Here is a 227926-nt window from a genome sequence, read left to right on the forward strand (position 1 = left end):
GAAGTGTGTGGTGTCCCCAACGTTGAGAACAGCATCCATCCAGCATTTGAGGACTGCATTCCATCAGATTTTGATTATCCCACTCCCCCGGTGTTTGACAGTGCTCCTGCAGAATTTAAGGAGTTCCCTCCTCCAGGGTTTGAGGACTTGAAAGACAAAGACTGTGTTGTTATGGACAATGCATACCATGCATCTTCAAGGTGCAAAGCGTCCTGGAAACGCAGTGAAGGAGGTGAACCCACCATGTATGCTTTGATCAGAACGGGGTACGCAGAGGACAAGCCTGGAGATTTGGAATGGAGTTCTTACTATCAGATTTGCCAGGAAACATGTTGACAGTATTGGACTGAGGTTTGAATTCTTCCCTTCTCTCTCAGCTGGCTTTGAGCTAACATTGCAGTTCTGCTGTTGCTCAGATGAATCTGCTGCTTCACGTGCTTAGAAGAATTGGCTAGAAGCCTGAAGAGAAGTGTCTCTCAGGATTAGCTTGTTTTCCAGGGATAAGCCCTTCTCTACCCTTTGTGCTTCTGAAGGTCTTCCAGGAGGACCCCTTAGAAACCCCTTGGAGAAGAGGCATGGAAACTAACTGTGAGAGGAGTTGAGCTGAGCCTCTGCCTCTTTGCTTCTGTTAAAAGGCCCCACTGAAGAAAAGCAGGACCCTGAGGATGTCTGGAGGCCATGTCAGGCCCAGACCTCAGTCCCCATTTGTTGTGTGGCCCATGCACCTGTGTAAATGCACAGGGAAGAGGATGAACACCCTAACAGCTTGTTGGATGTGGGCAGCTTGCCAAACCTTCATCTGGTGTATGATGATACGAAAGGTGCAGTGTAACTCAGTAGACTTGGATGTGATTTCACTATAGTGTTTGCTAGACAGCACATTAAGGAACTGTTTGTTTTGTGTTTTTTTGTTTTTTGGTTTTTTGTTTGTTTGTTTGTTTGTTTTTTGTTTTTTTTTTTTTTTAGGAGGAGGAGAAAAGGAATGCAGAGAAACCAGAACATTGCTAGCAAAGGGGTATAGCCATATCTGTATTAACAAGGCTGTTCATTAACGGCAATTAGATGTGCTTTCTTCAATACCTGTATTAAATTGAATCTCAAATGGCGTGTAGTAAGTTTTGTGGATGTTTTTTGTATTACAGGTATAAGGTGCTGCTTGTAGGTTTCATGAAATATCTTTCCTTATAGAGTGCTGAATAAAAGTATTTTCTCTTATAACTGAAGAGCTGTTGCTGAGTGTTGCTTTGAACTGGGATTGTTCATATAATGTGACTAAGTACATCCTAATGCCCTGTGTGTGGACAGTATCTACAACTTTGTATTCTAATCCTAGAGTAAACAGATAATTTTGTGGTGTCTCTTTACAGCAAAGACATGGTCATTATTACAGTCCCACTTCCTCACTGCCCTTCCTTGGGAAGCAGAACAAGCCCTTTTTGTCTTGTTCTCAGAGGGTCGTTCTCACTTTGCTGTGGAGAGTGCACCCAATCTTTCCACATCTTCCTTCACCTGGGTTTCTCACAACTGAGTGCAGTTTTCCCATTGAATTTTACAGCTATCAGGATAAATGCCTGTCTTTACAACTCTTACCCTTCCTACTGTGTTCAGAACGGAGGTGTTAGATTATTTTTTTTTTCAAGAGGCTCACCTGCTAGGTCGCATTCAGGCATATCAGAGCAAACACTTGGTTCAAAACCTGAGGTTTGCTTTCCAGTCTATGGTGTGAGTTTGAGTCTTGATGGTCTAAGTCCTCCTTAAATTCCTGATGGATGCTGATAGAAGACCAAGAAGGTGATTCAGCTTATTATACAATGATATGATCATAGAATATCCTGAGTTGGAAGGGACCCACAAGGATCATTGAGTCCAACTCCTGGCACCACACAGATCTACCCAAAAATTCAGACCATATGACTAAGAGCACAGTCCAAACACTTCTTAAACTCCGACAGGCTATATCCTATTGAATATCCTATCACTGGTCGCTAAAGAGCACAGATCGGCACCTGCCCCTCCACTGGTCCCCAGATCTGGTCCTCAGGGAAATGGCTCTGCAAAGGCAGTGCCACTTAGCTCGCAACACAGGGAATATTTTGGAGGAACTTTCCAAGTGACGTCGCCCCCCTGGATGTCATTCTGAAGCAACGCGTCTTATGGGCACCAAGTTCTGTGGTGCGCAGCCTATCTTAAGCCACAGTTGGAATCTCAAGCTGTCATCTCAGCTTGACTGGCACCTGAAGTTGGAAGGATGCAGAAAGAAATCAACAGTGCGCTCCACCCTTTTTTGCCGTAATGTCTAATCTGTGGTGGTTTGCAAAGGGGTTTTGTGCCCTGGCAGGAATACGCTGAGGTAGTTTTGTGGCAATGCGATGTAGTTTGGGAAGTTGTCTTGCCCTCTTGTGCGTCTGCAACCTCCTCCCTTCATCGAGAGGAGACATCATGAAGCTTGAAGCTACGACTCTCTTATGCAGAATTATGAGCCCCACAAAGTAAAGGTAGCTGTTTGTCTTGGAGGGGGTACGTCTGAATGCAAAACTCATCTTTAGGACCCAAGCAAGACATTAAGCTCTTTCTTCTAATAGGAGCATGAGTTTTCCCGCCTGGAACACAATTCAACAGAGAAATCAACCATTTCTTTAGCTTTGAAGATGCGGAAATGGATGCTGGGTTAAAAAGAAACAGCTCCCAGCCTGTCTCTAAGAACAATTGCTTAGGGCCAAAACCTGAGTTTCCTTTCTGTTACACGAAGGTCCAAAGAGACTCCTCCTTCCTTCTCAGTTGAGTTCGGTGCTGCCTAGTCTTAAGATTTTCAAGATTTCTCCACTGAATTAACACACATGCAAAGCGTAATCTACTTTTCACTTGTGGAACAGGTCAGTGAAATCCAAAGCTATTGTCAGGCCTGAATAGCATACAGGGAGTAAATAAATCATATGGAAATAAGATTACATGCACTGACTCTAAAATGTCCCAGATATTATGTCATTTACCTGTTTTGTCCAAAAAGCGAGTGGATCATTCAACAGCTGTGCTGCATCCCATGAGAGGCAATGTCATATAGGCAGAAAGTATTTCTGAGAAACACAAGGAGTTTCCAATTAGGTACAAATTGCTTATTTAATGAATGAAGAATAAAATGATTACACTAATTAATATTATAATAAAAGACTGACTTAAGAATCACTGATAAGTACTTAACTATTATTAGTCAGAAATGCTGCCAGATCATACATTATTTCATTCACTTCAGAAAAGATGAAGCTTTAATGATTAATGTGGTTTAAGGTTAATGTCTGTTCTGGTTCACAGAAATTTAACTGTTTGCTTCCTATTTCCACTAGCAGCCATGTGATTAAATCACCATGATTTCTTTTAAAGAAAAAAAAATATTAGTAATTTCTATGATGTTTACGACTCCTAATTTCTCTCCAGACAAATCTCTCTGCTTTGTGGACATTTTCAGTTCTTGTCTCATACTACAGAATTCACTTGAGTATCACAATCATACTATATTTATAGTTGCTAATATGATGAGCGTGTAGTCAACTGCAGGCTAAAGACATCAACTATTTGTTGTTGTCCTTTATAATGATTTTCAAGTATGTACACACACCTTAGCAACAAAGCTCCTTCCTACTCCAAACCATGTTTTGGCTGGCTCAGTATACTCATTCTTAATTTTTTTTTCCAAAAATTGCGCCAATTCAAAAACTATTCTACATAGATTGTTGACTGAAATGTTGTGAAGGTGTACATTTGGGGTCAGGTGGAGAAGAGGAGAAAGGTTTTAGTTACATCACAAAGCAAAGCTAATGTATTAAAGGTGAATATGAAACAAGACTACTGAGAAGTTAAACAATGGCTTGTAACAACGTATAGATCAAATTTGATCAATTTTCTTATTCCTCCCGTGGTTGCTCAGCTATCACCTAACTAAGCGTGGAGCCTACTGATGACTCTATGTGACTCTATTCTGAGACATACCAAGAAGAAATGTAATGTAAATGGCAAGCTTCTCACCGAACACTTGCTCCATGTATCCTGAATTTTCTTGCTGTTCAAAAATGGCTCTTCAGACAGCACTGATGGGCTGTACCACTAAGTTCTTAGCCGTAAGGATGCTCTCAGGGCAAGGGTAGGAACTGGACAATGGGAAACTTCTGGAAGCTGTAATGAGTAAGATAACAGTTACAAGAGTGTACTTTGCTGCACCTCCAACTCCCATCTGAAATGCAAATCCAAATCTTTATGTCTTCATTGCTTTTTACTTATGAAATAATACACTACAGTCTTCTCAGACCTCTCACTTTCCCTTGTATTCTTGGTAATCAGCCCAAAGGATACTTTATCAGAATTTGGCCCATACCGGAAAATATTGTTGTCATATTAAAAAGTCCATATACAATTAAGAGGACTACACTGCAAGTTGTAAAAAAAGTAACTTTTTCGTAGGAAACTGGCCTCATTGGACCAGTCCTCTTCTGAAGAAAAAATTACCCTTGGCCTTTTGTTTAACAGGATATATACAGCAGATGCTCTCCCATGGGGTTTCTGAGATATTATTCCACAATTATACATAACCACAGTGTTTGACAAAAATCTGTGGTCTGTTTCATTTGATGGCTTAATGCTAGCTGGTCAGCTGAAAGTCACAGGAGTCTCTACACAACAGAACTTGCTACAACCTCCTAAAAGTATAGCTGCATACATTTTTCTTAGACAAATAAAATAACTACTGATCATAATGTGACATTGCATACAATAACGTACAGAACATGACATTTCAAAAGATACTAGAATTAACTATCACTACTCAATCTTTCTGAGATGTCTTATGATATTACATGGGTGTGAGCATCAGCCCTGGAAAAACCCCACGGCTAAATATTTCTGGATGTGGCAGTAATACCTTTGTAAGCATTTCTTGTTTATGTGTACTGAAGTCTCTCTATTTAACTCCCTCAATTCCTCAACACCTTTATTAACTTTCTCTCCTATGCCCACAAGACATTTATGCATATATTCTGAAGTTCACATTTTGCCATGAACTTTTAAAGTCACTAGTTTGAACCTTTTTTAAGGCACAAATCATGCTATATATATAGCCCTCTGCCCCAGAGGAAACCCCTTCCTTGTCTGGTCACAAACTAGAATGATTAAGGAATAAGTACAGCAATTATGTGAGGGGAGGGGAGGGAGGAGAAGAAGCCATGGTGAGTTATACTGTGGGGGTTCTTGGAATCACTACAAACTTCTTGAGCGGCAGCCAGCTAAACAATCCAAGATCTCAAAACTACTTTTTCTAGTTACATCTTCTGAAAACTGGAACCAGAAATGAAGAGGTTAAACAGCCAGGGAGCAGGCACAGCAGAAATACTGTCACCCACTGGCCAAGGCCAATAGTCTGATAAGGGAACATCTACACAGAGAACAAACTACATCACCTTCACTCTGGCCTGTAATAAGAATTTATACAGCTTTTTAAACAAAGCTTTAGATTTTGGTAGTACTTTGTCTGTTGGTTTGGTTTTTGTTTGTTTATTTTCCATCCTGCCACTGTAAGAACTTTCACTTAGGGTTGGTTTTTCTCTTCACCTGGTGCCACAGCTTCCCAGTGGAGCCTGTAGGAGCCAGGTTACTGTGCTAAGGGCTGATTCAGCCCTGATGGGAAAGGGGTGGCAAGCTCAAGACTTCAGGAGGTCTGCATCAAGGGGAAAAGCCAGACTCCACCTTCTCCTGCCACCATCCTGATGAGAACAGGGCTGTTTCATGCTCCTGGGCGTAAGCTTGCCAGTAGGCAGTGCCAGTGCCATTGTCTTTCGGTGCACTATAAATATGGGTTGGGCTTTGGATGTATTTCCCTGCCTTGGCACTTGTTAATGGTAGCTTATAGTACCAAGACAGATGAACAGGAAGCAGCATCACATAAAAGAGAGTTGGATGTGTTGTCAGTGCTACCTGTGTTGTGCAAGGCTGCACTGTAGCAATCCCAGGCAAGCATCAACCTTGACTAGTTCCAGAACTGGAAACAGCAGAGCTGTGTCAGCACCGTGCTGCTCTTGAATTAATTAGGCTTACAGATGGAAAGTTAACTTGTTTAGGGACAGACTGTGCCGATACTACACAGCTCTGGGCGCTGAAGCTGTTAGCTGGGAATGTCACAGTAAGAATACAGCAGGTTCTACGCTACTGGCCAGGGGATGTTAAAAGCAGCAACACTCTACTGTACTGTTGCAGTAGAAGCTATATGGGGCAGAAACACCCAGGCAGGTCTAAGGGAAGAGCCTTAAATATGAACATGAGTCCAAAGTCAAAATTACATGTTAGTGCTGTCTTTAAGATTTATATAAAACCAGCTTTTGTTCCTTTTAATCTTTTCTGGTTGCCAGGATGCACAGAAAACTGCAGGAAGGAATATTTCTTACAGAAGCAACTAAATATAATTGGATTGCTCACCCCAAACCATACACTGAAGCTGAGGATTTAGTCACTCGTGGTACACTTTTTCTGATGAGATGATGAGTGCATAGGTTGTGAGTGGGAAGTGTATCTGTGGGAAAAGCACCAGGCTAGGCTGAAACTCAGGTCAACATTCAAGGCACCTCACATCTCAAGGAAGCAGTGATGTATGAGACAGTCTGCTTAATCAGCCTGCTGAGGCTGCTGTAGGTGGGATGCTCAATGTCCAGGTTGTTGTTGCAGATGTCATAGATGGCCTCGTTGTCCACCATGAAGGAGCAGTCAGTATTCCAGGGTGGTGTGGGTGGTGAGGACAGAGTTGTAGGGCTCCCTCACTGCTGTGGAGACCTGCAGGGCTGGGTACACAGAGAATTCCAGCTTAGATTTCTTGCTGTTCTCCACAGAGAGATGCTCCATGAGGCAGGAAGTGAACCCCAAGCCCATGCCTCCCCCAAAGCTGTGGAAGACCAGGAACCTCTTGGAGCCTACTGCACTGGTCAGCCATTTCACAAGCCCTATCAACAACTGAGTCCCCATCTCCTTCCCAGTGGTGTAGTAGCCCTGAACACAGCTGTTGGCAGCATCTTCTTTGCCACTGATGGGCTGCTCCAGGTAGAAAAGTGGGCAGTACATCCCAGTCTAGGCCTCAGCAATGGTGGTGGGCTCCAGGCCAACAAGCATCGCTCTGGGCACACATTTCCCTGAGTCTGTCTCACTGAAGAAGGTCCCGAAGGAAGAATCTGTTTGCCCTGAGGATGCCTTGGAGGAAACAATGCCATCTAGCTGGATCCCATGGTTCAGGGGATACTGTTCCCAGTAGGAATTCTCAGAATCACAGAACGGTTTGGGTTGGAAGGGACCTTAAAGCCCATCCAGTTCCAACCCCCTGCCATGGGCAGGGACACCTCCCACCAGCCCAGGTTGCCCAAAGCCCCATCCAGCCTGGCCTTGAGCACCAAAGATGGGGCATCCACAGCTTCTCTGGGCAGCCTGTGCCACTGCATCAGTGTAAACATAGTAAAGAATTTCTTCTAAATATCTACTCTAAATCTACCCTATCTTGGTTTAAAACCATTGCACCTTGCTCTATCACTATACACCCCGGTAGAGTCCTTCTCTGGCTTTCATGCAGGCCCCCTTGAAGTACTGGAAGGCTACTATAAGGTCACCCCAGAGCTTTCTCTTCTCTAGGCTAAACAAACCCAGCTCTTTCAGCCGTTCTTCACAGGAGAGGTGCTCCAGCCCTCTGGACATCTTCATGGCCCTCCTCTGGATCCACTCTAACACATCCATGTCTTATGCTGGGAGCCCCTGGGCTGAACCCTGTCCAGGTGGGGTCTCATGAGAGGGAATAGAGGGGGAGAATCACCTCCCTTGACCTTCAAGCTACACTTCTGTTGATACAGCTCAAGATACAATTGGCTTTCTGGACTCTAAGTGCACATTGCCAGCTCATATTCAGTTTTTCATCCACCAATACCCTTTCCACTGCTCACAATCTCCTCACCACGCAGCCTGTATTCATGTTTGGGATTGCCCATTTGGATGCCAGCCTGGCTGCTGTTGACAGAAACACACTCCCTCACGGCGCTGTACTACCTAGGCTCCTTACCAACACCACACCCGTCTCACTAAGAGCACAAGGGATTATCTCCAACAGGAGGTGGACTCGATGATGCTTGTGAGTCCTTTCTAACTTGGGATACTCTTAGGATTCTGCGACCCCCACAGCAGTAATGGCTCCAAAACTTGTTTGAGGGTCATTTATCTGAAAACATAAACTACTGCCTCTTGGGGTGTTAAAATACAAACATGGTTTTACCCAGCTCCTTAGGGAGTCCTGCCAGCCAGTTATGGCTAGCAATTTTCTGTCTCTAATGACCAGACAGAAATATGATCAATTCCTCCAATTTAGCTTCTGAATTAAAAGGAGAGAGGGAATTATAGTGAGGTGCTTGCCTCCTGACTCACTAGCCTAAGCTGGAATGACTCTGAGCCACTGTTTTCCACTCCCTCACCCGATTATTTCTTAGGGGAGGGAGCCAAGGCATATGTACTAGATGATGACAATATAATCAGTCAAAAGTTAGTTAATACACATCATTTCATTATTTGTATTGATTAACACCCTGGCATCTAGTGACAGCAGAAAATGAATTGAATTACACTGCACATTAGGAAACTGTCCCACTAAATCAGGGTTGTAAAACTCGAGATGAGGAATAGTGTGCGTAAACACAAATACAAAAAACATGACAGTCCTAGAAGTTACTAATGGTATGGCAATGTATGCAGGGTTTGTTTTGGTGGTAAGCATATTATTAAGTGATCCTTCTTCCCTATTAAAAATGTAAAGCCTCACAAGGGGGTATCTCCTAAGAATCTGTTGATTAAGAACCTTGTTATGAGACTCATTTTATTTTTTATGTCTCAGACCAAAGATTTTAGAGTGGCACCCACTTGGTTTTACACATTTTATCTTCCTTATGTGTATGCTGCATTTTGTAAACATGCAGGGAAGGGTTTAAGCTGAAAAGTTACAGATGAAGAGAACCACAACACACACAAAGAACAAAAGACCTAACTCGAAAATTAATCTTGCACTGATATTGCCTGGCTCAGAAAACAGTGTCCTACTGGAAATAAAATTGGGTTAGGTTTACTAACTCATCAATTCTACTTCTTGTTGGGAAAACAGGACATAACTTGTTGGATAGGTGTTTACATTAGCAGCTCCTTGCACGAGTAGATTCTTATGGGAAGACTTAACTTCCCAGGATAACACATTCAGCTGAACTGAGCCTGACCGGTGTTTTGAAAGTACTTAGCTGTGCTTCCTAGTGACCTAGGTAAATTATAATGGTCTTTTTGTTATCTATAGATCTTAAGGGTTATGTAAGGCAAATGGTCCTACTTAAACTGTAGTTTGGTACAGTTGCAGGACTAAAAATGAAATTAAATGTAGAACAGGGTGTTTGTAGGGGTCAGAGTTCTGAGCACTAATTTATGCAATCAGAACAGTTTTCCTATATTCAATATAGAGCAGAAAGGCAGGCTTTGGCTTGCAGTAAAATACTACTGCCAACTTAAAATCAGAGTCTACTGCTAGCTACCAGATCTAAATAAACAGTGGTTCAAAATGCTGGATTACAACAGTACCAAGCTGTGAGTTTACACTTCTGCCAAGAGCTGTTATTGAAAGGCTCTCTAAACTGATGCCAAAATAATATTAATCACTAGAGTAAAACGCATATGTGACTTCAAGCCCTTCACAGCAAACTACCATATATCTTCATCCATATTCTAGCTTAAACATTCACTGTGCAAAGCAACATGAAGCTTCCAGGATGTCTCAGGAAATAGACGGCCTGCAATATCCTGATGAGTTTTCCTCCAGTGACACGATATTTTTTTCATCCCCCCACTGAGTTTTCTCCTTCCATTCATCATGTATATATAGCCAACCTCACGGAACTGCAAGGGGAGCTGGCAGGGATCCAGCACAACCTGTCAGCACAGGCAGCAGGAAGATGGTGACTCAGCAGAGGTACTGAGTGTCTTTGCAGTCTGCTGCAGCACTGCTCGCTCACAACCTTCCTGGAGGCAAATCTCTCATCTTTTACACTGAATGTGTCCACAGTTCCTGCTCATCCTTATTTTGATGAAAAGGAGGACATGTCCTCCTTTGAACCTGAAAACATGGAGCTGCCCTACAGAAGCTAATAACCCTATAACCAGAAGCTCCATGTGATCTAAGGATTATTTAAGGATTAACCTGAGAAGGAGGCTGGTAATTTTGTAAAGCAACTCGCTAAGAACAAGATCTTCACTTAAACTGAAATATTAAAAACTATTCACAAATAGCATAATGTCACTCTTTGTGTGATGCTGCATTCTATACAACCATACAGAACAGCTGACATAAAAATCCAACATACTTGGTACATATGCTGGGATTGCTTATAGAAAACTTAAATTAGCTGGAGTTAAGAAGCAGGCTGTCTCCTAAAGGAGCTATACTGAATGGTACACAAGCACATCTGCCTGGCCGATGGTGTATTAAGATACTTTGTCTTGGTCCTTCAAAATTCATTTTCTTTAATAACAAGAATTTAAATGGCTCCCTCTTGTGGCAAGAGAAATGCAGTATCATGTTCCGCAAAAGCCTGTTGAACAGAAATTAAATGTCTTTGTATTTATATTGCACAGTCTAGTCATCAGTACCTTGCAGTGAATGATCATGAGACTGCACACACCTATTCCTTACGGCTTAGGTACTCTTGAAATTATCTAAAACCTGTAACTAAGTGTGGCTTGAATGGTTCCTCCTAAATTGTATAAACTTAAAAGTATGGAAAAACAGATGATGAACTACATGCATCACACCCTTTCTAACCTGGTAGAGCAGAGCAGACTTTGTGTCTTGCACAGAACTCTGCCCTTAAGTCTCTGGAACACGTGAGCACAGTCTCTGAATAGAATAGCTTTATTTCTGATATTTCTTTCACAGGTGGGCAAATCTGAACCTTGCAAGGAGTGGGAGGAAAAGAAATTAGCTCTTAAAGAAAGCTTCGAGCATAAATGAATCAGTGAATGGCAGGGGGGAAATATAAACCAGATTTCAACAACTCTGCTGATTTTTCCTTCCTTCTAGAACCTAGTAGGTGATAAAAGCTTTGGCTCAGCCTTTTGACTCGTGAAGGCTTTCTTCACAATAATTAATAGCTATGAAACACTGAAATGAAGAACAGATTTTGTCACAGAATGGGGCATGCTTTGGTAGCTTTGGATATTAAGCAACAACCTTGGAAACATACAGGAAAAATCTTTGTAAGACATATTAAGATCTTGGTGACCTCAAAGGGTGAATTAATGTATACACAGGAAATATCTATCACAGCTTTTAAGTAAGCAGGTCTGAAAAGTTTTGTATCAAGACAACAGAGTGCAGTTCTGTGCTCTTTCAAAGAATCTGTTACTGCACATTTATGAAGGCTTTAAAAAGAAAGAAGAAAAAAGGGTAGGCTCTCTGCATATTAGGACTAATGCAGATGGCCTTGGAGCTTGATAAAGCTACTTTGCAGATTGATCTCTGAGATAATCTCTGATAATGCTGATTCAGAAGTCCGATAGCATAGGCACAGGAGACTGTTTACAGGTTTGAAGTAGGGAGCTCTAAAATACTTTATTGTGTATTCTGCTTTAGTTGCTCATCCTTTGTAAAAATTCTTCCATGTCACAGCCTTAGAGGTTGTTAACAGAAGGGATGTCAACACAGTTAGCAATACCACGTTATAGAAATGCTTTTCAAGTCTATGACTTCAGAAGTGAGAACAAATTGTTTGGAGGTAGATATGCACAGATGGAGCTACTGCTTATTTACAGAGAGAAAAAAATACAATGGTGCACTGAATAATCATTTTGTATCTTACAGGGTTGTTTTTTGTTTTGTTTTCAGAGGAGGCCTGCATGGTAGAACTGTGCGGAATCTCACAGTCTCTTATTTCTAGGATTCAGAGAGGAGCTGAGGAGCATAAAGACTTAACTGAAGAGTAACTGATAGTTTATCAAACCTGAAGTGTGTACTTAAGTTCAGAACTGCTGTCCTGAAAACCTCTTCTTACCTGCTACCTGGGTCTAGATGTATCTAACCTCAAAAACACCCCTTTTAATCTATCCAGTCATGCAAAGTTAGCTTTCTGAACATACCACACCATGGTCTTAATTGAACCAAACTAACTGACTTGTAGCTTAAGCCTGATGGGAAAAGATCAGGCAAGTGGGCACTTCATCTCCTATTTCTCATAGGGTACTCATTCCAAAATTGTAAGATTTACATAAAAGGACAATGAGTTACACTACACATCTATATGTTCAAATACATGTATATGCATATATATACGTATACATATATGCAAACTGAGTGCTCATTTTACTTTAAATATGGTCAAAAACTGTTGCTCTTACCCAATAACCTAGTGGCTGGGGCACCTGCCTAGAAGCATGAGATGATTTTCTATCTTTCCTCCTGGATTCTGTGCCTCCTTCTTTCCTGGGGTATCACCAAGCCACAGACTACTCTAGAGGAGAGATGCTTGCTTTCAGGCTTTTATAGCTTCTGTGGAGCAAAATATAAAAATTAAAAATTAGAAAAATAAAAATAAACAAACTGATCTATAAATCTCACAGGAGTTCTATCTTCAGTGAAGCAGTAATGGCCTTACAGCTTGGGCTGTTGAGGCCTGTCACTATTAACACTATGCCAATGCTGAAGTATTTCTCTAGTTAACTTGCATTTTTCCAGCAGAGTTCTGCTTTGTGAGATACGGGCATATCTAAAATGGATCCACTGTAAGGTCACTTCACACCTCTACTACTCCTCTCGCAATGCTGGAATGCCAGATATCATAAGAGGCAAATGTCAAAAAGACAAGATGTCAAACTGACAAAAATTTTTCAGAGTTTTCCACCTGTGAAAAGGTTCTATGTTCTTCTTGACTCAGTATATAAAAGCCTTCACAATGATTTCATTCCTTTGTTATGTAGCAGAAGATTAATGTGGCAGGAATACACACTTGAGACTATAAGCTATAGTTCAAGCTATCCCTCTCATGTAGCTCTTGCATTCAACTTAGTAAAATTCTACTCATGGAACTGAAAATGATTACTTGAAGCGTTTATTTCAATAAAAACCGGGAAGAGGAGGGCTTGAAAAGTCACTGCAAAGCTACGGGTTTGGAGGTGAGGTTAATTAAGGGATTAATTAGTTCCTTAAGGCTACCTCCTAAAGGAGCTATACTGTACACAAGGCCATCAACCTGCCCAATCCTATATTAAGATACTTTGTCTTGGTTCTTCAAATTTCTTTGCCTTTTTTAATAACTAATTACTCACAGCTAATTCCTTAATTAACCTCACCTCCAATGGGAAAAAAGCCAATCCTGAAATAGTAAAGGGTGATAGAACTTAGTACTCATCATTAGATTTAATGCTGAAATGGGAAATATCAGTGCCTGAGGTGTCACTGAATCAATTTGTTGCATGAGGTATGAATTCCAGTAAGCTGAACTACGGTATATATTGGATATCCCCCTTATTTATTTATTTATTTATTTATTTATTTTTGGGGGGGGGGGGGGCAGCCTTATTCTCCTAAGAATTAAGAATTCAGTCACCTCCACCAGGCTACTGAGGAAAACCCCATTCCTTCAGGTGCCCTTTCATCACACTTACACTACACTTAGGGTCTGCTATTCTGGAAATTAAGAAGCAACAGTGAGACTAATATTAGAAAACACAGAAAAACACATTAGAAACCTCAGGGCAGCACTCCTTACACTTCCCATAAGAAAATTAGGTTTGTGGCTTGTTAGCGAGCTTTTGCATCTTGATTCTGCTTAACCTCAGGTTATGAAACATAATCCATCCCTTAAATGAGCTTCAAATTTGGAATTTAATATTCCTTCCTTGTGTGTGCAGGATTTCAGAAAGTAATTCAGTACGTATGAGGATTTAAACAATTTTCCCAGCTGAAGGAGGAGACTTTGTCCCTGATTGTCCCTGATACTCTACGGTATCAACGTGTGCTTTCTGTGAAGTACCTAGCTACGTTTACACTTGGGAAACATCCTCAGTCAGGATCAAGCTTCCTGTAACACACTCTGTAACTTCTAATAGTGAATGTTGCGGCCAGACTTAATATTACTAAGCTTTTGTGTCACCTGCATCACTAACACCAATGTAGTACAAAACTAACGCCAGGTCGCACAGCTCCTCAACACCACGCCACCGCCTGCAACCCCCCCCCTCCCTCCCTCAAGCCCCCTCCCGGCCGTTTAACGGCGGGCGGGGCGTGCGCACGCGCGGGGCCGCGGCGCGCGACCTCGGAAGGGGCGGGGCGCGCCGCGCGGGGATGCGGCCGGCGGGAGCATGACAGGGGGCGGCAAGCGGCGGCCGCGCGGGGCGGCGGCGGCGGCGGCGGCGGAGGCGGCGGCGGCGGAGGCGGAGGCGGAGGCGGCGGTTGGCGAGCAGGTGGCGGTTGGCGGGCGCGCGGCGCGGCCGTTGGCGGCCGTTGGGTGGCGGTTGGCGCGCGGCCCCCGGGCTGAGGGGGGGGCGCTGCGCTGCGGGCGGCCGCCGGGAGCCCCTAGGCCCGCGTCGGGGCGGGCGGGGAGCCGGGTGTACCGCCGGAGCAGGGCAGTGGCGCTGGCGTGTTTATTCGGCACTTGCTCGGTAGCGCTCAGCTTCCTGCCGGTTTGTAGGGCATCACAGGGATGATGCTCTAAAGCCCCCCCCTAGGCTTACTGCTGCAGCGGTGTGTGCCTGGAGGGAGCATTTCCACGCCCGTTTTGGTTCACCTTACATCTTCTATTTATTTATTATTTATTTTTTTTACAGCAACTTAAACTTTTGGCTGCATCTAAAATGTTAGGCTGTAAACTGCACCAGCTCAGACTGGGACTAGCAGAGTGGCACAGGTAGTAAAGACTCAGAGGATTTAAGTTGTTTAACCAGGCATGACAAAATTGTGTCCCTGCTTCTAAGTGTTTGTGTGATGGGAGTTCCCTAGAAGCAGGCTGCTGTGTGGCTAAAAACTGCCATTTTAACATAATGCCGAATTTAGATTAAGATTGCTTAGTCCTTTGTTTGATGAACTCATAAAGGAGCTTCTTTAGAGCACATGGACGCACTGATATCAAAGTAGTGCTTTGCTATTTTGTACATATTAAGAACTTGTTGGGGATAACAAATTCTAACGCTTGTTATAACACTCCTAAGGGTCTCCATGCAAAGTAGATGTTCTAATCTGTATATAGGCTGTTCTAAATAACAGGCCCGACTTGTGGTCTTGGTCGTTGTTTTTCTATTAATACAGAGGCTTTGTAAAGCTCTTCAGTGGAACTGGCAGGAAGCAATGAGATTAACTTTTCTTTCCCTATCTGCAGTGTGAAAAAAATGGGGATGTCAAGAAGAGAAGGTCAGATCAGGCAGATATACCTGATGCTCTTCGTCAAGAAGCAGAAACGTGCTACCAGCTTAGGCTACCAGAAGACTTCTACCAGTTTTGGAAGTTTTGTGAAGAACTAGATCCTGAGAAACCAAGTGGTAGGTTTTTGGATTTTATTTATTTTTTGTCTTTTCTAAACTTCAGAAAAAACAGCCTGAAGGTAGGCAAACTGGAGGCTGTCAGATGCATTCTCATGCTGCTTCAGTTTGCAGCTCAGATGGCAAGATATTTACATGAGTATAAACAAGAATACTGGAGATAATCACAAAGATGTCAGTCTACTTCAAGCTTTCTGAAATATAATTAAACTGTGGCACGTAAAGGATTAAATGTTATCTAAATCTGCCTTTCTTGTAGGCACATTTAAAATATTAAATATTGAATTAAAGTTTGCTCGTATCAACTCAGACTTCAACTCCCTAAAAGTTATTATATAACAGAATATGAGGTCTCAAGGTGCTCTAGAAATGCCACTTTATTTTCCAATGAAAAGTATAATAAGTTAACTCTTAATAACCTAACTTTTGAATGAAAGCTGATTAAACAAAAGAACATCTCAACTTTCCTTGTCTGGTAAACAGTACGTGTGACTGGATTTATGGACATTTTTGGTAGGTGAGTGACAGAGGAGTGTCTTGGTTTAGCTGTGCACCAGCCAGAAAGTAAAACAATTCGTGCTCTGCTTTTCAGATGCACTTGTGTCAAGTGTTGGACTTACACTGGTTGGACCATATGACATTCTAGCTGGAAAACACAAAAAAGCAAAATTAACAGATGTGAACTTCAATCTTCATTGGAGATTCTTCTATGATCCCCCAGAATTCCAGACTATACTTGTCGGGGATAGCAAAACACAGTATCACATGGGATATTTCAGGTATTTAATTTAATATATGCTCTTGTTATGATAACAGTTGTGTGTTACTTTTTCTCCTCCATGTTTTCCATGACACAGGATTTGAGAATGAAATGTATACATTAAAATAAATGTCAAATAAATGTCTCTCTAATGTAACAGAATATTAACACATGGGTTGATACCTTTAATAAAATAAGGTCAAAGATGTTGGAGTTGAAGACTAGATTTAAATGTTTATTAAACTCACCCCTACATCCCTCCAGAGCACCTTCTGGTTAGTTTTATCTCTAGCCATAATACTTCAAAGCATGATAAAATAAGGGGAGTATGCATTCTCTGTGTGATTATTGATATGAGCTCTTTTCAAAGGCATACTTTAAGGTTCTAACGTTTTAGACCTAATGTTGCTTTTGTAAGGTCTCTGAAGGAGATGTCAGCATGGCGAGTAGGCAAACTAATTTCACTTTGAAATAGGAGAAATGGACACAGCTTGAATATTTGTATGTACTTTTTCAAAAACAGGGATGTGCCAGATGAGCTTCCAGTGTGGGTTGGTGCAAATGAAGCTAAGAAGAACTGTCTGATTACTCCAGTTGGTGACAATGTATTTGCTGCAGTCAAGTAAGGTTCATATTTACTTTTATTTGTAAAAAGTACTATAGAAAAGAAACTGTTAATCAGGAGATGTGAGAGGAAATAATGCAGCTATGTCTTTCTTGCATATGTAAAAACGCATTATATAGAGAGTAACAACAAGCCCTGTTTCTGAGCTGGGGCAGGGTAGCATTTATATGAATATATAATTCCATATGATGCATTAAGCTTTATGTGGTCCTGCATCATGAACGTAAACAACAGAGGTGTGAATACTTCTATTTCATGGCCTGTCAATTAAAAATGGAAAGCTCTCTAAGGACAGATGCATGCCAATAAGTGAAAGCAGACTGAAGAAAAGTTTCCGCAAACAACCCGTGTGAAGTGCAGAGTTAAATGATGACATTTGTTTTGAAAGGCCCACAATGAAACTCATCAATATGTATTTATGTGCATGACTTGGATGACAAAGAGCGTGTAAGTCACTGAAGCAGTAAACTAAATTCTTCATATAGACGGATGAACAACAGCAACTGAGTTTGTGAGAATCTTCAGCACCTGCAGATAGCACAAACTGCTTTGTAATGCAAACACAGATAGAAAAGGCCAGAGTACTTTCTGTGCCAAGCTTTGCTTTCTGTGGTGCTTGTTGTTGAGAGGCTTGCATTCCTAAGTCCGTGTATAAATAAATCCTTCACTGCTAATCTTCATTATAAGATTTGGAGGTTTAGTGATTGAAGGCTATTCATTTGTTTGTTTTCTGTTTAGCTCTTTTAAGACATGTTTCTTCTGTTTACAGATTATTTTTGTCAAAAAAAATTAAGGAAGTGACTGATAAAAAGAAAAGTGCTGTTTTGAAAGAGATAGATGAAAAACTAACAAGAACAGCAAAAGAATTGGGTTATTCTCTGGAACAAAAAACCATGAAGATGAAACAGAGAGATAAGAAAGTATGACTTTACTGATCCACTGGAGAGAACTAAGTTCTGTTAAACTGTTTTTTCATTTACTTACCTGGTTTTTCTTTTTTCTCTTTTTTTCCTTTTTTTTTTTTTTTTTGGGAATCCTTCTATTCAGTAAAGAAGCCTCATTTAGGAATATCCAAATCTCTTTCTATAAAACTTCAGGAGAGGGAAGATCAGTACAAATGTGTTCCAAATAATGGGATTAAATCAAAACACTTTACTCTTCTACACCATAGCTTGCCAAGTAAGGCGTTAAAATAAAGAAAAAAAATAGCAGAAATAGTCTAAAACAAATGGGGAGCATGGAAAAGACTGCCTCATAGTGAAGGTCCATGTAAACGGTTGGGTTGGATCTATGAGAAAGAGTAACATTAAGGATGATGAGTATTTGTTTCCATAACCTATTAGAAGTAATTATGGCAGCGGGGATGGAACAAATGTAGTAAAATGCGCAAAATATACAGATGACTACAAGCAGTCCTAGATTTCAGAACCTCACTGGAGTTTCTGGTTATCTGAAACTTCAGTGCTTAAAAATAATTGCTGTATACTTCAAGTTGGTGTCCTTGAGCCTAGACACTGTATTTGGGTTGGCCACCAGCAGCCAGGTGTTGATGTTGTTTAGTGATGTGAGTGGTTTTATGTCACGGTGTTGACTTACAGTACTACGTTCGATTTCCTGGCTCTTTATTTAGGTGGTGGCCAAAGCATTTCACGGAGCTGGCCTGGTTGTTCCTGTAGACAAAAATGATGTTGGATACAGAGAACTTCCTGAAACAAACGGTAAAGATCTTGTTCACCATATTCTTCTGCTCTGTTAGTAGACAGTCTCCAGTCATATACCTGCTTTGCAAAAGTAAACTGCATTCATGTTTTCTGCCTGAAGAATACGAGCAGCTGGGACTAAAGGGGAGATGTTTTAACTATGAAACTTGAGCAAATAAGTTTGTTTTATTTAAGTAAACCAGATGAGAATCAAAGAGACATACTAAATATGAAATAATAATTCCTAAAGTAGTAGTTCATGCTACTGCACAGCCATGCAGGAAGTAGATTCAAAGAACTGATGTACATTCAGGGATTTGTGGGTTTATTTCTTGTTCCCCCTACTCTTCTGGTGTTGTGGTAACCAGAATTAGTTCCTTGATGGAAGTTCAACACATGAATGCCCATCTCTGTGTGGGGAACTGAGATGGATGGGCATGGGGTAAGAATGAGCTGCAAAGGGAAGGGGGGAGCTTTTTCACCAGCAGCTTGTACCTGAATGTGACCTGCAGGTACACCTTTGGCAGAAGCTGCTTCCATGCAATATGTTTCTTAATTTAAGCATTGAAGTATTTCTGCTTTTATTTTCGCAGCTAATCTTAAAAAAATATGTAAGGCCATTGTTGATGCTCCTACTGACGAAGAGAGACTGAAAGCGTTTGCCCCCATCCAAGAAATGCTCACCTTTGTGCAGTTTGCTAACGACGAGTGCGACTACGGGATGGGATACGAGCTGGGTATGGACCTGTTCTGCTACGGGTCGCATGTAAGTACTACAGCCACCGCGCTTCACAACGCGAGGCTTATGTGCAGTTCTAACAGCACTGGGGGCCACTGGGCTGTAGCCCTGGAGAGCCCCATTCCCGTTCTGACCGGAGCCGGGCTCCTGGTGCCGAGGAGCCAGCGTAAATGCCCGTGTTGTGCCTGGTCGCCTAGCCGCAGGCACAGCGCGCCTCAAGCTGCTTCCCCTGCGGGAGCGGCGGGGGCTGGTGCGGGCGGTAGCCGGGCTGTGCGCAGGGCCGGTCCCGCGGGGGTGCGGCAGGCGCTGTATGCTGCAGCGCGGGGCGGGCGGGCGGTGGCGGGGCGGGCGCGCTTGTGGCGGCGCTGACGGCGGCCGTTGTCTCCCTGTCGCGCAGTACTTCCACAAGACGGTGGCGCAGCTGCTGCCGCTCGCCTACGGCCTGCTGCGGAGGGGCCTCTTCGCCCGGATCATCGAGGCGCACCTGGCGCAGCGGCGGGACGAGCGCCTGGACCAGCTGGAGCCCTGACGGGCGGCGCGGGGCGGGGCGGGGCGGGGCGCGGGGCGGTGCCGGGCCGAGTAAAGGTTGCTTGCACAACACCGCCTCCATCACTCTGCGCGGGCACCTCGCCGGGAGCCGCTGCGGCACGGGACGGGTTGGGGGCAGCGCGCGTAGGGCCGCTAAGGGGGGCCGGGGAGCTCGCCCCGCAGGGACAGAGCCGCGCCGGGAGGCGCTGCCCGGCCGCAGGCCGCTGCCACCGCGTCCTTGGATGCTGCCCACCGCGTGCACCAAGTTGGGCGAAGCAGGCTGCCCCTTGGCGGTAACGACACAGCACTGACTGACGCTCGTCTGGATGGGGCTGATTTAGCAAGAAACGGGATTTAGAAAATCAGCACGTAGTGTTACAAGGGAAAAACTGCATTGCCTTTCCTACCTGCAGTGTGGTTTCCTAGCTTCGGTGCGGTTTTCCACTACTTTCACTAATCTGAACTTCTTAATACAAAGTGACCTTTGCAGAAGATGCATATTAATTATCATCATTGGTCAGGTGCTCTTCTTCCCTTTTACTGCACAGCTTTAGTCTCAGGTTATTGCTTACAATAACATGAGAAACCAACAAAAACACTTTCTCTTAGCCAAGCACCAAGCCCAGCCGTAGTGGAGTGACCGTTCGCAGTCCTTTGTTCATCATAACTGCTGCTGACAGTACTTCTGACAAAGAGCATCAGCCCCTAGCACCATATACTCAAATTTCAGCATTGTCCCTTCTTCTAGCAAATGACTGTACTTCCAAAGCTCCCTTCCTGCATAAATTACTACTATATAATTCATTTTAGTTCAGCAAACAGCAAAAGCCTATCTCAAATTTTAATTCAGAAAGCTATTTTCAGTTCTCAGTCACGTATTTCATCTACTTCTGTAGAAAACATCTGCTCCTGTGACACCCCTCCCCTTTCAGTCATCATGTTCTGTTTATTCAAACAAGCACACACACATACATAAACTTTTTCATGGGCACTCAATTCAGCTTTACACGTAAAAAGCAGAGTCTCAAAAATCCATCTCTCCTCCCCCCTCCCTCCTCTTTCCAGGTTCCACACAGATTTTCATATTAACACCCTGTAAATCACACAAGTATTCACCTTTCACATATTTAAGTATTAGCTCTGGAAAAAGTGAAGATTTATGGATTTTCCAGTTTTATCTGTTCTTCTCAATTAGAGCTTAATAACTGTAACCACAACCGAAGAAATACTCAAGTGCGTGTACATCATGAATATGTCAGCAAGAGATGTCTAACTTCACCCTACTTTTTTTTTTTTTTTTTTTTGAAAAAAAAGGAAAAAAAAGAGGGCTAAAAATGCACAGTGCAGCAACTACATAATTCTGTCTTTTATACAATAAAAGCACCACCCATTTTCAAATTGGGAAGCCAGCTACTCTACAATTACATAATTGAAGCAAATTTGAAAGTATGTTTCAGAAAGTTTTAATTTTTACTAATTTGATATTAAAAATTCCTAGCTGTTCATTTTGTTCCAGGAAAATTAAATGCAAAAATCAACACAAATACTGAGAAAACATGACAAAGTAATAAATGGTCATACAGAAGTTTTTAATGTTTGTTTAAATCATCACAGTAATCATAATTTTTACTGTAATGATATGCAGCTCTACCACACTATTATAAATAAAAACATTAAGATCAATATTAAATACAGCTCTAGGCAACATCACAGATTAACAAAGTATGCATTCTTCATGAACCAGTAACTGATTGATTTAAAAATAATAATGCTGACACTTTCACCCTCCCATCCACATTTTTTTCGAATTAGGAACTTGAGTAAGGCGCTGGAAGTTTTACATTAGAAAAATTTTGTTGAACAGCAGAGGCACACATACTTCAGTATCAGAATTTCTAATGCATGTTTACCAGGGACATTTAAAATGTCAATAGGGAAAGCTTAGCAGCCGAGAACATTAAAGGATAAACAATTTATATGCAGCACTTGGGATCCATACTGAAATTATAAAACACAGCAGGGGTGTGAACTGTATTTTAATTCAGACAGTACAGTCTGTAGAATCAGGTGCAAATTAATACAGTACATACACAGCAGTGTTTTAGGATGAGGAAAACATCAGAAATGGCAGAGGTTCCAAACTGATTTAAAGCAACTTTTTATACATGTAGTGCATTTATATTCTTCCACTATAGAGAGAAAAAAAAACAAACAAAAAAAAAACACACAAAGATAACAGATCAGCATCACTGACAGCTTCCAGAGCTGCCTTCTGTATAGGGGCCAAACCCTGCTCTTCGTAAAGTTTCTGCAGGTTCACCCAACGTACCAGAACAAATGCTGAACCCCTGGCATTGGCTTTGCTTGGCAGAATACAGCCTGTTGCTGCAACCCAACAGCCTCAACACAGCCGGATTCCATTTCAGCTCCAAAGCTGCTCTTCGTACAGGCGCTGATCACACTGAGCCCACTGGCACATTACACTTTCTACTGGTTCCAGTTACTGCAGGAGATGAGATCGAGTGGATGGCAGTTTTATACTCTGAAAATAGGCAAAAATTCAGCAAAGCACTTTAAACACTGACATTTTTTTGGAGCTTGCCAACAATACTAGAGTGTTGTTTCAGGACATTACCTTGCTTTACGATGAAGTCATGCTGAGTACTTTGCTGAAAAAAGATGTTTGAGGTAACTGTGACAATTGCATTAGAGATGCCCAAGAATTTAGGCATTAACCATCTCAACCTTTGGAGTCCTGTGGTCATAATTGTTAATAAGGAAATTTTATCTAGCCACATACTGTAAAACACGATTCTCTACGCCATATTTCTTAAGGTTTTTCCTCCCTGCTTCACCTATGGCACATGGCCTTTGTGTCCGCATGTGTTTGTGACAGTTTGAAAAAATGACTGAAACAAATTAATTGGTGACCGAAAGAAAAGTTAGGATGTTAGGAATTGGTCAGTTCACCTGCTGCCGCCCTGTGTGTTGCTGCTCAACTTTGAAGTCCTTCCAAACTTTCAAGTACTGGATTTGATTCTGCCCTGCCGCTCATCTTCAGTGGCTACATATAATTTATAGCTTTATATACTTGGAAAAAAGTCAAAAGCAATCTAATACGTATAGTTGCTTTTTATTATTTTTAAAACCCTGAAGTTTTATTTCTTTTAATAATATTTCTACTATTACTGTTCCAGTTATCTGCTCAAAAAGTAACGGCAGTGAAAGTTACATTTGAAAATGATCTTATATGCATGTTGGATCATAAAGAAACCATTTTGTTTAAACCCTTCATCTAGTTGTAAACATTTGCTAATCCTCCATTACTCAGAGAGGATTGTGAATTATTCTATAAAATCACATTAAAAAGGTAATTAGTTATGTGAGATATTAACTGATTTGTATTTAATAGATTTTTTAATTCATAAAAATATAAATAAAGAATGGTAAAACTTCAAGAAAAATAATATACATTTAGTGCAAGTTATGAGTTACATTTCTTCCTACCATGTCAGCAGTGGAACATCTTTTGTGGAGAAGAAAAAATAAAAATGAGCAGTCTCAAATTTTACAGGGGGGAAAAAATATCTCCAGTGTTGTAGCATGCAATTTTTACCAGATACACGTATACAGAATTGTTCCAGCTCTTAACTAGTAGATAGCAGTACTCTTCCTTATACTGCACAACATTGGTATATATCCTAGTGTTTTCAATAATACAAAAATTGCATAAGACCAGGTCACATTATTGATATTTTCTGCAGCAAAAACAGTATTTTTCTCTGAAATTCTCGTTTCACGTTTCATTTTTCTCATTATCACAGCGCATGGGCTGAAAGATGTCTCGCATGGTTCTTGCAAGGTATTACCTGTTCCATCTGTTTTTGTTGCAGTGGATCTGTACTGCCCCAAGCATTTAATGATGTACAAACTTACACGTTTAATGGCACAAGAAAAACCTCCCTTCTTGTGATCCAACCTCAGTAACTCACAGTACATCTCAATATGAGAAACAACTGCTTCAAAAGGGCACACCAATTTTAAAGAGGCTTTGTTACGGCTCAGGAGAGAGAGAAATAAAGCTCTTCTGGAATGTAGAAAGGTGACGTGTAATAATTATACATTTCATGAGTTAACACAACAGTTTTCAGTGGTAAAAAGGGCAAGACCTTTCAGTCTCCATAAGATGGCTCAATTCGGAATGATCCCTCCAGAAACAGGGACTAAGAACACATCTCTTCAATGCTGAAGTACCAGGCTGGGGCTGGAGAATTGCGCCACCTCGCACGGCTCTCCCACTGCACTATCATGGCAGACCTGACGCCTCGGGACGCATCCAGTGCAGGACAGCAGCTCTCCCTTCGCACGCTCCCATCAGCCTTCCTCCTCTCCACAGCTTCCCCCAGACCAACTCCTGATTTCCAGCAGCACTGTTACGCAAAAACCCAGCTCTCGTTTCTGATTTTAGAAGTATCTCCCAGACTAAAGTGTTGTGCTATTCAACAAATGAACCTCCTCTTCAGTTTCCTCTCTCTCCTCAGCTATGGGTTTCAGTTGAACATTATTGAGGCGGGGTCTTGGTTTGCCGTCTGGGCCATATGACGGAGGATATCTTTTTTTGTTATAATGCCAAGGAGGCGCCTGAAAAGGACAAACGGAAGACCAACGTTAATCCAAGCAGGAAAATAAGAAACCAGAACAACATCTGTAGCCAAGTCCTTTTTGTTGACAGGGACAGAGCAAAAGTAAACAGCCTGATTTTCTTATTTAGACGAAAACATTTTATTAATCAAAATAGTGAATAACCACCAGTTTGTTAAAAGACAGCAATGCTGAGACACCACATTGGATGGTCTCTGACAGCTGCAGTCTACTTTAATGAAATACAAGTAATACAAGTAGAGACCATGACAATTTTTGTTTAACTTTGTTTCCACAAAAAAATGAAATTTTGATTAGCATATGCCAACAAAAAAGTAAAAAAAGAGGGACAAAGAAAAAAGAGGTATGAAAAAGAAGTGATATTGATCCCATTACAAAAGGGATGAATGTGCCCGCCTAGCCATCAGAAGTGATGTATCACTTGATGGCCCAAATATCCTAATAGCAAATTGAACTCCTTTTTTTTTTTTTTTTTTTTTTTTTTTTTAATCACAGGGATCTTTCCAGTCTGATGCACTGGCTCAGACAGAATATATGTTCATAGGAGCACACTGTATTCACCACAAAACTTTTGCAAAATAATCAATGGTTAACTAGGTTTTGGAGTGCACAGCTTTAGAAAATAAATAGAAAATAAGTATGTTTTCATTTTCAAATTTAGATACTGTGCTCTTATGACGGGGTCTTAATTGCTTTTTAAATTGTAATTTTGTGAAATATCAAAAAGGAAGAGACTGTCCAAAAGGGTAATATCACAGGAGAAGCAAAGAGCAGAATGAATGAGCCGCTGCCCTTGTTATTCCGGTTAGTACTTTATTTTTTTCTTATTAAAGGACGCATGAAATACTTGTGAAATATTAGCATAAAATGAGAACATAATTAGCATGTTTTGCACATAAGCAGCTAAACTTGGTGGGTAGGTTTAGTAGAAATGCAGCTATTGCAGAGCAACCCATATCCAAATTAAGAGAAGTCTATCTCATAACTAAGGTTAGATCACAACATTGTGGTTAAAACAGTATCTAGATTCTGAAGTAAATAGTAAATGTATTAGCACACCATTTAGTGGCTTAGGATTTCACTGGACTTTATAAAAGGGAGTACATTAGTTGCTGTAGGTAACAGCAGCAGAATCACAGGACTTCGTATAAAATTGCAGGACTGTACTTGAAAATAAGAGTACTTCTAAAAATCATGTTGATAAATGGGGATTACAGAGAAGATCTAATGCTGCAATATATTAAAAACTTACTTGGCTTTGCTTCTCAAAAGATGCGATAGTTACTTTGCTATTTAGCAGCTATTTAAAGCTGTCAGAATCAGAAATTAGCATATATAGAATTTTTATTTCACATTATGAGGAAAAAAGGTATTCCTAGCTGTGTGCTTTCCCACCTAGGGAAATCAAAAGATCAACTAGATGGATCTACATGATCTGAAGAACAAAACATCAAAGTCTATTGTTTACCTTCCTTTAATGTTGTGACTAACAGTACGTCCACAGTTAACAGCCTGATTTGTACAAAAGGATTTTGCATACTGTTTTCTGTTATGGTTTCTTTAATACAAATTTTTAGTAATGGAGGATTTCATTGTTCAGCCGATGTCATAACAGTACTGAACAGTTCACAAGTTTCATGCTTCCTGACTTCTAATGTGTCTAATTATGAGATCTGATATATCTAATCACCAAGGGTTCGACGTGCTGCTTTAGTTGCTCGAGATGCTCTAATATGTTCTTCTTTGTGATGATCCCCAAGACAATCCTGAAACAGATCATGTTATGCTAATAACTGTGTGTGAAATCAAATAAAAAAATTCTAGTCATAACGAAAAAGGTTTAGAGTAGAGCAAAACTAAAAAATAAAATGGATTGCAAGAAAGCTAATGAGATAGTTAAGTGAAAAATGATTTGAAAGTCAGCACCCTTTCCCAGACTTGTGTTGTGTTTTTTTTTTTCTTTTTTGTCTGTCTTCTAAAATGCTCAATCTTCAACAACCCCAGAGCAATATGTTTCTCATACCAGGTACAAGTCAGGGAAGAATACATGTACTTCATCCCTTCTCCCAAATTCACCTCTCTTTTGATTTCAGTGGCACTGAAACTAAAATCTACTTTATTTCCTTTTGTTTACTTGTTATTTTCTCCTCACAACTACAGACAATTATGTGTACATGTATTTAACAAGCCACACTAAATAACAAAAGTAATAACTGTCAAGTCACAGCAATTGAGGTTTGAAGCTGCACTACAAAGCAGCGTTATTTGGCATCCCCAGGAACAGACAAATTTCTTATTCACCATGGTATAAATCAATCCACTCCCTGGAATGGATGTTCTGGTCACAGCTAGAAAGAATCAGGTTCATCTTTATATAAATCTGTATCTCAGCAATTTCTGCACAGTTCTTATTTGTAACTGGATCAGAACCAGTAAGTTAATGTCTGTCTTCATGTCTACTCAATTTGCATGAAATTTGCCGAAATTTAATAGTCCTCCACACCCACATGACTATGTATCACTCAGAGTACTTTGCTGACCTTGTTGTAATGGATGACAAACTCATGGAAGACCACGAATTTGTAAACTGAAGTAGGACAACAAATAACGAGTGTCACGAAACGGCAAATTTTTAAAGTCATCCATACTTGCTGATACCGTATCATAAATTGATTAAGAACTCGCAGTACAGTTTGACATAGCTTTACAAGACTCATCTTTCTTTAGAGTCAATTTTGACATCAACGTCAACGTTTGAGCACTCAACCACAACAGAAGCTTTAAGATCGTAATATGTATCACTGAAGTTTTACCAACTCAAATTTCTCTGCACAAAACAGGAATAATTGCATGTCTGCACTGACTTCTAAGTGTCAGATCACGATGTCATTTCTCTCGCATAGGAAGGGTTTTAAAGAGCTACTTATACTTCTGAAAACAGCTATTTTTTATTTGATATATTTGATTTCCTATTTTTTAAGAAAAAAAGCACATATAAAATGCATCTGTTTTAAAATACACCTGAATAAACAAACTTGGAAATCAGTGCAGTATTTAAATATTTGCCACTTAGAGCAGCAGTCAACAGCAAAGCAAAAAAAATCCCACCCATATTTCAGGTTTCTTGATTTTGTCCCATGAACATAGATCCTAAATAATGTGGATTAAACGACAGCGTTTCACTTCTCAGGTGACTTAAAAGACATGCTAGAGAGAAAGCAAGATACTATGGCAGAAGCTGCAATACTGTGTGTCAAGTGGTTAACACCCGTGATACAGGAAAGCAGAATGTTGAAGTAGAACAGTACTCAGAAAAAGATCTTGTAATAAAAAAAGAAATAAATAAGAGACAATTTTAATGAACATTTAAACATGTTCAAAGATAGAACATGTTAAACATAGAACACAGTCTCTATGCCAAGGGCCAATTTATTTCATAGTAATCACATGACAACTCCCTACAGTCATATTTACAAACATCCAGATCTTGAGATTACTTTCTTGAAGTATTTTGAAGTGCAGAAGTAAAGATTGCAGGCTGAAGTTTCAGAACTAGTGGCAGTTACTTAGTTTTCAGTATTTCAAATCTAATAGCCTGGTGGTAATTGTCGTTACCAAACTCTAGAAGAGGAGGTAGCGAACAGACCTTTCTCTCCCTTGCTTCTCATGAGCCCAGGTAAGCTCAACAGCTGATGTACTTCATATTGACAGAACACACCCAAGTAGGAAATACAGGCTGCCTCACATGAGACTAAATTTCTGTAGGACAAATTCTGTCTCCTCCACAAGTGAGTTGCACACGCAAAACTGTTGCTGAATGAAAGCTAGGTTTTTTTCAGAGCATCTTAAGACAACTACTTACAGCTACTGCCTGCTTAGTTGGAATACAAGGGAAGAGTGAGAATTTAAGTGAAGTGCCACTGCACAGCACCTTCTTGACATACAGCACCAACTATATGGATCCAAATACCATGAAAGCTTTGATCCTAGAAGTGAAAATTACCGTGTCTAACTAAATGAACAGTATTGCTGCCACTTTACTCACCCGTTGTGTGTTACAAGGCACTGCCTCAAACCCAGCTTCCGGAAAATATCAACCACTATTTCCATGGGCGTGTGGTCTGTCACGGTGAAAGGGCTCATGTCAAGTATGCTTCTAAGCTTCAAAGGCCTAGGGCTTTCCGCTGGAAGCGATGGGGTATGCTGGGCAAAACAGACCCTGGAACTGCCAACAATCCCTTCCTGCTTCTTTCTAGCACTTTCTTTAAGAAAGAGGAGAGTTGGGGGGGGGGAAGACAGGAGAAGAAGAAAAATGTTACATTCTTGGAGAAAGATGATTTAGCACAAACAGAAAATTCAATCAACACTACCAGGCTATGATATTGTTATTCTCTAGATGCTGATATCCTGATGTTGTGTTTCTATAAACATTGCTTCATCACCAAGAAGCACTCATGCAGAAATCACAGCAGCCATCTACCATACAGGTGTAGCTACTGCCCCTCAGCACTCGGTAGCTATGTCAGCTACTACCCCTCTCACTCTAATAATTAACTTGCATTTACTGTGGAGAGATGGAAATGCTTAAAAACTATCATACAGTAAGCACACAGCTGCTGAAGAATCCGTCACAAAGAAAGCCTATCATCTCAACTGATGGCTTCCCCCTGTAATGATGACAAATGCTGTCATTATCATCATCGTAGAACAGCTCAGGTGCGAAGGGACCTTAAAGCCCACCCAGTTCCAACCCCTTGCCATGGGCAGGGACACCTCCCACCAGAGGTTGCCCAAAGCCCCATCCAGCCTGGCCTTGAGCACCTCCAGGGATGGGGCATCCACAGCTTCTCTGGGCAGCCTGTTCCACCCTCTGAGAGAAGAATTTCCTCCTAACATTAATCTAAATCTCCTCTCTTTTAGTTTAAAACCATTCCCCCTTGTCCTATCATTCAAGTTTTAAGCTTTAAAATCATTTCAATTAGAATATATAACAACAAAATATTGGAAGATAATTACCTATTGCGATAGTTAAATCTCTTCTTAAAGCAAAGCCCACCAGTCTCTGTGATTCTTTTGACATAATAACAGGAAAACCGTTATAGCTGGTTTCGTTGATCAAGTTTTCTATGTCTTCAACTGTCATATTATCCTGCGTCAGAACTGCTAACGGCGGATCACTTCTTCGAGGTCTCATTACATCAGCAGCCAGTGTTGTGTGAGTAAACTCCTCCTTTGCATCCAAGAAGGGATATCCATTCAGTCGGATGTGCGCCTCATAGATGCCTTCCCTACCAAAGGCATCTCCTACCCACTTACTGGTCATGACTGCAGCCATTAGGGGCACAATATATTCCAGCCCTCCTGTTAGTTCAAAGACAATAACTACCAGGGACACAGTCATCCTTGTCACGCCGCCTGCAAGAAAAATGGTAGCCATTAACATTCTAGAATCAAGTAATACTGAGTTTAGTTTTCCTGTCTTCCTGTTGAGAACTGCAAACATAACTTTGTGTTGTTCTTTCATGCAAACTATGAATTATGTCTTTTTTGAAGCCAATCTTAAAGTTAAAAATACTGAGAAATAAGGAGATCCAGTAAGACAATAATTTGGAAACAGAATGGTACTAATGCAGGGAAGGAACAACTAGCAATTCAACAGCTGGATTGTCCAAAGTATTAAGAATTTAATGCTGCTATTGAATCATAAAACTTAAAAAGAATTCTGAGCTGACTGAATCTTTCTTGACAATGGGACAAGACATGGATTATATTTCTCTTTTATTAGTAAGATGTTTGTTCCACAAAGGTTTCTGATACCATATCTTTTTCATTCAATAAAAACACATGGTCCTTCTTTCAACACATTCAAAAGTGATTCTCGTTGAACTAATAAAAAAAACGCCTCTCCAAGAACTACATTTATTCCTCTAGTGCATTTGATTGCTCAAATACTCTTCCTTCAGGAAGAAGACTACTTTTGGCAGAGCTGTACTAATACCTTTTAAGTTTAACTTCTAAGGTAACTAAATTAGGACAAGACCTTCAGAAATCTTCTAAGTTTAGGTGCCCAACTTCAGCCTCTTTAAGTGAAGGTGATTTTCATCACTTCGTAAATCAGACTTCTTAAAAGTATGTCTAACCAGACTCCCCAAATCATTAGGCACTTCTGAAAGCTTTATTTACATTATGAATTTAAAGAACACTTGTTACAATTCATGCAGAAGTGGCAGCGGATCACATCACCTCCTTATAACAATTTCAACAGTACTTGACTCTTTAAGTCCTCTATACATTTCAAGAGCGTGTTTTCTGGCTGAAGTTGTAGTGACATCTATCGATGCCACAAAGAGACATCAAACACCACTATTTAGATTATTCTATTTCTCATCATATAATCAATTAAAATTTCATGTTGCTCTTCAGATCATAAGCATCTGATGGTTTTCTGTAGATAAGTGTAGTCTTCTGAAGAGCGGGAAGTCCACACGAGAAGATGTTCCAATACTGCCCATGTTTATACCTCCCTTTATTTTTCATTGTTATTTTGGTAACAGAAAACATCTGACATCTATTGTGTTGCAATTTAATTACCTAAGCATGCAGCAGCACCAACCATGGCATAAAGACCAGGTGTAATGCAGTCAGCTCCGACTTCACACCATTCTTTGAAAATGAACCAGTCGTGATGGTAGTAAGCCAGCTGCTCCACTGCAATTCCCACAATCCTTCCTGCTATGGCTCCAATTGCCATGCTAGGTATAAACAACCCAGATGGAACCTACAACGGAAACAGAAGAACTGCTGTCATGCTGAAGGGAACATATTTGATGTATATTTTTTAGAATCGGTGTGCTGTTGTTTGCTTTCCTTTTCCCTCCAAGAGAAATGCAAAGACTGAAACTGTTAAAAACACGTAAACTGACATCAAAAGGTTAGTAAAACTTAACACACACACAATGCTACTGATACTTCTGACGAACTTAGTTAGCTGAATCCATTTTATGAACACATTTACTTTGTATTTTACTGCATTTAAGAACAAACCTATTACCAATACAGGACCACAGACTATATTCTCAGTGCTAACAGCACAATTCTTTCCAATATATGTTTGCCCAGTCTGAGCTATGCTACTAGTACTGAAAACTTTTTGATTTCTGATTTCCCTTATTATACCTCACGTTCCTCTAAACCAACGTTCACTTACTAAACAAGCTTTGCACACAGCAGGATTGCCTTCAGAAGTTGCTTCCCAGCTCCTATAAATCAGATGACCAACAAAACAGGTCATTATAAAAGAAGCTTTGCTTACTATATCACAATTCTCCATATGAAGTAGTGCATATAGAACACTAAGTACACTAAGAAGCAGATAAACTGCTGTTAAAAAAAAAAAGCAGTTAATATTACTGTTAAAACATAACAAAAAAATAAAAAAACAACAAGCATGTTTCTGCTGTAATTTTAGTTATTTAATCTGTTTTTCTGTTATGAACTAGAACCTGGAAAGGCCACATCGCCTTGTCATAGCAGAATGGTTTAGGGAAATCTTACTGCAAGCTTGTATCAGTAGCAGCAAGAGTGAAAAGTGAGGGTCCATCTGAGAAACCACTGTTGTGCAAAAACAAACAAACAAACAAACAAACAAACAAAAACCATACTGTACCTAAATGTATCATTAAACCAGAAAAGCCTGCTGCTTCTCCGCGCAGCATCTGTTGGTATCAGAAATACATTCCACTATGGCTGACGTACAAATCTTAACCATAAATTGTAAAATTCTTACTTTGCGTCTGAACAAACCTAAACTCATCTTGTCAAAATAACTTCATTACAAAATCGCACTACTGGTATAATAGGAAACACCAATAATTTATTTTTTCCACTGCAGTGCTGCAAAATCTAAGTATTATTCAATTCCAAACTAGAGATTTTGCCCTGGAATCCAGTAGCTGATGCCAAAGTGTATTTCAGAACCTATTCACATTATTATATTATCAATATTTATGGTTGCAAATAATTTCTAACATGCAAACCAAGGACAAATCAATACACTAAAGCCTGTCTGAAAGTCAGCTGCATGAGTTTTGTTGAAAGGTTTACTAATCCTTCATTCCCATTCCTGAATTACCTCCTATTTCAGTGCTGATAGCAACAGTATTCCACGCTGTCATTTTAGCATAATATCCAAATCATGTATTTACACCACTACTACTATTTCCCACAATTGTGCTTCTAAGCCCCTTTTTAATTGTTAAAATACATTATTTTTCCTGATTAAAATTATTTCTTTGTGAACGGTACTATACCCTGAAAAAACTAGCATTTCAAACCTAAAAGTAGCTGAAAACATCTTTGAAACTGCCTAGATCCTAGTCTATTACATGAGCATGCCACAGAAATTCAGGCTCCAAATGGAAACTGCATCAAGATGGTTTCTTATTCTTTGTTAACATACACTTTTTTGCATCTACCTCCTCTTTTCATCACAAGTGGATAATGGTTACAGGTCTAACTGATCACAATTTCACAGTTGCATCCCTTTCCCCAAGCCTCAGAATCACGTCACAAAGCGGACAGCAACCTTCACACAGAAAGAGCAAGGAAAACCAAGTAGGTTCCACCTTGTCCCAACTACCTTTTCCAGTGCACGCCAGCCTAACTGAAGGTATCCATTAGAGAAAATGGTTTATACTCTGGCACATGCAACATCTTTGAAACAAGCAAGGAATCAGGATGTATGTGCAAATTTCCACTTCTTTAGCAGTGTAGTTGGATACCAGTCCGGGTCTGAAAAAAAGCTGCAATCCCATCCCAAACTGTTCATCATCAGCAATTAAACGCGGTACAAGCCCACTGAAAATAAACAGTCCAGTATACACATATATTCTACATATGTATACAATCTATTTACTCTTGCAGTGTTGTTCCATGTTAAAGACTGAAAAATAAGTGCTGCCAATCAGCTTTCTGGCGATCCCTGTCCATTGCAGTAGAAGCAGCAGGAATCACCAGACCCCACAGGCAGCTGCGTCGCTTTGCTCACCTCACAGACCATCAGCTCCCAAGGGGAAGGGGCAGAACTTGTGTGTTTGCACATAGCTACAGCTCCAGGAGCAGACCTGGAGAATTCGGAGGATTTTAATCATGATTTAATGATTTCATGACCGACTCTTTTTCTTTCCTCTCACAGAAATAAAGCTCACAACATGAATAAATACTATATTCAAGTGACATTCCCTTCTCCAGATGCTGCCTGACATTTTAACCTGACATATGCTTCAAAGCTTCAGACAAATGTAGGTAGCACGATCCCATCAGTGACTGCAGCACAAATCCTTGCCTATTTGTAAAGTGGTAAATGTATTCTTACAACAGATTGCAAGTGCTAAAGGTATGAGAAAAGGAACCAAAACCAAATAAAAAGGAAGCTCTACCTTTCTGTGACTGAGTGAATTCTAACACACTAAGTGTGATCCTTTGCTGACAACTCCATGAGAAGGACAGATGCACATGAACAGAGGAATGCTAAGAGATAGAATTGAAGTTATAATACTTACATGGCAATAAATGTTGTAATGCTAAAAAGGCAGAGCCCTAGATAAGTGAAATTCTACACAACAGAACTGTAGAATGATAGGTGAAATTCTGACTTACGGAAGACTAACATTTCACGTATACTCAACACATTTATCTTACCCATCAAACAACATATGGAATATTACTTCAAATAACAGACTGCAACATATTCTCAAATACCAACAGGTGAGAAACACAAGAAAATATTGTTCTATCAATCACAGAATGGTTGGGGGTGGAAAGGAGCTCTCCAGATTGTCTAGCCCAATATCCACTCCCTTCTTAGTCCTGGTTCAAGCAGGGTCAACTACAGCCGGTTGCCCAGGATTGCATCGAATTACATCTTGAGCATCTCCAACGATGGAGATCCATAACTTCTCTGCATGACCTATTCCAGTGTTCAACCACCCCCATAATAAGTTGTTTTCTTATACATGCAATTATCGAATAGCAAGGTACACTGTCAGAAAATGGAGCTAGTTTAAACACAAATCCTGCTTTGCAGACATTCTGCAAGTCGTGTTTGTGTTAAGAAACATTTAATGTTGATGTAGCTGAAAAAAGTACAAAGGGAGCCTGAAAAGTCAGCAAACAGTGAAGGCGTGGCAGTTACAACATGCTGCTCAGAAAGCAGCCACTGGTTTGAGAATAGCTTGAAGGACTGATAGATGAAGTGACCAGGAAAGACAAAAAAAATAATTGTTTTGTAATGGAAAAGAAATTTCCAGTACAGTCACATGAAAAGAAGTCATGACATGCAATACTTGAAATTTCAGGAAAGAAATCATTATCAGCTCCTTTAGCCTGGAGTAATTACATTAATGTGGTAAGTGAGGAGAGGAGGTACAAAAGATGCAATAGTTCAAGAAATACAGCCTTTTTTGTTTTTCATGAGACAGTACTAAGGAACCCAAGTGGTCGTGTTTGACCTCAGCTGAGCTTGGCTTTTAGAAATTTTAAAATCACTCTCACTGTTCAGTCAGGCCCATACAGCCCTCCACCCACACAATTACTATTGTCTATAAAATCTAGCACCTATTTCTATTCTGCTGAACAAACAATGGGCTAGTTTGAATTCAATGAACCTTAACGTTATTTTCTACAAGACGTGCTTATTAATCAACAGTAAAAGGTTTTGTTTTTTTCCCCATGAGACCCAAAACTACACATGAAAAAAAACTATAAATATGCTAGCTTTGAGAGATGGAAAATGAGAAAGGCAGTAATGAAATAATCGCAGCAGATGATGCAGCCAGAGCATTCACACTTACCTTGATACCAAAGGTGAAGACCGTCATGATTATTTTAAATATGAGTGCTAAACACAGCTGCCATATAGCTGAATAAACTCCGGTGCCTGCTGGGCGGTCAGGAATATCATCTACTATTTTGCTTGCATTCATATCATTTCTGTAGTCACAGAGGGAGGAGGATTCTAACGGCCCACAGTCTGTGAACAGCTCTTTAATAAGCTCACTGGTGTTTAGCCTTGTATATGGATTAGGAAATGCGATGACAGCTGTTATTGCTGCAACAATAATAACCTCCAGGACAGGGTACTTCCCAAATTTTGTAGATTTGCGTCGACGACACCATGCAATGTTTGCTCGAATGAAAAATGCTCCCCAGAGCCCACCAAATACTCCCAGAAGAATAAAAGGAAGCAGTTCAAATAGGTACCAAGGAGTGTGATATTCCACATAAAAAAGAACTAGGCGGCTATTACCAAAAGGATTGATGGACCTTAAAACAAATGCAGCTACTAAAGCAGCAAAAAATGATCTCCATAAAGTTTTCAGGGGGAAATAATAACTGACCTGCAAAAGGCAATACATGAGAATTGTTAGTGATCCAATTAAAAACACTGGAAAGACTGTTTCATGCATGTATTACAGTTCTGTTGCTCACATGTTATACATACTGAGGAAAAAAAGTCTTATAAGTATTATTCCAATCACCTGGAGCACTGGAGCTCCAGCATGCATTACATCTTTATAAAGCTCTAAAACAATTCATGCTTAGATCAGTTTCAAGAACTAAAGCAATACTGAAACCACTGCTGTCATAAGACGTAAGAAAAAACAGAGTCATTTATGCTTAAAACCTTCTCTGTTTAGAAGCATCTCTTCCAAGCATTCAACAAACACCAGATTGGGTATTAGCTGTTCTCTCAAATTTCCTGCTAATACCGTTTCACCTCCTTTCAGCCAACAGTGAAGGGTTTCTGGCAGATGTGTTTTTACAAAGTATCATTAAAACAACAACAATACAAATTTAAATACAACATTCAAGTTCACACTTAAGCCCCATACAAGGATTGAAATTTTGAGTTTTCTTCTCAGCCTGTTTTGTTTTTCAACAAAGTAATTCTTCAAAATCCCTTAATGATACAGAGGAAACTATACAAGGAAGTATACTTTCCTTCTTTCCCCCTTCCTCCCACTCAATTTTGAGATTTTTAGAAGACCATTAATGTAGGATTTCTTAAAAAAATGTTAATGATCTAAATAACATGTTTTTGAAACAAAAAATGCTGAAAACTAATTTAAAAAGAAACTTTTCTTAGTGAAAATAGTTTGATGGCCTCAATGGTTTTATTATAGTGTATTTGTTTTATTAATAGTTAATGTATTCAATTGTGTTTAGTGTCTGAAACTTTGAAGAAATGTTTTAAAAACTGCACTGTCATAGAACTGTCAAAGAGATTTCTAAAGCCTCTTACAAAACGAAAAAAGAAGTCCCACAATTTTCACTTTTTAGAATACATTTATAGAATGAAAGACTGGTGCCTCTCTCTATGTAAACTGTACTTATTGACCCAGCCATTCTCCAGAAAAATATACTTGAAAATAAAGCAAAGTTGACATTGATCCAAAGAAAAGAAAAAAAAAAAACCTTAAGAAGTTTTCCTATAACAGGACTCATAATTTTGAAATGTGGGTCCTAAAATAACTTCTCTCTTAGGAAGAACTCCACAGCTTAAAGGAATCTGAAATTTTTCATACCAAAACATATTTTTAAATCATTTTTCTTTTAATGCCATCTCTTGACATACCTCCTCCAGACTGAAAAGGACTCCACCAATTGGGGCACCAAAGGCTACAGATACTCCTGCTGCTGAAGCAGCTGACAACACCTAGAAAAGACAGTAGATAAAGAATTTTTCACAGTCTGAGGTACGCTTTAAAAATGAAGGACACTATCTTATTACAGTTACCAGTTTCTTCTATGTTTCTATCTAGGACACAGACTTGGTAACAGAAATGCATCAGGTGAGCGTATCAGAATGCTTTTAAGATGTGGCCAGCGCTCACAGCAGCTGCTGCTGAGGTACCAGCCACAATGAGGCCATGTACACTCCTCCAGGCACCCTCCCAAAAGAAGCCTGTGGTTCAATATGAAGCTGCTGATAGCAATTTTTTAAGAAATTGTAGCAAGCTTTCCCTGTACCAGAACACATAAGTAGTAAAGAAGTCCAGCTACTGTAAATATTACTCATTGCAAAGAAAAAAATCTGTGACAGACTATGCAGTTTTTAAATCAGTCCTGGAGATCTGCACTCAATAAAAAAAAAAAAAAAAAAAAAAAAAAAGGCATAAGGTGAACTAAGATTAAAGAGAAATTATTAGGAAACAAAGAAGTGGATGGTCCTGCAGCATCACAGATGAGTAAAATTTAATGCACGAGGCTGGTTAAAGTGCATGTTAATTGTAACAGTATCAGACAGGTTCCTTGCAAGAACAATGATACCTGAAGCACTTACATACCTGTGGAAGAACACACAGAGAAACTCCAAGAAATATCACACTCGAGATTAACAACGAAACCATGGAAAAGAAATTATTTACTTAAGAATACACAGCTTTGAAACTGGAAGTGAATCCAAGTTTCCTATACAGTGTGCAGTCTTCGTCGAGAATCATGGAAGCTGAGAGTGAGAGAACTACAGCACAGCTGGGAAAACACTTTCTTATTTCACTATATGGAGATTTTATTAAATTAAAAACAATGTTACATCTTGCTACTTACTACCATTACACTTGTTTTCAATAGTATGGCTCTTACTGCCAAAAAAACACAAAACAGGTAAAGAGCCAAAAACACTGTTGTCACCAACCCTTTCCCAGGAGTACTTTGTTCATGAGTTCAGAAATCCTCTGCTGTCCTCACACACAACTGGAGATGATTAGAAAAATATGGAGTCAAGAAGAAGAAGAAAGAATTTAAGGAAAAATGGAATGATCACTGAGATGGGAAAAATGCAGAAATGTTCTGACATGGAAACAGTTTGCCTTAGAGAACGCTAGGGATAATGCATAGATTTTAATCCAAGAAAGAACTATAGATAATTCAAGCCTAAACACAATCTGAGAGAACAAATATCTTCTAAACTAATCAGTGTTTGGATTTTCTCTCTCTTTTTTTTTTTTTCTTTTAAACAAAATATATGGAAAATCAATATGTTCTAGAAATGGTTTTACAAAAAACTTACCTCTCGTTTTTTAGCTTCATTTGTGCTGTACTTTGGAAAGAGGTAGGAAAAAATATTCCCACAGCAGCAGGCAACATGTACCAAGGGACCTTCCTTTCCTAAACTCAAACCCGATGCTACAGCCAAGACTAAAGTGATGGTTTTTATCATCAAAGTCCACTTTCCCAGATAACCTCTGATGATGAAGCCACTCAAAATAGTTTTGATCTGGAAGAAAAAAATGCTACTGTATTCTACTTTCTTCAGTAAATAATTACTTTTATCATTTTAGACATGTAACTTCAAAAACAGCCTTTTCAAAGGGCTAACTTTGTGAGACATTAAAGCATGCATCATTCTGATTACTACACAGAGCCCATCTGGTTGCCAGAGGCTTTTCATTTGCAACTTACTGTACAACAGAGAACAATAATGTACAACAACATCATCAATTACATTTAGCAGAAAACGTATCTGCAGTGATTTCTAGGACTACATTCACTGGTTTATTATGTAAATTATCAAGTGAAAGTCAGAAAACTCCTGAAGGAAAAAACAAACCTGCAAACACTGTCGCGTTGCACTACACTACAACATCTCACCCTTGCATCAATTTCACCCTTTTCTGTTTTTCTGTATTTCCTGTTTTTCCTTCTACAGAAAAATACAGCAAAAGATTTGTTGACATAAAGATGGAAAAAATCAGCCTCCTTCACTATAAAGTGTCTTTCACTTTCCTAGGACTTGACTTTTCCTAACAATGTAACATTACTGCAAATATGCCTGTATATAGAAAATAATACAGCTATTGAAGCAAAGAACAACACATCTATAAATAGGACATGCACAAAACACTGGCCAGCTGTGTCTAGAAAGTAAAGGTTATCTATATTTGGAGACCAATTTAGGATGAAATCTTTTCTGGAGTAACACCACAGATCTACTCGAGACTTACACAAAGGCAGGATTTCTCCTTCAATCTCTGCACTACAAATACATGGAAAATATTTACAGAATGAGTGAATAAATGTGCCTGACCAGAATTTTACTTTGTCGTCCCCCCCCATCCCCCACTACACTCTGTGCATAGTTGCAGAGAGCAACTGTACAAAGATGAGTTTCCAGGGATACTACACAATTTGGTTTGAGAGTTGATTGTCGACCCACATTCTGTCAATGAACCTCTGCTCTCTGACCACTGCAGGGCAAGGATCGGAGGAGTGCTGGGAAATAACTCTTCAAAAGTTTACTCTTAGGCTAAGTATTTCCATAAAAAGTAGTCCAGCCACAAACACGAAGCAAAAACCTACGAACTCAGTACCTGAAGCTTCACAGCAGCTCCTTTTTTTCTTTCAGCCACAGTTAGCACAATCACATTATTTAAATTTGAATATTCATATTAAATTATTTTCAAGTCACAAAACCCTCCCTCTTGACTTCCCTCTGACTGTAGAACAGCAGGAATTTTCACACTAACATGAAACATCTGTAATGTAATTATTATTTCGACCTCACCTCAGGAATCCCAGAGCCACAGGCATATGGAGCAAACACCTTCACCAGAGACACTGCTAAGAAGGCAAAGCTCAAAGCCCAGAAAATGTACATTATGTAGTTCATTATGTATGAACCTGGCCCCTAAAGACAAAAAGAAAAGCACAAAAATACAGAAAATATCAGAATACAAACCTGACGTAGGAGTAGTCACTACTTAAAATAACAGAGAGGAAAAGCATAGTCCTTTGCACATCAGCAAAGTCTGGGTTATACAAGTTAGCATTCTAAGACTTCACATTAACAACAACAAAAAATAAATTAAAAAATAAAATAAACATAGAATCATAGAATATCCTGAGTTGGAAGGGACCCATAAGGATCATTGAGTCTAACTCCTGGCTCCACAAAGGTCTACGCAAAAGCTGTACCCATAGTACAGCACCTAGTAGCTATAAAAATACTTCAGATCTACTGAATACTAAGTATTCTTTATCAAAAAAGATTTTATGGTAGAAAAAAATAAAAGCAATATTCTTAGTTATCTAAGGACAACACAGACTTCACTTCTTTTTTTGTTTGTTTGTTTAGTATGATAAAGAATAAAAATTCCTGTTGTTAACAGTTCTATATTCTCCTTATAACTTCTTTACACCTGCAATACATTAAGTCCTCTTGCAGTACATAAAATGCACATTTATTAGAGCATAAATGATTAATCAATTAAAATGCTGAAAAACTGAGCAATAGGAGAATCCAAACCCCAATTTAGTACCCTGGTCTTAAGACCATTCTTTTCTTTGCTCAGTAGAGCAAATGCCTTCAAAGAAGGGGCATATACTTACCTCTGCTTGCCCAATTATTAATTCTGCCCATGTTTTCCACTGTGGACATTTATCTCTCTCTTCAAACGTGGTCTCATTTGAACCCCAACAACACTGTTCATGGTTAAACCAAAAAGCACTAAGGCAAATGCCTTCCTTTAAGTCAGTCATCCAGTCAGCAGCAATATCGATTAATCCTGCCAGTGCCCCTGTTGTAGAAACAGTTCTGCGTTAATGTTCTAGGAAGTGGAAATAATAAAAGCAGCTAAAATGAAGTGGGATGGCATTAGCTTACATAAACTGAAATTACAGAAAGCCTAGAGAAAATGACATTTAAAACATTACTGATTTTGAGGAATATATTGCATTTGCAGTATAGTAGGGTATTTGATGAAGAATCTGGTACCTTGTGTTATTTCCCAAGTTGGATCCCAGAATCACTCAAAATCCCAGCATGGCTAAGGTTGGCAGAGATCTCTGGAGGTCCTCTGGTCCAAGCCCCTGCTCCCAGAGCAGGCTGCCCAGGACTGTGTCCAGGAGGCTTCAGAAGATCTCCAAGGAGAGCGACCACAGCCTCTGTACATCAACCTGTTACCAGTGCTCTATCAACTGCAAAGCACAAGAGTGCCTCCTGATGCTTAGATGGAACCTCTTGTTCCATCGAGTTTCTGCCCACTCCCTCCTGTCCTGGCTCTGGACACCACTGAAAGGAGCCTGGCTTCATCTTCTTTGCACGCTCCTTTAGGTATTTATAGACATTGATGAGATCTCCCCCCGAGCCTTCTGTTCTCCAGGCTGCACAGGCCCAGCTCGTTTGGCCACTACTCACAGGAGAGGTACTGCAGACCCTCCACTGGACCTTCTCCAGTATGTCTAACTGTCTCATAGCTGAGGGCCCAGAAAGATGTATTTTTTTTGTTTTAATCCCTACGCCATACTTCTCCAGCAGTCCACTGACACTACAGAGTTAAGAGTCAAAAGATGACCACGATATTTTTCTGATAAAAGAGACGATATACCTTCTGACACAGTATCTTACTATGCCTCAAAGAACTCATGAACTATTTTAGTACATTTTGTAAATATATATTAAAAAAAATAGTAATTCTTACTTTGCCAACAAGTGTTTTAGAACATCATAAATAGAAGGCCATACAAACCCTGATGACATTCATGTAATAGATACACAACATGGTGTATTTCCATAACATGGTGAGCATGTAAACCTCCTACTACAGGTAACAAGCAGCAAGGATGCTAAGCACTTCTCCAACTCAAAGCTTTTTTTTTTAAAAAAAAAAAAATTAAAAATATTTACAAAAACAAAATACCTTTTTCATGGTACTGCAAAACTGCATCTGAAGTTAGTATTTTTGAGAATGCGTGCAATTGTTAATTAGTTATAATTTCCTATTTTTAAGGTATTATTCGCTACCAGAAAAAGTTGTCTGGAAACAGCCCCCAGGCTCACTTGTATGAACTGGTAGCAGAGAACTAACTCTGGTTCACATTTACTAATTTCCGTACATCATCAGTTTAAGATTCTGGGCCAAACAAGGTCTAAGTCAGTATTTCAGTGGAACAGAATTTAAACTACATTAATTGAAATACATAAAGTAAGACCTTCTCCTGGAAGAAATCAAGGTTGTACCATTTGAGATTCACTGGACACATACAACATAAAACAACTGAAACTGCAAAAGCTGAGCAATATTCATGGCCAGAATTTGCTAGCTTTGGTGCTCTGAAGCACGGTAAAGCTATTTTAATAGACATTGCAGCCTTGGAGGGGGAGAAAAAAACGCACAAGAAAACAACACTGCACTTTCCCACTCAAATTAACATCAGCAATTTCCAGCAATTATACACTCCCACTTTGTATATTGAGAGGTATATAAACATGCTACACATTTTGCATATATATTAATTTATATGTGATTTGTGAGAGTGATTATGTATATATTTAAGTAGTAATTATACACTTCCCATGCCTTTTAACAGACATTTCTATATTCTGCAACTAATCAAATCCTCCTAGGACTTAGATCTAATATTTCTGTTTAAAATACTTGTTTGGAAAAATTGAGCAAAACATTTGCAACCTCTTGCTTCTGCATATTTTGGTCACTTGAAAATGTGTGTGCTGCTAGCCAGTGACACTGCATCACAGTGCCGCCACAAACTATCAAACAATTTTAGCTATAAAAACTCATCCTAAAATAAACCAAGTGGTAAAGTGTTTTGTTTCCCTTAATAAATCCTCTCCCCCAAAACACTAAGGTCTGTATATCAAGATAGTGACTCTTTTCCTCCCTTAATGAAATTATAACACTAGCCTGAACTAGCTCTTACCCAAGTTGGTGAATAATACAAAAATGAAATGTAAAGAAATAACTCTCTTTTTTAAGGTTACCTGATGCCAAGCCAGTTAGTGTGACTACGAGCCATCCTGACCATGCATCATACAAGCTTTTTGTCATCTCCCATGCTGATTCTTTCTTCTTGCTGTTAATCTGCAAAGAGAAATCATTATGAATAGTTGCACGTGTTTTTTTAATAATAGGAGAAAAAAGTATGTATAAGTAACTGTGTGATGCAAACTGCAGGCAAATATACCCACTCTTTAAGCTACAAGCATTCTCCCAGTATTGCTGCATAAAAAAACTTATGTAATCAGATATCTAGTAACTGACAGAGGAAGGAAAATTTAATTTGAAAACTAAAACCCAAAAATTTCACATTAGGAAAAATTAGAAATTATTTCTATTATTTCTATTTCTCTCCTAAATCTTCCATGATTTACATTGAACTGGACGTACTATATTTCTTTTAGTATATTACTAATAAGCTATTCCATATGACTCAGATTCATAAGCTTCTACTCCAACTATAAACATTTTTCTTTTATGTTTAAACCAAATACCACACCAAAAAAGAACAGAAAATAAAAATGAAAAACCTGGATAACTACCTGACCCTTCTAAACAACTATAAGCAATGATATCTAATGGTGCTATATGGGAAAAAAAAAAAATCATTTTAGCATTATTTATTTTACTTTGCGCACGTAGTCAAAATTTGTCCTCAATGCATTTTATTATGTAACTGTCTTAACTTTTTTTTCATACTGTAAAAAGAGGGTGAAAGCATGTACAACAAACAAGGTGCATGGACGGGGGATGGGGAATAAATCAAGGAAGCACAACAGTAGGTAAGGAAATCTCCAAATCTGCTTTGTTTTTAAAGTGAATTAATGTAAGGATTCCAAAAGCTTGGCAATAAGGCTCCAAATTGTGTATTTCCTCCTAAAAGGCTACTAAACAGATCTATTACAAGACTGGTGGTAACTTATACAACAGCAATACAACCAGAGTTCATGAAAGAACCTGCAGCAGAGCACACTGATAAAGGCAAACAGGCTGAACTTTGAAGATCTTCCGATGAAATGAGTAAAGAGGAGGAGAAAATAAAGTATTGCGATGGAAGAGTGGAAAGAACATTTACTATGCTAACTGGGACTACTTTTTTGTTAAATAGATAGATGTTAATATTTTAGATACGAGAATTTCACTGTTCACAGTCAAAACAACCAGAGCACTGCACAGCAGTAGCAGACATGCACTTTTACCAGTACAGGTACCACCACAAGCACTACCATACTGCTACAAGTTCATCTACACTGAAACACAGTTTTAAATATACAACCATTGCAATAAAGGCAGTACTATAAAAATATCAAGGAGGCGTGACACACCTTTTCCCTCTCTGTTAAGTTCCTGCTTTCTTTTAAAGTTATAATACCGTTGCAGGACTGCAGGTATCAATGACGCAGTGCTTTTTATAAACAGCATTAGAGTAGTTCTACCTGATGTAAATGCTTACAAATTTACAAGTCTGCACGTATTTATATGTATAACTAGACCAGATCTCAACACCAACACCCAAGCCACAATAAATTCCAAGTACTGCTATTTATCTCATGTACCCGTCTATGCCTTTCTCTGTCTTTGCACTTCTCTCGAACCCAGTCAATGGTATGGAAGTCATCGTACGTTCCTACTCCAGGAATTGGTTCATCCAGAAGATCCAGTAAATGCGTTGAACTGTTGATGCTTCCTCCATTTGTCATTGTATAATGAGTTCCTGTGACAGAGAAAAGACAGAAGTTAATAAATTCTGTAATAAACGAAGTAGTCTAATGATCATGACATTGCATATAACATTTCTGTGCAAGCAATTAAGACACTTCCCATAATATGTGTATGTTATGTCACTTAGGTCTCTCGACGTTGCATGTTAATTGTTTTTCTGTTGTTTATCTGTACGTTAAATTTGCACATCAGCAACTTCGTATGTCATGTTGGTTAAATATAAATTACTGTACTAGTCAAATTACTGTTCCATTTTGTGTGCAGACTCCTGAGAAATTTCAACAGAACAAAGTGGGGGAAAAAATGAGTGTTTCTGACACATATTTAACTTGAAATTTGCTTCTCTTTATGAACTACTAGAGGAAAAAATGACTGCAAGAAAATAAAATCGGATAATATATGAAGTTCACAGGACCTCCATATGTTGCCTGTTATTTCTAAATATTTCAGTCTTTGTTTACTACTCTCCTGCATGTCTGAATCAGACCTAGAAAGTATTATCAATAAATAATAAATGCAGCTAAAAAAAATGAATCAAGTACTCAAGTCACAAAAAGTTAGAAAAACTGTAAAAAGAAAATGTCTTCTACCGATTTATCATGCCTAGCTAACTCCTTCACAGCCAGCTTACACAGCAGCACCAGAAGAAGAAATACCCAACAGTATTTCTTTCAGTAATCACAGTAAAAAGAGTGAGACGAATATGGAATGCAGGAAAGCTTTGTCTTTTTAAGCTTCAGCAATTCAAAAAAATGTCAGCAATTCAGCAATATTTTTTTTTGAGTTCCTGTGGTACGTTTGCAGACCCTAGGCAAAATTTCCTTCTGAATGGCTGCCTAAATATAGCACGACCACCATTCCCCCACGCCCTCAGTGCTTCTACAGCAGTAATTGCTATAAAGGGAACATTTATATTGAGGTTAATATAGACAATAATGATTTAAAGAGTGGTTACTCTCACCTGTTTGACTAAAAACAAAGCAATTTGGCCAACGGCACATGGTATACCACAATAACCTCTATTCTTAAAGATGCAGGCCCAATTTGGCCAACACTACTATCAGTTCAGGCAGGCCTAAGATTTTTATTTTTATTTTTTGGAATTGTGGGTTCAGCTTCTTGGTGCTGTCAGCAGTTTACAATGTATAAAATAAATAAATAAAAGATCTTTTGCTTGAAAGGTCTTGTTTATGCCTCCTATGTAACACAATGCTTATTTGGACATTTTCTTGGTGGTTAATGACAAAACAAGAAAATTATAATAAAAAATGTATTAAGACCAAATGCAATCTGAAACTTTCAAGATACACAAAACTATTTGTTTTAGTACTCAGCACCCCTGCTTTGCTGTTTACATGCAGACAAGCTGAAAGGTCTACAAAAAAGATTAGTTTGTTAATTTACTTATTTGTTTCATATTTAAAGTGAAAGGGAAAAATGACTGAACAATGCCAACACCTTTCTCTCAAAGCTGCTGCTGGTCTCTCTTAAGACAGATGCTTCCATTAATAAAAGGCTAACAACAGAAACTTGGATCAGATTTGTAAGTGGAGGCAAATGTGAAAATCTTGATCTAGGATAAGGGATTCAACTCTCTTGCCATTTCCAACTCCGGTAACTAGAGAGGAAGTCTAACATACATGTCTGGCTAGCTGAAAGGACAAGGGCATCTACTGGATGAGACAGTAACCAAAAGCACCACTGCAGTCATTAGTTTATCTCTCCAAATGTAAAGGGGAAAAAAAAAGACAAAATTAAAATGCTTTTTTTAATGCAACATTATCCTTCTTCACAAAGGGGATATAAATTACAATTCAGCCACAGCTTAATTATTCATCTCCTACAATATTTTACTTAGATCAAGAAGCTTCCTGAACCTGAGTGATCACAATAGAACAAAAGCTTGCCTTTGCCCCACAGTGGGGCTTTATGCCCTGCTATATATGAACCAAAACCATTAAGCTATAAGGCGCACGCAGTTCTATGCCACATAAGGCAAAGGACAGTTGAGAGTTGGAAAAGCATCACAAACAGTAAGAGCTGATTTTAAGCATATATCATGAAGTGTTGAACTGGATTCTTTCCATGGAAACCATGAGGGATGGCACCACAAATACACCAGGCCCTGAGCAGAGCTTGGAGTAAACTAATGAAGAAGAGTCCTTGCCTGGGCACGGTAAATATCCCACTGGGATCATGTCAAGCTCCTGCTTTGCCAGCATCTGCTAGGTCACAGGATGGGAAACGCATGGCACACCAAATGCTGAAATATAAATGATTATTTATGATGGGGAGAGATACAGAACGAGATGTGAAGCTGAAGAGGTGCTTTCCTTGAATGCAGAGCTGTCATGGATGCCTTATGCAGACAATTAGCTGTTACATTATACCAGGAGAAACCACGTATATATACATATATATGTGCGTGATATATACCATATATATATATGTACACACGTGTACATATACCATATATATATATATAAGGTATACCATATGGTATATATGGTATACCATTACACCTGAGAAACAGGCTGCAGTGAGCATGGTATAAAGGCCACCCTGAAGAGGACCAAGGAGAGGACAGCTGTGTAAGACGTGATGCTCAGCGTCTAAGATACAGTCTGACAGCAGTGGCATAAGACATTCTCCAGCTAATATCATCTATAGTGCCTTGAACTATTCCAAAGCAGCATTTAGAGAAATAGACCTTTACCAGTACTTGACACTTTTCCAAGCTTTCACTTCCCAGTCTTCCATTCCTTCTCTAACACGCCACACCACAAGGCACTCCTCCCAGCCATGAAAATGATGATTCTCATCAGCATAAACACATGCAAAGTCTCATCATGTCATGCCAGTTTCATCAAAGTGCTTTAATTTTCAATTCAACAGATTGTGTTAAAATCTTTGCCATTCATATGTATTTTTCAACATAACGCTCTCATCTCCAAGCAGGAAATTATTAATTATCACACCAAGCATACATGCGTAGCCTCTAGCTACAGAACACTTCCATTTTCTCTATGTACACACCTGAGCTATTCTGCAGCTGCAAAGCAAGTAGTCTTCTTTTTCTTATGTATGGCTTTGCCTTAAGGCTTTATTAGACTGGGAAGCAGATGGTAAAAAAGTGACAGCAGAACTTTTATTATCATAATTATTCCAAATTAACCCATGTTACCACAGAGAGGTAAAGTAAAAACACACTGATCCTCTCAGAGGCTCCATATAACTCACAGGAAACCTTACGAAGCAAATTCAACACAATCCTTCTATACTTGGCAAAACTTTAGGACCCGAGGTAGCTGGCATCCCTTAATTAGCAAAGTTGTCCAATAGCATCTTCAACAATCTTGTATTCTCTACACGTAGCTAGCAAGCTGCTGTTATCACAGACTGCCTGCAGACAGTAAGCTTCCAGACAATAAAAGTAACATGTTTCTTCAGAGCAAGGAGATTGTCTTTTCTAGGTGATCCAACTGCTGCTGGCCTTGCCTGAGCTGTTTTCTACGAAGGTAACTGAATTTCGTTATCCTTCCACGCATGTAATTCCAAGCCTTCAGCACAATCCTCTCTCAACAATCAGATCTGATAGTGCTGAAGTACTGCTTCAAGTGAAGTTGATTAAAACAGGGGGGAAGAAAAACATACGTAAAATATCGATTACTCAATTTAATCTTTACTTACAACATTAAACACAGAAACCATCTTTTTAACTGCCTGTACACTCCCAACAACCTCTGCATATTAATGACATCATGATGCTGAGCAGTGCTGCAGACAGGCTACTGAAGGAATGTTTTGTAGCATCCTCACCTCCCCAAAAACAAACCACACCAAAAAAAAATAAAAATAAAAACACACAACAAGCCATGGATATGAAATGTTGGGACTCAGTTGGATTCCGAGTTACCCATTCCAATAGTTTTAAGAAAGTATCATGCATTGTGCTGAAAGAAAAAAAATATTAGAAGAACTGTCATAAGCATTAAGGTTCACAGTAGAATGCTGCACCCTGGGAGGCCTGATCAGAATGAGGTACAGCAAAACCAAATAACAGTGCTGCACGGGCAAAAGCAGAATACAGGAAGCAGATTCCAATGGCATAAAAAAGATCTCTGAAATTTTTTGGTTGGTTGGCTTTGGTGTTTTTTGTTTGTTTTTAATTTTTGTTTGTTTATTTTTAAATGAGACTGAAAAAATATAATCCAAAATAGTTTGAGTGGACACTATGCCTTGATGGAGAAAGCAGTCCTTGCAGGACCTGATACATGCTTTTCTTAATTCCCTTCTGAGCATGTACCAATACTAAATGGCTGTTAGTTCCAAACACTGATCCGATTTCCAGCTGTATTTGGCTGGTCCCTCCTGATATAAGGCAGGAAACCAAGAAATTACTAAACTAATATTTTGCTAGAATCACTCAGGCTGTTTTATACATTACAGCTTCCTCCTTCCTTCTGTCCCCTTGAGGCAAGGAATACCTCTTCTTTTGTACTCTCTATGTATGCCTCACACAAGCAGTCTCCAATCTTGACTGACATTCAAACTATGATAAACATGACAAAAAGCTGACTTATATGTAGATTACAAAGCATTTGTAATGAGTGATCCTTCATCCTTTTGTCACTCGGTAGATTTTCAGGAGGTTTGAAAGCAACCCTGTGCAACACACAGCTGATGAAAAATCGTGGGGTATGATCGTTTGGTTGTTTGTAAGGATACCTGCTAAGTTTCTAGCTAATCCATTTAAAAAGATAACGTCAGCAAGGACTAATACCTTTAAAACATATGAGCAGATCACTACTGACTCAGTCACTATGGTACAGTTTGAAAATGTTCCAGCTAAAGCATTTTAAAACACTAACAAATCAAAACTTGAGTCGCTGACAGTCATATGCAGCTGCATTCGTCCAGTGAAGGAACCCAGGAGATTAAAAAGATCTTTAGGGTCCTCCTCTCCTGGTCCCTGGATATGAAGAACTGAAGAGCCCCTGGACCTGGCTTCTCACTTCTTGTCGGGGTTCTCTCCTTCAGGGAGGAAGGGGGCCTCGTTTCTACATGTTGGGATTTAAAATCCCATTGAAAGTACTCTTAAAATTGTTGAGTTCAAGAACTGAGGGCTCACGTGCTTCGCAGTTACATAAGTACGGTTTCACACAAGAAATATGTTTTACAACGTATTTGATGCTCTCAGTTCCCACATAACTGTACAATGATCCTTCCTGAGTCCTTCCTTTTGTGCAATATTCCTACTTGTTGCATAAAAATAATAGGAACATCAGTATTTAAAACAAATACCGCATCCTGGGTAATCAAACAGTGCACAACAGATTTTCAGGAGGATCTACAGAGCATGATTATCTGCACAATTACCCAGTATCATGTACAGAACAAATCCACAAAGGTTTAGCTTATGAGAACAAGCAACAAAACTTGGACATGAACAGGCTCAAGAGGGTGTTTGGCGGAATAAACAAGACCAGAACTTTACGATGAAGTCTAAGACCACTTCTATACGCCATACAGCATATGATGCACATCACAACATACCCTGTCTCAGCATGCACCGGTTTAGTCTGTTTCATGAATGAAACATCTCTCAGGACATAACTACACAGTACGGCTGAGCTGTACTCAGTGCTCCCAAATATGAGATGTTGCTCTCCCCATTTCTCCATCCCACTCTTGGTCATACAAGCTCCCTTGGATCGGCTCTGTCACATCATCCATCTGCTCAGTAAACCAATCAAACATGCTAATCCAACTAAGCAGACAAAAGTAACAAAAAGAAAAAAAATTGACATTATACAGAGCCACGGTTAACGTGACAGACAAGAAATAGTCAGTGCAAGAGGAGGATAGGGAGAGGGCAAGCAAGTTCACCCCCTTCCACAGCAACAAACTGTCAGACTAGTTACACTGAAATATATAAATGGGCCCTTGAGGTCTTGTTAAATTTTAATTATGTCTTTCTGCTGGAAACAATTCAGAACTTCTTCATCAGTATTCATATCCAGCCAGTATACAGTAATACCTATTTCATAGAACTCAAAACCCCCAAAGACGTCTGTTTAAGAAACATATTGGAGTTGTGAATGCAATGGGTAAATGATGTCAATGGCAGAGCAAGCACAGCACCCATTTCTCCAAGCATTACACAGATTGTCAAGAAACACCTAACTGTTTCAGTACGAATGCACTAGCGTGCTGCTACTCACACACCCCTTTTTCTAGACGATGCACAACTGAGCCGATTCTGCTCAGCTGCCATCCTTCTGGCTGACAGCAGCACAGCATATTTCATTTGGCTTACTCTAAGCAGCGTGGAAGGAGGAAAAAAGAAAACGCACCGCTGCAAGTGAAAATGGAGCTAATCAGTTTACAGCAAAGGCTGGAATAAGCCCTCCCCAACACAACCATCCAAACCTGCTGAGTGCTAAAATCAGCCGGGGCTGTATCTTTCCAGAGGCCAGACGCTAATCCACAGCTTTGCTTCACCCATGTGTCCTTGGGTATTAGGTGCCAAGGGGAATGGAGGCGGGGAAGCACCCAGCCCAGCGCACATGGTAAGGATCATTTACACTTGTAACAAAGAAGATTTCTATACACAAGGTATGTCTTAGTGCCTAAGCTTCTTTCTATAGCCATCTTCAGACCTCAAAGCACAACACTTTCCATAAAAGAAAGAAAGAAAAAACAAGACAAGAAACAGTTGGCAGTTTATTTGTCTGTAACCACTCAAAAAAAAGCCATTAAGCACTATTGTCTTTTCCTGGCTAGAAATAAATTTTAAATTCCAGAATCAGAAGCACAGCACGCCACGCCAGAATGCACCATTCACTACCGCTGGTGATCAATGATTTTTAAAGTCTTTGTAATCAAGTAATACTTCTCCCTTTGTGTGCAGCTATGAATTCACAGCCTCTTTAGTTGGCTTTCTTAAACTGCATCACATCATGAGGTTCACGAGCTACAAATTGCTCTCTGCATTACAACCAAATTCATACAAAATGACAAAACTATATATACAGCAACTGAAAAAAAAATCAGCTGCCAAATATATTAGGAAACTGGAAGACTCAGAACAAGATTGGAAGAATAGGGAAAACAATCAAAATGCTTGACAGAAGCACTGAGTAATAAATAATCCCTTCCCCTCCATTACTTCTGGCAAAACAAATAAATAAAAATCGATCAATCTTGGTTAAAAAAGAAAGCCTTTAAAAAAATCAAGAGTTAAGTGAAAGCTGAATAGTAGCACATCAGAGTGAAAAGAAATACTTTTGAGAACCTGTATCCACTGCAAACATGCAGGAATCTGAGAAAAGGGCAAAGAACAGGTAAAATACTGTTCAATGCATATAGCACATTAAAAAATGCATAATTATCTTTGTCTTTTGACTTTAGGTGGAAAAATCAGTTCTTTCTGTTTTTGATGCAGGAGGAAGAAAAACATGTATTATTACAGATTCATTTTCTTGTCTTAAAGTACATGGAGAATGGTCTATACTATTTCTTTAGTTATGGCCCAAATAGTGGCTTCATATATGCAAGTGAAGAGTTCTGGGGGTCCTCAATCTATCAAATTTACAACTTAAAAATACAGACAGTGCAAGAAAGAAACGAGAAAAACAAAAACGTAGAAGGAGATGTAAAGTTATGTAAAGCAAACCTTACAGAAGGAAGTAATCTAGCATCTAACAATGGCCAAGGCGATAGCCAGGACAACAGAACAGATAATCAGATTTCTAAACACTGCTGCTGCATGTACTTAACAACTAAGACAAGATGCAACAAAAAGAAAAATTCTGCTAATATGATTATCCCAAATCAGGCCACGTTCAGGCCCACGAAAGGCCTAATATTGATTTGCTCATTAGCTTTCTAATACCGCAGATACTAGCGCATCTCAACGACTTCCCCACTGCTCAGAGCATGTTGTAAGCAGTAGGATATTGTAACCACCTTCACGCAATCAATGGTGGGCAGCCTGTCAGTGCACAGCAAGTTACGTTTATATGGGTGGGTTAATGACCCCCAGCTTGTTGTAGCTCAGGTTTTACTACTGACAGCTTGACTGCCATATATGTATTGCTATTGCTTATGCTTCAAACTTTTAAAGAATGGCAAAATCATTGCTTATGGAGGGGGTAAAAAAAAGGGGAGTGGAAATCAAAGAGTGTGAACATGTCTGTGAACAGCTGGAAGACAAATGAGATGCTGATAATTAGGAACTACCCCATGGGTCCAGCTGAAAAGAACGATGCAAAAATAAATCCAAGGGCAAATAAATGAGTAACACAAACAATTTATTTATACAATATATATTACAGTATGTGGCTTATTATATATAATAAATTCTTCTGAGAAAGTGTACATGTCAGTTACTTCTTATATATGCAGTCCTGAATCAGGACTTAAAAATACTTTCTAAGGAGAGTAGTAGTACTTTTAACTCTTTTTATTACCACAGAAAAGACTAGAAGTGAACTCTGTTCCTGCAGTTATATTTCAGTATACCTGGGAAGGTAAGGAGGTCTGGAATGATGTGTTTAGTACCTCATAAAGAGAAGTATCGGGACATAGGAAGTTAAAGGAAGGCCAGATAACAAAAACAGATACTACTGGACACTACTTGTTCCCCCCCCCCCAATAAAATGACAAGTAGTAAATATATATTGTTCATCTTTTCGTATGTTAAGAATATATCCATTTGATGTTTCACAGCATATTCCCACTAAGAAAACTAAAATATCTTCCTAATGCAAGCCAATGGGTAAGATGTAATAATAATAAGTACAATACTTTGCATTTCATCTCATTCAACGTTAGTAAAGCCTGTTAATGAAACCTCAAAGACCCCTAATGTGTTAAACAGTCATTTCATCATTGCTGAGGTTCAGTCACTTCAGGCAAGCCACTGCAGTCAATTAGTACAACAAATGCTTTGCTGTTACAAAGCAGTTTTACAAGATGTGAACGTTACTGTGCAGGACAGAGCTGTCAGTATGTGAATAGCGAACAAAATTCCACAGGCCTTAACAACTAAGTTTCTTTTCTCAAAGTATCTTTATCTATTTTCTCCTAACTTGTTATTATAATGCTCTGAAATCTACATGAGGGAGAAACATCTTGGTAGTATCTTTGTCCAGATTTGTAGCTAACGTAACAAGTATAAAGAATTCACTTCAAGTTGCTGCCTTTGTTTGCATTTTAAGACTTATTTTGATAGCTAATGACAGTAACAAGGATTACGGTGGTATTACAGATCAGCAGGAAATATACACAAACTTTAATGAAATCTGTGGCACAAGCTATGGTCTGAAGAAGCAATTTTCATATGAGTCATATGGCACTTGACTTAATTTGTCAAGATTTGCAGGAGATTATGGCAGCAATCAAAATTGCAGAGTTCTGTTTGGCTGTTTTAATCAGAGCTCACGGTAGCAAACTGAGTAAGCACTGGGTTTGAATAGCATTTCAGAATATTGGAAGCAACAGAATTCAATGAAGCAACTGCAAAACTCAACGAGTCACATCAGGGAGTTCTCCCGCTGGTGCCATGTGATGTCACCGAGACGCAAACACTCAGCCTAGCCCAACTGTTTTCATTGCACTGTTTGTAGACCGTATGCTCAAAAGCTGAACTCTAACGTGGCAGACACCATTTTGCGCTGCAGTTCTCTACTTTTTCTATTGAAAAATCAACTAAAACGTGCTAGTTTCCAGGCATATAATAAAACCGACCCGGTTTCAATGTCTAACTATAATCTGCAATGCTTCAAAGCGTAGTTAATAGGGATGTTTAGCAGGGATCTGCACTCACAGGTAATCAGCATGTACAGCCAACTCATTTTCACACCTACCTGAAAAAAAGAAAGCAATCTAAAGAGATCTACTTCGCACCTCGCAGATGTATTAGGAAAGTACCATCCTCAATTTCTCATAAGGGATTCTAAAATTTGACATAGAAAGCTATCCAGCTACCTGCTCTACAATTACGATCTGTGCAAAGAATACTGTGATCAAAAAGCAGTAGCACAAGTTTAAAAATTTCCTTGTCTTAAAATACCCTAAGCCACTTTAGAACTTGTTGACATTCTTAACATATGCTGGTAAACGCCGTAAGAATCATAAAAAGACAACAATAACCTTCTGTGTAAAGCATTAAAAACAGATGAAGATGCCAAATGAAAACAAAAGAAAGTGTGACCTAATTTATGTAAATAAGTAAGAGATGACGAGGACAGACACAACAGATTAAAACAGAGAAAAAAAATCTTATGTAAATGATCCTTATTCTCAGCGTATCTCCTCTCTAATGCCATCACCAGCAGCCATAAACGTTGGTAAGCTTCTAATTTTAGATCAGCCGATTTAAACAAAACTGAAGTGAGCAATTACCGCGCTTACTGTTCTTAACCACCGAGCTGTAAGCACCTAACGCAGTGAAATGGGAGCCGTCCTCAGCGTTCCGAGGCGCCGCTCGTTCCTTCCTACTCTAAGTTCCCTCGCTATTCTGAGCTCGCGCATCTTTTCAGCGGCCGTTCCGCTCTACGTTCGGGCTGAGAAGCAAAGGGCAGGCTCCGAAGAGCCTTTTCCTGGCAACGCTGCCCTGCTGTCGACCTGCCCGCTCGCGAGCCGCGGCGCAGAGGGCACCGCTCCCCAAGGCTCCCCTCAGCCGTAGCTCCGGGGCCGCGCCGCCCTCCCGCGGCTCCCGCTCCCCCTCCCCGCCGTCCCCGGGGCAGGCAGGGGAGGCTGCGGGCCCCGCGGCAGGGCGACGGCTGTGGCGGTGTGGCGGTGCGGGCCCCCCGCAGCCCGGCCGCTCGGCCGGAGCCCGGCGGGGGCGCTGTGTCGGCGGGCGGGTGCCCGCGGCGGTACCTCGCTTGTGCAGCTCGCGGAGCGGAATGCCGTCTCCTCCCCCGTCGTAGGGCAGGTAGGGATCGGCAGGGGCGTCCATGGCCGCGGCGCCAGCAGCCGGGCCGCCGTTGCGGGGGGCGGCGGCCGCTGTCAGCCCAGGGCCGGGGCCGGGGCCGGGGCCATGCCGCGCCGGGGCCCCCCGCAGAGCCGGAGCGGGACCGGAGCCGGAGCCGGACGCGGAGCCGGACGCGGCCGGGGCGCAGCAGCGGGCCCCGCCCCGCCCCGCGCCGTCACGGGGAGGCGCCGCCAGGGCCCGCCGGCGGCTGCGTCACGGGGCCGGGCACGGGCACGGGGCCGCCCGGGCGGGCGCTGAGGCGAGGCGGGGCCGGGCCGGCTGAGGCGGGCTCCCGGCGGCCTCCCGGGGACGTGCGGGAGCCCACGGCGCTGCTGCGGCCGCGGCTGTGCCAGCCTCTCCCCGTGCTCTGGGGTGATTGTTCTGAGGCTGTAGCAGCACAACAGCCATGTTCTACTGGAAAGCTCAGAGGGACGAGAAATGAGGGAAAAAATCAGTGTGGTAAACACAAGCGCATAGTGGGGCTTGCAGTGCACCACACAATGGCCGAACGCTCGCAGCCCCACAAGAAGCGAAGCACAGGCCCTGACGTGGCAGCAACCCCCAGCGCTAACCCAGCCCCCTAGGGGATACCCCGTAAAACAGCTACTGACACAGCGTGGGCAAAACCCGAGCACGTCAGTAATGAGTAGCTGAAGACATAATGGCTAAACTCACTTTAAATGCACAAAAACAGCATTCAGTTTGCCCATGTATTTCCACGTCTATAAATACACTGCTTCCTGCTGCCTTGGTATTAAAAGCAAATATTTAAGCTTTTGCTTTCAAAGGCACACGATGACACAAGAACTAGAATTACATTAGCGCTGATTGGTTGATAACAGAAGGGTTTTCTAAAATAATTTATTTTCAGTCTGAATACTGCTAAGAAAAAAATAATGGAAGGTTATTTTTGATGAAGCATGTGCACATGCAGATACACCAGCATGTGCAGCAGGAGTGCTTGCATTGGACCTGATGTTTCTGTAAACTGATACAGATACGAGGTATGTTTGCTGTACAACCTTGTACTGTTCCTATATGGCAATGTGTGATACAAGACTTGTTTCACGTGAGATCTTTTACACATAGATTGTGCAGGGACTGGTGCTCATCTGCAGCATCAAGGCCTTGCTTCATCTTCATGCACAGAGGACAGAAGGAAAGGGATTCATTTTGCTATGCTTGCCTTTTCACCTCTGTAATATGTCTGATAGCCGACTATGTTAGTTTTCAAATGCATTTGTTTCTTAAACAGTTCTCCAAATGGGTCCTTAAGGAAGTTGTTTGTTTTATGAGCCATTGCCAGTGTTACAAGCCACATACTGTAAGTGATCTTGCTGAACACAGAGTAGGATCAAGAAACTATATACTTACTTCACAGACCTGTAATATATCAAATCTTAAAAATATGGCTCCAGAACAAGTGTTGAGAATGTGCTGATATCTGGAGATTTGGAAATAGAAAAGTGTGAGAATAAACGAAGAAATGTGTGTGAGCCCTGTAGCAAAATAAAGTTAAAAAAAAAAAAAAAAAAAGCTATCTTGTCTCTAAGACAGAGGTAACCCTGGAGATAACTCAGTTATAAAATATTGGCATCTTCTGAGTTGGAGACATCTCCATTTGCTCATGTATACAAAGAACTGCTTTCTGAAGGGTGGCTTCCTACAATCACCTTTTCAACAAAAGCTACTCAATCCTCAAGTTCGTGAGCATCCATAAGTGACTTTCAGACCCTATATGCATTAATTTATTTTTGTACCTGGAAAAAAATAAAAAAGTAAAACCTAGAGGATTTAATATCCACCCAAAAATGAATACCTAAAACCCTTACAGAAGATGCATCTTAAACAATGAAAAGTCAGGAGAAAGACAGATGATGACTTTTGTGACTACGTATACACAATCACTGAAGTGCTATCCTACTTCCACTGGTATCACTGAAAAAAACACTCCTTGGCACCACAGAAGATGCCCAAATTTTTTACCATAAAACCACCTCTGAACTATAAATTATCCATAGGACTTTAGTTTAGAATGAAATGCAATAGAAACTCTTGCACATTCTCAATTCTATACTTTGAAAGAATCTCCTATTACATCTAAAGAAAAAGTCATTTGTGGCAAAAAGATTGCCAATTTTGGTAATCTGAAGAAAGAATTATTAGAGCATATTGTTAGTATTAGAGCAACTGTTAGCACATTTATTATATGTTGATTACAGAAGACAACGCTATCGACCCAACTCCACACTGGAGAAAAATACGGAATAGAGGTTATAAAGAACTTGTATAACACAGACCGGAAGATCACCACTAATTTAAGATACTGTTACTGAAGGCCTTTGAACTGACAATAAAAGTTTGTTAGAGCAGAGAAATGGCTAACCTGGTAACCTAAGCCTGTTCACTGGACGAAGGCACATGCAAAGTTTCTACAGAAGTCTAAAATCCAGACCGTATTGGAACAGATAAAGGATGACTAGCTAGAGGACTTAGCTGATAAAACCTTTGCTATGACAGAAAATAATGTAGTCTGCAATGTAAAACAGATGCAACTTCGTATTTGCTATATAAATCTTTAAAACCTATCTAATATTAAATTACCATAGCTCTTCCAAGGTCACCACTCGTAGACAGGCTGCCAAACACAGTTCTTTGTATCATCCTAAACAGAACAGTCATCTTCCCTTCTCAGTTACCAGCAGCTTGTGTTCTCATTGTTCAAAACCACTGCCACTGCATGTATTACCTTCCCTACATGCTGGTCTTGTTTATTTTAAGCAACAAAAAGAGAAAAAGACACTGCATGATAACCTGACCAATGTAAGACAGTCATTTTATTCATCTCTAAAAGTCTATACAATTTAATGTTTCCAAAGTATTCCTTTTCTAACTCATTTGAAGAAGTGTCTGCCTTTAACTGTCTGATAACTGTATATTCAAGATCACGTCAGTTATTTCTATTGTGCAGTCCCGCAAAATCCAAAATTGTAGCTAGTGAAATGGTGTCTGTAGTTAAGGAGGTATTTTGGGCATTATGGAGCACATAACATTATGAGCACTTGTAAAGCCTAAATTTTGTTTTACAATAGCTTTATTTTCAGTGACTGAGAAGCCCTTACAAGCAGCCAATTTAGGGCATAAAAAAGCTCATATGTAAACAGCAGGTTTATAGAGTAGCTTGCTTTCAAAGAGATTTCATCACAATAATTATACTCTAAGGCCTCAATCCCAGAAATCCTCCATGCCCAAATAGCTTCATGCATCTAAGTGTTCCCATTGTTCTCAACAGGCACGTACTGTTCTTAAACATCATTTAGATGCATCTATCTTTGCAGAAAAGGGCTTTAAGTCCGTTGTTCTGGAAATACCACAACGTATTTATGTGACACACCTTTAAAATATGCTGATGATGAAAAAAGTTACCTTAATCCTCCTCCATACCATATCTTTTTCCTTTTAGGATGAGGGAGAAGAAACACTATCTGAACATATCAGAGTAAGTTAGAGGTTAGACAAATCAGGATAACCAAGGGAAAAGTGTTTTGAGGTGACAGAACAAAGCCAATGAAATGTAGGGGAGCATCACAAAGGTATGCCAGCCCCCTTAGCCAAGGCTGAAGAGATGACCTTAATTCTGAAGCATTATTCTACCATATCAAATTAAGAAGTAAGCTGAGTTTAAGTAATACAGCTGAACACCTTACTACATACAAGCCAAACATTTTCTCAATTCCCTCAATTACTTGGCTTATTCTGATCACTGACCATGTAATTTCATTGCACCAGGTAATGAAAACAAAAATCAGGTCTTTTATGAAATTCCAAATGTAAGACTGACAATGCTGAATGATCTCAAATAACAAGAGATGACAAAAACATGTCAGATAATTACAAATGTTACTGTGGCCAATACAAAAGATATTTTAGTGACTCTTCACAGTCATTTCCTTTCCTATTATTCAAAATGAAAGCTTCTCCCTCAGCAGAGCTAAGACAGTGTTCTCTTAAAAACGCAACGTAAGAGAGCTCTCTCCCAAAACAGCTACCATCTCCATTTTGAAAGGACTTGAACCCACGTGCCCTCCATTGATGGCTACATATGAAAGCATCCACGTACAACAGGGTATGCAAACAACACACAAAATCTCTCAAAACCTACCCTTTCCCATTCCTGTCATTTCCATTCCTTTTCCTTCCCACTTTATTCTCCTGCCTTTTTTCTAATTTCCTTTTCCTTTCATTTATCCTTTTCTCAATCCACATGGCTAAACTAAGCCCAGACCTAATCATTCCACCACCTTGCCTTCTTTTGCTTCCTCTGTGTCAGTTTACTAGCCTTGCAGCCCTTTCAGTCTGACTTGGTTCTTTCTGTACAAAATCATGCAACTTTCTCATCTGGGTCACACAGCAGGGCCGGCAAAAGGAAAACTAAAGACAATGCAAGAAAGACAAACACACTCCTCCCAGTTCCATCACACAGTCTAGGATGAAATAACTTAAAGGTGCCATCATAGGAGAGAAAGAAAAAAAAGACATAGAACTCGTAAATACCATTAGATTAGACACAGTAAAAATGACTTTTTTTTTTTTTTTTGAAATCTTAACATTACAGAGACCCGAACTTCCTTCACTCATTAGCATTACATAAAATCATGTGCTTGATCACAACAGTGTTGGCAAAAGGCTTTCCCAGCTTTGTATCAAGCCACAGACAGAGGACTCCGTTAAACTGTTTCCATTGCCACCTCATCAAAAGCCTCAATGAGGCAGACTATAACATGGAAAATTTAAGACAAAATATATCGCAAAAGCATACAAATTTATAACATATGCTGCTGAGTACTTAAAGGCAGATGGGGCTTAAACAAAATGGGAAGAAAGCCCAGAAGAATGTGCTTAACAGTAATACACTCTGAGTTTTATTATATTTGCATTTTCTTATAAAGGAAAAAAAAAAATAGTTTGTTTTCCTAATTACAGATGTTTCCCCCCCCCCCCCATCATTTGTTTCCCACAAATCTGTTACTTAATTTTGCTCACAATCATTTCATCCAGCAGAGAACACTTGATTCCACGATCTTGCCTAATAAGCTTGCTTCTTCATTGGCCAACCACAGGTTCTTGAATTATGCTTTTACAGTGTTGTATAACTTCCAGTGGTGCTTTTACTCACTGGCCAGACAAGGAAGGTAATTGAAGTCAAACCCAACTAGCAAACAATGCAGTAGAACAGGTCACAGAGCCGCAAACACATTGTGTAATGAATTCTGAGACTGACTTCCCCCTTAGGATAGCTGAACCTTCACTGCACGTCAGTGAAATATGAGTAAAGGCTCCCCATCGCCAGGCAAAGGTTAAGGGCAGAAGAAGAAATAGAAAGAGAAAATAATGAAAACATGGTACAATGTTAATATATAAGACCAAAAATAAAATATAAAAAAATAAGCCGTTGGTCCCTAAAGACTACTTTGACCACTTAGCCTGAAAAAAAAAATGAAGACTATTTCCTTCAGGTTTCTTTTCACTTTTTTTTCCTTTTTTTTTTTTTCCTTGGGGTTGTCCACCACTCTGTTCTTGACCTACATCCCATTGATAATGGAAGAAAACCCTTAAAATCAACAGACTAGTTGTTATACTAGAGTTATCAGCCAGGAGAAGTGCTTCCCCCCCCCCCCTTTTTTTTTTTTTTTTTTTAAAACTTGATCAGCTTTACACTCCCCTTAAAATACGTATTTTTACTGTACTAATCAGACAAGGAGGATTGTGAAAGAAAAGCAGGCTATCTTCTGCATGCATGAGATCACCTTGCTTTCTCTTATTCTCTAAGAGCCTCTTCACTATTCACTACTTCCTACCTTTTTTTTTTTTTTTTTTTTTTATAAAGAAACATGTTTTAGCTATTAGATTGCCCTTTTCCTGCTTTAGGATTGTTTAATTTTGTCCAGCATTTCTGATCTGCTGTTCAAGTTGTATGTGCAAGGGATAAAAATCCTAACACCAACAGGTACACGCCTCTCTAGACATGCCATCTATATCAAGCTTACTCCTTAGCTTCAAGGATATTAAATCTTCTCCATACATAAACTGCATGAACACAGATGCCGTGTCATCAGCAATTTTGTTAATACATAATACTGCACTATGCCAGGCATGTTTGAATTCTGTGCAACTGTGAGCTCAATACTCAGTAGTGGTCAGAATTAAAATTGAAGACTTTCTACTCTGTTTCCGTGACATGCTTATCTTCCCAATACTGTGCAAAGATCTCATCCCTCCCTTAAATTACAGATACTAGAAAAAGCTCAGAGGAGGCAGTAAAAATGATCCAAAGCATGGGACAGTTGCAAGGTCCAAGTAAGTAAACCAGAAATACTTAACCTGGAAAAGGAGCAACGGATAAGCAAAGGAAATAAGTAGCAATGGAAATCAATATTTATTATTTAACAATCTGTTCTAATAAAAGAGCTCTTAGAGTTACTATTTTAGAGGATCAAGTGCACTACAAAGAAAAGGCAAGGACAAAGTTTTGCTCAGCAGCATACATTGTGTAGAGGTATAGCAAAACATAAGCTGCAAGTGATTTGATATCTCATACTGGTGATTAATACACCACTCACTGATTTGCTGTGATCAAATCATTACTCTGATGCAGTTCTTTTGCTGGGAGACTTGGGATTTTAATCGACAATTCTTTCCTCTCTACCCCCTTAAAAGGGGTCACCGCCACCTTTCACAGTGACAGCACTATGCCATCCATCTCCATGCTAATCCCAGTCAGTTTCTATATGCATATAGTCAATGAACAATATCAGAGCACCTGCATTTGGCGAGACAGTCAAGTCATCCCAGTTTCAGGTCACTCTGTCCTAGTTTCATATCAAACCTTTTTGTATCAACAGCAGTCTCACTTCAATAAGCTTGATAACACCTCCCTACAAACCCAATGTCTCAGCAGAAAGACTTTCCACAGCTGCAACTATCAAGAAAGAGAAGAGCTTAAGCATTTAGGCTTTACACGGGCGAGTGATGAAGTAGTCGCTGCATCAGTCCATGCAAACACATTGGCGAGTGTTAACCTAGGCAAGACTCTGGCAGTTACACATGTTCTCGGTAGTATTTATACCTGAATTTTGGTTCAAAATAAAAATAATAATAATAAAAAAAAAGGTAATGCTTCTTCAAATAAAATGCAACTAAGCTGTTGCAGCTTGCCAAAGAATGGTGAGGGTGCTAAACAACTTCTTCATTAAGGAAGTCTGTGGAAGACAAGATCCACTGATAAGAACTAAAAACCTGGAAGCCACCACTAGGTTTAGAAAGGCTCTCAGCCATATACAGAACTGCTAGCACAACATCTGAATTAGAGAAAAGCACCAGCATGGTAAACAGGTAAGATAAAAAAGACATTTCAAACACCTGCAATTCACTCATCCAACAACTAAGAAAAAGAAAAAAAAAAAAAAAAAAAAACACATTTTTTTCCCTTAACCCAAGAGCCTTCCAGACAACTTCTCTGTTACTGTTTTCTGCCAATGATTTTGAAATCCTGGAAAGAAGAACCTTATTAATTAGATAGTTATCTATGCAAATATAGTGCATAGCAACTATGTTCCAGATAGATTAGCAAAATCAACTTAATTCATTACAAGTGGAGAAAAGATAAAAGAAAACATGGTTCTATATTGGCAGATACCTTGTTTTCAGGCACATTAGTACTATGGAGCACAGGCAGAATGTCTGCAGCTCTAACAACAGTTAAAGAGGAAAAAAAGTAGTCTGTGAGCAGTAACTGACAGTTCAACAACGTCACATAAACTAGCTGTGCTTTATGCTTGCCCTTGTGATCAGGACAAGTTATCTCATGCTTCCTTTTGTTCAGAATCATTCAAGGCTAAATATATTCCTTACCTAAAAAGACCATCAAGGCCTTCAATAGAAATACTTCTAAGCTGTATATAACTTATTTTCCAAGTTAGTAAAGGCATGTCAAACCGTTCAGCCCAGTTTTGTACCACACATATAGAAAAAAACACGCTGAAAGTACAACATGACTTTCAAGACCCTTTCTCACATCATCAGTGGATAACAGGAAGATTCTGTTAATGAAACTTTCCTGCACAAATAATGAAACAGGAACTTAAGTTCATGCAGGAAAAGTTCCTTTCCTTTATATATTTGTATTCTTTATTTTCTTTTTCACTGTGAAAGCCAAGTAGAAAAAAGCACACAGGAGAGGACATTCATGTATTGGAGAAGATAGTATTTTAATTCTTCTTGAACAATTAACCTCTTATGTGATCGGAATTCGTTATAAAGAACCACCTGCAATTGCTAAAAATTACCTTCTGTTCCTCAAATAATGCTGTATTAGTTGACTGTGCCATATTTTTTAAAGTTACCATTTAGTGCCCCTTCAGGGCACGAAAAATGTACTGCTTTGGTCTTTCATCATACTTTAGACAAACGTCTCCAACCCATAGGTACGGCCAGTTTAGGATAATCACGATATTCTGCACCATTACCTGTTGGCCTGTTCTTTTTTTCAGTGGCACTGCTGTTGCTGCAAGTAGGTACTGGTGGCTATAGCAGCAGCTTTTGAATTTCCAGTTTGCAGGTTGTCATATTAAGGTTAACTATTGCCAATTTGACGTTAACACCATATGCCAGACTGTAAACTGTCTCCACACAAAGTCACAACATAAGCAACTAAGCTCCTTCTTCAACTGAAGCAAGAAGCACTGTAGCTATTGAAAAGAATGCCAGGGCTCAGACTCCCACAGACAGATCAAAGTACCTAGAGATGTAAACACCAGTGAGATCATTTGTTTGCAAACCATTTTTAACTGCAAATACGGTTTAATCATCTGATTTCAGTCAGAGCCTTGAAAAAATTGCAGTCTGACATTACAAAAAATCCACCTTGCTGCTGAACTTACCTTATAATTAAATATAAATTGATGCAGTCCTCTCTTACATCATATAAATAAACATCAGTTCTGAATAAAATCATGGGGACGTCTCAGTTTCACCTTACTAGTTGTTGAAACCAAAGTCATAAAAGGAGAAAAAATAAAAAAAGAACTGACACACTTATTAAAAAAATCAGGCCCAGCCACTGGACAAGGATTGGGTGTCTCAGATTTCAGAGAAAGGCAAAGCAAGCGTATGCTAAGACAAAAACCATCAGTTAGACATTTAGTCTTCTCATTCATTTACTAGTTAAAATAGTCATCTGGTCGTACATCTCCATTCATTTCACTTCTGTTTAGAAGGATTCCCTCTGCCTCCCCATTAAAATAATAGAAGACAGTGTACTACTCCAGTGTAACTTTAAAAAAAAAAAAAAAAAAAAACACTGAGTACTGTAGATCTCCTCCTATAATATTCAAAAGAGGAATTAATAGTTTTTCTGGCTTAAGTATTAAAGAACTGATAGCTTCTTAATGGCAAGTATGAAGTGTTTAAATCGACCTAACAAGAAGCTACCAAAGAGTCTAAAAGTAAAACACACAGATCATCATGGCAATGATCTGCATTTTCTTTCATTAAAAAATAAAAGGACTGCATACATGGAAATACACAGCACATATTAGCATTGGTAAGATTTCCTCCCAATAAGAAGTCAGATATTTCTACTACCTGTATAACATCACCATATTTCTCATTAAACAGTAGTTTAATGAGGTAAAACATTAACTTGACTGCTACCGAGATAATCATTTTGCTGAGCAATAAAAGCAAGTTCTGATCAAAGCTGACAGGCAGTATCCCTTCTAGCCAGGGCTATGGTGTAAGTCATCCAAGCCTCCATGTGCATATCAACTCAACACGTTAAAATGCACTACACTCAAACAACACGTTTCATGATGCCTACGTGTTTGCCATAATGCTGCCGCTAAGTCTGAAATTTATGCAAAGGTACCAGCCACTGGAGAACATAACAATCTTATGATTAATTATGCATGTAATTATGATAAATGATTACTATACATACCGACATGTACAGTAGTACTATATATAGACAACTTCTGTATTCTTCTCAGATGAAACAGTGAAAAATAGATATCATGCACACTTTCAGATGATGTTAGAAGAAATAGGATTGTTGTAAATCATTAATGGTCAATCTCCCACACGGAACCACAAAAAAACATTCAAATTGCAGATGAGAGGCGACGCTAAATGAAAGGCACATCTCCATCAACTAAATAGTAAAAGTACCTACAATGTCTAGGTGTTAAGCCTTTCAGAAGGCTGATTCCAGTTCATGTTCTCTTGTTTTGGCCCACATAACAGACAGGAATTTCCCACATGAAACAAGTAGGCTGTGTCATTAATGTTATTCCCCAATATCGACCCGTTTCCACATGCTTTCAACAGAAGGCATATTCACCATTGAGTAATAGCCTCAATGGCTTTGTAAGGCTCAGTTAAGTACTTAAGTATGACTGGTAATGTGAATGGCAGTACTGTGCAGGCTTGAGAGAACCACTGTCCTGACAGCTAAATGACCTACCAAGGCTACTGAAACGAGCAGACTTACTCTGTTAATTTACTGTCCTCTGAATGGGGGACAACAACGATGACGACTGTTTGCGAATTCCATGTTAGCTTTTCCTCTGCATGTTATATGTGCAGTTTATGGTTCAATTATCATTAGATTAAAAAGAATTTCTTAATCCATTACTTCCCCTCATTGCACAGATTTGATTTTAAAAAAATGTATCATTTTGTATTCTATTACATAAACGGAAAATTTATGATGAACACTATTGCCTACAGTAACTTCTCTGGATTGGATAAATTCAGATCTGTGCTTCAAGCTCATCTGTATTCTAGGTTTACTTTTTGTAGCAACGCAGCTATCAATTTAATTACATTTCTTCCACAATCATTTTAGGTGCAGATATATTATATTGCCACTTTCTACACCTTGTGAAGAAACCAAGTTCACAAATTCTTCCATATGTCTAAATATGGCTCAACAAGCTAAAGCACAGTACTAGACCTAATGTCTAGTAATGTGCTTACCTGTACTTACAATCAACAGAATGAGTGCATCACCATGTTAATAAAGAGAAAATTACAGGACAAGAGTATTTAAAAAGATAATAATAATAATACAATTGCTGCTAATTCAGTAACAGAACAATAAAAAAAAAAAAAAAAAAAAAGGGCACGTGGAGGCCATCAAGAAAGTGCTTGTTTGGTCTTCTCAATGAGATTTGCTGAATTAAACACACACAAAAGAACCACCTCACATACATAAAAACCTAAAGAATGACTAACACAAATACTCACTTCCTGCCTTTATTTAGAACTTTTTGGGGAGGTATATTCTTACCACCTTGAAAAGAAAATTGACAACAGATTCTGTCTAAGACATGTATTATGATTTGCTCTATTTTCCATGCATAAATCATCATTCATTTCGATAAAGTCATAGTGTTTATTACTACTGCAACCTCTTACTGAGGTGATTGGAGTTGTGGCAAGCAGACATGCCATTAGCAAAAATTTCAGGCTGGGGGTGCGGGAACAACAACATATGTGTTTCAATGCATGTTCTACCACTTCACCATCACCATGCAATAGGAACTACTGGCATGTGCAACAATTAGCATTGCTTTTGGCAGTACAAACAAAACCACCTCACTTGTCTAGCTAAATTTATGGATATCATTTCACAGCAAGCAAGAGGCAGAATACTGGCTAAAACTATTTATTTTACTGCAAACTGCATTTCTCATTAAAGCTTGAAGTGATGGAGAGGATTTATATAAACAATAACCACAGTAGCTTCAGACTTTTAATATAGGTTACAAGTATTGTGTTAGACAAGCAAGGCTTTTTTTTTTTTTTTTTAATAAAGCCAGATATTCAGAAATATAGTGCCCATGAAAAACAATTGTTCATTTAATTTCCTAACTACCAAGTACTGGACTTCCTAATGCTGATGTTCTCTAAGTAATTCTGCAGAAACAATTTTTATGTACATTGAGGGTATCTGGGCTTTTAATACCTGTATCAGCATACAAGCTGAATAACTGAATAACAAGACATGTCTGATGATATGAAAGGAAGATACATGGAAAGGATGCTTATAACAATACGACAACTATCCATTATAATGGCACCATCTGAGTGCTAAGTGTGGCAAAGGGGAAAGTGCATGAAGGAAGTGCATGGCAGGAAGACAACTGAATGTTAACGGGAGAGGAAAGGGTGATAAAAAAAAAAAAAAACAAGAGACTGAGTTCAATTTTACACAAAACAAGAGGAAATGACAAGAGTATGTATTTAACAAAGTTTACTATGTTAATTAGAAATTACTTCCTTTCCTTCCTTTCTGTTCTGCTCTTTGACCATTGTTAAGACAACATTAAAGCTTTCACTCCATTAACTACTTCATTTATGAAGAAAATGGAGGGAGAGCTTCCCAGTTCTTCTTTCTTTGTACTACTTGTATGTTTTTTCCAGTGCTCTTCTCTTTGCAACTTTTCACCTAGTCAAAAATTCAAGTCTCGACATTTTGCACTGCTCCTAACATCACCCCTGCTTGTCAGGTTTTACAGATTTGAAGCCAAATCTAACAGAAAACAGATTTTTTCTCTAGAGGTAACAATTATAGAAGACTGTTGATTTCTGCACAAAGGGAACATTGAAGACCATAAGACTTCAGAAATCCTAATACAGCTAAGAAAAAACAGCTGTAGAATAATCATCTTTCCCTTACTTGACAGCAAGTTTGTCATTTGACAGAAGTTACTGTCTGCCTCATATGAGAAGTTATCCCATACAATGCAACTGTGAGGCAAGCACACAGGAAAATTCTCAACTAGTTTCAATTCTAAAGCATCCTTTTGGAGGACAGAACAGTTAAAGGGAAATTTTAAGTTGTTATGAAAAAGGACTAGTTTTGTTTATTTAAAAAACTAAAACCATACACAACCCATAGAAATTTTAAAGATAAATTTAACTTACCAATTGATGCATCACCATCCAAGAGATTGTCATCTTCAGACGTCTGAAAGTCCATAATTACACCTGCTCCATCTAAAAGCTCCTCATCGCTGCTTGCACTAGTTATACTGTTGTAACTGTTTCGATAGTAGCCTCTATGAAACAGCTGCTCAGACTCCATTTAGCTGCTTTATAACCTGCATAAAGAAAATGAATTATATTTGAAAACACAAACAATTGATAAGTTTACATGAAACATAAAACAGTATTAAGATCACAGTACTAAAAGTTAAAAAAACATAGCAGTAATACAGAATATTATACAGAACATTTTACACAAGTCCTATGATATTTAATTGGATGATGCTTCGTCATGCTCTTTCTTGGGATCTCCTTGTTTTAATGATATCATCATAAAAGTATTTTACTTTCAGTAAATGTGGTTGGAATGCACATACCCAGTACATATAAATGGGCACTGCACCATGGAGCTGGTACAAAATCCAGTCAATTTTTAGATTAAAAAGTGAGAATCATTAGTCATAGTATTTTTGAAATACATCTGTTTCACTCTGAAATTGTAGTCCCTTGAACACAATTGTTCATATTCTTTTGCAGAGAAAAGCAAAAATATTCAAGTGGAAAACCATTCAGAATCTTCTGTCTATGTAAAGCTTTCAAAACCCATACATATATACCTTTGTACATAATTGGGAAAAGGCAGCAGATGGTTTTGCACATTTGGTAGCAAGTTCTGCAGAAGACTGAACACACCAGGACTTTCACAGACCAAGACATATTCCTCCTTTGCCTTGCAAAGTGAAAACCCATAGCAATTACTTCATGATCAGGGTGGGACAAAGGGGTATGCTGTGACCACACGCTGATTCCATGCTCTTATCTTGGAAGACAAGGCTTTCCCTTCACCAATTTCTACACTAAGTCGGACTTGCAACAGTAATGGGGAGGTATGAATGAGGTTCAATCTTTATCCCATAGCTTCCTGAGCACACTATTTTCACTCAGTTGGATGCTTGAAAAGCATCTATTTCAATCACCCCACCTAATTAAGAGCTATTAGGCTCCTGCCTTTCCAAAAATCTGAACATTTTCTAGTATTGTTTTCCCAAAAAAGATATAATTGGCAGGGGAGTTTATAATTAAGACCATTTTGGCAATGACCGTATCATTTTTACAAAATATTTTATATTCACATGCAGTACATGACACTAAAGCATCATGTACCTTTTCAGCAATAATAAAATTTCATTCCCTCCAAACAAAGGAGATGGCCTTCCATCTCCCTCCAGATCTTCTCCTTATGCACTGTTTCCTCTGCTCATCATCACATTCTCTAACCATTCACTGTAACTGCTACAAGGCTATACACACCATAAACATCCAGCCAGCTGGCAGCTCTAAAAATACATTATAGGACTTCTAATTCCCATCTCCCTCATCTACCCAGCTGTTGAGCCTTGTGAAGTAGAGCTGAACTGGTTGGCCAATGTCAAGAGTTATTAGCAGAGGTCAAACAGCTTTCTCCTATTGGCAAACAGCTTAGTCCTCTAAAGAGCAAACTAGTTACTGAAAAGAGGTGAAAAGTGAAGTGACAAAGTTTGCAGGGTAGCTGCAGACGGAACTGTCAGCACTGAGCAGCTGGGTGATAACATGAGATAGAACTCTCTACTGGTAGCCACGAATTGAGTCACACTGCAGGTAGGGAGGAGAGGGAGGCAACAGAGCCAATCCTAACTTACCCTGTGGGTTCTGATGGGACTACTGCCATTCCCAAATGAAATGGTACAGTTACAAGGAAGAGCCCAACATGCACCAGCAGTCCCCACATTAATCGGATACAAAGTACTATCAGGTACAGGAGAGAACTTCATACCACCAAAAGGACTACAGAAGAGCTAAAACAGGTTACAAAAGATCACAATGATGACAGAGTACAAAATAGCTTTACTTCTACAGGGCAGCAAAATGGATCAGGACTCATCAGTCTGGAAAGATGTAACATGGAAGACAATATCATAGGAAAAGAAAAACAAAAAACATGAAAAGCTCTGGTAGGAATACTGGAGGCCAAGAGAGAAGTGCATATGCTTATTCTCTTCTTAAACTCTTCCCTAGAGATCTACTATTGGTCAAAACAAATCCCTTTGGTTTGAGCATTCTCACTTCCTTAAAAAAATTGTCAGAATATTTACAATTTAAAACATGCCTTCTCTTCAAACACATTTCTTTCATCCCTGTGTGAGGATTCTTCTTACCATTTTACAGGCACTGAGAAAAACTCCTTAATGGACAGCCAAGAAAATTTCACACTATCATATGATGAAGCAGATCCTGACTGAAAATACATCTGCTTACACCTGGAAGCATCTCCATTTTCCCCAAAATAGATCAGATTGTGATAATTTATTCAGAAGCTACACTTAGAATGATGCAATAGATACAAGTTGTCATACGGTAATTTTGGTCTTCCCTTACGGTACCCCATAAAGAACATTGCAGAAGAGGTCAGATCATAAGCAGTCCAACTATTTTGCTATTATGCTTACAGAAACTTCTGTTAACATCACTCTGCCTGGATCAGTTGGGTACTGTCATAATGGAAGACATACAGCAGAGTTGAACTGAGAGCTTTTGGACTTGCTAGACGCGTACGTGCTCCCTGCACTGTCACCTTTCTCCACAATGAAAGAAGAACATTTTAAGTCTCTTTCATATATATATTTAAAATAAATATAATAAAAATATGAAATATAAAAATAAAATTTTCTTTATATTGAGCTCCACAACTTCAGTTAATCTTACCACAAGCCTGCTATTCATAGTAAGGGGCATAACTCCCCTTTTGCAGGTCTGTTTAATAACTTTGCAGAAATGTCAGAGCAGTGCACTACAGCTATTAAATCTTCCAAAAACCCAGAAAATGCTTTGAACCTGGTCTACAATAGACTAGAGCATTCAATCAGTCAGAAACTGACAGACAAAACCAACAGACGCCCCAGAGCCAGACCAAGCATACCACGAGGAGTCCTGCATGCCAACTCCTCCGGCACACACGTGCCTTCAGTTCCATGGCATGACATGATATCACAGGCCTTCTCCTCTCGTTTTGAAATACCGTGTCTCCTGCTGCAGACTGACCTCTTGAACAAGCAAGCAGAAGCTGTGACACCCAAACCACTCCTGCCGAGCACCCTAACCAAGATTTGAAGAGTTGTACGTTCATTCTCTGTATTCCCTGAGGTGGGTACCTGAAATGCTTTGTATCTGACATGGCGTTACAGATTACTGCCTTCCAGCAGCATGCAGCAAAGGTGGGAAAATGAAAGCCATCAGAAAGTCAGAGCTCAATAAGCTTCACACAGGACTGAAGTTTTTCTTGTTGAGAGCATGTCAGTCACTGGCTTGCCCACCACCTCCACCTGCAATTAAGAGTGTGGGGATGACAGCTGAGGTCAACACACAACACATTTCCTTGTGTGCCTTTAAGAGAAGGGCTTGTTTAACAAACTGGGACACAAAGTTAGGGATGCACCACCTCGAGTTACGCTAAGTGTCAGAGTCAATTTTAAAGCTCATGTGACCTTAAAATACTGTTGTAACATGCAGAAGGTCTGCCTTGCCCAAGGAAGCAGAGGATGTGGACAGAGCAAGCACGCTCCTCCTCCAAAGCCAACTGCTGAGAACAGCAATAAAAATGGGAAGGAGGAGCCAGCAGGGAGTTTTTGTGTGGCTACAACTGCCAGAGGATAACCAGACTTGTGCCCAACCCAGGCCAGTGGGGATTATCTTTTGTGGATGCTGGAAGGCTGCATTTACACACAGCAGCCTGCACAAATGCTTACAGAGTTGTAAAGAGGGAGAACATAGCAGAGGCAATGAACCAGACAGCCTGCTGTTTTATATGGTCAGATTCAGCCTGCAGATTCCCTGCCTTATCCAAATCAGCACTAAAGGGCAAGTGGGAGAAAGATGGGGTTACTGAAGAGAAATTTCAAGCAGGAAAACAAGATATCTGAATGCCAGTGAAGCATACCCTGAAAAAACAAATAAGATAAACCATGCCCGATTTCCAGCAACTACTGGTTGCCCTAAGTATTTAATAAAACTTTTTTTTTTTTCAGCCTAGATTACTGTAACAATGCAAGATAGAGGGTTTATGAGAACACCACTCAGCATTTTTAAGAAGCATCATAGTTTTCACACAGAGTATGGTTCATACCATAGAAAGCAGACGCAAAAATCTTTCAGACTTTGAAAAAAAGAAAAGTAGAGAAATAATGCACTGTAAGAATACAGTAAGAAAATCTAAGCAATAACCAGGGAGCTCTTGAAACAAATAATTCAATCCCACACATATACCCAAGTCTTCTGCAAAAAGAGTGTAAGGTGCAACTAATCAGTCACACTAGCATATTTCCAGGATGTGCTGATCCATCAAAACTCTTCTACAAAGCAAGCTAACAGAGAAGCCTCTGACAGTAAAACAATTTAAAAAATTATTAAAAAAAAAAATCATTAAAAAAATAAAACAGTATCTCACCTGCTACAACTAACGAGAGGGAAGAGAGCAATGAGCATCCAGGTAGAGCAAATTGTACACACTGTAATTAAGTACAGCGCAGACAGGAACTACACTGGTAAAGGGGAACAGCACAGAAACAGCTACACGTATAGTCGACAAAGCATATAAAGCTGTTTGTTTTCCATACACTTCAGTACCTCAGGCGATTTTCTTGTCCTCAAACATCAGACATCCTGCTTATCTTTCAAGCCCTACAAAGGAAAGGTCAAGCAGAGAAGCGAGTCAGCTGAGGGAACCACTTGCAGAGCACTGAAGTGTCTCTGGAGAAGATGGACCAGGACAATAAAAAATCTGATTTACAGGACAGTTGTTGTCAGGCAATTTGCATGATCTGTAAATGTCTGGTATGTGCTCTATTGCCCCATAAATACATAAGAACACTTTTCTGTATCTCAAAGGGCAAGAAACAAAAGACATTTTAACTTTTTACTGTCCTGGGACGTGTAGAAGGGGGTGGGTGAGAACTCAAAGCTAGATTCCAAACCTGCTTTAAATAGCTGAAAGAAAAAGCTGCTCCTTTTTTTTTTTTTTTTTTTTTTTTTTTTTTTTTAAAAAAGAAGACGAATCAACAATAAAACACCACATAGTGTTGAAAAATGATCTTGTTAACAGAAGAGCTTTTTCCCAAACTTGGAAGAATCCTGATAACCCCCAACTCACTGTAATAATTATTTTTTCTGTTCATTACAAACAGCAAAGAGCTGAACAGCAGTCAGTCATATGACCGAACTCATGCATAAATTCCTCCAAAACTAACATGAGGACAGTGCCCAGTGAGAATGCTATGCAGACATAAAACAAAAGCAGATAAAATGAAAATATAGAATATGATCTTTCCTTACATATAGGAACATGTTCTAGAGTAGGTGAAATGCAGTGGTACCAATAGGAATCATTTGCTGAAAGTTTTTGGAAGAAAAGTAGGATTTAATAGGTTTTACCTGGTAACAGCATTCAGAAGTCATATTTAATATGAAGTAGTCAGGAATTTTATACACATCCTTTTAAATATATTTAAAAAATGAGAGATGAAAAAAAAACCTTTATACTTCAAGAGCAGGTAAAGAGCAGTATGACAGGTGCCCACACTTAAATTCAAATATTAACATAAAGCATATGTGTGTGTGTGTGTGTGTATGCATAGATATATATATATGTATATATCAAAACAACTGCCTAAAAGGTTGAAGCAGTCAAGAACATCTTGGAATACTGAATTCTAAACTTTTCATAGTGCATTTATTAAAAATACTGCACTATCTGCATTTTTTGTTGTTGTTGTTTAAATAAGTGCACCCTTCAGAAAAAAAAAATAGTTCAGAAATAAACCTTTTACAACAGTTTTAAAACAAAGGCTAAGCTGGGCTCATACTTCTATCCTTAGCCTCATCAGCATCAAAATTACATTCCCGTTTCCACTGTAGATCCAGCATACGTAATGTCCATTTACTTACGTTGCCTGTCATGTAAAAAGAGGTAAACAAAATAAGAGCATCATTCAGCCTCCAAACTTTAGTTTTGGAGAAGGGTGAATGAATTGTGAGGAATTTTGAAGTATTTTACATATATATAAATATATATGTATATATGTAACTAGCAAACTATTTATTTATACACAAACAGGAAGGCTCAGAAGTCATACACTCCAAACCCAAAATGGAAGGGAGGACAAGAGAAACAGCAGTTATCCTGAACTTCCTCAAGTCAGCAGAGAAAGAAGTCCTCACAGATGCTCAAGAAGCCAAATTGTTAAAAATTAGGGAATGCACATAGCAACTTTACAAAAGCAAATACACAGATGATTATTTTTCACAGCGTCATTCAGAAAAAAAAAAAACGTGAAACTAATTTAAAAAGTCTCAGGATCAGGACAGCTCCTCTCGTAGCCACGTAGTAAGAAAGGACCTCTCAAATTTTTGGTCATACTTAAAAAAAATAAATAAATAAAAAATAAAGTTAAAGGAGTACAGTCAGTTAACTGAGGTTACTTTAGTTAAAAAAAATAAAAATAAAATAGAGTTATTAAAAAGCTTCTAGCTCAATTTATATAGCAGATACTCTTGGAATAAAAGAGAAAAACTCAATTTCCAAAAATATACATATTGAGAGCTTGTTGCAGTTTAATCCACAGCTATTTCTAGAACAAACCTCACGTTGATGGCAGAAGACACAAACTCAAGTGTTCTTTAAACAGGAAAGCAAGGACAAGCACAGAAACGTGGAGACAAAACAATATGAAAAAGACAGTACTTGTAAAGCAGGAATATAGTACCTTTTTTTTTTTTTTTTTTTTAACTGTAACTAGAAAACATGATTTCTAGATTCTACTAAATCTTAGCACGCTTTACAAACACTTTAGTTATGAAAGCTTAATAAAACAAGTCTAAAAAGTTTTTCCACTTTATTGATACATACCAGTACAGAGTATCGTCACTGGATCTGATCTTCGCAAAAGCATTATCAATAATAAATACTCATTTTACAGCACCTTTTATCTTCTCAGCTTAAAAACACTGAGAACTGCCAGCTTGAGTACTGGCTGAATACTGAAGTCATGCTTCCAGTCATATGATTCCAAACATGAAGCGTGTATTGACTTGGGTTTGCACAAAGAATTCAGAGCTACTTCATCACCACTCTGAAATGTCAACCCCTAAGGCTGCAGCTACCCAGAAATGGGACAGCTGAAGAGTTTTACCACCTGGCACAAAGACTTCAGCCTGCTTGATAGAAGGGACTGCTTCTTTCACAATCAAATTACTGATGTGTATACTCTTCAATTGCTTTCAAATAAAAAATGCTGAATTAGCTGAAAACTCAGATTTAAACTTACTCATCTCATCTCATTTACTGATGCATTAGAAAAATCTCCACTAGTAGAACCAAATAGTAACCTCCCACAGACAGAGTAATAAGCAGCTAAATGAGGTCTTCTCTTTTTTTAAATAAAAACAAACACTAAAAAAAAAAATAAATCTATGTATGAAACTAAATATAAAAGCAAATATAACTCAAAAGTTTAAGCTTCACAGGCAAGTACTGATCATTAGCCAAGTTGTGGGAAGAAAAAAACAAACAAACAAACAAACAAACAAAAAAAAAAAAAAAAAAAAAAACAACCACACAACCAAATCACTGTGTTCTTAGCTGCCTCTGTGGTGCAAGCCTAAAATACATGTAAGGTCATAGAAGAGTTTGGGCTGGAAGGGACCTTAGAGATTAACTAGCTCCAAAGCCCTCCCATGGCATTACTTTTTAAACTAACGGTTCAGTACCTACTACTGAAGATATTCTCCCCAGGAAAGAAAAGTTGGAGAGACATCTTAGAAGAAAAAATCATCACTCGTGTTCTTCTTGTGACCACATTCAGATGAGAGCAATACTAAAAGTCATTAGGACAACTGAAGAGTAAAACCCATACTTCATTTTTCAAGCGCAGGAACTCTGACTGTGGTTTCCGTTGCAGACAATATAACATTTGTCTGGTAAGTTTTTGACCATGGTATTTGTTTTCTGTTTGATGAAAAGGGAAGGCAACGGTGTTTGATAGAATTTTGTTCCTTCTGAATGTGAACTTAGGTTGCAATTATCTGAGGGGTCCAGAGACAGAGCAGAGATTTTACACAACACCAGGACTACCAGAAGCCCTGCATTTAGTATTAGCCCTGAAAGTATTTATACTATTTTCATCTTTTTAGAGAAATGCAGCAGTCCTTAGCTACGTGCAGAGATTTGTAAACTCAGGGTCACACCTGAGTTAGGTGCTTCTCAGATAGTTTTGCTTTTATATCCAATATCTAAAAATACTCAAGGAAGTAAAAGAAACTTTTACAGAAAGGAAATCAGATGCCATCACAGAAAAAAAAAAAAAAAAATCTATGTGAGCCAAGACAAAGAGTGTATCAGAGCACTGACTGCAGAAGAACGAGAAGTACATGAACAGTATTAATTCTTGAGAGGCAAAATGACACTTCAGGACTGTCAAATGGCATCTGAAAAAGCACTGCCATTCCCAGTTCAGCTGAGCACCTTGACCATGGCAGCTACCACAGATTTGTCACTCTTCGTACAGAATTCCAATTCATTTATAAACACACTAAACCACCTGAGATCAAGACAAAATTGTACAGAGTCCTCCAAAACACGGCACAGGCATACAACTGCTACTTATGAGAAAGCATGTGGGGACCCCTGGTGGTTCCTGTGTACTTATTCCTCTGGATGCCTGCCCTTCCCTGCTACCGATTTTCAAACTTGAAGCAAGTGAATGAAAAACCAGCTGCTGAGGTGTACAATGGTAAGAAACGACAAGTCTTCAGCCAACAAAAAAGAAAAAAAATGGGGAGTGGGCTAACTTTCTTCTTGCTACATCCAGCAGACAGATAAATGGACAGGTTCATACTTCAAGGCGAGGAGCCCTGACAATAAGCTTGCTCTTTCTTGCTCTGCATTCTCTTAAGCAGCGGTGTTCAGAAGACCTGAAGGGATCTGCAGCCACCACCTGGATCTAGCTGACAGCTGCCCTTCCTGGCTCTAACTACACAAAAATCAGGTGACTTCTGTCAGTACAGTATTTCTGCCAGTTGCTGATTACCATTCTGGTCTTCTTCAAAGGGTGCGGTAACAAATTGTTTAAGAGAGACCCTTGAACCTCTGACATTAATAAGAACATTAATTGTTTCCGTTTTTTAATATGAATAGACAGGCTAGCCACAGGAGATTCAACCACCTTAAAAAAAAAAAAAAAAAAAAAAAAAAAGCTGTGAAACCCCAGCAGCACAGACACCACCAGAAGTCAAGTATTCACTACACCCAGTGTGCTAACAGCTCCAAACACACAGTAAGTTCCCCTCTCCCGGTGTGAAGCTTAGCTGGCAGGTACTGCTAATTCTAAAATTATGCTGACTTTGGCAGGGTCTACAATTGGAAGACAGGTTTTTGGCAGGAGAGGCTAAAGGGAAGTTCTTACTGTTAAACAGTGGTAGCAAGATGCAAGCAAGAATCAAAGTGGCTGTTTTAGGAGGGGAGAAAGAAACTGGCTTCTTGGAAGATTTTTAGTTTTGAAAAGTTACAGGAAAATAATAGAATCAACAATACTTTACTGCAACACTTCTCATTAATGGAGTACACCAGGTCAGTTATCTTCAACGTGCATTACATGACAAAGATGAGGTCAGTTCACTGGGTTAACAGATTAAGTTTATTATATATACATATATATATATGTATATATATGTATTTAATTTGTTAGGGAGGACTAAACATTGAGATTTTTGTACCTGTGGTAATAACATGAATACTTAGTGTACCGGTCACTAGGTCTCCTTAAGTGTTCTGCAGATTTATGGACCTTGTTGGGTAAGTTAAGAGAATACTCATATCTTAGCATGAAACAGAAGGAAACTGTTAAGTCTGTAATACTGATAATAATTTTAATTGTTTCCTTGTCATGTTCAATAGCTTTCCACAAAACAAGCAGCTAAAAGTCAACTAGTGATTTAAAAACTCCTTTTTTTTTTTTTTCCTCCTCCTAATACTACTACCCCTTTCAAATCTGTAGATCCGCTTTTCAGAGTTAGCATTTGGAAGTATACAGGGAACTGCATTTTTTTCCCCTGCGGGTACATAGGAAACACATTAATAACAGAAACCTCATGGGAAAAGCTGCAGTAGATCGAGTACTACAGATAAAACATCAAAACCCAACAAATCTGGCAGAGAGCACTAACTTGGAGGTAAGAGGGGAAGGAACTCAAACAATATTATTGTTCAGGAAAGGGAGTACTTGAATTTTAACTGGCAGGATGTCAAAATATTAAGTCACCTCAATAACTGTATCTGTAACTTAAAGGTATTACTGACATGAAATTTCATTTTTACTATTTGAGTTACGAAATGCTTCTTTGATAGATTATATTGTGGTATGAACACTCAGAAAGTACACTTGAGTAGTCTCTTCCATTAACTTTTAAGAAGTCATCAAAACCATACAAAAATAAAGAAAAAAATAACCATGAGGGTTGTCCTTACCAAAGGATCTGTGCTATAAGACACAACACGATTATTGTTTTCCTCCTTACCCTCCCAAAGTAGAGCACAGAGCCTGCTTCTGTAACTAGAAAGCCTAAGCAAAATGCAAAAACAAAAAATGAAAAGGTTGAACATCTAGAAAGTTATCTCAAAGTTAGGTTGTTTTTTGTGTTTCTACCTCTGAAAAAGGGGGGAAAATCTCCTAAACGGGTATTTTTACAATGCTCTATTAGGCACTATTTAAATCAATGTTGCTTTTTCTAATCATTCGCACAGATGATTTTTAAAAAGGCTTCCAATATTCAAAAACCAGTTTCAGGTTAAATAGCTATGAAGGTTTGTAATTGCCAACTTTCTAATACTCCGAGCGTCTTCAGCAGAGGCTACTGAAAGACCATGAAAAAGCACAAGTACTATGCAGCAAAGTCTGGAGCAGCATAACTCATAGGAGCGCAGGTAAAAAGATGGCCTGACACCCGAAAAGCTTAAGGAAATCAGCCAATGCAATCTCTGCATTTTCAGGTATGATATAGAAGAGGAATTGATGCAGAAAGCATAGATTTGAGAACTCACTTTCACAGCACTATCATGATGCTGGCTGGGACAGAGTTAATTTTCTTTGTAGAGGCTCACACAATGCTGTGTTTTGGACTTTTGATGAAAACAGCAGTGACAGCACACGGATGTTCAGCTGTGGCAGAGCAGCTTGCACAGAGGAGCCTGCCCCAGGAGCTGGAGGGGACACAGCCAGGCCAGCTGGCCCAGGCTGCCCAAAGGGATGTCTCACACTGCCCAGCCTCATGCTCAGCGATGACAGCCGGCGCCAAGGAGGAGGATGGGGGCAACACCGTTTGTCTCCCCAAGAAATCGCCCCGTGTGAGGAGCCCTGCTGGCCTGCAGCAGCTGGCACCTGCCTGCCGGTGGGAAGCAGCCAGTGGAGCCCGGTCAGGCTTTACCTGGTGACCTGTCCTTAGCTCAACCCATGAGTTCTCACACTTCGCTTTCTGATTCTCTCTCCCCATCGCACCTGAGGAGAGTGAGCAAGCGGCTGGGTGCTGCCTGCCAGGGCTACGCCACAAGAAGCAGGCAGGTGTAAAGTTGAGGTCTTAGTTTGGGGAAAACGAGCAGGGAGGGTGTACAGGCAGACTCATGCGCAAGACCACTGCCGCTGCTGACTTCGTGCAGGTGGTTACAGCTGCTGCCAATGAGGTGACAAAGCAAGGAATTGAGGAACAGGCAACCTGGAGTCTGAGAACTAGGAAATTTGCTCTTTAAACGACATGAATGACCAAGTTATAAATATCCCTACTGCCAGATGATTGTCAGAATTGACCCTGAATGCCCAGTAACACCTATCCACGTGCCCACAAAGTCACATAAGTAAGGGGAAGGAAAAAAATCAGAATGTTCCTAGAATGCCCTTTGGCAATGTTTGTCAGCTTGGAATGGCTGTCCCAGCTTCAGTGCTCACATTCAACAAATGCAGCTCTGCTATTCAAATACTAAATTACGACACACACGCACAACCCCAAAGCAAAATGGGAAAAACAAAACAACGCATCACATCAGAAGTGCTTAGTGAGTGAATCCAAGAAGATAAACCACTCAGCTGGACCTAGCTGTGCGTAAAATAACCAGCTTACAGTGGATTCTCACTTGCAGGTTCCTGAATCAGTTTGTGACAAACATTAAGTGGAAAAAGAGCACAAGATGAAGTACAAACACTGTCATGAGAGAAAAATGAAGGCAAACTCATAAAATAAGCAACTTATAAAATAAGGCTCTGAGCAATGCGTTCATGAGCTTTAAGTGAAGACCAACTGCTGCAAAGGCCTTTCCTGGCTGAGGATTTGGATAGGCTTGTTCTTATTAGCAGTCAATATTAAAAGTACAGATAGAGAGAAGGGATAAAAAACAATCCCAGGGTTATTTTAACTTGCAAGTAAGCCACTCATAAACAGGATACCATAGAGATTGCAAGAAAGCCAGACATGGAGCTCCATAGACCAGTGAAAATACATTTCTAGAAGTATTGCAACACACATTGTGCACATCATCTACTACTGCTACGCAAAGAGTTTAAAGGAATGACATACCAGCAATATGTCAGTATGTATGGAAGGAAACAAAAAACAAGCTCCATTTTCCAGGGCACAGCCTACTGTGTATTTTCACGCGTGCTGCAGGTACATGCAAAGTCATTTTGTTTCAGGCTGGGAGTCTGAAGCTAGCTGCAGTTTCCCCAGAGCAGAATGCTCCCCATTTTGATGGCCTGGAGTACTGAGCAGCAAGTTTACATCTGCCTGCTGACCAGAGACATCACGTTTAAAAGGCTTAGCCCATTTCACTGCTTTGCCTTAGAACAACTGATAGCAGCAGTTGGTGAGTTCTCCGGGGATTCTTGTTTTACTTTGCAGGTAAGCATCCTACAACGCACAGATGCATTGCTTAAACTTTACATTACAGAACACTCAAGTTTGTTAAAATAGAGAAATAGCATTGACAACTCTCTGGTTTTGAATCTGCCTCACCAGCACGCCTTCCCATTCCAGCAGCCGGTTTTGCCGAGAAGCATCCAGGTTGCTAAGGGCCCCGGAACAGAGGATCCACCGCAGGGCCAGCAGAAGGGGAGCGCTGGGAGCCAGGCAGCACCAGGGCCCCTACCGCTTCAGTGAGCACCAACTTGATTTCCCTCACCAACTCTGTGCCGTGAACTTTGAGGTCCTACAGCCCTAAGAACGAGGTGCAGGTACCAAGAGGGCTTGGAAGCGCATTCCGTTTCGGTACATCTGCCCTAAAACACTTCTGACACCCGGTGCTTAACTTCGCGCTCAAGCCGAGCACCAGGCACGTCTTTAAGACGCTTTTTAATCGTTGTCCAGGCCTCGTTCGTGCCCAGCTCGGCACCTCAGAGTGTGACACAGCACATTCAGCCCCCGGCAGCGAGCACACCCCGGCAGCACGGGGCTCGGCCCGCTTCCAGCGGCAGGCGGCAGCGCGACACCCAGCCCCGCTCCGCACCGGGACGCTGCCGGGCGGGCACCCCGCCGGCCTGCGGGCCGCCGCCACCGGGCTCCCCGTCAGCCGCCGCAGGGCCCGGCAGGACGCAGCGGGCCGCCGCTACGGCCCCTCCCCGCTCCCGGCCCCGCTCCCGGCCCCGCTCCCGGCCCTACCTGCCCGGCAGGCGCTGCCGCATCCTCCCGCCGCGCGGCCCCCGGCCCAACGGCCCCCAACGGTCCCCAACGGCCCCCAACGGACGCCCCTCGCTCCTAGCCCCGCCCCCGGGCCCTGGGGCTCCAGGCGACTTCCGGTAGGCGCCGCCGTGAGGGGGCGTGGCCTGGCCGCGGTACCGGGCGCCGCGGGGGTGACGTTGGCGCCGCCCTGCGCGAGGCGCGGCTCGAGGCTGCCCCCGCCCGCCCGCGGCCCCGGTGCGCGCTCCCCCCGCCCCCCTCCGCCCCCCCCTTCGGCGCGCGTCGCCCGGGTGAAGCGGCGCTGTGGCGAAGGAGCGCGCTGCCCCCGCTCGGCCAATGGGAGCGCGGCCGCCGGGCCCGCCCGCCAATCAGCGCTGAGGGGGCGGGGCGCGGGGCGGGAGCCACGGCGGGGTGAGCGGCTGCGGCAGCGGCGGGAGGTGAGCGGCGGCGGGGCGGGGTGGGGATGGGGCGGGGTGGGCGAGGGGAGCGCGGCGGGGCCCAGCCGCGCCCCTCACCCTGGCGCCAGCCTCGTCCTGGCTGCGGGGGGGCGGCGGCGGCGCGCTCGGGCCGTGCTGGGGGAGCTCGGCTCCCTTCGGCATGACTCGGCAGCGCTCGGCTCCGCTCGGCTCCCTTCGGCGGGGCTCGGCTCGGCTCGGTTCGGTTCGGTCCGGCGGCTGCCGCCGTGCTGTCTGCCCCCCCCTCAGTGAGGGGCCGCGGGGCGCGGCCGCCGCCGCTCGCCCCTGCCCAGGACTCCTCAGTCTGCCGTCTGTCGCCGGTCAGCTCCTTTGCCTGAATTTGGCTGGATTTGTGCTCTGCCGAGCTTCTTCCTTTCAGCCTGCTGCCGTGGCGTGGAGCCTTCCCCTTCCCTTGGCGTTAGCAGCCCCCGCGGCGGGCGGGCGGGAATCCCGTGACGGCAGCGAGCGGCCCCGGCCCCGGGGGAGAGCCTCGGGTGAGGTGTGCGGGGGCTGCCCGTGAGCTGCCCGTGAGGCCTGCTGCGAGCTGGGCGGCTGCCGCACTGCACAAGTGCTGTCAGCGCGCTCAGGTGATGCCTGGATGCAAACAAATCCTGAAATGCCTCCTGTGCCTTTCCACTTACAGTCCTCAGGGCATGGGAGGCTGTTCTGCTGTGTGGAAGATGGCCTCTTAGCCAGGAATTTGTCTTGATGCTGACCACTGTGCTCTTCCTTGGGCCAATTCTCTTTGCGCTCCTCACTCTTGTTGGTATTGGCCATACCTTTAACTTGGAGTCGTTTGCATGTTTTGTGAGAAAACATCCCACATGCACCCCCACTGCCCCCTGCCTCAATTAGTAGGGAAAGTAAGAGGGCTCCTCAGGAGCTTCACTCGCAAGAGGTACTGCTGTGCTACCTGTTGGCTTCGTGCTGGCTACTTTCTTCTTCCCTGCCCCCATTACAGGTCTTGTCCCAGCTTCCATCTTTGTGGTTATTTGTGGTTTTATTTGTTTTGTCATTCACCTAATGAAATGCTTTGCAGAAGCTCCTATAGATTAGCTGTATAAGTTGTCAAGATCAAGTCATCTTTAGAAGAGAGATGTGAAATTGGCTCAATACGGTCTACTTCTATTAAATTCACTAAGGGTTTTATTGCACTGTTTCTCTCTTTGATTATTGCTTCTCTTAAATTTGTTCAGGTAAATATCATTTGGATTACTTCCATCCTAATGGAAGTGTATTAGAAAGCTTGTGGTTATGTCTCCATTTCATTCATTTTCCCCCTGTCACTTATAGCTTAGCATCTTTCCTGTATATTTCTGGTGATTAGCTAGTAATGAGATGTGATAGTTGTTCCACATGCAGCTTGCTAGTATCTTATTGTTACTAAAATATTCTTAATATACAACTTGAAATGCCATCAGCATTCTGCCACATAATGCAGTTTAATCTCAAAAGCTAGTCCAAGTAGTGAGAGAGCGTATTAAAAGTACTGAGTTGCACTATTTTGTAATGAACACATTTTCTATGTAATATGGACAAATAATCTAAGTTTTCAGTCAGAATTAAGGTTATACTTTTCTATATTCAATAATGATTCTAAACTTGACTGGGAATCTCTTGAATTTGGTCTATTTTTGGCTTAATTATAGAGAATAATATCCAAAATACTGGGTTTAATGCTTCTTAAGAATTAACAAGGAGGGATTTTTCCCCTCCTAGCATACTTTCCCAAGTAAAGTGGAACAAAAGATTGTTAACCAGATGTTATAGTGCTATATGATGTCCCCTTGCCAGCAGAATCCGTAATTATAGCCACTAACTGCTTTAAAGATTAAGTACACCCTTTTTTTGTTATGTACTGTCTGTTGAGGTGAAGGATTGTAGCCTTTCTAGCAATGCAGCCCTTTTTCTACACAAACTGAAAAAACTGTACAAAAATAGAATTGAGATAAGAGTGGGTAATTTTCAGAAAAACTACAAAGCATGTGATGCAACTGAAGAGACAAATTAGTTGATGTTTTGGTTTAAAAAAAAAAAAGAAATATAACTCGTTGTCAGGCTGGAAGACTAATTACAGCTAACTAAATCTGTTTTGTGTTTTTTGCCTAGTGCTTGAATAAAGATGCCTTAAGAAGATAACTATGGATAAGTATATTAAAGTGCAAAAAATTGGAGAAGGATCCTTTGGGAAAGCAATTCTTGTCAAAGCTAAAGAAAACAGCCAACAATATGTTATTAAAGAAATTAACATCTCCAAGGTGAGTGGTAGTATTAATTACTGATTTATTGTTTTTGGAGAGAAGTTGCTGTATTGGCCAACATGAAACATCCAAATATTGTACTGTACAGGGAGTCATTTGAAGGTAAGATTAGTTAATAAAGTGGAACCTGAGATAAGTGTGACTTGAGCAGTACATACATCATACAATTTAAAAATCAGTGTGTTTTCTCTTTTTACTCACTTTTCCATCCTTTTATTCCTTCAGTTCTTTCTGGTTGTAGTTTTTCAAAATTACCATGTACATTACAAAAAAAGAAATTGCAACAATTAAATAGAAATATTCTTGTCCCTTTCTAATATGATTCAGTTTTGGCTGATGCTTAAATGAAATGGTTGTGTTCTGCTTTTTGCCTGGAGTGTGAGTCTCCTTGAACAATTGTGTGTGTATTCTAACAACTTGGATGCTTATATGTTTTAAAAATAAGTATGGTCTAAATTTGGATATTGACAAACTGGCAAGAGCAATTTTATCTTGGTCTGCTGTCTTAGAATACAATCTTCAGTAATTATGATCATATCATTGCTTTCAGAGATGGAAAAATAGAAGGGACTGTTTCCTACATCAAGCTTTGAAGGTTTGAAGCTTTGAGAAATTTAATTCCAAACTTGTTTTCACAGTGAATGTCCTAGAGGATAAGCAGAACAGATAAAAGATTGTGTGCCAGAAAGAGCAAGGCTATAGAGCCTGCTCTCTAACACTGTGGTGGTGATGGTGTTTGCTTTTTGTGTTTTTTTGTTTGTTTGTATTTACTTTTTACCAGATAGATCCTGTAATCTGTAGTTCATGTTGCTTCTTTCTTGCTGAAACACATTGACTTTGACTTTGAACATACTGATTTGGTTTATAAAAAATTTTAGCACCTATTTTAGCATCAGGTCCACAAGAAATCCAGGCTGCTAGGATTTCCAATTTTCTATTTTCCAATTAGAAAGCTTAAGGAAGATACGAACATCTTTAAGCTTAAACAAAATAATCTTGTTATGAAAGACAAATTTTGGGAGACTTCTGTGACTCAGATGCTTTCATTAGGTTTGAGTCAGTTTAAATATTATAATTAACTTTAATAAAATAACATTTTTTCTTTTTTAGCAGCATGTGATTGATTGTATGCATTTATTCATCTCTTCTCAAAATCATGTCTAATCTATAAGTAGTATAGGTCTTGTTTTACTGCTATATTTGAGTTGATACTCATGAAATGTTAAGATTTTCAGTGATATGTGGGTAGCTTGCAATTTGTTTCTGCCTAATCTCTGTTCAGTAGTAATTGGAAAAGATTGCTTTAAGGAACAGAACTGTAACTTCTCAAATAAATAAATAAAATATATAAAAAATAAAATATAAATAAATTATATATGCTCAAATTTCATAGTGAAAACTTGGGTAAGATTTTTGTAAGTTTCTCCAAATTTCTTTCAAAAATCAGACATTAATGATATCCATCTGTCATTGCCTGCTGAAAGTTTTATTACTGGTGTTCCGTCTCGGAAATGACTGTAAGTCTGCTATGAGAGCTGGTGATCACCACTTAATATAAGTAGTATCTTGCCCAGGTAAAACTGCAAGACAGAATCAGGAAGACAGAGACAATTAACTGAATTAGGTCTGAAGACGCCTGTTTTTAGGGTAGGGCTCTATGGGATATTTGAAACAGCAAACGATTTCAAAAATAATTTTATATTATGTTTATGAAGTGACATCTTTAATTTCATGGTGAATCTTAGTATGTCAAATGATATCTGAAGCTACGCATGAAAATGTGTAATTTTTGGTTGCTTTTTATATGACACTTATAAGATAAACCTTTGCAGTGAAGATATTTGTAATGTTATGTTAAAGGTGGGTATTTTTTTTCTTCCTTTTGAAATATTTTTTGTTCTGTTGTGCAGAAAATGGCTGTCTCTACATAGTGATGGATTATTGTGAAGGAGGAGACCTGTTTAAAAAAATAAATGCCCAGAAAGGAATCTTATTCTCCGAGGATCAGGTAACAGCAAACTGATGCCATAGTGTTTTGCTGCATGATTCTGTCTTTATTAGTTTCAAGATATTTTGGTTCAATTATGTAGGTACGGTTTCTTAACCCATATAGAAAGTTTCCTAGACAGTGGTGGTTGTTACTATCAGTCACAGTACTGTCTTTTTTGTAGCCGGAGACCCTGGGTATGTTATCTGGGGTTTGGTCTTCGTGTGTAAGATGCTTTAAAAAAAGTTGCATTTTCTGCAGAGTAAACCAAATCTGATATATGAAAAACACTAATGATCATCATGAATATTTTTAAACCCATCAGATATCATGGCAGAGGATTTTATTTTGTAATACTGACTTCCATTTTTCAGAAATATAAAATAACTTACTTTGTAAAATACAATAATACAGCAATATAAAATTTGCCTCATTATTATTTTTTCAGTAGAAAAACGTAATACTCTATTGGAAGTATATCAGCAGATTTTCTTTCTCAGTCATACATGTTATTAAAGTCACTTATACTGTGTGAAAGTCAGGGATAACTGAGAGTATTTTAATGTACAGATTGGATGAAAGTAAGTGAAAATATATTATGTGGGATTCAGGTTTTGGTCCTAAGTCATGTGTTCCCTTGCTTACAAATCATTTTGATGATTTTGCATCTGCATCTGACAGGAGTACCAGAATCTGAACTTTCCTGGAAAAGCCTTTCCTGGAAAGGCTTATGAGTATTAACTCTGTTGATGGAAATCAGAATAGGGTAATGAAATATTTTGGACACAACTTGTAAAAAGCCAAATTTTCTAATTTGGACTCAGATACAAGAAGACTTTAAAATGGAAAATTGAAAAATACACCTTACGTTATACTGTAATGTTGAAATTTATGTACTTGTAAGTTGGGAATGTGAAGTCATTATTCACATGGAAAAGTTTTTTGCTGCTTTTCCCTTTTTACATTGTGATTTTTACAAATTTACAGAAACATGGTGTTTGTTGCCTTGTTTATAATCTTATTATACATTGTTGCCATTCTCATTGAAATCTGCATTGTAGTATTTTTCTTTTTAACATAAAATATGTAAAATTACTGGATGTTAAATAAGTGTTTCTGTAAACAGGGGTGTAGCTTGTTAGGACTCTTGGCTAATTAGCTGTCTGCAAGACTTGTTGCACCAATTTCAGCAAAAGTGTATTTGTCATGTTGCAAGTTCTGTGTTTTAAATGTTTTAGCCAATCAAATTTATTATGCATACGTTTTGTTAGTTTTTAGTACTTAATGAAACTAGCAATTTCAGGCTTAACATCTAACTTACGTACGTGCTTTTTTCATTTAAAAGTTTGCATTATAGTAACAGTACTGTGACAGTCTTAATGATTCTATGGTATAAATGAAGACAGGTTTATGGGAAGAGAGGGTAAAACCTTGAGTTATAAAACCGATTTGATAATACCATCAGTAATATAGCTACAGAAGCTTTCAGATAAATTAAGATGCTGATGTTGCATTTTCTCTTTCATGCATAGATTCTGGATTGGTTTGTACAGATCTGCTTAGCACTAAAACATATACATGACAGAAAAATCTTGCATCGTGACATAAAGTCACAGGTATGTAGGTAATTTTCTTTTCTTTCTTTTAGCAAATTTACTTCCAAAGTGATTACATCTATATTTTGCTAGTGGAAGTTGGCAAATTATTGAAAATAATCTTTTTACATAATCACTTTTTTTTTTTTTTTTTTTAAATGGAAACACTTTTTTCTTCAGAATTACCCAGAAAAGGTTGATATGGTATTTGTATAAACAGACAAGAATTGATTTGAGTATTGCTCATGTGACCATTTCTATCTCTGCAAATGATTATATTTTTAGACTGTGCAATAGTGGTTTCTTTAATTTTGATAAAGCAGAACAGGAGTAAGTCTGGTGTTTCACAGTCAGTAACACTAATTCTAGTGACTGCATAGTAATCGAATAGTAGAAAACTTTATTCTTTTCAAAACATGTTGAGGGAAAAAAAAGTGCAATTGTATGAATGTTTTAATTAACAGACTTCTTAAAATTTCTATACCAAGAATATCTTTTTAACCAAAGATGGAACAATACAGCTGGGAGATTTTGGAATTGCCAGAGTTCTGAACAGGTAACTCCTTTTTTTTTTATACTTGTTTCTATGATTTAATCTAAATTGCTTTGATTTAGGAAATCAAAATCTGTGCTTATCTCATGTCAGTTAACATTCGTTCTTATTTTTTCCTTAGTACTGTGGAGTTGGCTCGCACGTGCATAGGAACACCATACTATTTATCACCTGAAATATGTCAGAACAGACCTTACAACAATAAAAGGTACTAATAACCATATTATTAAACATTTTTGTTAAGGAGATGATAGTGAGTTCTTTGGGAATCTAAGGCTGTTCTGTTCACATGACGATGAACAGTCACTAGTTCATCCTTTATCCAAGAAGACAGAGCCTCACTATATAGGTAGAACCTTACAGGTCTGTGTACTGCAAAGTAACGTGAAGAGATGATTTCGCTTAGTGCTTCAAATTCTAGATCTAGCCTTGTTCTTAGTTATGGTTCCACTTTTGCCAATCTACACAGTACTGCCGTAAATGATGAATGTGAAACTATATTAAGAAAGAAATCACAAACACAGTAATTGAATTCTCTAAGCACATGCATGAGTAGTCATATGGAAAGAGCATCCTGCAGGTACTGTACTTTTACATTTGCTGTCCTGCCAAGTACACTGTATCTGGTGATGGTATCCCTAATGTAATTAAAGTGGTTATTATCTATTTAGTCTTATTCTTCACTAAATGGCTGAAACATGCCTATTGTTGTGAGTACCTCATACTAATTTGTATTGTTTTCTTAAAAGATAAAATGATTATAGCTCCTTGTCCCTTATTTTCTCCTACATGAGACTTCTTGTCCAATTGCATTCTAAACAAATTCTACAATCCTCTAGTGAGTGTGGGTAATATAAGTAAATGTTAAACAGCGTAAATTGTCTGTTTAGCTGAATTTAAGATTTTTATTTGCTGTGTTGGATGGCAGGTAGCTTTTTTATACTTCAAAGATCTCAGGCAAATTTATACGTTTATAGAAAACAAGCCTTTATCCATTGTTCATATAATTTCTCTAATTTGGTTGGTGCAAATGAAAAGGTCTAAAATCTGGAGCCAGAGTTTTTCAGACTGACCTTGCTTTTGATTGTTGATTTTGTTTGTTTACTGAGGCTTTGTAGCTTGGGAAGCTGGGGATGTACATACAAGGTAGATTGTACTCTTCTCAAAACACAGCATTTTGCTTTTCCAAGGTAGCGTGTTTAGTTCATAATTTATATGTCAATCTTACACCCAGAACTAACTATTGGGATGTGTTCTTCTTGATTTAGTGATATCTGGGCCCTTGGTTGTGTTCTCTATGAAATGTGCACACTTAAACATGCGGTGAGTAGGAACTTCTTGTTTCTTTGAAAGAATATTGAATTTAGAGATTATTCTTTTCTGCTGATATTGCAAATGTATTTCAGTTGCTTAAGGGTTTTCATGGTGACTGCTTAAAATTGCCTTCAATGTTTTAATCCCCTTTTCCAATACTGACCAACATTTCTGGTGTTTCAGTTTATGCCAGTCTCTGCAGAAATCTTAGTATTGTATTTTTTAAAAATTTATTTTCAAGGTACTTGTGTTAGCTGAAAAGATGTTAGCTGCAGTAACAACTAGTGTTATTTTCTTTCCAAAAACTTTACATTTTCATTGTAACTGAGCCTAAATTCAGACTGTCAGCTTTTGTGCAGGTAGATTCATGAATTTCTGTTTAGAATACTGGTAGTTCTTAGAAAAATTCCTAAAGTGAGAGTTCCTCTTTTTTTTTAAGAATACACCTTTAATCCACTTTTCAGTTATGAAGGGAAAAAACTTGCCATCATTTTATTTTAAAAATAGCTATTTTTATTAAAACAAGATAATAACAACATGTAATTTTTAAAAATAAAACATAAAAAACCTTCCAGAGCATAAAGATTTCATAACAGCTTTTGCAATTTCTTATGGCGTTGTCTTTTTCTGGGACAACTTTGTTGACAAAGTTGCCTCTCTGAGGTGATAGCAGTAGGTTGTTTTCTCAAAACAGTGCATATCGCCCAGTTTACTTTTTGTTGTACAAAGGAATTGAATTGGTGCGTGCTGCCTGCTGAGTGTAGGCTAAGTATAAGAATTCCTTTGGATTTAGCACAGAATTAATGTCCATGTTTACATTCTTTCATTTAGAAGGACTTTTCTAAAAAAAAAAAAGGGCAGAAGGCATGTGGTAGTGGAAAGTGTTTGGGAAAAAAAAGAGGATCAAGCAGATGTAGTTACATAATTATTTCATCCTTACCTGTTTATCACTGTCCATCAAGATCAGGGGGAAACTATATGTTTCTATGGTATGAAGTAGCTGCAGTGTGATGCATTTTACATGAATGCAATATTTGGCAGCAGATTATTTTAAAGTATTGATGGAAATTGTTGATGGCCTTGAAAATTTGTTTTGATATGTTCAGGCAAATGAAAATTTCATGAAATGAAATTCTTTGTGTTTGGTCATTGGTTTGTTTTTTTTCCTCGCCTTTATGTGTAGCTTTACATGTGGGCAAGCAGTAATATGCAGTAACTGTTTTGTTTTCTTGCATGACATAGTTTGAAGCTGGTAACATGAAGAACTTGGTACTGAAGATAATCTCTGGATCTTTTCCTCCTGTTTCTATGCATTATTCATATGACCTACGTAATCTACTGTCACAGTTATTTAAAAGGAATCCTAAGGATAGACCATCAGTAAACTCCATATTGGAGAAAAACTTCATAGCCAAACGGGTTGAAAAGTTTCTCACGCCACAGGTATGGAGTTGGCTTTCATATAGTTTTGCTAAATACATCATAGGACTTTTCTTTATTCCAACATCAATACACAACATGGGAAATTGGAATATTAGTATTTCCTACAGGTTTTATGCAGACCTTTCCAGTTGAGTAAAAAAGACTGTTACTGTGAAGTGAAAAACAAAAGCAAAACAAAATAAAAACAAAACAAAACAAAAACTCAGATTACTTAAGTTTCACTAACAAATATAAATTGACATTTTGTTGGGTGTGCTATTTTATATGTCTCTATATTCAGTGAGGAATTTTGAATCAGATGCTCATTTATTTAGATAGGCTTTTTCATGACATACAGGAGTACAAGAATAGTACTGATATGAGGTAAGTAAATACAGGCAGAGAAAGGACACTGAGGAAATGAATGCAAAAGGAGACCTCACTAAGTATAAAGAATCCTAATGGACTGTAATGCCAAGCTGAAGAAATTTCAGGAGACGGCCATGTATAATTGGAATTTCGATTGTATATGACTTTCAACTAATTATAGTTCATATTACTGCTCCAATGAAAGATCAGAATAAAAAGTCAGCAATGCTTGTTCTCCTGCCTTTTACAGAATGGCTACGAAATTTTTATTTGGGGTTAGTCAGGCAAATGATAACAAGTAGAAGACTACTACCAGATAAAGATATTTAATTTCTCGTAGATTGTGTAGACAGTTTTGATGAGTGGTTCACTCACATGCTCAAATTAGAGATGCTATCTAATCTTAAAAATATATATATTTTAATAAATGTGTTGGTCACTGGTGCATACATAGTTCTGTATTCATTTAAAGTTATGGCAAATAGTATTAGAAACTTTCTGAAACAGGCATACACGCTTATCTGGAAAGGAGATCTTTCTCGCTTTGGGTGTAAACACCGTTGGCTAACAGTTCAACTTTTTGTTTAGCTTATTGCAGAAGAATTCAACCACAAAATCTTCCAGAAGTTTGGACCACATGCTGCACCAGGTAAGTAAATGTGTAAAGTGCTTTTGCTTTCAGATCTGGCAAGGTTGTATACCTACTTCTGTTCGTGTATTGTTTTGGGTGTGTTCTTAGAATTGATTTTACAAGTTCTGAGGAGAAGAGAGAGGGAAGCTTTTTTTTGTTTTCTTTTTTCACCGGGGAGCTGGATGTATGTAGAGTACAAATCTCATGTTAATGCAGTCTATGAGTCTGTCACACTTTGTGTACTCTTTCTTCTTGCGCTGTATTACGTTTCCAAAATGTAAGGAGACAGCGAAAACTGCAAATGCTGAAAACTACTTATTTGTTGTTAGTGGACATTTTTTGCCTTATTAATGACAAATGGGTAATAAGAAATCCCACTCCTTGTTAAAAGAAAAAAAGGAGAGTAGGAGGTTTTGTTAGAGATTCCATGATCAAACCTTGACTTCAAGCCAAAGCAGTAGAATTTCTGGTATTGGTGGCAAATAAGATTGTAGATCACTTTCTCAAGTTTTCCTACTGTAGTCAGTTTACACTTATTTCTCAGATTTTCTTCCTTTTTTTCCCCTCCTTGTAATTATTTGAAACCATGGCAAGTGCTCTGCTGTTTTTTAATAGTATTGTGAATGTGTTTCACTGCTGTCCTGCTATTCTGTAGTAAGATAGTAAGAGAAACGTCCTTGCACTGATTCAAATTCACAAGATGATATTGGCATATTTTCAGGAACTTCTCATGAAAACCAACATCCTGATGAAACTGCAGCTGGTCTAGGGCTCATCTGCTGACAGGAGTGTTGCAGGTTGCAGTCCAGTGTCGTTAGTGGAGGGAGGCCTGCCTCTCAATTGCACTGGGAAAACTTTTCCCTGCGTTCATGACAACTGGATAATAAAACATGGCAGCTGGAACAAATTTAAACTCTCCAGTGTTAAGTGAAGTTGTAGAAGTGAAAAGTTCAGGGATTGTGTCCTGCTATTTTGTGTATTATATAATATGAATATGTATTCATATATAAAAATGATATTTAGAAGAGCTGTTTTGGACAACTGGATTTATTACATTTACACAGTCAGCTCACATGTATGAAATGTTAGCACTTCACCCATTCTCCTCCAGCTTTGCTGTTCTAGTACCTTAGCAAAGGGAAATATAGGCAGAGTATACTGACTGGCCTGAATATAGCTGTAAAACAGCCTTTTCTTGTTTAGCTAAAAGACCAGCTCAAGGACAAATCCTGGCTTCAGTTGCACCAGCTCAGAAAATTACCAAACCCGCTGCAAAATATGGAGTGCCTTTAGTGATGAAGAAGTCTTCAGATGCACCCAAAAAGCTTCATGAGAAAAAGATGATGACTAAATTTAGACAGGTAACTAACAAAGATACTTATATTGAACTGTTTTGCTAATGTTGTATTTAAACAGTACTGTAATATTTTACATTCTTTTTCAAAATGTTGCTTATATGGATGTATGCATCTGCAGAGAAAGTAGTAGTACTGTAAATGCTTGTCTTGCTTCATTATGGATTCTTTTTTTTTTTTTTTTTTTTTTTTTAATATAAGGGTTTTTGGAGGCTGCCACCTTGGACTTGATTTCTCATGTGTTCTCATATCTTTGCATCTTTCTTATTGGTTCAGAAATAATCTGCAATTTTTAAACTTTAGAAAACTTTTAATAACTTCCTCAAGTGTTGTCAAGCAGAGAAATTGTGTAATCAGAAGAGGACTTTCCCAGACTTGATTCCATGAGCTGATGAGAAATGATTTTCTGTATACCTTCATATCGTACTACCAATCTTTTTTTTTCCAGTTGTCTTTCTTTATGTTCCCTATTACATAAAGCTGTTTGTATATTATTCCTTTAACTACTGCATGACCTGGAGATATTTCATGATACAGTTAGTTAGGCACATTTCAAGCAGCTAGTAACCAAGAAGCTCCCACTTCAGCTTTATTTTCTGCCTTCAGCAAGACAATCAATTCAAATTGTCTTCTGAAGAAGTGGTTTGTTTGTTTCTTTTTTTTTTTTTTTCCCCATGGCTCTTTGGAGAATATAATACTGAGATCTCTATGAAATTTGATAATATATTTGGTAGATGGAAAGAAAATTAGTCCTGAGATAGTTTTTCCTTAATCCTCCAGTAAGCGTTGAACCTCAGGGATAACTTCCATCAGTTATCACACAAGCCTCATTTGCTCATCATGTGCAGTTTGAAAAAGAGAGCAAAAAAAAGGGAATGCAAAAACATGTGTGTCCTAATGAGACCATGAGTCTTTCTCTTTTAAAGCTTGGTTGTGACATCAACTGCTGTTTTGCTACTGTTCATAATCAGTTTCACCAACTAACACTAAATCCACTTGCACTGAGGCCCAAAGCCCTTACTGTGGCAGGATATACAGACTGAGGAAGAATCCTCATGCTGTAAGAAGTCAAAAATGCTGCAATTTTAAGACATCATTTGTGTGGGTTGTATGTAGTGACAAGGGATAAGATGTAGGATAGAAATAATGGCTACGGTGTAATATAAGTTTTCTTCTCTTTGCTATTGTTTCAGGTTAGCCTCAGCTTGCAGTTCTCAACTCAATTTTAATGGAACATGCATCAATCATCTCACTTAGAGTTATTACATGAATGCACTGTAGTTGAATTGCATTGACTTAGGTCTCTAAAGATTTCTGTTTTCTGAGATATTTGACTTTGAAGTACCAATCTGATGGGTTTGTCAAAAGAAAATCTTACAAATCTATCTGTATTCTTGTACAGTCGGGGGGGAAGCTTTCAGTAACATTCACTTTTGGAGAAAATTAGAGTAAGAAACATAGCTTATTTTGTATAGCTGACTTTTTACCAGATACTCAATTGTGGCTTCATTCCCCTCGTCCATGGATAACAAGAACTTAGGTAGAGTTACACAAGAGAAGTCACCTAAGGATAACGTAATAAATCTGTTCTCCACGTAAAAAGAGAATCTTAAAATTGAAGGACCCTCAAAGACTGTGAAAAGATTATAATATGGAATGACATTGCCAGAGAAGAAAAATGGAGACAGATCTGAAATTACTACCTTCAGCTTTCAAGATGGAGCTCTTAGCAGCGGATGAGCAAGTACCATAGCCTTTGCCTGAGATCTGAGCAGTGCTTTACATTTACAACTCCTCAGTAATTAATTATTTTAAACCAACTTTTGCACATACTGAATTGTGAATTTAATTTTTTTTCTTTGATTAGAGTTTTCCTCTCATTCTGACATTTGCTATCTAATTTGAAGTTTCACCTTTTATCTAGGCCTTTCCAACTCCCATGAAGAAAATGAATCCAGGAGAAGAAAGGAGGAAAATGTTTGAGGTATCACAAAATCATCTGCTAACATTCAATCTAAGCAAAAGCTAGGTCCAGAGCAAGAATGACAAAATAAAACCGTCAAACCTTTCCTCCTAATCTTTTTTTTCCAAACATCTAGAAATGATTTTTATCTTCGTGGACATAAGTCAGCAATTGGAAGACTAACCAATCTTGACAGACGCTTCACAGAATAATGGCTCAGTAATAAATACCAAATTATATGCTTGTTTTTCAGGAACCTTCAAAAAAGAAAAGGTTAGAGTTGCCTGAAAAAGAAAAGCGCCAGAGAGATCAGGTAGACAAGATACTTGAGGCACCCTTTTTTCTTTTTTTTTTTTTTTTTTTTTTTTTAACATCCATAGTAATTTTAGTGAAATGTGTTGAGTTTTGTTGCGTGTCGCCTAGGAATACAGAGTAGTTCAGTTTCCCAGTTACTAAATATGTTTAATCCTTACATTGCAGATCAGTTTACTGAAGGCGGAAGAAATAAGAAGATTGGAGAAAGAAAGGGTAAAATATGTTTAAAATGTGTTAATAGTGAAGCTCAATTTTTACTTAAAGTGATTCCTTGAATTACGTTTTCCTTTATTGTTTTCTCCTTCAGATGGAACGAATAAACAGAGCCAGGGAACAAGGATGGAGGAATGTGCTTGGTTCAGGTGGAAGTGGTGATGTTAAGGTTGGCAGCAGATGCAGAAATGTGATGTAGTGTGTTCCCCCCACCTTTGGTTATCTGGCATGGTCTTATCTTTTCAGAAACATCTGCTCTTGGAGATCAACTCTTGGAGCTGTCCAGTATTAATCTACTGATAATTTAAGGCAAAGTGTATAATAGACTTTATTCCCTGGCTTTTTGGAGATCATATGCAATTTTCATTTTTAATACTTATTAAATTTCTGAATCTCCCCTCTTTCTGCCAGTAATGGTTTTCATGCACCACTTTCTTTTTTCCACTTCTGCTTTTGCTACTTTTCCTGCGCTAAATCTATGCATGAACAGCTTCTTACATATTCAAGTTTGTTCTCAAATTTTTTTGTTGAAATATTTTCCCAGGTTCTCATACTGTGGTAATGGACATCTTTCCCAATATTAAAAATGTGCTTTTAAGCATTCATTTTTATTTACCAACGTAAAAGACAATTACAATACCTATATTGATAAGTTGTCCATAATGGGAGAAGAAATTCCTGAGTAAATGTAATTTTTTCCTGAAAGCAGTTACCCCTTAGCCATTCACTTCTTATGGATTTAAATTATATAATTTAATCTTAATCCTATGACAGTTTGTATTTGCATAACTGTTCTGGGAAGTAGTATCATGAAGGTACTTCAATATAAAAATCTGGATCCTCTATTTTTATGAGACAGACAGTGCAGAAATTTCAGTATTGTTGTGGTGTAAATCTATTGAACAATATGAAGTGGGTTAAAAACCAACCATTTGTTTTGGTGTTAGGGAGTCCTACAAAAATATTTAGCCTAAACAAATTCAACACAGTTTTCATAAACAAGCTCTGGCTATGCACTGGGGTCAAAATGAGAAGAGGTTTTATTTTCTTCTCCATGTACAACAAAACATGAAGAAACCAAAAGTACATGACAAGGTTTCATTAGCTGCTTTTGATAACTGTTCTGCAAAATAGACGCAATTTTTGGCTGCGTCTCACATATTGTATAACTTAGCTTAAATATAAAAGCAAATGTAAAAATACCAGACTTTCAAAACTACCATGTGTGGCTTTAATGGGAAATCAAAAACCATCATCTCGTTCCCATGCCTTCATTCTCTCTCTTAGGATGATGCTGGCAAGCACCAATGCAGGCTTCTGTACAACATGATATATACGCATCGGCATATTTGGATCAGAGCTCTATATGTTACTGAAAACAATCATGCCTTTGATTAACTTCAAGAGTTTTATTGCAAGGGCCTTAGACATGGAAAGTACTCCCTGTTTTTTAGCTAAAACAGCATCACTAACTTCTATTCGCAGTAAAGTAAGGAAATTGTGTTTCAGTAGCTGTGAGTACTTTCTCTAAGTGTCACTGTGTTAAATATCAGAGCAAACATCCTTTAAAATTGTTTGAAATTTGTTCTCTGGATTAGGTAGTTTTGTGCAGATTGTACTGCAGGCCACTAAGGTATCATCACTTGAGGTTTCCATGTATTGTTACAGTATTGTTGATGTAATTACCCATTTCCTTTCTCCCTCACGGAAACAGTGCAGCCAGTGACTCCCTGCTGGTGCTGTTAGTTTAGAATGGCAGTGTTCAAGCATTCCAGTAATGCAAGCCACATGGTCTCTAAATGTACAGCAGGGTCTTGCAGTGCAGTATTTTCTCCTCCTGTCTTTTTTGGATTGGTTGCTCGTACCTGCTTCTGGGGTAAAGTAGGGAAAGAGATGGCAAGGAGTAGACTTTGGGTTTGTGCTTCTAGCAGGGGCTGTAATGGTTCTGCAGGTGGTTGATGAGCACCTGCTGCTTAGCATTTGCTTAGAGATTGATCGTGCTATTTCTTTAGGTAATCCTTTTGGAAACTGAGCTCTAGTAATTGTAGGTGAAACCTTTAAGAGTGTGTAAGGCAAGGCTTTGCATTCTATTTGTAGAATCAGTTGTCTTGTATAATAAGTTACTTTTATCCAGAAGAACAACGTACCAGCATACTTATTTTAATGCTTGGATAAATCTTCTGGTTAGTATTCTATCACATAGGCTATTGATGTGCATTGAACAATTGAAAATGAGAAAGTGAGCCAAATTGCATTGTTAAATATAGGCTGTTCAAGAACTTCTGGGTGGACAGCTATAAATCTGTCACATCTGTACTGTCCTATTTGAATGTACATGAAATACTTTGGACCACTCTGGAAAGAACATTCACAGATCCCGTAGGTTCGCTGCCATGGGCTATTTGACCACTTTCCCCAGGTGTAAAAGGAACATTTTTATGCATGTGCTGACAACCTTAACCTTGTTTTGCCAATTTCACACTTTCTGCATCCATCCTTGGCTACTAATGTACACAGCTGCTTGCAACATTTTGTTTTTTATTATTATTTTCATATGAAGGCTCTCCAGGAATTCGAACTCTTTGAGAGTGACAGAGATCATTTTCACAAAGCTGTAATTTGTGGTACATGATCTGAACTGCAGTAGGAAAGCATCTCAGTTCTGGTGATGCAGCCAAGTTATAGATTGGTAAAAACAGGGATTCTCAGATAAATCTGCTGTTAATGTCACTTAGCAAATTTAGAAGTGTGCTTAACTGTTTCTGACTTCAATTTAAAAAGTGAATGTTTGGATAGAAATGACTCAGTAGTGCTTCAGTTAGTTAGTACTGTATCATTTTTAGCTTTTTGTACTAAAACTTTAATTTTTGCTATATAGAACATCTGCTATCTCCAGTTACACTTCAATGGATTCCTCACCAATAACTGCCAGAATGTGTGACAGATGTCTCATGTATAATTACACTATTATCAAAGGGAGGTAAAATACTGTGTTATTTTGGAGTGCTAACTGAAAAACAAGTTTTTAATTTATCAATCTTGTAGTGGTAAAGTGATGAAAAGGGATTTTAATTCCGTGTTTAAAATAAGGGAACACCAAGAGTAAAACTAAAACCAGTTCAGAATTGTTGCAGAACATATTCATACATATTCATGCCAGAGAGGTGAAAATTGGAAGGGCTTGTTAAAACCATTGTTTGAGATGTCCACCCTACCTTTTCTGATTTTCAGGCACCGTATTATGGTGGTGGAGGTGGTCTTGGTCCTTTTCCAGTGTCTTCCAGAGGACAATATGAGCATTATCATGCTATTTTTGACCAGATGCAAAAGGAGAACTTTAGAGTAGCTGAAGAGAGGGAAGCCAGATGGAGGGCAGAAGTACAAGGCCGAGAAGCTGTTGAGAGGTATGGCTACCTTCCACTAGAGGTTGCATGTGGTCTGCTTTAGATGAAAGTAATGAAAGTTACTGTACGTATTTATCTGCAGAGGAATTCCACCTGGAATACGTCCAGGAGTTCCTAAGGGGCCTGCAGGTCATCACCATTTACCTGATGCTGATGCAATTAGGAAAAAAATGAAAAGATCGAAGGAGGTGTCTAAACAAGCCAATGCAAACAGGTTGGACTATGATAATCCATAAATCTGTCCCTACGTGTTAGATTTTTGTTCTGTCTTGTTCCATTTAGTAGCTGAACATGTCTCAAAACCACCTTTATCCATTGGTACTGTGCTGTCTGTTTGTGTGTTGGTCCCTCACAGACCACAATTCTTTTAGAACCAATGGAAACCTTGGCTTTCCCAATAGGGGAAAAAAGGATTACTTACAACTGTAACTAAACTAGATTTAAGCCAAAAATCCTGGCTTAATGCAGTTACAGTCTAGCTAAAACAATAACCCTCCTTTGCTTTTTTCATAGTTCTGTTTTCTGTGTTACCTGCCAAGATGCTTCCTTGTTCTGTCATCTCATTCTGACTGCCTTCTCTCCATCTCAGTGTTTGATCTTGTAACGTAGAGGAGTGTCTAGAAAGCTTTCTGCATTCTTAGCTCCCATTTATTGACAAGTGGAAAACTTGTAGTAGCTTTCTTCATCAAGAGATGTGAATGCTAGGTGTTATAACAGTATGCAACTTACTGCAAAGAATAAGCACCACAGAATTATAAAGTGAGCATGTTTTGTATATGAAAAAGCGTTGATTGTCTACCTATTTCAGGTAGATTGGCAACCTCTTTCAGTTAGTTTTTTCAAAACTGCATTGCCTTTTTTCAAATCTGTTAATATTGTGTAAAGGACTGTTTCCACACTGAAGAGTGGTGTACGGGGAAGTATATACTTAGAATGTCAGTACTTCAACATTACTCACTAATTTTCTTAGAGAGATTTTTTTTTCTATCATGGATTATTTGAACTTCTGCAGACACAGAGATGTATCCCATGGGGGCAGAAATAAATGGTGTTAATGTGAAGAAAAGGAAGTGGCCAAAGAAAACGTTTGTTTTTCTAAATGAATTTTATTCAGTTTTATGTTTCATATAGTATGTTTTACCTTCTAGGTTTTTCTATTTTAAAATATATGGCAATAGTATAGCACATTTAACACTGATGTTAAAATTTTGCAAGCTGCAAGGTATGTGCTATTTCCTTTATAGTAATTTGGACCATTGTGAGCTAACTGAAATTCTTCCTGATACAACCCAGGACTGGAAGATGTATTTTCTCAACTGACATAGATGCGTCTTTCCAGCCTTCTCTGTTTATTCCCAACCCTTTGCACACAATTCCATCATTGACAAATCTTGCTTAGGTTAGAGGTATTATTTGCCTTGCACATTCGACAATTCACAGAATTCACAGAATTTTCTAGGTTGGAAGAGACCTCAAGGTCATCGAGTCCAGCCTCCAACCTAACGCTAACAGCCCTCCACTAAACCATATCCCTAAGCTCTACATCTAAGTGTCTTTTGAAGACTTCCAGGGATGGTGACTCCACCACTTCCCTGGGCAGCCTGTTCCAATGCCTCACAACCCTTTCAGTAAAGAAGTTCTTCCTAACATCTAACCTAAAACTCCCCTGGCTCAACTTAAGCCCATTCCCCCTCGTCCTGTCACCAGGCACGTGGGAGAACAGGCCAACCCCCACCTCGCTACAGCCTCCCTTGAGGTACCTATAAAGAGCGATAAGGTCGCCCCTGAGCCTCCTCTTCTCCAGGCTGAACAAGCCCAGCTCCCTCAGCCGCTCCTCGTAGGACTTGTTCTCCAGGCCCCTCACCAGCTTTGTCGGCCTTCTCTGCACCCGCTCAAGCACCTCCATGTCCTTCTTGTAGCGAGGGGCCCAAAACTGAACACAGTACTCGAGGTGCGGCCTCACCAGAGCTGAGTACAGGGGGACGATCACCTCCCTAGCCCTGCTGGTCACACTGTTCCTGATACAAGCCAGGATGCCGTTGGCCTTCTTGGCCACCTGAGCACACTGCTGGCTCATATTCAGCCGACTGTCCACCATCACTCCCAGGTCCTTCTCTGCCTGGCAGCTTTCCAACCATTCCTCTCCCAGCCTGTAGCTCTGCTTGGGGTTATTGCGCCCCAGGTGCAGGACCCGGCACTTGGCCTTGTTAAACTTCATGCAGTTGACCTCAGCCCATCGGTGCAGCCTATCCAGATCCTCCTGCAGAACTTTCCTACCCTCAAGCAGATCGACACACGCACCAATATTAGATGATACTTGGTAATTCAGGTAAATTGTTTTAAATGTTTAAATTTGAGAGCAACTATAATAGAGGGCTGCAAATTACTAATAACCTGGAGATCCTGAAGAGAAATTGATTCAATTTTTCTCAAATCCGTGAACTCAGAAGCACTTGATGAATGTAGCATGCAGAAGTTTTAAAACAGATGGATATAATTTTCTGTCTATAAGCTGGATTACCTTTAACCTTAAATTGAACTGCTGTTCCTTAGCATTTAAAATGTATTAAGTATTTGTACTTCATTATCTAAAAAGTACTTTTTTTTATCATAGTCAGCCTAGCAGTGTTTCTCTCTCACATTTTATTCTTTCAGCTAGAGATGAGATCTAAAGATAGGTGTTCAAGATGTTTACCCAAAAGAAAAAGAATGTTAAGAATAACAACTTTCCTGAAGATAGGTAATTTAAAGCATATATTTAAAAAGTTGAGAAATCCTTGAGTTACAGTCTTCCTGATTACACTAGCACAGCTAACGCAAAGCTAAGTACCCTCAACTTCAGCAATCTTTACAAATTGTCTCTTAGACAGCACCGCTGTCCAGAAGAAATCTGGTTGAAGCTTTTTAACAATATGAGTCACTTGGCATTAGAGTAGGGAGAAATGGTATCACGTAAAATTTAGTTGAAATAAGTTTTTGCTATGTACTTGGTTTGAGACAAATAATTTCTTTTGCTCAAAGAGCACCTCTCCTACCTGTAAGCTAAACTTTGTCAGTATGACCCGTTTTGACAGATTTCGTTATCCACCAGTTGAGTTTATATGCAGTGAACAGTCAAAATCGTATAGTGAGCCAAATATGTATATACAAAAATTACAAAGTGTTTCTTTCTTTACCGGTAACACTTATGTGGACTGTCCTGAATTTTCAGAGCAGCTACAGCATTTGTACTGTTGCATCAAAGTCATTTTACGTATCTCTTATTTCCTGAATTATAGCATATGGAAATAACACTTCATTTCCCAATTGCTGGGTGGTGGGGTGAGGAAGACTAGGTGCCAGGGTGTTTAGTTAGTGTGCTAATTCATTTAAGAATTACTAGGAATAGTTCCTGTGTGGCAAAATTATTTTTTCTTTAACTGTTTCAGCCTGATGGGTTATTGCTATCAGCTTATTCCAATACCTGCCTTCCTATTGCTGGACCTCCAATACTCTTCAATCAAATGAAGTTAGGGGAGCCTTGGAAAGGGGATTGCCTCATCGTTCTACAATCTGTTACAATATCTAACACCATTCATCACCTTTTTCTTTCTTTTTTTCTTGCTTTGTTTTGTTTAAATAGGGAACTTTCTCCCCTTAGTCTTCTAACCAATTTTTCAGAAACTGGTTCCTCTACAAAATGATCATAGGTATGTACTAGGAAACTTGGCTGCCAGCTGCTCAGTTGCAATAAATTGAATGTAGCCTTGTTAATCCAAACAGGACCCTGATCTGGGGTGAAACGTGAAAAAAACATCTTGGTTTGGTTAATTCTGAGGTAGGAAAACTTCTTCAGAGTCCCTTCAAAATCAGACAAGCAAAAGTCCCACCAAATCCCCCCAAAACAGATGCCAGAATGCTGTTGGAATACTAGCACTGTGTCTGTTATCTAAGTGGTAAGTGGTAGAAGCTCTTACTCCAAGCATAGGTCAGATTAAGGCTAGTGGATGGCTCATGAAGGAAGTCTTCTTACCCATCTGTAAAGGGAAGCCTTGAAATAATCTGTCCTTTTTTTTTTTTTAACTTTTTATTTTACAAATGATAATTAATGAAAACCAGCTGAGATTTTTTCAGAACTAACTGCACTGAAATTGTGATTTGACCTTCATTTTGTTTTGATGAGCAGGATATGGAAGAACAACACAGTGTTCTGCGAGGGCATGTTTAATTGTACTTTTAATATAGTTGAACCTACTTTTTCTCCATTTCATGGAATTCTGTTGTATTTCAGCCAATTAAAGGCGTTTTGAGAAGATATGTTTTTCATAGTTAGTTTTTGTGTCCTAGTTTAAATATATGTATAGGTTTTGCAAGTGTTGTATTTCAGAGACTTTCAGCTTGCTATGTGTTGTAATTATTCAGGCAAAAAGGGTGGTTACCCGCAGAAAGAGCAAGGCAAGTTGAAGAATTCTGGCAACGAAAGAGGGAAGCCATGCAAAACAAAGCTCGAGCTGAAGGACACATGGTATGGAAAATCTGTCTTCCTACTTATATTACTGCTTCAGAATGCTTTACAAATCAAAGAGGAAAAAAATTACATTTTTGTGCATGTCTAACTTGATGTTGTGAACTTTAGAACATTACTTTTCTTTTTTTTTTTCCTGTTTATAGCTGTAAAGCTTTGGTTAAAATTAAACTATGTATTTTTCAGTAGCTTGAACTTTAAATGAAGTTTGATTAAACTTTTAACTCAGCTACACTAGTGTGTTTTAGAAAAACATTCTGTTTATTAAGAAGATATTATAAAGACATCCATCTTCAGTCTGTAGAGATTAACTAATGGACAGTGTCACAAAATGTTCTTTGTTCTTTATGCTTGCAGTTCTAAATTCAGTATTCCTCTAGGAAATGTGTTTTGCAGTAACAACATCTTGCAAGTGATTCCTTTATATTAGGATGTTATTATTTCTGAAAAAGTGAATATGGAGAATAATATACCTTTCTATTTTTTATGGCTTAACGTTCAAACCAAAACTGGAATTCATGGAATCTTCATGAATGTATGTTATTTCTTACCTATGAGGATGGTTCTTCTAATTTATTGTCTCATCCCCCAGTTGACTAAACCACAGAAGTTTAGAAATACCCTCTTTTCTTGAATTACTGATTTTTCAGCTCAATTTTGAAAGAGTATTTAGCAAAAATATTTGCATTCGGTGCTTCCTGTCAAGAATTTAACTGGAGTATTGATTTACAGGTGGTTCTCGGTACTCAAGCTTGAGAAAGCTAAAGCCCCAGTGTTTTACAAGGCACAAACAAGGTCCATGTAACAGCACATAATAAATGCAGTTAACATACATCTAATTAACAGATCAAGATATTTTTAATAAGTTCAGCAGAAGCTTACAGTATATCATGGAAAAAAAAAATATTTAAATATGATTTTATACCAAGCAGAAAACTCTTGATTTAAAGGATTCTCATACTGTCCTGAATTGGACTCCTGTTTTCCATTCCTTTGAGGTTGAATCCTTTTGTTTACAACTCCAAGTACATCACACTAACCTAGATTATACATTGTAAATCCACATGTATTAGCAAGGTAAGACAGCTTGTTAGGTTTAGAAAGGAAAATGTAATAAGCATATACAAATATGTTACAAGATTGCTGAGTTTGCTACTTACAGTATGTTTAAAAAAATATGATGATGGATAAATGCTTACTCTACATCTGATGATTCCACTTTTATCTTAGGCTTGACTCGACAATGGCAGAAATGCCAGCTGCGTGCCACAACTTGTATTTAATCTAGATGTACAAAAACTGCTGTCTGTCAGAATTTATGCTTCCAACATAGCAGGAGAAGACCAGAATTGTAGGGAGAAGACCGCTGTAATATTAAAGGTCTAGCCTCTTCCTGGCTACTCAGGATTTTCAGTTGTTACTGTCATTTGTTTCTTATAAGTGAAAGGGGGTTATCAGCTAATTTCAGAACAACTGCAGATCATTGGTGGATTTGCTTTCTTATAAATGAACATTTACTGGATAAAGCAGATAATTTTACTGCCCCAGCCATTTTAAATTTTATACCATTAAATGGCAAACAGGGTACACTGCAAAACGTGGCAGATATCTATGGAGGCAGGCCCATTTCTGCAAGAGGAAGGAAATCCAGAAACAAGGAAGAAGAGGTATGCTTGCCGCATGTTTGCCACTTCCATCACACAAACAGCACTATTTTGACCTTGACTGTGCCTCGTTTCCCTGCATGGTTCATTTGTGTAACAAAATGAAGACTTTATAAGTTCCTAGGAAAAATATTTTTTTTCTGAAATCTCAGTGTGTAATTTTTTTTAATAATCATAAAATTATTGTTGTCTACAGCAGTTTGCCTAGGAAAGGTTCTTGAACATGCACGCATATCTATAGGGTGTAACTGTGTTGTAACAGATGCAACCATTCCTGGTCCTTGATTGTATCAAGTGTAATGGTAGCTTAACACTGAGGAACACAAGTTTCAGTTTTCTTTAATTTAATTGGATGAGAATTCTTCTGGAAATTATCAAGTGCTAATATAGTGATAGCAATAGCGTTTTTTCCCCTCATTTCATTTGGCTTTTTGTGGAATCTTAAGTATTATAAGCCAAGCATACTGCAGATAGTTTCAGTATAATTGAAACTTATTTCCGTTCTTTACTTTAGGAATATTTGGCAAGATTAAGACAGATCCGGCTACAAAACTTCAATGAACGTCAACAGATTAAAGCAAAACTTCGTGGAGAGAAGGTCAGTTTGAAAAATAAATACTTCAGGAAGTTGGCTGTGGGATCATGTTATTTTATCCCTACAGAAATATTTTTATGATAAGCAATTTTACATGTAAATATATATATACATATGTATATTAACACATTTCATTCTGCTCTACAGTTAGTGTACCTGTATCTGTTCTTCTAGAATTCATGAAATTTGTTGGATATTTCAGTTAGAGATGCAGCTTCAGTGCATGTTACTTAATAACCTGTTAACAAGTAGGACAACATAAAATTACATCTGAATTCGATCCACAAATCTGTCGTTAAGCACTAGCATATTTATACTTTGTTGTGGTTTTGCCTTGGCATGCAGCTAACCACCACACATGCTCACCCTCTCTCCCCAGGGGGTTGAGGAGAGAATCAGAGAGGTAAAAGTGCAAGAACTCACAGGTTGAGATAAGGACAATTTACTAGGTAAAGCAAAAGTCATGTGAGCAAGCAAAGCAAGGAATTCATTTGGTGCTTCCCACTGGCAGGCAGGGTGTTCAACCACTCCCAGGAAAGCAGGGTTCATCACATGTAATGGTTTCTGGGGGAGAACAGCAGCGTCACTCCCAACGTCCCCCTTCCTACTCCTCGGCCCCGGCTGCTGTCGCTGAGCATGACACTGGGTGGTGTGGGACATCCCTTTGGGCAGCCTGGGCCAGCTGTCCCGGCTGGATCCCCTCCAGCTCCTGGGGCACTCTCGGCCCCTCGCTTGCAGGGCAGCATGAGGAGCTTGGAAGGCCTCACCTCTGGGCCAGCGCTGCTCTGCAACAGAACACAGATGTATTATCACTACTATTTTCATCAAAAACCCAAAACACAGCATTGCGTGAGCCTCTATGAAGAAAATTAACTCTATCCCAGCCAAAACCATGACAACGTATTTACTTGTAGCTATAGGAACTTCTCTAGAATTGACTTTTTGACAATGTTCACACAGAATATGTATGAATATAATAAAAATAATAATAATAATCACTAGTCTCAAAAATGAAGTTTCATCCAAGTAGGTATTATATTCAAGTGAGGAGTTACATAGTAAAATTATGGCTTGTGTTAGTCAGACAGTCTAAATGATCCCAGTAGTCACTTTTATCATTCAGCTCTTAAGTACATGCATTGATGATAATTCTTTGAGGACTTGTGCTTTTCAGAATGAAGCTGGCAGTTCTGATGGGCAAGAATCAAGCGAGGAAGCAGAACTGAAACGCAAAAAGATAGAAGCACAGAAGGTAATTGTGAAAAGGGAGGAAATGGAACTCCTTGTTTTAAAATTTGCTTCTTATCTCATGAAGTTCTTTGCATTTCATTTTGCTATTAATAGTTTGTTAATGCATCCACTAATAGAGATTTTTGTCTCTGGTAAGTCATACATACTGTATTGAGGTAACAACTCTGTTCAACTGATTTATCTCAGCAATTTCAAAATATGTTGTAATGTAGCATAGCAGGCAAAGATTCTCCCATCCATGCCTTTTAAGGTTTTTCTCTAGATTAGCTTTAGTCCTTAAGGCAATTTGGTATAACTAAGATAGCATTTTGATACAGAAGTGGGAAGGTAAATGTACCTTAAATAACAACTTCTAGTTAAAAGGATAAAGGAAGCCAAAACTCCTCACCTGTGCCAACAGAGGCCACATGTAGACTGTAAGGTGGGCTATTATATAACCCTGTGATAACTTGCATTTAGTTCAGAGTTCCAAATCAGTTGTAATTCATAGGAATCCGTTTTTTTATTAGAGCTTTATTCTTTGTATTCTTCTAATAACTCTATCTACTATACTATATTTATACCAAGTATACAGGTGTACATACTCTATCTGTTCATTTTTTCCTTTCATCCTCAAAGAGCAATGTAAAAACAAGCAGACCTTATGCCTAACCTTAAAACTAGGGGTGAAACAGCAATGGAAGCTTTTTGTGTTTGTTGAACAAATGTAGAAAATTTAAGCTGAATATTTAATAGTTTATGATTAATGAATTTTGCTTCATTTTTTTTTAAGAAAATAATCTAATTTTAAATTACTTCTACCACAGTTAATATGTACACTAAAAATTAATCATGCCAATCAAGAATTGTAAGTATATTTTGAGGAGTTGTTACCATTTTAAATATTGGAGAACAGTTATTGTACTTGTGTGGTGATTTTGAGTATCAGTGGAAATCTCCCTTCGCAGTCTATAAAGCAGTAAGTGAGAGAAAGTGAGATGAGGTGATCCAATAATGTTTCTTTTTAAGATGTTTCACAGAATGGTGTATTAATGTTTTTTATGGTTCAAGCTGGTCTTTTTTTTTTTTTTTTTTTCGCTTGTTTCTTTATTATAGGCCCAAGCAAATGCTCGAGCTGCAGTTCTAAAAGAACAGTTAGAGCAAAAAAGAAAGGAAGCATATGAAAGAGAGAAAAGAGCTTGGGAAGAACATGTAAGAAAACCTATTATATGGTCAACATATGTAGTACTGTGTATTTGTATGACGAAAATCTTACACTGTGATTGTAAAAGCTTACACTGTGATTCTCAAGCTTAGATAATATGTCTTCTGAAACTGGAGAGAGCATCTGTCGGTCAGAATTCCCTCATTAAAAACCTAATCTTAAGTATACTTGAATAAAAATTTGGTTCAAGAACTTAAGAACAGCAAACCTAAGAATCATTAGGATTACCTTAAGTATTTTATTATTGGTCTGCAACTTACCAAATTGTACATAATCTTCTTTTGCTTACATGTGCTGTGGAGTGACAAGTCCCACTAGTGATGTCTCTCTGCTAAAAAAAAAAAAAAAAAAAAAAAAAAAAAAAGTGGGACGTTGTGAAGCTGATAAATTGGAAATAGTTAATATCTGTCATTGACAGCTTAATATGAAAATGTGTAACATTATTATCCTTTTCTAAGATTTACCTGAGCATATTTGATCATACTGTATTTTATGTGCAGTCTTTGATTTATTGCTTTATTTATTTTTTTTTTTAATTGAATCTGTATTATACAGCTGATAGCAAAAGGAGTAAAGAGTCCGAACGTGCCTTTTCATGTGGGAGCTACAGGACACAGTCCTGTGCATGGAATACAAGAGCCTGGAGCATCTCTTCCTAAGCAACAGCTTCCAATTAAGCCCAGTACACCAGTCATTTCCATGACTTCTGCTTTGAAGGAAGTGGGTGTGGTAGGTTCCTCTGCTAAAAGTTACCTTTTTTTACTTAAAATTAAAAAATCATAAATAGATATACTGATTTGGAAAAGAATTTTCAGAAGAATTTGCATGTAAGGTAAACAAAAATGCTTAAGGATACTAGTTGCTGATAGGTCTTACACAATAGTTCAAATTGCTTTAGTCCTGTAATTGAGACTGATCAAGAACAATGCAGAATGTTTCTCTGAAAAATGCTCTGTGTAATGCAATATTTGCCTTTTTTTTAATCTGTAGTTGTGCATCTGCCTATTGTCAGTCAACTTGATCTGGGCAGGTTTTCTTTGTTTTTGGATACTAAGGAGATAATGTTTTCTTATTCTTTACTGACTTGATATTATATACACTGTAGTTGCTGAAGTTTTCTTCTCACTTCTGCTATTCTTTACAGGTCCTCTTAGACTCCGTCCTTGCCACTTTTCTGTTCTCTTACAGAATTACTCATTTCTAGCACTGGAAGTGGTTGGCATTTTGCTGCACATGTCACATCTAGCTTCATCTCTGCCTGTTTTGTGCTATGGATTTCCCTTGCTGATTTCCCTTAAACTGAGACTGGTTCATTTGCTCACCCATTTCAGATAGCAAATAGGTCACACAGACACTGTCCTTGAAATTCAGTCTTTGTGAAACCCCACAAAAACTGAAGTATTGTCCATTCTGTCTTAATCTATCTACAGTTGTCAATGAAAGCGTGTTAGAGGTGACTTTTTGCTATTATTTCTATTAATATTCTTGAGGTTACTTTTTCTGACATATTCTTCTACACTGTATTTCATGCTTCTTTCTTTAAAGGATGAGAATGTAACTGCTATCCAGGAAGCTGAAGAGGAAACAAAAAAGCCAGATCTTGCAGTGCAAGTATGTCCAATTGTGTTCAGTTTAATTTAGTTTTCTCCTTTTTAAGGAAGGTACTGTTTAAGTGATACATATTGGTCCTTATTTCAGAATAAACGGCAAATACTGAAAAGATTGAATCAAAATCTTAAAGCTCAAGAAGATGACAAAGGAACAAAAGAAAATAAAAATTTATCTGAATCAGATGGGTCCGAGGATGGTAAGGAACAGCAAGAAGATGTCCATCCACTTGTAGGAGATCGCAAAAAATGGGAATCGAAGGCATCTGAGTTGGTAGTTCCTCTAGCACAGTTATCATTGGAAGACTCTCTTTCTGGAACAGACCGTAAGCACTCAATTACCACCATGACATTAGTAAATCAGTAGTATCTGCTTTTATAAAGCAAGTACTCTTTTTTTTTTGTTGCTGCTTGTGTGTCGTGTGTCATTTGCTTCTAAAACAGGTGGTTATGTATTGCCTTGTGTAAGGAATAAGGCACAGGCTTAGTAGTTAAATGACCTGCCGATGATATAAAAAAACCTGTAATTTCAAAAAATAGTTAATGAAATGCACGCTGTGCATTTCTTTCTTCAAGTTGTCTTTGTAAATGTCTTTTAAATAGGTGTTAATCTAAAGGATAAAAACTTTTAAAACATATGCAAGTTTCTTATTCTATTTACAAATCCTTTTATGTTTTCAGTAGAACAATAAAAACTGAGGGTTATTCTTTTAATCAAGCCTGTCTTTCAGATTTCCTATCTGCTTTCTCTGATATTTCAGGTGGAAGACCTTTTTCTTAGTTTCAGTGTGTCTTACCAAGGCTGTTTCACAACATAGAAATAAATGATCACTGAAAGACTTGCTTCATAGCACAGTAGTTTTACATGGTTAGGATGTTCGAAGATCAGGAAACTTCATTCTTTTGTTCTACTTCTTTGTTGCCACTTTGTATTCTCTGTTCTCCTCAAGGAGAAATAACAGAAACAAATGTCAAAATAGAGCAGGAGAAGGCTTTCTAGTTTCTCTTACATATGAGCAAGTTTGTAGAAGTAGAGGTGAACTTTTCTATCATGCCAGTTTTAAAAAAATCTCAGCCATATTTTCTTCTAGAGTACCTGAATTGCTGAAAAGACCTCCTGCTTTTGTTCTTAAGTTGACGATGTCAATTGTCATTTAATAACTTCTGTTCCTAAGATGAATTGTCAGAAGAGGAACTCTAGACTTTTGACCACAGTCTTTAGGCTCTATGACTTGGGGAGAGATGGCATAAGTCTGGCGTGGTTGTTTTTAGCTTTGTGGAGGTTCTTTGTCTATAGAAAGTATAAACAATTATAGTACATTTATAGTATAACTACTATAATATAAGTAAAGTATTTGATCATACTCAGAGTGAACAAAAGTTTCTAACATGTTCTTGTTTCTGTCCTGACAGGGCAAACTATGGGGGAAGTAATTAAACTAGATTTTGGTGAACCCCACAGGAAAGTCTGGGGCAAAAGCCCTACTGATTCAGTCCTGAAAATTCTAGGAGAAGCAGAGTTGCAGCTGCAAACTGAATTACTGGAAGAACTAGATATAACAAATGGTAAGCACGGACAGTAACTATATGCACTGCAAGGGCAGGAAGTGCCAGCTTGCCAGTTTGTCTAGTGAGAATAATTTTGAAGTGATTGATGCACATTCTGTCCTTACTCTTTCTTTTTTCTTCTGTGTGTTGCCTCAGTTCTGAATGTTTATGAATGTTCCGCATGTCAGCACAGGCTCAATACCAAAAGATACCAAAAAATTTCAAACCCACTCGAGTAATAAGAAATTAAGGTGGATGTGTTGAAATGTCTTGGACTTTGCTTGTTAATATTAACAGTTTTTTTTAAAGGGATGTTGTGAACTGAATATTGAATTGCATAGCTCCCGTAGCTTTCTTGTTAGCATGTGACTTAGCATACTAGTGGAATTTCCTTCTGGACAAGTACTTGTTGTCCTTAATGCAAATTATGTTGCTTCTTTATCTTCCTTGTCTTTCTGGTGAACAACTTTCATACCTGTTCTTTTGCTATTGCCCCTTTTGTCTATTCTCTTTTTTGTCTATTTCTCTTTTCTTTTTGCTTTATAAGTGCTAGATGCAAGAAGCTTTTACAGCTTTAGTATATTTTTGCCTTCATCAAGACAAAATACTAGTTTCTTTTATTAGAAATGGATGGTGGTACTTCTCTAAAGAAATCTAAGGCTCAGTTACATTTGTTACATATGTATTAATAATATTTACAGCTGTTAGCCAAACCCATAGGCTATTGTACCTTTTCACCTCATGATTTAAACCAGTAAAACCATTTATAACATAGTGATAACCATTGTATACCTTGAAAACTTTCGTTAAAATTTAGTTTAATCTTGAAAATACCAGAGAACAGTACAATTTCATATTTATTCCAATAAATATAAAAGTAATAATTATAAAGTAGCAAGTACACCTGCTGTTATGGGAGGGGGAGAATTCTGTTTTTTATATTTCTGTTTTCCTTGTTCCTTCTTCATAATAAAAGCATGCAAACTTTTCTACTGTGTAGACGTTATGTTTTAAAACCCAAGATTCTCAACTTACCTTGTAGTCACGTTGTAGTTTATTACTGAATTGTGTCAAAGCACTGTTTAAACGACAGACTAATTTTGTTTTAGATACTGCAGAAGTTGTTGAAGAAGATCATCACTCCTTAATTGTAAAACAGGATAAGGAAGAGAAAGCTTTTCCTACTGTTGGACCTCAGTCTTCAGTGCCAGTTGGTATCTCACAGAACAAAGTGACTATACCAGAAGAATCTCAAAGAGCTGGAGCTACCCAGGTGCAGAGCAAACCTATTATGCTGGATGGTAAGTCATTTAATTAGCAATTCTAATGACAATCTGTTTTCCAATTCAATGAGGAATGTATACTGTAGGCTTGTATATCTACCCATAGACAAAGCTCAAATTGTTATAACGCCTTTTAGGTAGGACCAGGTATTTTCTATGCCTGTGTAGTAATTTGATTCATCGACATATTTTGTTAACTTCCAAAAACTTACATGCTTTTAGAGAACTCTCTGAAGAAGTGGAATTCTAAAGAGCTTCAGTTCCTTTTTGTTTCTGCACACCAGTTGTGCTGGGATCTTTTCCCCTGTATGATATCAGCACCCTGAAGACTTATGGAGGAAAGTTGCTGAGATTTTTAGAAAACAGTTCCTTGGAGCTTGAAGGTAGTCTTCTTGTATCAGAGCCAAACTTTAGCTCTGGAGCTACAAAATTTCAGTAGTTTCTGCAAAACACAGAAAGATTTAACATCAAGGATTTTAATGTAATCTTAAAACATGTAGTCTCTCCTTTCTTTTTGTTTGGGGTTCATTTTTAATGAGGTGTATGACTTCATTAATTTTAGAGCCTGATGATCTGGAAGCAGAGATGTTGGAAGAAACAGAAGAAAATAAAAAGCAACAGAGCAAGGAATTTCCCATTACTGTTAATGAAGTGTGGGTAAAAGAAAAAGAGGATAAGTGAGTTATTCTTTTGATCCCTCTCTTGAGTTCAAACAACTAATTTTAACTGAGGAGGATTTTGATACTTTGGTTACAATGTTAAGCTTAGCTAAAGCTTCATTGCTTGCCTACCACCTTAGTTTTACTGCTCTTGGTGGGTGAGGGTCTTGTCAGTAGACTAATGACTATTATAAATGGTATTTTCCTTGGGTGTTGTATTTTTTTAATAGGGCACAACATGACAGAAGAAGTGAGGCAACTTCTGAGAAAGTAGCGCTTGACAAGATGCAACCACAAAAAGAAGCTCCAGAAGGTCAGTCAAAATCTCTTGTTTTGTAACTGGTGGTACAGAGCACTGGAGCCATCCCTTCTCACTTCTTCACTAGCCCTAAAAGAGCAGGCTTTATATTTTCATTTTCCTTTTCGGTTCATACTTCTGTAAGATAGATTTCTGATGGATTAGGAAGATGAATTATGTGTGTTATATTTGCCACTTCCAAAGAAAATATGTAGCGACAAAGCTACATTGTGTATACACAGGGAAATAGCCCATGCTTTGATAGTTACAAGTGAATATCAGGTTTCTGAATGTTACGACCTTTTATAATGACTATTTGAAGTGTTACGAAATCTGGTAAAGTGCTGCTTTGCTTATAGACATACCTAATGTTGAAATGCAGCTTGGATATTTCAAAGATATTTTAAACAAGTGCTAGTAATGACTTTTTAATCCTTATTGCATAAAATTGCTTGCTCTTAGAGGTCCTTAAACTAATTACAGGGGATTTACATATTTTTATAGCAGAATAGAAAATATATCTGCAATACTTGGAATTATCATTGGTTATACTATTCCATCGATTTACTGGTGCATTAAGAAAACTCTACATTTTTTCCAGTGTCAGAGCACATTATATTGGGATAATTTTGAAGAAATCTAGTGTAAGGGAAGAAGCAACAGATGATAATGGATGAAGCCATAATTTTAGGCACAGATTGGATAATGATAAACAAGAAGGCATGAGAATAGAATACACAATAGCTGAGGGATGTATATTCTCAATGATAAATGGGAGAATGTCACATTATGATGCATTTACTAAAATAATCTAAACAGATTTTCATACTCATAGAGTGTGATCTATTTTCTCCTTTAAACATGCAACAGAAATTAGTTTTTCTCAGTTTAGTTACTTTTTGCTTAAAAGCTTGTGGTTTTAAATCAATTTAAATTTGTATTCGACTTTTGTGTACCACATCAGAAACTTGTTCCAGTGACTCACTGCAGCCTGAACCATTATTCCAGAGGGTAATGCAGTCCCCAGCTGTACCAACAGCCTCACCGGTTCTGTCAGCTCAGTCTTCACAGGAAGAGCCTTTTGTGCCTCGTTCACGTTCCATATCACCAGCAAAAAATAAAGGCAAAAGTTCATTGTTGATTGGACTTTCTACAGGGCTGTTTGATGCAAACAACCCAAAGGCAAGTAAAAAAAAAAAAAAAAAAAAAAAAAAAAAAAAAAAAAAAAAGAATACCTTTATTTCTATAGTAATGTTTGCTTTTCTGATTTTCTTATTGAGGCTTCACAAGGCTAGAGCAGATGGCGTAACAGTTTAAGCAGATGTTTGTATTTGTCTAATCACGTCTGCCATGCAATATGACTGCACTGTGCTCATTATATGAGCCAGACTCACACTGCATTATGAGTCTCTGGTTTCAGTCTTCAGAATTCTTTGTCCAAAGTGTTTATGAAGGAATGCCACCATTTTTCTAATACAACTGAGACAGTTCTTGAGGAAAATTGCTAACCTATACCTTCTTTCTCCCCTTTGCGCAATTTTGCAAACTTAGTACTACTTTGCCATCACATACCTAAGTGCTGAACAGAGCAGCAAAGGCATTTCATCATTTCTGGCAACAGGGTTACACAGTTTGTAAAATGAACATTGGATGGTGGAATGTGATTATAAAATGAATTAAAAGTATTTTAAAAATTGTTGTGGAACTACTAGATGAAACAGACTTCCAGGACTATGTGCAATACTTGCCAAGGTTCCGAAGTGCCAAGTGTAAAATAGAAGAGGTGCTTTTTGCAGAAACATGAGTGACAGTTCTCTGGAAATTTCCACACCTGCATTGTGTTCAGACAATACAAAGTAAAGGATCTTCCAGTTGTTGGAATGCCAGATAAATAAGAGTGCTGCTTTTGATTCACATTATTGTGAGTGCATGAACAGAAGTTCCACTACTTGATTAATCGAATATTGAAAAACACCTATTTGTTGATGAATTGCTGGGAATTGTATCAGGGACAGTGGTATTTGCATCTTTAGAAAAATAAAGTTTCTTGACAAGCTACAAAGAGATGGTTTTCACAGATTTATATATTCACGTATATGGGTTTATGACTCCTACTGTGATTCCTCAAGAGTTAGTCTGTCACTAAAATCCCTAGTTTATGAAACAGTATATGTGGCAGTTAGATAATACAGAAAAGTGAACTTCTCAGTAGGTGCAGAACGAACAGTCTTTGTACCCTTATCAAACTTAGAGAGTAGTGGATATGCTTTATAATGAAGCTCTTCAGTGTATCATTATGACCCATCTTGGGATGTCATGTTACTGCATATTTAGCATGTGTTTTGGCCATAAGTGTTTGTCAGAATTGTTAATGCAATACCAGATGAGCTCTACATAATAGCAGAGAATTTGGAGAAAAGCAGCAGATGTTTTTCTATTATTGCTGCAGTAGATTTGCCTAAAACAACATAGAGTAATAAATTCCCTTTTCTCATTTGACTGCAACAAGAGGAAGTTCAGAACTTCTTTGCGATGACTGTAAATGTAACTTTTAGGAATTCCCCAACCTGCTGCAGGTCATCCTCAAATGCTAATAAAACCTTTAGCGGGGTGCAGGGCAGATAGCTTGCAGACCCGCCTACAGCGAGGACACTAACTCTAACTCTAACAGTGTAGGTTAATAGGAAAAGAGGCATTTTCAAAATACCTGGAAGCTTTCAAATGATGGGGCAAATTCAGTCTTCTAATTGTTCCTTCCCTTTGGCAGCTGTGGTCAAAAAGAGTGGTAACTCTTGTGATGTCAATAATATTCTGGCATGTGCTGACAGAGGTTTGATCTTAGATCATCTGTATTACTACTCTGAGTAGGTATAAATTGCAGCAGAGAACAGTGCTGAGGAAGTAATTTAGAGCTTTTTACTAGCAGCAAATACTGAACGTGGATGTATTCAGAGCTATAGTGAAGGAAGGTAAAGCTTATTGGCAAAACTTCTTAGTGCAGATTAGATCTAGGTTCTTTTTATTACAGTGGTGAATATTTAGTATTCTTTTGGGGTTCTTAGACTTCTTAATAGAGATGGGTAGATCAATGAGCAAACAAGGTGCCTTTGTTTCAATGTTGCTTTGAACATATTTCCCCTGCAACAAATTAGTGTTTTAAACTTGCTTCTTAATACTATGGAACTGCCTTGAAATATGCCACAAAGAAAACTGTCTGTTTTCAGTGACCAACCTTGAGAAATACTAACTGTATTTTTAAAAAATACTCCTTTTGTCAGCTACTCACAATGATTCTAAGCAGTGTTTTAAGTGGTCGCTTACAACTTAAATATGCTAATTGCATATATATTTTTTACTACCACGTTCCTTTTCTTTAAACAGTCTTCAAGATAATGAAAAAAATTGCAGAAAAACAGAATCTATATGTCAGTTTATGTTCCTTAAACATTTCAGTCACTGTAACGGGTAAAGGTAGCAGGAATAATTTCCATTTAGCTGACAGGCAAAATTCAAGATGTCAAGCTTTCAATGGGTACAAGCATCTGTGCTGGACACATCTTTATTTTTAAATTGACTCTGATTTCTCATCCTTTTTCATTTCAGATTTTAAAGCAACTTGTAACCTCAGACTGTTTTTTTTTGTTTGTTCGTTTTATGGTAACTAAACACGATGCTTTCTTTTACCTTTGCAGATGTTGAGAACGTGTTCGCTTCCAGATCTTTACAAACTGTACAGAACGTTAGTTGATGTTCCCAGTGTAGCAGATGTACAGCATCAACATAATCTCGAAATAGATGATACAGAAGATGAACAAGCCAAAGAAGGACCCTCTGATTCTGAGGATAAGTGAGTGTAATGTGCTTATCAAGTATTTCAAGAAGCACCTTATATCAAGAATATTTTCGGTTAGACATTATTATACACTATACACCAGAATGGAATTTTAAGCCAAATCTTAAAAATCCTGTATTGCAAGTTTGTTTTGAATCACCATTCGCTCTCAGTTTTGTTCAGAGAACTGTGAGGCTAATGGTTTGTCCTGTTAATTCTTGTTTTTCCTGCTTCTTCTTGCATTCCCCTGAAAATGATCAAAGCTGATGGCTACCGCTCTTATAGAAATCATAATTTCTTTAATCTATCTTTTATGTTCTGGGAATCTCTGCATATCTCTTTTTCTTGCTGTTGTATTAGGATGTCCTTAAATTCCCCCAAATTCTTCCAGAGGCCTCAAAATCTGACCCTAAGGTCTTGACTATTACTTGATGCTTGGATAATTTGCAGAGATTAAAATCTGTTCTATCTTTTCTGATGAGGTATAGATCTATTTTTGCTCCAGACATCTTAATCTCTGTTCTAGTTCTCATTTCTTTGCAGCACTTCCTTATAGTGTGTAAATATTGGTTCACATCCAGGTACTCTAAAACCAAGCTGTTATTTGTCCTTTGTTTCCTCATCCTAATTTTTCTTCATTTGTTCAATGTGATTTAAACAAGACAATACCATTATCTTTCCTGTTGCTACAAATTAAGCTTATGTGTCCTTATATCAGAACCATGCCTGGTTGCTTTTTCAGTTGTGTTTTTAAGTGTAACACTTAGGAGAATATTTGGCTACTTCTGTTCAAGGGATTAACAGTTACAATCAGTTTCATGCTGTTTTAGAACTGGATACTTGAAACTTTTTAAGGCTAGGGGTATGATATATAACTTGTACCTATGTATCAGCAGCGTTACTACAAAAATTACTTCTGTTTTGACCATATAATCCTCATTTACATTCCTGTGCTACTCCTTTGCTACTCTGTTGGACTGAGGACATAAAGACCTACAGGAAGTGCTGATTTCCTTCATTAGGCTACTGCCCATAGGAAAAGAATTAGCCTTGTATATGCAAATGCTTGTCTTTTTTTTTCTATGCTGGCTTTCCAGTTTGTTGGCTTAACAGAAGAAAACTCTTGCTACAGAGTTTGTGTGGTAAAGTATTACTGATGTAATCTTTGTCACTTTCTTGTAGCATGTCTGGGGAGGCAGATACAGATCTGCAGGAACTCCGGGCCTCAATGGAGCAATTACTTAGGGAGCAGCCTAGTGAGGAATTAAGTGAAGAGGAAGAGTCTACTTTAAAGGCCAATGTCATCCAATGCATAACAAATGGTACAGAGCTGGATGAAGGAGATGAAAATAACCCCAGCAGCGAAAGTGCACTTAATGAAGAGTGGCAGTCAGGTATAATTTCTGTAATACCTGCTTTATAAGCTATTTATTGATATTAAGAAGACAAACACAGAAGACGTTTTTTGGATTTTTATACTTATAATGAAATAAAGCTCTAATTAATAGCTTATATACAGGAGTTTAAAAAAAACAGACAATGTATAGATTTTTCTGAATGTTAAGGTCAACATCTAACCAAGGTTCATGCTGCAGATTAAATGGTGAGTCTTTGTTAGGCACTGATCATAAATCATTTTTTCACTACTTGCTTAAAACTTGTCTTCAATGAAGATCAAAGACTTTCTGCACATCCTGTTTTTTGAATAATTCATGACTGCAATGTAAGAGTGAAAAAGAAAGAGCAACTGACATGACTGGATTATCTGGGATCCAGTTTACAATTAAGTAATTTAACAGGGAGTCAAAAGGAACGTGAAATTATTAACCTTGTCCTCAGCCTGAAATAGCTATTAATGCAATTAAACTAAAGAGAGAAAACCTTATCACTGCTTGTAGTGGTCTGCATTAGCAATACACAAAGGCGTACTGAAATTTCTGTTCTGTTTTTTAAATTCTGGTTGAAGTTTAAGTATTTTAGTACTGCTTTAAAATAAGGTGCATTTAGAAATACAGGTATAAAAAGAGGTATAAAGCCAATAATTAATCTAAGCCATAGCTTGTGTCATTTTGGTTTATTAACAACAACATTCAAACAGAAAATCTATGAATATTCCTGTAAGGTATTATCTATATAATACATTTTAGGAAGTACTTCAAAATAAAATGAATTTAGTTAATACCATTTTCCTTCATTTTTGAGAATGTTGATATTATACAGTGGTAAAATACAATGCCATCTGTTTTGTGTTGGTGGTTGTTGTCACAGGTGTTATTAACGGTATTTGGTGTCAGTGTCCCAACTTCTAGATTCATGATATTTCACAAGAATTGCAGGTGGCTTTATTGGGGGGGAAAGAACTTCAGAACTTCAAGGGACCGGACAGAACTTGAAATCAAATCTGGTCAAGATCCTTAAGTTAAATACAGTATTAGAAATCAGTTAATAGGTTTTGAACTCACACACAAATTTTCCTTTTGGTTTCAATAATAATTTGTTATTGATGCGATTATTCATACTTGAATTAGGGATACAGTTTGGTCAGGATTATCGTTTTCTCTAGTCACAATCAGGAGTTTAAAGTGGTAGCTTTAACTGAGCTAAGAAGTCTGTGACCTGCCAGGTAATACTGTGTTACTAGTTTGTTTGTTGGGTTTGTTATTTTTAGTAAAGATTTGATAATGTAAGCTCCAATATCTAAAAAGTTGACTTTTTACTCCTATGTAGATATATTCTGTCATAATTTAAGTGTTTATTGAGGACATATTTTTCTTGGGCAAAAGCAATTTGCATTTTATAACATATTTGCTAATAGGATTCTATATAGGGATTCTACTTTGTGTCTTTAAGTAGATCTCATTTTCTTAAACTTACCTGGTATTTGACTCCTATAAACCTATTTGCAAGCATTACTTTCTTTCTGTAATGTGTACACAAAATCATCTTGATTTTTCTCTTACATCTTACTGCACAAATTGGCATACTGAATTTGCTACACAAAGGAGATGCGCTCATTCATAGACAAATGAAGAAAGAACTTCGTAGCTAAATTAATGCTGTGCTTTCTAGACTTGCTTCACTGAACGAGATGCACATCAGTGCAGAAATTAAATAACTGATTCTTAATACACACACCCGTATTTTCTGGTAGAAGACATCTGCTTTCTTAAGGAGCTCCTAGAGTGGGACAGGACAGCCACTGAACCATACCTACATCAGTTCCACCCCAAAAATGGTTATATGGAATGGTTATATGGAATTTCAACATTGTTTTGGTAAATAAAAACCTGCTTTGAGGCCACTACCTTGTTTCATTCAGTATGAATACCCTTATGACTAACCACCTGTTGTGGTTTAACCCCAGTAGGCAGCTCAGCACCACAGAGCTGCTCACTCACTACCCCTCCCGTGCGGAGGACAGGGGTGAGAATTAGAAAGGTAAAAGTGCAAGAACCCATGGCTTGAGATACAAGACATTTTGCTATGTAAAGCAAAAGCTCCACGCACCATACCAGCTACAACGAACAAAATTAACTCTATCCCAGTCAAAACCAGGACACCACCAGTGGAGTTTTAGAGGAGCTGGCTAGATGCTTCCCACTTGGGATTCAGTATTTATTGGCTGTCAAGACATGGACTGTCCCAATTTCATTACAGTTTTTTCAGAACATCTGCCCTCCGTCATTTAGTGCTCCTGAGCTTAGCAGCTTTATTAGATTTAGTGGTTGTGTGGATGTCAAAGTTAGACAACAACATGAAGACTGAAGGAAAATTGAATTTACTGGTGTTGGTGGTCTTTTTAACTGCCTTTCTTTTTTTCTTTCTTTACAGATAACAGTGATGGAGAAATTGCCAGTGAATGTGAAGAATGTGATAGTGTATTCAGCCATTTGGAAGAACTGAGATATAACCTGGAGCAGGAAATAGGCTTGGAGAAATTCATTGAAGTTTATGATAAAATAAAGGTTTGTGGAATAAGCTGAAGTGGAAAATGGTTTAGGAAACAAGATAAATATATCTAGAGCTGTGCCAGTAACTAATTGCACTGTGTGACTAAAATTAATGCTTATTTCTTTTAGTCTTTTATTCTGTTTCAACGTACTAAAATATTAACATAGAAAATTCCATGCTTGTGGATTAAAGAGGAAAGCTTTGGATTTAACAATAGACTGCATTTAATAAGTTTGAACTATTTAATTGTAAACCCATTTTAAGCTTGGCCCTATGGATTGTCCTTTCTCCCAGGCTATACATGAAGATGAAGATGAAAATATTGATACGTGTTCAACCATAGTTCAAACTATTTTGGGAAATGAACACAAACACCTGTATGCCAAAATACTTCACCTAGTCATGGCAGATGGAGCCTACCAGGAAGGTAATCTCACTGTATCCTGGCCACTATGGGTTGTCTTATGTTTGTTCTTGGTTATGTACAAAGGTTATAATATACTTTTAAAACATGTACCTGCTTTGTTATACTGATCAGCTGAGTTGATTTCAAAAAAAATAAATATCCACAAAACACATTTTATTTCTGCAACAAAATGCAATGCAAACTTTGATCAAGCGTGCTGACTACTCTGATTTAACATTATGTTAATGTACAGTAAACTGCACTAATAGATGACTTGTGGGAGTATAATTATTTAATTTCTGTAGAACAGTTAAGCAGGTTGGGAAGATGCAAGCCTAGAATAAAATTTTCAGAATTAAAAATGATTTTGTTTAGGAATTAGCTAAAGTTGTTAGCTAAAATATTTTTCTTTCCAAAGCTACTTTTAATGAGTTTCAGTGTTGAACCAGGATCAATAATTTTCAGAAAAGAAAACTTCACGTGATTCTTTATTCTATAATTGTAATTTTCCAGAAGAAACTGGTGTGGAGATATGATCCATCTTAGTTTTCAAGTGGCTCAGTAATGCATGAAGAGAATTTATCTTTGCTAGGAGCCCCCCTAGGTTAGAACAGATTGCATCTTTTAATTTCTCTTGCAAGTATGTTGCAATATCAAGTGAATAAAGGGTCAAATAATTATAGCTTCCTTAGGTTTTTATATAGAAAAGCTTAGGGAAAAAAAGTCTTAAAAACTAATTTTAAAAACACAATCATTAAAACCATATATATTTCTAGAATAAATTACTGTTTATATATTCCCAGCTTTTCTTTGCTACTGATACAGAACTGTTCAGCCAGAATAACCAGTACCATGTTGTTTTACTCCTGCATTATAGAAGAATGACAGAAAATGGTCTGGAAAATATATTTTTCAAACACAATTGCTTATTTCACTGTAAAGATAAATTGTAGTAAGTTTTTTTTTAATCAACCATCCAGAGGACTGACAATAGAGAACAGGAAGAAAACAGTAACTAGAGTGTTACCAATTTCTTTTCCTTGCCATTTTGCCCTTTAAGGATATTTTAAAGGTAGTACTAAAAGGCTTAAGTGACAATTTTCTGAAAATGTTGGCATATAAATTGTAAGCTGCGGTCTGAGTGAATCCTATTAAAATGAGCTGACTTTCATCTTGTGAAATGTTGATTAATAAGCAGTTATTTTTAAGAGCTTTGGTTCTAATTCTGTATTTTACAAATCTGTAATAGCATATGAAAATGTAAAGAAAAAGTAATTCTACACTTCAGTTATTTAAAGAAAATAACTATGCTAATAAAGGTGAATAGAGGACAAGTGACAGAAGCATGTTCAGGAGCTTCTATCTCAGAAGTTTTATACTCTTCAAGTTCTTTTACACATTTTTTTTCTAATTCGTTTTGTAACTCCAGGTTGTGTGGTGTTTTTTTTTTTTTTTTCTGTTTTTCTCTTCTGTGTCCTTTTTACCCTGTCTTCTCCCTGTCTTGTGATTTTTGCAGATAATGATGAATAAACCTGACTCAGGAATTCCCTTAGTGCTGTCTTACATATCAGTGTTTTGAAGTCTGCACAGTGGAATAACAAACAGTAGCAGAAAATGTAACATGGGGCAGGAGAAAGAAGAACTGAAAAAAAAGAATGGTGACTGTATGGAACAGAGGAAAAACATGCCTTTTAAACTGAGATATTCATACACTTCTCTTGTGTGTACTTGCATATGTGTTCATTGCTCAGAATTTAAAAACCATTACACTATAATCTCACAAATTCAAAAAGAAATAAGGAGCTGAATAAATGTAGATGTTCTGATACAAAACTGAGACTTAGAATGTAAACCAGAGTTTTTGCCATATCAACAGTTGGCTGGTAGGGTTAAACAATTGGAAGAATTACTGGGTTCTGGAAGTACCAGGTCTAGCTGTTAACTTACATAGTTAAAGTAGCCCTTCTTTACACATACATAAAGAAATCATTCATTTTTATTGACCCTTGTGGTTGTATTTTAGTAACATCTTAATCTACCGGTCCAATTTGAGTACTTTGCTTTTATCTTAATAAAATGTATTTTGAAGGCATCTGTCACTTTTTAACCAGTGTCATCTGAAATATCTTAATGGTGTTTCTAAATCAAGGCAGACTGGTATTTCAGTCACTGAAGTGCTTGGATTTTTTTATTTTTTTGAGACTGTAAAATTAATTTGGAGCTAGAAGACTTTTCTGGTATTTTTCTTCTTCCTCAAAACCCCAGCTATTTAGTTCATTAAATTTTGCAATCAGGTCAATGATAACATAGCACAGTGTTGAAAGGGGTGGTTTTTCTCTTGTTTGTTTTTAAATTCTTACTGTCACTCTTACTTTCATGGCCCCTTCAGCCAGGGGTGGTGGTACAAAATATTACAGGCACAAATGCTATGTAATACTTGTCATCTTTTGGCTCACGTTTCATAGCTCGATGTCTACCACCCCTGAAATTATGAAAATGAAAATAATTCTGACCCACATTTCTTGTTTCTCCTGTCAACGCAGTACTGTATAGGGCCAACACTAGCTGTGTTGTTGTTTTCAAATTATTTGTGGAAAAGCTTCATTGGCTTATCCATACAACAAGTCGCCTGTTACAAATCAGATGAACTGTCAAACTTCCAACTGCCCTATTGAAGAAAAAAATTATTTTTTTTTCAGCTGCTGTAAAATACACCAGTCACAATCTAAAACTGTCAACTTTTCCACAAAGAGCAATCAAGTATATACATTATTTAGAACTGTTAAAATATGTACATGTTTTTTGTATAATTGTTTTATGGTGTTATGATTATTAAAGTTTTGCCCACTGAAAAAATTTGTTTGTTTTTTTTTTTTTAAATGTGTCCAATTCTTGAATGTAGACAAGATTATTCTATTTCAGCTGTATCATGGGAACCTACAATAAGAACTTTGAAAATACTTAATTACCTTTAACGTATAGGGGTTTTTTTATATATATATATATAAGCAGCTGATGCTTTGTCTGATGAGAAACATGATCATTGCTGGAAACAGTGCTGGTTCTGTCCTATATTGTTTGTCTTCTTTTTCCTTCCCTTTTTTCCACCCCCCTTTTTTCATTTGTCTTTGAATAGATTATCCAGAGTGCAATAATCCTCAGGAGCCACTTATTATAGTGACATTTAGCAAATACACTCTTTAGATTTTATAAAGAATGCATTATTTTCCTTTTTCTGTTTTGCTTCACCTTTTGGGGGAGGGAAGACCAAACCCCTTAAATTTCAAAGAATAGAGATTAGCCTTTTAGAAGTGTGGTATATTTCATTATGCTTCTGCTCTACAGTTGTGAATTCTCTCAAAGAAATACAATCTTATTGAAGGTAAGGGTTGGAGTTTGTTTTAATTCCCTTTAAATGTAAATCACGTTATTGTTGACATTTTTTATGCAGACTGCTGGCTTGCTTTTGGTAAGAAATACGGACATAATCTGCAGACTTCAAGCTTCATAGACATAGAGCTTTTTATCAATTAATGATTTGAAAAATACGCATAGATTGTGCACAGCTTTTCAAGGAGAATAATCTTCAAACCTGCCAACCAATACTGAATATCCTTGAATATCCCCCAAGACCTCATTTTCAATTGACGCAGTAAATAAGTTTGTCTGCCAAAGTAATGCTTTTAGCTGAAATTTTAAAGCCCTATTTAACACATTGTAACAGCTTTGCCTGGAAAGCTGCAAGGTGAGCTGGTGCTTGATGGTGATGAGGTCCTGAAGTTGGTAGAGGGTAAATCAGAATCAGTGTGGAAACAATCTTACATCTAGATCCTAGAATTGACAAGTATTTCCTGGTACAATGCCATCTTCTGAAGCCTCTACACATAAACAAAGAACTTCAGTGGTTTAAAATAAACACAGTGCTGTTCACAAACTACTTACTGACAAATCAAACATACAGAGAAACAGGCAGAAAGAGGTTACTCAGCTAGGTAGAACCCTACAGATAGAGCACACCTTCACCACTTGCATCCAACATGAAATCCTTGCAAGCAGTTTCCTGGGACAAGGTAACAGCACAGTATGCCCAGCTTCCCTTAATGACTCGATGGAATTTTGAATAAAACAAAATGTGCCATTTTTAGCCCAGTTATGATCTTGTGTGTGCTTGGATATGGTGCCAATCTCCCCCTCAGCCAGAGAGCCATGTGTGCCCCCGCCTCCATTTCTAACTGACGCTTTTCTCCACTAAAAGCACCTCATCAACTCTCAAATGAAACCAGGCTCTAATTAATTTTGCTAGCAGCGATAAACCAAAGACAAACATAGAAATTTGATTTTCAATCCTTTTAAACTTCTTCCCACTCAAGGAATTGTGTGCTTTCTCAGTTTTCATTTTAACTTGTTTATTCATGAGCTGTGTAGAGTAAGATTTAGCATAAAATACAATCTGGTTGTTACCATTTCTAGAACACTTGTTTTTGCCATTTTTATCATAGCAGTTGAGCTGAAGCAATTTGCAGAATGTAAATACTGTTTTTTAAATCCATAAAGAGCTTCTTCCTTTAAATTAAATTTGTGTGTTAATGCAATATGCACTTCAAATGCCTTGCCAAGTTGATATATTTTCCAGTTGAGCTGATGAGTTCATCAGTTCAAATAGTATCAATTTGAATGCTCGGCTTGTGCAAGAGTCTTAAAAACACTTCTTCAGCAACTAAAACCTTAATTGAATTGCTTCCATAAAGACAAATTAATTTGTAGTTACTTGTGATACACATATATAGGAGTTTGGCTGCTGCTGCTAAATTGTTTGCCTTCAGCACCTGTGATCTGGTGCACTCTTCCAGGTTTTATTTCCAGGACAGTTTTAAATCAAGATGTGATTTAGCTAATTTCATTAACTTAATTTGTAACTATGTAGTTTTAAAACTTACAGAACCAAGGCTCAAAGAGATTTTTTTCACCTTAGCTGCCCGACAACCCCAGTCAGACAGATTGGACAGTGGGAAGACTCCTGCGAGGCAGCGTTTGCTAAGCCTCAGGCTGGCGGTGACAGTTGTTTCACAAGTCACCCCTGAGGTGGGACTGAATCAAATGTGAGGCTGGGGTGGTGCATGACTCACTTTTGCTTGGCTGATGGATGTTCCCTTAGGGACTGTTGTCAGCTAGGAAAAAATAAAGCTTGGTTTTAAATAGCATTGTGGCTCGAGCTGATGCAGATGTGCACTGAGTATAATGGAATGATAATCAGGTCCTTGACATACCCTATTTTTTGCTGTATCCTGCAGACAGCCCTAACAGTAATCTCTTCTCTAGGGGAAGGGATGAAGCATGCATTTTTGCTGTTTCCTGAATATAGAATAGAACTTTTCCTGATTCAAATTTTAGGCAAAGATTCTGCAGTTCTAGCTCTCTTGGTAAAATTTTAAATCTCCAGCAGTACTTCAGGGGTGCTATTTTTTCCTTCTATCAGTTTCCCCATCAGCAGTCAACAGTTCTCATTGCTGGTCGTTTTACTGCTGCTAGAACTATTTTAAATTTTATCAGAGTAGTTTTTAAAAAGTGAGGTACAGAGCCTTCTTCTGAATAACTGATTGACTTCACAGAGATATAGAAAAGACAGAAAACTTGACATATTAATAATTAGCAACAGCTCTCTCTATTGTAGGGCTATATCCTAACACGATCGTTGCTGAAGTCAGTTTCCTTTTTATAAACTGCTCTAGCTGTCATAGTTTCTCTAAACTCTGTATTAAGCTGTAACAACTCTTGATAAAGCTGTCTAAAAGATGGTAATAAAATGCAACTGATTTGCCATTATCGTAGCACACCTAGTTGATCCTTTCCTGATGACATTAGTTTTGAGAATTTAAATTGTAGTTTGGAGTATTTTAGCCTTGTTCTTCAAACTTTCTAGGGGAAGATAAAAAAGTGAAGATTACCATAGCATTTGAGCTTCTTTATAGCATAAGTCTGGACTTACACCGGCCATAGTTTTATGCCTTTTCAATTATAAGAAATGTTAGTATTTTCTAGTGTTTTGTGCTTAAAAGACTTAAAGCATTAGAAAAGCACAGGCCTTCTAAATATTAATAAACATTCATGACAAATTCTTTCCACGGCAGTAAAATATCTCTAATGCAATTCTTAGCTATTACTAAAGCACTATTTTTTTCAGCTGTTGAAAAGCCTGATTGCACTGCACAGTATCCTCTTCTGGGGACTTCAGTCCGTCAGTGACCACAGTGCCCTGAATAACTTAACTCACTGTATTCACTTAATTCCCCGGAGTGCTTCCTTTTCTCAGATGACCGCTGTTACTTTCTCTACATTGGGCAATCTTGTTTGTCCAGGAAGAGGCTCCAGCAAATTCTGACTTTAACAGACATCGGGGTTAAGTGTTGCCAGCTGGGAAAGGGAGCACAGTGCAAGCCCGGCCTACAGCATTTGTTAACCATGCAGTGATACTGCATTAACTGGTCTGCTCAGATGGGTAACGGACTCATTTTCCACCACCAGTGCCAGTATCTGGCCCTACATACAGCTGTGGAGCATGGATGAGCGCTGTGACGAGGCCCCCCTTCTCCCAGCAAAACTTCAAGCAAGCTTAAGAGATTAGCAACTACACTCTGCCAAATCTCACTGTGATCTGTTCAGATGCTACTGCTCTCAGCTGCCTCTTCTTTTCCTTTGCTGATGATTATAAGGACTGGAAAAATGAAACGTGCCCACCCTCACGCTTAGGCACAGAGCACTGCATCTTTGATTAAATTAACAAGAAAGCAGGTTTGAGACAAGTCACTAGACTGCGCTGCGGTTGGCGAGGATCTGAGCACGTCTTCCATTCTGCTTTTTGTGCCACAGAGAAAGTAATCTCCACCAGAAGGATGGGGCACAACAGATGGAAGCATGACTTAAACCACTTTGTAATGGTTCCTGAAGCTCATTGGTCAAGGGTGGTGAGAGACTGTAAGAGAAAATTATGTATGAACCCAAAGTGAAACAGGCTTGCTGAGGAGCACAAGGTGCGTAGTGTAGAATATTCCTCTTGCATGAATCAAGTCTTCATGGACTTAATAAACACTGGTTTTGTTTTCACTTGCTGGCAAAACTCTCAAATTTTTTGCAGCCATTAAAGTTGAGAGAAATGTGTAGTTCTTCTGATTAGTGGGACTGACAGTTTAAAAATGTAGGAATTGAAAAACTGCTTGTTCTGTCACATGGCAAAGCACTGGGGCTTGTTAGGGGAGTCACATAGTCTAAAACATATCAGATCTTTTCCTATAGCTGCTGCCTTTAACTCAGCTACAGAGCTGTCTTTGGTACCTCATCTCAGGCATTTTCAGCTTAAATGGAGAAGCCTGACATACTAGGCCTGTAGGACGTGGGGTGTTCCTCCCCTCCTGGCCCCTCCTTTCTGCATTTCTGTCTTACTGGTGTGTGACAAATAAGCTGTTCCCTTGCAATTACACTGACGTTCATGGAAACTGCAGGTACCTCATATCTGGAATCCAAACCCTGATGCTTTTTGATCCTCAGGGAACTAACTGCATTTCCTTGCCATAGGATAACAAAGGGGTCAGAAGGTTTTGTGATCCTTGGACAGAAAACTATGTAGAATAATAAAATGAACTGGGAAAAAAAATGAGCTGAAAGCATCTGGGAGTTTTTTGTATATACTGGGCAATATAGTCACTTTCTGTGACTGCAAGTTTACTGTTACCAAGGCCTAGAATTAGTCCAATAAAACAGCAGGGAAGCCTTCTCTGTGTTTCTTGCCTACATTTCTCCCTAACATTTTTATATTCACTCACTCACTCTTCTAATGGAAGCTGGGAGAAAAGTGCCGAGCACAGCACTAATGACATGAAAAAAAACACACTGAAGGAAGCAGCAGGGAGGCCAAGGTTTCAACCACTCTCCCTCCCTTACCCAGGAAAATTTCAGTGACCTCTTGACACCTCCCATGGGAATCTTTAAATTGACAACAGTATTTGCCAAGTAAATACAAAAAATGGCATTAAAACAGTATTGTTTCTGACTTAATCCTCCTAAAGTCAATGGAAGAGAGTTAAAGTTCCCGCAGCAGCTGTAATGCACTAAGCTCATTCTGCGTGGCAGTGGATTTGGATACATATCAGGACTGGTTAATAAACACGCTTCCATGCATTCAGAAGGAGAATTCACTTGGGAAAGTGAAAAAAGAAAATCCAAAATTTTAGTTAAAGTTTGTTCCTGGGTTATTGTCTGGGAAAGCTGGCATTTTGGCTAAACAACCATGTGTCATGACACATGGTAACACTATAACACTATCTAAAGTCAAAGCCCTGCTGTCCTATGAAAACAAAAGTTTTTATAAGACAGCAGTCCTAAAAACGAAGTTGCCAGTTACTTATACCCTGGTTGTTTATTCTGCCATGTTTTTGCTGAGGTAAGTTACTCCTGAATGATTGTCAGGACTCTTGGAGAATATCCTGGTTTAATTATCTGCCAGTTGCCAGTTTTTCTTACGAAATCTGATGATCAGAAATGGAGGGATATTACGGAGTACCCGGCATCTCCAGCTTCTCTGAACCATGTCTCCTGACACCTAGAGACCACTTCTGCAATAGTTTCTGGTCATTACTCACCCTGGTCCTGCTCCCTAAGGGTATTCCAGGAGACAGGTCACTAAACTGGAGATCTGTGGTTTAGTCCTGGGAATTGTCCCTTTGCTTCCTCCCCAGAAAATCATGTAATTTATCCTGCAGAAATAATCACATCTGTGCCACTCACTATCCTCCCTCATTTGTCTTGCCTGCTCTTCTCTTTCCAGTCTTTGTCATCATCAGGTGCAGTCTTCAACATATAAGGGAACTCTGCCTTCATGCTCCACATCACTGTCCTGTAAAAAAGGAACAGCACAATAAATATCAGAAATGAGAATGCGTCCAGAACGCAATACCAGAAAAATGTTCACAGCCTAGTGGGAACTAGCACACAGGAAAACACCTCGTGCAGACCATTTGCTGACAGCCATTTTGACCACAGCTGCCTTAGCTATATTTAAGGACTGCGACATGGATTAAAAATACATCCTTTGTTTACAGGGTAGGTGTGACCTTCGAGAAGAATGGCGCTAGAGCTGCATTAACCATTTGGAGAGATGCTTGCTAACAGGTTTCTGGCACACGTACCCGTTGTTGTGCCCCATTCACATCCATATGCAGAGAGTTGCTGTGTGTGCCTTCTGGGACGTGTGGGAAAATAATGCTCGAAAATGAGTTTTACTGTAGCTCGTATAAAGTGTATATTCAAGCAGTATTTAAGGGCTGATTCTTAGCTACAGGGATGGAATCCAGCTGCCTGTTTTCTTTGGCCCTGAGAGTCAGTTTGATATGATTTACATTTTCAGAGCTGGCTTCACAAAGAAAGAGCTAGAGGGTTGGTTTTGAGGGATTTTTTTTAATTATTTTTTTTTAGTGAGTAAATATTTTACAGACCAAATTCCTAGTTTTACAAAATCAGCGACTCTAGGCTGTGGGACAGTATAAGTAAGCACAAAGGCTGGAATTTATTGCTAGTAATGATCTATGAGATAAGATTTTCAACTAAGCCAGTGCAGAGAGGTCCATTGCCAGATGTGTGGGAGTGAAAGTGACACAAATCTACAAAAAAAAAATATATCTTTGGCAATCCCAAAGTGATTATATAGCCCTGTAGCGCCAGAAGCCTCAGAGAATTCATTTTGTGTCTCAATGTCCTCATCAACTTAAAAGCCAAGTCCCAAGCTTTATAAAAGAAATCCAAAGTACTGCCATGAATACTCCATAAATTTATCTCACTTTCTTAATCTTATTACAAACAAGTGTTTTGTTTTTTTTTGTTTATTTATTTTTTTGTTGTTGTTGTTCTTGATTCCCCCCTTTGTAAAGAACTGTGGTAGCAGAATGACAGCGACTCTGCAGAAAATCAGTGGGGAACTTGTCCCTTTATTCACCTACTTTCATCCCAGTGTAATCCAAACCTTTCCAGTGCTCCATACAGGAAGCTTTTCCCTGAGAGTCAGGCTGCATTGGAAATCCCTGCTCTTTGCTTCTAACACATCACAGACAAAAATAATGTACATGGATGGTACACTGAATGCATCCAAACCTCTGTCTTATATCCTTCCTGAAGTGTACCAGAAACTGCAGATATCTGAAGCTGTGAAAAGAGCTTCTGCACCTTTTAGACCATACAGGTATAACTTGTTCTGCTTTCTTTGCATCTGACAGTACATTCCAGAAAAGGATGCTTCAGTCAAAAAAAATTTGCTTTACCTTGGGGTAAGGCAAATTACTATGTACTATGCCTTCCCTAGTTTTCTGTAAGTGTTAGTGCATTTTAAATTGTTAGTGCATAGTACATTTTAAATTACATGTTTTATATCCTCATAAACAAACTCTTACAAAACCCATTGCACATTGCATCACTTGTAGTTTTGATATCACGGCAGAACTGTGTAAGTGTGGCAGAGAAGTTTGAAAAGTAAACATGCTGATAAGTCTACTTGCTTGTCAGATAGCTCTGCCCAGCAAGCACTTTTATTAGGAAAATGCTATTTTAAGGAAGTAAATCTTTTTGAATAAACTAGCTGAGCATGCTTTTAAGAACTAGCATTACAGCTCTATCAGATTTTTTTTTTTTTTTTTGGCAAGCTACCAAACTATTGCAGCACTGAAAATTCTAAAATGGCTTAATTTAGAATTCGAACAAGCTACAAAACCCAAGAGTTTCATAAAGAAAGATACCACATATCTATCCTGGAGCATCTTACAAGCCCCTGCTCCTAAGCCTGGCAGTATGGCACAGCTACACCAAGGCTCTATTCTGGGACAAAATCCAAACTGACCAAATTTCACTGCAGAGAAGAGCTAGGTGAAGGGAGTGTGGTGCTTTTCAACAGATGTCCTGATTTGGACAGTAGGAGGAACTGCAGGACTCAGCATAAAAACATACAAACATTTCAGATATAGCCTTGCTGTTGCTATATAATTCTTATGCTTTAATGACAGGTGTCATTAGATATGCTTTAATGACAAAAGCACAGCTGTTTTTATGAGTTACATCTCTGTAAATGCACTGAAGCCTTGCAGTAACTGAATTAGACACCTTGAACTTGGTGTTTGTTAAAACCTAAAGAAATGTCTGAATATTCATATGTTGTTGTGCAGTTGCTCAAACACATTATTTGGCATGAGAATAGAACTAATATTTCTAAATCACCTTTTAAAGAGTCTGTGGGACTCTCAGTCCTCTTAAGTGGACTTGAAAACTTCTCATCTAGGAAGATCGAGGGGATGCTTACTAGCATGTTCTGAAGGTAAGTTTGGTGTGAAAATGTGACAGTCAGAGGTTCCAGCCTGCTGCTTTTCAGAGGACACTTTGTTGAGGGTAGGCCGCTGAGGCTTTGGCCAAGGACGTCTGCTCTATGAGGGTTAATTTTACCCCACTAGATAAAAGAGCACAGTGCTGTGAATCCTTTCCAGTTCATGGAACTTATTGACACTTTGACTCACGGGATTTTAGAGAGACAGTGGAGCTTTTCTAGAAATATAAAATACAATAAAACACAGAATTTAGAAATCATAGACCTGATGGAACAGATACAGCCTTCTCCCATTGCCTACGACAAACCCTCCTCTGTACAGTCCACAGGCAGAAGTGCCTCTGACTCTTCTCAGCAGTTCCAGCTCCTCCTGTCTAATATCCAATTTTTCACTCAAGTCATTCACATGCCAAGCATCCAGTTTCCAGACGTTCAGCTTCTTTCAGATGCTATAGTAATGATGTAATAAGGTGTGGTAATGGAGACTAAGTAAACTTTCACGAACATTGAATATCCTTTATCGTATTATGTTTTTACCTATTTAGAAAGAAAAAAAAAAAAAAAAAGTTTGGGTCCTGCAACTCATCTAATCTGTTTGTGCTTTGAATGCTCCAAATATTTGTCACAATGTTCCTCAAAGGTAAAACTGGAGTTTACTCACTCCAACATGTTATTACTCGAGGTGTTTGATTATAGTTCTGCCTGATCTCAGTCTAGAGTTAGTAACACAAGAATTCTACTTAAACATTTATATGGTTGTCAGTTTACTCATCTATCTGAAACATGGGTGTCAGCTCATTGAGAAGTTTTAGCCTGTGACTTGTATGCAAGTGGGACATTACTAGCTTTTTAATAATTTAAAATTTGCTAACAATCTAGCAAACTACTAAAACAGCATGCAAGTGTTCCAGAAAGTCTAGGTCAGTCAGTAATTCTTCAACTGCATCCTGATTCATGTATGAATCTTCGGGAGAGTAGATCTGAATCAGATTGGGAGATACCTAGGAAAGGGCTGAGCAGAGAATCTGGCACACTCTGTCCTCACAGGAATTTCTCCTGCAGATGCAGCAGTGGATGCTGCAGCTAGGCTATGCAGATCATAAACCCACAAGCCCAGTAGGTATCTTCCAATGACTAAACCGGGGAAAAACGCTGTGAGATAACAGAGCTCACCTGAACACTGAGAACCTGTAATACGTTTATTCTTTAATGTCACATCCACTTTTTCTTTTGTATATTGCCAAGTTGTGACTTAAAAGTAATGGTAAAAGCATCAAATAGCAAATATGTGCAAAGGTATGATCCCAGCTTCACTTTGTCACAGAGAGCTAACACAATTCGTACACAAAGGACATCCTGCTCAAGGAAACAGGAAACTAAAAAGTAATCAAAATTCAAATGTCATCTCTGTCTTGTCAGGTCTGAGACGCAGCCAGGCAGCTATTGTCTGTGCTCTCCGCTAAGTGCCTAGCTGAATACTGAATAAAGCTGTAAAATTAGAAGCCAAAATGTACTGAAAGCACACCAACCCATTTCTCCTGCCTCCTCGCAAACATAAGTCATTGATCTAGTTACGACTAGTTCACAACACCTGAAGTACAGCAGGGGCAGCACAGAACCCAGTTTGCAAGCAAACTGCCTGGATCGATATTAACCACGCTAAGCTCCCTGCTGTCAGAATCACACTAACAGTAACCAAGGCAATTTAAAGCTGGCACTAATTGCAGCACAGCCATCTTGTTGTCAAAACAAAACCAACCAAAAATACATGAAAAGGGAATAGAGTCATCAAAGAACATCCTTGCCCATTGCCACCAGAGACTGAAGAAAGCTGGCCATGCTTCACTGTGTGTTGTACGTGCTACTGCAAAAGGCAGCAACACAGCAACATCAGCATGGGCATCAATGGTAAACTCTTACTAAATTGATGTCACTGGGAGTTTTGCTTTGCCTTTGAAAAGAAATCTCCACTGCATCTCCAGGGGTCATTTTTTGAGGAAATAAGATTAACCTTTCTGGTCTGTGCTTGAGATCAATGTGACAGGGGAAAAATAGGCTAATCTGGAAGTTACAAATGGGGAAACATCAACCTTTCTGAAAAAATAGCTATAAAAACAGTTTAGTATGAAGAAGTGGACCTTGAAACAAAAGCATGCTTGTACTTATCAGTAGAAATAATATGGTTAACATTCATTCTTGAACCTACAAAAAAAAATAAAAATCCAGCCTATGACTCCCTCACAACAGTCTTCTGTAACACTTCTTTTTGGTAGGCTGTAACACCCCTGTTCCGTGATTCTTATTACCTTGGTATTATGTCATTTGCAGTCATCTCAAGGATTTTGAGGATGTAATCCACAAATAAATATATTCATATGTTTATTCCCTCAGGCCAGAGCATCCCCTACTCAGCCTGCAGTTACTCCAGTACTTCAGTGCATTTAGTGCTTTTGCTTGGTAGCGTATTAGTTTACAAACGTCTGCACATTTCAAAAGATTTGCAAGCTAATGAGTGGAATCCTATTCTGAAACATCTCATACTATTTCTTAGTCAAATTTCCCAAGAAACTACATGCAAATGATCACGGAGTGCATCTGTCAGCCTCTCTTCCCAATTGTTTGCAATTCATTAGCAAAACCTGACAGAACATTTGTAAAGATATTAAGATTCTATAGGTTTTTATGGAAAGCAGTGATCATACCCAGAAACAAGCAAAATCAAATGCCCCAACTGCAGAAGAAGGTGCAGCAGAGGTCGTTATCTCTTCTTGTTGGCCTGCCAACTTCCCAACTAGTCAAATGTTGCTCAGAGCCAGGCACAGCATATGCTGTCTAGCATTTTAAGACAGAGGAAGAACTAAGGAGACTTGGAAATGTGACAGAAAAATTAATTACTGCAGTAGGGTGTAGGGGAATAAAAAATATGATTGTGATGGCAGAGAGGGCTGAAGATGTGGAAAGGCCTGTAGGGTGGCTGGCCTACTGAAAAACAAGAAAGTATTAGCAGAAGGGAGGACTCACAGAGGACATAGTGGGTTTACTGTCCCAAGGGTGCTGGACAGAGAACACAGGTTCATAAGAAATCAGGTTTACTGGTTGTGCTACTGACGCTTTGTCTTTTGCTGTTCTCTTCTGCCTGTTGCCCTTCACGTTCTCCTTTATCCAATGGCTGACCGATGAAGAGAAACAGCGTACACTGGAGAGAAAAAGAAGATTGTACCTGAAAACTAACTTCCAGAGTACACAAAAACATGTAAAATGTTTTCACAAAAGCCAACCAAAAGTAACTAAAATCATAATCGTAGAAATCTAGCAATCAAGTAACTGGAGGTCCTCATACCACAGATATGTGTTTTTAATGGTCCTCCGCCCCGCGCAGCCTCTCCTTCGCATCAGCTAGGTCCCCGCACTACTGGTACTACGTAATGAACTGCACGTAACAACGGAAGGGTTTCAAGAAGGAAGGTCTCCTTGTGTAAAACTGCAAAGCGTGCAGTGCCCTGCTTGTGGCTGGAGCAGGAATGAATAAAAGCTTAAATGTAACAGGAATTCTGTTCCTTTCAGCCCTGGCGTCAGCTTAGCACAGCCACGCAGAGTCAAACACTTCATCCGTAAGAGGGCAGTGGCGTACATCGGCATGCACACCCGCGATTTTTTACACAGATTATGCTTGTTTGAAAATTAACTACTGCTGCTGCTCAGGAAGTAACATATTTATCTGACACTCTTTGGAATGTTTACTGCTCGGGCTAGTATACTAAAACATATTTAATATTTTACAGACTTTACAGAAAACATTCTCAGAGACTAACCTTGATAAAGGGCTAATCTTTTTATCCTGCTTCCCTGAACTTTCATCTCGCTTCCCTGGTCCACCACCTGTAATGAAAATGCCTTCACTGTTTGAGTAGATATTTTACATTCCTTAGGCAACAAATTGAGTTCAGACAACAATAATTGTGTCACTTACAAAATCACACTGGTATAATCATGCTATAAAGGCTGGTAAACCATTGCCCTGCAAACGTGACGAGAGCTTGAGAAGCTATGGCCAGAAGTGACGTGTGACTGTGAGCAGCATTTCTGCTTAGATTCAACAAGTGAGTAGCTCAGGCGTACTGCTCATTCCTGCTGGGGCAGCAATGCCTGCACGACAAGAGGAATACTGCGAGACACGGGGATATTCCCGAGCATCAGATGTTTATACCCTTCTCCTCTATTTATGTTACGACAGTCGCAGACATAGACCAGAGCCCCATCTGCATCAGTTTTCCTGAACTCCAGCATTTGTGGGGGAGGAGGCCTTATTCCTTAATGAACCGTAGATATTTATAACTTCTACTATTCCTACTAATAAAAAGCAGTTAAAGACGTACTTGGCCTGTGCGCATATATTTGGAAATCCTAACATTTGCAGAGTATCACTGCTGCAGGGCACAGCCCAGCTAACAAACAAGACAGCTAAGCCTACCACATAACCTACTGACACGAACCTTCACGACCTAACAAAAAAAAGCTTTTTGTGTGCACATAGCTCTCAGAAGGACTGACACGAAGCTCGAATGGCCAACCTGAGCCGCTCAGCACGACACACGGGGGGGGCTTGCTGCCCATCTCCCCCCCGAGCTGCGGCAGAGGCGATGTTTGACCGCAGCCTGTCCCGCAGCAGGCTCAGAGCCGCTGCTGACAACTCCTTTCGGCCGCCTCACCGCCAGCTCCCGCCCGCCTGCGGGCTCACGGCGTGACTTAGGAGCCGCCCCACAGCCCAGCCTCACGAGGGACAACCTCAGCGGGGGCTGTGCGGGCACTTTCTGCCCCCACTCGGCGGCTCAGGGGGTGCCACCCGCAGACAAGGGACCCCCCCTTCCTCCTCTTCCTCCTCCTCCTCCTCCTCCTCCTCCTCACAGCCGCGGGCCCCAGCCGAGGCCGCACCTGGCGGGCCCGAGGGGGCGGCCATCACGGCGCGGCCCCACCCGGGCGGGGAGGCGGCGGGGCTGGGGGGAGGCGGCGCTCACCGAGCCGGGCCGGGCTGAGCCGTGCCGTGCCGGGCCGGGCCGGGGGCCGCCCTTCCCCGCCGCCCTCCCCTCGGCCTCGGCGGGGCGGTGCCGCCCCCCGCGTCAGCCCTGCGCGGCGGGGCGGGGAAGGGAGAGGAGAGGAGGGAAGGGAAGGCGAAGGAGGGAGGGGACGGCAGCCTCGGCGCTGCCGCGGCGGGAGAGGCACCGGCGGCGGCTCCCGGGAACAAAGCGGGGCCCCTGGGGCCGGCTGCGGCGCCCCACGGTGAGGTGGGGGCTCGGGGGGGCGGCGGGTCGCCCCCCGCCACGGGGCCGTGACAGACGCGGGCGGCTGCCGTCCCCGCTGCTGGGGTCGGGGGGGGGGGGGAAGAGAGGAAGAATCCAAATTTCTAATTTTTTTTAAAAAATACATTCTTTTTATTCGGCCCGAGCTGTGGTTTAAGGACCTCCGCCTTTTCCTCGTGGCAAAAAAAAAAAAATAATAATTAAAAAAAAAAAAAAAAAAAAAAAAGGTTGTGGCAGTTAAACGCCCCGGGGGCGCAGATGTGAGCGGTGAGAGCCGCGGGGAGCCAGCCCTGTGGAGCGGCGCGGGAGCGGGCTGAGGGCACGGCTGCGGGGGGTGGGAGTGCTCGGGAACTTGGGGTTGAAACCCCCAGCCCTCCTTATTTATGGCCATACTTTAAGTGAACGGATACGTGAGCGTACATCACGGCGATTACTTAGTGCTGTCGTGATTTTTCTTTTTCCCATCTGTTGAAAGCTGAATGCTGAGTTAACGTAGACGCGCTTTATTTTGCGCCTTGTAGGACTATCTCCAGATGAAATAGTCCCAGTGACTCTTTTCTCAGCTTCCTAATGCCTTTTTCTCTCAAAACATTTCAGAGCACGGCCAGGAGAGGAATGGATGTAACATGATAGCCTTGGAGCGCTCAAAACACCCGAATTCTGCGAAGATTGTTTTTTTCGGCTGAGTGATACGAAGAAAATGGATGAATCGGCTCTGCTGGATCTGCTGGAGTGCCCTGTGTGCCTCGAGCGCCTTGATGCTTCTGCCAAAGTCCTGCCCTGCCAGCACACCTTCTGCAAGCGCTGTCTGCTGGGCATCGTCAGCTCTCGCAACGAGCTCCGGTGCCCTGAGTGCAGGACTTTGGTGGACTGCAGCGTCGATGAGCTCCCCAGTAATATTTTGCTTGTCAGACTACTGGATGGCATCAAGCAGAGGCCTCGGAAACCTGGCACCGGCGGTGGGACGGGTGGCACAAACGCGTTAAGGGTCCCGATTACCACTGTCACTAATTGTGGCTCGAAGGAGCTGCCAAGCTCTCAAGTTGGACAGCAGCAAAGGGTGCAAGCGCGGAGCCCTCCTGTTCGGGTGAGTACTGAGTCCTGTTGCCATCTCTTCCCTTGCTGGCTCAAAACAGTTGATGTCCCTTGCTTCAGGCTAAGGGCAGGCAGTAAGTACAGCAAAACGAGTTACTCTGGAGACTTGTGGATGTCTTGCTGACATGCATTAGTATTCTTATCAGTATTGGTTTACTGCTATGTAAATACCAATAAGCTAGGGATAATACTTTCTTATTAGATATTCTATTTTGGTTCTTGCGCTTTCTGTAATGATTCTAATTATCAGTAAACTTCCTCTAGATATAGTGAATGTTAAACACGAGCAAGGAAGTACTGTTCTTGTTGAAGTCAATGAAAGTTTATTTATACTTTCAGTCCTCGCCCTTTACTTTGAAGAAAAAAAAAAAAATGATTCTTTTGAAGTGATTAGAAAATCCACATGCTGTGATAGGAAAACATTCTTATGTCTGTGCTCATGTTCCTTCCTGGGATACATGCAACCTGTAGACTCCACTGTGCTTTATAATCATTTATGATTATCTATTCCAGACCTCTCATCAGGAAATACCAATTTATGAGACAGCTGACCATTCTTTGTTTTGTCTAATGACAAGGTACATTGGCTTCTCTAAAAGATCTTGCTGCCCACTTTAGGATTCCTGCCTATTTTGAATTAAAATTAAACAAAATTATGAAATGATTTAGGATGTTTCTCTAAACCTCACAAGGAGGAAATCGTAAGAACAAGGAGAGGGTTTAAATGTGCATTTGGCAAGACTAGTCTTTATTTTAAGGTATACCTGAATGGTAAGTAAACTAAATCAAATGAAGGAAACCTTATGCTTATTCATCTTGAGAAGTATTTATATGTTTAGAATCTCTCTCAAACATCTTAGATATGCGTCTTAAGTTTTCATTGTTTTCTCTGATTGGTAATCTCATTAGGTTCTTTTCTCTAGAATAAAAAAAAAAAAATAGCTATCATTCTACATCCTGTTAATGAGTTTTGTTCTGTGTATGTATACTGATTGGTAAGGGGGGGGGAGATAATGTATCTTTTCTTCCAGAAGATAAACCATAAAAAAATGCTGTAAGGAAGCTTCGCTATCAGAAATTGTTCTGTCTTTTCCAGAACCCTAAGGAGTTTGCTGTGGTATCTTGCATTTGCAAAAGCTCTTAAATTTGAAGCAACGCAAAATGTTCATGTAACTTGCTTGTTTATTATCGTGTAGACCTTTGTAAATAACTGTCAATTTTCAAAGACTACTTCTCCTCCAGAAAGGCTGCTGGTGTACCAATGTACCGCATATATGAATGAGTGCACTTTGGAGTTTCTCAAAGTCTTATTAGAAAAAATGTGAAATGGAATATGAAATATTATCTCTCTTTTTTTTTTTTTTTTAAATGTTCCACAATATCCTGTTGTGAAACATTTGCATTTCCAGATGTTGTACAGAGTGGAAAGTGATAACATATGGAATGTTGCCTCCATTCATTAGCTCTGTTACACCACGTGCCATTAAATTGTGACCATGTGGATTCCTCATGCAATTAACTGATACTTGGTCTATATTGGGGGTAAATGTCAGCATTTTACAGTAAGTCTGAATGCATCTTTGTTTCTGGGGTTTCAAAGTTGCGTAGGGTAACACAGGCATTCTCCTGTCTTCTTTCCTTTGGGAGACAGGGAAAGATGATCTTCTCATCTTTTGTCCGCTTAGTCTAGAGTCTTTTTTACTAGGAAGGCAGTATTTTGAAGAACATGAGCCTACTCTCAGGGATAAGAATGGAGAGATAAGAACAATTTTTCCCTCTTCTATGTGAAAAGGGTTTATAAAAACATGCTCAGAAAACAAAATGCTAATTGAATGGGCAACGTTGAAGTGAATGCCCTGTTTGTTTCTTTAACTACACCTTAAAGATGGTTTCAAATACAGTTTCTCTCTGGGAGCTGGGAAGGAAAATCTGTTTCTAGATGAGTGGCAGAGTCAGATTTCCTAAACTAATTTTGTTGAAGGGAAACAATGAAGGGGAATAAATGAAAGTTGCTGTTACATTAAATGAAGTGAATGTGGATGAAGGCTGTCAAGTCATAAACATTCTGCTTATACCCTGAAGTTATACTAAACTCATAAATGCCCTTTCAGAGGATGCCGTAATTTTCAGAAAAGGTTAATTCAGCATGTACTGCAGCGTGATTTCCTGAACTGTATCAATGACTAGGAGACTGCCAGCCGTGTTATTTCAGGGTACTACCTATACTGTGTTCTCTCTGTGTATGTGGTGACATGTGGCAATAAACAAACAAATGGTTCCTTGTGTCTTAAAAGTAATGAAGCTGGGGGCTGGCAGGGTTAACGTGTCCTGCACCTTTTATCTCACCCACTGCAGTAATCCTGTTTCTTTCTATAACCTGTATAGTCTCTCACCACTACAACTGCAATTGCTCACTGCAAGTTCTTAACCTCTTTCTGTTCTGATCTGTTTTGATGCAGAAAACCCTCTGTACCTTTCCCTGGCTACCAGTTGGACAAAGGCAGCATAGTGCTCTACCTGGTGGAAACTGTTTGCTGCCTGCCCAGCTCCTCTGTCCTGAGCAGCCAGCTTGCCTGGGAGAACAAATAATGGCTGAGCTCATGCTGCAGCTTTCCCTTTGGTGTAGATGCTAATTCACTACCTATTTGGTTTATTTACTTATTTTTTGGGGGTGAAAACCTCCAGCTAGGTTGACAGTTTGGAAGAGCTGTCAGAACTGCAGCGTGCTGTTAAATCTGCTAGGGTCTTGTCATCAGGAGCAAGTTCCTGGGCTCTGTTAAGGAAGGGGCTGTGTGATGATGTGAGCCTCGTTTCCTTAAAGAGAATGCATGAAAACTTGAGGGTGCTCGCTTTCCAATCCCTATTCTTACGTATCTTGTCAGTTCCACAAAGTATGTCAAGTGGGTATTATCTTAAGTTCCTTCTGGCAGTTTCACAAGGGTATGGTTATTGCAGGAGTCATAAGCTTAGCGGTGTGCATAAGTTAGGAAATGTTGAAGAATGTTCCAATTGATACATATTTAATTTTTTCTTCCCCCCTCTTGAATTTGTATGTGCCGAAGACATGCAGATTCTGCTAGTTTCCTTATGGCCCGAGTAGTTTCACAAGTTAAGGCTGCCTTCTCAGCAGAATCCAGACTGGGATTGTGCAGATAGTCTGAAATCTTATTGCTGTTCAGAATGTTTTATCTTTCTTTTGTTTTCCATAATGTTTTCAGCTGTTTTCTGGACCAAGCGTAGGCTGGAAGAGATAAGTAAAGGATTCAAAGATTTTGTCCTTTCCAACAGGAAGAGTGTGAATAGCTCAAAAATTGCCCAAGCCTACTAGAGTTGATGCTTATGCTGAATGAGTGTTGATGGTGTAATTTGAGTGTATTGTACTATATGGCAGTGAGAAATCTTACAGAGAAATCTTGCAGTGCAGACAATGGAAAAGTCTTAAAGCTTTTTTTTTTGTTTCTAATCTGGAAAACCAAGACTTTGTCACTTGCAAGTCTCCTTGAAATGAACAAGTAGGCAGAGGGACATTACAGTCTAGTAGAAGACACTCATTTTGATGTTTGTGGGAGCTTTCTCACTGCTTTAATAAATTCTAGCTCTGTGCATTCCTAAAACATCTTCTCTTCAAAACCACCAATGTCTCAGATGTTTGCAATAAATTCTTTTAAACTGAGGAGAAAAGGAAAACCCACAAACAGAAGCTTGTTCCCTGGGTTTCTACTAATGCCGAGCTGTGTTGTATTGCATTGTAACAATACACTTCCATTCTCAGGCTGGTTGGTGCAACCCAGGAAAGTAGCAGCAAAATTGGGAAGTCCTGTTTTTGTACTGCTGCAGCCACAGTGGTCATTTGCGGTCCAGTTTCTTGGGAGCTGCTGGAGCAGCTTTAATGCCAAGAAGGAAAAAAGATGGATCCAGGTCCTCTTTTCCCAGTGGCGGTATTGGAACTCAGCACCCAAGGTGTCGATTCAAACAAGTGTTTAACTGGGCTCTGAACGAGAGCAGGTGCCTAGAAATGGGATGTTGGTAAACATCTGCTGGTCAGGTACTCTTAGGAGAAGCTCACGTTGTGATGATAGGTCAGATTATAAAGTATGCTGCTTCCCAAAAAACTGTGGAAACGTGCTGCTAAGGGCCATTAGTGTCATGATGGGTATTTGTGCTTGTAGGTTAGAAAGTCATTACCTGATGATACCTGATATTGAGGACTGTATTTGCACAACTTGCTTCTTCCTTTTTTTTTTTTTCTTTAAAAAAAAAAAGTCAATTTTATTGTTGTCTGTTTAGTTCAAATTATGCATTCCTGCATGTATTCTTTCTTATAAAGGTAAGGAACAGCAAGGTGCAGCTTCTCAAATTAAGAGCTTTCATATGTTGATTGTGGAGGTAGGCACCTGTTTGTATTTGGGAGCGATCATCAGAAAATGTTTTGAATTATTTCTAAATGATGTATATGCTCTTTTGGTTCCTCTCGCACTTTCTGAAATAACAAATTCTGGTTCTACATCTACAATTGTTTGTACAATTTTAATCACCCCTCTGTAACACTCCTGTATCCTATGTTCAGCTAGATAAAATTTAATGGTGATGATAAATATAAAAGGAAAACAGACTGCCTCTCATGGCTAATGTGTTTCCTCTGGCAGCGAGCTAATTAAGTAAAGAGGAGGCTAAGCAATGGGAGGAATTGTCTCTGCATCTAAAGACATGGGTGTAGGATTCAGGGCTTCCGGGCTTGGTTCCTGGCTCTGCCACAGACCTCTATTATAACCTTGCACAGAGTCATGCAGAGCTCTTTGTGCCTGCTTCCCATCTGCAGATATGACTGATAGTACCTCCTTTGTCTGACGTGCTGGTTAAACTGTATACTCTTCAGGGCATGGATTGACTTTTGATTTTGGATGTATGTATAGTGTGTTTTACAATGGGTCCACAGTCTTGGCTGAGGTCAGTAGATAACCACTGTTCACTCTTTAAATAGTTGACTTCCAGATCACTAAAGAGCTGTTCATAATCCATTTCCTGCAGCAGTGATGGGCCGGTGCCTAGTGCTGAGTTGTTAAAAAGATTTCATTTTGTCGTTGGATGTTAGATAGGCAGGCACGTAAATGCCTCAGTGAAGAAAAGCCAGACACTTACAAATAGCTGGAAGCTGCCTTTCCGTGCTTCTTTGTGTCCGACTGGAAAACCTGTGTGTGGATTTGAGTGTGTTTTGATCTGAGTGATGCTGGCAGTACTGAAATGCTTAATTCTGCACCTTGAACCTTGGTAGCAATCTTTCACTGCAAGCTAACAGTGATCTGCTTGGTGAAATAGGGAGAAACTAGTGTAATCCCCTTACTTAAAAAAAAAAAAAAAAAAAAAAAAAGGTGTTGAAGTAGGTTGACTTAAGAACTGTCAATTTGTTTTCTAGTTTTTAAGGGTGGTACTTAATCCTTTTAACTTGTTTTTTGATGCCCTTTTATTTTTTTCATATTAATGGAAGACACCGTTGCGTAATGGCTTTGTTTTCAGGAGGAAGAGGGGACTCCCTCCATTTCCCTTCATTTCCTGGTTTAAGATCAGTGTTCATCCATCTCTGTAGATTCGTTTAAAACAGCTTATAGAAATAAAACGGTGTCCTTCTCCACTGCAGTTTGCCAGTGGGTTACAGGTTATCGCTTTGATCATTCAAAGAACTTAAACTTCTGCACAAAAAGCAGGTTCAAAGCCTGGATTTTTAATGGGCTCATAAAGGGCACCAGTCTTTTTTGTGGAGAATAATTTTTTTTTCCTAGTACCATAGGAATCAAATGCTAATCCAGTTGCTTTACATAGGTGGTCTGGGGTCTGGTTAAAAAAGTGACAGCCGTGCTAATGCTGTGTTTCTCTCTGCATTGTGCCCAGTTTTTTGTGGTTGGAAAGCCACTTGTTCAGTGGCTTAACAGGTGCAGTGTAAGGTAGGAGGAGCTGCAGAGGGTGATTGTAATGGGGCTCAGCTGGAAATCCTTCTTTTCCACTCATTTACCTGAGTAAAATGGTTTTCAGGTGGTATTTCTTCTTACCTGTGTTTCATGTGCACATAGGAACTGCAGAGAGCAGCAGGCCTGAAACCACAGCTGTAAGAATAAGGCTGGGAACTCTCAGTGTTGTGTTTGTCTTTCAGCAGAATTCCCCTTGCAGTGCCTCCTCCTTAGCATCTGCTTAGCACCTTCATCAGTCTTTCCTTTGGCTCCATCGCTGACTTTATTCGAATGTCATCTCCTCTGATCTTATGTAGTGTACTACTTCCAAGAAGAAGATGTATCTTGCTTCCTTCTCATGCCTAACTTGTCCTTGACTGTGTCAAGCATAAGGACAATAAACTAAGTAATAAGAAAGAAAATGCCCTGTTCAAGTATCTGGACTGCAGGGACTCATGGTATTTATGACTATCTGCTAAATGAACGAATAGCATAAGGCACAGGTTAGTACTGCTGAACTGGTTAGCTTCCTTCGATTGTAAGCACTTTTTTCTTCTTCCTCCTCCTCCTTTAAATCACTGACTATATACACACTGTAGTGTGGATAAGAACGTGTCTCAGTAATTCAAGCTGAAATATCACCTGGTCAGCTCTGTCCATCCATGCATCTTTTTCCTGTGTGCACAAAGGAAAGCATGCATCTGCTGTGCCTCAGTTCCAATCGGGTGCCTCTTTCTTAGACAGGAAAGCTTAATCTCAGAAAACAAGCAGTGAATTCTTAGGTTGGTTATATTATGTTAATTTCTTTGCTTTTCTCTCCATATCACCAAATGGGATCTTTTTAAGAGCAGCTTTTTGGACGAAGAATGCCTGCTTTGAGGTGAGCTGGGTTAATTTCAGGAAGTAAGCAGCCCTGAAGTGGGAGCATTGCTCATTCGGTGAAAGTACTCTGCTCTGCACTTGCTTCATTCCTCACCTTCCAAGCTCATGAAGATCACTTCACCCTGTCTGACGTGTCTTGACAAACTAATAGATGCCTTGGCTCTGGAATGTGTTCAGAATACTGAAGAATGGCGATGTAGCGTGTTATTTATAGATTTCCACCTTCCTATAGATTTGAGAGGGGAAAAGAAAACGTGTCTGACAGAGGAGCTTCAAAGATAGCTTCTTAGCGATGATGTGCCTGCTTTACGAGCGCTGTGCTGCTGTTCTGTGTAATTGGTGGACTTCAGTTATACCTCAATGTCTGCGGTCCAGAACTGAAGCCTTAAGGTAAGGAGGCAATAGCAATATTATTTTAGAAGTTCTTTTGCTCTCTTTTGGTTACTGATCTGTCAAATTCTGGCCCAGCAATGCTGGCAGGAGAAGATTATGTCTTGACAGAAGTCTTGGGCACAGCGCTGTCTGTGCAAACAGCATCCTGGTACGGAGGGGGAGATGGCAGCAGTCAGCTGTTCGATCGTTGGACAGTGGGGCTGGTCCAAGTCAGAGCCTTGCTGCACTGAGAGTGCCTGAACGACTGCTTTCCTTGGTCCTCATCCCATCAGTATTGCCAGGGCTGTACACAGCTTGGACTTGAAGCCTCTACCTGGTTTTGGTCAGTGCAAAGGCAAATTAAGCCTTTTCTTCCACTTCTGAAACCTCTTAAATGAGAGGAAGTTGTCAGGACTCAGGAAGATGCTCTTCTAGAGCATCCACATAATCAGCTTCAATTTTCTTAGGGGTACTTGCTTACAAACTAACTTATTTTCTGCTGTATCTCTTCTGTGAGTTAAGCCATGAAAAATTAGATATCCCTGGGAGAGGATTAAGACTGGGCAAGAGCTAAGGACATTGTACTCCTTTCTGTTTGTACAGGTCCATAGCACATCTCTCAGGCTTCCTGGTTTTAGTAATGAACACGAGGTGTACTTTCTGCCTGTGAAACACAAGTCAGTCTGCATGGTACATGTACTTGTTTGAGCTCTACAGTTGATGGGGGGAAAAAACAGACACCATTGCCAAAGTGTGTAGGAATCTGAGCCTGCTAGATATCTGAAAATGAGCTTTGGCACGAATGAGCAATCCACTGTGGAAATCATTTACCCGTGTACCCTTAGAAGCTCATGACTGGCGCTCATTTGACATTTCTTGTGACACTCAAGCATGTGATTTTATGATCCAAAGTCAGGCTTCTGTAGCATAGTATGAACCCTTTAGAATTTTAAGTAATGGAATTTCTTGTCTGGGTCTTCATGTCTACCTCATTCAGCCCTTGATTAATTTTCTTTCCATCTACATTGTAAGCACTTAAACTCTCCAAGTGTAAGTAACGGAACCCATGAGAGTGTCTCTTCTCAAAATGGGTGCATGATTCTCTTTGCTGCTGTTTCTTTTGCACAACGATTTTGTTTGAAACAGGGCTGATACATGTATATTATGCCTTCCACATATAATTAAAAATATGGTGTGAATTTGTGGGTGTAGTGTTCTTTTTTTTGCTTTTGAAATAAAAGTTCTGATATGGGGTTGATGGGGTTGAACTGTTTTTCATCTTTCACATTGGCATGATTCTTCAGAGCTGAATATAGGCCGTCCATTTTTGCTTTTAGTAAATGTAGAAAGTATCATTTTACAATTTCTAGCTGAGAAGTATGCTATTAATCATAAATGCATTTTGATCAAAGGCAAACATTTGAATGATGCTTAAAAATTAATACAGATATCATTCTCCTCATCTCAAAAGTGGCCGAGTGCCACCAGTGTTGCACAGAACTTCAAATTTTCATTAAAAAATGAAAGGTAGGCATCCGTGAGTGTTCTGTTGAATTTCATAACAAATGAAGCACTCAAACCCAACAGCTTTAAGTCTGCAGTGTGTCTTTGTTAATAAAATGAGTTTTGTTCATATCACGAGCATTTCAATAAGGTGAGGTAATTCTGTTCTCATTTTTATAAAGGAAAGATGTATATATTCCATCTCCTGGTTTTCTTTTCTCAGTACCTGAACTTTCAAAATCTACGTGTACATTAAAAGCTTTTTGAAGAACTAAAGCACTGTTTTATCTTGTGTGAACTGCAATTCTACAAGACAAGCTTTTGAAAATCTCTGGTTACAGACTAAGATTACCCACTCCTACCCAACTTTCATGCCTCTGGATGAAAGAGAAGGAATGTGGTTTTACTTGCACAGACGTGTGAGAGGATCGATAATGAATTAATTGAAACAAGTATCTTCAATTATTCTCCATGAGCATGTTCTTAATTCTTTACTTTACAGTCTACATTTTATCTATATCAAAAATCAGTGAAAAACTGAGGCACTTTTGACTGATTTAAATGTTGAGATGAGAAGTATTGAGAGAGAATCAGATGCGTCTGCCTTGGCGTACGTAGGTCATAGCTATTGGAGAAGCTTATTTTAAAGAAATCCAGCAAAAATGAATTCAGTGTGCTTTGGTAATGCCTTGGAGTAAAGATGAAGCTTTTATTCTGAAGCTCAGAGCTTGCTACAAGAAAATGAACTCGTCATGGGTCTTCCCTTGTTTGTATATGTGAGCTAGCAGGGCACTGACGTTGTCATCTTTTTCACGAGCAAGATAAAGATCTGAGAGGAGACTCTTAAACCTTATCCACGCTGGCAGAGCTAAGCCATTTTCAAAACCTGTTTAATTTAACACAGTTTTAAGTCCATAGCCTTATTAAGTTAACAAGCCTTCAGCCATGCCACCAGGTTCTGTAATCCTCTTAGATCTTCAGTCTAAGCAGGGCAGGGATAGTCAATAAGTAGATGAATAGATAATCTTTCAGAAGACATATAGGTCTTCCAGAAATAAGTGTTGACATCTACACTGGTTTTTGAAGTGTTGGGAAATACTGATTTGAACTTATATTTAGTATAAGGCACACTACCACGTTATCTACAATTAGAGGAAAAAGTTGAAAGAATTACCACTTTTTATTTTGTTAGGAGGAAAAAACCCTGAAGTCTTCTCTTCTGTGCTTTCATTCCTGGTTTACAGCCCAATAAAATGAGGTTATATTTCAAATGTGGAATGGAGTGAAGAAAAATAATAGTTTGTTTCATTGCCTTTGTGTATATGCAAATCGAAACCTTCTTTGTGGTTGTTTTACAAGCTATCTTTGAAAATCTTTCAGACGATCAGTTCCATGGACCAGACTTTTAAAAGCATTAATGCAGATCTGTGGTATTGGCTAGCACTCCAGCCTGCACGTTACTTCGGTTCAGTTCTGGCTCTTCCAAGCATGTTGAACTTCAGCTGTGCCCATCTTCTGAACAGGATTATTGAGGCAGTGGAGCCAGAGGAAGGAAAAACAAACAAACAAACAAAAACGTAGTTCATAGTGTAAGAAGTCAGCCTCACCATAGCATCCATGCCAGACATGTTCACCCAGCGTGGAAGTAGCAGCAGAGGAAATGGATGTGGGGTGCAAGCCAGTGCTGGGAGATGACGAGGGTGACCTTGCACTTGGAGAGCGCAGCAGAAGAGCTAAGCACACAGGGAATGTGAGGCAGGAAGGCAATCACTCATCTCATTGAAAAAATGGGGGAAGGCTTTGGGGAGGAGATTACTGGTAAGTGGAGAAATTTCAATGCTGATGGGTGATTAAGACCAGAAGGATCAAGTATAGTGATTGAATTATGATGAAAGGAAAACCACAGCAGTAGATGGAGAATACAACGGTCAGCACGTTTGAGGAAAAACAAAGGAGGAGGAAACTGGATCAAGCAAATGGCTCTTTGCTCACTGGAATTGAACTAGAGATCTGGTGAGGAGAAAGTGCTGGAGAACAGAAGTTTGAAGAGGTGTTCTGACGTTTAAGGAAGGTTTTGAAGAGCATCAAAATAGAAAAACTGCTATGGAAGAGTTGAGTAGGTGAGAACAAGAAGAATTGTGTTGACTCACGTCATCTATATTTCACATATGTGTATTTAAATTTTTAAATACCATATATTCTTAATTTTGATATATTGTGTCATCTACTATGACATTTAGAATATTTCACTTCCAAAATGGTTGAAGAACTTCCTATACGAGCTGCGATTGATAGGGCTGTGAGGATTACTTAACACGTCTCTAAAGCACTTTGAAATTCTTCACAAAGTTAAGAAAAATAGCAATTGTATTGCTAATAAACTGTTCTCACAGTTCTTATAGGATTAATAAAACCACAAATTGCAATCCTTCATTCAGTGATTATAGGAAAGAATACAGGAAGAGGTGGACTAGTATCCTAGGAACTGACTGGATTAGCAGCACTTTTTGTTTGTTTTTAGAAGAGATTTTCAAGGAGATTTTTCAAGAGATTTTCAAGGTTTTTCAAAGTGATTTTCAATAGTAATAATAAAAATAAAACCCAGCTCATTTCTGACTTCTGATTTGGTAGCACTTTCTTTCCCCCTCCTTCCATATTTTCTTAGTCTCCTGTATCACCCTTTCACTTAGGGGAAGGAGGCAGAGTGGGTTAAACTGGTAGCAGGATGGGGCTTTCTGCCCTGGGAGGCAGACCAAATTCTTCACTTAGCAGGGTTGGTTTGGAATTGGCATTGCCAGTATCAGAGCACTCTGGTCTTCAGTGACTGCGTTGACTGAAAAGCCTAAACTTGAACCAAACTTGTTACCAAACTGTATTTTGTTTTTAGAGAAGGAAGCTGATTTTCATTAAGGTAAATGAGTTTGGGCGTCTTAGAGGCGACGCTCTGTGAACAAAGTAGCATTTGGTTTGTGCAGTGCTTAGGGAAAAAAAGCTTTAGCAGACTTTTTTTCCCCTTTTATTCAGCATATTGAGTTTATAAGAAGAAATCTGTCCGAAGTGGTCTTACATAAATACTTGCTGTATTTTTATTTCTCTAGCTACAAGACCTTGTGAATTATAAAGGCAGTATTGAACTTTGTTATTAAAATATACATTGGAAATTATACTGTTGGAATACAGAGGAGTGTTAATGGCTTCCATGAAAAAAGATCTGGTAAAAATTAACAAACGCAGTAGATACCCTTCAGTAAAGGGACACTGGTCTTAGAGCTTCTGTGGTAGCTGAAACAACAGCAGCTGCTGCTCAGGCAATGCCAATTAGCGTAGTAAGCCCAAAACAGGGGAAAATACCCTTTGAGGACAGGTAAAACAGACCACAAAGATACTGGGGCTGGATCATCGATTAGTGGCTGATGGAGGAAAAAAAAGATTTATCTGAGGAGGGGAAAAAAAATAAAGAGCAGCAGTGAGCATAAACCAGAAAGGTAGCAGAGAAAGCTCGAGAGAGTGTGGGGCTTGCTGCTTAAGCCTAGCAAGTATAAGGTATGTGTGCTGCTGATCAGTCGAGTTGTTCTCAGGGGACTGTGATTTTATGCATGTTCTTGGTAAAGTGTTTTACATTCTCATTTTGTCTTTCTAAGACAACTTCTGGAGGTAAGCCAGCAAGGACCTACAAACACTGGCTAGGGGTAATAAAGACTTTGTATTTATCTCTGTGCTTTTTGTTTTTCTCTCCACACAGTGTTTTTAAAAGGCACTGGAAAAAGCAGCAGTGGATATGGAAGTCCTGTGTTTTTTCTGTTTTGTCATTGTGTCAGTAAGCATTAAATCTGCCTTAAATGAATCACCTTAATCAAGGTAATTCAATCTTCGGTTCAGTATTTAACTTCCCATGAAGATTTATGCTGGTGATTGTAGTAGCTTAATTATGTGGACTTTCAGTGTCTCTTTCTACAGCTGAAGTTGTTCCACTCTGAGAAAATAAAACATCCACTGGAAAAAGGATTAAAACCCAACTGTCTGCATCCCAAGCGAGCGCTTGGGTCATTAAGCCAGAGAATTGTTTTGCTGTTCCTTTCAGTGCTGTAAGAGAGATTAAGGGAAATCTGTGGTGAGATGCATGCTCACAGTAGTTTGTACAACTGTCTTGGGGAGAAAAGGAGCTGAACCTGAGGTCTCCACATCCCAGTGAGTGCATGAACCCTTCTTGTTCCTGGGTGAAGAAGAAAGTATTGCAGGTACTAATGACAGTCTGTATGGAAATAGCTTTTTTTCTTTTTTTCTTTTTTTTTTTTTTGGGGGGGGGGGTTGGGAGGCAAGGAGGAAGATGAAATGATTCTGATTTTACACTTTGTCTAGAAAGGATGAAATTAGGTATGTCTCGAGGTGTAATTTTCCCCTAATTTTAGACTATCAAATGGGGATGCATCACTTGCTGTTTATGTTGATTTAGCTGTGAGACTTTTCTCATTTTCCTCTCTAATGTAAAGGTGAGATTAATTCAGGAGAAAATAGGTTGTTACTGACTTCTGTTTCTAAGGAGAAAATAGTATCTCTTGCGATAAACTTTCATATGTTGAAGCATGTTTTTCTTTAAAGAAACTAATATTTATGGAAGCATAAATTAAGATTTTTTTCACTAGTTAATTCACCTTAAAAAAGGCAGTTTTAAAAGCACATATAACTTGGAATAGCTACATCTCTATCATCTCATGAGGATTATTGATTTTGAAAGAAAAATAGCAAAAATAGTAATTTTAGTGTAATTTTATTCCTTTAAAAATAATAACCTGCAAATTGCATTGAGATACATGTGGACCTCAGTTTTTCATACGACCTTGCACAGCATATCTAGCCTTTTGCTCTTTCCAATTCAATTTTTTTTAATGGGAAATTAGTGAGGTATCTTCTTTCTAGGTGGTAGAAAAAATAAGTAAATTTTCCAAGTTTTAGGTTGTCATGCAAACTGTTTGAAACCCAAAGTAATGACTCTGTATTTAAAATGAATCGCTGAGCAATATAATACTACAATATTCTTTTGTTTCCCTTTTAGAAAAGCAAAATAGAACCACAGTCTTCTACCTCCTAGGCAAGGGAATAACAGAGGCTGTACAAATGTAGTATTATTGAGAACTACAAGTGCATACTCATCTTTCTGCTCTAGATGAAGTGTAACTCTCCTAATTTACACATGCATATGAGGCCATAAAAGCCACTGTAATATTCTGTATAAAGGGCTGGCACTAGAAAGCTGAACTGCTGTTGTGTAGAGATCATCCCTTTTGTTCTCTTTTTCATATTCTTCATTTACTCTATGCAATAGAGTAATTTGCATCGTTTCAAATCAAAAGCAAAATTGGGATTTTCATGGGTGTATTTCAGTTTGTCTCTTACTTATATACATACTTTTTATGTATTGTTTGATTTTTTTTTTTTCTTTTAATGTACATTGCTTTGATGTATTGCTTGATCTTATTTTCTTAATCGGTCTTGTCTTCAAGGTGCTTCAGTGGTGATTGTCTTACCAAACTCGTTCCTGTTTGTGTTGGGGTCAACCTTTCCCTATCACTCTGAACTGAGAAGCGTGGTCACCAAGCAGAGCATGCACAGAAAAGGCTGTTGGGCTGGCTTGGCACTCTGCGGTCTAATCTACTCAGGGATAATTAGTACAAGCATTACTGATCGTTCCAGCCAGGCTGCATTAACACCATGTTTCTAAGAAACCTCTTGTGCCTAGTTTTGTTTCATTAGTATTGGCAGTGGTAGAAGCAGAGGAATGTGCTGCCAAGGTTATTACCAGCGTGTGACCCGGGCTGTTCTCTCCATTTTTTTGGAGGGGGGGTGTTGAAAAAACCCACTGGAGTCTAGCTTGCATCACTACTCTGCTTTACATGCTGTTTAAACCAAGAGTGCCAAAATTAGGAGGAGAAATTCTTGCTGTCAATGAATTTGTGCTGGAAACTTCTCAGAAGTGAGTTATCCTTCAATGGGCACTGAAAGTGAAGCTGATCCACCAATGTTTTCCTCTGTGGTTTTAGTGCCTGGATATTTCAGTTCATAAAGATAACACCGAGTGAAGCGTGCCACCACATTATATCGCTACTGCTGTGACTATCAAAAACTAAATGTAGCCTCTAGCACTTTGACAGTAAAAGCTGTGCATCTTTCTCTTCATCTAATACGTTGCTGAGATGAGAAAAAGCTGTTAATAAGCAGTAGAGCCTTTGTTAGCATAGAGTTAATAGTAGCAGATTTAATGATAAGGCTCAATTAATGTAAGCCTGGCCCCACACTTGCTTTTGTTAAAATTCAATACGCTTCCCACAAGAATTATTGGTGGGAGATCTTAATTTAAATGCTGTTTTCTGAAACTAATTTTAGGCGCATCCTCTGCAGCAGACAGATGTTTATCGCACACGCCGTGCCGCAGAAACCTGCTGGTGCAGCCTTTTCCTCAGAGCTCAGGTGGGCTATGTCAAACTGGGTTCCTGAACACATCAAACGACAACAGAAGCCCACCCAGGATCTCAGTGACTTGCATACTTCCCAGAATACAGTGATCTTTCATCTTCAATCTGAGGAGCTGTAGACTCTTTGGCTTCTGCTTCTTGGGGTGGGTGCTACCCCCCTACCTGTAGGCTGGAGAGTTGTAAGGACTCCCCACCCTCTCTTTAGGTCACACTCCAAAGAACAAATCTCATTTATTCCATTCCAAAAGATCAGTAAAAGAACAAACAAACAAAAGCAACATGTACAGGGGCTACCTGGAAAAGGAGGGCTGCTATATATTTCTGATCCAAGAGGACCTGATATATTTAGTATTTTTTGATGAAAAATGCCTCTGAATCATCATGAGGGGTGGTATTCTTTTCTTAGTTAGTTTCTCAAAAGTGAAATGGAGGTTTGTAAACAGAAAAACTTAAAATCAGGTGCAACAGCACAGAACAGCCTTAGCTAAAGATCCTCTGGAGGCGGAGTACTTTGTAGGTTTATAAGTGTGTGTGTATATGTCTATATATTAGGTCAAATGTAATCAATTCACTTGTATGTTAAGGTATTCATTTACAGTGAGAAACGTATTTTTCTTTGGTTTTTAAAAGGTTTTTATTTGTTTGTCTTTTTTCCTTCTTAAAAACATGCTGATGACTTTAGAGGACACTGTTTTAAGAAAACAAGCTGATTTCCCAAATGGAAATCAGTCTGATTAACTCAAATTGAAGGAGGAAGAAAAAGAGGTGCCAGCATTTTGATTGACTCAACAAGAATTGCCTCCAATCACCTTACTGCCTTAATTTTGTAAGGTAACTTCTATTATCTGATTGACACTGTATTCAACAGTGACTTTGAGTTTCGGTATTCAAAATTGACCTAAAATGTAGTATTTTTATGTAAACTTTAAGAAAAATCCACACAGGGTAATAATCTTACGTAATATAATGTGAGATTAAGTATTCACTGGCAAAGAAGCAGCCCCATGCTACTGTTGGTATTCAGCTTCCTTACAAATCATGTGAGGGAGAAATCCCTTGAAAACAAAATCTGATGCTCCAGAAGCTTTGAGAGCTTAGGGGAAGTAGAAGTAGAAGGGAAAATACAAATCTTCAAGCAAAATAACAAATTTCCTCAGATTTTCCTGTTCTTGTTAATCATGGTTTTAAAAATAGGGGGGTCACTGCGTTTTGATGCTACTGTTAGACCTAGGGTTATCTTTGTGCTGAAATTTTCCTGCCTTTTTATTTTAAGAAGCAGTTAAGAAAAAAAAAATGGGTGAAATAGAGATCTCTGTTCATGCCCTGTTGACAGAGGAAATAGTCTTTAGCTTAGAACAATGAGTACCTTTTAACTGCTGCTGCATGCTGAGCGTTGGACAAATGGGGCAAAGTGGTTTTCAGTATGAGGTAAAAAAAAAACAAACAAAAAACATAGCTATGTTTTGAGATTCTTTGTAACATAGTTAATTTTCCTAGCATAGAAAGTGTTTTTTTTAGTAACATTTCTGACTTGGAGATGGCTTGGAAAATTACCGGGAAATGAATTATGAGCTATTCTGCGATTCCTGCACTGAAATTATTCTGGGGTTTGGTGGTGATCAACTATGTGTATTGCCTTCTCAGTTTTGAATGGAATAGTCTCATTTATAAATTAAGATGTAGATGAACGAACCTAAAACCATAGATTATATTGCAGTCCTAGGTGGTATGAAAATGAAGGAGCCAACAGATCCATCAAGATTTCATGTCTGTTACATCTTACATGTCTCTTAAAACTGTGTGACTTGAACAGTAAAGATTAGAAAAGTATTAATTTCTGCTGTGACAAATATTTCCTGTTTTCTTTTAGAGTAAAGATACTGAAAAAGACTTTCAGTGTGCAGGTACTGTATACAACTGTTTAAAAGGTACAGTAAAGTATTACCAATTAAGAATTGCTATTTTCTTACTAGCAATTCAATTGGTGGATACATTATAGTAAGATGTATTTCTTTCTAAAAGGGATGTTGCAAGTATTGCTAAGTTTCAGGGAGGAGAGGGACAAGAAATTCTATTAGTTTCACCTAGGAATATATCTTCTTTTTAACACTAGCAATTTTTTCATGTTATTTTTTTCCCTGTTGATGATTTTTTCTTTCTAGTCCTAGTTGTGAACAAGTGTATTTGAACGGAGCAAAGGAAATTGGAATGAATCTGATTTACAAGTCCTGTAATCAGGGTGCATTTTAAAAACCAAGTGGTATGCAACTTTCCTTCTCTGCTAAAACTTTATCAGAGTAGTTTATCTCACTGTCAACTGTGGTAGCTATAGCAAGCTGTGAAAATAAGGTGGTGTTTTCAGAGTTATGATTGAAGCCCATTATTTCCTTGCAGACAAATGACAGGTTGTATTAAAAAGCTGTATTCACTTCAGCGTGTCTGAATGTGCAAAAACAGCAATGCTATCAGTATAGTCACAGGCAGTAGTCAGTGTATCCATACATTCATAAATATTGGTATATCTGTGTGTTGAACCAATGTTAAATACGAGGTACCTCTTAATATGTTATCTTTCCTCCAAACTTTTATTTCCTACTGTCTCAGTGGTTTTCTTCCATACTTTGGTTTTATGGACTTGTGGGATCCTTCCGTAGTGGTTGGGAACTTTATACAGTTCTTTTTTTCTAGTCTTCTTTCCCTGTTTGAGACAAACAATATAGATGAGTCATCATCTGCAATATACTTTTACTGTGGTAAGGTCAAGTACGAGTATTGAACAAATGTGGTTTATTCTGGGGGGCAAGTCATGAAATATTACATGTATGTCATGAAATAAGGTAGTTCGGTCTGTTTATCAGAAAAAAAAAAAAGCATTTTTGATTTTGTGGGCAGGTGAAAAGAGAAATAGCAAGCAAAGTCAATCTCTGGCCATTGCTGTGTCCTGGAAACTCTTTCAGGGTAGCTGTACAGCTTAGCTCTGATTATTTTCTGCTAAGGTTATTGCTTCTTTTTTGGGTTCTCTTTCTCAATTTTCTTTCCTTTGCTGATTGACTCATATTTTTGAAAAGAAAGACAAAAGAAATGTATTGCTTTGGGGAAAAATGATCAACTCCAACTGAATATGCTGTACGAGATGACCTTGTATGACATCTTTAGAGTGAATCTAATAGTACTGCAATTCAGATTCATACTGTCAAGGTTGCTTCCTAGTCCAGACATACGAATATATGGCAGCATTTGAATCAGGTAAAAATCCTGTTTTACAAGAGGTAGTATTCTACATAAGCTGTGGAGTTTTCTACCTTTTTGTATTTTTTTAGCAGAGCTACCCATTTCTCTTTTTCCATAATGAATATCGCTTATAAAAATCTGAAAAGTACAGAATGAATTCAGAAATTTCATTTTTTGCCCTCAATAGTAAAATGTGTTAATGAACAGTATCTTGTAGTTAAGACTAACACAGATACTAGCAGTTCCAGCTCTTAAATTGCATATACGACATTGGGCAAATCACTTAGTCTCTCTGTGAGCTGAATCATGATCTTTGACAGGTTTATCTGAGGCAATTTAAACTGTTATCACTCCTGCCTTCTGCTGAAGGTTACTGACAAAGTCAGTTTAGGCTAATCTGCAGGTTATGAACTGTGCCTGCTGATGAGCTAGCATATGTGTTTTTTTTTTTTCTTTCCCTGTTGCCCTTGTCAAATTAACAATAATCTTCAGCAAAGTAGAATAGAAAATAAAGGCAGTAACATCTCAGATGCTGTAGTGATGTCTTCCAGAAACAGGGAAACAATCTTCAGTTCTTCAAATGCAAAATAAATTTAACACCTTTTTGCTCTCTCCTGCTCAGTTTTATTCACTGCTTATTTACTTTGTACATAAGATTGCAGGGGTGTGTGTATATGTGTGCAGAAATCTGCTGCTGCATTTAGGTACCGGAATGATGTCACTTTTTAGTCTTGATTACTGAACTTGGTTATTTCTGACCTATTGTTTTTCCTGGTAATAAGCAAGAATCCAGCTGTTGTGAAAAAGAAATAGTACCTTTCTTTAGCTTATACATGTACAGCTAAATCTCTCAATTTCTGAATTATGTAGAAAGCTTGCTGAAATCAATTAATTTCATTTATGAAATACATTAAATGTGCTTTCTTTTATGCTAAATATTTAATTAATAAGGAAATTATTACAATACCAAAAGTTCTTCGAAGTAGTACAGTTTTACATAAGGAAGTAGCTGTTACTGACATTGAAAATTACTGATTGCCATAGTAGACTTGCATTGCTAAAGCAAGATACATGTAGCTAGGAATAGCAAGCAGAGGTAGTACTGGTATTTCAGTATGTGATTTTTTCTAATTACATTTTGAGACCTAATTTGAGTTTTTAAAATACTTCTTCAAGTAGCAAGTGGAATAAATCTGTTTTCTATTGAATATGCCATTCAAAAACCCCTGCGTATCTCATTCTGTTTTTAATGAAATGAATGTGTATAATTTGTATACTTCTAAAACATTTTGTTCCTAGCACTTTTAGATCTTCTTTGTGGGTATAATAGATAAGAAATCTCAAACGTGGAAGTACTGCATATTGATGGTGTTTATGCTAGAATATTGTGTGGTATTTTTCAGATGATGTATCTTGCTCTTGAACTTTGTAACACAAGAAATTACGGTTGCTTACTCATAAATGAGTTTTTAATGATTGTATCTACATGCTTGTTGAAATGGAAATCATTGTACTGATGAAACAGAATGAACAGAAATTTCCCAATGGCAAGCAGAGTATTAAGAGAACATGTGCAAGTCTTGGCAAAATTGGTTACAAAACCCCTGTAGATTATAGCAATATAAATCAGATGTTTTTAGCATAAATTAGGTTAACTGTATAGTGTGCTGTGTTTGTGGATGACTTTATTAATGCTTAGGTACTATTTTATACATTCAGTAAACAGAACGTGGTCTCTTTCTAACTCTAGCTGGGGTATGTATATCACTTTATATACAGTTATATACACTTTATATGTGTGGCTAAGCATTCGCTTCAGAAAGTTATAATTAAAGCTAGCATACAGTCTTGTCTTTAGCCTTATTCACCTGTAGTCCTGAATGACTTTCATTATACCATCTTGCAGCAGGGTTTTTAAAGCCTTGGATATACATATATTTTGGTTTACTCTCTTTATATTGATAGAACCTTAATCAGTCATGTGACAAGTACCTATAAATCACTACGAAGCATAAAGTGAATTTAGTGCCTTATAGATGTATATATAGATGTACATGAAAAAATAGTTACCCAAGTTTCAACATAAAGCTTTAGTTATGTTATAATGCATAATACGAAGGAGTTCCACTTGTCTGCCAGGTTAATTTCTTAGTTTTTGAGAATTCACCTGTCCAAATTCAACTTAGTAATAAGTGTTTCCTAACACGTGGTAGATAGGTATTTTTTTTACCTTAAAGGTTATAGAAGGGAAAAAAATCAAACATGGAGCATCTAATTTGCTACTGCTTGTGTACAAAAAGGATTTTTTCATTGGCTTTTTTTTTTTTTTTTTTTTTTTTTAAAGGCTAGATATTTTTAATTTAATCAGTATGATTTACCCACAGAACTGGATACTTGATTTTGGGGTAGTTACTGTAATCATGAGCTGAAATACAGAAATACTTATTCTATAGAATGGAAAGAGTTGAAATGACCTATTGCATGCACTGTTGTGTTAGTTGTAAAAATTATATAATCTTTCCTAAAAGTCAGTATTTGCACTTTGTTTCAGTATGATGTTAAAGATGCTGTCACATTTTGCTTACACAAGCAATCGGAAAAAGCAGAAGAAACATGCCCTGTTGCAGCGAATTACAAGAGACTGAGAGAATTCAGTTATCTTGTTATTCTTATTTGAAGTGTAACTATTAGCATCTTATGCTGTTGCGAGTAACTTCAAGTATTGAAGACAGGAATAGGAGCAAATGTTTTGGATTGCTCTAGGCAAATTTTTATACAGAAGAGGTAAACCATGAGCTGTGGCATTCAATATCTGTGTTTAAAGCTGCAATGTTTTTTAAGCTTCTCTGCTGCTTGAGGTAAAAATTATAAATGGCCAACATCAGAAGTTTTTTTTCTATTTAGTGAAAACTTCCATCTATACTTTGTCTCCTTTTTTTTTTCTTTTGGGTAAATTTTGCTTTTGAATTTTAAAATGTTAAACCTGGAATTGATTTTTTTTTCTTCAGTTTAGTCTACATTGAAACATGGAAAAAGTGTGCGGTTTGTCATCTGTGTGCCTTGTAATATTATCTTGTCCTTCAAAAGCAGACTTGTTACTTAGGCTGGGAACTTGGGAACTTCTAGCAGGCAGGTATGAAGTAGGTTGGTTTTATGGTTCTTATTTGAAGTTTCAATGTGTTAATTACTGTAAAGTGTACTGACAAAATACAGTTTATTTTTACTTCTGCCCACGGACATGATTCTCTCAGGAGGAAACTATATTGTTTGTAGCTCTTGCAATCTAAAAATAAGTGCAGTTCAGTGAGAAGAAATCATGCTAAATAAGATGAGTATTACCACTTGTCTGATGGATTGTGCATGTTACCTCATGTGTAGGATTGTGCAAACCCTGATCTGAAAAGAAATTTATATATTTTTTTCTTTAGACCCATTTTTGATCAAGGGCAATTGCAACATGTAATCCATATCCACTTGTAAAAGCAGTATTATTTAAAAGGAACTTAGTCCTCCCTAATCACCATGCTGGAAGGACTACATTTTAATTTTTACTAGCTAGGCAGAATTATCTTTAGTTGGAGGAGAGGGAATAATTACCACCTGAGCCTTCCTCCTACACATAATTTATACTGGTTTCCAGGCATTCATGCCTGCCTGCACCTAATCCCAAATGTTCACATACGCACATAAAGCTTAAGACCGTAATTTTCCAACAGCCTTCTTTTCCCTTCGCATTGATCTGAAACAAAGCAACGCCCTCGAAGAGAGTGAGTTGCGTTCTGTGTTTTGTGTTAAGATGCTGAAGGGCTCTGGGGACCCAGGGCGTGCAGGGGAGCTGGTCAGTGGCAGCTCTGGGCCTTCCTCCTCTGAAGCAGCCATAGCTTTTCCTTGCTGCATCTGAAGGCTTAAAGCTGCTCTTATGTCAAATTTGGGGATTATGTAGCAAGCCATTTGAATTATTTTTTTCCCCCTAGAGACAGTAGTACAGATCCTTGTGTAGGAAGGGGAATTGGCCCCTGTGAGGGGCGCTGGTGTTGTTGCCCGCAGGTGCGGCCTGCTCTGGGTGCGCCATTAGCTTTGGCAGGAGGCGGCAAGCGTGGCCGTGTGGCTCCGCGGTGGCTCTGCTGTGGGATCCATCAGCCAGGTTATTAAATGGGATCGGACGACAACAGCAAAAAGCAGAGAAGAAAAAGGGTAAAGAACGAAATGCCGTGTTCAACACACCAGCTCTCCTTTTGTACGAAAGGCCTCTCTGATTTCCACAGCAAGGAGTTTGAGGCGACATGGCAGTACATCCCTGTGCGTATGATCTGACATCCTGTTTTACTCTTTCTGCTGGCAGTTTTCATGGCACGACATTGCAGGCGTTTGGAACTGTAGAACTACAAATAAAAGGAAAAGGAGAAACAAAGACTTCATTTTTCTTGCTAGCATGTAACACAGGCTCAGGGAGAAATATCCGCTGAACTAAAAGAAATGGAGAAGAAACATTTTTCCCTCCAGGGTTGCTGGTTCACAGTAGATAGTTGTAATCTTGACTATTCAGAGTCTTCTCATCTAGACAATCTCCCTTCCCCCCCCCCTTTTTTTTCCTGCAGAGATTTAAACTGTGCCTTTCTCACTGAACCTAGTCATAGCTGTCAATGTGAACACTGTTGTCTTGTTAATAATAATTTTTTGTATCATTTTAGGAACAGTGAGTTATTCATAACTGTTTGCACGTAATGCTTATTATTACAAAGGTTTGTTCAAAAACTGGTTTTAATCCGTCTATCCCTTTACATATTTCTGAGAGTTAGGTTTGATTGCCAAGGTATATTTTAATACAAAGAAGGTCAATGGAGTTAAAATTTTGAGTTTTTGCAGCTGACGTGCTCCAGTAATCTTTGGATATTTTTATATTGTAATGGTAATATCTTCACTACTCTTAGGCAAAGAGCTGTGGTCAAGGAAAATTGTGTTAGTCCATACTGCAGGCTGTGAAAATGCCATTACTATATGCTGGCTGAGGAAATTGAAGGGCATTTTTATTTTTGACTCTAACAAACAATTATTTTCAGGTAGTTCTTCAAAGAAATTTTCAAGGGAACAACATACCTCTGTGATTTAAAAAACAAAACCAAATTTCAGTCTTTGCTAATAGTGGCTGAGCTGCATCAGTACGTGAAGGAGGTGGGAGGTCTGCCTCTGTCCTTCGGTTTCAATGTGTCTGAAGAAGCAATTGCAACAGCGCAAATATTTTGTGAAAACTCTATTAGTGTAGGCAAAGGTTATTGCCTCTACTGAATAAGCTTCAAGTTCCTAAGGAAAAGTGTGATTACGTGAAGAAGGCATGGAGGTTACTCAGAGTTGGCGAGGACATGACTGCCTTTTCCTGTATGAAGTAATATGTGATGAAATGTTGATGAAAATATGGGAACAAAGAGGAAAAATATTGCAAGAGCCTTAAGAATAGCCTTAAATTTTGTATTTAAATGTGATATGTCACTGTGTCTACAGTTAGTTTATAAAGTCGCTAACTATGGTTGCTTTTTGTAAGTTTATAGTTAAAAACTTTGCAAATACATTGTAGTACAACGTGAAAATTTGTCTGGAAGCATTGTCTGAGGTCCCCAGGATTTCCTTCCCCCCCTTCAGCTGGGAGAGTATATATGTGCTCTTTTAAAGACCTGAACAAAAGTGGCAGGAAAAAGTAAGGCAATAATGAGTTGCAATGTGTTACAAAGGGATGAATGACATTCCTAAGGGAAACAAAGTAGGAGGGCAGGGCAGAGGTCATTTAAACGCTGGACAGTAGCAGCCATTGTATGCTGGGAAAAATGAGGGCCAACAGAAAACATATTTCTTCTAAAGAGCCTATATTCCCTGTAATAACCACTCAGGGAAAACAAAACACGCTCTAACCTTCAGCATTCTCAGAGTGCTTCCTTCTGGGACTCGAGGCTCTTTACATGGCTGCAAAACTTACACCTATGCAGGAGGAAGTTAGTTACATTTTAGCTGAGTAAATTTGTTTCTCTAATGCATCAGACTATGGGCTTTCAGAGATCAGAGTAGAGAATTGTGCGTCTTCTAACTCATGGATTGAGTCCCGCTTTTTTGACTGTGGCCAAAACATGCTTCATATTCAAATAGCATAGTAGGTCTCTATTGCAGAAAGCTTCTGTTCTGCTTTTATTGTCAAGATACTAAAGAAATAGCTTGTGCAAAAAAAATGTGATGGAGTACCAACACTCGTTCCCCTAGAAATGAATGTTCTGTCTGACTTCTGGTAACACTGGCTAACTTCTAAACTAATCTGACATTGCCCATATGTTTTGAGAAACAGATTTTTTTTTTTTTTTTTTTTTTTTGCATGAGAGGTAGTGTAATAAATGAAAAAAATTGCTGTAGCAGGGATTCTGACTACTATTGTAATAACAAGCAATTTCCAGGATGAGGCTGTATGCATTGCCCTAAGTATAAATGTGTGTGAGCATTTTTCAGTCATCACTTGAGATTTTTAAAAAGCCTTTTACAAGTTATCTTAGTATAGTCATTAACTATTGCATTAGATATTGAAATATCTAATATAGATATAGAATACAGAATAATATTCTATACAATACAGAATAGAACAATAGAACAATATAGAACAATACAGTACAGAATACTGATTAGTATTTCTTGGATTTCCTGGCATAATTTGTCTTTTTTTTTTTTTTTTTTTTTTTTTTTTTTTTTTTTTTTAAGTAACAGGAGTCCTACTGTACATCTGGAGACAGCTGATTTCTAATTCATGGATCCTTTGAAATGCAAATATACACAGAGTATATAGAAAATAGCTAGGCTGATGGGCATTAGCTTTTCCATTTTCAGCTGCCTGTCTCAAATACTGTAATCCTAACTATGAGTCAGACTTCAAAATACTCTGTCAGAATAGGAAAGTATTTGGCATAATGAATTTAAATGGTCCACTTAAAAGGGCTTTTTTATATTAGCTGAGTAGATTTCTGGCTTTTTTTGACTACTGAATATTGGGAAATCCATTTGCAGAGCATAGTTTTTCAGTGATCTTTGCCTTCAAATAGAATGTGGAGGATGAGGGGGAAAATGTATATTTCACTTTTTTTTTTTTTTTTTTTTATTACCATGGAAGCGTACCACAGCTAAACAGTTTTTAGCTTTTTGTGCTTAGCCTTTATAGTTTAGGTTACGTCAGAGTTTGTGCTAAGCAAGTACAGGTAACAATGGCATGTAAGGCTAATCCCTATATGTCAGTCAAGTCTCAGTTGCCCGTGTGAGGGAGTGGAGCTCTGTACATTTTGAGGAAGGAAAAAATGTGATTGCCCATGAGACAAATGAATCTTGGCAGGGAGAGGGGAGGGTACAGATTAAGAAAAAAGAAGTATTTAAAAGGTAAAAGTTAATATGGCAGCTAGTTTGTTCTGGGGCAGATGTATTTATATGAGGTTAGCTGCAGCTAACTAAATACAATGTTTAAGTTAGGAGAGAATAGATGTCATAGGTCTTAAACCAAGGGCCAAATTCTATAATCTATGTGCATTTATGGGATATAAATGATGCTTTGTTATAAAACTTGTGTTTGAGTTACTTTAATCACATGGTTGCTTGTAAACCTTCTCTCTTTCTGCAAGGTTGTTTAAGCTGTAATTTAACTGGTCTGCTCGGGCTGCAGGGCCAGGGAAAGGCTGCAAACCAGAAACACAGGAAAGGAGGCTGTTTTCCTACAGAGGCCAATACATTTGCCTCTGTTATCAGAGAAGACTGACTCTAACAACTGGTTCACCATGGACAACCAGTGACTTTTAAAGGTTGATAGGATAGCGCTGCTTGGTGTGGGACCCATCAAAATGCTATCGCAAGCATTCTTGATGAATATGGCTCTCCTCGCTTTTTGGTGTATGGATATTTGGAAAGGAAAAATCTTCCTCCTGTTTGCCTGCAGATATAATATCATTTGGTCCATTAAGAACCTGTGGAGTACTTTGTGTGTTTTCTTTGAAGTGGTGGTTGCATGATGTCTTGCATTTCCCCAGACTCTGTCGTCAAACAAATTTCAATGTTAATTAGTAACATGGAATCAATTCAATAGGGTGCAATAGTTTCCTATACGGACAAGTGTTTGTGTGTTTTAGCATTGCTGGTACCTGTATTATGAGTCATTAAAGCACTGTACAGTTTCCAGCTCTCCTTCCCAGGACGCAGAAGAGAAAGGAACAGAACAAAACAGCCAAAAGGAATGAGGAATTTAGGTTGTTAACCTTTTTGCCTCCATGTGTAAAATGAAAGTTACATCACTCCCTCATCTCAGTGAAGCATTTTTGAATGTTTATGAACAACTTTATTTTGCTTAGCATAATTGAAACCTTAGTAAGGTCAGCTAAAAATTTAGTATTCAGGGCTGGTCAAATGAGTAGGAGGTGGAGACTTAAGGCAACTGATCAATGATAAGAAAAGAATATAACAGCCTCTTGTCTAAAAGTTAAAATAGTGATGATGTAATTAGAGATGGTGTGGTAGTTCAGAGGGTTAATGTGAAGCTGTGCAGGCACTCTCAGATCAGCATTCACTGACTGTGAGGACTTGACTCTGTCACGTTACTGTTTTTTAACACGGGTTGTATTTGAAAAGGAGGGGCAGTGGAGGAGCTGCCTTGTCCCTAAATGTAAGCTGTTTCCAGTAGGGAACTAATGAGACTGCTTCTCCTGTATTGTTGGAGCGGTTGCTGTGTTGTTCTGCTGAAATCCTGTTCGTCTTCAGATCCCAGTGTGACATCAACAGGGGAAGTACAGTCTCTGTACTGCTGGCTTTTACCTCTCTCCAGAGAGAGAGATTTGGGGTTATTACTTTTTGATTGTTGCCTGGCTGGCTGAAGTTAAGCATGGCATTGTATAGATTTTTTTTCTGTATTTTTTTTTTTTAAATCCCTTTGGTTAAAGGCAGGTGGGAAAATGAGAACTACTGAGATCCTCCATGAGCTGACACTTCTTGACCCAGAGGTGGGGCTGACAGAGATCTGGGATCTTACCAGTCTGATTTATGAAAACTATTATATCTTTGCATGATTTGTGTTTCAGTCTGTAAACAAAGCAAAATACCAGCACTTCCTTAAACTAATGAGAAAAGTTGTGTTTAGATTCACGTCCTTATTTTTGTCGTAATTATAGTGTTCTTTGTAGATGCAAAAATGGTGCAGTAACTTTCAGGAAGGATATCCTAGCTTGCACAGGGCAATGCCCTTTTTATGCTCACCCTCTCACTTTCCATATTCCCTTACCCATCCTTCATTTCTTTACTCAAGTGCTGGATTAAATTCCTTATTTTATGGGTATTTTAATCAAATAAATTAAGATGTTGATCGCCATAGACCTTTCTCTATTCATAGTGCAGATTTCTGTGGCTCTTCATTGTTGGACAAAACAAAACAAAAATGAACTTTTGATGCTTCTGAAAGGGATCAGTTGAACGTCTGTCACATTATCAGAGTAATTGCCATACTCCCCGAGGAGTGGATTTGTTGCTCAGTTAATCTGGGAGGTACATGTCTGGGTATGGTGTACTTGTGCCATTGAAGCCTTTTCAGAGACATTTTGTGCCAGTCTCAGAGGAACCTCTTGGCTCAAATCTTTCCGTGCTGCACTTAGTTTGATCTGATGGAAACAAGTGAGGTATTAAGACATTTAAATAAATAATCCTGGGTAGCAGTAATTACAACACGGTAGGGCTCAGCTAATGTTTGGAGAGGTAATGATGCAGAATTGTCTTGTCATCTTTGCTGGAATAAACTAATTGCTGCATATACTAATTGCTTTGAGAATTTGTTTGGCAGGTGCTACAGAAAAAAAAAAAAAACTTGATCCACACCCTTAAAATGTAGATGGTTAAGCTAAAAGCTTTAGAAATTTAATAGTGCCTTTCTTATTATATTGCATTTTTTGGAAGCTTCATCGGGATGGGGTATAGAGAAAAGCTGTTCTTGCTAGAAGATGCTGGAAAAAGCTGTTAATTCTGAGGAGAGCAGAGGATGAAAATGAAGACAGGAGAAGTAGAAAACCCTTTCCTTAGTGTGTAAATTAATTAACTATGCTAGGAATAATCAATTATAGAAAAGACAGGAAGGAGAGTGTGTTTGGCTTGTACTTGCGTTCTCGATGGTCGTCCAGCTACTCAAATGCAGTTACAGATGAATACAGTTTTTCATCTACTAAACATCCAACAGCCGTAGAAGCAGCATCTTTTTGCTTGAAATAGTTTGTATAGTTTTAAAACTCCCGAAAAAAATGCAGTTAGGCAGATTTCTTCAATTCTTTGTGTTAAAAGATAGACTTTAATTTCTCAATTGGTACCTCCTGATATACAAGCAAATAATTTTGCATTACATCCTGTGTGTGTGGAAATACAAAAAAAAAAAAGTTGATAAACTGACTGTGGAGAGGTAAATCTACATTCTGTTTTGTTTTACACAGTCCAAATGTATTCAAAAATATTACAACTTGTTTTTCTTTTGACTCCATTTTGTTGGTGTAATCTTAGAGGATTCAAGTTGAGAAGGTGTATTAGCATTAGATGTATTAGTGCAATTTCAGTTGTGTATACTATAAAACGAGGCTCCCTAATTCAGTCTGGTGTCCTAATTGACTAGGCTAACTTGGGTGTAAAAATCGTGCCGAAGCAGGAAAAAAAAGAAATAAAGAAGCATCGTTAAAATGATCTTTTTAGGGGAGATGTGCTGGGGTAATTATCTACGTTCCCATAAAGTAGTTCAGTACTTCAGCACATCCTGTGTGCCAACATGTCACTGCACTTTTTGGAAAATCCAGAGTTGTTGTTATGGATGACCTGATGGATGATGCCCGCTTTGAAGAAACTAGATTAGGATCCTTTTGTCTTCCTCCTTTTGATGGGAGACCTTTATTTAAAAGGGCATTTTGAGTGGGAGAAAATAGTCAATTCTAAGGAGACTTTAAACGAACCTGATGTATCTATATATGATTTTAACTATTTTTCTCTGTGCTTGTTTTTGAAGTTTATTGGCATGATGAAACACTATGCTTTAGATAAGGCCATTACAGTCTGTCTGGTATTTTTATGATGTAAACTGCTTCACTGACTGTGTAGCTACGTTGATGTAATGGAAAGTAACAATTCAGAAGAAGCAGTAAATTATTTCAGATGACTGACCGATAAATTTCAAGTCTTCAGATGTTGCTTTAGAAAACATATTGAGCTAAAGTCAATATAATGTATTTTGTACCAGAAACTGTTAAAGTGAGGTTTTATGTGGCAAGATATGGGTAGCCCTGATTGTTACTGAGACCCAGCTAATTAACGAGTGAGCTTCTCTGACCCCGTCCCTCAGTTTGTGCTTCGCTGAAGCTGAGGTTATGCAGTAGCTGTTAGCGTGGTATCATGCCCACAAGTTTCCTAGAAATTTACCATTCACTTCCTGATTTTGGTTCTTGTTCAATATGTTGAATATTAGCTAGCAATAAGCCGCAGCAGTCAAACAGCTGCACCCAAGCAAAAACAAGTGCTGTTTTTATTCTTTTCCACCCATGTGTCTGGGAGAGAGAACATCTACCTGATTTGGTGCACGTGCAGCTTTCTGGGCAGGCATTTAAACACTAAATCCCCTCTGGCTAAGACAGCTGCTTGTTTAGGGCTGTTCCAACACTGTGGGGACCTCTGATGCCTTCTCGTGTCCTCTCTGTTAGCTGTTGCCACACTCTCTGGAGTTTGCCAGTGTCCCTCTTGTGTCCCCTGCCAGCAAGCTGGAGAAGAGAGTCCTGTAGCTGGCGCCCAGCCGTGCACGTCCTCGCTGAAGAGCCAGCAGCCACAGAGAGCCGTGGGGAGGATGACACGAACGCGGCTCTCCCTCTTCCTGCGTGCCTGCTTGTTTTAATGCTGCCTGGTAGACAGGGGAGCAGAGCCGGCCAAGCCTGCAGGGATTCCTTTTCAAATGTAACCAAGCTCAAAATTGCCTTTGGCTCACCAGCGAGCATGGAGCATCTCAAACCAGTTGGAATTTTTCATAAAGTGGTGATCAGCTCGTGGGATTCCCATGCACATTGCTAAGGTTTATGTTCTAGCTCGTGCTTACAGCAAATGCTAATAATAACACTCATTGTTCAGAACCAGTTTCCAAAGCATGCGTGGCATTTATTATTGTTGTCTTCAATATTTTAAAAGAAAATCAGTAACGTGCTTTCAAAGTACATGCTGATTTGTAACGATGACAGTGCTGATTTGTAAAATGTGGTTGCTTTGGATATGTTTATATGTTAAGCTCCTCTGTACTGGGATCAAAGACATGTTGAATTTGAGCAGAAGAGTTATGTACAGCTAATTTTAGGGACAATGTTACAGATGTAGATTGAATTGCTAAGGAATATTTTTAATGACTTCTTGAAACTAAATAAGATTTCACCCAAGCTTGCATCAGCTGCAAAGATGTTTGAGGAAACCAAACTGTACTGCATTGTACACATCTGGAAAGGCTTTTACTTGTAACTAGCTAGTGGTCTGTTTGCAGAGGCCATTTAAGCCAAAGCTGTGTTTGTGCTCACAAAACTATTTAAGTGAACTCCTAGAGATTTCTTTTTTTTAGGGCTTGGTCTTGTTTTTCAAGCAGGGGAGAGGAGAGGCGGTGCTGCATGTCTGACCTGGTAAACTACCATAACATTTAAATAATTGGAAAAGCCAGCTGTCAAACCTTATGTTGCTAAACTGTTCAGCAAGCAGTGTAACTCTGCAAAAACAAATAAGAGAATGTATTTAGCACTCCCAATTGAATGTCTGGGAAATACAAAAATAGTGATGCAAGGAGCACTGGAGACTCTATCTTGCCCAGTTTGGCTGTTTTTATGTCAAACTAATTATTTACTGTTCATCTGAAATTTAAACAAAGTAAGAGCTACTAACACAGACGTTAAAACTGCAGGGAAGTTAGATTTGAAGACTTGAGTAACGGGACAATAGGTTTGATTTCCTTTAGGCAATGTAATAAATTTGCAATGTGTTTTGTCTGATGCATGGATGATAAATTGAAGACTGCAGAACAGTGTGTATGCAAAAGAGCAGAATACCTAGGAGGAGAATAGTTTTATATACACTGTTCCTGAAGGCGAGGATTTTATTTGTACTGCAGGATAATCATGCTTCTTCCCAGACAAAATGGAGACGTTACAAGGAAAGTGCCCTGATATGTCCCAGGAGAGACTTTTTTTGGGGTTTCCCAAACCCTTTAAATATAAAATGGAGACATGCTTTAGAAATGATTTTAGTTCTATCCTATACAGACCTTCTGTAATATTAAAGTTTTTAATCCAGTCAAGAGTTTGACAAAAACTAACATACTATTAAAAAATGGGGAAACGGAAGGGTTTTTTATTACTATTATTTGATGCTTTCAGGGAAAAAAAGAAGCTGTAGTAGCCTTGCCTTTGGGTCTTAAGTTGTGTTGACATAGAAAATCCACGGCTTGCTTTTTTTTTTTTTTTTTTTTCCCCTCTTCAGTCTGTAAAGTTTGAGAATTGAATCCAGGGAACTGAAGGAAGTAGTTTCATGTAGAAAGTCTTACAACTTTAGAAAATAAGGATTCCTGTGTTTATGACCATTATCAAGGAAAGTTATTCCTTTGGTCTTTGCTTACTTAATTACACAGGGTGTTAAGGGATCCATCCAGAGAAAACTCAGTGAAGTCTGTTAATAGGGAAGACTGGAGTTTCCTGCAGACAAGAGAAAGCATGCTTTGAATGTGCTTGCTGCTGTGTGGTTTGCATGTTTTTTTCCTGTACTCCCAGTCTCTTAAGTAACATTAAATACTATTTAGTCTCTGTTACCAGCAACTCAAAGCATCCAGAATGGGGCTGAGGGGGTCCTCCAAACTCTCTTGTTTAAAGAAAAGGAGAAAATCAAGTTCGGAGGTAACTACTTTCAGATTTTGAAACTGCAGACTCCTTTCTGGCCTTTTTTTATTTTTTTTATTTTGAGCTAGAAGAATTTATTTCTGAATACATCAGAGTATATATTTAAATAACTGTAAAGCCTGCAGTTTTGAAATAAATACTTAAAATCAGAAGACTGAAAATCACAGAAACTGGAACAGCATGCCAATTTTCATGTGCTTCTGTAATTCAGTCACAAGTGCAATTATCCACGTGCCACTTCTGTGTAAATGCTGCTGAGCTTGTGCTTGTGTGACTTGATCCTTCTATTTAGAGATCTTTTAGAGGAGATCTTACACCAGTGACAATAACAATAACGTTAATATAACCATGCTGATTTGTTAAATCCTCAGTTTCTGAGTACCTTCTCAGGCTTTATTATCAATATAGAGAATATGGGAATTACCTGCAGATAGCTGTAAACAACAGCTTGCTGGATTGTAAGGGTTGTGAATGCATTTGGGAGTGGACCCTCTGTATTATAGCCTGGCTTCTGTGTGTTCCAGGATTCATAACTAATACATACTATGAGTTATGATCAGGGTAACATTGTATTTAAGGAAAGTTAATCTACTGGTAAATGTGAGAAGACCTTAAATAGTATTTGGAGAAAGAAGAGAGCAAAGATTACATGTAATTAGCTGTCAACTATTTAAATGCAATAAAAATAATAAAAAAGGTTTTAAAAAATGAAAAGAATTACTTTCTCCTTAAGCACTTAATGTAATACAAAGGAAGAATTCCATCAAACTGAAATTCTTCAGGATAACAGCCTTATTTTGAAGACCTTTTGCAGCTTGCATTAATATAATTGTAGTTTCTAAAAATATAGTTAATTATTTTCCCTTAGAGAATGTAGTGAAATATATAAAATATGACTGAAATATAAATTCCTAGTTTGGGACCTCAGCCGTTTTTGGCTGTGACAATGAAGTTCAAGACAAATAATGGTTGCTTAGAAAGATGGTAAGCTATATGCAGTGTAAGCAACCCCCGATGCATGTATTTGGTGACTCAAATGGGCTATTTCTCCACAGCTGAAAAAATAACTTAAAAATTGAGCAAAATTAGTCTCATATAGCAAGTGCGGGAAAGGGAGAATAATGATTACTGCAAATTACAACTTTCTGTAACCAGAAGAGTGATGATAAAGAACGGGCTAGAGCTACCGAGCATTACACGGGCACATTAAGAACCACGTGAACCTTTGCAGCATGGTAAGCCAGTGGAGACCTCCTAATGGAAGGCGTAAGTGGTTCATCTGTCACCGTTTTCTATTTGTCTTCCAGTAGTTCTCTGGAAGAAGTGGTTTAATGAGCTCTTTAGGAACAATCTTAAATGCGGGCTTTCAGGCAGTGTGGGGACAGACTTACAAACTAGCTCTGTTACAGGCAGCAAATTTTGGACAGCCTGCTTCGTGGCAGGCATCAGGATTTTTGTACTGTGCTTTCCAAAACTGTGGAAGGCCAGATCAAATGCTAAACTTCAGCTGACCCAGAGAGAGAGAACAGAGTTCAGTGATCAAGAGAAGAATTTGAATGTCAACAAAACTTGATAGGGAGGGCAGTTAGAAGAAATGTGGGAGTTTTGTTGCTTACAAGTTGTTTCACTTGGAGCTAGTTCAGGGGTTGAAGTGTTTTCCTTGCATGAAAGATGAATGCAGGTGACAACTGCATGTATATTGGCCTAACATCAGTACTGTCATACCACGTGCATGTTTTGCACCTACAAGAGTGTATCTTTAAGGCTTTTTCTTCAGGACAGTATTTTTGCATCAGCATCAACACCAATTCACACAACTGTGCCAAGTGAAACAATTACCAGGTGTTAATAGAGTTGTGATTCATAGGGTTTCTACTGCATATTTGCAGGTTGTGTTGTTGTTGTTATTGTTTGTTTTTTGAAGAGTGTTTGATCTGTGTGATTCTGTCTAGGTGAAGTAGAATAGCATGTAAGATGGGAGAAAAGCCAGCCCCGATAGCGGCGGGCCCTAAGTTGCAAGCTGTCCTAGCAAGAATGAAGCGGGGACAAGAAATCCCCAACAGCTCGTGGAGTTTCAGTCCATTGGAGCGTCCTACTCAGGGAGTCATCCTGCGTCAGGCCATGCCAGAGTCTGAATCAGAGACCTCAGAGGTCGCATTAATGACATCTATTTTCCAAACATATCTCAGCCAGTTTAGTAGCGTGAGTAGTTGAGAGAGAATTAAAGAGTCATCAGCCTTTCATTATCCTATCTGATTCTTAACTCTTGGCTCCAAAGCAGTGCTTTCCTATTGCAGTGCGTTACGATTGAACCACGTAATTAAAATACTTTTTATCTAAATGAGAGAGTTGTACTTCTTGTGAGTTGCTCTTTGGAATTTCTTTGTGGAATGTAATTATTCTGTGCATTCCCTCCTTGTGAACGTAGGTGGTTATTAATTTTGCTTACTATGGAGTCTCAGAGGTAGGAGGTGCTTATGCAGTAAGACCTTACAGGCTCCTTAAAGGTTTAGAAGTTAAAATTGCTCCAGAAGTGCATGGTCTGAGCCTACTGGAAGGGCTTTCTCTTATCTAGTCTGTTCTTGTTATTAGTCATTTTATCTGAGCAGTTTTACTGTCCGTAGAAGACAGGTTATGGCAGAAATCTCTCTGAATACCATGGAATTAATTTTCATGGAATAAGCTTTTAGTGGGATTAACCTGGCTAAAGTGAGAACTAACTGAATTATTTTGAAGAAAACGTTTTCTGTTATGGCATGTTTCATGTTGGAAAGTCAGAGGACTGAAACCTTCAGGCTGAGAAAACTTTGAGGTTACCTGTATTAGCAAGTCACTTTGGGTCCACACTAACACCTCCCTGCTAATGCTGTTGATGCGAGCAGTGCGAAACGCCAGGTACGGTGCTCTCTGTTTCAGCTTGTGAGCTGGATTCAAGCCCCTTCCAGCAGGACTGCGCTGAGCAGAGGCTGGCTGTAGCTGGGCTCTTGGTCTACCTTTACAGTCTGGCTGAAGCAACCGTGAGGTACAGAGCCCAGCTTGTCACTGCGCAGGAGATAAATGTTAATGTAGCACTTTTCTGGCTCGCTCAGCCTTTTTGTTACAATAAGGAACGTTTATCTTGCAAAAAATGTATAATTTGGCTAGGATTAGTTGTCTGTTCAAAAGCCCAACCAGCTGCTTCAAGGGGAGTACCATAAAATGTTTTGAAAGCAAAAATTTAATTTCAGGAAGTTTTGAGGCAAGAAAAATTTAAAGGGTATGTAAAAATAGTGAATGGAGTTTGTCATTTACTGCACATACACAGCATACATACATTCGTGTATTCTACAGTGACAGCTAAAATTAGCACCTTTGCTTTTCCACAGTAGGCACGGGGCTGTTTGAAGTCAGGACATTAAAGGAAATTAAATAGGTTCCGAAAGAATCTCGAGGAAGTGATGGGGTCTCCGGGGAAGGAGACATGGTATTGCTTCCACATGAAGCCTGGCAGGACTCCTTCCAGATCCTGGCAGAAAGCTTGCGTGTGACACCAAACGAGGATGTGTGGCAGCAATGTCATGTTCATCCAAAAGATGGGACAAACACCTGAACATTTACAAAATAATGATGATGACAGGAAATAAACCCCCAAACACCTTCTCATCAAGCAGTGGAATGTCAGATGTTATCTCAGATTTTAAAAATTCTAATTGGGGTGGGAGAGCTGCGTGTGATTACTTTGTTTTTTCAGTATCATTGATAGAGTCGTTTTAATTTTAGACCGTGTGCTGTTTTGGCAGCATTAACACTTGAACATAATGGAAAGCAAAACATGCTCAGATGAGAAGACGTGCACGTCAGCCGTGATAGGTTTTCATCAAAAGGATACAGCAACTTCTTCTTTTGCAACTGTTTTGTTCCATTGCCCAATTTTTGGCAGCAAAGTATTGAGAGATTAAAGGTACATTTCTTCATGCTGATCTCATCAAGAATGATCTCACCAAGTCACTCCCTTGTTCAGAGTCATTTGCTGGCTTTGCTCCTTCTGCATCATGTTCAAACTCCTCACCTTCAAAGCTCAGTAAGACTTTGCTCTTGGCAATCTGATTTCTCATTTATTCTCTGTGCGTGAGTGTGTTTGTCTTTACGTGTGGAATTCCCTCTCCTTTTCTTGGTGCAATAAGTAAACAGAATGATTTTCATATCTCAGCGAGCAGAGCCCAGGTTTGTATTCAAAGGGTAAAACCCTTCAAAAACAATACAGAGCATTACTCTGAAATTTTTACGTTTTTGATAAACCCTTCGGGGCTTTTGATACCTGTGGTAAAATACCAGCATGAACAGAGCCTTCTGTGTTTCAGTGCTTTGTTAGTAAGTCAGATGCCTCAGTCTTCTGCATTAAACAGAAACTTTTTTGTAAAAGTGACCAAATAATGTGTTTTGTAAAGGGATGTTATAAAGCTTGGATTTGTGAGAGAATCTGAGGTGTGCTCAGTAAAAAATGCGTACTATGCCCATATCAGTGGCTTCAGTTTAATGCAAAAATGGAAGAGGAGATGTATTCTGATTAGTCACATTAAGACAGGTGAAGGACATAAACATTTCTGTTTGTTTCTTACCATTACTACCATTACTCCAGCACAGCCTGGCAATACCATGTTAATACTGTAATCTTTTTGAGCTGTTAGCAGTACCCCATGGGGTTATGGAAGCTGCCTCTTGCTTCCTTCCAGTACAGTAGGTTTTGTGTTAATTAGAAGAAAAAGAATGTATTAAGAAGAAAAAGGGGTTGTTTCTTAGCACTGCAAGATGTTTCCTTTCTCTGAGATGATGCTGACTGTGTGTCCCTGTATCTTCCTTCTTCAGCGACCATATGTACTGTAGGACTTCTCATCGTGTAAAATGTGTCTGCTAGACTGGCTGTATAGGTTACAGCAATGCAGTTTTGAAAACGTTTAGTTGGATCAATAGTTTTTTGTTTGTTTGTTTGTTCTTGTGTTTTGTTTTTTTTCTTCTGGTGACTGATAAAAACTTACCAGGTGCATTTCTTAGATGGCTGTTGGGTTAATAGGACAGGTTTCAAATGAGAGCCGCAGTTTCTGATGCTTTGTTTCTGGGTATGCACACAAGAGCAGGTGGTATCTCTAGCTGGCTCCCACTAAGCCGATGGGAAAGAAGACTGCTTTGGGTTTGCATGAGAATTTTTTTATTGAATCTGGACTTGGGGTTGAGAATGGCGTGCATCTCCCTTGGGAATTAATTATTCAGCTGTCTGTACAATTGCATGTATGGCTTTTGACAGGGAGAGTAAATCCCAGATACCTGTGTTAGAAGGGTAAGTAGGAACTTGCAGAGCAGTGAAGAGTGCCACAGATGTGGAATTTCCAGGTTACGTGGAAAGTGAAATGAAGAGTAAAAAGGGAAGGCTGCACAATAGCTGTGTGGGAAAGAATGTAATGCTCAGATGTGGTCTGTAGTTTGATAGTTTTCAGAGGGGTTTTTTGCACCTTAGGTGATCTTGTGGAAACAATCAAAAGTTCTTCATATAAGCAAATAAAAAAGCAGGTGGTGTTGAAGGATCGCTATTGGCACAGGAAAGTTATCAGACTTCCCAGATTTTGGGTGGGGAGTGAATAGTTATAACAGGCACTTACTAAGCTACTAGGTAAAATCAGGATTCTTGCTAAAAGCAGAAATGCTGTCTAGGAATTTGGCATTTTGATCAACTGAATAGCTCTGGATTCTGAGCTTCAATGGTACCATGGAGAACTACTTAAGATGTGATCTTTATAAGTCTTTTACATCTTCTTCCCAGTTCTTTGACAGACTCTTCACCTACATGCACATTATCCTGATATTTTTTTGTTTGCTTCTTCTCTCTACATTTTTCTGATTCAGTTTTCTTTCCTAAAAAAAAAAAAGAAAAAAAAAGAAAAAAAAAAAGAAAAAAAAAAGTCTGTGCCTTATGATTGCAAAGATAAGTGACTTTTTTCAAACTGGCAGGAAAAATACAAATACAACTTCACAACTTTGGATCTCTAATCTATTGCATCTACATGAAGTAGATGTTCTTGACAGTTTTTTAAAAAGGATCATTTTCCTAACTTTTTCTTCATAAAGTTAATACCTGTGAGGTAAGTTTCTTGCACTTTCATAAGTGTATGTTGAGAAAGTAGAAACAGCAAAACTTTCCAAAGCACTTAGTGTTGACACATACCAGTGTAACTTGGGAAGTCCCCAGGGGTTTTAATTTTGACAAATTGGATATGGCTGGGGAGCACTAAATACATTTTAGAACTCCTACCCCACGCTGAGACCTCTTCAGGGATATACAGCAGTTCAGTGCAGTTTGCAGTGGGACTGCTAAGTCCTGCTACACAGTCTCCCAGTTTTACTGCTCCTCTGTATGTAGGCTTGCCAAGACAGCTGAGTGTCTTCCTTCTTTATTCTGCTTGAGGGATGCAGTTTTCTGGTATTAGAAGCCATAGATGATATTACATGAGAACAGAATGCTTTGAAAAATATGTTGGTGAAAGAGTTTAAGTGAAATGGAATAAAATTATACTGCAGAACAATTTGAGGTCCCTAAACAGATTAGGAAATCCACATTGCTGTACTCTGAAATGGCATTGGGACAAGAAAAATTAACAGTTTTATGGAGACATCAAACAGCAGTCAGTCATAACATACCAAGAGAAAACCCATGGGACTAGCAGCGTTTTCAGGCTAACCAACAGGGTTGGTATAGCAGCTGTAAGAGCAGATCTTTAAAGCGAGCCTTTGCTTTTGAGAAGAACAATTTATATAGACATCTTAGCGCTACTTTAGTGTACCCTTTAAATTTTTGTTTGGATTCTTTCAAGGATCTATTTTTTTCAAAACAAAATGGTTTTGTGGTAAACAATGAATCAAAAAAAATTAAAGACTTGGAATGAAATTGTCTGATATGCTTTGGCATTCCTCTTCACAATCAGTAAGAATGCAGGCCCAAATTCTTTCTTGGATCTTGAAAGTTACCTTAGTCTTCCCGAGTTTGACTTGTATACCGTCTGGTTTCCCTGTGCTTCTTTTTTTTTTTTTTTTTTTTTTTTTTTTGCCTCCCCCTCCCAATGGAAAAAGGAATCTTTAACCTGTTGAGTGCATATGGTTAATGTATTTGGGGACATATGCTGTGCAGAGCATAATCCTTTTCTTCATTCTACTTTTTTTTTTTTTTCCTATGTTTTTGCTTCCTTTTTTGTTTATTTTGAGAGCTTAGTTTAGTGGAAAGTGTTTAAAACTTTATTTAACAGTCCGTGGAAAAGTAAGTAGCTGAGAACATTGTGTTTCTGATAGGAGAAGGAGAGAAGCTGGCATTCTGAAGACACTGATTTTTTTCATTTTAAAAGTTTTCAAGAACACAGGTATTGCACAGAAAGCGACTAGGCTAAGTGCCTTTGGGAAGCTTTGTAAATGTCCCTTTCTAACCTTTCATGTTATTAGTCTGATTGTTTCAGCCTTAAGGCAAGATTTTTAAATTCCTTTCATTCTCCTGTATTCCAGCTTTTAATTTCAAAACACCTTTGTGGGAGACAGTTTCTCACACCTATATTAAACAACCTTGTATTTATTTCTTGACATCAGACAATAAAAAATGCCAAAATATTTTCTTCTATGTATGCTAAAAGCAGTTAAGGCAGATGAAGCAAAAATGGCTTTCATAAACCAACTCTGTCACTTTGAGCTGGCCACTGGTAATTTACCTCAAAACAACGTACAAGAATTAAGTGAGGAGAAATGCAACCCTCCTATTACAAAATGCAGGGTTTTCCTGAGCCAATCTTGTGAAGTTCTGCCGAAATTTGCCAAGAGCAAAGTTAACTGATAAAGGCCTGGAAAGACTTGGGTAGTCAAAGGGCTCTAGGAGTGCTCGCAAATCCAGGCTGTTAGCTGGCTGAAACTTGGAAGTTCAAGTCCTTTTACTTTAATAGTATTTTGGTATGTCACACGCTATTACGTCTAGAGGTAGTATTGCTGTTAATTAGCAGGTATTCGCATTAGTACAGATAAAAAAAAATGTGATCTCTGATAGTTAGCTAGTAGCAGTGAAGCTTTGCAAGTCTACGAAATAGATTTTAACTTGATTGTTAAATTAAATAATTGTAAAAATACTGGTCAGTTCCTTCATTTACCGCGAATCGTTTTTTTTCCTGATTGCAGTTGTTTAGTTTTTTGAAAAGTATAACAAATATGTTGATGCAGTTGTGCTTTATGAAAAAAAAAAGGGGGGGGGGACTGGGATAAAAAAGTAATCTTGCTTCAAAATTGTTATGTAGGTCGCTGATAAATTGCACATGGGTGGATTTCAGAGGTAACCTGGCCAGCTAATGTTCTCTCAATGTTATTTATTTAAAAGAGCAACTTTTACTAAAATTAAAAACTGCACCAAGTCACAGCTAACTGTACTTAAACATGCCAGTTTCAAACAACTACAAATCTTGTTACTGTTTTAAGTCAAATGTGTGGTTATTTTGTAGGTATGCTAAGAACAAGAAGATCTAGTACAGCTATATCGTTAGAAGCTAGTGGAAATGGATATACTTACCCACATTAACATCACCTACTTCCCTAATCTAAGGAGCTGTCACAGAAAAAAGTGAACTGTCAGATAGTGTCTCAGTATATTCAGGAGAGCAATAGTAATTTACATCATGTGATGCCAAAGGTTTGTTTTTATGGTTACTACAGCATGCTGGCAACCTGATAGAGCCTCCTCATAGAAGTAATCTCACATTTTTATCATTCATATGGCAGGTACCTCAGAAGCTCTATAAATAGAAATTATTACATTTGTACTCATGACCTTTGCAATCTTCCAAGAAAGTTGTGATGGTGAAAGTATGTAAAATTGATTTAATTACTAATTTAGTGTTGAATGCAGGTTAATAATACTACACTTTAGCCTCTTGGAGCACATCTGACCTTGTTTGTATCATTCCTTAGATTAGCAAAAAAAAAAAAAAAAAAAAAAAAGGCAAAAAAGGCAAGGAGCAGCTTTTAATGTTCTTCTTGGGTTATGGAGACACTTCATGTTCTGGAACACAAAAAGAAATGGGAAGATGTAGTTTAAAATATTAAACCTCTAGGTTGGTGTGTTCTGTAAAACTGAGTACCTGATTTGTTCTGGTGACAGCAGTACATGTATGACTTACAGAAGGGAGCGTGTTTCCTTTGCTTAGAAGGAAATCCTACTGAAGGAAACATTAATGTAAGCAGTTTAAGAAGGTTTTCAGCAAAGTGTTCACATAAGCTTTGTCCTACAATACATGAAAATTTTAAGCACAGCTACAGTAAGAACAAAGGAGGCTGAAACGAAGAAAATAGCTCTGCAAACCGGACAGATCAGGTGGCTTTAAATCAAGACTCAGAAACAGGTGTTGGAGCCAGCTTAGATGAAAGAGACATGAAAAAAATGTAGGTATGACATGGGATGATCTGCAGATAGGGCTGAGCAGCTTGGTAAAGGCCAAACAAGGTAAGAGAAGAAAAATACATATTTAAAAAAAAAAAAAAGTGATTGAAAGATCTGAGTCAGAAGATCGACAAGATGAAGGAGAATGAACAAGAAGATTAAAAGGGACAATATGTTGTCGTTGAAAAGGTTTTTTTTTTGAATAGGAGTCAGAAGATGAGATCTTGGGTATGCCTGCACGTACTGCAGAAGGTACATGCAGAGAGCTCGCCTGACCCAAATCTGCCTTGCCAACCCGCTGGCTGCTATAGTTCCTGCAGCATATTAACAAACACCTCTCTTATGTAAAGGCAGTTTGTGCTGGCAACCAAGTGTGTCTTACAATACTGGTTCTTAAGGCAAAAAATGTTATACTGATAAAGGCACCTTGATAGCACTGAAGTTATTGTACTTAAAATTGCTGTGTAATTGGAGATTTTCAGGAATCATTGATTTCTCATCTTGTGCTGGTGATTAGTGACTTAGTTTGGTTGAGGAACTCCATGGAAATGCAAGTAAAAATAGAAGAAAAATCATTTTTCTGTCTTGACCTGTAATAGAATTGCAAATAATTGACGATTATTAAAGATCCTTTTACAACACAGATCAAAATGATAGTAACTCCCAGTTTTAGACTTTCTCTAAGGAAAGGCAGAGGTAATTTTGGAAGGCTGGGCATAAAAGCTGCTGCTGAGCTGTCTGAGCAGGCCAGTGTTTGTGGAGGATGATAGGCTTTGGTTTTGCATCTAGGCAGTTTCAGAAAGCTTTTCTGTCTGTCCAGTGCTCAGTAAAAAGCCTGCCTGCTCCCTTGAAGACACTCAGTGTCTGGGAATCTCAAACAGCTGAAAGCTGAGCAGGTAACACGGGTGAATTCAGCTGGCTGATGGGAGAACCCAGGGCACGTCCCAGCAGCAGCCGCAGCGGGATGGGACGACGTGCCTGCAGGAGTGCGGAGCCCAGTGGCAGCGCCACGGTGGGAGGCTGGGACGAGGCCAGGAGGCGGCTGCCCCGCTACCTGCTGAATTCATTTCCGTGGTGGCAGCAGGAGGGGAGGTGGTAGTTTTTGCTCCTTCAGCTTGCGCTGGTTGTCCAAGTGAAATAAGTTACGCAACGAGCACTGTTTTATGCCAGTGTAAGCACATTTATGCTTGGGCCTCTGCCACAGAAACTTCTTTTTAAAAGGAAATCAGATCTCGTGTTTCTGTGCAGGCATAAGTTTCTCTTGGCTTAAGCTCATGAAACATACATACAGTTGTCCATTAAAAAGTAAAAGGAAAGCTAGAAAGAAGGTGACTAAAGAGAACGTATAAATCCAAAGAGAACTGCACAGGAGATCTGTAGGTTTCTAAGACAAAATATCTGGATGGGGAGAAGAAATACGGGGAAATCTAAGAAATCCCAGCCTCATATATAAATGGATGCATATGCTCTTTTTGATATTCTTGTTCAGCTGTTGGTTTTGACGTCACTGTATGTTATTTTCTGTAAAGGAGTCTTTGGATGTATATCCATGCCTTAGCTAAAACTGAATTTAAACAGTTTGCATTTAAGCATTAGCATTAGAAATCTGAATATTTGTTATTGCATGAGGACGACTGAGGAAATAATTTTAAGAAACCTATTTTGCATGATGTCTTTCTGGGTTTTAAATTTTCATTTCCTAAAATGTTTTTTTTTTTGTCTGTTCTTTGGTTGCTTCCTCAAAGAGCCCCAGGGTAAATGGCAGCTGCAAACCTCAGGATAGACTGCAAAGTTTTTCTTCCAAAGCCTTCCTTTCATGTTTAGCCAAGCGAGAGACGGGGAGTGAACTGTAAACTCTGGCTCAGCGTTATCGTCGCGGCCTGCCCTCCTGGTGAGCAGGCGGAGGGGCAGAGGAGAGGCCGCTGAGCGTGGCGGCCGAGAGCTGCGACCACCAGGCCCCTGAGGGCTGCCCGGGCAGGCCACGCATGTACAGGGCACGGTGGTGGGCCGTAACCCACCCCAGCCTTCCCCTTTTATCCTTTGCCTGCTGCAGAAGGAAAAGGCATTCTCCTGCTTTCTCTCCCAAGTCATTTAACCCTTTTCTCCTTAATTGTTGGTAACCTGGCTGAGAACAAGTGCAGATCCTTTGACAGGATCTGTTCCACTCACACTCCTGTCTTGTTTTGGTTTTGTTTGCATCTCCAAAAAGGGATTTTTTTCTGACCATATTTCAGAATACAGAGCTACTCTTTAAGCTCTTCCCTGGTACAGGGACACAGGTGGCTTTCTCTGGGGACTACCGGGTGAGCGCCCAGGGACAGCCCTGGTGACAACCTCGGTACAAGAGAGAAAGGAAATTGTCTTGTCATAGCTGTAAGTGCTCGGAGCCCTCTTTCTACCAGGTAGCTCTTTGGATTGTAATCGTTGAAGTGCAGAAGGATTCTTGGTGTTTGTTTGTTTTTATTTGGGGGGGGAAATGGATAAGCAAGTGGTGCTTCCTCTGTTATATAGAGGCATGCTTCTTTTGTGGCTCTGAATTTCCCCTGTGGTCAGTCAGAGCCTACAAACTCTAGTTGATATCTTAGTCATTTTCCCCATCTGGGCTCATAAAGTGTGCCATTGCTGTTTATAATGTGTGCCAATGCCAATAAGTGTGATCGTGAAGAAAAGTACTGTTTGAATCAGTCTGAAGATCACCAGATTTTGCGAATATTTGTATGAATACTGATAATATAATAGTTTTAGTGCCCATGTTGGCTGCGCTAGAATGAACTGTGGTTTGCCTGTGTTCATGTGTAAATCATACTCATCTGTACCTTTGTGTGTGTATGTGTGTATATATATGAATAAATATATGTATAATTCCTTTGACGTTTTGATATAGAAAGAAAACTATTAAATAAGCTAATCTTTAAGATATCACTTACTTGTTCATGAAATTATTATGATTATAAAGCCATTCACAAAAATTAAAGGTACCCAGAGAAATGGGATTATATTGAAAGACAGAATTGTAAGTGGTAAATATGAAATAAATTATGAAGTACTCTGCCTTCTGACTAATGACACAGTCTCTTAAGTGGTAATTCCTTCTGAGAATTTTCTTACATTGCATACCTCCTGAGATATTGCGTGTTCAACTTCAATTTACAATCTGTTGTGGTAGAAAACATGAGAGGAGAGATGTATCATGGCGTAGACCATGGTGAATAACACTGCCAATGTTGAAATTCATTACAATTTATCTTTTCTGTATGGGATTGCATTAAAGATGTAAAATGCTGTGCTGTAGTTGAAATAAATGTTGTCTTTGTTACGGAAAAGCTGTGTTGGTAAGGGAAGTTACTGCTGTTTACATCATTAAAGGGTTGAGCTCCCCTCTAAATACTTAAATTTGGAGAGAGAAGAGTTTTGAAAGAACAAGCCCTAATACTGGAGTTGTAGAGGCTCACTCTTTAAGGAAGGATGACACTGTATTATTTTGTAATGTTTCTGACATGCATTCAAGAGCAGCACTAATGACCTATAGTTTTAAGTTATTATAGAGGAATCAAAAGAAAACCCAAGGATACAAACCTTCAACTGGTTTTATTCAGTAATTCTTTTTGCCATGTTTGAAGAATAAATAAATAAAAGGGGTTGTTCCAGGATGAAATCTCTCACCTTTAATCAAGTGAGATTTGTTTTTCAGGCTGGAAAACACCTCCCTTATGTCCTCATGCTCCTCATTAATAAGGAAGCAAGACAGGCAGAAAACATGCCCCAAAGGTTGTACAGCAAATTTGTTATTCTGATGCTGCATTTTCTTGCAGAATTCTTCTGTCGGCTCTCTCAAGTGGTCAGAATACTTCTCAGTAGTCTGTTGTTTTTTTTTTTTCCCCAGTAATGTGTTGCTGTTTTTTTGCTTCTTTTTAATATTGAACTGATAAGGTTAGTGAATTTGTATGTAAGGGTTAAAATATAATGCTTTTTATTTTGCTTCTTTGGTGTCTCAATATTGCAGCATTACTGGAAATCATGAAATTTAGAGGAAAATGATAATTAAGACTGTACAGAACTGAAGCTCTTCCTATATGTTTAGGTAAAACCAGTAGAATTGCTACAGTGAAATAATTATATTATGTATAATTTTACTATGAATTCTTATACATCAGCATGCATAGTCCCCCAAATAATGCAATATAATTTCAGTTTAGTAATGTTTACCTAATTCTAGCAATCTTTTCTTTTTTCCTTTTCTTTAGGGTGTACCTCAGTTACCATGTGCCAAAGCATTGTACAACTATGAGGGAAAAGAACCTGGAGATCTTAAGTTCAATAAAGGAGACATCATCATTTTGCGTCGACAGGTGGATGAAAATTGGTATCATGGAGAAGTCAATGGCATCCATGGCTTTTTTCCTACCAACTTTGTTCAGATTATTAAACCTTTACCTCAACCTCCGCCTCAGTGCAAAGCACTTTATGACTTTGAAGTAAAAGACAAGGAAGCAGATAAAGACTGTTTACCATTTGCAAAGGTAAAAACTGAATAAAAATAGTATTTTCTTTTAATAATTTCATTCACTTGGATATGAAATAATAAGACTTCAGTAGTCTTGTCTGTGTTTTTAATGGATCTGTACAAATATGAAAAGGGGAGATAATTCCATATGTATTTCTCACTTGTAGATTAGTTTCACCTTCCTTTTCTTTCTGAGTTACATACAGTTTCTCTGAGGCTTTATTTTTGAGAATACAGTTTTTCATAATTACAGGAATAACAGTCTTAATTTCTGAGAAATAATCTATGTTATGAATTAAGTGTTCCATCTTCTAAAGAAACGCTCACTTAAAATTGTCAGAAATTGGTGCTAATTTTTAGCTTTGTGTTTAGTAAGTGACATTTTTAGGCTCCAGATACTAAATACAAAGTACTACTGAATTTTGTTGTTCCATAATATAACTAATTGCCTTTTGGAAAACATGACATTTCTTCTTACATTGTTGTAATTAATTTTCTATCTTGCAAAGCACAAAATGATGCTGAGTTTTAACAAGTATTGGAACTGTTCCTTTTTTGGTTTGTGATTCTTTAGTTTATGAAATTGCATAAAAATGCTTCAAGATAAATGTGAGCCAATCACATTTTTGCACTTACTTATTAAAAATGGAAAGGATGGGTAAAATTTTAAAAGCAACAAGTTTTATCTCCTTTCCTGAAGTTAGGACAAGTGCATATATGAAACCTAGCTAATTGGCATTGGCTTGCATGTTTTGGTTAGATTGTTGGCTGTTTCTTTTTTTTTTTTTTTTTGATATACAGTCTTGCTTGAGTGGGCATCTGTTTCCACATGCTTTAACTTACCTATGAAGTAAATGTGTAACTCAGTATAGCAATGTTTAATATGCCTATGAAACTTTATAAATGTAATGTTCTCAAAATCGTATCTAAAATCAAAAGTTCAATATGTATCTGAAAGAAGTCATACTACTTACCAGTGTTCTTATCTATTTAAGTTGAAGAGCAACACCTAGGGAAGTTTGGGTAAAGAGTCTGCTGAGACGTAAAAAAAATTGAGGTTCTGTTGATTAATGACAGGACTTAAAAGTGGGGCTGATAGAGTACAACAGGCTGAACATGACAAGAAGTCTGTTATGAAGGACAAAGTCAAATGGCTATGGTTGGCTGTGGATGGTTAGCTGACCTCCAACAAAATGAACTTCAAACCCAAGAGCAGCATGTTTGTGTTACGGAGTGCCTTCTCTGCGGTACTTGTCCACATACTGCCTTCTCTGATTACCCGTGCATTATGGAGGGAAATTTAATTAGAAGTTTAATTAGAGCTGGGAGACATAATCACTGCATGTTCACACAGGATGATGTTCTGACTGTAATACGTCGAGTGGATGAAAACTGGGCAGAAGGAATGCTGGCTGACAAGATAGGAATATTTCCAATCTCATATGTTGAGGTGAGTACAGTTGGGCTATTGGTAAGGTTGTGCCCACGGTGTATTTCATCTTATGAAAGGAAACTCTTGCAGTTACTTGATAGTATTTTTAAAATAATGGTACTGTTGATGATTCTAAAATAACCTGAGATATAAATAATTTTAGACCTAGAATAATCTGTGTGCTTAGTTAGGGAAAGTTCATGACCTCAGCTGCTGAACAAGTGATTTTTATTTAGCTATTTGATACGTATTTTCATCAAATGAAATTGGAATCAAAGTACTTGGAGACAGTCACTGCATTTTCTTGTTAGTACTGTGAGTCACGCAGTCAATCACAAACCACGCTTAACTACAAAATGAAAGCCATCAGTAAGTCTGCGAAATAGTAATTTTTGCACTGTCCCTAATACCTGCCTCTCAAAACCAAATGAGCATAGCTAGAAAGTTAGAGAATATAGGCTGTTAAGCAAGTAAAGCATCAAACTTCACATCAAACAGACTGTTAGATAAAATGCTCTGTATAATCCTGGATTTCTCAAATCTGATATGACAACTTGCAGTGAGAGGTAGTGCTTGAGAAAGTTTCCCTTGCCTTTTAGGGTTTCACATCGAAAACTATTTATCTTCTATATAGAAATAAGTGATTAAGACCAGAATCTACAGCTGCAGCAATAGTTATTGTAGTTGGCATTACATAAAGATACAGAGGCTTGGAATACTGTTTGTCCTTTTCTGCTAGGTATGCTATGGACACATGGTAAGATGGAGTTCTTGCACTGAGGAGATTCTATTTAAATAAATGTAACAAAGATGAAAAGAAGTACTTTCACATTAGAGGTGGGATGAGAAATACCTGCTTCAGGTCACAGGAGAAATGTGTAACCATACTAAGTGTTAAGTCAGGTGTTCGATTCCTGAACACCCTGATGAGATGGTGAGGTTTTTATAAAAAGTTTTCAAACGGTATAGAAAACTCTTGTTTTCTATATGATGTGTAATGATTTTTATAGGTTGGCTTAAAGGTCTGTATACCTGGGGACAGAAAATTTCATACAACTTAAAAATAAACAGAATAGTTATAATAATAAAACACACACAAAACCATAAAGGTTTCAACTTATTCAGTCCAATTCTGTCTTCAATTTAAGAAGCTTTCAAAAGCTGAATGAAGTTTTTGCCTCTGGCTGTTAATTCCTATCTCCTTGCAGTTAACTGCCCCTTCAATTCAGACAGTACAGCATTTTCCTGGTGCTTCTTTTAAATAAATCACTTAATTTAGCCAAGTCAGAAAAAATCCTTCCCTAGGGCTGCCATTTGGGCTAACTATTTAGCTAACAGCTCAGTTTCCATTTATATAAAAGTTTGCAAAATGGAGATTTCCTGTTAAAAACACACAATTTATCTTAAAATGGTAGTCACAAAATGTATTTCACTGTTGAAATTTTCAGACAAATTCCATCAACTAAGAAAATGTATCTTCAACAAACCTTTTTAGAGTAGGCATGAACACTTTTATACACATTCTCAAATCCTCAATAATACAGTGTGGGAAATCTAGAGAAATAAATATACCCAAAGGGATACTTCAGATCAGATAAGTGTGTTCTGTTTTTTTTCCCCAGCACATACTGAACTGAAACAGTTGCTGTAGTGAAGAGCAGTGATATATACCAAAAAACAAAATGAATTTTGAAATGTCTGTTTTCTGAGATTATATAATTATTGTCCTTGAAAATATGCAGACAGTTGATGTAAACAATTAAACCATTCATAGACACTAAACAATTAAACCACTAATGACACAAAAAACTAAAGTAATTCATATTTTTTAGGTATTCCAGTATGGTATTTTTAGTTATATTTTGCAACCCTGTAACTGTTACCTGTTTTTGTCATAATGACAGCTGCATCTTTGCCCTGTGCATGTCAGTCCACTAATTTTGTTTATGTGTTGTTGTTTTTTCAATGTCAGGCAGTAGCTGCATCTACTGGAGATTTTAGTGTCTGAAGTCATTAACTTTAAAACGAGGACAGCTTGTTCTGTTTATTCTGTGATATGTATGTCTGATAGTTAAAATGTTTCTTGTACTGTGAGGTCACTGAGTAAAACTTCAGGTATGTTGAAGTCCATGAAAAATTCTAAATGACTATGTTTGAAGGCAACTTTTTACCTGGAAGAATATTTAATCATTGCAGTGATTGCCAGTCTATTATTTTAGATCACTTTGTTTTATTATATTTGTGATAGTAATAAAAGCTAGGACTGAAAACATTTTGAGAAATATCTTAATAGTGATTGCATTAAGAGTATAATTTGTTAACTGACTCACAGACCATTATGTCTTTATCTGTAGACACATGGCACTGTGAAATAATTACTTCTCTCTGCAAGTGAAAAATAAATTATGCAAAACATTGAAAAAAATGTTTTATATGAGGGAAAACTGCTAAAACAAACAAACAAAAAAGCTTTTTAGTTTTATTAGAGCAAGTCCTGATTAATATTATCTAAATTACTAGACTTGACTGATGGAATTTCAACACATTTGCATTAAAAGTGAGTCAGCCAAGTTCTTGCACAGTGACAAAAGTAAATGCAGGGAGTACAGAAACTGTACAATTAATTTCATGAGTCGTTTATCTCTTAACAAAAAATAAGAACTAAACAGATTTTTTTAAAATAGAATGCAGCTTGGGGTAGAATATAAATTTCTTAGAACCGCAAATTTGACGCTTTGATGTGGTTTAACACTTAGTAAACACACTCAAAATCTAAAACCTATTTGAATTATTGCAAGTCGTTCAGCACTTTTAACAATTAGAAAAATATGAACATCTAGAATTGAAAAATGAAAGACTAGGTAAGAGAAATCACTTTTCAATCAAAATGTCAGTAGAAAATAATGACAGCTCTTGTTTTTCAAAGTTAATGTGAACAGCGAGGAAACATCTTTGTATTAATCCATGTCCCCTAGTGTTATTTGCAACCAGTCTTTCAGAAATACAGGAAAGTATTTTCTTCCGTATCTTGAATGTTCATCATTGTAGATTTTTAAGTTCATTGTCAGTTTATGCTGCTGCATCCATCACTTAATGTTACATTTTCATCAATGGGAAAATAAGATTTTATGTACCTACTGTGTCAGGGTTTTTTTTTTTGTCAGCATCTCTTCTAGTACCAAACAGGAGTATTTGTACTGGAGTGCAACACTCCAGTAGTATTAGATTATGTGAGTTAATTTTAAATACTTTTGTAGCAATAACAACTTGGAAGAATAAGATTAAGCCTTTTATGAAAACTTTTCTTTTTGCCTGCCCACACTTTAAAACAGAAAAATATGGAAAAAGTGAATATTTTATATTATGCTTAAAACCAGTTTGTTAGTTTTGAGTAAAAAATCGTAGTCTCATTCACGCTATATTTGAATGTCATAATATCAATGTTCTCATCTAATGACAATTTCAGAATGTCACAGTTTTGATTAATTTCCCAATCAAAAATGGCAATACTGAACTACTGAGTTTGTTTCATAAATTAATGTAGATGCAGCTGTGCTCAGGATCTGTTCAGGTTTTGCAAAACAATTCTTCTGATGGTTTATATTTGTTCTGAAACCTTAACTGCAAAGCTGAATTTAGGTTTCTTATCTACCACCTGTCCTCCAGGATGATGCTTAGCAAGAAACAGTAATGTCAGATAAGGGCAATGTTTGCCTAAGTTCCGATTGCAATCTGCTCCTTTGTTTCAAAATATAAAGGTGAAAGTCAAATGCAGTCTAGGAATTGGTATTTGACTAATAACAGTGCTGGTGATGTGGAAAAATAGCTCCTCAACAGATGATGATGGAGTAAAATTTCGTAAATAAAAATTTTGGATGAAGATGAATAGAAAGATTATTTGAGGGAGGAGGTAGTAGTTTCATTTAATTTCAGAAAGTGATGATATTTGAATTCCATCTGTCTCCATGTGAGTGAAAAATGCCAGAATGCATTTGCTAAATAAGTGCAGTAAAGCACAACGATAAGGGGCTTAGAAGTAGGTCTTTCGTGGTAGTCTAGTTGGTAATTTCTCCAGACAGCTGCAAGCAGGCGGAAGGTTGCCTGTTGGCCTAGACCCCTCAAAGAGCACTGAGCTGACTCCATATTGTTCCCATTTGGGATGTTGGTCTATTTCTTGGGTTTCTATGTGGAGGGGAATTGGGTTTCAGGCTACCTGATACAGTAAAAAATAAAATAAAATTGTTAATTAAAAAAAAAAAAAAGAATAAAAATATGTGAAGGTAAAAGTTAAGCTTCAATTTAGAGGTGTTTTTTCAGGAAAACCTCTGACACGGAAAATATGGAAATAGATAAAGGGACATTTGCAGCAGAAAGAAATGCTGTATTCAGACACTTAATAGTAGGAACAGCATTACCATCATGACCTGGAGTGGTGGCTAGCCATTTCTTTGGAAAATGTGTGCAAATTCTTAATTTCTTAATGAAGAGCTGAAGTGCACTCTGCAAAATACTGTTCAGTACTCCTGTCCTCGAGTTGTTTCTGCAAAAAGGCCAGTCATCAGCTCATGTCTGTGGTTAGGTTGCATGCTACTGTCCTGTGCTTGTTTTTTTTTCCGTAAGAAAGCTCAGTATGTTGCTTATATTTGAATCAATCCCGTGAGTAAGCCTTAACTTTTCCCTAATATGTTGTTTGCTGTATAGAATAGTCAGATTCTGCAGGCACTGCTAGTTTCAGGAGGTAAACAAACATATTGAGGTGTATCAGGTACCTTGGGGTGCTCTTAGTAGTGTGGCTTTTTTTTTTCCACACTCTTGGGAGATCCTTTAGCTTTTCTGATTAGGTAATTCATAGAAGTGAGTACTGTTTTTCTTTCTGTGATCTCCATAATTTGTGAACAGACTGTTAAACTGGTGTTAGAGAGTAGACAGATAATAACAGAAGTGGATGTGGCCAATGTATAAGACAATGTGGAATGTACAAATTCTCAGGAAGGGCATGAAGAATTTCGGTCAGAAAAATAAAATGTCTACAAGTACAAAACGTATAAAATGATTAGTCTTTGAAAAACCTACCAGTTCTTCCATGGTGAAAGGTAGGATGCTGACAGAATAAGTAGCAGAATAGTCTTTTTTTGATCATATTTTCTACTTGTTTTATATCCTTCAACTTGCTGTTGGTGGTCTGTGTTGAAATGACTTTTCACTAGTCTGTCAAAAGTAGGTATGCTCTAAATTTAAAATTTAATTAATCTTGATCAAAATAATGGGTTTGCAAATTAGTTAGAGAAAACTGCATGGTGGTGCCTTATGTTCTACACAAATGGTACAAAAATATTTTGCTTGTATGATTCATGTCCAGTGGGAGGAAAATCTAGTGTCTAGGTTTTACTTAGGAATATTTACTACTGTGACATTGTCCTCTACCATTCTTCCTTTCAGTTGCATTTTAAAGGGCCAATAATAAGAACATATAGGAAACATTTCTGTGTTCTCATCTTCATATCTGTTTTAATATCCTCCTTTATGTCCCTCTTCCACTGCATTGTATTGTAGGTTCTTTTTCCTCTTTAAGACCTTCCATAATTTAAATTTTCCTGCTTCGATGTCCTAGCAGGTTTTTATGTCAGCTTCTCATTGTTCAGTAACTCCCATTTTGATCCTTGTTTGTCTATTTCTCGTGTGTATGTGTGTGCAATTTCCTTCCAGATCTCCGCATTTAAATAAATGGTTCTCCAGTGGTATTTATTTTCTATGTGTATATACGTATTCTTTAATATTTTGTACTGCTTTATATTATCCACTTGTTACATTTTCTGATTTCTGAGGATGAGTATAAACTGTTGACATTTCTATGAGACACACTTACATCAATACTACATTGATGCTATCGCAATTAATAATGTGTAACTTGTGTAGTAAAGTTTTGTTGGGTTAAAATACTTCTTTGAAACTCCTTATGAGCATAGTAGGTCTTAAGACTCGTGGAAAAGCAGTTAACATAAATAGAAGAAATAACATGCTGAAGAATGGAAATACTGTTTCCACAGTTGCTAATTTCATTCTTTCTTTGTAATATTCTTGAAAAAAGTTTTTTTCCCTTCATTATTGGTGCAATTATCAAGTAACGGTTATATTTATTGGTACACATTAATATGTACAGAAAACTGGTGCTGGTGTTACATCTGAGGCGATCGGCTCTGGGGCAGATGTGTTCTGCAGTGGAGCAGGGGATTGAACAGGCAGGGCTACTTTTTCCAGCACCGAGCCCACTCAAGGGAGCTGCCAGGACCCGGCAGCCCTCGCGAGGGAGGTGAACGAGGCGAGAACGAGGCGTAGCGGAGCCAGCAGCGCCCCCTCCCCGGCCGTTCAAAAGCTGCCCCTAGGGAGCGTGGTGACCAGGAGTGTGGTGACCAGGACAGGCAGTTAGGGCGTGGCGTGGCAGAAGGGCGTGGCGTGGCAGTTCACGCAGGCAGGGTGAGTGGGGAGGGCAGAGCGCTCCCCCCCGCCCATACGAACACCTCCTTAACGGCGGTCTACCGCTAGCTCAGCTGCAATGGTGTACACCAGGCACATTGTGCTCTCCAGGAAGTCTGTACACACCCAGACCGACTGCCCACTCAAAACTGCGGCAGTTCAGGTCTCCGGGTGCAGGGAATGCCTGAGCCTGTTGCTACCACCTGTGGGGGTTTAAAGAGACTGCGTGCGTGTGGTGCGAGCAGGTGGATGACCTGGTCCGCCTCGTGGCAGAACTCAAGGAGGAAGTCGAGAGGTTGAGGGATATCAGGGAGTGTGAGCATGAGATAGACCTGTGGAGCAACTCCCTGCGCAGCCTGAAGGACAGGTACCAGGGTGAGACACCCCAAATGGGGGTGGACCCCCAGCCCTGTTGTTGTCGGGCAGAGGCAGGGGGCCTAGGAGTTGAGGAAGAATGGAGACAGGTCCCTGCTCGACATCGCAGGTGATGCCCTCCCCCACCAGCCCCACCTTCCCAGGTGCCCTTACGCAACAGGTTTGAGGCCCTGGAGCTTGAGTGACAGGTAGCTGAGGAAGAGGTAGAAAGTCTTCCCAGGAGGATGCCTAGGGCGAGGAAGTCAACTCCACGCCTCAGGACTGCCTCCACCAGGACAGAAAGAAGGGTGATTGTTGTGGGCGACTCCCTTCTCAGGGGAACAGAGGGCCCTATTTGTCGGCCTGGCCCTACCCATAGGGAAGTCTGCTGCCTCCCTGGGGCCAGGGTCAGGGACATTGCCAGAAAGCTTCCCAGCCTGGTTCACCCCTCTGACTATTATCCTCTTTTGATAGTCCAGGCGGGCAGTGACAACATCGAAGAGAGAAGCCTCAAGGCTATCAAAAGAGACTTTAGGGGACTGAGTCGGTTAGTGGATGGAGCGGGAGTGCAGGTGGTGTTTTCGTCCATCCCTACGGTGGCAGGGAGGGGTTCAGAGAGGACACGGAAAGCCCACCTGTTAAACATGTGGCTCTGGGGCTGGTGCCAACGCAGAAATCTTGGGTTTTTTGATCATGGGGCACTTTACTCAGCACCTGGCCTGATGGCCGCAGATGGGTCCCTATCTTTTAGGGGAAAAAGGATCCTGGGCCAGGAGCTGGCAGGGCTCATTGAGAGGGCTTTAAACTAGGTAGGAAGGGGGATGGGACTGAAGTTAGGATTGTTGGGGCTGTGCCAGGGGTAACAATGGCAAGGCTGGGAGAGAAGGCAATGGCCCAACTGAAGTGCATCTACACTAATGCACGCAGCAGGGGTAACAAACAGGAGGAGCTGGAAGCCATCGTGCGGCAGGCAGGCTACGACTTGGTTGCCATCACGGAAAGGTGGTGGGACAACTCTCATGACTGGAGTGCTGCAATGTCTGGCTATAGGCTCTTCAGAAGGGACAGGCAGCATGGAAGGGGTGGTGGTGTGGCTCTCTATAGCAGAGAGAGTTTTGATGTCGCGGAACTTGAGGCTGGGAATGATAAGGTTGAGTCCCTATGGGTTAGGATCGGCGGGAAGGCCAACAAAGCAAGCATCCTGGTGGGGGTCTGTAATAGACCGCCAAACCAGGATGAGGAGACTGATGAGGAGTTCTACAGGCAGCTGACAAAAGTTGCGAAATCATCAGCGCTTGTTCTAGTGGGGGACCTCAACTTCCCAGATATATCCTGGAAGCACAACACAGCCCAGAGAAAGCAGTCTAGGAGGTTTCTGGAGAGCGTGGAAGATAGCTTCCTGACGCAGCTGGTTAGTGAGCCTACCAGGGGAGGTGCCCCGCTAGACCTTCTCTTCACAAGCAGAGAAGGACTGGTGGGAGATGTGGTGGTTGGAAACTGTCTTGGGCAGAGTGACCATTAAATGGTAGAGTTCTCCATTCTTGGAGAAGCCAGGAAGGGGACCAGTAAAACCACTGTATTGGACTTCCATAGGGCTGACTTTGAACTGTTCAGGACACTGGTTGGTAGAGTCCCCTGGGAGGCGGTTCTGAAGGGCAGAGGAGTCCAGAAAGGCTGGGCGCTCTTCAAGAAGGAAATCTTAATGGCGCAGGAGCGGTCTGTCCCCAGGTGCCCAAAGATGAGCCAGCAGGTAAGAAGAGTGGCCTGGCTGAACAGAGAATTGTGGCTTGAGCTTAGGAGGAAAAAGAGGGTGAGCCACTCGGGAGGACTATAAGGATGTTGCGAGGCAATGCAGGGACAAAATTAGAAAGGCCAAAGCTCATCTGGAGCTCAATATGGCGACTGCTGTCAAAGACAACAAAAAATGTTTTTACAAATACATCAATGCAAAACGGAGGACTAAGGAGAATCTCCAGCCTTTACTGGATGCAGGAGGGAAGTTAGTTACGAAAGATGAGGAAAAGGCAGAGGTGCTTAATGCCTTCTTTGCCTCAGTCTTTAGCGGCAAAACCAGTTGCTCTCTGGATACCCAGTACCCTGAAATGGTGGAAGGGGATGGGGAACAGAATGTGGCCCTCACTATCCATGAGGAAAGTGTTGGCGACCTGCTACTGCACTTGGATGTATGCACGTCGATGGGGCCAGAAGGGATCCACCCGAGGATACTGAGAGAACTGGCAGAGGAGCTGGCCAAGCTGCTTACCATCATTTATCAACAGTCCTGGCTATTGGGGGAGGTCCCAGTGGACTGGTGGCTAGCAAACATGATGCCCTTCTACAAAAAGGCTCGGAGGGCAGACCCAGGAAACTTTAGACCTGTCAGTTTGACCTCAGTGCCAGGGAAACTCATGGAGCAGATTATCTTGAGTGTCATCACGCGGCACTTGCAGGGCAACCAGGTGATCAGGCCCAGTCAGCATGGGTTTAGGAAAGGCAGGTCCTGCTTGACGAACCTGATCTCTTTCTATGACAAAGTGACGTGCTTGGTGGATGAGGGCAAGGCTGTGGATGTGGTCTACCTTGACTTCAGCAAGGATTTTGACACTGTTTTCCACTGCATTCTCTTCAAGAAACTGTCTGCTCCTGGTTTGGACTGGCATACACTTCGTTGGGTTAAAAGCTGGCTGGATAGCCGGGCCCAAAGAGTCATGGTGAATGGAGTCAAATCCAGATGGAGGCCGGTCACTACTGGCATTCCCCAGGGCTTGGTACTGGGGTCAGTCCTCTTTAATATCTTTATCGATGATCTGAATGAGGGCATTGAGTGCACCCTCAGTAAGTTTGCAGATGACACCAAGTTAGGTGCGTGTGTCGATCTGCTCGAGGGTAGGAAAGCTCTGCAGGAGGATCTGGATAGGCTGCACCGATGGGCTGAGGTCAACTGCATGAAGTTTAACAAGGCCAAGTGCCGGGTCCTGCACCTGGGGCGCAATAACCCCAAGCAGAGCTACAGGCTGGGAGATGAGTGGTTGGAAAGCTGCCAGGTGGAGGAAGACCTGGGAGTGATGGTGGATAGTCGGCTGAATATGAGCCAGCAGTGTGCTCAGGTGGCCAAGAAGGCCAACGGCATCCTGGCTTGCATAAGAAGCAGTGTGGCCAGCAGGGCTAGGGAAGTGATTGTCCCCCTGTACTCGGCTCTGGTGAGGCCGCACCTCGAGTACTGTGTTCAGTTTTGGGCCCCTCGCTACAAGAAAGACATCGAGGTGCTCGAGCAAGTCCAGAGAAGGGCAACAAAGCTGGTGAAGGGTCTGGAGAACAAGTCCTGTGAGGAGCAGCTGAGGGAGCTGGGCTTGTTCAGCCTGGAGAAGAGGAGGCTCAGGGGTGACCTTATTGCTCTCTATAGGTACATTAAAGGAGGCTGTAGTGAGGTGGGGGTTGGTCTGTTCTCCCACAAACTGACTCAAAGCATGTTGAGTTGATAGTTAAAAACTTAACTCTGTAATGACTAATTTTTAGGGTAGGTCAGTATGGCACATTTTTAAATTGCATAGTTTAGATTCAGCTATAATGAAAAATATAAAAGGAAAATATATTTTGGCTATCTTCGGGTGATTTTCTCAAAATCAAACTAATTATTAATGTGTGAATATTTTCTTGTAGTTTAACACAGCAGCCAAGCAGCTGATAGAATTGGATAAGCCCTCAGGTTCTGCTGTAGACTCCGGAGAAGGTACCTCTGGGGCAGCCCACAACAATTCAGTCCAAAAGCACACCGATACAAAGAAAAACACCAAAAAACGGCACTCTTTTACCTCCCTCACGATGTCCAACAAGTCTTCACAGTCCTCTCAGAATCGCCACTCAATGGAAATCAGTCCTCCTGTCCTCATCAGCTCCAGCAACCCAACCGCAGCAGCCCGCATAAGTGAGCTGACGGGACTTTCTTGTAGTGCCCCTTCTCAGGTAATTTACATTAAATTAAGTATAAATCGTCCGTGTATTTTTTAATAACTATAAAGGCTTATGATCTTGTCCTGTTTACCCCAAATTATTTGTTACATGTAAGTAATACTAGCATACACTTTCACAAAGCTCATCTTCCAACATGGAGAGTGTTTTAAGGGAGAAAAAAAACTCCTTAGAAATGCAGATATGATTATCTTGTAAACTTATTTTCACAGTTCTCAATGTCCAAAACATCAGAAATTGTAAAATCTTAGAATCTAGAGTGACTTGATTCATTTTCTTGTAAATTGAATATTGTACTGTATACTAATAAAGCATATGCAAATAAAAGTCAAATTTAACATGAAAATTACATACATTCCAGAAATGTACCACCTTAATATGATTGTGATAAGTAGAAGTATTTATCTGGCTTCATTTATTTGTTAGTCTCATGTTTTTTCAAGGCTGTTAATTACAAAGTTCAGGAGTTAGTGAACAATTGTCTGTTTCACATAAAGATTAAATTTGGGGAGTAGAAATGTTAATAGAGACAGAAGTGTGGAATTATTATACATAAACTAGTAAATATGTTTTATTTGCATGTCTTTGGGATCCAACTGACATTTATGGAAAAAAGAAAATGATTATAAGTGTTTCACATTGGTAGTTCAATATATCTCCAAAGTTTCTGAAACATCAGAAAATAATTTGCTGAAAAATGGTGAGCACTATGATCCAGTGTTGTTTGCACGAGTATCTAACCATAAATTATTTCTAAAGTTACGGACAGTAGAATGCCAGTGATTTTGACCATGAAGCTTTACAGCTGTGTCAAACTAATCAGAACTGACCCTGCTGTTGTGTTGTTTTCTTGTTTTGACAGGTTCATATTGGTACTACAGGGCTAATTGTGACTCCACCGCCTAGCAGCCCAGTCACAACAGGGCCTTCATTTACCTTCCCATCGGAAGTTACCTACCAAGCTGCTCTTGGTGTAAGTACCATTTAAGAAAACTCATCCTTTTATCTTTGGTCTGTACTGTCACTTTCATTCCAGAGATTTCACTGGATTCTTTCACTGATTTGAAATAACGAGTTTATGGTGATCATCTGTGTGATAGACAATAGTATAAACAATTACAGAAAAAACATTATTGATAAAATAATGCTTGAATCCTGTGATCCATATCCATTTCTCCATCTTTCCTCTGTGCAGTAAGCACAAGAAATACACATCCTTCAAGAACAGTAGTTCTTTTCAGCATGAGAAGGAAAGAGATTATCTTGGGGGAAGGTTAGGAGAAACAAGCAAGACCTTGAAAAACAAAAACAAACAAACAAACAAACAAACAAAAAAACAACCCACAACCAAAAAAAGTACAAGAACTTAGACCTTGGTTACCAGGTATTTTTGTCTTCCTTAACTCATTACTAGCAAGATTCTCTGAAATTTCAAAACTGTGCTTTCTTTAAACAAGCTTATTTTAGTTGTGTGTACCCTTGTTAGATAGTGGATGTATCAGACATGTCTAGGTTGGGTTCTTTGAAATCAGTCTGAACAACTTGCAAATGGTCATCTTTTACAGGAAGGAATACACTGCTCTGCTACTTTCCTTGGACAAAGAAATTGTCATCAAAAAACGCAGGATTTAATTCCAAAAACAATGGATGTTTGTTTTGCTGTGTTTTTGGTGGACAGGCTCTGGAATGTCCTATATCATACTGCACTTTTCAAAGACTGACCTTAACTGCAGTCAAGAGCGTAGACACCAGTTTTCACAGATTTTAAAGGGAACTTCATGAATTCTTAGTTTGATAATATGAATTCTCTGAATTTGATACTTATTTCAAGTCCAAAAATTGTGTCCTTAACCTTTAAGGGGTGCCACGGTTAAATAATAATTTTCCAGTTAGTCTCCTTTAAATAAAAATTAAGAAAAAAAAAAAAAAGCTTGAGGCTTGATTTGTTTAGGTGTCTAATTATCCTTGCAGCCTTTAAAGCAAGTAAAACGTGATGCTTAGCCTTGCTACTAAATTTCTCTAGGCTGGTTTTCAACTTTGAGCACTTGAATAATTTTACATAATTGTCTGTAAAATCAAAGGCAGAATTGTCTGCCTTCTGCTATCAATTTTTTGTTGTTTAATTAAAGGCTTAGGTGCGGCTTGGTCACAGCTGAGAGGTTTCATTTTGACCACTTCCTTTGGAACTCTTAAGTTACATTTCTCAGTCCTTCAACTTACGATGCTGTTAGTTTCTGAATTATTTCCAGTACTTTCTTCTGGCATGGTAAGTGCATTCCAGAACGAGGCACAGTACTACACGATCATTTGAAGTGGTGAGAATATTGATAGTGTGACCTTTTCACTTTTAGTCCATTAGTGTGATGGTTCCTATCTTGAGAATTTCCATGCATGGACTGAGTGTGGCACCAAGTTTTTGTTCAGCTACATATCCATGATGATCCCAGAATTTTTTGTTGTCATCAGTGGTACAGTGATTGCTCTCATCCAAGTAAATATATTTCACCACGTATGTTCAGATGGACGAGCCTATTGACAAGTACACAGACAGTATGTTTGTGCTCTGTTTTACTGAGTTATCCAGGTTGTGCTGTAGCAATTCTTTGTCCTTTTATTGTTTATCACTCCTTCAGTCTGTGGATCGTCTGTGCAATCTTCCTGTTAAAGTTATTCTTGATCCAATTAATAATCTGCTTAGACTTGTATTTTAATGTCACAGAATGATTGAGCTTGGAAGGGACCTCTGGAGGTCATCTGGTCCAAACTCCCTGCTCAAGCAGGTTGCCCAGGACCATATCCAGATAGATTTTGAAGATCTCCAAGGACTCCTCAACCTTGCTGGGCAACCTGTTCCAGTGCTCAGTCACCTTCACAGAGAAAGAAAATTTCCTGAAGTTCAGATGGAGCCTTCTATGTTTTAGTTTGTCCCTACTGCTTCTGATCCTGTCACTGGGCACCGCCTGGCTTCATCTTTGTTGCATGCTCCCTTATATACACTGATAAGGTCCCTCCTGAGCCTTCTCTTTAGGTTGAACGGTCCCAGCTGCCTCAGCCTTTTGTCATAAGAGAGATGCACCAGTCCCTTAATTATCTTTGTGGTCCTTTGCTGGACTGTCCAGTATGTCCGTGTGTGGCCTGTATTGAGCAGAGGGGCAGGATCACCTCCTGTAACATGCAGGCAGCGCTTCTCATGCAGCCCAAGGTACCATTAGCCTTCTTTGCTGCAAGGTTACACTTCTGACTCATCTTCAACTTGGGTCCACCAGGACCCCCAAATCCTTTTCTTGTATCTGACATATACATCTAATACTGGAAACAATTAGCTGCTTACGTACTGGCTCATGTAATCTTTTAGACTTCTTTCATCCTGTCCTTCAGAAAATACCTTCAAGCACTGAGCAAACAAAATAACTGTTGATATCATCTGTGCTGTTAGGCAAAATACAAGTCTAGTTAATGTATTTGCTGCAAACATCAAGTATTGATTTGATTTGTGGCCAAGATACTCAGTTTTGGAGAGGATGAGTTAGGCAGCATTCAAAGCATAATTTCAAGAGTTCTATCAGAAGTTTTTTTTATTATTATTATTCCTTTTAGTAACAAACAGTTTTGCTTGTTATTAAGAATCAGTAGTTCTTTCTTTGATGCCAGCATAGAAGAATACTTTATTTTGTTGGTGGTGCAAAGTCGTTAAAGCACCTCGGGTGCTTTAGTTGCATAAGCTTGTTCAAAAGCAATCTCACCATCAGTACCCATAGGGATGAAATTACAGTGCTAAATGCAACATGGATTGAAACTTTGCCACAGGATTGTCCTATATCCTGGAGTGATACTTTCTTTTTGTGATAACCAGGTTCTTGGTTATGTTTCCAATTAGGCATATAATTCCCATTGAGAAGCTGAATTATTCTCTGCCACCCTCTTTAAAAGTCAATAACCTTCTGTACATAATGTTCTGTTTCTTTTTGACTTGTTTGCAGCATGACTAAAATACAAGCTGGTGCTGGCAGCCCAGACTACAGTTAGGTGGTTCCTATGTTCTTTTACTATAGATGATATTAGATGATGCAATTTGTACTCATAGACTGTGAAGTGTGTCTTTAAATTCCCCCTTTTCACTTGCTTCATAAACTCATTTTAATTTTAGAAATCTGCAAAACAGCTTTGATAAACCAACAGTGAAGGTGATGTTCTTTCTCTCTAGATTTTTTTCCCCTCCAGAAATACCCTCCCTGACATTCTCAGCCTTAATGTTAAGCCACAGAACAATTGTGCTGTATTATACAATATACCAGTGGTTAGCTTGAGCCCTTTTGCTTTTGTGTTTTTTGCTTTTTTAAGTAAAAGCTCTCGCATTTCTCAAAGCTTATCCCTTTAGCTTTTCTCTACATTTCTGAGTACTATGCAAATGACAAGAGAGTTGGGATGGAATGGGGAGAGTTTCTCTTTAGCATGCATATGATTTAATTGGATCTTCTTCCTGTCGATCGTTCTGGCATTTATAACACTATTTAAAGTAACTGTTCTTTGAGAGCAAGCCATTCAATACTACCTTTTACTTCATGCCAAATTCAGATTAGGGGAGAAGAATCAATAAGAATTAGGAATGATGATGTTTTTTGTCAGATGGCCATATACACCATCTGCTGCTTGTGTCACATAAACAAATTTTTATTTGCATTGAGTAAACCTGTGATAATTTCTTTAGAAGTTTTATTTTACAGCAGCAGTTCTTTAAACAAGTTCTGTAGCCAGCAGCATGAATTCTTCTTTTGTGTTTTGAGGTTTGATTCTTTGAAATCGAAGAAGCTATGAACTGAGACAAACTTCTCACAGCTGAAGCTTTTGATTGTGATACTATCATTTAGTGTACTCTGGGACTTCAAACCATAGCTTTGCCCTTAACGGGGGCATTAATTGGTCTTCTCTTCTTGGCTACTGGCATTTTTGAACCTTGTAGGTGCTTGGTATATTTGACATTCTTTATAAAATATAAATAGCAGATGTCAAGTTCAATAGTTGTTGGGCGAAAATATGCATGTACAATTAAGTCTCATTTACATTGGAGGAAATTCTTGGATGTAATTCATAAGGCAGTTATCTAATGGAGGAGATCTAGTTGCTATAGATTTTGCTGAAAAAAAATGTTAAAGGAAGTATGTGATTTGAGCCGTGGTATGGGAGAAACAGAGCTGAAATATACTACAGCAAAGTTAGAGTTGCATTCAAAACCAGCAGAAGAGAAACAGAATGCATCGCCAACAGATAGCTTACCATCCTTTCTTTCTGCTTTTTACATCCTCTAAAGAAGGTTTTGGACTGTAGTTGACCCAGATATCCATATTTCTACTTCTTTAGATTGAATATGTTGACTTTGAAATGGTGTCATGATATGTGCACTTAACTAGCAAAAACAAGTGGTCTATATTTGGATGGTTTACATTAGCTTACATGTTGAAAGTTCCAAAAATTAAAAAAAATCCCTGATTGTTCTAGTCCTGTTTGTTCTCTTGCCTACACACAAAAAAATTACCCTTCTGTATTAAAGTACATGAGGTAGTCTGATTTATTAGTAATGAGGCACAAGCTGTGAGGGTTATAGTATACTGATGACTTTTAACTCTCTTTCATGTTGTTCCAGCTGATTCAATAGTGTAAGTCAGGAGGAGGTTTAAATAAGAACTGTCTGAGTTTTAACCAACAATAATTCAAATTAACTTTTGTAGGTAAGAGGAAGCAGCTGAAAGAAATGATGAGGTTTTATATGAGAGGCCTGCTCTTGATAACATATATTTATAGTTTAGGAATTTTGTTAAATATGAGCCTTAATTTGTTAGCCCTGAGGGGATTTTGCAAGTTGTATATTTTTTCCTAGACCTTGTGGGACTGACAGTTAATTAATGTTTTTTCCTACTGCTGTGCCTTTTGTTGTTCTTTGCGTGAGCTGATTATTGGTCTTCAGTTGACTGATACAGGAATGAAGGCTAATTGTATTTCAGCTTAGTGGTACATATGAGTTTCTAGAGCACAGTTATAAGTACTATTTTAAATTTTTACATAAATTAAGTATCAAATTAAGTATAACGTTTCATCTTTCAATTAAAAAAACGTCATCGCTTTTCAGAGATATGTTTAAGATGCTGGTTTGTGCTGAAAATACATCTGCTGTCTGAAGAGTAGTTGCAGAAAGTTTCATTTTTTTCCCACTCAACTGCTTGAAATAAAAATACTTTATTTTGATAAGGATATTTTGTTAAATCACAGGAGGGGTTTGCATATATTTTTTCACCAAGTGTTGAATATGGAAACCATCAAAGCGAGCTTGCGCTGTAGAGGTAGATGTGTTTCTCAATAGCTACAACAATGGATACATGCCAGAAAACTTTCTGAAAATTTAGCTAGAGCATTTGGGGCTATTTTATTAAGTTGCAGCAGTGCAAACTGAGGAGCAGTTGTCTTCTAAAGCCTATCAGGTAGTTTGTTTGGATTTCTAAGTACTTGCCAAGTCTTCTGGCGTTTAACTGGGCTGCGGCTCACTGCAGGTTTCATTACCATAGTAATAGACACGGGAAGGGGAGCAGAACCTTAATGGAGCAAAATAAAAAAGAGCTGGGAAGATGCCTTTATTGCAGCTCAAAAATCTGTGTATGTCATGTGGTCAGATGAATAAAATACAATGTGCAGTATATATATGTTTAGAGATACAGGAAGTGTGAAATATTGACACCTTGATACTGGGCATGAATAAGTATTTGAAGATTTCCAGCTAACCATCTCTAATGTGAATTTACAGGTTCCCTATGTATAAGGAAATCTAGATTCCTAAAAAAAACGGTTTGAATCTGTATTCTATAGACCAGTTGTCTAAAAGGTGTTCACATTTTTCAGCCTGGATTCATCCAAGGCATTTGTTGAAGCTGAATGGGAGAGGGAATTAACTTGGCTGGAAAGCAGTTGAAAGAGCAATGTTAGTATTTCAGTATGAATGTTTAAGATATTTTTAAAATATTGTTGAATGGATGGGGATCTAGAATATAAAGCAAATGCATATACAGTTCTTGTAAATAACTAAGTTAGTATGAAAGCTCACAGTTATGCTTCACAAGCAGGTCATGTCTGCTTTGTATTGAATACAGTTGATCTGTTTGATTTTTTTTAAAAAAAGCATGATTAGAAAAAAATAATAAAAAATAACTATGCAATTTATATTGCTGTTCAGATCTAATTAAGCATAAGAAGTTTGAAATTATGTTTGCTGTAAGAGATAATCAGTTTTCTCTAGATTTTGTTCCTTTTAATAATTTAGTACTTTACTGTGTCTTGACAAGTAAGACTAGTTCAGAGAATCATCTTTTTATTAATGCTCTCAAAATGCAGTGAGGTAATAATCCCACAGTGCAGAACTCCTTTGCCAAGAGATTTTTGTTTAGAAAAACAACAAACTTTAGAAGTAGGCTGTTTGAGGGAAATTAAAATTACTTACAATTATATTTTTCCAAAGCAATAATGTAGCGCTGTGCATTTATATGCTGCTGTACTGGATGAGCCAGGCAATGCTTCAGTACATTTTGGTAATTTATATACTTATGTGGTTTTTTTTAGATCTAAAGTGGCATTATTTAGAGTTTTGCTTCAGTATTAAAGGGTTGTTTTAAGTCAAAGATCATGTATGAAATGAATTCTGTTTCACATTTTAAAATGTTTCAGTTTTTTATTACTCTTTTTTTTTTTTTCCTGTTTGTTGTAACACAAATAATTATTTTTGGAAAGGGGGGGGAGAAAAGTTCTCCTTTTGTGAGACACTTTTCCCAGGAGTGTTGGTACGCAAAGTCCTAAAGAATTGTCTAAGGCTTTATAGAACAGAAGGTAACAATTGCTCCATTGAGCCTCAAAAGGCATAGAATCCTGTAGGCAGGACCCCCCTTAGGATCTGCCTGTAAAGAACTGTGCCTTTTTACTGGGGTGTTTGTTAAAGATTACCAATCTCGATAATACTGAATTTCAAAAGCTAACTCTTTAAACTAGAAGAATAGGCGAAAGTGGTAACAATAGCTCAGTGGCTATGGTCTCACATTGTGCTTGCTTTTTGTTACCCATACATCAAAAGAAAATTTTCCCCAGAAGGGGGTGGTTTTGGGTGCACTACTGCTGAATGGCACATTCTGTTTCAGCTTCAGATTACAAAAACAATCATGTTTTGAAGTACAGTCAGCAGTAGGATGTTAAAATCTACCTCCTGGAAGGCTTCTGCATTTTTTTGAGTCCTATCTTAAAGATTTTATAATTAGAAACAATGCTTTCTGTTTTTCCTCTGCTGAGAAATTGCTTGTCATTTGCTTAATTAGCTGCCAAGACTTCAAGAGTTTAAAATGCAAAAAGTGAAATACAAACAAACCTAACTCTCTGGTTATATTTTACCAGTAAGTAACGGAATACTGAACTCTAGCTGATTTTTTTGTTTATTTTCTTAGCATATCATACTTCTCTTTCAGCCGATTCAGCTCATCAAACAATATTGATCATCTGTTGCTATTTTTTTTCCCTCAAAAAATCAGAATATGAATCCCCCACTTCCACCACCACCTCTCTTGTCTGCTGCAATCATTGCATCAGCTTCTTCTGGACCTCAGTCTGCAGGTGTAATACAAAGGCCAACATCAGGATCAGCTGACCAAATGGCACATTTACGACCACAAACTCGTCCAAGTGTGTAAGTAAAATTGAAACTTTTTGCCAATCAGAACAATGTAACGAGTTCAATAACTTCATTTATACATACTTTGTGCCAGCTGGCTATGTTCTGCTAAAATTCCCAGGAAACCACGCATACAACTTAGAACAAAAACAAGGCATGCATAAAGGTGATATCCTCAAATGGCTTTTGCACTGAGGGTTATTTATGCCTTAAGTAGATATCATCAGCTCTTGATGTGTATAGGAAACAGTCACTTCAAAAATACAAAATGTTTATCATGTCGAAGATGAATGAATCGTTGAGTCAGTGATGAGGACTGTGTAACTCGCAAGTGGCGAACACAGGAGTGAATTTATTCAATGTTTTCTGTTATGCATCGAATGAAAAGGCTATTCTCATATGGAATAACTTATGCCAAAACATAGAAATGCTGTATCTCATTTAGACTGTTATATTAGCATGTCATTGTCAGTCTGCTTGTCTGAGATGCGACTGAAATTTGACTGAGGATTCTACAGTTCAGTTAATTAGTGGGTGTCAATTTGGAATGAAGGCAGAAAGCTGCTAGTTAGCATTATGTCTTCACACTTGTACAAGCAAATGTGCATCATCCTTCTGGGTGAAAATATTTTGTGTATTAACATGTGCTTCTGACAACATCTTCTCGGAAGCTTCTTTGTGTGCAGTTTGGAGAATAAGAAAGAAAAGAAAAAATAAAAATCAGGAGTGGTTGAACCACGTAATTGGACACATTTGAATAATGCAAGGGCTGCTTTTGTTCTCTCTTTCTTTTTTTTTTTTTTTTTATCTTCCCACCAGGTTTCCTCCCACTCCAAAAGAGCGCCCATCTTGTACAGCAGGTGCATCTGGGTTTGGGCTGTTTCTTCAATGTTGAGCATTTTAACGTTGCTTCTTATGGATCATTGTGCTTAGTGCAGTTAATCAAGTTCCCATCTCATTTATTCCAATCCTCCATCTTCAAAGGGTTGCTCTATAAGAGGATACTAATGAAATTTGTAATGATTTAACTAAAAGGGAAGTTAATGAACACCAATTAAGGCCCATCAGTTGCTTTCCCATAGAGGTTCAGCATGTGGCTTTGTAGATTATGTGCTAGTGAAGCCTTTTGTTGCCAACATGTTATATCTAGCCTTTAAAGCATATTTTGAACTTGCTTTACTATGTACCTATATTGCCTTTAAAGCATTTTTGCAGGTAATGCAAAGATTCTTGGGTAGACAACAAAAAATACAAATACAGTACAAAGTAGATAAGCATGCAGTTAATGCTTTCGTTACTGTGTGTAAAAGACGATTTTGACCAGAGAATGTTATATAAAGATTCCTTTCTACTCCTGGAGTAACAAGGGGAGTGGGAAAGACTAAAACTGCAAGTAACTGTGGACCCTTTTCCAAAACAGGACGTTCTACCCATCTACCCTGATTGGCTACATCTTATGAAAAATACATTCTTTTTGAAGAAATGTGATTTATTAGAACGTCATTTCCTATAGATCAGGGACCATGATTATATAAACGTTTATATAAAAAAATTTTAACAGTTTTCTAATGTTCAAATTGTGGCAGAAAATAGAACTCCATATATCACTTTTTAATATGACCCTCTGCATTCTTATTTGAAGACTTCCTTAGGAATATTCCAGCATGCAAATACAAAAGTTGCAGGTTTATTTTTTTATTTTTTCTCTGAAAATCCAGATACAGTTTGGTACTAATATTTAAAAAAAAAAAAAAAAAAGTAAAATGCTTCTCAGTTTTCAGTATGATTTCAGATGCGCTATATTATACATTAATGTTGCTTTGCAGGAAAAAAAAAAAAAGAGTGAAGAAACTTTAAAAGGTGAACAACTGCTAGCTAACTTACCCATAGACTTCCAGTTCCAGTATCTTTTTTTACACTGCAGTTGCGTGGGAGGATTCCAATTTTGCAATTTGATAAATATTTCTGACGCTGATCTTTTATTCCCAACTAACTGAAAATTTCCTCCCCCTCCCTTCCATTTCCTCCTCCCAAAAGTTGGCATGTCACCTAGTGGAAGAGACTAGAAGGAAGCGTGGTGAGAGAGGAGTGGGTTTTGATGGGATCTGGAGTCATTAATCGCCTATTTAGAGGTCACTAACTGAATAAAGGAAATGGACAATCTTATTGGAAGTATTTATATGTTACAATGCTTTTAATGGTCATTGTTCTCCTTGTTACTACCATAACTTACTGGTTTAATATTGAAACAGTGTGATTGATCAACTGCCATACAACCCTTTCTGCCATGACTTCTCATCTCCGACCCTGAATTCTCTCAGCTAGAAAACACAAATGATGTTTGTAATGGTTTTAGATTTAACAATTACATCTACTTTCCTTTCTTGTAGATATATTGCTATATACCCTTACACTCCTCGAAAGGAGGATGAACTGGAACTGCGGAAGGGAGAAATGTTCTTGGTATTTGAACGCTGCCAAGATGGCTGGTTCAAGGGAACTTCCATGCACACAAGCAAGATTGGTGTTTTTCCTGGCAATTATGTGGCTCCAGTTACAAGGTACGTTTTCATACAGGTGTCTAAATAGTTCCTAGGTGTCTAGTTTCAGGTCCTAATCCTTAAACTAAATAATGGAAAAGCTGTAGGTGTCAGCAACTAGCGTGTTTTTCAGTTGTGTTTTAGTGTTTTGTTTTCAATTTTGGCAGGACAGTGACAAGTGCATCACAAACAAAAGTTCCCATGTCTACTGCTGGCCAAACAGGACGAGTGGTAACTATGGTCAGCCCTTCCACTGCTAGTGGAACATCTCAGAAGCTCCAGGGGAATGGTGTGGCAGTGAACTCCAGCACAGTACCCACAGCTGTGGTTTCTGCAGCACATATCCAAACTAGTCCACAAACCAAGGTCCTTATGCACGTGACAGGACAAATGACAGTCAACCAGGCTCGCAACGCAGTTAGAACAGGTAAAAGAAAAAATTATAATAAAAAAAAAAGCTTTCTATTTGCAGTAGTATCTTTGTGGTAAACTATAGGATTTGTCTGGGCAGGTAGCTTGAGTTAGAATATGTGTAAATACATGTTTCTGTTTTTCTAAAGTATTTTTATATTATAGAGCTGAATGCTTTCTGAAATGCCAGTATATCTCTCTGAATTGATAAATCTTTTATTATTCTCCTCCAAGCAATTGTGTGTACATACGTATTCCTACTGTTGGAAACTTATATATAGGTATTTTAGGTGGAAATTTTTGTTTTTCCATCAGTATCCAGGATGAGGACATTCTTTGAGCTTCCCGACTAATACGCAATTCATGTAGTAATAAAAGTGATAAGAACATCTGAGTCATAGCTTATGTTTTTGTGCTAACTGCATAACAACTACAGATTGCTCTAATTTACCATTCGTTGTTAAATTCTCAACCTAACATCTTTGAAGACTTTTAGCATTCATTCATTCTTCTCTTTCAGGGCTGAGGGCTAGTTTTTATGCTTTCCAGTTTGTTCTCTATACTTGACTTGAACTTTTTCCAGCTTTGACTCTGAAACCATTAAGACTAGACTAGCTTCAAGATACGTACCATCTATGTCATAAAACAGTATTATATCCTGGAGAAGAGGAGGCTGAGGGGAGACCTCATTACAGTCTACAACTTCCTCATAAGGGGGTGTCGAGAGGCAGGAGACCTTTTCTCCATTAACACCAGTGACAGGACCCGCGGGAACGGGGTTAAGCTAAGGCAGGGGAAATTTAGGCTTGACATCAGGAGGGGGTTCTTCACAGAGAGGGTGGTTGCACACTGGAACAGGCTCCCCAGGGAAGTGGTCACTGCACCGAGCCTGTCTGAATTTAAGAAGAGATTGGACTGTGAACTTAGTCACATGGTCTGAACTTTTGGGTAGACCTGTGCGGTGTCAAGAGTTGGACTTGATGATCCTTAAGGGTCCCTTCCAACTCAGGATATTCTATGATTCTATGATTCTGTGATTTCTGACAGGTATAACTCTGGCTTTACTGTCTGGGGCAGGCCACATCATAGTGAAACATGCCTTCTTGTTATTTAACCCCAGATCCAAAAAGATTGATAGTGGTATTTTCAGGAGTTTTTGCTTACCAAATCTGTGCACTCCACTGTGGATTTGCCAGGCTAGAAAAATACCATGCGTCTGGAATATTATCTGTTCCAGTTGCTCCTAGGCCCTCAAGAGGAGGAAAAATAATAATAATAAAAATAATTAAAAAAAAAAAATACTACAGCAATGTAAACCTCCACTGCAAATTATCCCAGTGTTCCATCTTTCAGCCTTGTATTTGGGCCCTAAGATCTCTTGGATGAAAGAATCATGAATGGAACTTTTTTTAATCACTACATCCTAATTGGCAGAGCAGGAGAGGAAATGAGATTCCAATGGTATAATCTGTTACCAAATTAAGGATGATTATTTTTTATGGTCTCAATATCTGTGATTTAGCCCACTCTTCCTTCATGGTCATCTCCTAAAACACCTTATGCATGCTTGGATGTCAGCACCAGGTTTGATTTTGCAGGTAGAATATGTGCATGTGTCTTTAGATGCTTTGTTTCTTTAATTGGCCCGTCTTCCTCCAGGCTGATCTGAGGCTGGAAGACATGCGATAGTCCTTTGTAACCACTTTGTTCTTTACCTTTAAATTAGAAACAACAACAACAACAAAAACACACCAGGTGCTATTGGCAGCTGGTAAGAGAAACCAAGCAAAACATCTGTACATTTTTGCCTCTCAGGCACAGGTGGTTCCTACTTTAAATCCTTCTTTTGAGCTGTCTAAAAGTTTGCAAGTGACAGCACAAAGGAGAAGGTTCCTGTGGGCTCCAGAGGCTTTTCTGTCTCTGCATCTCTGCACTTCTGTCAAGATGAATAAGCTCTTACAGTTCCATTCAGCTGGAAAACATGACAACATGCTTTCCACCAACTTTTCAGGTCCCAAATGGAAAATTCAAAGGGGCTGCGCTCTCTTCACAGGGAACTTAACATTGGATTGCAGTGTAAAGGTGACCTGTTCAGTCACAGCTCAGTCACAAATACAGATCTGTTCTTGTAATGGCCTGTTTAACTAGAACCGAAGCAATAATGGATGCTTTATGTGCAAATGTTACATAAAACTGTGTAGTCAGCATCTGAAATGTGATCATCTTGAGCTTTTGCTTGCTGAGTGTTGTTCTCTCAGCAAGGCTTCGCAGGCTAATGCTGCATTTTGCAGGGCTGTTCTTCGCTTTCAGTTCAGCTCATGACTTTGGGGATCCTTCTTCAAATGATCTTAGTGAGATGTTGCTCGTCATCGTCTGCACTGAGGGGTATGCATTCTTTGATTGAAAGGAGCTGGAAAAGAAGTGTATATTCCGCCTATTTCATTAAAAGATGAACTAATGAAAGCAGGGGAACTTGAAGCCTTTTTCTATGGATTTCATCAGGGATCAGGAAACAAAACAAGAAAGCTATTCCATACTTGTGCTCTGTTTGCCTGCAACTATAGTAGCAGCTACTTGTAAGAAAACTGACTTTATGTCAGGAACAAAAGGCAGCATTAACAATTGGCTTTTTTTTTTTTTTTTTTTTTTTTTTTAATATACCAAAAAGCTTGCTGCTGATGGTTTTAGGCAAGCCTGCACTCTTCCTTTTTGAAATGTTCATGGTGCTTAGAAAAGGTCTGCTGCAGTGGGAGATCTTACATATCACAGAATATACACAGCAATTTGTGGTGCTTTCTTTTTAGGAAACAACTTGTGTTTCTTATCTCAGAGATTATAATTGGCTATAATACTTCCTGTAGCATTGTTATATCCCATTTGTGAATTGTGTCAGGCTTCTCTAATACACTGTTGGTACAATATACCAAGGGGATTAGTAGACAGCAGAACAGAGTGAGTGAGCGCTAGAGGCTTGATGCCAGCATATCAGTTACGAGAAGACTGCAACTCTAATTAGTATTTGAAAAATCAAAGTGAATTGATATATTTGAGAAGTGCGCTCACCAAGCCAGAGAGATGACCCCTCTCTAGATACTCCGTTTCAGTGTATTTGAAGGAAAGAGGCCATGCAGCAATGGAATGCGGCGTCTTGCCTCGTGTTGTTTGGGTGAAATGTCTGCACTCCATGCCACCTGATTGTACAGAAATACTCAGCCTGTTTTAATGATCTAAAGCATATAATGTTGATCATATAACTATGGCAGCAGTGTTGCTTCTTGGAAAGGATAAATTAGTTCATGCAGAGGTCTGTGCTTTGCAGCTAGGCTGCAGCCCAGGTTAGTGTATTCATCCCTATGCTGTTTTCCAACTTCCAGTGTAAATGTTGCTTTTATTTCACAAGGGAATGAGTAAATCCGTTCCTATATTTAAACATCCCAAGAGACAATAGCTTACGTTTTCAGAGAAACCACTCACAGCAGTAATTGCCACTGTACTTATTGTTTGAAAGACCCACTAAATCTGTTGTGATTTTGTGAGTAGTTTAGGGAAAACAATCCAATTATATTTTTAGCAGCTTCTATAAGGAGTGTTTCTTTCTACATTGTTTTATATGCCCTGACAACTACACAGCATATTAAAAGGAACAAACAAGTTCCAGGCAGGATTTAACTAGCTCTTGTGAACTAAAATGTAATGTTTGCATTTCTGTTCTTATGTGAAGCATTTTACTTAGCAGCTTGGCTATCTCCACAATAGTTGCAGTGATGTTAATCTTCTGTTGCGTACTGGTGCAAGTAGGTTACCAGGAGTATGCTGCCACTTTATTATGCTGAGATAAATTGGATGCTGTGTAAGTTGTTATTATAGTAATACAAATGGAATTGGCACAGGTAGGAAGGAAGCTTCTTGTAATTGATTAGTTATAACACAGTGACAGTACCTCTCTTTCTGTGTGCCTTATGAAAAGATGAACTCTCTTGCATATTATTCTTTTGTTCTAGTTGCTGCACACAATCAAGAAAGACCTACAGCAGCAGTCACACCCATACAAGCACAGAGTCCAACATGCCTTATTCCTGCAGCTGTGATCATTCCCCACCACTCCGTTGCCTCCCAGCAGCTCCAGCCCCAGCTTCCAAATACTGCTGCTTATGTCACAGCTGTGAATGTGAACCGCTCAACCATCCCTCTGGCATGTGCAGCAGCTTCTTTGAATTCTCCCAGCGTTGCTGCTTCATCTTTGGAGGGAGATATTAGTGGGAGAACTGTAAACACTCACCCTGGAGCTCCTGCATCTCCAGAGAGTGCTTTAGCAGCTGGTGGAAGTGCTGCTGTCAGTAAAGCAGACAAGGACAGCAAGGTGGGTAGAGAATCAAATCACTTCCTTGCATTCTCCAATTTTTATCATTCAAACTTTTCAGAAATCTGTATTTATTTCTTACATTTGCGGACTTGGAGGACCGTAAGTTTGCAAGGCTGAGCCTGAATCCCAGGCAGCCATTTTGTGACTACAGCAAGCCCATTCATGGCCATTCCATAATAATTTAGGAGGGATAAAATACAGAGCAGACTTTGGAGAAGGGTTAAAATAGGGTAGCAGATTGATGCCTCTAGTGGTGAAAAAAGGTGAACTGGTAAAGTTCAGACGAGCTATTTGACTCTTGGAATTTTAAATACTTTGTTTTCTGGAACTGTGACCAGATTGCCAGGTGCTTTAGAAAGTTACATGGTTAGTAATTGTTATCAGTAAGAATCTCTAAACTAGTATACTACCCTGGTAATAGGAAAAAAAAAAAAAAAAAGGTAAGAAAAAAAGAAAATAACAACAACACCAAAACTTATAGGAACATAAGAAGTTTGGTCTAACAAAATGAAATTCATATTTAGTAAAAAAACAGTATCCCTTTAGGTTGTATAAGTGGAAAAAATCAATTATGAAACATTAACTTTACATATAGTATTATAACATCTGTCTTGTTAAGTAGACAGAGACTATGAAAAAGGTTACAAGGAGTGCTTATTGTACAAAGAAAAAAAAGAAAGCTGCAGTATCAATCACATAAGTATCTTTTGTAAAGGGAGGTCAGTAGAGTTTCTAGTGATTCAATTTCTCTTCCTTCCATTTAAAGTACTTTTCTCTGTCTGAAATCATTTTCACTGTCCAACAAACCACGTCATTATGTTACATTGTTGGCAGAAACATTTCTCCAAATTTCTGAGTGGTTTTCTTTTACAGTTGTGGTGTCTTTGGAATCTTTTTTTTTTCTGTTTTTGACAATTTCCTTTAAATCTCAAATGTTTTAGACATTACCTTGCTACTTTTCACCCACATGCACTCCTTAATGACGTTTTTGAAGGTTTTAATCATAGGTTTGTAACTGTAATCTCACCCACTTCTTAATTATTTTTGCTGATTATTATTGAATGGAGGAACCTAGAACTTTGGTGGTTTTTTTTTTTTTGTTTGTTTGTTTTTAAATGGCTTTAGCTGTAACCACTGAATCTAGACCAAGGTGCTTTTAGGCAGAACTTTTAGAAAATAGATTTAGAGTTTAAGGTTGAAGATGCTAACATATTCGGACTGTGTTAATTTCTTTTAGTTTCTCTATTTCTTTCCTATATTGTAGACAGCAGTTCTTTCCTGAAATAGCTTTAATTTATTGGAGACTTGGAAGAAAGACTATTTTTCATTCACAGTTCACCAATTCCACTGCATCCCAAGCTATAATAAAAATCTCATATTGCTTAGCTTTTCTCTTTCTGTGGTTAAATAGCTTATTTTTGTCTTCAGGGCTTACAATCTGGCACCTCTCATAAGCACTAAATTCACTTAGTCAAAGGGTTGGTAAGAAGATCACTGCCACACCCCTTTAAAAAAAAAAAGACAAACACACAAGCTACTTAAATAATTCTCTTTAGGGTAAGTCTTAGTCTTCAGGGATTCCTGTCTGGACAAGCAAAAAGAATGTTTACAATTCTCCCCTCTAGCAGAACAGCAAAACACAATACATTCCCCTTGTGGCAAATTTCTGCTAAATCATGAAGGTCTTCTCTTACTGAGGGAGGGTAAATAAAAGACACTTATCTAAACAGCAGCCTCCAGGGCAGACTTTTTCTCCCTGGTTGGTTTGAAATAATTCTTTATTCCTTCCTAGAAACTTCCCTGTTAACTAAATGTTTACTTCTTAGATTCCCTTTGTGGGAATCTAACTCCTCACTCCTTTTTCTAGACAACCTTTTGGGCCAATGCCATTGGCTTTCTAAAGTAAGCCTTAACTTACCTTAACTGAGCAAAAGGGCTTAGCATATTCATGGTCTAAACGAGTCACTGTTTTTCTCTTTAGAATTTTAATAATTATCTTTCTCTTTTATAATTTTCATAATTAACTCTTGTAATAATTTGTACAATGTCAAGCATTTCCTCATAATTTACTTGAGTCCTCTCTGATCAAGGTGACATCTGTAAGAAGGAAGTGTTCAACTCTTTGTGGAATGCCTTTGTTCTAAAATGAAGCACTGCTTTTTGTTCACAGAAAGAAAAAAAGGGGTTGCTGAAGCTGCTTTCTGGAGCATCCACCAAACGCAAACCCCGCATGTCACCTCCAGCATCACCAACTCTGGAGGTCGAGCAAGCAGCTGCAGAGTTAGCCCTGCAAGGTGCAGTTGGGCCAGAGCTTCCCTCAGCAGGTGGTCACAGCAAAGCTGGATCCTGTCCCACTGACTGCGAGGTCTCTGGGCTGGCGCAGGAGACGCAGCATCGGAAGACAAGTTCCCTGGATTCCGCTATTCCAATAGCGCCGCCGCCTCGGCAGCCGTGCTCATCCCTGGGTCCGGTCCTGAATGAGTCCAGGCCTCTTGTCTGTGAAAGGTAAATTATCCCTGTCATGAAACTTAGGCAAAACAAGGAAAAAATTGCACACGGATATTTGTTGTGTATTAGAACTGTTAGTAGCTCTTCAAAATGCTGAGGTTTTGTAGAAAAAATAGAATTTGCTCATTTAACATTGCTTTATATGCTTATCAACCAACTCTAATGTTTGTTTTTCTTTCTGTGTTACTTTAAAGTTTTGGCATAAAAAGACACTCAAACACACTGAGAACTGAGGTAGATGAAACAGAACACTTTATAGTCTTGTGTATGTGAACATCAGGTTAGTCTTTGGGATTATTAGCAGTACATAATTGCCAGCCCAAATATATGTTGAATAAGGCACTTATCTATGATTAGGCTTGCTATGTAATTTCTTGAACTGTTGCAGAGATGGCTTTTCTTTGCATGAAGGCCCTGTTACTGTGCACTCCACATAGGAACCTGTAGGGCAACCTCTGCATCCTGGCAAGTAAGCCTAAAAAGTGCACAGTTGTCTGATCTCTGAAGCTGACAGGCAGTTGCTTTAAAGTTCTGTCCCTTTTATTTTGTGTCCACGTATTATTTTCAAATTTCAAGGTCCTCAGTAGGCTGCACAGCCTGTGAAGGAAGTGGCAGTTTTCTGTCTCTTTTTATTACCCTTGGTAGTAGACAAGCAATATGAAGAATGTCGTAGGATTTCTTTTGCAGTAGCTACAGGATTGTGTGGGATACAGAAAAAAATAGGGTTGCTGTATAACAGTTCTAAGACTAAATTGATTCATGCTGACTACTGTAGACTTTGTTCTGATACTATTAACTCGTGGCGTGTGGGCATACCATTGCACTTCCAGAGTCCCACTGATCTAAAGCTACATTTGTGTCTTAAGAGCCGGACAGTATGTAAGTTTCTATTTTGACTTTTATTTGACTTCTGTCATACCTTTAGCATTTTTTAAAAAAGGTTATTACTGTTTCTGTGCAGTTTTCTTGCAGGAAATGTCTTATTTCATATTAAATTTCTAAAGTTGATTACATTCATAGATAGAAAATAAAAGCTGAAGGACTTTGCTTTAAAACTAACAATTTATTTTCACATCATCACAAATTTATTTGGCACAGTAGTATATTTTAGTGCTTTAAATGTGACAATAATATCAAATTCATTCTGGTATGACCAGTGGATATTCATATAAAGCTATTTGCATCCTCACAAAATGTGGATTTTTCATTTCCATGATGGAGTTTTTTTCTTGTTACTACTTATTGCAAATGATGCTGTATACTTTTATTGATATAATAATAATATACACTCAAACATTCCTTTTAGTATAAATCTGTGTCCATAATGTTTGTTTAAGTGATAATTGCTACCACAAAATAATTTTCCCTGATAGTCATATAGAATCGTTACACTTTTGTCAGCACATTTAAATAGAATTTCATCTGGGTTCTCTTTTTCCTTTTCAGGACAGAGTTAATACTTTTCTTGCTGATTTGCTCTTGTTAAGTTTGTTTCTTTAGGCTGAATTGCTTCAAATCTGTTGCTTAATAATGCATACAACTCACCTTGTACTTGAAGTGTTCAGAGTAACTTAGAAGCATCAATCAGTCTTACTAGTTCTCAGCAGGCATATATAGGGAATGTACTGATGGTACAATAGTATCTTCAGTGAAAATTTGGAGTTGAGGAGAAAAATAAAAATAAGTTCAGCAAAAAGCAAAAGAACAGAGAAATCTCCTGCTAAAATTGTTCTGCTCTTAAATATCACAATTGCCATCACAGGCTACAGTCTGTTTGGAAAAAGTTTTGGTACTCTTTCTATTCTGACTCCAGCTTTGGACTATAATTATTAGTGTTTAAAGTTTATTTACAAATCTGACTCAAGGATTTAGGAGTCAGGTTCTGCTGATATTCTGGATGAATTGGCAGCAAAAGTGTCTGAATCAACTCTGAAAAGCCCTTGAAAATATTCCTGTTTAACACTGAGTTTTCCCTGGAGTCCTGGCTGCCTTTAAAGACACAGGAGTAAATTCTCATTGTAATCCCACTGTTTCTCCGTTCTCTAGAATTGCGGGTTCTCTAAGAGTGTGTTTGATGTATGCTCTACGGAAAATAGGAAGTAAAAAGGTGAACCATTAAAGAGATTGTTTCCAGTTATACAGAATAAATGGATTAGCATATTTGATAGTGCACAGATTCTTTGTGGTGTGGATTTGCAGATAAATATTGTGATACCTGTAGCCATTTCTCTAAAGGAAGGGAAGATGATGGTATTCCCTTCCATCTTAATATTGCAGGACTTCTCTGTAGCAAACCAGTGGTTTACTTGCCACTACTGTACTCTTCTCCTTTGAGCTAGGTTGACTGCCCAATGGTGACAATGCTCTTCCATATGTTCATTATAAAGGATAAGGAGAAACGTTATACAAATTTCATCCAAGCCTCTCTTCCAGTCTGGGGCAGTTTGAAGAATTCTTGTCTCCTCACAGAGTGCGTTAGATCACCTGAGACTTTGCAATGGCGTTCAGTCATTCTTCTGGTCCCTCAGCCAAGCTGCAAGTTGTCTTACAGTGGTACCAAATCTTTTTCAAGACTTTTCTCTTTTAGAAGGAAGCATTGATTAAATAGCCTTAGGTTTTACAGTAAATATATAGCACTGTAATAATCAACTTTTCAGCACCCCACAAGGGGGTTAAAAAACTGAAATCGGACCTAAACACACATCACTGTGTAACCTAAACTATAAAACAAGTCCTTCATCCAGTTATTGTGAAAGATAGCAGAAATTTTGCTCTGCCAGTAAAGTGGCTCCAAGCCATTTAATTCCCCACAGAGTGATTGGTATAATATCTGTTTCCAGTGAGCAGGCTCGTGGCTTAGGAGGGCAACAGGTTTTATCAGGTCTGGCAGCATGTAACTCTGCTCAGAACCATTCCCCCCTAGAAGGGGGTTGATTAGTGCATCAAGGCACCTACTCAGCAAATGCAAAAGCTGCACAACAGCAGTATATAGATGAGGTGAAAAGTAAAAATTAAAAAAATAAATAAAAAAAGGAAGGTTTAATATAAACTTAACTAGTGTAATAACAGTAATTCCAACTTTCCATTGTCTGCTTTCCCCAGATAACTTTATTTTTGCATATGTGAAAGTATCCTCGAGGTGACTGGACAAATGATTCATAAAACAAAATAGGAAAAACACAAGTAAAACGGTCTAAAAATAACTGCAAATAGCTTGGAAGAAGATCAGTATTTAGTGAAACTGAAGCGATGAAGGAACAGAAACACATGAAAGATGTAATCCTTTTCATGTTATTGGAAAGTGTCAGAAATACCAATATTACCAATGAAGAGTAAAATGGAGAAATGTGAAGACAGATCACCTTCACCCCCCTAAAAACAAAATAAAATAAATCACAAATACAAAGTGCAACAGCACTATGGGATACAGCCAGACGTGAGGAATATCAGGAAAAAAGTCATGGCAAATGTAGTGGTTGCTTCTGGGAAGCTGTTGCAAGTTTATTTTTATAATATTTGATCACTAACTTATTAGAAAGAATAACGTTTTGAAACATAATTTAAAAAAATACTGTAAAACAGTCAAAGCAAATAGAAAGAAAACACATATTGTGCATCTAAATATACTGGGCAGATGGGGGATCGTTGTAACTGAAATAAAGTCGTAGTTTATAAGTCACTGATGAGTATACTGTGCACATAAAAAGCATTCATAGATTACGTGGCCAAAAGGATCTGCAAATTTGACCTTCAGACATTGAAAACATTTGCAAATACTGAATAGGGAGATAAACAAGGAAGTGTTTTGGGGATTCAGACATGGGAATGAAAAAGTTTTTCCAAAACATAACTCACACTTAGTAAACGTGGTTGTTTTTTTTCTAGGAACCTGGCAATGAATTTTAGAGCTGAAGCATAAGCTCTTTACTCTGCATAAAATTGGTAATTTTGACAGTCTGTTGTTTGAAGAATTGAAGAATAATTTTTGTTCCATAGTTGATAGAAGGTGATCTAAATGGACAGCTGAATGAATTTATGATGAGTGTGGATGGGATCACCTCTGTTTGGGCAAATATAATTTGTAAAATATGACCTGAAATTTGCTGGTTTGCCATAATAAGAAGAGATGGTGTGATCTTCAAGGCACAAACTCTTGTAGGTTTTCTGCTGATTCAGCATCGCAGAAGATAGTAAAACAGCACTTAAATGCCAGGAGTGTGTGCTTTGTGTTAGACATTAGATTACAAGATGAATGTCAAAGTATTTGGAAAGCTAATGAGAGGTACTAAGCTACTGCAGGGGTGTGAGTGTTCCAATCTGTATGGAAAGCTTTGTATTTCTGTGCAAGCTGGTGGTGGTCTAGGGAGGGCAAAGAGAAGATGGGTATTTGCAAAGTTGTTGGTTTTAACACTTAAGAAGGAAAGGAATAGACTAGTCTATTAATTCAGGAGAATGCAGAGGTAACTTATGGACAGCATTAGAAACTGAAATGAGGGCATTTCAAGTGAAACAAATATTTACAGGGCGCAATTTGAAAGAATGGAAGGTAAGTAATACAGGTATTCTTTTTTAACACTCAATTTTAATGGGCTTTCTTTTAGATAAATATAGTGTGTGTTCTGTAGTGTGATGGTTAATTTTCAGCCCCTAAAGCAGCCATTTATTGCAATAGTTGAAGTTCATCATACCTTTATTGCAGTCCTTTATCTTTTACTATCTTGTCCTGTCTGAGTAGAGGCTGTTGTTTATGTCAAGTAGTATACATTCTTGAGAGAACTTATGGTCTATTAAAAATGTTTGCTTCTTATGTCTTAAGGCAGCAAACTTTGAAGGCTCTTAACCTTAAAAGTTTTTTAATTCTACAGTCAGCCATGGATTCAATTTGATTTCAACATGCAAGCATTACTGGCTGTGTAGCTAGAAACTCAATTATAATAATTATCAGAAAACTTTGGAGAAGTTGACACAATTGTCTGCAGAGCTATAACATTTAAATTTTAGGTTGATGCGAACTCAAGCTGTGATATTAGGTTGAGTGGTGTTATACGTGTTTGAAAATAAGTATAGAAGAGTGATTGTAGCCTGTATTTAATGTGTAGTGGAAGTCATATTCAAAAAGTGATTTTACTGTGAAAAATTGGAAAAACATACTTTTTTTTTTTATCAGTCAGATGCTAAAGAAAATTGTTGGGCTGAACACTTCTTTAAAATGTTGTTTTAATATAGTAGTACACAAATTATGCAACTGTGTCTAATTAAAATGGCATGCATTCTTTTCCTGAAAAGCTTCTAAGATAAACACAAATAATTAAAAACAAATGCAAATTAATCTGTTTTGTTAGTTGCATCTTTTTATACTATTCCTTTTCTTAAGAACATTCCCTGGGATAACATCACATTAAACAAATAGTCATAAAATTATGCCCAATTACTGCTGTGAATGCTTTGATATTGTTGAGTCATGCCAGCTGGAAGAGTCTGTAAATTTATGTCCAAAAATGTGTTTATGGGTTTTCTCCTGTTATTTGACCTTTTAGTGCATTTTTACTGGGATTTTGGTTAAAAAATTGTGGTAGGAGATGCTTATGTTTGACTTAAATTCATTATGTTGCTGTTACTGTTTTCTGTTCAAGATATACTTAACTTTTAATTTGCTGTGTTCTACTCAACAAACAGTTCTAGGCAGTTTCCTGTTTTGATAAGTTTTAACATGCACAAGAATATTTTTAAAAGCATTGTTTTTTAAAAAGAACCTGAACTAAGGTGGGATTTTTTTTTCTCTAATTATACAGGTACAGAGTTGTGGTGTCTTATCCTCCTCAGAGTGAAGCAGAACTTGAACTTAAGGAAGGTGACATTGTTTTTGTACACAAAAAACGTGAGGATGGCTGGTTCAAAGGCACTCTGCAACGAAATGGAAAAACTGGCCTTTTCCCTGGCAGCTTTGTAGAGAACATTTGAGAAGATTCATTCTGAGAGCTTCAAATCATACCATACTGCAAAGTAGCACAAGTATTTTGCCAGAAAAAGGACAGTCATGAAATATTTTCAAGTGACTGTAATGTAAACAAAAATATTACATATTTTTACAGTGTCTATAGCACAATTACACCAGCGAACAAAGAAGATGAAGGCATCTGCTGGTTTTATCACTTCGGATTCTTAAGTGTGATGTGTGCCTTGTACTGTCTGATTTATTATATAGAGGAACTTTTTTCCCCCAGCTATGTTACATAAATGAACATTTGTTTACAAGGCTGTAACTAATTTATTCTTGTTTTTTTTTTTTAAAACTTGAATTTTGTGTAATAGCTGAAATTCTTGTGACTATGATTTTAACAAATTATTAATTTATGAAAGAATAATTAAGGGGAAGCTGGATTCTCTCCTTATGAACAAGCAATTATATCTGATAAAGAGCCTCCCGTTTATCCTCTGGACATTTTTCCCCTGCTGTGTCTGACAGTGGAGTAAGTCTCTGTTTTACGAGTTAATGTTGAGTGGTGGTGATGTGGCGTCAAATAGAATTTGCCAGGTGGGGAAAAAATGTGTATTTAGTTCTTTGGATGGAGAAAAAAAAAGTCAGTGGTGTTCCTGAGTCTAGTTCTACTCCTTCATGAATCACCCAAGCAATGTTTCCAGGAGGCAAAGATGTATGTGAACAACTGATTAAAATTCGGCAATCTCAAGGTTAGAATCATCTCAAGGTTAGGAAGGAAGAAATTTAGAAGTGTCGGTAAGAAATGCCCTATACCTTCTGTTTAGGTAATAACTGGGCTATTTGAACAAAGCTTAGCTTTGTATAATTTGGCCAGTCCTTTGGGCATTTAGCGCTCAGGAACCAACAAAATTGGAAGGAATGTTAAAGCCCAACACTTAGAACAATGATAACTTGAAAACACCTGTTTGAAAAGACTTAATACAAAAATAAATTTATAAGTTGTACTTAATGTTTAAAAATGCCTAAGAAGTGTAATTTGCTGTTTTCTTCTCAAACTGATCTGCATGGCCAAGAGATGTTTAAAAATGTCTGAGCAATAGTGGTGGTAAGTGATGCACTTGTGTTAAAGTAAAAGGCTGTATGAAACACTGTGAAAATTTTACTAACTTCTTAACCATTGCTACTTTGGTATGTTCTGACCTTTTATTTGTCTTGCATGTGTTATTCGATTCTTGCAGTAATATAGCTGTGCATGATTTGCATTTTCCATCCCAATTATCTGTTGCTGGGTTATTTTGCTCTGAAAGTTTCCCAAAAGCCACTTGACCAAAACTAGTGAGCAACTCACCTTCAACTAGAGAAGGTGTCCAGTGTTTGAATCATTAATAAAATATTTTAATGTCCTTGCAGCTGATGGATATAAAGAATGCAGCCTGCAAGAAAAGTGTTGTTAGTCTTTCAGGGTTTTGTTAGAGATTTGACACTGGTGAACACACACGCTACTCAGCTGAACTTGCTTTTTTTATTTTATTGTTTGATTGTAGAAGTTCAATTGTGACTTTTTGCAAGACACTGAGCACCATCATCTCCAGTTAAATCTGATGTAATTTGGCTGTTACTCAGCACTTTACAAAGGGAAGCCAGTAGTGTGATTCAGTGTCACACAGTATACAGAATAGTGATGTGTTAAATCCTTATCATTTTATTTTTTGAAGTTATACATTGAAAAATATCATATTAGCGACAAGGATTCCTTGCCATATCAGGTAGTTATCATGATGGTCTTAAAAATAAGAAAAAGTATATCTATAAGTATATGTAGTTGGACATGACATCATTCCCAAATTAACCATCTCTCTGAAACACTGTATAATTCAGTTTTTGTGTTTTTAAATATTTTAAATAGTTTACTTGAATATTCATGTAATATATAAAGGTTTTGTGAAATGAATTTTTAGTTAGAAAGAAGCTGATATCAGCTTTTGTCAGCATAAATTGGCACTAGTGTGTCATAATATTCTTATTTTGGAAAATTTATTGCATTTTATATTAAAGACTACTAAAGGTTAATTTTTTCTATCTCTACTCTCCATATTTTAAACAAAGTGACTAAGGTACCTCTATTAATAGAATTTCATGGTGTAAAGTCAATTAAAAATCAGCTGTTAAATCCAGTAGTTCTGTTAGATGGAATACATTTTAAATTTTTTTAATATTAAATGTTTGTAAAAAGGGCTTATTACATAGCAGTGCAACAATGACAAAAATGCAGTTTATTATGCCTTTTTTGGTGATCTTTTAGGGGTTATTTTGGTTTTGGCTTGGGATTAATTCAGTGTAGAAACAGACAAACCCTGTGCATTTGCTTTGTGTAATTCCATAAAAAATTTTGTAAGATATTTTATATCTATGTTTGAAGTCCAGTGAATGTTAAGTGTTTGATTTACTATGTTAAACTTCCAATCCTAATAAATATTTTCTTAGCAAACAGCTAAATCAAAATGTGTATACAAACATTAAACATAAATTACTTGTAAAAACAAACAAAACAAAACAAAACAAAACAAAACAAAAAAAACAAAAACAAAAACAAAAACAGAAATTAATTACAGAATTTATAGGAGGATATTTCTGCTGATGGAGAAAGTCTTCAGATTCCATAACGTTGGAAGTTTGGAATGGTGAATATTATGCAAAAACTGTAGAAAGAACTGATGGATCTGGCTGATCTTGTCCTGTTGCTTATTTCTGCAAGCGACTTCAGAAAACATAGGTAACTTCCCTCTCAATCTGATCATAACTGAGTAGTTTGCTCTAGGTCTTCTTATATCAGGCACACAGGAGTTAAAAAGTGCTTTCCCTAGAGGAAGTATCTTGTGTAATAGATCTGCTGTGTGTGTACTGAGAGAGCTCCCAGCCCTGAGATTTGGGCATCTACCGAGGTAGAGGTGTTGGGTGGCAAGAGACTCCTTTGCCCCGAAGAAGTTTGTCTAATTAGGAGACCTCGATTTGGATGTATTCACTCGTCTACTATATACGTCTGGCTGATGGAAAAATGGTAGAAAAGTATTCCTGATGGTATTTGTAGAAATGTTTAGATGTTCTAAATGTTGCAGCTACTATGGTAGGTTTCTTGTTAGTTAAGGCTGACTTGGTCCTACATCCTGCTAGCAGTGGGTGATGCAGCTTCAAGTCCTCTCTGTAAAGAAGGGATATTTTGTCTAAGTTTCCTTAATTTTAAAAATACATTTAACAATTAAAAAGCAACATGAGTGGTAGAAATGCAGAGTGGAAATTATTGAAAAACAGCTTTATTTTTTTTCAGAATTGTGATCAGACATCAGTGTATCCATAGAAGAAAAGTACACACAAATGTCATGGTAAGAAATAAAACTATTTCTTTGGATTGGAGGGGTTTGTTTGTTTGTGTGTGTGTGTGTGTGTTTTCCTGTATTGTAATTATTGAATAATTCTAATACATGTTTAGCGTTTGGATTGCCAAAGGTGCTTGAAATCCTGTTCACCCTCACTTCATTACCTCTGCCTTACAGCAGTGATGCCAATTATGATAGTTTTGCATAGGTTTAAAAACATGGCTTCTGAGCATTCTGTTTCTTTTTCATAGGGCTGGCAAAATGTTTCAACTGGATTGCTCTTTTCCAGTAGCTTTAAGCAAATATGTTTAAAGGTGCATATTGACTTTAATGAAGCACAAGAATCCATTC

General features: G+C 38.6%; 4 protein-coding genes across 9 annotated transcripts; 3 read left to right on the top strand and 1 right to left on the bottom strand.

Moving 5' to 3' along the window:
• Positions 1-14354: 14354 nt before the first annotated feature.
• HPF1 (histone PARylation factor 1) lies at positions 14355-19924 on the top strand. The gene is made up of 9 exons (XM_082759694.1): positions 14355-14436; positions 14467-14490; positions 15402-15561; positions 16154-16340; positions 16845-16943; positions 17716-17866; positions 18577-18664; positions 19240-19412; positions 19783-19924. The coding sequence occupies exons 1-9, from the start codon at positions 14389-14391 to the stop codon at positions 19912-19914; spliced, it is 1062 nt and encodes a 353-aa protein (XP_082615820.1). The 5' UTR covers positions 14355-14388; the 3' UTR covers positions 19915-19924.
• Positions 19925-21327: 1403 nt separating this feature from the next.
• Positions 21328-82905, bottom strand: CLCN3 (chloride voltage-gated channel 3). 6 transcript variants are annotated; one of them, XM_082759690.1, is made up of 14 exons: positions 82848-82905; positions 69063-69238; positions 44929-45086; positions 43357-43456; positions 40965-41152; positions 40141-40263; positions 38647-38853; positions 37210-37290; positions 35426-35971; positions 31167-31353; positions 29592-29990; positions 28621-28837; positions 26266-26341; positions 21328-24554 (listed from the first exon to the last, which is right to left on the bottom strand). In XM_082759690.1, exons 2-14 carry the CDS (start codon positions 69220-69222, stop codon positions 24396-24398), a joined length of 2601 nt encoding a protein of 866 aa, XP_082615816.1. In that variant the 5' UTR covers positions 69223-69238; positions 82848-82905; the 3' UTR covers positions 21328-24395. The 6 variants fall into 6 exon arrangements, 4 of the variants coding, with proteins under 4 accessions (XP_082615816.1, XP_082615817.1, XP_082615818.1 ...); XM_082759691.1 differs by lacking the exons at positions 69063-69238; positions 82848-82905 and adding an exon at positions 55982-56215; XM_082759692.1 differs by lacking the exon at positions 26266-26341 and having other exon boundaries at positions 21329-24554.
• Positions 82906-83475: 570 nt separating this feature from the next.
• NEK1 (NIMA related kinase 1) lies at positions 83476-126351 on the top strand. The gene is given in 35 exon segments (XM_082759688.1): positions 83476-83907; positions 85430-85597; positions 85600-85683; positions 87492-87589; positions 89101-89184; positions 89652-89719; positions 89838-89924; positions 90985-91039; positions 92273-92473; positions 93410-93470; positions 94656-94813; positions 96732-96791; positions 97024-97083; positions 97251-97298; positions 97393-97467; positions 100530-100702; positions 100785-100916; positions 105104-105206; positions 106790-106873; positions 107385-107468; positions 108640-108717; positions 109812-109907; positions 110476-110649; positions 111466-111531; positions 111619-111853; positions 112941-113093; positions 114185-114376; positions 114921-115035; positions 115248-115330; positions 116280-116497; positions 119008-119162; positions 120330-120541; positions 122979-123112; positions 123393-123525; positions 125021-126351. Coding segments are annotated over 34 exon segments (3909 nt in total). The 5' UTR covers positions 83476-83907; positions 85430-85461; the 3' UTR covers positions 125035-126351.
• Positions 126352-139981: 13630 nt separating this feature from the next.
• Positions 139982-227505, top strand: SH3RF1 (SH3 domain containing ring finger 1). The gene is made up of 12 exons (XM_082759689.1): positions 139982-140134; positions 140752-141241; positions 187255-187530; positions 188869-188964; positions 199435-199737; positions 200606-200716; positions 208299-208453; positions 210829-210999; positions 211146-211405; positions 215391-215749; positions 217923-218257; positions 224053-227505. Exons 2-12 carry the CDS (start codon positions 140855-140857, stop codon positions 224219-224221), a joined length of 2622 nt encoding a protein of 873 aa, XP_082615815.1. The 5' UTR covers positions 139982-140134; positions 140752-140854; the 3' UTR covers positions 224222-227505.
• The last annotated feature ends 421 nt before the right edge of the window (positions 227506-227926 follow it).

The sequence above is a fragment of the Aythya marila genome, assembly GCF_965140915.1.
Source record: "Aythya marila genome assembly, chromosome: 4".
Lineage (NCBI taxonomy): Eukaryota > Metazoa > Chordata > Aves > Anseriformes > Anatidae > Aythya > Aythya marila.

Excerpts from the sequence above, each read along its gene's own strand:
- HPF1 (XM_082759694.1), top strand. The coding sequence starts at position 14,389 with ATGACAGGGGGCGGCAAGCGGCGGCCGCGCGGGGCGGCGGCGGCGGCG. Across the intron at positions 14,437-14,466 it reads GCGGGGCGGCGGCGGCGGCG|GCGGAGGCGGCGGTTGGCGA; the intron begins GCGGCGGAGGCG and ends GCGGAGGCGGAG. Across the intron at positions 14,491-15,401 it reads AGGCGGCGGTTGGCGAGCAG|TGTGAAAAAAATGGGGATGT; the intron begins GTGGCGGTTGGC and ends CCCTATCTGCAG.
- CLCN3 (XM_082759690.1), bottom strand. The coding sequence starts at position 69,222 with ATGGAGTCTGAGCAGCTGTTTCATAGAGGCTACTATCGAAACAGTTAC. Across the intron at positions 38,854-40,140 it reads GTGGCTCTGGGATTCCTGAG|ATCAAAACTATTTTGAGTGG; the intron begins GTGAGGTCGAAA and ends TTTTTCTTCCAG. Across the intron at positions 28,838-29,591 it reads AGATTTAACTATCGCAATAG|AAAGTGCTAGAAAGAAGCAG; the intron begins GTAATTATCTTC and ends TCTTTCTTAAAG.
- SH3RF1 (XM_082759689.1), top strand. The coding sequence starts at position 140,855 with ATGGATGAATCGGCTCTGCTGGATCTGCTGGAGTGCCCTGTGTGCCTC. Across the intron at positions 141,242-187,254 it reads CGCGGAGCCCTCCTGTTCGG|GGTGTACCTCAGTTACCATG; the intron begins GTGAGTACTGAG and ends CCTTTTCTTTAG. Across the intron at positions 215,750-217,922 it reads AAGCAGACAAGGACAGCAAG|AAAGAAAAAAAGGGGTTGCT; the intron begins GTGGGTAGAGAA and ends TTTTGTTCACAG.